Source organism: Heloderma suspectum, chromosome 9, assembly GCF_057233095.1.
Source record: "Heloderma suspectum isolate Gila_16-S chromosome 9, 16-S_ref, whole genome shotgun sequence".
NCBI classification, from domain to species: domain Eukaryota; kingdom Metazoa; phylum Chordata; class Lepidosauria; order Squamata; family Helodermatidae; genus Heloderma; species Heloderma suspectum.
Genome location: NC_139466.1, coordinates 47592765 through 47855000, shown reverse-complemented (window position 1 = coordinate 47855000; position 262236 = coordinate 47592765). Strand labels below are relative to the sequence as shown.

At 48.1% G+C, this 262236-nt stretch overlaps 3 protein-coding genes and 1 pseudogene across 3 annotated transcripts; 2 read left to right on the top strand and 2 right to left on the bottom strand.

Moving 5' to 3' along the window:
- Positions 1-42489: 42489 nt before the first annotated feature.
- On the bottom strand, positions 42490-163653 carry ARR3 (arrestin 3). Its single transcript, XM_084814287.1, has 17 exons — positions 162469-163653; positions 116289-116331; positions 108046-108076; positions 105720-105780; positions 104569-104613; positions 99244-99443; positions 97854-97913; positions 88440-88507; positions 77047-77182; positions 76372-76456; positions 71564-71636; positions 69753-69890; positions 63465-63548; positions 61161-61184; positions 60839-60895; positions 51812-51820; positions 42490-42592 (listed from the first exon to the last, which is right to left on the bottom strand). The coding sequence occupies exons 2-17, from the start codon at positions 116303-116305 to the stop codon at positions 42490-42492; spliced, it is 1191 nt and encodes a 396-aa protein (XP_084670413.1). The 5' UTR covers positions 116306-116331; positions 162469-163653.
- Positions 163654-188811: 25158 nt separating this feature from the next.
- Positions 188812-192189, top strand: P2RY4 (pyrimidinergic receptor P2Y4). Its single transcript, XM_084813289.1, is given in 4 exon segments — positions 188812-188862; positions 191118-191375; positions 191378-191705; positions 191708-192189. Coding segments are annotated over 4 exon segments (1119 nt in total).
- Positions 192190-217281: 25092 nt separating this feature from the next.
- LOC146338693 (diacylglycerol O-acyltransferase 2-like) lies at positions 217282-257024 on the bottom strand. The gene is made up of 7 exons (XM_084813287.1): positions 256745-257024; positions 250986-251093; positions 232762-232832; positions 231234-231438; positions 228191-228365; positions 227022-227224; positions 217282-220335 (listed from the first exon to the last, which is right to left on the bottom strand). Exons 1-7 carry the CDS (start codon positions 257022-257024, stop codon positions 220181-220183), a joined length of 1197 nt encoding a protein of 398 aa, XP_084669413.1. The 3' UTR covers positions 217282-220180.
- LOC146338694 (U6 spliceosomal RNA) lies at positions 221628-221697 on the top strand (annotated as a pseudogene).
- Positions 257025-262236: the final 5212 nt, after the last annotated feature.

Genomic DNA, 262236 nt, shown 5'->3' with positions numbered 1-262236 from the left:
GCGCAATGGTGCGGTAGTTTGAACACTCTTTGGCGTTGCCCTTCTTTGGAATTGGAATGTAAACTGACCTTTTCCAGTCTTGTGGCCACTGTTGAGTGTTCCAGATTTGTTGGCATATTGAATGCAGCACTTTAACAGCATCATCTTTTAGGATTTTAAATAGCTCGGCTGGAATACTGTCATCTCCGCTAGCTTTATTGTTACTAATGCTTCCTAAGGCCCACTTGACTTCACTCTCGAGGATGTCCGGCTCAAGTTCAGTGACCGCACTATCATGGCTATCAGGGACATTCAGATCTTTCCTGTATAGTTCTTCTGTGTATTCTTGCCACCTCTTCTTAATCTCATCTGCTTCTGTTAGGTCCCTGCCTTCTTTGTCCTTTATCATGCCCATCTTTGCACAAAACGTTCCCTTGAGATCTCCGATTTTCTTGAAGAGATCTCTAGTCTTTCCCATTCTGTTGTTTTCCTCGATTTCTTTGCATTGTTCACTTAAGAAGGCCTTCTTGTCTCTCCTTGCTATTCTCTGGAACTCTGCATTCAGTTGGGTATATCTTCCCCTTTCTCCCTTGCTTTTCGCTTCCCTTCTTTCCTCAGCTACTTGTAAAGCCTCATCAGACAGCCACTTGGCTTTCTTGCATTTCTTTTTCTTTGGGATGGATTTCGTTGCTGCCTCCTGAACAATGTTATGGACCTCCGTCCATAGTTCCTCAGGCACTCTGTCTATCAGGTCTAATCCCTGAAATCTATTCCTCACCTCCACTGTATATTCATCAGGGATATGATTTAGGTCATACCTGAACGGTTTAGTGGTTTTCCCGACGTTCTTCAATTTAAGCCGAAATTTTGCAAGAAGCAGCTCATGATCTGAGCCACAGTCAGCTCCAGGTCTTGTTTTTACTGACTGTATGGAGCTTCTCCATCTTTGGCTGCAAAGGACATAATCAATCTGATTTCGATATTGACCATCTGGTGATGTCCATGTGTAGAGTCGCCTCTTGTGCTGTTGGAAAAGAGTGTTTGCTATGATCAGCGTGTTCTCTTGGCAAAACTCTATTAGCTTTTGTCCTGCTTCATTTTGTACACCAAGGCCATGCCTGCCTGTTATCCCGGTGATTTCTTGACTTCCTACTTTAGCATTCCAATCCCCTATGATGAAGAGGACGTCTTTTTTTGGTGTTAGTTCTAGAAGGTGTTGTAGGTCTTCATAGAACTGATCAACCTCAGCTTCTTCGGCCTCAGTGGTTGGGGCATAGACTTGAATTGCTGTGATGTTGAATGGTTTGCCTTGGATTCGTACTGAGATCATTCTATCATTTTTAAGATTGTACCCCAGTACTGCTTTTCCCACCCTTTTGTTGACTATGAGTGCTACTCCATTTCTTCTAAGGGATTCTTGCCCACAATAGTAGATATGATGGTCACCTGAATTAAATTCGCCCATGCCTGTCCATTTTAGTTCGCTGATTCCCAAGATGTCGATGTTCAATCTTGCCATCTCATGTTTGACCACCTCCAGCTTACCTTGATTCATTGATCTGACATTCCAGGTTCCTAAACAATATTGTTCTTTACAGCATCGGACTTTCTTTTCACCACCAGACACATCCACAGCTGAGTGTCCTTTCGGGTTTGGCCCAGCCGCTTCACTCTTTCTGGCGCTACTTGGAAATACCCTCTGCTCTTCCCCAGTAGCATATTGGACACCTTCCGACCTGAGGGGCTCATCTTCCGGCGTCATATCTTTTAGCCTTGTGATACGTTCCATGGGGTTTTCTTGGCAAGAATACTGGAGTGGGTTGCCATTTCCTTCTCCAGTGGACCACATTTTGTCAGAACTCTCTGCCATGACCTGTCCGTCTTGGGTGGCTCTGCACGGCATAGCTTATGGCTTCACTGAGTTACGCAAGCCCCTTCGCCACAACAAGGCAGTGATCCATGAAGGGGAACCATAACCCTACCCTAACCCCAACGCTAACACTAACCGTAACCCTAACCCCGACCCTAAACCTAACCCTAACCCTAACCCCAAACCTAACCCTAACCCTAACCCCAACCCTAACCCTAACCCTCACCCTAACCCCAACCCTAACCCAAACCGTATCCCCAACCTCAACCCCAGCCCCAAACCTAACCCCAACCCCAACCCTAACACTAACCCTAACCCTAACCCCAACCCAAAGCCTAACCCTCACCCTCACCCTCACCCTCTCCCTAACACCAACACCAAGCCCAACCCTAACCCTAACCCTAACCCCAACCCTAATCCCAACCCTAACCCTCACCCTAACCCCAACCCCAACCCTAACCCTAACCCCAACCCCAACCCTAACCCCAACCCCAACCCTAACCCCAACCCTAACCCTACCCCAACCCCAACCCTAACCATAACCCTAAGCCTAACCTGAAACCGAACCTGAACCAAAACCCGAAACCTAACGCTTACCCCAACCCTAACCCTAACCCCAACCCCAAACCTAAACCTAACAATAAACCTAACCACAACCCCTACCACAACCCCAACCCCAAACCTAACCCAAACACGAACACTAAACCAAGCCTGAACCTGAACCTGAACCCGAACCCAACCCTTAACCCTAACCCCAACCCCAACCCTAACCCAAACCCAAACCCAACCCCAACTCCAATCCCAACCCTAACCGGAATGCTAATCCTAAACCAAACCAGGACCAGAACCCAAACCCGAACTCGAAGCCAAACACCAACCCTAATGCTTACTCCAACCCTAACACTAACCCCAACCCTAACCCTAACCACAACCACAACCCCAACACTAACCCTAGCCTAACCCGAACCCAAACCCGAAGCTTAATCCCATCCCAAAACCCAACCCTAACGCTAACACTAACCGTAACCCCAACGCTAACCCCGACTGCAACCCCAACCCTGACTCCAACCCCACCCTACCCCTAACCCAAACCGGAACCTGAACCCAACCCCTAACACTAACCCCAACTCCAACCCCAACCCAAACTGCAACCACAACCTCAACCCTAACCATAATCCTAATTCTGACCCTAACCTGAACCCGAACCCAAACCTGAACCAGAACCAAAACCCAAACCCTAACACTACCACTTATGCTAACACGAACCCCACATGAACCCGAACCCTAACTCTAACCCTAATCCAAACCCCAACCCTACCCGGAACCCGACCCCGACCCCTAACCCCAACCCCAACCCCAACCCCAACCCTAACCCTAACCCTAACCCAAACCCAAACCCAAACCCAACCCCAACCCCAACCCCAACTCCAACCCCAACCCTAACCGGAACACTAAACCTAATCCTAACCAGAACCAGAACCCAAACCCGAACTCAAACCCAAACACGAACCCCAACACTTACTCCAACCCTAACACTAACCCCAACCCTAACCCTAACCACAACCACAACCCCAACCCTAACACTAACCTTAAACCGAGCCCAAACCCCACCCCGACCCTGAGCCCTAACCCTAACCTAACCCTAATCCTAACCCTAAAACAAACCAGAACCCGAACCCGAACCCTAATCCCAACCTGAACCCCAACCCTAACCCTAACCCTAACTCTAAACCTAACCCGAACACAATCGCTAACCCCAGCCCCAACCCTACCCCTCCACCGAACCCGAATCCAACCCCTAACCCCAACCCTAACCCTAATCCTAACCCGAACCCAAACCAGAACCAAAACCCTAACACTAACCCTAATGCTAAACCGAACCTGACACAAACCCGAATACGAACCCCAACCCTCACCGTAACCGTAACCCTCACCCTAACCCTAACCCCAACCCCAACCCTAAACCTAACCCGAACCCAACCCCAACCCCAACCCCGAAACCCAACCCTAACCCCAACCCCAACTCCACCCTTACCCTCACCCTAAACCTAACCCGAACCCAAACGCTAACCCCAACCCCAACCCTACCCCTACCCCTAACCCTAACCCCAACCCCAATCCAAACCCTAAACATAACCCTCACACCACCCCAACCCCAACCCCAAACCCAACCCCAACCCCCAGTCCAACCCAACCCCAACCCCAACCACATCCCTAATTTTAACCCTAAACCGAAACCCAAACCAAACCCAACCCCAACCCCAACACCAACTCTAACACCAACACTAACCTTAATCTGAACCCTAAAACTAACCCTAACCTGACAACGAACTCGAACCCGAACCGGAACGCAATCCTGAACCTGAACCCTAAACCTAACCCAATCCCTAACCGTAACCCTAACCCTGACCCTAACCCTTACCCCAACCAGAACCCCAAACCAATCCCAACCCCAACCCTAACCCTAACACCAACCCTAACCCTAACCCTAACTCGAACCCGAACCAGAAGCAGAACTGGAACCCAAACCCGAACCCCAAAGCTAACTTTAACCCTGACCCTAACCCTAACCTGAAAACCAACCCTAACCCTAAACCTAAACCAACCTCAACCACAACCCCAACCCCAACCCTAACCCTAAACCTAACCCTAATCCTAACACTAACATAAAACAAAACCCTAACCATAACCTCCACCCCCACCCTAACCCTAGCCCAAACCCGAAACCAAACCCAAACCAGAACATGAACACGAACCCAAACCCTAACACTAACCCCAAACCCTAAACCTGACTCTGACACTAACCCTCACACGAACCAGAACCCGAAACTGAACCCGGACCCTAAACCCCAACCCAAACCCAACCCCAATCCTAACCCTAACCCCTACCCCACCACAACCCCAACCCCAACCCAACCCAACCCCAACCCCAACCCCAACTTTAACCGTAACCGTAACCACCACATCAACCCTAACCCTCACCCTAACCCTATCCCTACCCCGAACCTGAACCCTAACCCGAACAAGAACACTAACCCTAACCCTAACCCCAACCCCAACCCCAACCCTAACCCTAACCCTAAACCCATCCCATCCCAACCCTAACCCTAACCCTAACCCTAATCCTAACCTCTAACCTAACCCTAACCCTAACCCTAACCCTACCCTAACCTCAACGCTAACCCTAACCCTAACCCCGACCCTAAACCTAACCCTAACCCTAACCCCAACCCTAAGACTAACCCTAACCCAATCCCCATCCCCAACCCCAACCCCAACCCCAACCCTAACCCTAACCCTCACCCTAACCCCAACCCCAACCCCAACCCCAACCCCAACCCCAACCCTAACACTAACCCTAACCCCAACCCCAACCCTAACACTAACCCTAACCCCAACCCCAACCCCAACCCCAACCCTAACCCTCACCCTCACCCTAACACCAACCCCAATCCCAACCCTAACCCTAACCCCAACCCTAACCCCAACCCCAACCCCAACCCCAACCCTAACCCTAACCCTAACCCCAACCCCAACCCCAACCCTAACCCCAACCCTGACCCCAACCCTAACCCTATCTCCAACCCTAACCCGAACCCGAACCCGAACCCCAACACTAACCATAACCCTAACCCTAAGCCTAACCCCAATCCTAACCCTAACCCTAACCCTAACCCTAACCCCAAGCCCAACCCTAACCCCAAGCCCAACCCTAACCCTAACCCCAACCTTAACCCCAATCCTAACCCTAACCCTAACACTAAACCTAACCCTAACCCCAACCCTAACCCTAACCCCAACCCCAACCCTAACCCCAACCCCAACCCCAACCCTAACCCCAACCCCAACCCTAACCCCAACCCCAACCCCAACCCTAACACCAAACCTAACCCTAACCCTAACCCCAACCCTAACCCTAACCCTAACCCCAAACCTAAACCAAACCCTAACCCCAACCCTAACCCCAACCCTAACCCTAACCCTAACACCAACCCCAACACTAACACTAAACCCAACCCTAACCCTAACCCCAACCCCAACCCCAACCCCAACCCCAACCCTAACCCCAACCCCAACCCTAACCCCAACCCTAACCCCAAACCTAACCCTTATCCTAAACCTAACCCTAACCCTAACCCCAACCCCAACCTTAACCCTACCCCAACCCTAACCATAAACCTAACCCCAACCCTAACCCTAACCCCAAGCCTAACCCCAACCCTAACCCTAACCCCAACCCAAACCTAACCCTAACCTAACCCGAACCCCAACCCTAAACCTAACCCTACCCCAACCCTAACCCCAACCCTAAACCTAACCCTACCCCAACCCTAAACCTAACCCCAACCCCAACCCCAAACCTAACCCCAACCCCAAACCCAACCCCAACGCCAACCCTAACCCTCACCCTAACCTTAACCCAAACCCAAACCCCAACCACCACCCCAACCTGAACCCAACCCCAACCCCAACCCCAACCCTAACCCTAACCCCAAGCCCAAGCCCAAGCCCAAGCCCTACCCCAACCCCAACGCTATCCCTAAACCTAACCCTAAACCTAACCCAAACCTGATCGCTAACCCCAAGCCCAACCCCAACCCTACCCCTAACCCGAACCCTTGATTGTGTGTTGGGGGCTCCAGAATTGGGGTTGGGATTTTCGGGGTGGATGGGTGGGTTGCCTTGGGCACTGGGGTTGAAGGTTGGGAGTTGAAGTGTTGGGGGATGGGGGGACCAGTTCTGGCCAGTGGTGGGTCTGGGGTTGGGGTTTGGGGATCCGGGGTTGCGGGATTGGTGGTCTGGGCTTGGGGGTGGGCGTATGGAGGTGGGGGGTGCATCCATGGTGCGGGGTTGGGTGTCCAGGGGTTGGGGTGGGGTATCTGGGAATGGGGCATGGGTTTTCTTTGGCTGGGGCTTGGGGGCTTGCATCTGGAGTTCTTGTTGTGCGTACTGGTACTGGCTTTGAGGGTTGAGATGTCTGGGGTTGGTGGGTTGGGCATCAGGGGTTGGGTGTGTGGGGTCTGGTGTTCGGGGTTATCCAAGGTTGGCAGGTGAGTGGTCCAGTGTTTGTGTGTAGATGTCCCGGGGTGTGGGGGGTCTGGAATTTGGGTTTCGGGGTCTGGTGTTGAGGGATGGGGCATCCAGGTTTTGGGGCTGGAGGTCCAGGTATAGAGGGTCGGGGTTCCGTGTTTGGGGTTTGGGGGCTCTGGGGATGCAGTTTGGGGTGTTCGGTGTTGGCGGGAGGGGGGTTCTGGTTCCAGGGTTGGGGATCAGGGGATGGGATTAGGGATCTGGGGCTGGGGATTGAGGGTCTCAGTTTTGGGGTTGTGGCCTAGTGTTTGGGTGCAGGGCTCCTGGGGTGTGGGGTCAAGGATTCTGTGGTGGGGGTCTGGGATTAGGGGTGTGGGGTCCAGAATTTGGGGTTGGGGTCCTACTTTTGGGGGTGAGGGGTCTAGGGTGGTGGATTGGGGGTCTGTTTTTCTGTTGGGGGTCTCCGGGATTGGCAGCAGTGGGTCCAGGGTTCTTTGCTTGGGTACCCCAGTTCTTTGCTGGGGTATCCGGAGTTGAGGGTTGGGGGTCCAAGGTTTGGGTGTGGGGATTCTGGGGTCAGGGGGATCGGTGGTTCAGGGTTGTGGTTGCAGGTTTTGGGGTTGGCAGCGTTGTGCCTGGGATATGGGGTTGTGGTCCACAGATGGGGTGTGTGGGGTCCAGGATTGTGGGATTTGGCATGAGGAACTCGGTGTTCCAGTTTTGGCTGCTGCAGCATCCTGGGCAGGGGGATTTGGGTTCTGGGGTTGGGGGAGGGGGTCTGGGATTTGGGGTTGCCTGGTCTGGGTTTGGGGGATGTGTTGTCCATTGTGGGGGAATGGAGGCTCCATGGTTGGGATGTCAGGGGTCCGGGGTTTGTGGTGGGGGATACTGGGTTCGGTGTGGTTTGGGGTTATGGGTTGGGAATTTGGGCTCTAGTGTTGGGGCCAGGGAATCCAGTCCTCAGTGTTAGGTTGTCTGGAGTTGGCAGGTTGGGGGTTGGGGACCAGGGTTAGTGGGTTGGGGGTCTGGGTTTTTAATGTGGGTGGTCCTGGGTCTGATTTTTAGTGTTGGGGATTCTGGGGTTGGGGAATAGGAGGTCTGGGATTTGTGGGTCAAGGTCCGGGGGGGGGGGTTGTGGGGTTTGGAGTGGGGGCTGGGCGTTCTGTTGTTGGTGTTGGGTGGTCAGGGGCTGGGTACTTGGGGGGTCTATATTTGTGGGTGGGGATCCAGGGTTGGGGTGGCGGGGGATCTAGGGTTCTCATTGACAGTACTTAGTGTTGAGGGGTCCAGGGTTGGGGGTTTCGTTCTCTGGGGTTGGAGGGTGGGGGGGTCAGGTTTTGGGGTGTATGGTTCCTGGGGGTCCAGGTTTTGGGGTTGGGGGTTTGGGTTTGGAGCATGGTGGGTCTGAGGTTTGGGGAGGGTGCATCCGTGGATGGGGAATGGGGGTCCAGGGTTGAGGTTGACGGTCCCTCAGTTCACAGATGGGGGTCTGCGGTTCAATGCCGGTCGTCTGGGAATGGGTGTGTGGGGTCCGGGGTTGGGGATGGGGGGTCCTGGTTCAGGGGTTGTGGGTTCTGTGGTTGGGAGTTCTGGTGTTGGTGGTTCGGGGGTCTGGGGTTTGTGGGTTTGTGTTTCAAGGTTGGGGGTCTGGGGATGGGGGTGTTGATCCATGTTTGGGGTTGGGGAGTCTGGGGTTGGGAGATGGGTGGTCCTTGGTTGGGTGTTGGTGGTCCAGGGTTATGGTTAGAATTAGGGTTAGTGTTCGGGGGTCTGAGATTATGGGATCGGTTTCTGGGGTTGGGGGGGTCAAGGGTTGGTGGGTTGGGGTCTGGTCTTTGGGGTGGGGGGTCTGGTTTTGGGGGATGGGGGTTCTAGGTTTGGGGGTAGGGGTCCAGGGAGGCAGTGTTGCCTGTAGTTGTAAGCATGGTCTGGGGGTAGTAGGATTGTGGATCTGGACTTGGGGGGTCCAGGTCTGGAGATAGTGGTTATGTGGTCAAGGATTCAGGGGTGGAGGGTTATCAACAAGGTTAGAGGTCAGGGATCCTGAGTTGGGGGTTGGGCATTTCTACATTTGGTGCTGGGGGGTCTGGGATGGGGGATTGGGGGTCCAGGTTTGTGGTTGCGGGTTCCGGGTTTGGCAGTGGTGGGTTCAGGTTTCGGGGTGGGGTGTCCTGGGGCCAGGATTGAGGGTTGGGGGTTCCGGTGTTGGGGGATAGATGGTCAGGGGTTGGCGGTTCGGGGGTTCCGGGGATAGGATGGGATGGGTGGATCAGGCGTTTGGGATTTGGTGTCCGGGTGGGAGGGTTGTGGGCTTGCTGGGGTTTCTGGGGTTGGGGCCCTGGGGTTTGGGGCTGGGGGTCTTCTGGTAGGGGTTGGTTCTGGGTTTTGATGGGGGGGCTCTGGCTCTGAGGTTGAGTTTTGCAGTTTCTGGGGATGGCACATGGGGGTCTTGTTTTGTATGTGGGGGGTCTGGGTTGGAGGATTGTGGGTTCTGGGGTTGGTGGGTGGGGTGTCCAGGGTGGCAGGATTGGGGGTCCGGGGTGGGGGGACTGGGGTTGGGATTTGGTGGGTCCGGGGTTGTGGGTTGGGGGATAGGGTTCTGAGATTGTGGTGTTGGACATCTAGGCTTGGGGGTGGGATATGGGGTTGGGGTTCGGTTCTCCTGGTTTAGTGTGGGGGTCCAGGGATAGAGGGTTGTGTGTCTGTGTTTGGGGGTTTGGGGGTCCAGGTTTGGGGGTCCAGGTTTGGGGGATGGGTGGTCTAGGTTTGGAGAGTGGTGCGTTCAGAGGTGGGGGTTGTGGGTTCCAGGGTCTGGGCAGTCTGAGGTTGTGGGTGAGGCGGTCTGGGATTGGCATCTGGGGTTGGGGGCTGGCTGTCCAAGGGTGGGAGTGGGGGTCCATTATGTGTTGGGGTTAGGGATCTGGGGTTGGGGATTGGGGGTCCAGGGTTGTTTGGTGGGGGGTGGCGCTGGCCGGTGGGGGTTCCAGAGTGGGGGTTGGGGTTTTCCAGGGTTGGCAGGTCCTGGGTCTGGTGTTCGGGGTCTGGGGGTTGTGGGTGAGGTTTTCCTGGGTTTCAGGTTGGGTGTTCTGGGATTTGCGGATGGGGAATCCTTTGTTGGGGGTTGGGGGCTCCAACATTGGGGTGCCAGTGGTGCAGGTTTGGTGCTGGCGCGTCCTGTGTCTGGATTTGAGGGTTGGGGTGTCTGGGGTCAGGGGACTGGTTTTGGGGGGGGGGCATGGGATTGGTTGTTTTGGCCTCAGGGTTGGAGATAGGGAGACTGGGGTCTGGGGAGGGGTTGTGTGCTCAGGAGCTGGGGGGTGGAATGCCAGGTATGGGGGTATGGGTATTGGGGGAGCCCAGGTTTAAGCAATGGGCGGTCCAGGTTAGGTGTTCTGTTGTCCGCAGTTGGGAGGTGGTTGTCTGGGTTTTGGGGGTGGGTGGTCTGGGTTTTGCTGTTGGGATGTCTGTGGTTGGGGGATGGGGTTCTGGGGTTGGGGGTTCTAGGGTTGGTGGGTGATGGGTCCAGGCCTGGGGGTTGGGGGGTCTGAGGGTTGGGGAATTGGGAGATTGGGGGGCTGAGGGTTCTGCGGTTGCTGGGGGGGGGCTGGGCCTTGGTGTTATGGGGTCTGTATTTGGGGGGTCTGGGTTAGGGGTGAGGGCATCTGGGGTTGTCATTGGGAGTACTGAGTGTGGGTTTGAGCATTGAGGGTTACCGGGTTGGGGGGCTTGTGTTGTCCAGGGTTGGACATGAATGATCAGGGGTTAAGGGGTGGGGGTCCAGGTTTTGGGTTGGGGGGTCTTGGGTTGGGGGATGGGCAGTCCAGGGTTTGGGGATGGTGGGTCTATGGTTGGGGTATTGGGGATCTAGGGTTGGGGTTGAGGGTGAGGGTCCCTCAGTTGGCAGGTGTGCATTCTGGGGTTCAGGGTTGTGGGTCTGGAGGTGGGGGATGCAGGTTCCGGGGTTGAAGGCTGGGAGGTCTGGAGTTGCGGGGCGGGGGTTCCGGGTTGGGGGTTTGGGGGGTCTGAGGATTGCAGGTGGGGTGTCCAGGGTTGGCCTGTTTGGGGTCTGGATTTTGGTGGTTGGGGGATCCGGGGTTGGTGGATGGGGGGGTCTGGAGTTTGCTGGTGGGGGTCCAGGGGTAGGGGTGTCTGGGTTTTTGGGTTGGGGGCTCCAGGTATTGGGGGTTGTGTGCACTGTGCTAGGTGGATGGTGGGTCTTTTGTGTTGGGGGTCCGGGGTTGGTGAGTTGGGGTCTGGGATTGGTGATGGGGTTCCAGGGGTAGGGGATGGTTCCAGGTTTTGGCGTGGGAAGTTCTGGGTCCTGTTTGAGTGTTCTAGGGGCTCTAGGGTTGGGGGATCGGGATCTGGGGTTTGTGGGTGTGTGGTCCAGGTGGGTGGTTGAGGGATCCGGTGTGGGGTGCTGGTGGTTCAGGCTTGGCAGATCCAGGGTCCGGAGATTGGGGATCCAGAGTTGGGGTGTTTGGGGTCTGTTGTTGGGTGTGGAAGGTCCTGGGCTGGGGCTTGGGGGGGTGGTTGCGGGGGGGGTAGCATATCTGGGGTTGGGGATCCAAATGTGTTTGTGGTCTGCGATTGGTGGGAGTTGGTGGTGGGGGTCTGCGGTTAGGGGTCCATGGTTGGGGGATTGAGTGTTGGGGATTGGGCTTTACACGGTGGCAGGTTGTGGGTGCATGCTTGGTGGTTGGGGATACGGGGCTGGATATGGGGCATCTAGGAATGGGGGACTGGGGGTCCTTGGTTGGGGAGGTTGGGTGTGGGGAGCCCGGTGTTGTGAGTTGGGGGTCTGGGGTTTGCAGGTTGGGGACCAGGGTTGGGGGGTTGGGAGTCTGGGATTGGGGTTGGTGTTTCCAGGGTGGCAGTTGGTGGGGGCAGGCTTCAGGGTTTGAGGGTCCAGTGCGGCAGGTTCTGTTGTCCGGGGTTGGCGGGTCAGGGGTCTTTGGTTTGGGTGTGGGGGTCTTGGGGTAGGGGGTGGGGGTCCAGGTTTTGGGGTAGTGGGTCAGGGGTTGGGGGATTGGGGTTCCAGGGTTGGGTTTGGGAGTCCAGGGTTGGGTTTGGGAGTCCAGGGATGGGGTGTGTGTGGTCCAGGGATGGAGGTTGGTGGTCTGAGGCGGGAGGGAGGGTCGATGCATTGTGAGTTGGGTGTTCCGGGGTTGGTGGGTGGTTGGTCCAGGTTCGATGGTTGTGGGTGGGGAGACTGAGTATGAGGGTGTGGTCCAGTGTTTGGGATTGCAGATGGGGTGTCCATGGTTGGGGGTTGTGGTCTCCAGGGCTAGGGGTTTGGGAGCCCAGGCTTTGGGGGTGGGCAGTGAGAAGTTGGGGGTTGTGTGTTTTGGGGTTGCAGGCCTGGGTCCAGGTTTGGGGGCTGTGTTGTCCAGAGTTGGGAGGTGGGTGTCCATGTTTAGGGGGTCATCTGGGTTTGGGGTTTGGGGTGACTGTGGTTGGGGTATGGAGGGTCACTGGTTGGGGCTTGGGGTTCCAGGGTTGAGGTTGAGGGGTTGAGGGTTAGCAGGTCCTGGGTCCTGGGTCTGGGGTTGAGGGTTGGGGGATCTGGGATTGGGGATGGGTGGTCCTGCATCCAGGGTTGGGGGTTTAGTGTTCTGGATTTGGCAGGTGTTACGTCTGGGGTTGGGGGTCTGAGTGTTGGGGTGGGTGTCTGGGGGTTGGGGGCTGTGCGTTCCAGGGTTGGCGGCTGGTGGGTCCTGGATTGGGGGTGGGGGTCTGGGATTAGCTGATGGGGAGTCCATGGTTGGGGGCTCTGGCATTGGGGTCCTGGGTCTGGGGTTGAGTGTTGAGGGGTCCAGAGTTGGGGGTTGGGGTGAGGGGTCTGGGGTCTGGGGTGGTGGACTGGGGGTCTGTTTTTTTGTTGCGGGTCTCCAGGTTTGCCAATGGTGGGTCTAGGGATGTACCGGATACCCCATATCCGGAGTTGAGGGTTGGGGTCCAAGGTTTGGGGGTGGGGAGTCTGGGGTTAGGGGGATTGGGGTCTGGGGTTGTGGTTGCAGGTTCTGGGTTTGGCAGCGGTATGTCTGGGTTGTGTGCAGATGGGGTGTGTGGGGCCTGGGGGTGGGGGGGTCCTGGCCCAGGATTGAGGTTTGTGGGTTCCGATGTTGGGGATGGGTGGTCAGGGGATGGGGGTGTGGGGTCCGGATGTGTGTGGGGGGGGATGTGGGGTGAGGGCTTGGAAGTCCAGGGTTGCCGGATGGGTATTCTGCTGTTGGGGTTGGGCATCCAGGGTTGGGGTGGCTGTGGAGCTGGGGGTGATGGTTGGAGGGTCTCGGGTTGGGGGGGTGTCCAGGTTTGGTGGGTGGGGACCCCCCATCCCCATCCCTGGACCCCACACACCCAGTCCCAGACCACCAGCCCTGAACCGCAGACCCCCTTCTGCCAACTGAGGGACCCTCAACCTCAACCTTGGACCCCCAATCCCCCAACCACGAATGCACCCTCCCCAAACCTTGGACCCACTATGCTCCAAACCCAGACCTCCAAGCCCCAAACCTGGACTCCCAGGAACATTACACCCAAAAACCTGACCCCCCCACCCTCCAACCCCGGACAACAAAACCCCCAAACTTGGACCCCTCAGCACTCAAACCTAGACCCAGTACTCCCAATGAGAAGCTCAGACCCCTTTGCCAGCCCAAACCTGGACCCCCCACCCACCCACAAAAATAGACCCCCAAGCACCCAGCCCCTGATCCCCCACTGCCAACAACAGAACCCCCAGCCCCAACTCCAAACCCCACAACCACTCACCCCGGACCCTGACCCACTAACCCCAGGCCCCCCATTCCCCAACCCCCAACATAAAAAATCAGACCCAGAACCACCCACACCAAAAACCCAGACCCCCAACCCACTAACACTGGTCCCCAACCCCCAACCCCAGACCCCCAACCTGCTGACCCCAGATAACTCAACCCCACAACCCCAGACCCCCAGTCCCTCAACCCCAGACTGGCAAACCTCAACCCCAGACTGGCAAAACTCAAACCTCAGGACAACCTAACACCGAGGACTGGATTAACTGACCCCAACGCTACAGCCCAAACCGCACCGAACCCAGTATGCCCTGCCACAAACCCCGGAGCCCCAGTATCCCAACCACGGAGCCGCCATCCCCCCACAATGGACAACACATCCCCCAAACCCAGACCATGCACCCCCAAATCCCAGACCCCCTCCCCCAACCCCCAACCCCAAATCCCCCAGCCCTGGATGCCCCAACAGCTGAAACTGGAACACCCAGCTCCCCACCTCGCACCCCACAACCCCGCACCCCATGCCCACCACCCACAAACTCCAGTCCACCAACACCCAACCCCAGAACCCCTAACACTCAATCCTGGACCCAATCCCCCCACACCAACACCCGCCCCAATAACACCTATGCCTGGAACCCCACCCCGATTCCCAGAACCCCCACCCACCCACCCAGGACCTCCAACCCCCAACTCAGGACCCCCACCTGCTAACACCAGATAACTCAACCCCCCAACCCCAGACCCCCAGTCCCTCAACCCCAGACTGGCAAACCTAAACCCGGACACAGGACCTGCCACCGCCAAACCCAGACCCCTGACACCCAAATGCCGGAGCCCCCAACCCCCAACCAAGGACTTCCCATCCCCCAATACCGGACCTCCCAAGTCAAAACCCTGGACCCCCAACCCCCCATCCCCAGACCCCCCCACCCACAACCTGAGACCCAGCATCCAGCACCCACCAACTCCGAATCCCGGAACCCCAACCAGGGATGCACCACCAGCAAAAACTGAACCCGCATCCCCCAACACTGGACCCCCCAACACTCAACCCAGGACCCCATTCCTGCCAACCCTCAACACCCCAACTCCCAACCCTGGATTGCCTGAACCCAAAACCTGGAACCCCCACCCTCTATGCCTGGATGCCCAACCCAAAAAACCTGGACCACCTGGTTCCAGGATTGTGGGTTCTGGGGGTGGGGGTACCATGTCCAGGGATGGGGGTTGGGGGATCCAGGTTTTGGGGGTGAGGGGTCCAGGGCTAGGAGTGGTGAGTCCAGGTTTTGCCTTGCTGGGTTCTATGTCCAGGTTTGAGTGTTGGTATCCTGGTGTTGGTGGATGATGGTCCAGGGTTTCTGGGGGGTGCTGGGGTTGTAGGTTGTGGGGCCCAGGGTGTGGGGCTGGGGGTTACAGGGTTTGTGGGTGGGGTGTCAGGATTTGGTGGATTGGGGGTCTGGGTTGGCGGGTGGGGGTCTGGGGTTTGGGGTGGGGGTCTACTGGTGGAGGTTGGTTCTGGGTTTTGATGTGGGGGCAGTGGCTGTGGGGTTGAGTTTTTGGGGTTCTGGCAATGGTGGATAGGGGTCTTGTGTTTGCATGTAGGGGGTCCAGGTTGGGGGATTGTGGGTTCTGGGGTTGGCCGGTGGGGTGTCTGGGTTTGTGGGATTGGGGTCCGGGGTTGCGGGATTGGGGGTCCATGGTTGGGATTTGGTGGGTCTGGGATTGTGGGGAGGGGTCTTGGGATATCAGTAGTCCGGGGTTGGTGGTGGGGGGTACTGGGTTGGTGGATAGGTTTCTGGGGTTGGAGTGTTGGAGGTCCAGTCTTGGGGGTGGGATACGGTGTTGGGGGTGGGATACGGTGTTGGGGATGGGTTCTCCTGGGTTAGTGTGGGAGTCCAGGGCTGGAGGGTCGGTGCCTGTGTTTGGGGGTTGTGGGGTCCAGGTTTGGGTGGTCTGGGTTTGGAGGGTGGTGTGTCCAGAAGCGGGGGTTGTGGGTCCGGAGTGGGTTTTTGGGTTCCGTGGTGGGGAGCTCTGGGGTCCAGGGTGCGTGGGTGCTCTGGTGGGGAGCTCTGGGCTTATGGGTCGTGGGTGCGGGCAGTCTGAGGTAGCAGGTGAGGTGGTCTGGGATTGTCTGGGGTTGGGGGTTGGCTGTCCATGAGTGGGGGTCCATTGTTGGGAGCTTGGGGATCTGGGGTTGGCATGAGGGGGTCCGTGATTGAGGGTTGGGGCATCCAGGGTTGGAGTATTGGCATTGGGGGGTGGGTCCAGTGGTGTGGGGGTGTTCCGGGGTTCGTCTTTGGTGTTCCGATTTTGGGGGTTGGGTTGTCCGTGTTTACTGGGTGGGGTATCCAGGGTTGGGGGGACCAGGGTTGGCGGGTGCTGGGTCTGGGTTTGAGGGTTGGGGGTCTGGGGTTGCAGGGTAGGGGTCAGGCGTTGGGGTGGGGAGGTGGTGTTAGGGGGTGGGGGGCAGGTTGTGGGGTCCATGGTTGCTGAATAGGGGGTCCCTGGTGGGGGTTAGGGGTTCCGGGATTGGGGGTTGGTGGGTTGCAGGTTGGCGCATGGGTGTTTCTGACTCCGAGGTTGATGGTTGGGAGTTCAGGAGTTGGTGAACGGTTGGTCTGGGGTTTGAGGGTGTGAGGTCCAGTCTGGGTGGTTGTGGTGCCTGGGCTGCGGGGCTGGACATTCTATGGTTAGCAGGTCAGGGCTCCAGGTTTGGGGGTTGTGGGGTCTGGGGTTTGGAGTTGGGGGGTCTGGGGTTGGGGTTTCATCTGGGGTTGACATTGGGGTCTTGGGTTGAGGGTTAGGGTTCCAGGTTTGTAGACTTGTGGGGCCAGGGTTGGATGTGGGGTCCGGTGCTAGGGGTTGTGTTGACTGGGGTTTGTGGGTGGGGCATCTGTGATATAGGTTTGGGGGTCCCGGTGTATGAGGTGGGTGGTCCAGAATTTAGGGTTGGGAGTACATGGTTGGGGTACGGGGTATGGGTTTGAGGTGGATGTGTCCGGGTTTGGGGGATTGGCCATCCGGGGGCAGGGTTGGGGGTGCCTTGGTTTCTGGGGGTTGGGTCTGGGGGTTGGGGCCCAGGGGTTGGGGGGTCTGGGGTTTGGGGGTTCTGGGGTTGGCTGTGGGCAGTACTGTGTCCAGGGATGTGGGTCCAGGTTTGGGGGATGGGGTTTTGGGTTTGGGGGTCTGGAGGGTCCATGGTTTTGGGTTGGGGGGTCTGGTGTTGAAAGTCTGGGGTTGGGTTTGCAGGGGTCTGGGGTTGAAAGTGGGGGGTGCTGTGTCTGGGTTGAGGGTTGGGAGTTCTGGGGTTGGGGGAAGAGGGGTCCCATTTTTTAGGTGGTGGGTGTGGTGTTGGCCTTTGGGGGGTCTGTGATTTGGGGGTTTGGGGGTCCAGAGTTTGGATTTGGTGTTCTGGGGTTGTCAGGTGGTATGTTTGGGGTTGGGGTGTCTGGGTGTGGGTGTCTGGGCATTGGGGTCAGGGGTTGTTCAGTTGGGGTTCCAGTGTTGTGGGTTGGTGGTCTGGGATTTGTGGGCAGGGTGTCCAGGACTGGGGGATTGTTTGTTCAGGTTTGGGGGATTTGCGGGTTGGGATGTTGGGGGTCCGGGCTTGTCGGTGGGGTGTACTGGGTTCGGGGTTGTGGTGCCTGTAGTCTGGGGCTGAGGGTTCTGTGGTTGCCGGATGGGGGGTTTGGGCCTCAGGGTTATGGGGTGTGGGAGGGGGTCTGTGTAGGGAGTGGGGTCCAGGTTTGGAGGTCTTGGGTTGGGGGTGGGCGGTCCGGGGTTTGGGGATGGTGGGTCCATGGTTGGGAGATTGGGGGTCTGGGGTTGAGGGTCCCTCAGTTAGCAGTCTGGGGTCCAGGGTTAGGGGTGTGGAGGTGTGGGATGGGGGTTAAAGGGTTGAAGGCTGGGAGGTCTGGAGTTGCCAGGGGTTGGGGGCTTGGGGGGTCTGAGGTTTGCAGGGGGGGTGTCCGGGGTTGGCCTGTTCGGGGTCCGGATTTTGGTGGTTGGCGGATCCAGGGTTGGTAGGTGGGAGCCTGGAGTTTGCTGGTGGGGGTCCAGGGGTAGCGTTGTATGGGTTGGGGGGTTGCTGGGGTCCAGGTGTTGGGGGTTGTGTGTGCTGTGCTAGGTGGGTGGCGGGTCCATTTTTTTTGTGTTGGGGATCTGAGCTGATATGAAATAGGCTTATGCGCAAGACTCGCGGCCCTATTTTGCATCTCATCTAAGAGCACATCCTCCCGATTGCCCTTTTTTGAAGACAAGAAGCAGCCAAGTGCCGTTCTGCCTCCAGTCCTCCTGGAGCGCAGCAGCTAAGTGGTCCCAACTCACTGCGGATTCCCGAGGCCAGATACCAAAGAATCCGTCCTCATTTGAATCCACAGCGGATTTCTCTGACATCCCTCCCCTCCCCCTACGCTCCCCCTCCCCCTATCCTCACCCACACCCTCACCCTCACCCTCACCAAGGGGTGTATGGATTCCCCACCATCTATTCCAGTGGGGAGTCTGTCGGGGAGGAGGAGATCCGTTCCTCCCCTGCGGAATCCCCCAGCGCAACTCCGCTCGGATTCCGGGGGGGGGGACTGGCTTGGGGTCCCACTTACCTTCCCTCATGCCAGCGAGAACGATTCGCCTCCTCCCTGTCCCTGCCGACTGCCATGTCTTTAAAAAAAAATGTCGATCTGGAGGATGTGCCCATAGACTTAGAAACAAATAGAGTCATGAATCTTCCGTCTAAGGCTATGTTTCCAAAGAATCCAGTCTCATTTGAATCCATAGCGGATTTGTCTGACATCCCAACCCTCACCCTCTCCCTTACCCAACCCTCACCCGACCCTCTCCTGCACCATCACTCTACCATCACCGTCACCCTACCCTGACCCTCAACACCCACCCTCACCCTCACCCTACCCTCACCCTACCCTCTCCCGCACCCTCACCCCACCCTCACCTAACCCAACCCTCTCCCTTCCCCTTCCTCACCCCCTCACCCTACCCTCACACTCACCCTACCCTCACGCTCACCCTACCCTCACGCTCACCCTACCCTCACCCTACTCTCTCCCGCACCCTCACCCTACCATCACCGTCACCCTACTCTCACCCTACCCTGATCCTAACCCCCACCCTACCCTCACCCCACCCTACCCTCACCCTACACTCAACCTCACCCTCTCCCTCAACCCCCACCCTCACCCTCGCCCTCACACTCATCGTACCCTCGCCCTCACCATACCCTCACTGTACCCTGATCCTCACCCTACCCTCACCTTCACCCTACCCTCACCCTCATCCTACCCTCACACCACCCTCAGCCTCACCCTTCCCTCACCCCACACTCATCCTCACCCGCACCCTACCTAGGGATGTCAGAGAATTCCGCCACGGATCTCGATGAGGCTGAATGCCAGTGCGTTCAACCCCCTGAACTCCGTGGTGGAATGGCCTGTCACCCCCCGGCCCCCCCGCGGATCCCCCCGGGACGAGACTTACCTGGGGCGGATGTTCCAGGCGGCGGCGGCTCCAGCGGCAGCTCCAGTGGCGGCGGCAGCAGGTCTTCCGACCGGCTGCCGCCACCGCCGCCATTTGCAGTCTGTTCCCCCCCCCATTCATGATAGGCTGCATAAAGACTTATGTAGCCTATCACATCTGGGTTTAAAAAAAAACACACACGTATGCAAATGGCGGTGGCTATGGCCGCCGCCATTTGCGTTCCTTATTTTTGGCCGTCTTAGTCTATGTAAATATTTACGTAGAGTAAGACGGTGAAAATAAAGGGGAACACAAATAGCGTCCGCTAAGCTATTTGCATTCCCCTTTCTTGTCTTCGTCTTAGTCTATGTAAATATTTACATAGATTAAGACGGCCAAAACTAAGGAACGCAAACAGCGGCGGCCATAGCCACCGCCATTTGCGTACACGTTTTGTTTTTTGTTTTAACCCAGACGTGATAGGCTACGTAAGTCTTTACGTAGCCTATCATGGCTGAATTCAGGGACGCAAACGGCGGCGGCTACGGCCACTGCCATTTGCGTCCCTGCTAGCCAGCGGCCAGATGTCCGGCTGCTGGCAGAGCCAGCCGGCAGCTCCACGGAATCCCCGCAGAGCGGAGCCAGCCGGCCAGGATTCCAGGGGGAGGGACGGAGCGCCTCCCCCCCCAGAGGAACCCGGCGGAGCCAGGTAAGCAGGGTTTCGTACATCCCTAACCCTACCCTCACTCCAGCCTCACCCAACCCTCACGCTTACCCTGACCCTACCCTCACCCTGACCCTACCCTCACCCTCACCTCACCCCACCCCACCCCACCCCACCCCACCCCACCCTCACCCTCACCCTACCCTCATACGCACCATCACCCTCACTCTAACTTCACCTTACCCTCACCCTCCCCTCCCCATCACCTTCACCCCCACCCTCACCCTACCCTCACCTTCACTCTACACCCACCCACCCTCACCCTCCCTGCACCCTCACCCTCACCTCACCCTCCCCACACCCTCACCCTAACCTCACCCTGACCCTGACCCCAAGCCAACCCCAACCCCAACCCTTGCCCTCGCCTTACCCTGGACCCTGAACCTGACCCCCTAACCCCTTAAACCCCTAACCTCCTAACTCCCTCACCCTCACCCCAACCTGCTGGTGCAGCTCAAGTGACACCTCTACTGGGGGATGCTCGACACGTGCGTGTTCATGCCACACGTGGAGCAGGAGTGCATGCAGGAGGGCTGGCCATGGTACTTCCGCGAGCTGGAGTACCTGCTGGAGATCCTCCACAACCGGAGCATGCCCTACTAGCTGTGGAATGTGCATTGGCAGGCGTACCATGATGTCCTCACTGTGCAGGTCTGCAAGCCGTGGCTGCGGAGCAATGAGGCCACGCAGGCATGCGTGGACGTCTGCTTCCAGCGTGTCGCCATACAGACAGGCGTGATGCAGTGCAAGATGGCCGAGCACGCCATATGGACGTGCCCGGCAGCGTGGCAGCTGTGGGAAGAAGTTGCGCAGGTGCTGGACTGGCCAGCTTTGCTCACACAGCAGTAGGAGGACGCGGTGGCAGGGTGAGAGCTGCAGCCCAGCGGCCTGTGCAGGCCAAGGAAGCATGCTGGGAGGGCAGAGGAGTGCTGGGACATGCCTTGGCCCATGTCCCGGCTCGTGAACCTCTTTGTCCTCCTCGCTCTGTTCTACCAGCGGCACCGAGAGCTGAATATGTGGGAAGAGCGTGACGTCGCGGGCTCGGCGTGGGTGGTGCTGGGCCAGCTGGTGGCCATCAGCTAGGATGAGCGAGGGCGCCTGCTGGCTGGGTGCTGGCAGCAGCTCTGGCTGTGGCGGGCCAAGGGCGTGGGGGCCGCACCAACGGGTCCCATCACATAAGAGGAACGTGGTGGGGAGAAAAGCCAAGGGGCACTGTAGGGGGGGGCTGACGGGGTAGAGCAGCCATCCACCCTGTACTATTTGGCAGGCCAGAGAGGATTTACTTTGTATTAGTCAGTTGCTGGGGTGACAGCTGCATTTCTGTTACGGGCTTTCGTGCTCAGGTGTAGTCATGTGGCTGGGTGGGCGGATTTCTCTAATAAAAAAACCTAAAAAAACTAAAAACCTCACCCTCACCCTACCGCTAACCCTACCCCTAACATTAACCCTCCCCCTCCCCCAACCCTAACCCAGCCCCTGCCTTCACCCAGCCCCAGCCCTAACCCAGCCCTAACCCTAAACCAACCCTAACCCTAACCTTATCCCTAACCCCAACCCCCACTCTATCCCAAACCCAAACCCAGCCCTAGCCTTGGCCCTGGTCCCTGACCCCGAACTCTACCCCAAACCTGAACCCTACACCGAACCTGAACCTGAACCTCAACCACTGAGGTGGTAGGAGGTGCATCAGAAGAGCTCCTGCTTGAGCAAAAAATAATTAGCTCTGCACCTGGAAAAAGTGATGGTATCTCTCAGTGCAATGTGGGGAAAATGTTGGGGAATTAGAAGAATCCAATTTGGGGTCACTCCTCCCACATTTCATGGAGAAAAGAAGATGAGACGCCAACCTCCCCAGGACTCCTGCTGAAATGGAAGGAGAGAAAATGGCCAACAGTGGAAAACAGCAGGGTGAGTTTGCATCAGAAAGCCCTGAAAGCTCCCCTACGTCAGCGGAGGGAGGAACTCCCCAACAACCTGGAAAGGGCCAGCGGCGTGACAGAGAGGGCGAAGAAAGAGCCCCCCCCCCCGTCAGAACTGGGAAGCGGCAGCCAACTGAAGAGGAGCCACACGAAGAAGGGGTGCTGGGAAGCCCTGCTCCCTTCTGCAAAAGGGCTCTTTTTGTCCCAAAAGACGCAGAGGGTTTGGGTTAGGGCAGGACTTTGGGGCAGAGAATCAAGCAGGAGGAGGAGGGGAAGAGCCACCCGGAAAGCCCCACAGACCCGGAGGTCGCTCAGGGAGTCTGCCTGCAGGCCCTCTCTCAAGTGGTGAAGAGAATCTAATCCAGCCCCAGGCTCCGTTACCTCTTCCAGCAAAGCAAGGCCCCCCTTATAAGCACTGTGACTCAGCGTTTGTTTGCAGAGAGCGCCAGGGCGTCCCCCTTAAAAAGCAGCCAGCTGGAATGAGATGGGAGGAAGTGAGGCTGATTGGCAGGCGAGGCATCCAATGGGAGCTAAACTGCCTGAAAAAGCTGTGGAACACAGACCCAAACAGCAGCACAGCGGAGAGACGGGCTCTCTTGAATTAAAGACGCAGCAAACAGAATTGCCAGGGGATGAGCTGGACACACCGATTCATCTCCCTCAGATTCTGAATTATGTTTTGTTAGGAAAAAAGGCATTTTAAAAGTGGAAAAGGAGAAAAAGACCCTAGTTATAATCAAGAGCAGTCTGAGTTTGTGGAGTAACAGACTCCCCCTCTGCAGAGTGACCCTTTCATACCTGTGAAGGAACAGGCAGACATCTATATTGATTTAAGCGAAGAAGAAGAAGAAGAAGAAGGAGGAGGAGGAGGAGGAGGAGGAGGAGGAAAGGAAGGAAGGAAGGAAGGAAGGAAGGAAGGAAGGAAGGAATTTTCTTAGACACAAATTAGACAGGAACAGATGGAAGAGGAACACAACCAACAACCCCCAAATTCTAGAGAGAAAAGAAATTTAATGGAATGGGCAGAACAAATAAAACTCCCTATGGAGGTGGTGCACAAATTTCTCTTGCACCCACCTTTCAATGAAAAATACATGGTGAAATTATGGGGTTTTATAGTGGCTCACATGGCTTTATGCGATCAATCGGTAGAAAAAAGACTAAATAAAATGAGTCAGGTCTCACACTTTAATTATTTAGACAAAATGCATATTGTAACTTTTGAAAGGCAACGAGGCCGCCCAGCTGGATGACTTTTTTAGCCTTGAAGATGACAGAGAAAATACTGAAAGGGTGTTGATCACATGTAAGACACGCACGTCTCAGGCACGCCTTCCCAAATGGCTAGGAGAAATGGAAAGTCTTAGGACATTACAAGGCATATTAAGGGAATGGGAAAAACCTGAGAAACCGTAATGCCAGCCCAGCAGTCTCAGGCCGCGTTGTTTTCCCAACAATGGGCGTGCCTCAACGGTCTCAGCGGGGGACACACCCCTTGTGTTGAGGGGAATAACACCACAAAAACTCTGGGGAAGGTGTTGAGGGGTGGACGTGGCCACCTCACGCAGTACACAGGGGTGATCTTGGAGAAGGGACGGCATTTGCAGCAACGAGAGCAGCACGGAAGTCTCCCCAAGAAAAATTTACCCGTGCTGCAGTGGAGGGAGCAGCTCAAGGTGCCGCGATACACGTCCGGTGGGGAGGGGAGGCCCGGCAAGGAAGAGAGTGGTGTCCAGATGAGGGGGGGGCACGGTGGGAGCTGACCGATGGCGCCATAGGTGAAAGAGCAGAGTCAGGGGGAGAATACACAGGGCGGAATGCAACAAGTGGATGAAAGGTGGGGGGCGGTTTTTAGGCGCCCACCGCATGATCCAACAAAACAGGGAGGCTGCACCGATACCACCAAGCCCCAAGCTTCGATTCTTTGAAGATTCGAAGATGGTCCTCTTGTTCAAAAAAAAAAAGCCTAGGGCAGGGGCATGGAGGGGCCATGTGTTTGCTCACAGATGCTGGCCGCTCAGGAATGGACGCGAACAATACCGGGAGGATACCTGGGGGAGTGGCAGACATGAGAGGTGGGGAGTGTTCTTTAAGCACTTACCGTAAGATCTGGGCAGACGGGGAGGCTGCAGCGATATCTACAACCCTCAAACTACGATTCTTCGAATCTTCGAAGAAGTTATCCTGGTTTTTAAAGAAAAGCCAAGGGCGGGGGCGCAGGGGGGGGGGCTACCTGTTTGCCCATGGACACCGACTGCTCGAGGAGAGACACGATCGATGGCCGGAACACAACCTGGGGGAGTGGTGCGCTCTGATTGGTCAGCGGGGAAATACAAACACTGCAGTATATGGCCATGCATGGGAGGGGACAACAACCATATATGGTAGTGAAGGCAGAAAATCAGAGCACATTAGGGGGAAATCCCGGGATAACAGGGTGTTGAAAGCGGGGGCGCAGACCCCAGAAACTCCAGGTCCAATACGAGGTGGGTACTGCGTAGTGTGAAAGGCAGGCGGTAAAACTGAATTGGAAGCGAGAAGAGGCGGTAAGTGTAGATCCCACCAGTAGCAAGCTCTGGATGCTGCCTTCTCAGCTCCTGCTCTCCGTTTATTTGCCCCACAAGATTAGGTGTTTGCTAGGAACTATGGACTCAGATGGGTTCCTTCCTCTATCACTGAGGCCACTGGACCTGTCATACAAGTGTGCAGTGTGCAGATGGGTCAGTGTGGCATTGCCACATTGACCAGCTGAGAAGTAGGGATGGCAGAGAATTCCACCACGGATCTCATTGAGGCCGAATGCCAGTGCATTTGGCCCCCCGAACTCCATGGCAGAACGGCCTGCCCCCCCGCCCCCGCAGATCCCCCCCAGGACGAGACTCACCTGGGGCGGATCTTCCGGGTGGCGGGCGGCGGCGGCTCCGGTGGCGGCAGCGGTGGCGGCTGGTCTTCCGACCGGCTGCCGCCGCCACCATTTCCAGGCTTGTAAAAAAAAAAAACAAGACATGATAGGCTACGTAAACATTTACGTAGCCTATCATGGCTAGGTTTAAAAAAAAAAACACGACATGATAGGTTATGTAAATCTTTACGTAGCCTATCATGGCTGGGTGGGTTAAAAAATAAAACCGCGTACACAAATGGTGGCGGCTACGGCCGCCACCATTTGCGTTCCTTATTTTTGCCCATCTTAGTCTATGTAAATATTTACGTAGACTAGGAGAAAATAACAACAACGCTATTTGCGTCCCTTTTTGATTCCCCGTTTTAGCCCACGTAAATCTTTGCCATTGCAGGTGCTCCTTGTCTTTTGGCTCAGAGCCAGTACCTGTAGAAGAAGGAGGAGAAGCCACAGTGGACTTCTGCCTGGCAGACCACCATTCCCTGCAGGACCAGGCCTCCAGGAACTGAACCAACTGTAGCTGACAACCTCCACCTGTCCCCTTCTTGGAAGGAGATATATAAGCTGGCTTGCTGAGGTGGCCCAGGAGAGCCAGAGACACCCACTGAAGAAAGGGGCAGCACAAGGAAGAGGGGGTGCCTACTGCTAACCAGCTTGCTTGCTGCTACCACAACTACTGTCATCAGCACTGCTCTCTTCCTGTGGATTTCTGACTGAAATGAGCTTCAGGGGACTTCTGCCTGGCAGACCACCATTCCCTGCAGGACCAGGCCCCTGGGTACTGAATCAGCTGTAGCTTACAACCTCCACCTGTCCCTTTCTTGGAAGAAGGTATGTAAGCTGGCTCGCTGAGGTGGCAGTCTGCCTACAAAGGGGGGTGACACCGAAGAGGGTGTGCCCCTTTGGGTTGCTCCTTTGGGAAGTGATGGGGGCAAGGACACCGCCCCCTCCTGGAGTAACTGAGAGTTAAACCATGCAAGTTCCAGCTCACTGCTTCTGAACTGCAACACTAGCAAGTAGGCAAAAAAGAAGCTGGGTGAAGAGATGCTGCTGAATCATAGAATCATAGAATCATAGAATAGTAGGGTTGGAAGGGGCCTACAAGGCCATCGAGTCCAACCCCCTGCTCAATGCAGAAATCCAAGTCAGAGCATCCCTGACAAATGGCTGTCCAGCCTCGTCTTGAAGGCCTCCAGTGTGGGAGAGCCCACCACCTCCCCAGGTAATTGGTTCCATTGCCGTATTGCTCTGACACTCAGGAAGTTTTTCCTGATGTTCAGTCGGAATCTGGCTTCCTGTAACTTGAGCCCATTATTCCGTGTCCTGCACTCTTGGATGATCAAGAAGAGATCCTGGCCTTCTTCTCTGTGACAACCTTTCAAGTACTTGAAGAGTGCTATCATATCTCCCCTCAGTCTTCTCTTCTCAAGGCTAAACATGCCCAGTTCTTTCAGTCTCTCTTCATAGGGCTTTGTTTCCAGTCCCCTGATCATCTTTGTTGCCCTCCTTTGAACCCTCTCCAGCTTGTCTGCATCCTTCTTAAAGTGTGGTGCCCAGAACTGGACACAGTACTCCAGATGAGGCCTAACCAGTGCTGAGTAGAGGGGAACTAGTACTTCCCGGGATTTGGAAGCGATGCTTCTATGAATGCAGCCCAAAATAGCATTTGCCTTTTTTGCAGCCACATCACATTGTTGGCTCATATTCAGCTTGTGATCGACGACAATTCCAAGATCCTTCTCGCTCGTAGTGTGGTTGAGCCACGTATCCCCCATCTTGTAACTGTGCATTTGGTTTCTTTTTCCTAGGTGCAGAACTTGGCATTTGTCCCTGTTAAATGCCATTCTGTTGTTTTCTGCCCAGCACTCCAGTCTATCCAGATCACTTTGAATTTTGTTTCTGTCTTCCAAAGTATTAGCTATCCCTCCCAATTTTGTGTCATCTGCAAATTTGATCAGCATTCCCTGCACCTCCTCCTCCAAGTCATTAATAAAAATATTGAAGAGCACTGGGCCCAGCACTGAGCCCTGCGGTACCCCACTCGTTACCTCTCCCCAGCTTGAGAAGGTCCCACTGATAAGCACTCTTTGAATCCCCACTTCCCAGAATGATGGTCACCTGTCATAGCAGCAGCTGTTGGAAGCTCTTGAGGAGCAGGTGCAGGCATGCATTCTCATTCTCTCTCTCTCTCACTCATGCACGCGCGCACACACACCCAGCACAGTAGTGCCTCCAATAGATAAGGTGATCAGTCAAAAAAGGATTCCGCCATGTTAAATGAAAATTGGGTGGGGGGTATTCTAACATTAATATACAAGTCTGCCTGAGGATGAGATCTGTTGGAGGGCCGTCCTCTGCGTCCCACCAGTACGAGACATACACAGTGGTGGGACATGGGAGAGGGCCTTCTCTGCTGTGGCACCCCAGTTGTGGAATGCCCTCCCCTTGGAGACCTGATTGGTGCAGCCATTGGTCTTGTTTCAGCGCCAAGTAAAAACATGGCTTTTTATCAAAGCCTTTGAGGGCTAAATTCCCTAGCACATTATTTTAACTGTTCTGTTGTTTTAGATTTTAACTGGTATTAGCTTGTTTAATAGTTTAATACTGCATGTTTTTAGGTGTTTACATTATTTATTGTTTTACACTGTTTAAATTGTTTTTATCTGTACACTGCCTTGAAATCTTAATGGTATAGGGCAGGATAGAAATGTTTTAAATAAATAAAAATAAATAATAAAATTGAAAGGGTTTCACCAATCTTCCTGAAAATCACACATGCTGGACAGAAATGGCTATTTTACAGAACCTGAAAATTTCAGGAAGATTGGTTAAAGACTGAGGGAGAAAGGGAAGTTAACAGAAAAAAATGAAATAAATACTCGGTCACACAATTTTGGCGCTGAAAATGTTTTGGCAACCATATGTGTCCATCATTTGCCAAAAAGCTTTAAGGTGTATATATGAAAACCATATATGTTTCCCTATTCCCTTTCTATTGTAGTTGGTGGAATGGAATTTCTTTTTAAAAAATTCAATTTACTTATTTTTAAAACATTTTTTATTGGTATAATGGATCCCTATGTAGTAAAAATGTAACCTAAAAGCCATTGTATGTATCTTAAGCAGCACATAGTATTGTAAGAGCTGCACATGCCTGGAATGAGCAGACAGTAACCCTAAGATAAGGTTGCCAAGCAAACTGCTAGCAACCAATCAAAGTGACACGCTGGCTGAGGAATGCAAGCTGAGGTGATAAAACTGTAGCGCGGGGGTTGCCCAGGGTCGACTCTGCTTTGAGCGTGAGCTCCTTTGTCGAACTGTTTGCAAACAATAAAATCCAGTTGGACCCAGCCTGAAGTTGACTCTCCTCTTTGGGGCAAATTGGACTAGCCTCCAGGGGGCGACACTAGCATTTTGTGCAACAAATTGGCGAGTAGCCAGGAGTCCCTTGGACCACCCTGGGGTCAAACGACAGAACCGGCAAAGGTGCCTGTGGGGCGCGCCGGACCGCCTTTGAGGTCTGCCACGGCACCAGAGAACGGGGGTCGGGACACCCAGGAGGTTAAAGGCGTGGACTCCATTGATTGAGTGAACCAGGCTGAACGGGTCTGAAGAGACGGCACTAGGGTGCTGGGCAGAGTAAGTACTTGATTTCCCTTCTGTCTTTCTGTTTGAGTTGCCTTCGGAGCGTCTGAGGTTTGTCAGACTCTGTGCAAACGTCTGAGGTTTGTCAGACTCCGTGTCAGTGTCGGAGGTTTGTCAGGCTCCGTGTATGGTTTCAAACAGAGGTAGGCACAATGGGGGCGGGTAGCTCCCGTTTAGAAAGCTCTGCCACTCCCTTGGGATGCATGCTAAAGAACTTTAGCAAAGTCAAGCGTCTGAGGTTTGTCAGACTCCGTGTACTAAGATGTCGAAAGGCAAGCTGGTTACACTCTGTCAATTGGACTGGCCAGCATTTGGAATTAGTGGGCCAGACATAGGATCCTTTGGTGTAAATCTTGTAAATGCTGTATATAAAGATGTGGTGAATAATGGGCAATGGGATCAATTCGCCTATATTGATGGTTGGTTGAATTGGTGCGGAAAGAATCCCCCTTAGTTACAGAAGTGTAAATTTGTAAATGTCTTACTGGCAAAGGACCACAGGGGCAAGAGACCCCGGGTGGTGTCTGAATCAAGTAGTAAGAGATAAATTTGCCTCAGGGAAAGTGAGGTTATCAGCATTTGGATGAGTGCCAACCAAAATCCACTGAAGGAGAGAAAAGGTTGAATATAAAGTTCAATATTATAAAGTCATGATGGTATGCTCCGAGGTGAAGCCCAAAGCCCCTGTTCTCCCTGATTCAAGCCCCACGGAAGGAGCTTGAAGACTGGGAGACCCTGCCCAAGGTGCCCTGAGCTCCCCCCGGTCTGATTCGGTCTGTTAGGTTGGGAGGAGAGGTTGTTGGGGGAGGGAGGGGGCCCTCCAGAGACAGTTTGTCTGCCACCGTATCCACGTTTGTTAGAAGAAGCAAAAGCAGTTGAAAAAGTTGCAACTTCTGAAGAAAGAGATTTGTTTGATGTCTTAAAGACTGTGGCAAAATCAAGAAACAAAGACAGAACAAGTTCTTAAAATATCAGGGTCTGTGTAAGCTTATCTCTGTCAGCCTGCTCAGAGCAGAGCCAAGGGGGACTTGCCTAACCCCCCTTCGCCGTGGCTGGTTTAGCCTTAGCAAGCAGAGAGGCTGGAAGGTGTCTGTGAGGACCTGACAAAAGAGTGAGATTTGTAAAAAAAAAAAACAAGAAAAGCATCACAGCTGAAAAGCTGAGCAGCACTGCTCTGTTCTTATCTGTGGAGGAATCTAGAAGAGGTGTAAAGTTACACCTTCCCCATTCGAACTGATGAAGAGACACAGAGCTTTTGTTAAAAACATCCCTTCTTTATGGCCCAAAGCCTTCTTTGTTAGAGGCACTCTGCACATGGACTGGAACTTTGGACAGTTAAAGACTTGCCATAAAAAGTACTGTGAGGCTTGTCATAGCCTTAAACTCCCGTTGTTGTAGATTGTGTGTTTGTGATCAGCTCAGTGTACAGTTTAATTTGTGATTTCAACACTCAGATAAAAAGCTGCATTTGACTGAAAGAACTGGGTATATTTAGCCTTGAGAAGAGAAGACTGAGAGGAGATCTGATAGCACTCATCAAGTACTTAAAAGGTTGTCCCAGAGAGGAAGGCCAGGATCTCTTCTCAATCATCCCAGAGTGCAGGACACGGAATAATGGGCTCAAGTGACAGGAAGCTGGATTCCAGCTGAACATCAGGAGAAACGTCCTAACTGTTAGAGCAATACGACAATGGAACCAATTACCTGGGGAGGCGGTGGGCTCTCCCACCCTGGAGGCATTCAAGATGAGGCTGGACAGCCATCTGTCAGAGATGCTCTGATTTGGATTCCTGCACTGGGCAAGGGGTTGGACTCGATGGCCTTGTAAGCCCCTTCCAACCCTACTATTCTATGATTCTATGATTTCCAAGGCTTTGATTTCATTTACCCTAATGAAGCATATAGATACAAATTGTTAGAGATTCACAGACTACAAAGGAAACAGCCTTCAAAAAGTTCAAAGAGAAACTACGAAAGTTAGTTTCCCTTTAAAAAGGGGGGCAGCAAATTTTCTTAACTTAAGAGGTGAGAGGGAAAGAGTCCCCCACTCTCCTGTGATACTTCTAAGCCCAGCTGTGTTTCTGAAGCCTAAGAAAGTTCCTGCCCCATGTGTTCCAGCTCTTTCTCAAAATCTGAACTGTTCTGACGTTCCATTTGCTCAGAGGCAAACCTGACACTCTGCCAAAACTCATGCAGTGTGGAGTTGCCGATGCAAAAATGTGGCTTGCAACTCTTTGCATGTATGAGAACGCCCTTCCCTTAATTTTGATGGGCCCTGACCATGCAGTCAGAGGAGCAGTATAATGGTTAGATCTGCTCTACCATGCCCTACTATACAAAACAAATGTTTTCCAGTCATGGTGTTAGATTTTAATGATATGAAAAAGGTATAAAAGAAGGCAGAAGAAAGTAGCAGACAAAAAGGCTTAAAAAAGAAAGCTTATCCCAAATGTGTGTCATTGAGATTAGTAAGAAGATCTAAGCAAGCGAGTCTCTGTCGAAGCAATGGCAAACAGCCTAACTTGCAGAGAAGACAAAGAGTTAAAACTGGTGCATGGCACAGAAAATTTAAAACATGATCTGCAGAACAGGCAAGCCAAAAGATAAGTGTGCCTGTTACAAGAGGGAGGCTATAGTAGCCATAAAAAGGGGTGAAGCCCCCATATGAAGCTTTAACAAAAATATTACCCACTAGAAGTGGACAATTAAAATAAAAAAGGCTTTTCTTAAATTGAAGCAAGCCTTAATATCACTGCCTGCTTTAGCCTTATCAGACCCCAGATCATGAAGTTTTTAGAGCTATGGTGCACATGAGAGCACATGAAGAGTGCCATTCCTAGAAAAAAGAAAAGGCAATGCTGGCAGCCACCATGGGCGGAGATATAAACCGCAGCTTGAGAGCACAGAAGCGACCAGAGGAGGGGGGCAAAAAAGAAAAGGGCCGACCGGGGCTCAATAAATGTGCGTATTGCCGAGAGAAGAGACATTGGAAGAAAGATTGTCCAGAGCTGAAAGAAAAGAGAAAAGAGACTCACCCTGAAGGCTGCCAAATGCTGGCAGGGTCCTCCAGTGGGGGGGAGTCTAGCTGAAGGGCCACCACCCTACGAACAAACGCTTGGGAGAATCCCAAGGTAAAAGTAAGGGTTGGTGGCAAGGACTGTAAAGCCCTAGTAAGATACTAGAGCCACATTTTCTATGATCCCTAAGAAGCCCCCCGGCGAGAAAAAGTGGAAAGCATGTAACTGTAAAAAGAACTAAAGGGGAAGAAAAAAAAAAAACTAAATTGCTCATTTGTAAGCCCTTCCTCACAAAGATTGGAAATAACATACTGGAACATGCCTTTGTAGTTTCATCTGCATACCTGGTTGCCCTCTTGGGGTGGGACTTGTTAACAAAACTGCAAGCTAAAATCTTCTTCCGTGATAATCAGATTGTAGTACAGCTGCCAGCAATGCAGGGCTCAAATTATCAAATGGCCCTTCAAGCAATCAAGATTGTGTCAGAGGCCAAAGGGACTGAGATTTTAGAGAATGTTGATCCATGTGTGTGGGCAGACAGAACCCCTGCCCGAGCAAATGCATAACACCAGTTAAAATCTTCTTTAAAAAGGGAGAGCCCTGTGTGCGTGAGGCAGTATCCTCTGAAGAAAGCCACCTGTGCAGGCTTGAAGCCGCTCATTGAGAAGTTCAAAAATTATGGTTAGCTAATAAAGGGATCATCCCCCTTTAACACCCCAATTTTGGGTGCGCCCGAGGCAGATAGCACCTCCTTCAGGTTAGACCAAGACCTGAGAACAGTGGCTGACTGCCCTTTGTGCCTCAAAAATGATTCAAAGATGTTTGAGCCCCCAGCTCAAATGAGAAGTCGCCCATGTGCTTACTATCCTTTTCAGAGATTTCAAATTGATTTTTCAGAGTTGCCCCAGACTCATGGCTATCGGTACCTGCTAGTAATGATAAAAGCAATTGACTGCACCGCACAGACAGTAGCCAAGATCCTGTTAAAAAGTAATCCTTAAGCTCTTGTTACCTAAAGAGAGTGAATCAAATCAGGGGCCCCATTTTGTTAGACAAGTGACGCAAGTAGTGGCCCAGGCATAACAAACTAACTAGAAGCTACACCCCCCTTGGAAACCTCAATCTACAAGTCAAGTTGAGAAGATGAACCGCACCTTAAAGACAATGCTCATTAGAACTTGTTTAAAGATTAAGTTGAAAGGCCACAGGCCTTGCCAATCACCTTGACTCGAGTACGGTGCACTCCCAAGGGAAGTATTAAATTGACACCCTTTAAACGTTCCATAAGTGCCCACCTCAGATATTACCTGTGGCTGACAGCTTAAATGTAAATTTAAAAGTAAGAGTTTTAAGATTCAAGATTGTGTTACTGCCTTGCAGTCTGTTTTGTTTTCACAGGTTTGTGACACCGCACCAATCCTGGCCTTTAGATGCTCCAGTGCATAATCTCAATCCCAGCGATTGGGTGCTAATCCAGTCCTAGAAAGATGAACCACCTACCAAGAAGCAGAAGGGTCTGTTTCAGATCCTACTTACCACTCCCATTGCTATGAAAGTCGCCAAAGAAAAGAAGTGGATTCATCACACTGAGTAAAGGCATCACCTGCACCAGAGAGGGTCACACCGGAAGCTGGCCCACCTGAAGGTCACCGTTGGAATAATGAACCCCTGAAAGGACCCAAGTAGGTCTACAGAAAGAGGGTGCTCTCGTTTCAAGGGTTCCTGATGAATGGAACAAAACTGAGTTCCAAAAGTTCAAAAAAAAAAGTGTTTTTGTTGTCAACATTCTAGTAGCTAAAACAAAGGCGTCCCAGGCCTCACTTGCTGTTTAGAGAAAACCGTCAATGCCACAGCGATAATAGTTTGCGCCTTTAAGTGCGTAGTCCACCGCGGGACCAAAGAGAGTATAAATTTGAGAAAAGCCTTTTGAGGGGGGAATTGTAGTAAAAATGTAACCTAAAAGCCATTGTATGTGTCTTAAGCAGCACATAGTACTGTAAGAGCTGCGCATGCCTGGAATGAGCAGACAGTAACCCTAAGATAAGGTTGCCAAGCAAACCGCTGGCAACCAATCAAAAGTAACACGCTGGCTGAGGAATGAAAGCTAAGTGATAAAACTGTAGCGCGGAGGTTGCCCAGGGTCGACTCTGCTTTGAGCGTGAGCTCCTTTGTCGAACTGTTTGCAAACAATAAAATCGAGCTGGACCCAGCCTGAAGTTGACTGTCCTCTTTGGGGCAAATTGGACTAGCCTCCAGGGGGCGAAACTAGCATTTTGTGCAACACCTATGTGATTTTATAAGCTGGCACTTGAAATGTTGCATGGGGGAGGGGAATAATTGCGGTATAGAGAAAAAGCAGCAGCTGAGTTTCTGGGTCGTGTGTGTGTGTGTGTGTGTGTGTGCACACGCAAGCAAGCAATCCCCTCAGCATGACCAGCACCCACTGCTTCTGTTTACTGGTCTGTACTCCCAGCTGTTTGCCTTCTTCCTCTGCTCCCCCCTCCCCATTCCCCTCAGTCGTTTGTGTTACTAAGGTCCCTTTCTGGATTCAAGTGCTGGGAACAGAGGCCTGAGAAGGAAGCTATGACATGGAATGGGAGTGAAACTTTGCTTCATAAGTAGGCCTGTCTTTCCTTGAGGACAGAAAGTTTTGCTGCCTGGAGTCTAAGAAGCAGGCAATTGTGCTGACAAAGCTGTGGTCAAGCCATGGAACAATGGAGCAGTACGAGAAATGATTACGTTTGTTGCTCCCTGCAGCTAGCAGCTCCACAAGTCGGGAACGTTCCCATGTACTCAGATAAGGACCAGAGTAACATCAGCTGCCTAAAACAATGAGAAACTGTCCCTGCAGGTTTCTGCTGCCCCACCCCCATACCTCATTCAGGACTAAATTTCTCAGTTAGCAACTACAGACGAGAGCCAATCAACAAGCAGACAAGTGGAGGGCTGTCGGGGGACTGAAGAAAGCGACAGCGTCCTGTGAAGACGACAAGAGCCACGTTTGTTCCAACCTGGCTGGCTTGATTTTTACCTTTTGCGTAACTCCGAACTGTATTAGCAGATTTTGATTGTTTTCAGAGCTTTTGGGGTTCTTGCCTCCCTTTTGGGAGAAGGAGCCCCCTTTTCGATCTCTGAACATGTCTCCCTTGGCTTTGAGACCATTCTGGGCTGTCTTTCCCCAGCCAGTTCCCCTGAGCCAGGCCCTGCGTCCTGAGCAGCTTGGTGTAGTTTTCGCCCGCTATTTTGTTTCGCTCACTGGTGAAGCACTCTCATTTTAAAACGTTGTCTTCGCCCTGGATTAATTTTCCCTACCTGGACTTTGCTGAGTTCTGCACTCTGGATTCTAGGAGGGGTCTTCTTCCTTCCTCCTCTGGGTCCACGAAAGCCTGGTCTTCAGGCCTCTGCTTCGGAGCGGCAGAGGTAGCCATACATGAAAGCCGCAAACCCTGCATGTAACTAGGTTGGATTGGTGGACGTTTAAGTGCAGCTAAGTACAACTGAAGCTGCTGCTGGGCTCACTTGGGCCCACTAACGGTGTTTGGGGCCTAATGACATCGGGCCTCCCGACACTGCGTGCGTGTTTTAATAGGCCTTACTTAGCAAGAGATAAACTGCGGTGTATTTTGCATAGTGTACACATGTATTTTCTGTGTAATCGTTGCATGGTTCACATTTTACTTCTGTATATGATCTTCTTCTGCATTTAATTTTCTTTATAAACCATTCATAACTTTAGACTTCTCTTGTGGCATGATTTCATTTGTTTGACAACTTAAAAGGGTATTCACTGTTTTCCTGCTCAAGTTGTAAAGTATGTTCTCAAAAATATTGAACTTTTAGATGGCTTTTAGGGACCAATGTTTTTCAACTTGTTCATAAAGACAGTGTGGTGTAGTGGTTAGAGTGTTGGACCTGGGTTCAGGTTCGAGTTCTTTCTAGTCCCCACTCGGTCATGAAGCTCACTGGGCAGCTTTGGGCCACTCACTGACTCCGAGCCTAACCTACCTCACACAGTTATTGTGAGGATGAAATGGAGGGGGAGGATGCCCGTGGAAGCTGCCCTGGGTTACTTGCAAGAAGAAAAGGGGCTGGATGTAAATGTAATAATAGTAATAATAATAAATGATGTGGAACTAGGACTAAGCAGCAAGGTGGCCAAGTTTGCAGATTGCACCAAATTATTTAGGAAAGTTAAAGAGGGATTGTGAAGTGCTCCAGAAGGATCACTCCACAGTGGAAAATGGACAACAAAATGGCAAATGCAGTTCTATGCAGGCAAGTGTAAAGTGATGCACATTGGGGGCAGGGGAGAGGGGGAGAATTCCAACTTCACTTGTATGCTAGTGACTGACCAAGACAGAGATCTTGGGCGTATAGTTGACAGTTTGATGACAATGTTAACTCCGCGTGCAGCTGCTATGGAAAAAGGCACATTCCATGTATTCCAAGGCATAATTAGGAAAGGAGTCAACTTGGATGAGGGGATGGGAAAATGCTGGAAGGCACTGATGTTTCAACACACTCTTAACACCACCACCCCCAGTGATCCATGACTTCCTGGTTCAAGTCAGGCAAATACTGTATAAGAAATTTCCCATCTTCTCAGGGCAATTTCTGCAGATTCAAACAAAAAGAAAAGTGCAAACTTCCCAGTTACACAGGATTCTTTGTGCAACAGAATCAGAAGTATGCTGTATCATGCACTCAGAAATTTTCATTAATTTTTTTTATCGCAGAAGCTTCCACACTGACAGTCACTTTTTCAAAACCACTTTTGAGTGAGAGATATAGATTGAAATTGTATGCATGCCTATTTATTTATTCTGCCTTTTAGCTCAAAAATCTCCCAAGGTGACTTACAAAGATAGAAAAAAAGACAGCCCCGTCCACAGGCTTACATTCTATAAGACATAACACAAAAGGAAAGGGGATTGGGAGGGAGGAGGAAACACAGAGCCAAGATGGAGAAGCCATCTGGCATAGCTGTTTCTCATTACACAGTGCATGGTGCATACAAGAACACAATGCAAGAGGAGGGGCATCAAATCAAACATGTTATAAAGGCTTTGGACAAGTCAAGGTTACAACCCAACAAACTACGTGCACGTTGAACTCAAATACACAGTAAGTGAAGACAATTCCTGCCTGCACACTTAGAATCTAAAAAGACTTGACACACAAGGAAAAAAGAATAGAGTGGGACGGGGCAGTGGGGGGAATAGTATGCAATCCTACATACTCTACAAGAAAATGGTGCTAATTCTGAAGTAAATGTGTTCATCAGGATTGCAGAAGCAAGCTCCATTTTATTTCTGCAGTCATAGTTGTGATATAATTTAAGTGAGTTTAAAGTGTTAAACTACACCTGCTCAGAGTACTGTTATTTTTAATCAGGGTTGGCAAGCAATTGTACACCATGGATTGGTGAGGCAGGGGTGTGAACCTGTTCCTGTATTCCAAAGGCCGCTTTTCTGTGTGATTCTCAGAATATCACCTGTTATTTTAATTATGATCATTATCATGGTTTGGGGTGTTTTTGTGTATGTGTGAAGGGGGGGGGGTTGCAAAGGGTCCCCGCTGTCTTCCAAAGGATATCATCATCATTACATACAAAGGGATGCCTATTAGGGATGGCGGAGAATTCCGCCACCGACGCCAGAGAGACCAGATCCTCTAGAATCCAGCCCCCCGAGTCTGTGGCGGAATGGCCTCCCCCCCCCCGCCACCCCGTGGAATCCCCCCAGGACCTACTTGGTGGTGGATGCGGCGGCGGCTCTGGCGGCAAATGACACGGCGGCAGCGGGGGCGGCTCTGACCGCTGCCCGGCTGCTGTGGCCACAAATGCACCATTTGCATCCCTACGCTAGCCCGTGATACGTATATTTACATAGCCTATCACGGCTAAAGCAGGGATGCAAATGGCATCCCCTACACCATTTGTGTTCCCGCTAGCCGTGATAGGCTATGTAAATATTTACGTAGCCTATCACAGGCTAGCGTAGGGATGCAAATGGCGTCCCCTACGCAGGACGCGATTTGCGTCCACAGCAGCCCACTGGAGGCCCCGCTGCAGGTTGGCCTGGCTGATGGCTCTGCCGACTGGCCGCGGAGCGGAGCCGGCTGGGCAGGATTCTGGGGTGGGAGGAATGGATCGCCTCCCCCCACCTGCGGACACCAGTGGAGCCAAGTAATTGGGGTTTTGTACACCCCTAATGCCTATACTTTCTCCTGGGCAGTCCAGTCATTACTTCCTACAAGTAAGATGTGCATAATCTGAAGAGCTTTGGCGATTGGGCGGCACAGAAATAAATTTGTACTGTGCTGCTTCTGAGTAGGCCTGCTCTGGTGGATGATGGATTTTTGGATGCTTTCAGAACAAAAGAATGGATGTTAGGAACAAGTTCTGAAAGCCTCCCATGTTCCAAAGGCTGCTTTTCTCTAGGGCTCTGAGAGTATAGAATCATAGAATCATACAATAGTAGGGTTGGAAGAGGCCTACAAGGCCATCGAGTCCAACCCCCTGCTCAATGCAGGAATCCAAGTCAGAGCATCCCTGACAAATGGCTGTCCAGCCTCATCTTGAAGGCCTCCAGTGTGGGAGAGCCCACCACCTCCCCAGGTAATTGGTTCCATTGTCGTATTGCTCTGACACTCAGGAAGTTTTTCCTGATGTTCAGCCGGAATCTGGCTTCCTGGCACTTGAGCCCATTATTCCGTGTCCTGCACTCTGGGATGATCAAGAAGAGATCCTGGCCTTCTTCTCTGTGACAACCTTTCAAGTACTTGAAGAGTGCTATCATATCTCCCCTCAGTCTTCTCTTCTCAAGGCTAAACATGCCCAGTTCTTTCAGTCTCTCTTCATAGGGCTTTGTTTCCAGTCCCCTGATCATCTTTGTTGCCCTCCTCTGAACCCTCTCCAGTTTGTCTGCATCCTTCTTAAAGTGTGGTGGCCAGAACTGGACACAGTACTCCAGATGAGGCCTAACCAGCGCTGAGTAGAGGGGAACTAGTACTTCCCGGGATTTGGAAGCGATGCTTCTATGAATGCAGCCCAAAATAGCATTTGCCTTTTTTGCAGCCACATCACATTGTTGGCTCATATTCAGCTTGTGATCGACAACAATTCCAAGATCCTTCTCGCTCGTAGTGTGGTTGAGCCACGTATCCCCCATCTTGTAACTGTGCATTTAGTTTCTTTTTCCTAGGTGCAGAACTGGGCATTTATCCCTATTAAATGCCATTCTGTTGTTTTCTGCCCAGTGCTCCAGTCTATCCAGATCACTTTGAATTTTGTTTCTGTCTTCCAAAGTATTAGCTATCCCGCCCAATGTTGTGTCATCTGCAAATTTGATCAGCATTCCCTGCACCTCCTCCTCCAAGTCATTAATAAAAATGTGGAAGAGCACTGGGCCTAGGACTGAGCCCTGCGGTACCCCACTCATTACCTCTCCCCAGTTTGAGAAGGTCCCATTGATAAGCACTCTCTGAGTCCGATTCTGTAGCCAACTGTGGATCCACCTGACTGTTGTTCCATCTAGCCCACTTCGAGCAAGTTTGCTCATCAGGAGATCATGGGGCGCTTTGTCGAAAGCTTTGCTGAAGTCGAGGTATATGATGTCTACAGCATTCCCACGGTCTACAAGGGAGGTGACTTGATCAAAAAATGAGATCAGATTTGTCTGGCAGGACTTGTTGCAAAGGAGTACTTTTGTGTGGTTTTGTGATCCCCTGCCCCTTGCATGTTTTGTGCCTCACTTTTCTCCTTCTGTGGTATGGATCAGGGATCAGACTGCTCCTCATCCACGGATCCCCCTTGGCTCCACCCCTCATAAGCTCTTGGCTCTAACTCTGCTGACTTGCCCTCCGTCCCACCATTCAGACTGGCCACCACCCTCCACTATATGATAGTGATGTTTAAAATTATGCATGGTTACAGAAAGTGGATAGGGAGACATTTTTTTCCCTTTCTCATAATACTAGAACCCAGGGTCATCCTGTGAAGCTGATTGGTGGGAGATTCAGGACAGGGAAAAGGAAATACTTCTTCACACAGCAGAGAGTTAAACTATGGAATTCGCTGCCACAAGATGTAATGATGGCCACTAATGTGGATGGCTTTAAAGGGGCCCTGGACAAATTCATGGAGGATAAGGGTATCAAGGGCTACTAGTCATGATGGCTATGGCTTAAATAGGCATATCAGAGTCAGTATGCCTATTTATACCAGTTTCTGGGGAACATGGGCAGGAGAGTGCTGTTGCGCTCATGTCCTGCTTGTGAGTTCCTCATGGGCAGCTGGTTGGCCACCGTGTGAACAGAATGCTAGACTCAACAACACCACAAGTGAGAAGGATCTTGGAATTATTGTCGATCACAAGCTGAAGATGAGCCAACAATGTGATGTGGCTGCCAAAAAGGGAAATGCTCTTTTGGGCTGCATTAATAGAAACATAGCTTCCAAATCCCGGGAAGTACTAGTTCCCCTCTATTCAGAAACCTGTGTAGATGAGGTTAGGCCTCACCTGGAGTACTGTGTCCAGTTCTGGCCACCACACTTTAAGAAGGATGCAGACAAGCTGGAGAGGGTTCAGAGGAGGGCAACAAAGATGATCAGGGGACTGGAAACAAAGCCCTATGCAGAGAGACTGAAAGAACTGGGCATGTTCATCCTTGAGAAGAGAAGACTGAGGGGAGATATGATAGCGCTCTTCAAGTACTTGAAAGGTTGTCACAGAGAGGAAGGCCAGGATCTCTTCTCCATCATCCCAGAGTGCAGGACACGGAAGAATGGGCTCAAGTTACAGGAAGCCAGATTCCGGCTGAACATCAGGAGAAGCTTCCCAACTGAGAACTTCCCAACTTATTGGAATACGACAATGGAACCAATTTCCCAGGGAGGTGGTGGGCTCTCCCACACTGGAGGCATTCAAGACGAGGCTGGACAGCCATCTGTCAGGGATGCTCTGACTTGGATTTCTGCATTGAGCAGGGGGTTGGACTCGATAGTCTTATAGGCCCCGTCCAACCCTACTATTCTATGATTATGTGAACCTTGGTCTTATCCAGCATGGCTCTTCTTATATTCATATCAGAGATAGGAAGGACCTCAATATTCAGAAGCACTGTACCTCTGATTGCAAAGACAGAGACAGGCAGACAGGGATAGACAGACAGTCAGACAGACAGACAGAAAGGGTGGTGTGTGTGTGTGTGTGTGTACACACACACACCCCTTGGGGAGACATTTACTTTTGAAAAAGCAAGGAAATTCAATAATCAAAAAACCTACCGGTTTAAAAGAACATATGACAAGACTATCTCACATTGGTCCAAACTCCACAAAGCCAGGAAACTGGAAGCTAAGGCTGATGCCTTATCTGACATGCCCCATGATTAGTCATGATATGCAATGTCACAAATTATGCTTGCTTACAACTCCCCCCGCCCCATGCACCCACACTTTTTTTGGGTCTTTCAGTCCCAAATCCAGACTGGGAGGATGGAGTACCTGGGACCAGCAAAAATGCTCCATGTTGTCCTGGTCCTGTATTGCCTCATGAAGCATCTGAGGCTTACTGTATTGCTAGAGGAATCCTACTGTGAGATGACTCATACCTTTATTCTGTGAGTTGACCAGTGTCTTTACTGGGTGAGTTTATAGCGAGAGATGGGTGTCTCCTTTAATGTAGCTGGGCTGAGAGCAGTACTACTGCTAATAATGTTGTGTGGTACATGTGGCTGTATTTCCTAGCAACAGTTATGACCGATGATGTTGCCAGTAATGGCGAATGTCAAAGCAGGTGGGGGTGGGGGAAATTGTTTCAAAAATTATTAGGAAGTGCCAAGAAAAAGTGGAACTTGGTAGTGTGGGGGTGAGGAACATAATAATTTTGAGCAGAAATCAGTTGCTACATTTATTAAATTGAAGTATGTTTGTAGAGCAGTACCTTCTCCCTACTAAATGGTACTCACAGAGACTTGTATAGAATATGAAATTAGACATCTGAACTCACAAACCTGAACCCATACCTCTTTTCTGGGGTGAAGTGATATTGGGAAGATGCTGACTGAAACAAATTAGTAGTGTCCTGGAAGAGGACTTCCACTACTCACTTGTTTTAATCATCACACTGTTTTATCTTCACCAAGCATCTCAAGATCCAAAGCAACCATGGGTAGGTCCTGCAGTATGCATGCTAGTGGAAATCTCAATATGGTAGAGAAGAATGTTTTCCTTTCAGGCTCCAAACCTATCCTGTCGCGACCAAACATCTTGTATCAGAAAGCAACCCCCAAAATCTTGCAGCATGCCTGCTGGTGGAAATCTTGGTTTGGTCTTGAGGGATTTTTTTGTCTCATTCCTGTTGGTGCAATAGAAAAACCAGAATAAAAAACTTGAATTACAATGTAATTCAGGCTTACCTTGTAGTGACACACAAAAATAATACAAGGATGGCGAGGGGTGCAAGAAGGGGGCTCCCTCTCACTGGTCAACCCATCCTGCAAGCTACTGGCGTAAGCAACAAACACGCATGGGTCACCTTACAGCAGGGTTCCTGCAGCAATACAGGAAGGCTCAGTTGCTTCATGAGGCAATACAAGACCAGGACAACGTGAAGCATCTTTGCTGGTCCCAGGCACTCCATCCTTCCCATCTGGATGTGGGACTGAAAGACCCAGGAAAACTGGGTGCATGGAGGGTAAGTTGTAAACAGGCACAATTTGTGACGTTGCACAACATCAGGACTGATCACGGGGCACGTCAGATAAGGGATCAGCCTTAGCTGCCAATTTCCTGGCTTTCTGGAGTTTGGACCAAGGTGAGATAGCCTTATCGTCTGGTCCTTTAAACCGGCAGGTTTTTTTTATTATTGTGTGTGTGTGTGTGTGTATACACACACACACACACACACACACACACACACAGTTTCACAACTAGGACCAAGGATTTGGTGCAATTAGTTTTGAGTGTTAAAGTGGAGAGCCATAGGATTTACAAAATTTATCACACAACAAAATTCTAAAGTATTAAAGTATGTGAATGGGACACCATACATAGATAAGCTCTAAAAGATCCCTGGTGCCAGAATCTGGGCACAGCAGGTTTCTGGAAGATCACGGCACTGCTCTGTTGTCTAAACACAGCAGCACATTAGCTTTCTCCTTTGTCCTCTTCTTCCTTCTCTTCATCATCGTCATCTTTCTCTCCTTTGAGCTTCTGCCGAGCAAACTCCTCAATCACAATATCCTCCTCGCTGAAAACAATGAAAAAAAGCAAGTGAGGCTTCCAAAGTGGTGAATCAGTACCACTGCCCGACTTGCATTTCAGAACAAACAGGCAGACCCCAACGTTCACAATGAGAATTCCAAAAGACAGAACAGATTTTTTCAGTGTTCATCCAAATTTTCAAACTTGAGAAAAGGTCCTCAGAAAAAAAGTTGTCCTCCACCCCACTAAATGTTTCTGTTTTTCTTCAAGCTTGAAGAAAAACTGGGCGAGCTTCGAGGCCAAATGAGGACTAGAGCCTGGATCTACGGAGTCCCAGTCCAACATTTCAACCCCTACACCACAGTGGCTCTTATTTATTATTAGTTCAGATTAGTTTTATTTATTTTGTATGTAATGCGATATTGTGTCCTTGGTTTGCAAACTGCAAAATAAGAGGTTTTTTGATTAACTATACTTGCAGTTCAATCCAAGGCATAAGTAAGTTCCATAGAAGTCAATGGGGCCTGCTTATACATAGGACGGAAGGGCAAGTGTAATTTCTCAAAACACTTTTTATTTCGCAGTTCAGACCCACTGACTTCTATGGGACTTACTCACAGGTAAAATTGCAGCCTTCACTCCTAATTAGCATATGGTTGCTTTCTTGAAATGTACATTTGAATAATGCTTTATTTATTTTCCTGGATATGTTGATCAACTTCTGAGTAGAAATACTTCAATACTTCTGTCACAATTTTCCCTGGGATCAGTGCCTTGTTAAGCTTATGCACAGTCTTGTGTCAGTTGGTAGATTCAGCTGGGATTGTCACTTACTCTGCCACGGATGGGCTGTTTTTCCTTTGTCACAACATTTAGGGCTAAGTACATGAGATGATAAACACGTCACTTGCTACACCTTTTGAAAAGAAGCACATTATTATTTCATTAAAAGCATATTAATAGTGTGTGTGTGTGTGTGTGTGTGTGTGTGATTTTCATTGGACTGTGGTGCATCAGGAAGGGGATTAATCCTTTCTCACCTGCCAGGTCCTGATAAAAATTGTTCCTCTTCTCTGCCTATTAGTATATTTATTTATTTTTTAAAGATGCATCAGCAAGTGACACAGTATATGCCTACAAAGAAGTAGACATTGATGTCAGTGGTGCTTACACCCAGGTAAGTGGGTATAGGATTGTAGCCTTACCTTTACGTATACAGTATGTGAGGCTGTCACATATACAGAAAGCCAGCGTGGTGCAGTGGCGAGAGTGTTGGACTGGGAGCGGGAAGATCCGGGTCCTAGTCCCCACTCGGCCATGGAAGCTCACTGGGTGACTTTGGGCCAGTCACAGACTCTCAGCCCAACCCACCTCACAGGGTTGTTGTTGTGAGGATAAAACGGAGAGGAGGATTATGTACACTCCCTTGGGTTCCTTGGAGTCAAAAAGGCAGGATATAGATGCAATAAATAAATACAGTTGGTCCCTTAGTAGTGCTAGGAGGGGGCAAGATTTTGCACATTAGAACTAGTCTGGTTCTAGTTTTGACCATGGGTCAAAATCAGATCTAAAAAAATGCTTATATAAAATTCAAAATCCAGCACAGGATTGACATTTAAGAATGTCTAAATATGATTCTGAGGGGTGGATACAAAAATGAAATCTTAACATTGGTTGATAAAATTTAAGGCAATGTATTGTTTATTTACTAAATGTATTTCATACTGATTTTTAGTCAAAGACTCTCAAATGATGTAGAATGCCAGAAACCCTTGAATGAAACTGATTATCTGGATCCATTTCAATCAGGCTTCAGGCCTGGTTTTGGAATGGAAACTGCCTTCGTTGCCTGTGAGATTTTTTTAAAAAGTAAATTTCTTAATCGCCCATCTGGCCAGTCACCCGGTACAATGGTACAAACATTGTTGTGTACCACAACAACACAACAATCAAAAACAGTAAAATTAAGCATTAAAACATCATGTTCTAAAAATACCCTAACCCACCCCAAATGCCTGCCTGAACAACCAAGTTTTTCAATGCGTGGCAGAAGCTCATTAAAGAGGGGGCATGGCAGAGCTCCCTAGGGAGGGACTTCCACAGAGTGGGGGCCACCACACAGAAGGCCCTCTCCCTCATCCTCACCAGCCTAGCTGTCCTGGCTCCCTCAACCCGCTGCCATCCGGAACATCCACCCCAGGTAAGCCTCGTCCCGGGGGGAATCCGTGGGGGGGCAGGCCGTTCCGCCACGGATTTCGGGGGGCCGAATGCCAGTGCATTCGGCCTCACTGAAATCCGTGGTGGAATTCTCTGCCATCCCTAGTTATGTTCAACGTGTTCTAGAGGGGTTGCACTCTCCCTAAAGGATCAGGTTTGTAGTTTGGGGGTGCATCCAGCATTGTTCAGTAATAGATGGCCTCACTGGCATGGACCTTAGGCTGATATACAAGCTATGGACACAAAGAGCCTATCCAGGTTCTGGTAACCTCTTGCCTGGATTACTTCAAATGTTCTACTTAGGGCTGTCTTTGAAAACAGCCCAGTTTCAACTTCAGCTGGTCTAAAATAGTGAGTTTGTTAATATGAAATGAACTGAATATCATATTGAATATATCGGATACTGAATATCATATTCAGTGAGTTTGTTAATATGATTTTGTTAATATGATTTCTGGTTTTAAACTGTAGTTTTAAACTTTGAAACCTTTTATATTATGTTTTATCTGTTGCTGTATTTATGGTTTGAATGGCCCCCCAAGCTTTGGCTATTGGGTGGTACAGAAATGTATGAAATAAATAATTAAATAAGTAAGTAAGTAACACCAGTGCTTCCAGTCCATTTCCAGGCCTAGTTCAAAGTGCAGGTATTAAATGGCTTAGAGTCAGATTATCTGAAGAATTGTCTCCTCCCATATATACCTGCCCAGGCCTTAAGATCATCTTCGGAAGCCCGCCTCCAGGTGTTCTTATCAAATGAAATGAGATGGGTGGCTGCTAAGGAAAGGGCCTTGTCAGTGGTGGCACCCCAGTTGTGGTGTGCCCTCCCCAGAGAGGCTCTGCTGGCAGCTACCTTGTGGTCTTTTTGATGCTAGGTGAAGGCCTTTTTATTCTCCCAGGCATTTTAGTTCTTCAGCTTTTATTGTTTTAAAACTGTTATTGTATTTTTAGATCTTGGCACTGCTGCTGTTTTTTACTTTGATTTTATACTGTAGTTTTGAACTTTTAAAAGTTCTATAGTGTGTTCTGTCATGTTGTTATGTTTTATGGTTCTGTATGTTGTGAACCATACAGAAAGCTTCGGCTATTGGGCAGCATAGAAATGTAATAAATAAAACAATACATTTAAAACAGTTAAACTTACAGAACTTAAAGACCTACAGAATTTAAAGCTTAAAACCAGAGCAACACAATTTGAAACAACAGCAGTAATCAACCCATAAACAATTCATTAACGTCATAAAGTAATGGCATTACATATTAAATTGCCAGTTTTATTATTATTTTTAATTCCAGCAATAATTAAGAAAGTTGTAAAATCCAAATTAGATTATGAATTCAAACTTTTTCAAGGAAATTGGGGTTGGGAGTCCCCAAAACATGTTTAGCTCTAGTCAAAACCACAGTCACACAAGATAATAGAATTCAGCAGCACTCTACATCCATTGAGCAGGCATCATGCTGCAAATTCTGGTTTGGAAGTTAAAAATTGCTTCCCTTTACCTTGGTGTACCTGTCAATAATTCATGCATCAGAGGGAGGCAGAGGAAGAAAGAGGCATATGCTGGTTAGTCACATTAACTGGGAATCTAAGTAAATTGATCTAGGGAGGGAGGCAGAGGCAAGAAGAGGTTCACAATCACAAGGAATTGGAATCAGAACATAAGGATGAAAAAGCCAGAGAGACAAAAAGAAAGCTGAGATGTCCTTAAAAGGGGAGAGCAAAGATGGCAAATGACTATTAGACAAACTATTAAAGAATTCTAAGTTAAGGAGCAGCAAATGAGAAAGGTCATCAAATGGGTGGGCTAAACAGCATGTTAGTTTTAGCAGTACGAAGAGTATAAAGAACACAAACATTATAGAGAAGGCAGCAAAGAGAGCTAAGGTGGAGGGAAATCATGGTTAGAGTTACTTTCCTGGATTAGCCCTCTGGATCAGTCAGATGTCTTTGGGAAGCTTGCTGGAATTAGCCACCTAGACAGAGATCGCAGAGGGCTGCTAACCCTGATGTCAGGAAGCAGGGGTCAGACTTGCTAGGAACCGGGTAATGTTTTGGACAAGCTGATCTGCCTGTACAAAAGGGACATGCTCCATTCAGTTGATCTGCAATGGAACCAGATGCTGACACATGGTATCAAAAATGGTTTCAGAGCAGCTTTTAAACCAACTTCTAGGATGAGGTTGTAAATATTTCAGATTATCCTAATGGGAATGGAGTAGAAATTGATCGTTTTACCCATATAATGGGTTGTATGTAAAAGTGCACATGCAAAGGACATTTGAAAAGAGCCACAATGTCTATACACACCTATGTGTGCATACGCTAGAGCTAGGGCTGTGCGTGGACCTCCTGCTTTGCTTTGGATGCCGATTCGGACCTTACAAAGTGGCCCCACTTCACTTTGGACCGATTTGGACCCAAGCCTCTTTGCTTTGGATCCAAATCCAAAGTGAGATTTGGATATCTGAATCATTTGGATTTGAGGTTTTCCCATTGACTTGATTTGGAAAACACAAATGGCCATAACGTTTTCAGTTTTCATGATAAATATATGAGATTAGGAGACCTCTCTGCCCTCATGGAGGGGATTCCACCTGCCAAATTTCGGACAGTTTGGCCCAGTAGTTTTTGTGCTAGGTGGTGTTAAACTTTCATTTTTTCAACAAAAACTCTCAAAGCAAAGAGCTATGACTTTGCACCGTTTCCCCAGAAGTGCATGGACCTAACAGCCCATGGAGGGGATCCCACCTGCCAAAGTTCAGACAGTTTGGCCCAGTAGTTTTTGTGCTAGGCACAGGTAAAATGTGTTATTCTCAGAAACTCAAATCGAACTCAGAACGGATAATGTAATCAGAGAAGTTAGGAGTTGAAGGAGAGGAAGTCATCATCCCTAAACTCTGCTGTAGGTTTCTTTGAAGTACAAATAACCCCTCTCCCCTACTACTACTTTTCTATTCAGCTTCACAGTGGATGACCCCAGGCTCTCTTTGGCTGAATTTGGAATACATACATTACCTGGCAGACAGGCTGGCAGAGTAGTTTGTTTTTGTAGTAATGTGCTTTTTTATTTTTTTTAGCACACACACAATTAATATTTTATATTTATTTTATATTATCTTTATCTATATCTATATATCTATATAGCCACACCATACCTGCCAAATTTCAGATAGTTTTTCATTTAAAAAAATGATGCACGTAAACAGAAGGAACTGAGAGTGTAGCAAGTGCCCGTCATTATCCAGTTTATACCTATATATGCAGTTGGTTTCTGCTGTAGGTTTCAATGACCTACATTGGTCATTGAAACCTACAGGCTCTCAGGGCCTTGTCTGACAGAGGCAGGAAGGCACAGCAACCCTGCCAGGTGGGAACTGTGGTGGTTCTTGAACAACGAGCACTGACCTCACATTTTACATGGAAGAGCAGCGGGGTCCGCAAAGAGTCTACAATGACTGAAGAATCAACAACGCTAGGGCATGTTAGGGAAGAGTGACCCGGGGCTGGAAACGGATCAACAGTGCCTTGCCCACCAGGGCATAATGCAATTATTCTCATGCTTTGGTCACTCTAGACTGACCGAGCACACTTCAAGCCCTTTAAGGAGGAGCTGTTGAAGGGCGAGTGTGGCACCCGCAGCTGCGGTGAGGCCAGCTCCAACAGCATATCTTGAAGTTGCTTCAAAAAAAGCTCGTGATGTTTATATTGCTTTTCCTAGTAAAGGAAGGAAGAAAGGGAAAACTTATAACAAATCAACATTGCCTTGCCCACCAGGGCATACGGAACGGTGGTGGCAGAGACAAACCAGAGCCAAGCCCACCAAGAGGGCATATTCTGTAATAGGGGAAGACCGTGAGGGGTGACTGGGGCTTGACTGACCTGGGGCAAACAGCAAGACCAAATGAAAAGCAGATAAAGAAAGAAAACTCCCTATATGCAAAAAAGTAGGGGGAAGGGAGTAACACTATGCCCCGCCTTTCTCATTGGGACTTGAAACTGGAGAATGTGCATCACTCTTGCGCTGAGGATATGTGACACATCTGATGTAGCATTCATCTTCCTGGAAACAGAGATCATTGATTGGACAAGAATGACAGTTGTCTTGACTGACTGAGGCAAGGGCACTGGCACAGGGCTGGCGGGGGGAGAGAGACACCTGTTGAGTGCAGCGGGGTGCACATAAGCAATAGGCCTGTAGCATCAACGCCACCAAGCCCAGCTATTCCACCCAGACACGGGACATGGGGTGGGCGACCCGGTTGATCCTACAAGGCTTGTCTGAAAGATCAGCCATGGGCATAAACATGGGCATTACAGTGAAACTGGGAAAGGCTCCTTAAATCAGTTATGGTTCCTTGGGGCAGGGCGGGCAGGTGGGCAGGCGGGCAGGCAGGCTTAAATAACAAAATAAATAGTAATAATAAAAATCACCTTCATAGATCACTGCGTTGTTGTGATGAAGGGGCTTGCATAGCTCAGTGAAGCCATAAGCTATGCCGTGCAGGGCCACCCAAGATGGACATGTTATGGCGGAGAGTTCTGACAAAATGTGGTCCACTGGAGAAGGAAATGGTAACCCACTCCAGTATTCTTGCCAAGAAAACCCCATGGAACGTATCACAAGGCTAAAAGAGATGACGCCGGAAGATGAGCCCCTCAGGTCAGAATGTGTCCAATATGCTACCGGGGAAGAGCAGAGGGAATTTCCAAGTAGTGCCAGAAAGAGTGAAGCGGCTGTGCCAAAGCCGAAAGGACACTCAGCTGTGGATGTGTCTGGTGATGAAAAGAAAGTCTGATGCTGTAAAGAACAATATTGTTTAGGAACCTGGAATGTCAGATCAATGAATCAAGGTAAGCTGGAGGTGGTCAAACAGGAGATGGCAAGATTGAACATCGACATCTTGGGAATCAGAGAACTAAAATGGACAGGCATGGACGAATTTAATTCAGGTGACCATCATATCTACTACTGTGGGCAAGAATCCCGTAGAAGAAATGGAGTAGCACTCATAGTCAACAAAAGGGTGGGAAAAGCAGTACTGGGGTACAATCTCAAAAACAACAGAATGATCTCAGTACGAATCCAAGGCAAAGCATTCAACATCACAGTAATTCAAGTCTATGCCTCAACCACTGAGGCTGAAGAAGCTGAGGTTGATCAGTTCTATGAAGACCTACAACACCTCCTAGAACTAACACCAAAAAAAGATGTCCTCTTCATCATAGGGGACTGGAATGCTAAAGTAGGAAGTCAAGAAATCACCGGGATAACAGGCAGGCATGGCTTTGGTGTACAAAATGAAGCAGGACAAAGACTAATAGAGTTTTGCCATGAGAACATGCTGATCACAGCAAACACTTTTTTCCAACAGCACAAGAGGCGACTCTACACATGGACATCACCAGATGGTCAATATCGAAATCAGATTGATTATGTCCTTTGCAGCCAAAGATGGAGAAGCTCTATACAGTCAGTAAAAACAAGACCTGGAGCTGACTGATCATGAGCTTCTTATTGCAAAATTTCGACTGAAATTGAAGAACGTAGGGAAAACCACTAAACCATTCAGGTACGACCTAAATCATAGCCCTTATAAATATACAGTGGAGGTGAGGAATTGATTTAAGGGATTAGACCTGATAGACAGAGTGCCTGAGGAACTATGGACAGAGGTCCGTAACATTGTTCAGGAGGCAGCAACGAAATCCATCCCAAAGAAAAAGAAATGCAAGAAAGCCAAGTGGCCGTCTGATGAGGCTTTACAAGTAGCTGAGGAAAGAAGGGAAGCGAAAAGTAAGGGAGAAAGGGGAAGATACATCCAACTGAATGCAGAGTTCCAGAGAATAGCAAGGAGAGACAAGAAGGCCTTCTTAAATGAACAATGCAAAGAAATCGAGGAAAACAACAGAATGGGAAAGACTAGAGATCTTTTCAAGAAAATCGGAGATATCAAGGGAACGTTTTGTGCAAAGACGGGCATGATAAAGGGCAAAGAAGGCAGGGACCTAACAGAAACAGATGAGATTAAGAAGAGGTGGCAAGAATACACAGAAGAACTATACAGGAAAGATCTGAATGTCCCTGATAGCCATGATAGTGCGGTCACTGAACTTGAGCCGGACATCCTCGAGAGTGAAGTCAAGTGGGCCTTAGGAAGCATTACTAACAACAAAGCTAGCGGAGATGATAGTATTCCAGCTGAGCTATTTAAAATCCTAAAAGATGATGCTGGTAAAGTGCTGCACTCAATATGCCAACACATTTGGAACACTCAACAGTGGCCACAAGACTGGAAAAGGTCAGTTTACATTCCAATTCCAAAGAAGGGCAACGCCAAAGAGTGTTCAAACTACCGCACAATTGCACTCACTTCACATGCCAGCAAGGTTATGCTCAAAATCCTACAAGCTACGCTTCAGCAGTATGTGAAACGAGAACTACCAGAAGTACAAGCTGGGTTTCGAAGAGGCAGAGGAACTAGAGATCAAATTGCCAACATTCACTGGATCTTGGAGAAAACAAGAGAATTCCAGAAAAAATCTATTTCTGCTTCATTGACTACGCTAAAGCCTTTGATTGTGTGGATCACAACAATCTCTGACAAATTCTGAAAGAGATGGGAGTACCAGACCACCTTACCTGTCTCCTGAGAAACCTGTATGAGGGTCAAGAAGCAACAGTAAGAACCGGACATGGAACAACCGATTGGTTCAAAATTGGGAAAGGAGTACGAAAGGCTGTATATTCTCGCCTTGCTTATTTAATTTATATGCAGAGTACATCATGAGAAACGCCGGGTTGGATGAATCACAGGTCGGAATTAAGATTGCCGGGAGAATTATCAACAACCTCAGATATGCAGACGATACCACCCTCATGGCAGAAAGCAAAGAGGATCTAAAGAACCTCTTGTTGAGGGTGAAAGTGGAGAGTGCAAAAGCTGGTTTGAAACACAACATTAAAAAAACTAAGATCATGGCATCTGGCCCCATCACTTCCTGGCATATGGAAGGGAAAGAAATGGAAGCAGTGACAGATTTTACTTTCTTGGGCTCCAAGATCACCGCAGACGATGACTGTAGCCATGAAATTAAAAGACGCTTGCTTTTTGGGAGGAAAGCTATGGCACACCTAGACAGCATAGTAAGAAGCAGAGACATCACCTTGCCGACAAAGGTTTGTATAATCGAAGCTATGGTTTTCCCAGTAGCAACGTATGGCTGTGAGAGCTGGACTATAAGGAAGGCTGAGCGCCGAAGAATTGATGCTTTCGAACTGTGGTGCTGGAGAAGACTCTTACGAGTCCCCTGGAATGCAAGGAGGTCAAATCAGTCAATCCTAAAGGAAATCAACCCTGACTGCTCATTGGAAGGCCAGCCAAAATAAAGAGAAACAGTAGGGTGAGTGAGTGAGTGTGCTGCCCGAGGGCTGGCGGGTGGGGCAGGTTAGCTTTGAGGAAGACCAGCTGCTCCACTAAGTCAACACCCAAGCAGGGGCAGTGGGGTGTCACCATGTCACCTGCCATGGAGAACACCCTCTTGCTTGGGATGCTGGTCAGTGGGCAGCTGGGTCTTTCCCTGCCCACCCAAGCCAGGTCCAGCCAAACGGCGGGATGACTACTAGGCCATGGGGTCTGTAGACCAGCCCGCCACGGGCTCCAACAAGTAACGCTGCACAGACATTGTAGCATCGTCCTTGTGGGCGGGTGGGCTGCCTATCCCCGCAACCGCTGTCTGCACTGCCCTGGCCATAAACCCTGGTCTGTGCTCCTGCTGGGAGTGATGCCACTGGTAGGGATTCGGAACGGTCTCCCCACCTCCTCCTCCTCATAGACTCATAGAATAGTAGGGTTGGAAGGGGCCTACAAGACCATCAAGTCCAACCCCCTGCTCAATGCAGGAATGCCAGAGCGTCCCTGACAGATGGCTGTCCAGCCTCATCTTGAATGCCTCCAGTGTGGGAGAGCCCACCACCTCCCTAAGTCATTGGTTCCACTGTCGTATTGCTCTAACAGTCAGGAAGTTTCTCCTGATGTTCAGCCGGAATTTGGCTTCCTGTCACTTGAGCCCATGATTCTGTGTCCTGCACTCTGGGATGACTGAGAAGAGATCCTGGCCTTCCTCTCTGTGACAACCTTTCAAGGACTTGAAGAGCATGATCCTATCTCCCCTCAGTCTTCTCTTCTCCAGGCTAAACATGCCCACTTCCTTCAGTCTCTCTTCATAGGGCTTTGTTTCCAGTCCCCTGATCATCTTTGTTGCCCTCCTCTGAACCCTCTCCAGCTTGTCTGCAAACTCTGCATCCTTCTTAAAGTGCGGTGCCCAGAACTGGACACAGTACCAAAGATGAGGCCTAACCAGTGCTGAGTAGAGGGGAACTAGTGCTTCCCAGGATTTGGAAGCTAGGCTTCTATTAATGCAGCCCCAAAGAGCATTGGCCTTTTTTGCAGCCACATCACATGGTTGGCTCATCTTCAGCTTGTGATCGACAACAATTCCAAGACCCCTCTCACTTGTAGTACTGTTGAGCCACGTATCCCCCATCTTGTAACTGTGCACTTGGTTTCTTTTTCCTAGGCGCAGAACATAGCATTTATCCCTATTAAATTTCATTCTGTTGTTTTCTGCCCAGCACTGCAGCCTATCAAGATCACTTTGAATTCTGTTTCTGTCTTCCAAGCTATCCCACCCAATTTTGTGTCATCTGCAAATGTGATCAGCATTCCCTGCACCTCCTCCTCCAAATCATTAATACAAATGTTGAAGAGCACTGGGCCTAGGACTGAGCCCTGCAGTACCCCACACGTTACCTCTCCCTGGTTTGAGAAGATCCCATTGATAAGCACTCTTTGAGTCCGATTCTGTAGCCAACTGTGGATCCACCAGATAGTTGTTTCATCTAGCCCACTTTGAGCAAGTTTGCTCATCAGGAGATTATGGGGCACTTTGTTGAAAGCTTTGCTGAAGTCGAGGTATATGATGTCCACAGCATTCCCACAGTCCACAAGGGAGGTGACCTGATCAAAGAATGAGATCAGGATCGTCTGGCAGGATTTGTTCTTGGCAAATCCATGTTGGCTTTGAGTAATCTCTGCATTGTTTTCAAGGTGCTTACAGATGGATTGCTTTAGAATCTGCTCCAGAATTTTCCCAGGGATGGATGTCAGACTGACTGGTCTGTAGTTCCCAGGTTCCTCCCTTTTACCCTTTTTGAAGATAGGGACAACATTTGCCCTCCTCCAGTCATCTGGCACTTCCCCCGTCCTCCATGATTTCTCAAAGGGAATAGACAGCGGTTCTGAGAGTTCTTCTGCCAGTTCCTTTATTACTCTAGGGTGCAGTTCATCTGGCCCTGGAGATTTGAACTCATTCAAAGTAATTAGGTGTTCCTTGACCTATCGATCTCAAGCTGCAATCCTGCCCCTTCAGCCTTTACTTCGCCTTTGCCAGGGGGGTCATAGACCCTCTTTTGGGAGAATACTGAGCCAAAGTAGGAACTGAGCACCTCTGCCTTCTCCTTGCCCTTTGCCCATTCCCTCCTCACTTGCCCCAACAGTTTTTCCAGCCACAGCGTCCCACAGCTGTCCCCACAAAGGCTGTCTTTCAGGCATGGGTCACACATACTGGCCAGCATCTACATCCTCTCCCAGTAGAGGGCTCTGCCCACTGTACTTGGCCATCCCGCAGCCTTGTCACCACTTCCTGCACGTCTGGCAGGAAGTGCCTGCCTGTGACGGGATCCCCAGTCTCCAAGAACTCGCCTACCTGCTTCTGGAGATGCCGGGATACAGGGATCACCTGGCTGAGGAGGGTGGTGCTGGTGCTCAGGGTCTCGGTGGCCTCAAGGAACGGCTTGAAGACCACGACTGCCTGCCAGGAGTGCCTGGATGCCAATGTCCCCAACGTCGTGGACAGCACACTGTTGCTCCACCACACGTTCCAGCACAACATAGGAGGAATTCCAGCATGTTGCCATGTCCCGCAGCAGCCTGCTGCCTTGACGCTGTGGTGGAAGTGCCCCTTCTTGCAGCTCTCCAACAGGTTACGGATGCCAGGCAGGGGGTGGGACACGCCTCAGGGCTGCCCGTTCCACGGGCAGGGTGAAGATACATGCGATGCAGCGGATGCCCTCAAATGCACCCTCACGCACAGCCTCTCCATGTCGGCTCCCCACTCCATGACTGTGTAACCACAGGTGAGCTGGTGCCCGGCTAGCCACCCCTCCGCCACATGCCTCATGGCCTCGGTCACATCTGCTGCCACGTGGGTTTGGTCCATGGCTTGTGTGTGAAGGGGGCCCCAGCACTACCCATCCCTCCCGCCAGTCCCAGAAGTGCTGGCTGCCACCGTCCCCGGGGCTGCCCACCAGTGAGCCATCCAGGAGCAGTGAGGACGCGCTCTGCCCTCACTGGACCAGATGTCCGAGGTGAAGAGCATCATCTGTGACTCTGCCTGGTGCAGACAGGCTAGCACTTTCTCCCAGCATGCCTGGGACAGGGAGGGTACCACCCACCTGCCAAGGGTGGTGCAACATGGCAGCTTGTAGCAGGGTGCCACATGGGCCATCAGCCTCTTGAACCCCACATTTTCAGGGAGGCTGAACAGCTGGTCGTCCAACGCCACCATCTCAGCAATGCAGTTGGTGAACTGGTCGGGCATTGGGAGCCTCCACCTGGTGGACCCATACTTCCCCCACCCCATCTCCTCCATGGCAGCCTGCCTAAGCCCCTGGGAGGTGAGAGACGGATTGCTCGCAGGAGTTCCGGCACCACCAGCCTTCCGCTTGCTGCTGCTGCGACGTGGGGGCCTCTTCCCCGAACAAGACCGAGTGGTGCTGCCTCGCTAAGTGCAAGATGGCGCAGTGCCCTGGCTGTTCCCCTGCTCAGAGATACCTTCCAGTGGCAACAGACAACAGTGCAGGGATCCACTCCCACCTCAAAGTGGCACAACACGATCTTGCCCTGGCGTTTCTGTGGAGCCAGAGACTGCCTGCCTTGAGTCTCAAGGGTCACCATGTGAGCAGGGCGAACAATGGAAGAGGGGCCGGGCGTGGGAGCCTCTGCCTGCTGCTCCTCCTCCCCCGTGCCCTGCAGGATCTCCTCCTCTTCGCCCTCCACACTGAGGACGTCAGACACCTCCGACATGTGTCAATCAGCAGGGCTCCCCTCTCCCGCTACAGGAGGAGGAGGAGATGCTCCTCTTTGGCCGAGTGCTGCTGCTGCTGCCTGCACCGGCCTCCTCCAACAGTGACCTCCGGGCACTGCAACTGGCCTGCGCTCTGCTGCCATACTACACCAGGATGCACTATCTGGACTGGGGAGAGCTTGCCTGACGGTGCTGTTAGTCCCAGCAGCACCTCACCCACCTCTGCCCCTGCCAAGACCCTGAAGATGCCTCCTCATATTGGGCTGGTTTGTTTTGCCACACAGTGCAGTATTATTGGAATAACAGAAGTTAAGACTTCCCATAAGGAGCCATGTCATCCTGGCAGTGACTGGCGGGGCTCTGCAGGTCGCTTCTTTCAAACAGCTGTGAAAAGGTTGAGAAATCTTTTTTCCCCCCCTGGAAAATAAAGAGGAAGCCTGCAGTGCCATCCAGATGAAATCTTAGAAGAACAGCTGCCTTTGCGGAGGATGCAAAGGGGCTCAAAACTAAGGTCGGTTGCCGGAGATAAACACCTACGGAAACGCTGTTTTGAAACTCTTAATTAATTAAGATTATAAGGATGGGCAAGCTCCAATCTTAGATAGTATTTGGAAACTTAAGCTACCGGCAAGCACCACTTGCACAGCAAAAAGCGAAAATATGGCAGTTGTATAAATCTAACCTGAATTAAAATCAAGGAGTTGCAGACTTTTACAAAGCGAATTTAGCTCAAGAGGTCCTTTCAAAGGAAGAAAAAAGAAAGAGTACCAAGATTGTTTACATTTTTGAATGAGTATTACAGCCTAATTAACTTTCTATTTCTTTAAATCATTGTTTGAAGGTTTTAATGTTTGAATTGATATGGCTGAAAGCTATGTTTTTGTCCAGTTGCTTTTTTCTTCTGCATGACCTTGAGAAAGCAACGAAGTCAAAATAAATAAATCTTTGGCAGAAAGCCTGGAATAGACTGGAATAATATCAACTTGTGGGCTGACTGCTTGAAATTTATTAAAGAAGGAGTATTGCTGACACCTGTTGGATGCTAAAAAATCAGCAGCTTATGAAAAATCTTTCTTCTTTTATGTACTTTTTTTTTAATCTCTTTTTCTCCTTTTGATACTGAGAGAGATCTTTTTGGCATTGGAGGATCAATAACTTACTGGATATCCAGATAGATTAATTTATAAAGGAAATAATGAAGAAGATAATTGAATGAGTGCTATGAATTTGGATAAACCAGCAAAGGATATCAGAATAACTCATAGCCAAGTGAATAACTGGGAGATGCCTATAGAACAATTAAGTAGAAATACTAAATCCAGAAAAGGCTCTCTAAAAGAGACTCCGACGGGAGATACGAGATTATCGGTGAAATCAACATCTATAAGCAAGGAAGAGGTACCTGAGCAGAAGCAAGATCTACAAAAGATGGCCTTGGATGAACAAACACAGAATATTATAGATGCTATAAGCAAAAAGATGGAGGCTTTAGAACTACACATAGAAGAAAGGATGGGCAGCTTTGAACAATGTATGGAAAAATGGATGGGGAGGCAAGTATTGAAAGTAAAGGAGGAGATTAAAGATACGAAGGAAGAACTGAGACAAGAATTTAAGAAATTCGATGATACATTAAAACAAAGAATAGAAGAGTTTAAAATAATGACAAGTACTGGAAAATAATGCAGGAGTTGTAACTACGGAGTTAGAACGTGAGCAGGATGCCTTGGTTTGAGCTTAAAGACAAGTAACACTCGTTACGTTTTAGAGGGGTCACGGAAAGTTATGGCAGTGCAGAACCTGACCTCAGAACGGAATTGGTAAAGACTATAGCAGCCTTTTTTAGTAAAGAAGAGAAAATCATGGAAATGGAAATAGATCAAGCTTATAGACTGAATTCGACATACACAAAAACAAAAGGTCTACCCAGAGATATTATTGTCCATTTTGTAAAGAAAACTACAAGGGATTCAATTCTCCAGAATCACAAGATATAATATGCTTACAAGAAACTCATATTAAGAATTGGGGAAAACTTTATAAAATGTGTGAAATCGGTATATACCGATCAAAAGGCTCAAATAATTATAAATGGGGACTTGACTAAACCTTGTGAGATACAAAGAGGAACAAGACAAGGTTGCCCTTGTCAACAAGATGATCGAATTACAGAAAGATTAAAAAAGAGAGAGATAAGCTGAGGGCTTTTGCAGTTGACCTGGTGTTTATGTTGGAAGAACCTTTAAAGGGAATTGAAATTTTAATGAAAACATTAAAAGCATTTGGAGCAGTGGCAGGGTTCAAAGTTAATAAACAGAAAACAAAAATTTTAACCAAGAATATGAATGTTCAAGAAAAAAACAGTTGATGGATAAGACTGGCTTCCAAATTGAAAAGAAAGTAAAATATTTGGGAGTCTCTTTGACAAATATGAATTGTATGCTTTTTCAAAATAACTATGTCAAAGTGTGGAATGAAATTAAGCAAGACCTATTAAAATGGGGGAAATTACAGCTATCACTTTTGGGAAGAATTGCAACAATTAAAATGAATGTATTACCTAGAATGTTATTTTTGTTTCAAATGATATCCATTATTACATCGGATTTACCTTTTAAGCAGTGGCAGAGAGATATAACTAAGTTTATATGGCAAGCAAAGAAACCAAGAGTTAAAATAAAAATTTTACAAGAGGCAAAGGAAAGAGTGGCTTGGGATTACCAGATTTTAAAACCTATTTTTCTGCCTGCTGCTTGATGTGGATGAAGGAATGGATGACGTTGAAAAATAGAAGACTTTTAGAACTAGAAGGACATGAATTGAGATATGGGTGGCATGGTTATTTGTGGTATGATAAAACAAAAGTGAATGTAGATTTTAATAATCATTATATAAGACAGGCTATATTAAGAATTTGGAATAAATATAAATTAAGGCTCTATCAAAAAACACCACGGATATCCTCACAAGAAGCAATGCATAGAAGAGAATTTGATAGCATGCATAAATGGATAAGATATAATGATTTACTGGAACTGTCACAAGGGGAATATAAGTTAAAATCAAGGGAAAGCTTATTGGAAGAAGGTCATGTCTGCCAATGGTTTTCATATTTGTGAATTAAAGAAAGGTTTAAAATAGATGAGAAAAATGGTGGATTTGAACAAACAGAATCTGAGTTTGAAACAGCACTGTGTACAAATTATGAACATGTTATTGCTAAACTGTATAAATTACTATTATGGTATGAGACACAGGATGAGCAAGTAAAAGATTGTATGATAAAATGGGCACAAAATGTTGGTCATAATATATCAATGGAAGAGTGGGAAAGTATGTGGGGAAAAGATCTAAAATTTACTTTATGTACAAATCTTAAAGAGAATTTTTATAAGATGATGTATAGATGGTATGTGCCGCCATTTAAACCATCTAAAATGTATAAGGGTGTTTCTGGAAAATGTTGGAAATGTGAAGATCAAGAGGGAATGTTTTATCATTTATAGTGGACTTGTAAAAAAGCTAAAACATTTTGGAAACGAATACAGTCTGTAGCTCAAAGAATATTAAAGACTACTATAGAATTAAAGCCAGAAACGTTTTTATTGGGACTAACAGACAAACACGTAAAGGAGAAGGGGGGAACCCTCTTTCTCTACATGACAACGGCTGCAAGGTTATTGCATGCACAAAAGTGGAAGAATGAAACAATACCAACTGTGAGCGAGTGGATCATGAAAATGATGGAGCTGGCAAAACTTACGATTATAATTAAAGAAGGACCAACAACTAAATTTATGTTAGATTGGAAACCTTTTACAGAATTTGTACAAGAAATAGCAAAAAAGGGATATCTATGTATGTGGATTTTGAACTTTGAGATAGTTGGTTCTGTTGTTGTTGTTGTTAAAAATTAGGAGAGAAATGAGATGTCTGTGAACTCAATGTATGATATACAACTAAGATAAGAAGTAGAGAATAATAATAATAAGCATTTGTTGTGTAAGGGGAGCCAAAGGTAGATATCTTACAATCTTAAGAGATATTTTAGTGTATGTGTATTGTGTGTTTATGTTGTTGTGTTTTTTTTCTTTAAAAAAATAAAAAGTATTATAAAAAAGGAATAATAGAAGTTAACTGTAGGTAGAATTACCAGACCAAAACATCCCACCCTACCAAAAATGTGAAAGTCATCTTGAGATGGAAAAAGAAAGCAGGGAGTAATCCAAAGGAGGAAGGGCTGCAAATAATAGATAATTTCAAATTCATGTTGACACCAAGTTCGAGCAGATTTTTTAAAGAAGACTTTCCTGAATGACTAGGCATGGTTTTATTTTTATACCTTGATTTTAAGTATTTTTATTCTTATATATATTTTCCCCTTTACTGTTTCCTACTTGGGAAAGGTTTTTAGATATGGAGCAATTTATAAATTTGGTAAATAAATAAAATTAAAAATTAAACCACCCTCCGTATCAGAGGACTAGAATGTAGCCACTATAACACCAATTCTAAAAAGGAATTATGGGGGGCAACACATGCCAGCTATTTAAATCCCTTTTCTGAGCACAATGGTGAACAGCTTATTGAAGATATGTAATAGCTTGTTGTTTGGAATTTGCTATGGCGCCATTTGCACAGATGGGTCTGCAAGGGGATAAGGTCTTGGGCTTGCCTACAGTGGCCATTTGACATGAGTTGTGGGGAGATTTTGCTGGTTCTGTTGCTTTGATTACTTTGGTTGGCCAATGTGGGAAGCAGGATGCTGGACGGGACCGGTCCTTTGGTCTCCTCCCCCAGGACTCTTTCCACCTTACTCACAGAGCCAGTTCCAAAGATCCGAGGGCCAACATCCCATTATCTTCAAGCTGACATGTCTGCTGTCAACTCCCCAGCAGAAACATTTTCTACATAAAAGCCTTTCACTCACTGTCTTCAGGCTTCGGATGCATCAGAATAACAGGCAGCTCCACAGCAACATCACTGAAAGGAAGACCACATGGTTCAAAGTGGGAAGCTGAGGGATCCCAGGGCTGCGCCACTGCTCAGGGCATGGGGGAGGCCAGACCAAAGCCATGGGAATCCTGTGTGTGCAACGTCCGATAACCCGCACAGGGCAGCCTGCTCAATCACATCACAAATGCCCCTCCAAGGCACTTAAAGAGAAATAGGGCATTCGTGCTGATACAATAAATGAGAAGCAACTTTCCCAATAAAATGTGACAGACATCAATAATTCAATGCTTACCTTGATGTGAGATCTCCCAGGATGCTGTGGAAAGAAGAAAACATGCAAATTGGAGCAGAGACATTTTTCATCCTCTCTCAAAATACTAGAGCCTGGGGTCATCGCATGAAGCTGATTGGTGGGAGATTCAGGGACTTCCTCACACAGTGCAGAGTCAAGCTATGGAATTCGCTACCACAAGATGTGGTGATGGCCACCAGTTTGGACAGCTTTCAAAGGGGGGTAGAGAATTTTCTGGAGGAGAAGGCTGCCAGTGGCTACTAGTCCTGACGGCTCTATGCTGCCTCCAGTATCAGAGGCAGTGGGCCTGTGCACGCCAGTTGCTGGGGAACAGGGGCGGGAGGGGGCTGTTGCATTCACAGCCTGCCTGTGGGCTTCCCGTCGACAGCTGGTTGGCCCCGTGTGAACAGAATGCCCTTGGTCTGGTCCAGCAGGCCTCTCCGGGTGTTCTCATGTCCTTAAAAGTTCTGTCTCACTGACCTAGTTTGCATGACATGACAGCCTGTCATGAGTTCATTAACACTCGGGGTGTTAATGAATTGATGGCGTGTGCCATCAGCCTCATAAATATCCCCCAGCCAGGAATTGCGGTGGCTTTCCATGTCATCCAAATCCAGGTGGTGGGAGTTACTTGAGGGTTATTCAACCCTTGCAGAACCCATCGTCTGTTTTAGGGTTGAGAGGGTAGCTCAGCCCGCAAATAACCCTGCCAGCCAGGTCTGCACAACACAGCCTGCCAGGGCAACCCCAGCCAGGGCCTGAGGATGCATGCTGGTGGCCAGCAGGTGCTGAAGCTTCCTCAGGGTAAATTAACCCATGGTGGGCTATCAGGTCATGTCATGCCCACTGGCTGAGGTAACCTGGTAAAGGCCACGATCCTAGTCCAAAGGCATCCTTGCCAATGAATAGTGCAGCTTCAAATCAGCCAGCACAAGCCTGTTTGGCCTCCAGATCTCCAACACGTGGGCTTGCTCTCTAATTCACAGCCCAAAGGAACCGAAGAGGAAAAGCCTGAATTGACAGGCATTCTCTGGGGCTGGGTGAAGGTAATCGGGTGCCTGTGGGCACCAGTGTGACCCCCGACACCTTTCCTAGTGCCCTCAGACATCTTCCACTTTTTATTTGACAAAAACAAAAATCCAAAACATTACTTCAGAGCAAGGTGAGAGCCTTCAGCTGCTATCCTCTTCATTTCCTGTGAATGGCTCTGGGTCACATGTAGGGTTCAGGGACATTCTTGGGAAATGAAGACGGAGGGTGGCTGCAAGCTGATGCTCTCCTCTCCAGCCACCCAGAAAAGGGGAGCGGGGAGAAGAAGGGACTCCTGTCTGGGAAGCTGGGGAAGCGGAAGAGAGCAGAGGCGGCAAGGGAGAACAGCAGCGCATGAGCTGAGGGTGGGATCAGGGCAGCCAGCAGGCAGCCAGTGGGGAGGGAGTGCAGCAGGGGGACAAGAGGGGCTGCGGTAGCCAACTGGGAGTGACTGGGGGCGGGGGCAGGTGGAATTGTGTGCTTGTGTGTCTGGAGGGATGCGGCTACATGTGTGAGAGAAAACGAGAGGGAGAGGATTCAGGGAATACTGGGGAAGCTGAAAAAGAGCGTCGTTTTGTGTGTGCTTGCAGTGAGGAGAAGGTGCATGCCTGGAAGAACGCATGGATACATGAGGTGCTTGAGGGTGTGAAAGGACGGAAGGTGGATGGGGGCATGGTGCATGTGTGTGAGAGTGAGAGAGAGCGTGCATCTGTGGGGTGGTGAGCTGGGATGAAAGAGTCAAAAAGAATGGGTTGGCTCGTCAGGGGTGGAAAAGAAAAAGGATTTGCTTTCTGTGAATAGGTTTCTGTTGTCAATTAACACTGTGGGTTCAAAGGAATTGTTTAGTGTGCCGGGGCTCAGACCCCACCTCTGTCTTGCACTCAGTCTTTTGTGCAGGTTACTTATCGTTTGTGACTAGCCATGGCAGCCATTTTGTGGCAGGGCCCAGGACAGTTTTTCAAATTGTTGAATGTGAGCAGAGGCCTAAAAAGATTGCCTACCCTTGCTTTGGGTTATACCTTTCACATGATTTTAGTCGTAAAGAGCCAAACATGTTGAGCCAAAGGCAGCCTGGGCTGATAGTCTATTTATAAATGCAACTCTGCCAAATTAAGCAGTAATAATGAGTTAAGCTAACATCCATGTGGCTGTGTAGATAAGAATAGCCCAGTGGGAACGGTCTCCATCAGGACCAGGTGCATGCCACACAGCAACAGAGTGCCACAAACCAACAGAACATCCGTTTCATCTCCTTTGTAAAGAAAAGATGCTCACCCCCCTCTGGATACCATCAGGGTGACTTTCACTCTGTAGGACACCAGGATCCCAAGCACTTCCTTGTCCATCCCAGGTCTAAGGCTAAGGGGGAGAGAGGAGGCGATTAAAGAGAGTGATGGATAGATAGCACAGATAGACAGCAATAGGCAGCATTAGGGAAGAGGTGATTTCTCTACCCAGAAATGGGGAATGTCCAAACCATGGGCCTAAAACTGGCCTGCACAGCCTCGGGCTCCCTCTCTGGGCCCTCTACTCCGCTGCTGGATGATAGGAACAACTACGCATGCTTCCAGACACTAGGGGATGATAAAGAACACGTCGTGTCAACACCCACTTGTCTTGCTTATCCCCCTTGTTGTCCTGTAACGTGCTTGGTTCCTTTCCCTTACTCACTCCCCTTGCTCTTTCTCTTGGTGTCTGCAACAGCCAACATGAGCTCCTTCCCAGATGGAAGCAAGTAACCATATCTCATGCCTTTGGTTACTTAGGGGGTGCTCGTAGAATCATGGAATCATAGAACAGTAGGGTTGGAAGGGGCCTACAAGACCACCGAGTCCAACCCCCTGCTCAAGGCAGGAATCCCAAGTCAGAGCATCCCTGACATATGGCTGTCCAGCCTCATCTTGAATGCCTCCAGTGTGGGAGAGCCCACCACCTCCAACAGTAATTGGTTCCATTGGCGTATTGCTCTAACAGTCAGGAAGCTTTTCCTGATGTTCAGCTGGAATCTGGCTTCCTGTCACTTGAGCCCATTCTTCCGTGTCCTGCACTCTGGGATGATCGAGAAGAGATCCCAGCCTTCCGTTCTGGGACAACCTTTCAAGGACTTGAAGAGCGCTATCCTATCTCCCCTCAGTCTTCTCTTCTCAAGGCAAAACATGCCCAGTTCTTTCAGTCTCTAGTCTTCATAGTTTGTTTCCCGCCTCCTAGCTGAGCAGAGCAGAGCAGAGCAGAGCAGAGCAAGCTGCTCCAGCTGGTCTAGGGGCTAGAGAAGCAAGCAACCTCCCAGAGAGCAAGTGATCAGAGCAAGTGAACAGGGAGAGCAAACAGGAGTTGGCCAGGGGAGTTGCAGTGGAAGAGGAGACAAAGGCAAAGTGTGAATAGAGGACCAAGCACAGGCTACTCCAGTACAATCAGAAAGCTAGAAACAAAAAGGAAACAGAGACTATGGAAGGAGAAGACTCTCCAGTGGTGGTGACCTGCAAGATTTGTTTTCTTGCCTGAGCACAACATGGCCTACACCTGCAACAAGTGCAAGTTGATCACGCTGCTGGAAGAAAAAGTAAGAGGACTGGAGCGGCGACTGTCGATGCTAGGAATGTACGAAACCCCCTTACCTGGAGTCTGCAGGGGGTCCGCAGGAGGGGGAGGCAATCTGTCCCTCCCTCCCAGAATCCTCGCCAGCCAGCTCCGCTCCACGGCGAAACCACAGAACCACCGGCCGCCTCCAGCAGCTGGCGGACTTCCAGCCACTGCCGGTCTGCGGATGCCATTTGTGTCCCTGCTCTTTGCCGCGATAGGCTACATAAAGATTTATGTAGCCTATCATGGCAAAGAGAAGAGACGTAAATGGCATCCACTATGCCAGATGCCATTTTCTTCCACAGACTGGCAGCGGACCGACCGGACCCGGCCAGTGGCAGGTAGGATCTGTTCCAGGGCAATTTTGCGGGGTTACGGAGGTGGGTGGCCTGTTCCACCATGGACTCCGAGGGGCTGGATTCCTCACTGGAGTCCGTGGCAGAATTCTCTAACATCCCTAGTCGATGCTCCAGGGAATAAGAGAACACAAAGAGTTCTTGGACAGAACAGTGGAACTACAGCACCAAAGTGAAGAACAGAAGCCAGAAGAGCAACAGCAAGCTGAGGCAGAAGTGGAAAATGCGGAGGTGAGGAAAAATGAACTAGAGGATACTCCTTGGAAAGGGGTGACAGTTAGGAGCAGAAGAACTAGAAGCCACCCTGCACCAGTGGAGGCAGTGGAACTAGGGAACCGTTTTCAGGCATTGGAGGATGAGACTGGAGGACAGCCTGCAGAGGAAGAATTACAGGGGAACCTGAATGAGAGCGAGCAAGAGGCTGATGGTCAGTCAAGAAGAGGCGACGAAACCAAGACCTACCACAAGAAGAAGAGAAGAGTAGTAGTGGTGGGAGACTCCTTGCTGCGTGGGATCGAAGCCCAAGTATGTTGCAAGTAGGGATGGGGGAGAATTTCTCCCCGAAACTTCGGGGGGCCAAGCGCCAACGCATTCGGTCCTCCGAAGGTTGTTCGGGGAGAAATTCTCCGCCCGCCCCCCCGGGATGGGACTTACCTTTCACGAATGTCCCTCCCGGAGGCGGGTCCCGGCGGCAGTTCGGCAGGTCTTCGTCAGGGGCGGGGGCGGCAGCTGGTCTTTCGACCGGCTGCCACCGCCGCCATTACAAGCAAAGTAAAAAAAAAAAAAAACGCCCCTGTGATAGGCTACGTAACGATTAACGTAGCCTATCACGGCTAGATTTGCAAAGTCAGCCATGATAGGCTACGTTAATCGTCACGTAGCCTATCAAGGGTGACTTTAAAAAAAAAAAAAGCGCGTACGGCTAATGGTGGCCCCCATAGGGAGCTGCCATTCGCGTTCCTTATTTGGTCCCTGTAGTCTACGTAAAGATTTATGTAGACTACGGAGAAAATAAGGACAACGCAAATAGCGTTGCCCTTATTTTCGCCGTAGTCTACGTAAATCTTTACGTAGACTACAGGGACCAAATAAGGAACGCGAATGGCGGCTCCCTATGGGGGCCGCCATTTGCGTACGCGCTTTTTTTTTTTCAAAGTCACCCGTGATAGGCTACGTGACGATTAACATAGCCTATCATGGCTGACTTTGCAGATCTAGCCGTGATAGGCTACGTTAATCGTTACGTAGCCTATCACAGGGGCGTGGGTTTTTTGGTTTTTTTTTCTTTTGAAGTTCGCGGCTGGGGACACGGGGCGCTTCTCCCCGGCCTGAATTTTGGCCGGGCGAGGAGGGAAGCCTCCACCCCCCGGCCTGAACTTCGGGGGGAGCAGCGAAGCGCCTCCCCCCCACCGTGAAGCAAGCTGCGAGACCAGGTAAGTGACTTTTGTGCACCCCTAGTCGCGAGGACCCATGGATTTGCCAGGTATGCTGTCTCCGATGCTGATTGGAGACATGACTAAAGCGTTGCCTACTAAAGCCCACTGACAGGTCTCCCTTTCTTCTCATCCATGTGGGAACAAATGATACCGCCAAGCGGAGCTACAAAGAAATCACGTCAGACTTTGAAGCTTTGGGAAGGAAACTCAAGGACTTTGGGGCCCAGACAGTTTTCTCATCCAACCTTCCAGTAGTTAGAAGAGGGATAGAAAGGAAAAGAAAAATACTCCGGGTGAATGACTGGCTACGAAGGTGGTGCCGGCACAAGAGATTTGGATTCTGGGGCCACGGGCTATGCTTCCTGGAAGATGGGCTGTTGGCTAGGGACGGGTTGCACCTCACAAGGACTGGGAAGAATGTGTTTGGCCACAGCATGAAGAACTTCATCAGGAGGGCTTTAAACTGAATCCTACAGGGAAGGGAGACGTAAAGTTGGGGGTAACAATGGACGAAGGCTCATGCAGCGAAACAGAGAGAACAGCTCTAATAGCGCCCAATCATAGTCTTCAGACACATGTAGGAAGAAAGCCAGACCATGAAGCACATTGTCTTCGATGTCTATATACCAATGCCCAGAGTATGGGAAACAAACAGAACAAACTTGAACTCTTAATACAGGAGAGAAATTATGACTTGATAGGTGTAACTGAGACTTGGTGGGTTGACTCTCATGACTGGAATACTGCAACTGAAGGATATAACTTGTTCAAAAAGAATAGGAGGAACAGAATAGGAGGTGGGGTTGCAGTATATATTAAAAATACTTATCTCTGCACAGAAATACAGGAGGATGAGCATGAGCTGGGTAGCCCCATCGAGAGCATCTGAGTTAAAATAAATCAAGCAAACAATAAAAGGAACCTGGAGTCTACTACTGGCCACCCAATCAAGGAGAAGATGAGGATGAAACTTGTGAAAAGCAAATTCCCAAAGTTTCAAGGAAGCATGATGTAGTAGTAATGGGGGACTTCAATTTCCACGATATTTGTTGGGAGACAAATTCCACACGCGGGCATAGTAAAAGACAGAGGAAAGAAATGGTGGTTCAGCTATTAAATAAGGATGGCAAAATGATAACAGATGACAAGGAAAAGGCAGAAGTGCTCAATTCCTACTTTGGCTCAGTCTTCTCCCGAAAGAGGGTCTATGAGCCCCTTAGCAAAGGCAAAGTACAGGCTGAAGGGGCAGGATTGCAGCTTGAGATCGTTAGGCATATGGTCAAGGAACACCTAATTACTTTAGGTCATAGACCCACTTTCAGGAGAAGACTGAGCCAAAGTAGGAATTGAGCACTTCTGCCTTTTCTTTGTCACCTGTTATCATTTTGCCATCCTCATTGAATGTCCTCTGTCTTTTACTATGCACGTAGCTGAAGAAATCCTTTTTGTTGCTTTGAGCATCCCTTGCTAACCTCAGCTCGTTCTCAGCTTTAGCCTTCCTGACGCCATCCCTTCAATTCTGTGCTACCTGCCTGCACTCTTCCTTTGTAGCTTGGCCTTTTCCACTTCCTATGTGTATCCTTTTTTTGTTTTCAGGTAATCTCTAAGCTTTCTGTGAAGCCACATTGGCTTCTTCTGTTGTCTTCTGCCTTTTTTTCTTGTTGGAACTGTTTGTAATTGTGCCTTGAGAATTTCCTTTTTTAAAAACTCCCACCCATCTTGGACTCCTTTTCTCATTCGAGTTGCTTGCCATGGGACCTTACTTATCAGTGTTCTGAGTTTAGTAAAATTGGCTTTCCTAGGGTACGCGTTTGGCTACACTCGGCTTTTGCTTACTTTAGAACCAAGAACTTGAATAGAACATGGTCACTTCCCCCCAGAGTTCCCGTAACTGCTACTTTATCCACTAAGTCATCTCTGTTGGTTAGGATCAAGTCAAGGATAGCCAGTCCTCTAGTTCCTTCCTCTACTTTCTGTAGGAGGAAGTTATCCACCACACAAGTCAGGAATTTCCTGGAGGGGCCATGTTTTGCAGAATTGTCTCTCAACAAATATCGGGGAAATTGAAGTCCCCCATTACTACTACATCATGCTTCCTTGAAACCTTAGCAATTTGCTTTTCAAAAATTTCATCCTCGTCTTCTCCTTGATTGGGTGGCCAGTAGTAGACTCCGACCACCATGTTCCTTTTATTCTTTGCTCCACTTATTTTGATCCAGATGGTCTTGATGGGGCTGTATTTCTGTGCAGATATATATATTTTCAACATATAGTGCAACTCCACCACCCTTTCTGTTCCTTCTGCTCTTTTTGAACAAGTTATATCCTTCAACTGCTGTGTTCCAGTCATGGGAGTAGTAAAACAGCATTAAATAGCCTTCTTTAACAATGTGTATAAAAGGCACTAATAAAGTAAGTTGATATGAACGTCTTCTAAACTGACTCTAACCTGCATTTATTCCCTCTGCAATTTCTCTAGATAAGGCAACTCTGCTGTAAGTCACACCAGACTTTCCAACATCCCCAAGTCCCACCCCTATCCAGGCCCCATGCCCTGGAGGCTACCAGGGGCTTCGGGAGAAGGTGGAGAGAGGAATCACTGGGGTTAAATTCCTCTGCACACTGGAAATTCCTCTGCAAGCTCTTCCTCTTCCCATCTGTTTTATCTCTGATCACAGATTGGACATAACAGCAAGGATCCCCATGACTCAGCTGGCCAGGGAAGCTTGCATCCGGGAAAGCATGTGCACACCAAAGGTGGATGCAAAGGGATGCTTCACTCTACCCAGAATTTCCCTGGCTAGGGAAAGCCCAGGCTGAGCCAAGCCCTTCTGTCCGCAAAAGGTTTGTGTGAGCCAGCTCAGCTTCACTGGCCACACATCCTCCCTGAATGGGAGAAGGCCCAGGGCTAGCGAAGAGGCTGCCCCGGTTTGGGGGATCATGCAGGTGGCATTTTGGCTGGGGCATTTTTGCTGCTGGTGGGCCTTCCCCAGTCCACAGTTCTCTGTGTGCAGTGCAGCCAGGTCCCCAGCCAAAGTGCTGGGTGAATTATCACCTGCCACATCAGCCAGGGATCAAATTACACTGGGGGGATGTGGCCACACCGCCTGATGTCATTTGGCCCACAGTGAGCTGGATGGAGAGGTCATCCCACCCCTATGCCCCAAGCTAGTTCCCCACCCCATTCTTACACAGTGGTGGAGGCCAGGTTGGTGTCTTCATGCTTGAGCTTGCCATCCAGGGCCAGGCCGCGCTTCTCACGGTTGCTGGATAAGGTGGGGGTCACAGAGTAGCTTTTGGAGAAGGTGGAGTTGGCAGCCACATTATCTCTAAAAAAAGGGGCAGAGACAAGGTGAAAAAGTTGAAATCAGTGAAAGCTACACAGCAAACCACTGAAATTTAACACTTGCAACTGCTGAAAAATGGCCACATCTTCCAGAAACATTTCCAACATGGAAGTAACTTTCATGGAAAAAGTAGCACAAAACATGCAAGTGAACCATCATTATGTAAGTTGCTCACATGCACAGGTAGGGATGTACGGATTCCCCACCTTCCGATCCGGTGGGGAATCCACCCGGGGGGAGAGGTGATCCATTCCTCCCCCCCCCAATCCTCCAGAGCGGCTCCGGTGGAATTCCGCAGAGCAGTACTCCAGCTCCCTAGACCAGGCGATACAGTAATGGGAGCTGCCATTACCCTATCGCTGGCTGTTGTTGTCCTTCTTCTGCGCACCAGTTGGCAAAGCCACCCCCCAGCGCTCTGGCCTTGTCTAGGGAGCACTGCTCCCTAGACCAGGAGATACGCTAATGGCGGCTGCCATTAGCCTATCGCTGGGAGAAATACAGACTTAAATAGTGTATTATATGCCATTTGCGGCTGTAAAGCACCGTGTTTGACCTAAATACAGCCCTAAACGGCTGCAATTAGGTCAAAGTCAGGGCTTTACGGCCTCAAGTAGCGTCCAATATGCTATTTACGTCTGTGTTTCTCCCAGCGAGAGGCTAATGGCAGCTGCCATTAGCGTATCACCTGGTCTAGGGAGAAGGGAGCCCCTCCTCGTGAAATCATCTGGAGCCGGAGGTAAGTGGAGCTGCTCCACCGCAGATTCCGGATTCTTTGGAATCTGGCCTCATTGGAGTCCGCAGAGGATTTCTCTGCCATCCGTATGCACAGGTTGCTTCCCCTCACAACCCTTTACCCTACGCACATTCTGTATATATGCTAGGGATCCTTGGCCAATCACACTTTGCCAGTGGAGTCAGATACACACAAGTGACATGACAAGTCCATCTTTTCTAAGATTTTAATGTATGGAATTCATAATAAGAGGGTAAATCTAAGTGACTCATCTAAGTCCACCCTAACTGAGCGACTTCACAGTCTGAGAGCTGAGTTTCTGTAGAAGCCCAGCCATCAAGGCCCACCCTTCCCTCACTTTCTCCAGCAAATTGGAACAAAGCCATGGAAAGGGAGCATCTGGATGTATTAGGGATCCCTGGATGTATTAGGAATGCGTAGCCTATCGCATTAATAAAAAGCATGGATGCAAATGGCGTCCAGGATGCCATTTGTGGCCATAAAGGCCTTAGTTTAAGGTAAATGCAGCCATTTATGGCTGCATTTACCTTAAATTAAGGCCTTTATGGGTGCAAATGGCGTCTTGGATGCCATTTGCGTCCACAGTCACTTCCCTCCCTTTGCCTCCCCCCCCCCACGGACCCCCCGCCGCAGAACAGTTGATAAGCATTCCACCCATCCCTAGGATGTATTCATGTAGAATTGCACAAATTCAGCATTTGAAAGAACAAGTGCAAAGCTACAGAGGAGAAGTGAGTATGTTTATAAATCATGTGAAAAATGTTCTGGGGCAAAACTGAAACGAAATCAGAAATTGCCTGGCTACATCCACCATAATTCAAACCATGTTTACCAAAAGACCCAAGGCAACTTACACCTGGCCCTCCCAGATCTTTCCTCTGGTCAAACACTGGCCACTTACGTGAACTCCTCTGAACACACAACCTTGGTATATTTGTCCAGCGAATAGAGAACCACATCTGTGATTTGCTCAACTAAACAGAATAAACAGAGAGAGAGAGAGAGAGAGAGAGAGGCTGCCTCTACACTAAAGGAAAAACTCGCAGTCCTCCCATTGTGGAGCCTTCCCGCATTTACAGCGGCTCCCAGATGGCAACCACATGATTGCTGAGAGGGGAAGCTGTTAATTTTCAAGGTTCCATAGAACTCAATGAAACAGCGCTGTTTTCTAGGGGCTGTTTTAATCACGTAACTTTCCAACTTTAAAAGATAGTTCATTAGTTCCGGATCTTTTTGAGATGGAATAACCAGGAAATACCTCTGCATGTGCCCCGGAGGTTGATGACATCATGAAAAGGACCTGCAAACGTCCATGAGTGAGCAATCTCAATAGGAGGATAAAAGCTCCATGTGAAGGGACCCATAGTGTGTGTGGGGCAGGGGGTAGGAACCGCAATTAGCTAGGTAGTGAAGATGTTACATGGATATTATGCATAACACAACAGCCCTCAGTTCTAGTTTAGAAATTATTTCTAAAATCTGAAGTGTAATGATATTTAAAATTTTAAAAATGTGGTTTACTTATAACAACATTGTATTTTTTGTCTACAGTCTGTGCTCTCTTCAAAAATGTAAAGACTGCTTAAGATTTTGAAGTAAAAGATAAAAAGACATGCCTGATCTCACAGTCCTGTTTAAAAACAACCCTCTGTATGCTGAAACCAGAAATTCTGTGAACCTACAATTTCTGTGGTGGCACTTTATTCTTGAGAAATGGAATGGGATACATTAACTGCTGATCCATAATCAAGCTAAATACAAGAATCCCATCTCATAAAATCTGTAGGTAAGGACAAATTTGTCACATTACACTGGCACAGAATTCTGATTTTCACCATCTCCAGTCATAGTTTGCATGCAAGGATACAGAACCTCAGGCCTGGGGGCCAAATCTGGCCTGCCATCTGGCCTTGTGGGCTCCTCCTGATGGCCAAGTCCCCATCCCCTGGCCCACCCCCTTTTCCCTGGCCACTGACTATTTGGTGGTTTCATGGCTTTTGTGCAGTTTTTCCCTCATTCTAAAAGGCTGAAATGCCTCTCTGAAGGCTGAGTGAATGGCAGGGAGAGCTTTTAAACTACAATATGGTATTTGCTCCAGCAAAGGAGATCGTTACCTTGTCGTGGTGCTGAGCTTGAGCACCTCAATGACGCCATGAGCTAAACCATGAAGGGACACCCAAGAGGGGAAGGTCATGGCAGAGAGGTCAGACTAAATACGATCCCTGGAGAAGGTAATGGCAACCCACCCCAGTATTCTTGCCATGAAAACTAAATGGATCAGGACAACCAGGGGTATGTCAGTGTACCATCGGAAGATGGGACTCCCAGGTCGGAAGATGGTCAAAATGCTACTGGGGAGGAACAGAGGATAAGTTCAACTGCCCCAGATGTGATGACGCAGCTAGCTCAAAGCCGAAAGGACAGCTAGCGGCCGATGGTGCTGGTGGTGAACGACGAATCCGATGTTCTAAAGATCAATACACCATAGGAACCTGGAATGTAAGATCTATGAGCCAGGGCAAATTGGATGTGGTTACTGGGGAGATGTCAAGATTAAATATAGACATTTTGGGTGTCAGTGAACTGAAATGGACTGGAATGGACCACTTCACATCAGATGACCATCAGATCTACTACTGTGGACAAGAGGACCACAGAAGAAATGGAGTAGCCTTCATAATTAATAATAAAGTGGCTAAAGCAATGCTTGGATACAATCCAAAAAATGACAGAATGATCTCAAGTCGAATTCAGGGTAAGCAATTTAACTTCACAGTGATCCAAATATACACCCCAACCACAGATGCTGAAGAAGCAGAAGTAGATCAGTTCTGTGAGGATCTGCAGCACCTACTGGATAGTATGCCAAACAAAGATGTTATTTTCATTACAGGAGACTGGAATGCTAAGGTGGGTAGTCAAACGACACCTGGAATTACAGGCAAGCATGGTCTGGGAGAACAAAATGAAGCAGGACATAAGCTGATAGAATTTTGCCAAGACAACTCACTGTGCATAACAAACACTCTCTTCCAACAACCTAAGAGATGACTTTATACATGGACTTCACCAGACGGTCGACACTGAAATCAGACTGACTACATCCTTTGTAGCCAAAGGTGACGGACATCTATACAGTCGGTAAAAACAAGACCTGGAGCTGACTGTAGTTCAGATCACGAACTTCTTATCGCACAGTTTAGAATCAGACTCAAGAGAATAGGGAAGACCCACAGATCAGTTAGATATGAGCTCACAAATATTCCTAATGAATATGCAGTGGAGGTGAAGAATAGATTTAAGGGACTAGATTTAGTAGATAGGGTCCCGGAAGAACTATGGGCAGAAGTTTGCAACATTGTTCAGGAGGCGGCAACAAAAAACGTCCCAAAGAGAAAGAAAACCAAGAAGGCAAGATGACTGTCTGCTGAGACACTGGAAGCAGCCCAAGAAAGAAGGAAAGCAAAAGGCAACAGTGATAGGGGGAGATATACCCCATTAAATGCAAAACTCCAGAGGTTAGCCAGAAGAGATAAGGAATTATTTTTAAACAAGCAATGCGTGGAAGTGGAAGAAGATAATAGGAAGGACAAGAGACCTCTTCCAGAAAACTAGAAACATCAGAGGTAAATTCCAGGCAAAAGTGGGTATGATCAAAAACAAAGATGGCAAGGACCTAACAGAAGCAGAAGAGATCAAGAAAAGGTGGCAAGAATATATGGAAGATCTGTATAGGAAGGATAATAATATCGGGGATAGATTTGACGGTGTGGTCAGTGAGCTAGAGCCAGACGTCCTGAAGAGTGAGGTTGAATGGGCCTTAAGAAGCATTGCTAATAACAAGGCAGCAGGAGACGACGGTATCCCAGCTGAACTGCTTAAAATCTTGCAAGATGATGCTGTCAAGGTGATGCATGCCATATGCCAGCAAATTTGGAAAACACAAGAATGGCCACCAGATTGGAAAAAATCAACTTATATCCCTATACCAAAAAAGGGAAACCCTAAAGAATGTTCAGACTATCAAACAGTGGCACTTATTTCACATGCCAGTAAGGTAATGCTCAAGATCTTGCAAGGTAGACTCCAGCAATTCATGGAACGAAAATTGCCAGCTATACGAGCTGGGTTTAGAAAAGGCAGAGGAACTAGAGACCAAATTGCCAATATCCGCTGGATAATGGAGAAAGCCAGGGAGTTTCAGAAGAACACCTATTTCTGTTTTATTGACTAGTCTAAAGCCTTTGACTGTGTGGATCATAACAAATTGTGGCAAGTTCTGGGTGGTATGGGGATACCAAGTCAAGTCATCTTGTCTGCCTCCTGAGGAATCTGTATAACGACCAAGTAGCAACAGTAAGAACAGACCACGGAACAACGGACTGGTTTAAGATTGGGAAAGGAGTACGGCAGGGTTGTATGCTCTCACCCTACCTATTCAGCCTGTACACAGAACACATCATGTGACGTGCTGGGCTTGATGAAGCCAAGGCTGAAGTTAAAATCGCTGGGAGAAACATTAACAATCTCAGGTATGCAGATGATACCACTTTGATGGCTGAAAGCGAGGAGGAGCTGAGGAACCTCATGACGAAGGTGAAAGAAGAAAGTGCAAAAGCCGGTTGCACTTAAACCTCAAAAAAACCAAGTTTATGGCAACCAGTTTGACTGATAACTGGCAAATAGAGGGAGAAAACGTGGAGGCAGTGACAGACTTTGTATTTCTAGGTGCAAAGATTACTGCAGATGCTGACTGCAGCCAGGAAATCAGAAGATGTTTACTTCTTGGGAGGAGAGCAATGACAAATCTTGATAAAATAGTTAAGAGCAGAGACATCACACTGACAACAAAGGTCCGCATAGTTCAAGCAATGGTATTCCCCGTAGTAACCTATGGCTGCGAGAGCTGGAGCGTAAGGAAGGCTGAGCGAAGGAAGATAGATGCTTTTGAACTGTGGTGCTGGAGGAAAATTCTGAGAGTGCCTTGGACTGCGAGAAGATCAAACCAGTCCATACTCCAGGAAATAAAGCCAGATTGCTCACTTGAGGGAATGATATTAAAGGCAAAACTGAAGTACTTTGGCCACATACTGAGAAGACAGGATACCCTGGAGAAGATGCTGATGCTAGGGAAAGTGGAAGGCCAAAGGAAGAGGGGCCGACCGAGAGCAAGATGGATGGATGATATTCTGGAGGTGATGGACTCGAGCTTGGGGGAGCTGGGGGTGGTGACGGCCGACAGGAAGCTCTGGCATGGGCTGGTCCATGAAGTCATGAAGAGTCAGAAGCGACTGAACGAATAAACAACAAAATGCTGGTTTTGTTGGTATTTTTGACTCCCACCTCTTTTGCCTTCTGCTCTGCCCACCACCGGCATCTTGCCCCCAAGAGCCTCTCAGAAACGGACTTTGGCCCTCAGGGTGAAAGAGGTTCAGCACCCCGGCCACGGTGGAATAATCTAATCGCTTCCACTATATATGCTCACCATGCAACTAATTCTTCCCATCAGGCTATCAGAATTGTGCAACCTTGATCATGTTCCAAAGAGTCTGAAGCTGGTGTTGTGCATGAGAATGATGTGGAGAAGGGAAAGTAAAAAAGAAGAATATGGAGAAATAAGTGTGGAGTGCCAAAATATGGATTGCATCTTGGCCTCAGTGCACTTACATGAATGAGCTGCTTGCATTGCTGGTTTTGTTTTTTCCTTACCTGATATTTTAATTTTCTTCACAATCTTGTTTGTGGTATTGTTAATGTTGACATTAACTCCAATTGGATCTCCATGGTAATAAATCTGAAATCACAGTGGATTGTTGCAAAAGTAAGACTTGGATTCCTGCATCCGACTTGGATTCCTGCATTGAGCAGGGGGTTGGACTCGATGGCCTTGTAGGCCCCTTCCAACCCTACAATTCTATGATTCTATGATTCTAAGGTGAAGGGGGAAAGCTCCATGTTCACCTGGATTCTTCCAGCACCATTTGTGCATCCCTTGTGCCATTTTGTCATCTGCTTCCCTTTTCTTCTGATCTTATGATGCTGCATCATAAGTCCATCATTGAAAGATTGGAAGAAGAAAGAAGAAGATGGCTAAATGGAACAAGAGGTGGGCATCTAAATGGTGCTACAGTCCAGGAGAAACGCATTTTCTGTAAAGCAAGGTACTTTCAGTACTAAGGATTCTATGAACATATTTCTATGAATATGGGGAAGAGACCCATTGCTGAGTATTACAAGGAGCAACGCAAGAGTTCTGAGGGGAGAGCTGGAGCCTGTTTTAGAGGCAATTGTCATCTACATTAATAAAGGAAGAGAGCAGTAGGGAGGTTAAGCAGAAAGCAAACGTCTCTCGAGAAAAGTTGAAAGCAAATATGCAACACGAACCTCCTTATCCAGTGAGGCCTCAAGGTGCAAAGGCTTGTCTGACATCATGAACTGCCTGGTAGTCTCCGACTTTGGTGCTGAGCCTGCATTGACAGGTGCAAACTGGACCTTTCGGATCACCAGTCGTACTGAATTCCTGCATGGAGAAGAAATGGCCAAGCACATCAGAACTGCGGATGCAGGCACTGGAACGTGGCTCAGGCAGGTCATATTATGCATGGTTCCTTGGCCATATGCTGAATTTCTAAAGGGTGATCAGCAGTCAGATACGGCAGATTCACTGCGAGTATCGCACGTGTTGAGAGATGCATCAGCTCTTCCAAGGACAAGAGAATCCGATGAAGATTGCTTCCAAAAATGATTCAAAATTCCCCTCAATGTAGCTTGAACCACATTTGACTCCTCCTTAAATTTGCCTCTGCACCCAATAACTGTCCACTTTTTTTGCTTCATATTGGTTGGGGCCAACCCTTTTTTGAATTTTAACTAATCTAAATTTGAAGGAATGGATGGAAATAGCTCCAGATATTCTACAGAATATCTAAATATTCTGTAGATATTCTAAATATCTACAGAATACTCTTCAAGCAGAAGGCCATTTCCTTTTCTGCAGGCTGTTTCAAGCTCTTGAGAAGCATCAGAAATTGGAAAGAGAGACTGCTTTTAATGTAGAATAAGTCAAAAGCAAACAAAATGAATCAACACAAATACCTCTACAACAAAGAGGTTGTAGAGAATAATGCTTTGCCTTTGATTCAAATAGAGACAGCAGCAGATGTTGAGGGCAGCTCGGTAGGAGACAGGGCCAGTATCCGAACCCAGCAGGGGCATAGAGGGTTGGTGCTGGCTCCCAAAAGATCCCTTTTCTTTTCCTATCCTTTTTCTTTTCAGAAACATTTTACCGTGTGTGGGGGGGGGGTGTGCTGCACACCAGTGCTCTAACTGAGACTCCAGCCCCATCCTCCACCTTCCTTTTCCTGGAATGCCCCACGTGGGCCAAGAGTAGGGATGGACGAAAGTCCCTTACTTGGTCCCGCAGCTTTTTTCGGGGGGGAAGGCGCGCCGTTTCTCCCCCTGAAATTCTTGGCAGGTGGGGAGGCACCCTGTCCCTCCCCGCCGAAATTCTGGCTGGGGGGGAGCGCCCCGCCTCTCCGGCCGCGAAAGAAAAAAGTAAAGTAAAAAAAAACAAAAAAGATTTACATAGCCTATCACAGCTAGATTTTCAAAAAACACCATGATAGGCTACGTAAATCCTTATGGGCGCCGCCATTTGCATACGCGCTTTTTTTTTTTTTTCCAAAGTCAGCCGTGATAGGCTACGTAAGGATTTACCTAGCCTATCACGGTGTTTTTTGAAAATCTAGCCGTGATAGGCTACGTAAATCTTTACGTAGCCTATCACATTTGTTGGGTTGTTTTTTTTTCACTTGGAAATGGCGGCAGAGGCAGCCGGTCGGAAGACCGGCTGCCGCCGCCGCCACCACCACCAAAATGCCACCGAAACGCCGCCGGGACCCGCTGCCGCGAGGGACATTCACCGAAGGTAAGTCCCATCCGGGGGGGGCAGGGGGGCGGACTGTTTCTCCACCAATTTCAGGGGGCCGAATGCGTTGGCATTCGGCCCCCCGGAGATTCATGGAGAAATTCTCCAACATCCCTAGCCAAGAGGCATTTGGGAAATATGAAGATGATTTCCATCTGGCCTATGAAGGCTTGGGTTCCGTCTGTAGGCCCGTCCCATTCCCCAAGCCCCACCTCCTGGACTGGAGTGCCTGGAGGTTTGGGAGGAGGCAGTTAGAGAAATCCCCTTGTTCCTTCCAATCTGTTAGCTCCACCCTCCCGATGGAGGATGAGCAGTGTGCAAGGGTGTCCCCTTGTCATCTCCAATCACAGACAGAAGAAGACAAGGGGATTTCCCTGAGGAAGTGGTGGCTGCACCATCATCCAGGGCTTGCAGGAGCTCCTGCAAGCACCAGACGTGGGAATGGCAAAGGCAAGAAAAGTCAGGCAGAGCGACTTTCCCTGCCTGCCCACATTCTCTCACCAATGGGAGAAGGCCTGGGACAAGGGAAGTGGCTTCGCTGCGAGAATCCACACGTATAGCAAAGCCCGCCTGGCAGATGCGCCGAGTGGAACATCCACCTGGCACACTGCCAAGGACCAAAGGACATTGGGGGCGAGGTCCCATGCCTTGGCAGCATGCAGCCTGCTGGGTAGGATGAATGTTACCCCCTACCTGATTTTAGTTGCCTACCCCTGTCTTAAAATTAGAAAGTTCTTATAAGGGCCAGCTGAGATGAAACCAGTTCACAGAGAGGAGTCAAACGGAGCTGGCTCTCAGCAGAGCCAATAAAATGGTTCTGTTTCCCTTCCCTGCTTCTGCTTAAAGGCATATTTGAGGGAGGCCTGGGCAAGGTGCCCTCCAGGGGGACCCCCACAGCATCTTGAAAATCCATACACGTGGCTCTGCCACTTTCTTACCCCTCCAGCCTGCTTCAGCCCCCTTCCTGGCCACTCCGCCACTGTCACATGCTTTAGAAACTGATGCCTGAGTGTATCACAGAATCATAGAATAGTAAGGTTGGAAGCTGCCTGAAGAGCATCGAGTCCAACCCCCTGCTCAATGCAGGAATCCAAGTCAGAGCATCCCTGACAGATGGCTGTCCAGCCTCGTCTTGAATCCCTCCAGCGTGGGAGAGCCCACCACCTCCCTAGGTCATGGGTTCCATTGTCGTATTGCTCTAACTGTCAGGAAGTTTCTCCTGATGTTCAGCCGGAATCTGGCTTCCTGCAACTTGAGCCCATTATTCCGTGTCCTGCACTCTGGGATGATCGAGAAGAGATCCTGGCCTTCCTCTCTGGGACAACCTTTCAAGCACTTGAAGAGCGCTATCCTATCTCCCCCCAGTCTTCTCTTCTCCAGGCTAAACATGCCTAGTTCTTTCAGTCTCTCCTCATAGGGCTTTGTTTCTAGTCCCCTGATCATCTTTGCTGCCCTCCTCTGAACCCTCTCCAGCTTGTCTGCATTCTTCTTAAAGTGCAGTGCCCAGAACTGGACACAGAACTGGACACTCAAGATGAGGCTTAACCAGTGCTGCGTTATAGGGATGGCGGAGAATTTCTCCACGAATCTTCGGGAGGCCAAGTGCCGACGCATTTGGCCCCCCGAAAGTGTTGGGGAAATTCTCCACCGCCCCCCCCCCCGGGATGGGACTTACCTTTGGCAAATGTCCCTCCCAGCGGCGGGTCCCGGCGGCGTTTCGGCGAGGGCGGGGGCAGCAGCCGGTCTCCCGACCGGCTGCCGCCACCGCCATTACAAAATAAAAAAGTACAGTTAAAAAAAAACACACACACCCGTGATAGGCTACGTGACGATTTACGTAGCCTATGACTATCACGGCTAGATTTCCAAAGTCAGCCGTGATAGGCTACGTAAATCGTCACGTAGCCTATCATGGGGTTTGTTTGTTTGTTTGTTTGTTTGTTTGTTTTCTTTCGCAGCCGGGTAGACGGGGCGCTTCTCCCTGGCCTGAATTTCGGCCGGACGAGGCGGGGCGGGGCGCCTCCCCCCCAGGCCTGAATTTCGGCCGGGCAAGGCGGGGCGCCTCCCCCCCCAGCCTGAACTTTGGGGGGAGAAGCGAAGCGCCTCCCCCCCACCACGAAGCAAGCTGCGGGACAAGGTAAATCCCTTTCGTCCATCCCTAGCTGCGTAGAGGGAAACTAGTACTTCCCAGGATTTGGAAGCTATGCTTCTATTAATGCAGCCCAAAATAGCATTTGCCTTTTTTGCAGCCACATCACATTGTTGGGTCATCTTCAGCTTGTGATCTACAGCAATTCCAAGATCCTTCTCACTTGTAGTATTGTTGAGCCACGTATCCCCCATCTTGTAACTTTACATTTGGTTTCTTTTTCCTAGGTGCAGAACGTGGCACTGATCCCTATTAAATTTCATCAGGAGGGCTTTAAACTGAATCCTACAGGGGAGGGAAACGTAATGTTGGCGGTAACAATGGACGAAGGCTCATGCACCGCAACGGAGAGAACAGCTCTAATACCGCCCAATAATAGTCTTCACAAACATGGAGGAAGAAAGCCAGACTATAAAAAACATGGTCTTCGATGTCCATACACTAATGCCCAGAGTATGGGAAACAAACAGAACAAACTTCAACTCTTAATACAGGAGGGAAATTATGACTTCATAGGTGTAACTAAAACTTGGTGGGGTGACTCCCATTTATTTATTTATTTATTTATTTATTTATTGCATTTATACCCCGCCTTTTTTCCTCTTGCAAGGAACCCAAGGCAGCTTACATTATCCTCCTCCTCTCCATTTTATCCTCACAGCAACAACCCTGTGAGGTGGGTTGGGCTGAGAGTCTGTGACTGGCCCAAAGTCACCCAGTGAGCTTCCATGGCCGAGTGGGGCTAGAACCCGGATCTCCCAGCTCCTAGTCCAACACTCTCGCCACTACACCACGCTGGCTCTCATGACTGGAATACAGCAATTGAAGGATATAACTTGTTCAAAAAGAACAGGAGGAACAGAAAGGGAGGTGGGGTTGCACTATATGTGAAAAATACATATATCTGCATAGAAATACGGGAGGATGAGCTTGGTAGCCCCATCAAGAGCCTGCAGAAGAGGCCACCACCACCACCGGGGAAGAGGCGGGCCTGCTGTTGCTGGGCCTGCTGCTGCTGCTGCCGCCGCCGCCACTGCCACCACCACCAGGCCTTCCCTGGAGACTTCTGCCTGGCAGACCGCCAGTCCCTGCAGGACCAGGCCCCCAGGTACCGAGCCAGCTGTGCTGCTCCACCTGCCCTCCCTGGAGGGGCTACATAAGCTGGCTGGCTGAGGTGGCCTGGGAGAGCCAGGGACTGCAGGAGAGGCCACCACCACCACCGGGGAAGAGGCGCGCCTGCTGCTGCTGGGCCGGCGGCAGCGGCACCACCACCACCACCACCACCACCTGGCCTTCCCTGTGGACTCCGGCCGGGCATTATTTTTAAGGGGATTTTTAATTGTTGTGTGTGTGTGTGTGTTTTCTTTTTCCTGGGGGATTTTGTTGTGGTTTTAGGGGTGGGTAGCCTGCCTGATAGGCGGGAGCGAGGGGGCATGTGTCCACCTGATGGAGGCAGTGGGGGGAGTGTTGGGGGCCAGAACATACCGAGGCTGGGCGGCAGGCGCTGGCAGAGCGCTAGGGGCAGGCCATGCCAGGTAAGGGGAACAAGGGAGAGATGTGTAGTATCTGTCCCCTGCTCTGGGCCTGTCCAGAGCCAAAGGATGGCTGGGGGAGGCATGACCCCATCTTCTGGCCTTCGTTTGCTGCTCTGCAATGCCAGGTCTGTTACCCAGAAAACCTCCCTCATCCATGACATGATCCTGGATGAGGGCGCAGACCTGGCATGTATTACGGAGACCTGGCTGGCCGAGGCTGCTGCTCCAACCCTTGCAGCCATGTGTCCAGCTGGATTTTTGTATGCACAGCAGCCGAGGGCTGGGGATCGGGGAGGGGGAGTGGCTGTTATCTACCGAGAGTCCTTGGTCTTCACCAGACCCCCTCTCCGGGAGACCAAGGTTGCTGAGTGCATGAACTGGAGGTTGGGCCCGAAGGGCGGTCTGGGGATTCTGCTCATGTACCGTCCACCCCGCTGCACGACTGACTCCCTGGCCGAGGTGCTTGAGGTGGTCTCTGATGTGCGTGTGCAGTCCCCTAACTTACAGGTGTTGGGGGACTTCAATGTACATTCGGAGGCCATCCTCACAGGAGCACCTCGGGACTTCATGGAGACCATGGCCTCCTGGGAGCTGCACCATATTCTAACTGGGCCCACCCATGTAGCCGGTCATGCACTAGACCTTGTGTTTGTTTCTGGAGAAGCGGGGAGTGATCTGGAAGTCGGGGGTATATCCACCACCCCCTTGTCATGGTCAGATCACTATCTGGTGACGTTGGACTTCTCGGTTCCACAACCCCTCCACAGGGGTGGAGGACCCATTAAAATGGTCCGCCCCAGGCATCTTATGGATCGAAATGGATTCCTGAACGCGCTTGGGGATTCTCTGGGGCATGCCAACGGCCACTCGGTCGAGACCCTGGTGGGTGGCTGGAATGCCGCAATCACTGGGGCATTAGATCGGGTGGCTCCGAAACGCCCTCTCCCCCTGAACAGGGCTCGGACTGCACCATGGTTCAATCCGCGGTTATGAGCTCTGAAACAGGAGGTGAGACGGCTAGAGCGCCGGTGGCGGAAGTCTCGCTCCAAAGACAATCAGACACGGGCTAGAGCTGTATCTTCAGCCTATCACGTGGCGGTGAAGGCAGCAAAAATGGAATATTATGCTGCCTCCATCGCGTCTGCAGAGTGCTGTCCCAGGAGGCTGTTCCAAGTGGTCCGGAGCCTGGTCGGTCCTGTGGCTCCGGAACCACTGGAGCATTCTAAGGCCTCCTGTGAGGCTTTGGCAAGGCACTTTGCAGATAAAATTGATCTGATTAGGAGTGTTACTCTGCACACTGTGGATACAGTTAGTGAGCAAGAGGCGGCCTGTGGCAAACCGGTTTTGTGGGATCAATTCCAGCTTCTTCCTCCTGATGAAGTGGACAAGGTGCTTTCATCGGTACGGCCGACCACCAGCTTACTTGATCCTTGCCCATCGTGGCTCATTATGGGCTGCAGAGAGAGACTGGGTGAGGGGATCAGGGCGGTGGTGAACGCCTCCCTTGAGGAGGGAGTGATGCCATTGGCCCTCAAGGAGGCAGTGATAAGACCGCTCTTAAAGAAGCCCTCCTTGGATCCTCAAGTTTTGAACAACTTTCGCCCAGTCTCAAATCTGCCATTTTTGGGCAAGTTCATTGAGCGGGTGGTGGCGGTGCAGTTGAAGGCACAGTTGGAAGAAACTGATTATCTAGACCCATTTCAGTTGGGCTTCAGGCCTGGGCATGGGACAGAAACGGCCTTGGTCGCCTTGGTGGATGATATGAGGAGGGCTCTGGATAGGGGTGAATGCTCCTTCCTTGTTCTCTACCTCTCAGCGGCTTTCGATACCACTGACCACGGTATCCTCCTGGACCGCCTGGAGGGGTTGGGCATTGGGGACACCGTATTGCGGTGGTTCCAGTCCTTCCTCTCAGGCAGGTACCAGAGGGTAGCACTGGGAGAGGAGGTTTCGGACCCGTGGCCACTTACTTGTGGGGTGCCACAGGGTTCCATCCTCTCCCCCATGCTATTTAACATCTATGTGAAGCCACTGCGGGCTATCTTCAGGAGGTTTGGGGTGCAGTGTCATCAATATGCGGATGACACGCAGCTCTACCTCTCATTCAAATCTTCACCAAAGTTGGCTGTAGAATCCCTGTCCAAATGTCTGGAGACGGTGAGTGGCTGGATGGGGAGGAATAAGCTGAAGCTGAACCCTGACAAGACCGAGGTACTTTTGGTGGGAGACAAGAGGAGGCTGGGGCATGTTGACCTGGTGTTGAATGGGGTACGGCTACCCTTGAAAGACCAGGTCCGCAGCCTGGGGGTCATTTTGGACTCCCAGCTGTCCATGGAGGCTCAGGTGTCAGCTGTGAGCCGGACAGCGCTGTATCAACTCCATCTGATACGGCGGCTGCGCCCCTTCCTTCCCGACCATCTGCTCCCATCGGTAGTACATGCCCTGGTCTCCTCTCGTTTACACTACTGTAATGCGCTCTACGTGGGGTTACCCTTGAAGACGGTTCGGAAACTGCAGCTGGTACAGAACGCGGCGGCTCGCCTGATTAAAGGCAGCCGCCGGCGAGATCACATCACTCCAGTGCTGAAGGAGTTGCACTGGTTACCAGTTGTTTTCCGGGCCAAATTCAAGGTGTTGGTTTTGACCTTTAAAACCCTATATGGTTCCGGCCCAGCCTATCTTAAGGAGCGCCTCCAGCAGCACCAGACAGGCCGCTTAACAAGATCAGCCTCGGATGGCCTTCTCTCTGTCCCATCAGCCAGGACAGCTAGACTGGTGGGGACGAGGGAGAGGGCCTTTTCTGTGGTGGCCCCCACTCTGTGGAACTCCCTCCCTAGGGAACTCCGTCATGCCCCCTCTTTAATGAGCTTCCATCGTGCATTAAAAACGTTGTTGTTCAGGCAGGCATTTGGGGTGGGTTAGGGTATTTTAGAAAATGTTTTTATTGTAGAATTTTATTGTTTTAAACTGTTTTTATTGTATGTTGTACATCGCCCAGAGTGGCTGGGTGACCAGCCAGATGGGCGATTAATAAATTTAATAATAAATAAATAAATAAATCTGGATCAACATAAATGGAGCAAAGAATAAAAGGAACCTGGTGGTCGGAGTCTACTACCGGCCACCCAATCAAAGAGAAGTCAACGATCAAACTTTTGAAAAGCAAATTGCCAAGGTTTCAAGGGAGCATGATGTAGTAGCAATGAGGGACTTCAATTTCCCTGATATTTGTTGGGAGACAAAATTCGGCAAAATATGGCCCCTCCAGGAAATTCCTGACTTGTGTGGCAGATAACTTCCTCCTACAGAAAGTAGAGGAAGGAACTAGAGGACTGGCTATCCTTGCCTTGATCCTAACCAACAGAGATGACTTAGTGGATAAAGTAGCAGTTACGGGAATTCTGCGGGAAAGTGACCATGTTATACTTGAGTTCTTGGTTCTAAAGGAAGCAAAAGCCGAGTGTAGCCAAACAGAGAGTGTTAGATATTGAACAGCAGTGTGATATTAGCAGAATACCAGACTTTCTGGCACCAGAGGACATCAGATACACTGTAAAAATGGCAGCCTATGTGTTGTTTTTGGAGTCTCCTACTCTTCGCAGGGCTTTCTCTTTAGCCAGTTGTTGAATACTCCCCACAGAGGTGCTGGAGGGGAGATATAGTAAGACTCCAATGGCAGAGAGAATTTGCCCTTGTGGTGTGGGAGTGGTTGAAACAACCGAACATGTTATCTTTTCTTGTCGGTTTTATCAAGAAATTCATGTAAAGTTTATTTCTCCTCTGCTTAGATCTGATGTTGAGATCTGATGTTGAGGTTGCCAGGAAGCTTCTCTTAGGTGCTAATATGCAGTTAACAGATCCCTCTGCAAAGTTTTTTGCAGCCACCTGTAAGATCCATAGGGATATTGTATATAATGTTTTAAAATCCTAATATTAATTTTAATCCGTAATAGGTAATCTTAAATCATTTTTATTGTTCATTTATTGTTTATATTGTTCATTTATTTATTGTTTGGGAACATTTTAGTTCATTGTGACATTTTTAGATCATTTATACATGTGAGCTGGTCGTAGACTGTACTATTAAAATCTCTTCAAATCTACCCTGGATTTTAGGAAACCAATTTTAATAAACTCAGAACAATGATAAGTAAGGTCCCATGGCAAGCGACTCTAATGAGAAAAGGAGCCCAAGGTGGGTGGGAGTTTTTAAAAAAGGACATTATCAAGGCACAATTACAAACAATTCCAACAAAAAAAAAGGTGGAAGACAACAGAAGAAGCCAATGTGGCTTCACAAAAAGCTTAGAGATGACCTGAAAACAAAAAAGGACACATAGAGGAAGTGGAAGGAAGGCCAAGTAACAAAGGAAGAGTACAGGCAGGTAGCACAGAATTGCAGGGATGGTGTCAGGAAGGCTAAAGCTGAGAACGAGCTGAGGTTAGCGAGGGATGCTAAAAACAACAAAAAGGCTTTCTTCAGTTACGTACAAAGTAAAAGATAGAGGAAAGAAATGGATGGCTATTAAATAAGGATGGCAAAATGATAACAGATGACAAGGACAAGGCAGAAGTGCTCAATTCCGACTTTGGCTCAGTCTTCTTCCAAAAGAGGGTCTATGAGCCCCCTGGCAAGGGCAAAGTACAGGCTGAAGGGGCAGGATTGCAGCTTGAGATCGATAGGCATATGGTCAAGGAACACCTAATTACTTTGAATGAGTTCAAATCTCCAGGGCCAGAGGAACTGCACCCTAGAGTAATAAAGGAACTGTCAGAAGAACTCTCAGAACCACTATCTATTCTCTTTGAGAAATCATGGAGGACAGGGGAAGTGCCAGATGACTGGAGGAGGGCTAATGTTGTCCCTATCTTCAGAAACAGCAAAAAGGAGGAACCTGGGAACTACAGACCAGTCAGTCTGACATCAATCCCTGGGAAAATTCTGGAGAAGATTCTAGAGCAATCCATCTGTAAGCACCTTGAAAACAATGCAGTGATTACTCAAAGCCAACATGGATTTGTCAAGAACAAATCCTGCCAGATGAATCTGACCTCATTTTTTGATCAAGTCACCTCCCTTGTTGACTGTGGGGATGCTGTGGACATAATATACCTTGACTTCAGCAAAGCTTTCAACAAAGTGCCCCATGATATCCTGATGAGCAAACTAGCTCAAAGTGGGCTAGATGAAACAACGATCTGGTGGATCCACAGTTGGCTACAGAACTGGACTGAAAGAGTGCTTATCAATGGGATCTTCTCAAACGGGGGAGAGGTAACGAGCGGGGTACCGGAGGGCTTAGTCCTGGATCCAGTGCTCTTCGTATTAATGACTTGGAGGAGGAGGTGCAGGGAATGCTGATCACATTTGCTGATGACACAGAATTGGGCGGGATAGCTAATACTTTGGAAGACAGATACAAAATTCAAAGTGATCTTGATAGACAGCAGTGCTGGGCAGAGAACTACAGAATTACATTTAATAGGGATAAATGCACAGTTACAAGATGGGGAATACTTGGCTCAAAAACACTACAAGCAAGAAGGATCTCGGAATTGTTGTCGATCACAAGCTGAATATGAGCCAACCATGGGATGTGGCTGCAAAAAAGGCAAATGCTCTTTTGGGCTGCATTAATAGAAGCATAGCTTCCAAATCCCAGGAAGTACTAGTTCCCCTCTACTCAGCACTGGTTAGGCCTCATCTGGAGTACTGTGTCCAGTTCTGGGCACCACATTTTAAGAAGGATGCAGACAAGCTGGAGAGGGTTCAGAGGAGGGCAACAAAGGTGATCAGGGGACTGGAAACAAAGCCCTATGAGGAGAGACTGAAAGAACTGGGCATGTGTAGCCTGGAGAAGAGAAGAATTTGTCTCCCAACTGATGGTACTGGGATAGCCTGTGCTTTGTCCTCTATTCACTGCAGGTTAACAATACCAGTATGGAAGTGTGTGTTAAAAGAAAAAGAAATTTTAAAAAATAGTTTACTTTTTTCCTCCTCTCACCCCATCCCTTTTTCTTTTTGTATTGAGTCTGTTAAATTAAAAGCCTGTGGGTAGTGACTGGCTTAAAAAAGCAAACATATATAAGCTGCTCAGGGAGTATTTTTGGCTAAAGAATAGAGTAAAAATACTTTTAAATATATACATAATTGTTAAATGGTTACCTTTTGTGAATTTTCTCCTGCACATTTTCAGCACAAAATCCTTTGACCTCAAAGTCCACACCACAAGACTGGGGAAAACACACAAGAGCAAAGGTTACAAATGTTTAGAGGGAAATTGTTCTGAACTTCCATCTGAAACTTTTGAGCAAAAATTTCTGGCGAGGTAGCTGCGTTGCAGCAAAAACAAGAGGCACATGGCAATTTAAAGATTAACAATTTATTATGGACTTTTTTGGACTAGACTCTATATAAATCAGCCAACTGAGGATAACCTTTTATACATTTCATAAAGTAGCCTCTAGTCCAAAAAAGATTTGGCCATAATAAATGTTTCCTGTCTCCTAGCTGAGCAGAGCAGAGGAAATTGCCCCAGCTGGTCTAGGGGCTATACAAGCACACGAGCTCCCAGAGAGAGAGTGTATGCCCTGGCCATGGGCTGCTAAGGTTTGGAGGTGCCGAGATAATGATAAGCCAGATACAGGTATGCTTACAAGGAGACTACTCAGTAGAGTACTCAGTACTTACAGCACCCAGGCATACCCAATGGTCCTGCCAGACGAATCTGATCTCATTTTTTGATCAGGTAACCTCCCTTGTGGACAGTGGGAATGCTGTAGAAATAATATACCTCGACTTCAGCAAAGCTTTCAACAAGGTGCCCCATGATATCCTGATGAGCAAACTAGCTCAAAGTGGGCTAGATGAAACAACGATCCGGAGGATCCACAGTTGGCTACAGAATCAAAGAGTGCTTATCAATGGGACCTTCTCAAACTGGGGAGAGGCAACGAGCGGGGTACTTCAGGACTCAGTCCTGGGCCCAGTGCTCTTCAACATTTGTATTAATGACTTGGAGGAGGTGCAGGGAATGCTGATCAGATTTGCAGATGACACAAAACTGGGTGGGATACCTTGGAAGACGGAAACAAAATTCAAAGTGATCTTGATAGACTCAAGCGCTGGGCAGAAAACAACAGAATGACATTTAATAGGGATAAACGCCATGTTCTGCACCACAGAAAAAGAAACCCAAACCACAGTTACAAGATGGGGGATACAACACTACAAGCGAGAAGGATCTGGGAATTGTTGTCGATCACAAGCTGAATATGAGCCAACAATGTGATGTGGCTGCAAAAAAGGCAAATGCTCTTTGGGGCTGCATTAATAGAAACATAGCTTCCAAATCCCGGGAAGTACTAGTTCCCCTCTACTCAGCACCGGTTAGGCCTTATCTGGAGTACTGTGTCCAGTTCTGGGCACCACACTTTAAGAAGGATGCAGACAAACTGGAGAGGGTTCAGAGGAGGGCAACAAAGATGATCAGGGGACTGGAAACAAAGCCCTATGAGGAGAGACTGAAAAAAATGGGCATGTTTAGCCTGGAGAAGAGAAGACTGAGGGGAGATATGACAGCGCTCTTCAAGTACTTGAAAGGTTGTCACAGAAAGGAAGGCCAGGATCTCGTCTCTATCATCCCAGGGTGCAGGACACGGAATAATGGGCTCAAGTGACAGGAAGCCAGATTCCGGCTGAACATCAGGAGAAACTTCCTGACTGTTAGAGCAGTACGGCAATGGAACCCATGACCTAGGGAGGTGGTGGGCTCTCCCACACTGGAGGCGTGTGGAGACGAGGCTGGACAGCCATCTGTCAAGGATGCTCTGACCTGGATTCCTGCATTGAGCAGGGGGTTGGACTCAATGGCCTTGTAGGCCCCTTCCAACCCTACTATTCTATGATTCTATGAAGCCAATGTGGCTTCACAAAAAGCTTAGAGATGACCTGAAAACAAAAAAGGACACATAGAGGAAGTGGAAAGAAGGCCAAGTAACAAAGCAAGAGTACAGGCAGGTGGCACAGAATTGCAGGGATGGCGTCAGGAAGGCTAAAGCTGAGAACGAACTGAGGTTAGCGCGGGATGCTAACAGCAACAGAAAGGCTTTTTTCAGATACGTACAAATTAAAACACAGAGGAAAGAAATGGTGGTTCAGCTATTAAATAAGGATGGCAAAATGATAAAAGATGACAAGGAAAAGGCAGAGTTGCTCAATTCCTACTTTGGCTCAGTCTTCTCCCAAAAGAGGGTCTATGAGCCCCCTGGCAAAGGCGAAGTACATGCTGAAGGGGCAGGATTGCAGCTTGAGATTGATAGGCGTATGGTCAAGGAACACCTAATTACTTTGAATGAGTTCAAATCTCCAGGGCCAGAGGAACTGCATCCTAGAGTAATAAAGGAACTGGCAGAAGAACTCTCAGAACCACTGTCTATTCTCTTTGAGAAATCATGGAGGACGGGTGAAGTGCCAGATGACTGGAGGAGGGCTAACGTTGTCCCTATCTTCAAAAAGGGTAAAAAGGAGGAACCTGGGAACTACAGACCAGTCAGTCTGACATTAATCCCTGGGTAAATTTTGGAGCAGATTATCAAGCAATCCATCTGTAAGCACCTTGAAAACAATGCAGTGATTACTCAAAGCCAACATGGATTTGTCAAGAACAACTCCTGCCAGAAGAATCTGATCTCATGTTTTGATCAAGTAACCTCCCTTGTGGACTGTGGGAATGCTGTGGACATCATATAACTCAACTTCAGCAAAGCTTTCGACAACGTGCCCCATGATATCCTGATGAGCAAACTAGCTCAATGTCGGCTAGATGAAACAACGATCCGGAGGATCCACAGTTGGCTACAGAATCAAAGAGTGCTTATCAATGGGATCTTCTCAAACTGGGGAGAGGGAAGGAGCGGGGTACCACAGGGCTCAGTCCTGGGCCCAATGCTTTCCAACATTTTTATTAATGACTTGGAGGAGGAGGTGCAGGGAGTCATAGAATTGTAGGGTTGGAAGGGGCCTACAAGGCCATCAAGTCCAACCCCCTGCTCAATGCAGGAATCCAAATCAGAGCATCCCTGACAGATGGCTGTCCAGCCTCATCTTGAACGCCTCCAGTGTGGGGGAGCCCACCACCTCCCTAGGTAACTGGTTCCATTGTCATATTGCTCTAACAGTCAGGACGTTTTTCCTGATGTTCAGCCGGAATCTGGCTTCCTGTCACTTGAGCCCATTATTCCGTGTCCTGCACTCTGGGATGATCAAGAAGAGATCCTGGCCTTCCTCTCTGGGACAACCTTTCAAGTACTTGAAGAGCACTACCTGATCAAATTTGCAGATGACACCAAATTGGGCAGGAGAGCTAATACTTTGGAAGACAGAAACAAAATTCAAAGTGATCTTGATAGACTGGAGCGCTGGGCTGAAAACAACAGAATGACATTCAATGCCAAGTTCTGCACCTAGGAAAAAGAAACCCAATGCACAGTTACAAGATGGGGGATATGTGGCTCAACAACACTGCAAGCGAGAAGGATCTTGGAATTGTTGTCGATCACAAGCTGAAGATGAGCCAACAATGTGATGTGGTTGCAAAAAAGCCAAATGCTCTTTGGGGTTGCATTAATAGAAGCATAGCTTCCAAATCCTGGGAAGCACTAGTTCCCCTCTACTCAGCACTGGTTAGGCCTCATCTGGAGTACTGTGTCCAGTTCTGAGCACCACACTTTAAGAAGGATGCAGACAAACTGGAGAGGGTTCAGAGGAGGGCAACAAAGATGATCAGGGGACTGGAACCAAAGCCCTATGAAGAGAGACTGAAATAAATGGGCATGTTTAGCCTTGAGAAGGGGAGACTGAGGGGAGATAGGATAGTGCTCTTCAAGTCCTTGAAAGGCTGTCACACAGAGGAAGGACAGCATCTCTTCTCGATCGAGAACACAGAAGAATGGGCTCAAGTTACAGGAAGCCAGATTCCGGCTGAACATCAAGAAAAACTTCCTGACTGACAGAGCAATACGACAATGGAACCAATGACCTAGGGAGGTGGTGGGCTCTCCCACTCTGGAGGCATTCAAGATGAAGCTGGACAGCCACTTGTCAGGTATGCTTTGACTTGGATTCCTGCACTGAGCAGGTGGTTGGACTCGAGGGTCATATAGGCCTCTACCATTCTATGAGTCTATAAGATTGTTTGCGAAGAGAAAACTCTCTGGAAAAGACCCTGATGCTGGGAAAGACTGAAGGCAAAAAGAGAAGGGGATGGCAGAGGATGAGATGGCTAGATAGCAACACTGATGCAATGAATATGAACTTGAGCACGCTCCGGGAGAGAGCGCAGGACAGGAAGGCCTGGCGTGCTGTGGTCCATGGGGTCACGAAGAGTCAGACACGACTGAACGACTGAACAACAACAATAAGATTGTTGATCTCTACATTGCCTCCCCAAGGAAGCTCACCTGGCACCTATATTATTATCTTTTGGTGTCAGGCAAAGAACTTAATTTTCTCGCAATCACTTAGGAGAGCTAGTTTTAAGCTTAACTGCATTTATCATAAGGGTGATGATAACAGGTGCTTGAGATGTAAAATGCCTAAGGCAGATATGGCCCATGTTTTTTGGTTTTGCTCAATGATTAAGGACTATTGGTTAGAGATAATAGGTGAAATTGAGATTATATCAGGATACAGACTACCTTTGGATCCAATAGCTATTGTTTTTGGTTACAGCTGCCAGAATGCCGTTATCAGCAAACTGGAAAAAACCGAAAGCCCCCGCAGTTGATGATTGGGTTATTAAAATATGGGAAATAATACATATGGTTAAGTTAATTAACGTAGTAAGGGTTAGCTTTCTAAATTTTTATCTTTGCTGTTTTAAATCTGTATTTTAAACTCCTGCACTGCTGGCTGCTGCTAGGTTTTATTGTGGTTGTATTGTTATATTGTGGTTTTAATGTTCTGTATATTTTAAATTGTTTTATTGTGTGTTGTTTGGTTTTAATTTTTGTGAACCGCCCAGAGAGCTTCGGCTATTGGGCGGTATAGAAATGAAATAAATAAAATAATAAAATAAATAAAAATAAATAGAGAGGGAAGACAGCAAAATAATAGATTTACAGAAAAGTGGTATTTAGTTGCAATGTATTGGTGCAACACCCCTTCATGGATCACTGCCTTGTTGTGGCGAAGGGGCTTGCGTAACTCAGTGAAGCCATAAGCTATGCCATGCAGGGCCACTCAAGACGGACAGGTCATGGCAGAGAGTTCTGACAAAATGTGGTCCACTGGAGAAGGAAATGGCAACCCACTCCAGTATTCTTGCCAAACCCCATCGAACGTATCACAAGGCTAAAAGATATGATGCTGGAAGATGAGCCCCTCAGGTTGGAAGGTGTCCAATATACTACTGGGGAAGAGCAGAGGGAATTTCCAAGTAGCGCCAGAAAGAGTGAAGTGGCTGGGCCAAAGCCGAAAGGACACTCAGCTGTGGATGTGTCCGGCGGTGAAAAGAAAGTCCGATGCTGTAAAGAACAATATTGTTTAGGAACCTGGAATGTAAGATCAATGAATCAAGGTATGCTGGAGGTGGTCAAACAGGAGATGGCAAGATTGAACATTGACATCTTGGGAATCAGCGAACTAAAATGGACAAGCATGGGCGAATTTAATTCAGGTGACCATCATATCTACTACTGTGGGCAAGAATCCCGTAGAAGACATGGAGTAGCACTCATAGTCAATAAAAGGGTGGGAAAAGCAGTACTGGGGTACAATCTCAAAAACGATAGAATGATCTGGGTACGAATCCAAGGCAAAGCATTCAACATCACAGCAATTCAAGTCTATGCCCCAACCACTGAGGCCGAAGAAGCTGAGGTTGACCGGTTCTATGAAGACCTACAACACCTCCTAGAACTAACACCAAAAAAAGATGTCCTCTTCATCATAGGGGATTGGAATGCTAAAGTAGGAAGTCAAGAAATCACCAGGATAACAGGCAGGCATGGCCTTGGTGTACAAAATGAAGCAGGACAAAGGCTAATAGAGTTTTGCCATGAGAACACGCTGATCATAGCAAACACTCTTTTCCAACAGCACAAGAGGCAACTCTACACATGGACATCACCAGATGGTCAATATCGAAATCAAATTGATTATGTCCTTTGCAGCCAAAGATGGAGAAGCTCTATACAGTCAGTAAAAACAAGACCTGGAGCTGACTGTGGCTCAGATCATGAGCTTCTTGTTGCAAAAATTTGGCTTAAATTGAAGAACGTAGGGAAAACCACTAAACCATTCAGGTATGACCTAAATCATAGCCCTTATGAATATACAGTGGAGGTGAGGAATAGATTTCAGGGATTAGACCTGATAGACAGAGTGCCTGAGGAACTATGGACGGAGGTCTGTAACACTGTTCAGGAGGCAGCAACTAAATCCATCCCAAAGAAAAAGAAATGCAAGAAAGCAAAGTGGCTGTCTGAGGAGGCTTTACAAGTAGCTGAGGAAAGAAGGGAAGCGAAAAGCAAAGGAGAAAGGGGAAGATACATCCAACTGAATGCAGAGTTCCAGAGAATAGCAAGGAGAGACAAGAAGGCCTTCTTAAATGATCAATGCAAAGAAATCGAGGAAAACAATAGAATGGGAAAGACTAGAGATCTTTTCAAGAAAATCGGAGATCTCAAGTGAACGTTTTGTGCAAAGACGGGCATGATAAAGGACAAAGAAGGCAGGGACCTAACAGAAGCAGATGAGATTAAGAAGAGGTGGCAAGAATACACAGAAGAACTATACAGGAAAGATCTTAATGTCCCTGATAGCCATGATAGTGCAGTCACTGAACTTGAGCAGGACATTCTCGAGAGTGAAGTCAAGTGGGCCTTAGGAAGCATTACTAACAACAAAGCTAGCGGACATGACAGTATTCCAGCTGAGCTATTTAAAATCCTGAAAGATGATGCTGTTAAAGTGCTGCCAACTCAATATGCCAACACATTTGGAACACTCAACAGTGGCCACGAGACTGGAAAAGGTCAGTTTACATTCCAATTCCAAACAAGGGCAATGCCAAAGAGTGTTCAAACTACCGTACAATTGCGCTCATTTCACATGCCAGCAAGGTTATGCTCAAAATCCTACAAGCTAGGCTTCAGCAGTATGTGAAATGAGAACTACCGGAAGTACAAGCTGGGTTTCGAAGAGGCAGAGGAACTAGAGATCAAATCACCAACATTTGCTGGATCATGGAGAAAGCAAGAGAATTCCAGAAAAAATCTATTTCTGCTTCATTGACTACGCTAAAGCCTTGGATGGTGTGGATCATAACAAACTGTGGCAAATTTTTAAAGAGATGGGAGTACCAGACCACCTTACCTGTCTCCTGAGAAACCTGTACGAGGGTCAAGAAGCAACAGTAAGAACCAGACATGGAATAACCGATTGGTTCAAAATTGGGAAAGGAGTACGACAAGGCTGTATATTGTCGCCCTGCTTATTTAACTTATATGCAGAGTACGTCATGAGAAACGCCGGGTTGGATGAATCACAGGTCGGAATTAAGATTGCCGGGAGAATTATCAACAACCTCAGATACGCAGACGATACCACCCTCATGGCAGAAAGCAAAGAGGATCGAAAGAACCTCTTGTTGAGGGTGAAAGTGGAGAGTGCAAAAGCTGGTTTGAAACTCAACATTAAAAAAACTAAGATCATGGCATCTGGCCCCATCATTTCCTGGCATATAGAAGGGGAAGAAATGGAAGCAGTGACAGATTGTATTTTCTTGGGCTCCAAGATCACTGCAGACAGTGACTGTAGGCATGAAATTAAAAGACGCTTGCTCCTTGGGAGGAAAGCTATGGTACACCTAGACAGCATAGTAAGAAGCAGAGACATCACCTTGCCGACAAAGGTTCGTATAATCAAAGCTTTGGTTTTCCCAGTAATAACGTATGGCTGTGAGAGCTGGACTATAAGGAAGGCTGAGTGCCGAAGAATTGATGCTTTCGAACTGTGGTGCTGGAGAAGACTCTTACGAGTCCCCTGGTCTGCAAGGAGGTCAATCAGTCAATCCTAAAGGAAATCAACCCTGATTGGAAGGACAGATACTGAAGGTGAAGCTCAAATATTTTGGCCACCTAATGTGAAGAGAAAACTCTCTGGAAAAGACCCTGGTTCTGGGAAAGACTGAAGGCAAAAGGAGAAGGGGACGGCAGAGGATGAGATGGCTAGATAGCATCACCGATGCAATGAATATGGACTTGAGCACACTCCGGGGGAGAGCGGAGAACAGAAAGGCCTGGCGTACTATAGTCCATGGGCTCACGAAGAGTCAGACACGACTTAACGACTGAGGAACACCAACACTGGTGCAACAAGAATCAAGAATCAACCTACCCTAGAATAGTAGGGTTGGAAAGGTCCTATAAGACCATCAAGTCCAACCCCCTGCTCAATGCAGGAATCCAAGTCAGAGCATCTCTGACAAGTGGCTGTCCAGCTTTGTCTTGAATGCCTCCAGAGTGGGAGAGCCCACCACCTCCCTAAGTAATTGGTTCCATTGTTGTATTAAATAAATAAATAAATAAATATTGCTCTAACAGTCAGGAAGTTTTTCCTGACGTTCAGCTGGAATCTGGCTTCCTGTAACTTGAGCCCGTTATTTTGTGTCCTGCGCTCTGGGATGATTAAGAGGTGGCGATATTGACCTCTGACTCATCTTACCAGCTAAGAGGCCCACCTTGCAAGAAAATTGCACTAATAATGAAACAAAGCAGAGAGCACTATGGATCTCTAAGCCTCTCTCAACTAAGGAAGAGTACACGCAGGTTGCACTGTAAAAATAAAAATGGGAGGAAAAAAGAGAGCTAGTTTTTAGATTTTAGGCTGTTTTGATGTATCTTTGTATTTATGTATTCCTGTGCTGTTTGTTGTTTGCTATTTTATTCTTTTAACAGTTTGTAATCTGTCCAAAGAGCATTCATTTTCAGAAGTATTAATTAATTCATCAATTTATTTCTGGTGGTGCAAGAGCAGTCTTCTAGAAGCATAGTCATAGCCCAAGGATTTTTTAAATAACATGATGTATATTCCCTTTGTTTGTTTTTTCAGGCCAGGTCTCTCATAGTGACATTGGGTCTGTCACAGCTGAGCTGGGAAAAAGAGATAAAGGGCATTTCTACATGAGGCTTTTATCCTGCACCTTTACCAGGGCTTCTGCTTCCAGATTCTTTGCTGGATTAAGATCGGCTCTTTTACCCTTACTTTCTCCTGTGATTTTTTCCTTCTCTGCTACTCTGTCTGTACATTTCATTATACAGCCACTAGATGGCAATGTGGTATACTGGAATTGCACAAATGCATCTAGCATTTCATAACACCATTCAGGATATACCAGACTTTCCTTGATCTAAAAACCTCTGCAATGATGGCTGCAAAGCGCGGGAGGGGCCCTGGAGGACAGCGACATTGTGTAAAGGACCCAAAACACACCGAGAGCAAGCAGTCACAAGAGCACAATAAAAATCTTTCTTTCTTGGTGTAGAAAGGCTCCAAGGCAGTTTCTTGCATACATACCTTCCCAGCATCATCTGGTCCTGGCTGAAGTGTGACAGAACATGGTAAATTGGTCGCCATCTATGGGAGAGGGAAAAAAAGCTTTATTTACTTCCACTTCTCTCAGCAAAACAGAAGAAAAGAAGAAGACATCAGAGGCCATGTATCCTCTCATCCACTAGCCTCTAACCTTAGGAACAGTGGGAGAAAATCTGTCAGAAGGGGAGTTGTCGTAAAATGTCTTCATCTTTGCAATACAATAGATTTCTAATGTTGTACCATTATGGGACACTGACTTGTCAGACAAGGATCCACACACTCATTTAAGAACAATTTTTTTGTAAATCACCCTAGAACACTGATAAAGGGCAGCAAATAAATATTTCACATTAAATAATAACATTAATTTAAAAAAATCTGAGGAGCCCCAAGTTTCCCCAGAAGACAACTTGAAACACAGCAGTAATGAATTGCTGTGTCCACTCAGCTAGAAAGTCAAGTGATTGTATCAGCACAATATTGACAGGGATGTACGAATCCCTTACCTTGTTCTGTTGTGGGGCTTCTGCGGTAGGGGGGAGGCACTCCGTCCCTCCCCCCAGAATCCGACCCGGCCGGCTCCGCTCTGCAGCGACTCCGCAGAGCCGCTGGTTGGGGCCGGCCACAGCCGGACTTCCAGCCGCTGCTGGGCTGCTGTGGCCGCAAATCGTGGCCGCTATGCCGGCCACCATTTGCGTCCCTGCCAAGCCGTGATAGGCTACGTAAGTATTTATGTAGCCTATCACGGCAAAACGCAGGCGTGCAAATGGCGGCCACTATGCCATTTGTGTCCCTGCCTTTTGCCGTCATAGGCTACGTAAATACTTAGGTAGCCTATCATGGCAAAGAGCATGGGCGCAAATGGCAGGGGCGTAAGTAGTAAATACTGCTGGAAGTGAAAGCCCTCATTCCTTTTGCATCAAAATTTGGCACTAGAAAGAGGGAACCCCTCACGTCTGTGCAACCTGTCTGTCCTACAATCGCAGCTCCATCTGAGGGTTCATTCTAATGTCCTTTCACTGATTGTTCTACCGCAGCCTTCTTGAACACAGTGCCCCCAGATGCATTGCACTACAATTCGCCTCATCCCTGGCTATTGGTCAGGCTGTTTGGGGCTGACACCAAAACATCTGGAGGGCATCAGGCTGGGGAAAGCTCCTCTCCTGAGTAAGCTGGTGAACACTCTGCTGCGTTCTTCATTCCTGGATGATGTTCTATCCTGATACATTCTACTTCTGGATGTTACCACTGTGGTCTGTGCAGGCAACCCCATCTTTTAGGTTTCTAAATAAATAAATAAACAACACCTCCATGCCAAAAAAGAGATGGAAGTCCCTGGGGGAGGGGAAACGCCCCATGATGTGCTGAGTACCTCAAAAGTGAAGGGGTAAGCATTCTCTCCCAACTTTTTCATCAGCTTGTCTTGCAAAGGAGTGAGGGCCTTGGGTGCCTGATTGGGCACAGGAGGGTAAAGCTGAGTGGTGAGGACATAGAGGTCCTTCCTGAAGGTCAACCCAATGACATCAAGGTCATCTCGGCCATAGCGGAATGCACACGTGAGTGTCACATACACTAGAGCACAGGAAAGGGAAGATGAGGAAGGGAGGAAGGAAGAAACACGAGGAATTATGGGAAGCAGGTGGATGTGGAGAGACAGAATTGAGAAAGGAAGAAAAAGAAGAACATGTTTAGTTAGTTCAAATTTTAAAAAAATTAAATCCAGAGGGCAAGTTAATTCTTTCATTTTCTGGAGGGTAGCCATGTTAGCCTATTGTAGAAAAAATGACGAAGAGTCTTGTGGCACCATAAAAACTAATAAATTTATCCTGGCATAAGCTTTGTGGTTTATAGCACACTTCATCAGATGCATGGAGTATTAGAGATAGTTTTAGGTATTTTATGCAGTACATATGGTGGTATTGGGAAGAATTGTACAGTGAGGTCAGAAGGAAGTTCAGTGCAGAAAGTGCTGATGGTGACAATTACATCATCAACAGTGGCATTTACAGTGCAGTTGTTGCTGGTAACAAACATCCTGGCACTTCTGAATATTTTCCATAAAGACTGGCCTGTTTACCCTACACCGAGTATGGAAGGGCACTGGTGACAGAAGATAGCATTGGAAGATGAGCAAGTGAATGACCCCCTAATATGATGGGTGACATTGTTAGGTCCTGTAATAGTGTTAACAGAGTAGAGACAGAGACAGAGATGGCATCTGGGTTTGTTGCAGGGTCTCAGCCCTGTGTCTGTATCCTTGTTTTGTGGCCTGCTGTTGCCCCTCTGCATTCTACATAGGGAAAACAGGCCAGTCTCTACAGAAAATAATAAATGGACACAAATCTGACATCAGGAATAGCAATATTCAGAAACCAGTGAGAGAATACTTCACCCTCCCAGGACACTCTGCCATTGTGCCATTGTGGAGCAAAGAAACTTCAAGGGGAGATGAGAGCAAGAGACATCTGCGTTAGAATTTATCAACAGATTTAATTCTATCGCCAGAGGCATGAATCAGAATAACAGATTTTTATCATACTACATGTGTTAATTGGCTCATGTAGCACAAGGATGTTTGTTATCAGCAACAGCTATACTGTAAATGACTACTGTTGATAATGTGATTGTCACCATTAGTACTTTCTGCACTGAATTTCTTTCTGACCTGTTTACAATTCCACACACACACACACACACACACACACACCCCATACTGTATTGTATAAAAAGCCCCAAACTCTCCATCATACTCCGTGCATCTGATGAACTGGACTATAAATTTGTTAGTCTTTAAGATGCCAGAAGACTTTTTGTCGTTGGTACAGCATGGAGTTGGTGCAGCATAGTGGTTAAAACAGGGATGGACAACTTGTGGCCCTCCAGATGTTTTGGCCTACAACTCCCATCAGTCCAAGCCAGCATAGCCAATGGTGAGGGATGATGGGAGTTGTAGGCCAAAACAGCTGGAGGACAGGTTGTCCTCCCTGGGTTAAAGGCATGAAGTAATTTGTTATGCAAATTAACATAGTGAATATTAAGGGTGAAATCTTATGGTCTCTGGGTGGGTGTCCCAGAGGCCATAGGATACTGTGTAACTTCCCTCTGTGGGAGGAGATGGAGGTCCACTGGAGAATCTTCTCTTGACCAGTGACAGAATGCTCTGCCACCATGGCTGCTCTGCCAGCTGGGCTCCATGAACCACGAGTGAGAAGGGCAAAAAGGAGGCATTCCGGAAGAATTTCAAGGGTGGATCGGGGGTCTATGCTTCCCAGACACCCCTGAAAATAAGCCTGAAGCTGGCATATATGTTTTCCTTCCCATTGCTTCCAATTGCAGGGAACATTTTAAAAAAACAAACAAAAGGAAAACTAGCAAGAATAAGGGGGGAGTAAACTGCACCTACCAGCCTGGCCAGCAGGAACCTAGCAAGGCAGCACACTGCCCCTCCTCCCTGCTTGGTTAGACACTCATCATTTTCTGTCTCTTGAAATTACACCAGTATCAATCCCTTGAACAGACAACAGGCTAGGGGGCGGTATGAAAACATTAATCATCATTATAGAAAGTAATCCATGCAGTGCATGGAATTCACAGACACGAGATGTAGTGGCCATGAACTTCAGTGGTTTGGAGGAAATGAGACAGATTTATGGAGAATAAGGCTGTTAGTCCAGATGGCCAGAATCAGAGGTGGTAGGTCTCTGAATTGCTGAGGAACAAGGGCAGGAGGGTGCTATTGAGCTGGTGTTCTGCGTGTGGACTTCCCAAGAGGCATCTGGTTGGCCACTGTGGGAACAGAATGCTGGACTAGAGAGTCCCTGGGTCTGATCCAGCACATCCATGGGCTCCCTGGCAAGCTCCAGAACATGGGGATAAGATTACTACAGTTACCAAAATAAGCCTATCTGAAGGCTTTATAACCTTTTAAGATTGTAGTTATTATATTCCAACATGAAAATAAGCTATATGTTTCAGTTTCTAAGTCACACCAGAGCAGAGTAGAAACAAAGAAGGAGGGAGGAGCGTTTTCCTTGTTCGTTTGGGCAGAGTTGCCTTCAACTGTTCCAAGTGGTCCGGAGCCTGGTCGGTCCTGTGGCTCCGGAACCACTGGAGCATTCTAAGGCCTCCTGTGAGGCCTTGGCAAGGCACTTTGCAGATAAAATTGATCTGATTAGGAGTGTTACTCCGCACGCTGTGGATACAGTTAGTGAGCAAGAGGCAGCCTGTGGCAAACTGGTTTTGTGGGATCGGTTCCAGCTTATTCCTTCTGATGAAGTGGACAAGGTGCTTTCATCTGTAAAGCCGACCACCTGCTTACTTGATCCTTGCCCATCTTGGCTCATTATGGGCTGCAGAGAGAGACTGGGTGAGGGGATCAGGGCGGTGGTGAACGCCTCCCTTGAGGAGGGAGTGATGCCATCGGCCCTCAAGGAGGCAGTGATAAGACCGCTCTTAAAGAAGCTCTCCTTGGATCCTCAAGTTTTGAACAACTTTCGCCCAGTCTCAAATCTGCCATTTTTGGGCAAGTTCATTGAGCGGGTGGTGGCAATGCAGTTGAGGGCACACTTAGAAGAAACCAATTAGCTAGACCCATTTCAGTCGGGCTTCAGGATTGGGCATGGGACAGGAACGGCCTTGGTCGCCTTGGTGGATGATATGAGGAGTGCTCTGGATAGGGGTGACTGCTCCTTCCTTGTTCTCGACCTCTCAGCGGCTTTCAATACCGTTGACCACGGTATCCTCCTGGACCGCCTGGAGGGGTTGGGCATTGGAGACACCATATTGCAATGGTTCCAGTCCTTCCTCTCCAACAGGTACCGGAGAGTAGCACTGGGAGAGGAGGTTTCGGACCCGTGGCCACTCGCTTGTGGGGTGCCACAGGGTTCCATCCTCTCCCCCATGCTATTTAACATCTATGTGAAGCCGCTGGGGGCTATCATCAGGAGATTTGGGGTACGGTGTCATCAATATGCGGATGACACGCAGCTCTACCTCTCGTTCAAATCTTCACCAAGGTTGGCCGTAGAATCCCTGTCCAAATGTCTGGAGACGGTGAGTGGCTGGATGGGGAGGAATAAGCTGAAGATGAACCCTAACAAGACCGAGGTACTTTTGGTGGGAGACAAGAGGAGGCTGGGGGATGTTGACCTGGTGTTGAATGGGGTATGGCTACCATGAAATTAAAAGACGCTTGCTCCTTGAGAGGAAAGCTATGGTACACCTAGACAGCATAGTAAGAAGCAGAGACATCACCTTGCCGACAAAGGTCCGTCTAATCAAAGCTATGGTTTTCCCAGTAGTAATGTATGGCTGTGAGAGCTGGACTATAAGGAAGGCTGAGCACCGAAGAACTGATGCTTTCAAACTGTGGTGCTGGAGAAGACTCTTACGAGTCCCCTGGACTGCAAGGAGGTCAAATCAGTCCATCCTAAAGGAAATCAACCCTGAGTGCTCATTGGAAGGACAGAGACTGAAGCTGAAGCTCAAATATTTTGGCCACCTAATGCAAAGAGAAAACTCTCTGGAAAAGACCCTGATGCTGGGAAAAACTGAGGGCAAAAGGAGAAGGGGACGGCAGAGGATGAGGTGGATAGATAGCATCACTGATGCAATGAATATGGACTTGAGCACGCTCCAGGAGAGAGCGCAGGACAGGAAGGCCTGGCGTGCTATGGTCCATGGGGTCATGAAGAGTTGGACATGACTGAACAACAACAACCACCCTTGAAAGACCAGGTCATTTTGGACTCCCAGCTGTCCATGGAGGCTCAGGTGTCAGCTGTGAGCCGGACAGCGCTGTATCAAGTCCATCTGATACGGCGGCTGCGCCCCTTCCTTCCCGACCATCTGTTCCCATCGGTAGTACATGCCCTGGTCTCCTCTCGTTTAGACTACTGTAATGAGCTCTACGTGGGGTTACCCTTGAAGACGGTTCGGAAGCTGCTACTGGTACAGAACGCGGCGGCTTGCCTGATTAAAGGCAGCCGCCGGCGAGATCACATCACTCCAGTGCTGAAGGAGTTGCACTGGTTACCAGTTGTTTTCCGGGCCAAATTCAAGGTGTTGGTTTTGACCTTTAAAACCCTATATGGTTCTGGCCCAGCCTATCTTAAGGAGCACCTCCAGCAACACCAGACAGGCCGCTTAACAAGATCAGCCTCGGATGGCCTTCTCTCTGTCCCATCAGCCAGGACAGCTAGACTGGTGGGGACGAGGGAGAGGGCCTTTTCAGTGGCGGCCCCTACTCTGTGGAACTTCCTCCCTAAGGAACTCCGTCATGCCCCCTCTTTAATGAGCTTCCGCCGTGCATTAAAAACGTGGTTGTTCAGGCAGGCATTTGGGGTGGGTTAGGGTATTTTAGAAAATGTTTTTATTGTAAATTTTATTGTTTTAAACTGTTTTATTATATGTTGTACATCGCCCAGAGTGGCTGGGTGACCAGCCAGATGGGCGATTAATAAATTTAATAAATAAATAAATAAACTGGGCAAGGAATTCAACCTAGCCTGGAGTTGGAAAGGAGCTTGGAGGTTATCATCCACACAGCCCACCTCATCCCCTTCCTTAATGCAGGAGCTAGTTTATTTTATTTTATTTGTTTGTTTATTTATTTTATTTCTATACCACCCAATAGCCGAAGTTGGTAGTAGAGTCACTAAGATGTGAGTACACGCCAAAAAGCCAACAAGAAAATTACCTTTCCTATCCTTCAGGTACTCTGGGTCAATCAAGACAATACCATCTGAAAATAAATGTAAAAGATAACCTGATAAACAAAAAGCCAGTGAGCCAGTAGGGTGACAATATTGTAGATCATGTGCTACCCCTGGGCAGGAAAGTCCTGGATTAATTTCAGACTTAAAGCAGCCAAGAAGCTCACACAGTGGCCTGTCTCACTCTCTCAGTCTCTCTTACTTCAAAGGCTTCTTGAGACACCTTAAGCTTTTTGGACACCTTAAATCTATGAAGGATTTCCCGAAGGGGTTCTCTAATGTTCTCAGAAAAACTGTGATTTTAGTCACTTGTGATAACTCAGCCCTAAACATATTTATTTAGACGTAAGAAGAACCACTGAGCAGTGGGGTTTATTTCCTGGTAAGTACATGTAGGATTACAGCCCACACGGCTTTATTTTGCAGCCTGTGCAGCCTTTTACACAACTGTGTAGAAAAGGCGGTCATTGCTAAGTCCCAGTGGAAAGTGTGTGCTAAAAGAGGGACATGAAATCAGAATCCAGAAATGCAGAATTCTCAAATACAACCCAGTGAAATCCACATTAATGGGTAATGATCAATTTAGCTCTAGTCAACAACCAGGAGGACAGGTAGGGAGACATGCACGTGTGAATGGGCTGATATTATTCCTCTGCAATGCCTTTCAACAAAGTTAATTCACACATTCAGCTATGAATCTTTGTGTAGCTTTGTGCTATGCAAGCAGGACAAAGTGGTGTGAATCAGGTGGTGGAATGGATTGTACTATTTCAGACTGCAGCGAGTGGGAATTCAAATTTTTGATCCTGCACAATATAACACCCTCCCACAGCACAGCAGGGAGTGGCCTCACCTAGAAGGTTTCTCTCCGACAATGCTAGTTTGTTCTTTTTGTGTGGTTTTTCTTAACTTACGGGGAGGTTTCACATGGAAAAGCCTTCAAAAATAGCACCTCCCACTTGCAGCTTGGTGATAACAGTCCATTCTACTCTCTCATAGATCAGACCCATCCACCGTAATGAAGTGAATTATGTATATGTGTGAACCAGCATCTGTTCTTCACCAGCGTTGCCTTAGCCCTTGACATAGTCCGTCATATGGCTACAAGCTGAAGAATCCAGATATAGTCACTCACCTACAGGTTCCACACATTCCACGTGGTCCACAAAATCTCGCTTTCCCAGGTAGATGGACAACTGGATAGGCAGGTGGAGGGAAAGCAGCTTATATTAAAATGTGCAAATATATTCTGCTTAGACCCCTTAGGGCATGTTCACATCAGAGGTTTCCCTGGCATATATCTTGCACCAAATTCCAGGTGGAACAACTGTTTGCTACCACACAAGGGCTATTTTATGCTGCAGAGGCGTTGGTCTTGTGGAAGCTGAATTTGAATGGTGGTTCCACGCAGCAATTAATAGTGCATTATTCCCCTTCCCCCTCCATTAAAAAAGGGGTGGAGATGGCTGCTGCTGAAAATACCTATACCTGGCCCTGAGAGAAGAGCCAGGCATGGAAGGAGCAACACTTGCCATCTCTTTCCCCCAAAATGTTTTGGGATACAAAGAAAAGATGTAAAATTTCCAGAAATTTTTAATTTTAGTATTTTCTTAAGAAAAGAAAAAAGCTGTCAATGGAGGCTTTTGTTTTGTTACACACACACACACACACACACACACACACCGGATTACCCCCCCCCCCGGGAAAGGGGAATTTCAGGGGGGGATTTGGGGAGTGAATGCGGGGAGGTTTAATCCTCCCCTCCCAGTGCACCGAGGCCCTGATCTGACTCTAAAGAAAAATAATAGTCATGTAGCTACACGCTACATGATTAGCTTAACATGTAGTCTGGCTCTAAATAGAACAAAACCCAACCTGTCAGTAATGCACATTTTCTTCATATCATGATATGGTGACTCTAGTTACATGTTGAGAAACTGAACAAGACTTGGAGTATCCCTAAATGTCTGTCAGTAAAAGATACATTAGATCAATAATTGTAATAAGGAATAGAAGAAATAACTATGCAAGGAATCTTACAGAAAGGATTAACATCCCCCCCCCCCAGCCCAATTCCAGAAATTTTACATCTCTAACCTTCCTATAAATGTCCTCCTGTTAGGTAGCTTTTAGAAATAATTTGGGAATGTAAAAGCCAGATAACAATCTATGCAGACACTGGATAACAGATAGTAAACCAGAGAAAATATGGCTAAAAAGTTTATTCACCACTGTCAAAAAAAAATTTCATAATCCAAAATTGTTCCATCCCCCCTTTTTTGGGGAAAAAAGAAAAACGGTCCTAAAAACAAAATAAAAAAAGTTTCCCCCTGAAATTCAAAATGCAAGCTGCTTCAGCAATCTTTCCCCAAAACTAGGAACATGCTTCAACTTTTATATGACAGAGTGGAGAAGGTGGGGTGGAAGTGGGGTACCCAGTGGGGGCCTACCCCAAATGTGTAGTCCACCCATGAAAGCATGGGAAACCCGCAGGTAAGTGGGCAATTTTAACCCTTTTCCCACTGGCCCCTCAGAGTGGAGAGAATGAACCACTCATCTGAGGTTATACTAGCCCCTTAAGGGGGTCCCCCAATTGGCACCCCACACTGAAGCAGCTTGAGGGACCTTTACAGGGAAGGGGAACAGCTTGCCTGGTACCCCGAAAAGGGGGTGCTGGGGACTCAATACAGGCTATCCTCACCTACGCGCCCTGTACACTTGACAAGTGCAACCTAGAGGGCTGCAGGAGGGGCAAGCTCACTGCTGTGCACGCGCACCTCTGCGGAGAACCAAAGAGAATAAACCTTTCTCAAAATTGTGTGCATTCCCCGGGTGCAGGAAAGTGCGGGAAAATCATGGTCCCGTTTTTGTGCAAAAAAGGGTCCGGGAAAATAAAAGAAGGGGTCCAACTGCAATCAAGATCATGACTGGAGCCAGGAAGGGGACCTTGGTGGCAGGTAAGATGGGTCTGCTGCCAAGTCCCCTGGGATGCCAGGTGGAGGACTGAGGAGAAGGAGAGGGGGACAAGGGGGAAAATGAGCCACACACTGTGGGTTGCCTGACTGGTGTTCTGGTGGGTTCGCTAACCACGCACTGTGGGTTGTTCGCAAAACAACCCACAGCACTTGGCTAGTCCCCCACCATGGGCTAATGTGTCATCTGAATGCTGTGTGTGGGAGGGAGTGGGGCAGAGATGGTGGTTCTTGTGGCTCCCAGCCTTGGTGCTTCTCAACTCAGTGCTGGGCTTAGCCTTAAAATAATAAGTAAAAAAAAAAACAGTGGGGCTAGGCACATCATTGCCACCAGCCACTGCTGCACGCGCATGTAGAATTGCCAGCCATTACATTATTTTTGCTACAGAGGCACTGTACTGGCTGCATAACAGCTTTCCCCAGCCAGAAAATGTATTTCTGGCACATCATCATAATCATCTTATGTAGTGCACTGTATTCCTTTCTTACCTTCCCATTGGGGCAGGTCTTCTTATACACTCTGCCAAAAAAAAATCAAAGAGAAAAAGAAATCTTGGAGAAAACCTAGCGGCTTGTTTTTTTTAAGTAATATATTAAGAGTGAAGTCCTGTACACAAGATCTGCCAGTTGAGGGGCTACAGGGCATGGCAGTAGATGAGATGCATGGCTGCCCTATGAGATATGCCAGCCTCACTGCACTGCACTGCAGGAACAGACCCACCAAATCCTGTAACACGTCAGACCCTCGAACATGCCCATGATGAACATTATGCTGTTCACAGAGCTGGGCAAAGGGAGATTCCTTCCATTCAACTCAGTGGAGAAGAGTACAAATAAATGCACTGCCTCCTACTCTGCCCATGTCGTGACGATGGAATATTGCATTCCATCTTGTCTTCCTGCTCCTCTTCCCAAAACAAAGTTCTTCCTTCTCTTCCTCTCTCCAGCTGTCTTTTTAACTGCTCTCCTCACCACCTTCCTTTTCCCCTGGCAACTGCTGCCATGACTCCCCCCTTGTCAACATTCTATTCGCCTGGCTTATACATACGGGGCCACCAGAGGCCCACCCGACTCCACCCAGCTCCCAGCTGCAACTTGTCGAGGGCTTTCAGATGCCCTCCTCTCGAGAAGCCCTTGCTTGCAGCCCAGGGCTGCGGCTAAGCGGCGCCCACTGGGTATGCCTCTTCAACCACTTCTCCTGGGGCCTGCTCCTGTTCAGACTCTGAGTCCTCTAGAGACACATGGGAAGGGCCTGGCTGTTCATCGTCAGGCTGGCATGATATCTCCTGGATCTCCCCCTCTGGTTCTTGGTCTGCTAAGCTCTCTCTGTCAGGTGAGGAAGAGTCATCCAGGGGAGGCATGACACTCATGGGGGTTGAATATCATGCCCCCCCAAGAAACCCCCCTCCTGGGGTCTTTATCATGGCACTTCACACTTGCGCTGTTTCCAGAGCCTGAATGTTCCTTCTCTATCCCCAGACGCCCTGGAGTGTGTCTTGCCCTGTCTTTTGTGATTAGTGGAGATCCAAAGTTATGAATGCCAAATGTCTCCCCTCTGAACACGGGGAGCGTAAGTGCTTTTAAAGGTTCCTTGAACAGCCCATGTATCACCACCACAAGGGTAGGCATATTGAGACACCTGTGAAGGGCCCACATCCCAGAAAACCCCCTGGACCTACTCGTCCCCTCCGCCATTGCACCTGCTTCTCACACTGGCCCAGACAATGGTGGTGGTGAGAACAAGGAGTGGCAGATGCCACTGGGTACTTGCTCGCTGGTGTTCACAAGCAAGGCAATGTTAGCAGTGAGGAGGAAGAGAAGGAAGAGCAATAGCAGCTGGTGACAATGGTGGTGAGACAGCAAGCTCACCGAGGCAGGGCGTCCACTGAAGGTGTCTTGCCCAAGCGCCCTCATAGACCTGGAGCTGAAACTGAGTACCACAGACTCATAGAACGGTAGGGTCGGAAGGGGCCTACAAGGCCGTCGAGTCCAACCCCCGGCTCAGTGCAGGAATCCAAGTCAGAGCATCCCTGACAGATGGCTCTCCAGCCTCGTCTTGAACACCTCCAGCATGGGAGAGCCCCCCACCTCCCAAACAAGAAAAATCACTTTAAATTTACCCCAAAGCTAGAAAAAAACAAAGCAGGCCTACAGTTGAAACTAGCCAAAAATGATGCAAATGTATTTGCAAAACTGTACATCGGCTGCCAACAATGGGGTGTTGATTTAGACGACTTCTTTACACATGAGAATCAACCATTCCCTCCATCTCTATCGGAATATGGGCAACTAAGAAAAACTAACAAATCAGATCTCCTGCAATGCTTCAGAAACCTGGCAGATCATCCCAACGAAAAGCCGATGGCCTCAGCTGTATTCTTGATGGACCAGCTACAGTTCATATGTTGCCTCACAGAGAAGCGAAAACTTTCGATGAGCATGATGAGAAGTTTGTAGACTCGGTTCTTTGGGAATGGAGTGAAGCTAGCTGAATTGATGTCATCTGGGACAACTATCATCCAGACAGTTTAAAGTCAGAAAACTGAATGTCTTGAGCTTCAGAGTTTTCTGCCTTGTCTGAGGAATTGGGTGTTCCTTTGGCAACAGAGAAGACAAGAGGGCCCTTCATCGGTCATCGTGTTTCTAGGAACTGAGTAGGACTCTGTTAGTACCGTAGGCTCCCTAGTGATAAGCTTTCAGCTTTAAGGGGCAGGATCTCAAGTCTGTGGAGATCTAAGAAAGTCACACTACACACCCTCCAGGAAGTGGTCAGGCATCTCAACTTTGCATGTAGAGTGACAGAGCCTGGCAGGATGTTTCTTAGGCGCCTGTGCTGCGCTATGCAGGGCCTACATCTCCCACACCACCATGTCAGAATGTCCTCTGCCATGAGAGAGGACTTGCTAGCCTGACACTTCCCTTCGGAGGCGGGAGTTGTTATTGGAAGGGGAACTGCAGATACACTCTGACGTGTCTGGTGCTCTTGGCTTCAGGGTCATTTTCTGGGATCGTTGGTGCTCTGAGCAGCGGCCTGAGGATTGGTTAGCTACAGGTACTGGTGAGAACCTTACTTTTTTGGATTTTCTTCCAGCATGCATGGCAGCACATTTGTGGGCTGAACAAATGTCCAACTCTGCAGTGCACTTTTGGTGCGACAACCAGGCCACCACCCAGGTCATCCACTCCCTGTCATCCCACAATCACAGTTATGGTTTCAGTCTGGGCATTCAGTTTGCACTGCATAGGGTTTAATATTTTATCCCATGCTCGACATATCCCCAAGCTGGACAATGCCATTGCTGCTTTGTTGTGTAACCAGGTCCAGCAGTTTTGGGACCTTGCCACGCAGGTGCAGGGACTGCAGGAGGCCATGCCAGCCATGCTTTGGGAGGTAGCTGGGATGAGGCAGAGCAGGCCATGTTGCACTCCATAGCACAAGGGGTTCTTACACCAAGGCAGGAAGGGAGTTGTCTTCAGGACTACCTCACAACTGCAGCAGACGTGGCCCATTCCAGTGGATCACTTGCTGTAGTTTTGTGTTCATACTTGGAGAGGCCTTTCTGCCCGGACCATTGGAGGTAGGTTCTCAGCCCTTGCCTTCTGGTCTAAAATGAAGGGCATGGATGACAACACAGCTGACTTCAGGGTCCGGCGTGCTCCTCAGGTTTGGTCCAGGGTGTCTCCAGCATAACCTGTCTCGAGACTTCCTTTGACCCCTGATATACTACCACGACTGAGGGGACTGTGGCCTTCCCTGTGTAATTCGCAGTACTGTCCCATTCCATGCTGCTGCCTTGACAGCATTTTTTGGAGCATTCAGGATTTCTGAATTAGTAGGAGCAGCCAAGGGCAATCAGTCAGGTGAGCTTTACAATTTAGTAATATTCAATTTTTGCATCAGGTTATCCACACCTGGTTAAAGAAACCTAAGACTGATCAAACCGGTAGAGGGGTTAAGGTGTCTCTTTTCCCTGTCCCAGTGCAGGAATTATGCCCGGTGGCCCTTTGTTTTGTCACAGCAACTCTTAACCCTTGACCAAATATCAGTTCTGCACTATCATGAAGCTGGCCTTGAAGAGTCTTGGACTTGGCATGTTCTGTTCCTGTACATACTCCTTCCGCATTGGGGCTGCTTCCACCTACCCTCGCCTCTGTAGTAGGGATGTACGAAAGTCACTTACCTTTTCGCAGATCTGCTTCGCGGTGGGGGGGGAGGCACTCCGTCCCTCCCCCCGGAATCCTGCCCGGCCGGCTCCGCTCTGCAGGGATTCCGCAGAGCCGCCGGCCGGCTCCACCCGCAGCCGGACATCTGGCCGCTGGGCAGCAGGGACGCAAATGGCAGCGGCTGTAGACGCCGCCGTTTGCGTCCCTGTACTTAACCATGATAGGCTACGTAAATATTTACGTAGCCTATCACGGCAAACTAAAAAAAAAATGAGTACGCAAATGGCGGCAGCTACGGCGGCCGCCATTTGTATTTGCTATTTTTTGCCGTTCTAGCCTACGTAAATATTTACGTAGGCTAGAACGGCAAAAAATAGTGAACGCAAATGGTGGCCGCCATAGCCACCACCACTTGCATACGCTGCGCCCAGCCACCGCCACCCCCGCCGCAACTGCCGCCCCCGCTGCCGCCCCAGCCCCAGCCCCCGCCGCCCCCACCTCCACACCTTCTGCCGCCCCCGCATCTTCCGCTGCCGCCGCCCCTGCCACCCCTGCAACTGCCACCCCCGCTGCACCCGCCGCTGCCGCACCTGCCGCCGCACCTGCTGCCGCCACTGCCCCCACTGCCACTGCTACCGCGCCACTGCACCCGCCGCCGAAGCCGCTGCCTCATCTGCCGCATCCACCCCAGGTAAGTGCCATCCCGGGGGGTTCCGCGGGGCGGGTGGGGGGGCAGGAGGCCGTTCCACCACGGATTCGGGGGGACCGAATGCCAGTGCATTCAGCCTGACTGGAATCCATGGCGGAATTCTCCGCCATCCCTACTCTGTAGGCTTCACCATGGATAAGGCACAGTTACTGGGTAGGTGGCGCTGCAAGGCATATAGGGCCTATGTGAAGCTGCCACCTGGGCACTGGTTTCTCGTTCTGTGTTGTTTCTCACATGTTCAATTTTGTTTTCCTAGATCACTGGACTGGTGGGCAGCCAGTGCATGTGCTTATCTGTGGGCACAGCATGGTCTTCTGGGCCAGACAGAGGCTTCCAGTCAAGTTGTGGATCCCGGCTTGGGCTCAGCCAGTATGCCAGCGTTCAGTTGTTGGGCAGAGGTGGCATGTGTTGGGAGCGCCTCCTGCCCACATTATTCCAGCAAGGTTTGGTTAGGGTTCCCCGGAGGTTGTGGTTCCCCGGAGGTTCCCTCGGGGGGAATGATTGGGTTTGTTGAAGGGCAAGGCCCTTATTCTGCAGGCTCTGACCAACAATCAAGTTATCTGGCATCACTGGCCGGGAGTTGCCATTATCTGGCTGTGTTTATTACCTCAATTGGCGTGGAGAGATGTTATGGATCCTCGGGTCCTGGACAGGGCCCTCAAGAAGGTGAACAGGGAAACAGGTAATGCCTTATGTAGACAGGGTGATGGGATTATAAGACATTCAGATATTTCCCATGCATGGAGGGAGCTGTATAGGCAGGATGGGGTCCATCGATCTGATATGGGCAATGATTTGTTTTTGGCTGACCTGCGAAGGGGTGTGTTGAAATTAATTTAGCGCAGGTGGGGGAGAATGGCTAAGCAGAGGCTTGTTGTCCTCCTGTGGCAGTTATGTGCGGGCACTTTGGGTGGGGTATAGGGCTGGTAAACATTCGGAAGCACTGTTTCAGGTGACTGGTAAGGCCTGAGGCTTCCAGCTCAAGGTTATGTGGCCCAGTTGGAAGATACAAATTACCTTTGAGGCCAACTCTCCTCACCCATTTGGAGTTTTGCAGCCCGGGGGGGAGGGGAGGGTGACAGAGGAAGGCCTCGTATCTCCAAATTGGGCAGTCCTGAGGGGTGGCGATCAAAGACATCGAGTGCCTCGCCTGATACAAGGTGAAACTAGACTGGCATAGAGAAGTAGCCCGCTTAGGTTCCCCTTTGCAGATTGAATCCATTTTCAATAAATGTGGCCTGATATTTTATAACAACTACTTGTGTCTTGTCTCTTTGTTTCCCCGCCCCCCTCTTTCACTGCAATAAGAGTCTCACTGATTTGGGGTCTCCTGTGTCAGAATGCCAGAGTGTGTGCCTGAAGGATAAGGCCCATGACACAAACCAGCTGCATAATAATCTGTAATAGAATTTCCCTGGCATCAGTGTGAGACTGACTGATGTGTAATTTCTCAGATCCACCCTCTTCTCCTTTCTGAAGATTGGGCCAACATTTGTTCACCTCCAGTCTTCCAGCACCTAACTGGTTCTCAAAGAACGCCCTAATATTACAATCAGCAGCTCTGAAATAACATCCATAAGTCTCCTGGAATCCTGGTCCTGGAGACTTGAACACTTAAAGTACCTACGCATGATGTACTGAGGCCACAATAGGGAAGCCCCTGCTCCACTGTCTCACAGATCTTCTTAAAAATCGAAGTTCTGAGCAGGGCATCCCCTGAAGCAGATCTCAGGGGCATCTCCATGAGCAATTTACTGCAAGGTTGCTGCATTCGAAGGTCATTTGGGCCGCATGACATCGTGGCCATCTCACAGCCACCCTGGAGTTTTGCACTGAAAACCCGGTTCTTCCGAGACTACTTTCAGTCCAGTAGTTTCCCTTAATTCAGCTTGATGGTGCTTCTGTTGTGGTGTGCACCACCCTCTGCATTTACTCCAGCATGATTTCCCTGCCCAGGGGCGTGTCTTTCACCTGGCCATGACCTCACTGACCTGGTCAAGGGCTGCTTCCCCGCTGCTTCCACCATTCCAGGGCTGGCCGTCAGAGTTCTGCGCTCCCTCATGGCATTTACTTCATGTTGCCCACCACTACGCTCTGGTGGCCATCCCCGCAAATACTGGTGTGCTCCAGGCAGCCTCTAACTTTTTTTGGTAAGTAACGCATTAAAGCTAAATACATGCCCTATTTCACTATCACGCATTTGCCAGCAAGTCCTATCACCCCTCTCATTATCACACAATTGTGTGATAGGGGCTATAGGACTTGCTGGCAAATGTGCGATAGTGAGATAGGGAAGGGAAAGAAAGAAAAACAAAATTGGCACAATCAGGCATAGGCTGGGGAAGCAGGTGTCTCCTCACACGTAACTCCCCTTGTGATCAATGAGGCTTGTTCCCCAGATATTGATGCTGCGTTTCTTTACTGTGTGCTTTGGTGCTGTAAGGAAGTAATTAATGTGAAGCTTTGAACCTTCGCATCACAAGAGCTTCAGGGGAAGGAGACAGGGGGGCAGAGCCTCTCTTATTGGTTGAGCGGCCCCTGCCAGTCTGATGACATGCACTCCAACCCCCCACCCATAAGTACATTCCTGTGAAGCGACTCAGAAAGGTGCGGTGCACTCGTTTGTGGAGCCCTGCGCAGACCAAAGCCAGTTCCTTGAAAAACCTGGGTAAGCCACCATTTGCGTCTCCTTCCGTTGTTGTAGAGACACCCCATCAATGAATGCTTTGACTAGTTCCATCTCTCCAGCCACTGAGGGCCTGTTCTCATGTTCACAGAGAGGCACAGTAGGTGTTGTCCTACAGCTCTGTTATTCACACATTCTATTTCTATCTCACCTTTGGAACCAGAAGGACCCCAAGACACCCTTTTAAAGCAATTAAACTGGGGCTGCTGCCATCCCCTCTGACACAAAGCATAGTTTGGCATGACCACCCTTGCTAAGCCTCCCAGTTCTCCTTCACCCAGGCCATCTCCCTTCCCAGAAGGCTGCTGTCAGTTGGACTGTCCATTGATTGGTTGTGCACTCCTGACTCTTCACTGCAAGGTCTTTCATTTTCACAGGGCAAGTCAGATGTAGCAATTGTGCTTTGCAGAAAACCTTTGGTCTAAGAGAAGGGTTCAGGCACTTACAAATTCACTTGCATGCCAAAAAGAAGCTTAAATGTGCTTTAAGTGTAAGAAACAGGCATGTTTTACAGTTTTGCATATTATGCTCACTTATTCCTTATGATTCCCCACATTTTTCCTGTGTCTTTCAGCCTCAATCCTCTTTTTCTGCATGTGTTTTTGCCCAGCCTGTTTTTCTAGGTATCCCAACATTCTGATGTTACTTGTATTATTTTTAATTACCATTTTGAATAAAAATGGTGAGTTGAAGAATCATCGTGACTGAAATTCCCAAACTGCTAGAAGAATTTGATTTACGGGAAAAAGGGGCTTTTCATAGAATCACAAAATAGTAGGGTTGGAAGGGGCCTATAAGGCCATCGAGTCCAACCCCCAAGCCTAACACTAGCAGAAGAAATGGTATTTTTGCCCTCACTGTGAAATATTAGTTGAGATGTTAGCTCAGCAACAAACCTATTGTTTGTATTGATTTTTTTTTTTTTTTTGCTTCATTAGGTGAAAGGAAATGTGCCTAATGATTTTCCATATTTAGAAAAAGAATGCTGAAGACAAGCCAAATGTAGTCATATTGTCTATGAAATCCAGGAACTTCATTAGCTCAAAGAGCAAGACTATCAGAGCCCATCTCCCTCCCACAGGGCTTGAGATGTCCTTGACAGAGCTAAAATGAGTGAGCTCAATGAGTTTAAACATTTTCACATGTAACCAGAAAAAGAAGAGGAAGACCTACTTTGCTCCATCAGCCATCTTCAATTAGCACAGCAGCAGATATTCTGCAGGAGAAAGCAAAAGGAAGACACACACTGGGTTAGCTTGTATGGCCAAGGAAAGAAGGATGGGCACAGATACCACTCAAGGCCCGAAAACTAAGTTGCAACACACTGGACACACTTCCTCCTTCCCTTTACACCCATTCCTATACTCTGATCCTCTTTCTCTCTTGGTGGTGCCAGCAAGGAAGAGCTCCCGAGATGGTGCCAGGCATGCATGTAGCAAACAAGCTCCCCGGAATGGTGGTTTCAGGTTTCCCCTACCCAAATTGACTGCCCTGGAGCCCCTGCTCCTGCTCCAGGCAATGCAAATACAATGTGTGTGTCCAGAAAGTCCTTGGAGGCACTTTCCTTCATACTGCAGGAAGTTTCAAATGGAAAAGTTTGTAACTGATTGTCAGAGCCCAGGAACATGCTATAAATAGGGTTCATATACCTGTAGCGTTTCTGACAATCCAAGCTTTCCATTAAAAGCAGAGGGGCATTCCAACCTCGAAGGGCATTTCTGATGCCATCCGAGGTAGAGGAAGCAGCAACAGGCACCCTCCACCCTACCTGAATATGAGCTGAAAGCTCCCCTCCTCTGGCTGCCAAGCGTCACTGCTGAAGACTTCAGAGGAAGAGGAAACAGCTGCCCTTGTACTGTATTCAGATCCAACTCCACGGCCTGCTGAACTTTGCAACTAAGAATCTGGGGCCTGAATCTTCTTTCAGAATAACAGAAAACTGAAAAGGGGCTTTGGCCTATCTATTTCTGGGGAAGGCAAGGTGCTGCAGTAGTCCTGAAAACAAATCACATAAAAAGCGTAACAATTACAAACAAATTAAAAAACAGAATTTTCCATGTATAAAAACTACACACTCGCATATCAAAAGGTTAACCTGAAAGCTAATGGAATCACTCAAGAGCTCTTCTCTTCCCGGAACCTTTAAGCTGTCCACAAAATCTGAGAAAACCTGGATCCATCTATTAAATGCTAGGCTGCAAATCACATGTGGAGGATGGGGCCTTATGAAACTGACATCAGCCTGACATCAGTCCCTGGGAAAATTCTGCAGCAGATGATAAAGCAATCCATCTGTAAGCACCTTGAGAACAATGCAGGGATGACTCGAAGCCAACATGGATTTGTCAAGAACAAGTCCTGCCAAATGAATCTGATCTCATTTTTTGATCAAGTCACCTCCCTTGTGGACCATGGGAATGCTGTAGACATCATATACCTCAACTTCAGCAAAGCTTTCGACAAAGTGCCCCATGATCTCCTGATGAGCAAACTAGCTCAAAGTGGGCTAGATGAAACAACAATCCGGTGGATCCACAGTTGGCTACAGAATCGGACTCAAAGAGTGCTTATCAATGGGACCTTCTCAAACTGGGGAGAGGGAAGGAGCAGGGTACCGCAGGGCTCTTCCACATTTTTATTAATGACTTGGAGGAGGAGGTGCAGGGAATGCTGATCAACTTTGCAGATGACACAAAATTGGGCGGGATAGCTAATACTTTGGAAGACAGTGTGTTACCTCATATCACCCAGGGCTTCAAGGCCATGGCAGCACTCTCGCTAATCGGGCAGAACAAGTTCAGCTGAGTGTCTGTGGGAACTTTCTGCCCCTCCAGAAAGCCTGAGAAAACAGTTTCAATTAGCTCGTGATTGGCTAATAAGGTTCACCTTAGCTTTGCTAATGGTTTTGGGCAGTGTTTTTTTTCTGGAGAAAAAGGTACCAGAACTCTTGGATTACACTTCCTTGGGAGTAGATGGTGATTAAATTGTAATGAAGAGCATTAAAATAGTGGACAAGCACTATATATTAGGGCTGTGCATGGACTCCCTGCTTTGCTTCAGATGCTGATTCGGACCTTCTGGATCGGCCTTGCTTCAGTTCGGACCACTTCAAACCTGAACCAGTTCGCTTTGGATTTGGATCCAAAGCGAAATTCGGATATCTGAATTATTTGGATTTTACATTTTCCCATTGACTTCCACTGGAAAACAGAAACAGCCATAACGTTTTCAATTTTCATGATCAATACGTGGAATCTGGGGACCTGGCAGCCCCCATGGAGATGATTCCACCTGCCAAACTTCAGATAGTTTGGCCCAGTAGTTTTTGTGCTAGATGCAGGTAAAATGAAAGGGAATAGTTGAATTGAGAAGGGCTGGGTAGGAAAGAAGCAGAATGACAAAGCTGCTGTACAACACACACATACATACACACACACAAACACACACACACACCCCACAGATCTAGCCAACTAACCAACTCTAACCAGCTCTCACACAATGAAACAAGCGCAGGCTGATCTCCAATATACAGTATCCCCCCACCCACCCCAGCCCTACTCCTCCACTACTGTCACTGATTGTAGACTGCTGGATTAAGTTCAGCCCTAATTTAGCAACTAAAGCCCACCTTCCCCCCCTTCCTCACCCCTTCCCTGACCTTTCACAAGTTGATACATTCAGAGACATAAGAACATGAGGAGTGCCCTGCTGGATCAGACCAAGGGTCCATTCAGTCCAGCATTCTGTTCACACAGTGGCCAACCAGCTGTCGACCGGGAACCCACAAGCAGGACAGGAATGCAACAGCAGCCTCCCACCCATGTTCCCCTGCAACTGGTGTACACAGGCCCACTGCCTCTGGTACTGGAGGCAGCACACAGCCATCAGGACCAGTATTGATAGCCTTCTCCTCCAGGAATTTGACTAACCCCCCATCCAAACTGGTGCCCATCACTATACCCTGTGGTACCGAATTCCATTGTTTATCTATGCACTGTGTGAAGAAGTGCTTCCTTTTATCTCTCCTGAATCTCCCACCAATCAGCTTCATGGGATGACCCCGAGTTCTAGTTTTTTGAGAGAGGGAGAAAAATGACTCCCTATTCACATTCTCTACACCATGCATAATTTTGTAGATCTCTACCATGTCTCCCCTGACCCTCCTTTTCCCCAGGCTAAACCAACCCAGCTGTTGTAACCTTCTGTCATAGGGGAGATGTTCAGCCTTAGCAACCATGTGTCCCTGCCTACACTGCTGGGAGTTTGGGCAACCCCACTCTCTCCCTTCACAGTTGCTATACCTGCTGCAGAGTGAGGGAAAGAATCCCTGGAGTACAAAAGACAGCAGCAAGAGGGGAGGGAAAGGTGGAGAGGAAGAAGGGAGGAAAGGTAGAAGTACGAAGGAAGTGTAAAGAGAGGAGGAAAAAATAGAAGGAAAATAAAGACGAAAATGGGTATCAGAAAGCAATTGAAAGGGGCAGGGGCAAAAGGAAAGAAGGGAAAAGGAAAGAAACAAGGAACTCTCCAGAGCCGTGTGTCCAGAAGGAGAAGCGAATGGAGGAGTACCGGATTTTTAAAAAAGGAATCAATTTTGCTGCGAGCAGGGCTCCGCCAGCAGATTCTCTACAGCAGTAAAAATTGCTTCACAGAACATACTTTCTGGGAGGGGTTGGCGTGAACATCATCGGACTGGCGGGGGCTGCTCAACCAATTAGAGAGGCTTCCCCCTCCCCCCCCCTTTCTCCTTTCCTCTGAAAGTCCAGATGCACCTGCATTTCAGGAGCAAGCCTAACTGAGCACAATGGGAGTTACTTCTGAGTAGACACACACATGCTTGTTCTGGGAAAGGGAGGGGGAGAACAGAAAGAGGGAAACTAGCCCCCATTTTAACCCACAGGATCTCTATAACGAATTTGGCAGACAAGCCTCTAAGCTTCCTAAAGCGTTGCTGCGCTTGATCACTGCACCGGAGCAGAGGGAAGTACTTACTTCCTATGGGTGCATTTGGCAGACAAGACTGTCTGAGCACGATGGGAGTCACTTCTGAGTAGACACTACTTGGTTTGTGCTGGGAAACACAGGGGTGGGAAGCAGGAGACACCCCTTGACTGGAGTCACAGTGAAAGACACACCCCTGGGCAGGGCGACCATACCCAGGCTCGATGCAGAGGTTGGGGTGCACAGCAGCTATGCTGCCAAGAACCCGACTCAAGGAAAAGCGTCAGACTCTAGGCAGTCTCGGGCAATCTGGTTTTTCCCAGCCTTCTTCATATGGAGCTTTTATCCTGCTATTGGGACGGCTCCGTCATGGAAGTTTGCAGGCTCCTTACACGACGCCGTGACTCTCCAAGGCGCCTCCTGCACTAAATGCCCTTTGTTCCATTTTTAAATAGATCGCAGATAACGAGCTGTCAAATTACCCTGCTGTGTTCTGCTTGAGTTCCCTCTGTGAAAAGAGGAAAGGTGGCAAGAAGAGGAGCAAGATGGAAGGCTCAGAAACGAGGGGAAGGGGGGGAAGGAAGCGCGTGTGAAGGGAGTCCGTTGTGATCCTGCATTTAAAATGGAAGCAGAAAGTCCCATTTTAAATGCAGGATTTGAGGGTGGTGTAGAGATGCCTCCTGATAAGCTCCGGGCTGCTGCGGGGCGGCCACAACGTCATCTGTCCCCAACGACCTCAGCTCGCAGCCGGCTCAGAGTAAAACAGGCCCCAGGTGAAAAAGTGGATAGAGCCAAACAAGGGAATGGAAAGTGCTGCGCACAGAACAAAGGCTCCCTCGTGCTGCTGCCAAGAATAAGGCCCCAAACGCTCACTGTGGAGAGACCCCCAGTCCTCTCGCTCCTGCCTGCCTCTGTTAGCCCCAGCATAGTGAAACCCAGTACTACAAGGAGAGGCACCCCTGGAAGAATCACACACTGATATTCTATTCACAATTTTTATGACTGCTACCTGCTACTATGGAACACGTTCCTTGGCCAATCCATTGCCCCAACCAACCCCAGAGGCGCTCTTCTGCCAGTTCAGATCCAAGATTTATTATGCTGCCCCCCTCCCCTCCCCTCCTTTTCCCTAGCATCTGGCTTAGCAGTTTGGCTTTTCCTGTTGATGTATTGTTTTAATGGAGCTATTTTCCCTTTTCCTCACTGTCTGTTTTGGACTCTTTTGGAAGCAGGGGAATATCTATGCTGCCTATGTAATTTGGTAAGGTGTAATGATGGTATGATAAATAATGTTTTAGATGAGCTTCGTACAGAGGTGTAGTGCCGGGGGTCGGATCCAACCCCTCTGGATGACAGTAGGATCCTAGGTTTGTTTACTCAGAAGTAAGTCCCAATGGGTTCAGTGGAGTTTATGTTGGAGGGACCATGAGTCGCTGAACCTGAACGTGAAGGGTTGATATGAGTAAGGTGGGAGGGGATCTCAGCGAGATTTCTGCCGTTCCCTTGCCTCCTCCCTCCACTTCTCCCTTCTTCCTCCTCAAGTGATGATCTCAGCCAGCTCACCTCCAGACGTGAGCTTGTTATATCTCCAGTAAAGCCTGTTCCTAACCTACCACTAGAGAGAGTGTTTTGTCCATGTCCGTGGCTACGGGGGGGGGGGCCCGATTCGGACTTCAGTTGACTCCCTAGTGAGTGTAGTTATGCTTGTAGCCTTGTAGGACAACCCTATGTGTCTATTCAGAAGTAAATACCATTATGTTCAATGGGATTTACTCCCAAATAAGTGTGTATAGGATTGCAGCCTTAAAGGAGTTGTGGGTCACCGCAGACTAAGTTCCATTTATTTTAATGGGCATTGCTTCACACCTCGTTGCAATGGCTTTTCATAGTAATAATTAATAATAAATATACTATGATCATATTACTATTATTGTTACTACTACTACTACATGTTTCTTGAATTAGAAAGGACTAACCTTTTTAGTCCACACCGTTAATCATGATTCTATGATTAACCAAATAATATTTTCTAGCAAGTTGCTGGACATGACTGTGTGTGCTTTGTGTGTGTGTGTTTTCTTTTCAAATGGCCCTCCTTATAATTCTGAATTAGGGTGACCAGATACTCCAGACAGTGACTGAAAGCTCATTTGCACCGCATAAGCTCACGAGGTGGTATGATTTTTGAGGGGGCGTGGCTGTGAGGGGCGTTAAGGGACACTGCACTTCTGACTTTGCCACTGCACTACTGGCTTTATATTACATCCCATTCTGTTCTTTTCCCAGCCCAGTCCACAGCCATTATAGGATGGAATGGTGCCACTTAGTTTTTGTTTGACTGGATTTTTAACCATTCTGATCTTTGTTTCTTTCTGCCTTGTATCACATATTAGCCTCCTCAGTAGGACAAAGCAAGGAGTAGGATCTGGTGGATCAGGGATGAATTTGTAGAATCTTCAGATTACTGGCTTTTCAGCCTCCAGAACTCTTTGGTCACATGACAGAATATAATTTCATAGTTGGAAAAATAAGATGTATGACTAAAGGGTGTCCTGCTGGCGGGGGCAAATGGGGTGGAGATGCACCTAATCTGTTTCTCGCTCCTGTTCTCCCCAAGTCCCCAAGCCTTACCGGGTGCCTTCCTTCTTTCCCTCCGTGTGATGCAGTGCAAAGCTGTCTGTCTGTCCTTTGTATACCTCCTGTTCTGGCTAGAGGGAACCCTGGGCTTCCAACAGAGTCTGAAACAGATGATGGGGAAAAGGGATGAGGGGAAAGGGGAAAAAATACTGCACCAGAGGATCAAACCTTAATATGTGGCCTTGGGTCAATTACTATCTCTCAGCCTTCCCTTCCTGACCTGTCTGCTGTGAGGACATAAGGGTGGGGATCATTTATGCCTGAATTCTTGGGAGAAAAGGTAGAATAAAATCTGATTGATAGATGCAAATGGCAGAACTTGACAAGGGTATTATTTGCCAGCTCAACTGAATGGTGGTGATGTTTTCAATAGATATGGAGAGGGAAGCTTGAAAGAGAAGATCAGTAGTTTGCTCTTGGTCATGCCAAGTTTGAGAAAACAAGGAGAGAGCCAAATGGATGTATCAGGAAGGAAGGAGAAGATGCAATCTAGACCACTGAGGGAGACAAAGGCTGGAGTTGGCAAGTACAGCCAGTTGTCATCAGCATATAGTTAGGCAAAAAGCCATGGGATTTGAAGAGATCATCCAAGGAGAAAGTATAGAGAGGGTAAAGGGCTGGGGGTGGGGAGGGATAACAGAAACCCGAGACAGCCAAACAGACTGGGGGGGGGGCTTCTCCCAATGGGGATGCTGATGGCAATTTTTATAGAGATATATGTTGTGTGTGTTTTGAAATTAAACCCTGAGAGCTGCAATGGAAAGCCTTCTCAAAGGACACTCCTCACAAGTTAATACTATTAGGGCAAAGGTAAGAATGTACAGAAAGCCCATTTTGGATTTGTATTTAAAATGTGTGTGATACTTTAACATAACTTTCTAAATACTAGGGCTATGCTACGCCACAGTCCCCCTATGCCAACTTGTTTGTTAAATAAAAACAACCCTCACCCAAATAAAAATCATCCCAGCTCACCCACGATCATGATCCCTCTTCTGTCTGAATGAGTTTTAGTTGCCCAACATCAGTCCATGGTATTACACTGTAAGTATCCCTCTGTTTTAATCCGCTGATTTTCAGCAGGCGTAACAGGGATGAGCTCAGGCTTACACTTAGGTAGTGTCCTGACCTTAGCAGATCTGAAGGCAAGCGGGATGTGAGCCAGCTGGTGTGCCAGGATGATCTCTTTACGCAAATACAGCCCATGAATGCAGCCATGTTAGTGAAACAGCTGTGAACATCTCAGCCCCAGTGTGAACGGCCATTGACTGTTTTGGAAATGGTTACCTCGCAGAGACCTAGCATGCCTTCATCCTCGTCTCTCACCAGAAACTCTAAAACCAGCAAGCAATGCTCTTTCGAGTACACTCTCGCCCAAATTAAGTCAACTATCAGAGGTAGCTGCCTCCCAACATCAGATTTCTCTTCTTCTGGAGACTCCAGCATAAGCCACAGCCGCTGCATCTTCTGTTGCAATACATCTGTATTCAGCATGGCTTTTAGGGGGTCAGAGAGCGGACTTTGTATATCATTATCTGCCCAGAGCCCTTGGAGACAGAGCGTCTGGAAGCCCAACTAAACAAGCTGACACCTGGATCAGGAAGGGAAGGACAGAGGCGCTTGCTGGCGCTGCTCATCAAGCGGGGGGGGGGGCATCACCCCCACCCCCACCGCCTTGCTAACCAAACAGGCCATGGCAGTGACATGGCAGAAAGTGAAGTTGGAAGAACTCCTAGGAATGGGGAAGCTTGAAGGAATTTGAAAAGTGAAGCGGGGCCATCTTACATACTTTCCCAACAAAGCTTTATATTCTCTAATTCACAGTTCACATAAGTGTCGACTGTTAGCTCTGATGGTCAAATTTCTGCAGCTTTTAAATATTTAATGTGTTTTACGTTTTTATTTTTTAAGAACTATTCTAACATTATCAGCTGCCCTGAAAGTCTTTCACTAAAGAGTGTGAGAAAGAAATATCTGTAACAAAACAAACAAATCAACATACCACTCTGAACCCAGGGGCCCTATTGCACACTATATATGATGATAAACCTGATTTTTAAAAAATGCTTGAACTGGACAGTTTTCAAGAAGGAAAAAACAGCTGGCGGGCCCCAATCCAGGATGTGTTCTCTGGCTAGATTGGAGCCCTATGCTAGTTACCTACTACAGTTCATCCCTCCCTATCTGCTATTGGTTATTGTTTACCAGCAACAGCTAACAGGCAGGGAGGGGTGATTTTTTGGAAGAAAACTGGTGTGGGGCTCAATCTGGACGTGGTGCACATTCCAGATTGGGGTCCCAAAGCTACTTTTCCCCCTCTTCGGAAAAAAAGTGACCAACTTAAGCACTTTTAAAAGTGCACTTATCACCCTGTATAGTTTGGTCCTTAGCCATAATAGCACAGTCAGGCCTCCGTGTGAGGGCTGCGTGGTGATTTACTTGTTTTAATACAAGTATTTGTATCCCACACCTTTTCTGCAAGACTCTCAGAGCAACTGACAATGCTAAAATAGTTCTAAAAATAAGCACAAAACACAACAAATATTTAAAAGCAGCAGAAGTATAAACAAGTTTGAAAAACCTCACATCCCTATGATTTAAAAGACTTAAAAATGGCACTGAAAGGGGGTCTTCACTTGGCACCAAAATGACCACAGAGCTGATGCCTGCCAGGCCGCTCTCCCACGAGGCCACCACAGAAAGGCCCTTGACCCTGCCCCCCCTCACTTCAGCAGCTGGAAGGACACAAAAGAGAGCATCTGATGACAACCATAGTACTCAGACAGGTCCACCTGAGAGATGGCAACCCCCCATATGTCCACCTCCTGCCATTTAGGGCTCTACCCGTGAGCACCAGCTCTCTCAATTTTGCTTAGAAATTGACTGGCAGCCAGTGATCTATTTGGCCCATTTACAGATCTTGTCATTGTTTTTGGTGTGAACTAAAATTTCTAAGGAAGCTTCAAGGGCAGCCCCATGTATAACACATTTCAAAATGTTACCAGAGCATGGATAACTTTGTCCAGGCCATCAGTGTCCAGGAGGGGTTGCAGCTGGTGCACCAACTGTAGCTGGAGAAAGGTCTCCATGGGCCACTTGGGCCTCCAAAGGTAAGACTAGGTCTAACAGCATCCCTAGACTGCAAACCTGATCCTGAACACCACCTCTCATGTCAGACAAATCTCACACCAACAGGACATCCGTCTTGTCTGGATACCCCACGTGCTGGGGACAATACAGAATACAGGGCAAGGCTGCCTCTGTCAGGCCCCATTAAGGGTGGACGAAAGTCACTCACCTGTCCTCGAAGCTTGTTCGTGGTGGGGGGGAGGCGCTTCACTGCTCCCCCCGCGAAGTTCAGGCCAGGGGGGGGAGGCTTCCCGCCTCGCCCGGCTGAAATTCAGGCCGGGGGGGGAGGCTTCCCGCCTCGCCTAGCCGAAATTCAGGCCGGGGAGGAGGCTTCCCGCCTCGCCCGGCCGCGAACTCCAAAGTGTTTTTTTTAAAAAAAAAAACGCCCCCATGATAGGCTACGTGACGATTAACGTAGCCTATCACGGCTAGATCTGCAAAGTCAGCCGTGATAGGCTACGTTAATCGTCACGTAGCCTATCACGGGGGCGTGTTTTTTTTTTTTTATTGCAATGGCGGCGGCAGCCGGTCAAAAGACCAGCTGCCGCTCCCGCCCCGCACGAACACCCGCCGAACCGCCGGCCGGACCCGCCGCTGGGAGGGACATTCGGCAAAGGTAAGTCCCGTCCCGGGGGGGGGGCGGGCGGAGAATTTCTCCCCGAAACTTGTTCGGGGGGCCGAACACGTTGGTGCTCGGCCCCCCCGAACTTTCGGGGAGAAATTCTCCGCCATCCCTAGGCCCCATGTGTGGTGTGCAAGAGTAACTGGAGATGCGACTGAAGTCTTAGTCAGTGGTTGACTAGTCTAACTCTTCCAAGTGCTTGAGATCCCCAGCAACCTCTCCTGAGTCCATGCTCAGACCACCTTTCTGTCTCTAGTCCCATATTATTAAAGTTCCCTGCATAAGCATGCAGTGCTCTCTGTCTTCTTCACAGGGCTGTGCAGAATCAGCTCTCCTATTACAGTAATAAAAAAAAAAGTCTGAGATTAAAAAATGCCCTACCTGCAAACAGAACAAACAGACTCCTCTCTTCTCTTGGCTCACACACCTGTCGCACCAGTGCTTGGAAGGCCTCTGAATCTTGTTCCTGGGCTTCTTATACCTCCCTCATCATCCCTCCCCCAAGATTGGAGCTGTAAAGGGAGACTGCAGATAGAGTATTTTGAGGCTAGAATCCTATTAGACTATTAGTTGAGGGTACTCCTGTTGAGTAAGAGAGTGGGCTATAAATATTTCTTCTACAGGAGCCCTGAGAAAGGCGATTACAGAGACTGACAAAGCAGGCTCAAGAGGAGAGTAATTAGGAAGGCAGTTTTGCTCTGGTTCTCAAACCTTCTGTGTCGCTTCCACGATTGCTGTGGGTCACTGCCTACAACTGGAATGAAGTTGCAGGAGGAACTTTGGGGAAAACAGCCAGGCATCTAGTGACATAAATGCAAGCTGGTCATACATGGTCGTTTCTAGTCTTTGAGACGAGGTAAACTAGAGCTATGAACTTGAGCACACTCCAGGAGGGAGCGGAGGACAGGAAGGCCTGGCGTGCTATGGTCCATGGGGTCACGAAGAGTCAGACACGACTGAACGACTGAACAACAGCAAAAACAAGAGCTAGTCTGGTCCACCCATTTTCAACTGATCCACAACTGACTTATCTCCAGTCCCATGATAGGCTGCACCACTGTCTCCACAACCATTTTAAAGAGAAAGGGAGTCAGCATTTAATAACAATGCTAACCATGGGTTGATCCAGGGTTTGCCTCCAGTGGAATAAAGTCACCTTCATGAGAGGGAGAGCTCTGCTTGTGGAAGGTCCCTCTGCCTGATTTTGGGCAATCCCTCCTCCCTCATGCACCAGCTCACCCCTTTTGTCATGGTCTTCTGACTCTGTGTAGCATTTTCCAGGGGCTGAAGGGGATGCCATGGGCAGATGGGGAAGTTCACTTCTACCAACACAATTGATTGAGCTTAAATCTGGATCCAACCCATGCATTTGGCCAGGTTTTCTCATTTAAAGTGTATGCAAAGGTGGATATAAGTAGCTGAGGAAAGAAGGGAAGCGAAAAGCAAGGGAGAAAGGGGAAGATACATCCAACTGAATGCAGAGTTCCAGAGAATAGCAAGGAGAGACAAGAAGGCCTTCTTGAATGAACAATGCAAAGAAATCAAGGAAAATAACAGAATGGGAAAGACTAGAGATCTTTTCAAGAAAATCGGAGATATCAAGGGAACGTTTTGTGCAAAGTCGGGCATGATAAAGGACAAAGAAGGCAGGGACCTAACAGAAGCAGATGAGATTAAGAAGAGGTGGAAAGAATACACAGAAGAACTATATAGGAGAGATCTGAATGTCCCCGATAGCCATGATAGTGCGGTCACTGAACTTGAGCCGGACATCCTCGAGAGTGAAGTGGGCCTTAGGAAGCATTGCTAACAACAAAGCTAATGGAGATGACAGTATTCCAGCTGAGCTATTTAAAATCCTAAAAGATGATGCTGTTAAAGTGCTGCACTCAATATGCCAACAAATTTGGAACACTCAGCAGTGGCCACGAGACTGGAAAAGGTCAGTTTACATTCCAATTCCAAACAAGGGCAATGCCAAAGAGTGTTCAAACTACCGTACAATTGCGCTCATTTCACATGCCAGCAAGGTTATGCTCAAAATCCTACAACCTACGCTTCAGCAACATGTGAACCGAGAACTACCGGAAGTACAAGCTGGGTTTAGAAGAGGCAGAGGAACTAGAGATCAAAATGCCAACATTCGCTGGATCTTGGAGAAAGCAATAGAATTCCAGAAAAAGTCTATTTCTGCTTCATTGACTACGCTAAAGCCTTGGATGGTGTGGATCATAACAAACTGTGGCAAATTCTTAAAGAGATGGGAGTACCAGACCACCTTACCTGTCTCCTGAGAAACCTGTATGAGGGTCAAGAAGCAACAGTAAGAACCAGACACGGAACAACCAATTGGTTCAAAATTGGGAAAGGAGTACGAAAGGCTGTATATTCTCACCCTGCTTATTTAATTTATATGCAGAGTACATCATGAGAAATGCCGGGTTGGATGAATCACAGGTCGGAATTAAGATTGCTGGGAGAATTATCAACAACCTCAGATACGCAGACGATACCATCCTCATGGCAGAAAGCAAAGAGGATCTAAAGAACCTCTTGTTGAGGGTTAAAGTGGAGAGTGCAAAAGCTGGTTTGAAACACAACATTAAAAAAACTAAGATCATTGCATCTGGCCCCATCACTTCCTGGCATATGGAAGGGGAAGAAATGGAAGCAGTGACAGATTTTACTTTCTTGGGCTCAAAGATCACCGCAGACGATGACTGTAGCCATGAAATTAAAAGACGCTTGCTCTTTGGGAGGAAAGCTATGGCACACCTGGACAGCACAGTAAGAAGCAGAGACATCACCTTTCCAACAAAGGTTTGTATAATCGAAGCTATGGTTTTCCCAGTAGTAATGTATGGCTGTGAGAGCTGGACTATAAGGAAGGCTGAGCGCCGAAGAATTGATGCTTTCGAACTGTGGTGCTGGAGAAGACTCTTACGAGTCCCCTGGACTGCAATGAATATGAACTTGAGCACACTCCGGGAGAGAGCGGAGGACAGGAAGGCCCGGTGTGCTATGGTCCACGGGGTCATGAAGCGTCGGACACAACTTAACGACTGAACAACAACAATATGTTGCTTTGTTCTCTGTGTGTGTATATATTTTATGCAAAGGCTATTGGCCAAAATAAATAAGATTGGAATGGAATGGTAAAGCCATCAGGACTAGTAGCCATTGATCGCCTTCTCCTCCATGGGAAGACTGAATGGCAATACCTGCCATTGCAACATTGGTTAGTATCCAGGTTTGGCCCTGCTGCTTTACAGCCTCAGTATCTCCCTTGCTATTGGAGGCACTTATTGAGGCTGATCAGGCAAACTGACCTACAATCCATGTCTACAAACACTTATTATTGGTAAATGAATATGATATGCAGAGCCTTAAGCAGGAATGGAATAAGGAACTGGATTGTCCCATTTTGCCTAATCAATGGATCGCCACCTTGGCATCTGTATCTGATGCATCTATGGATCTTAGGTTCCATCTTATTCAGCAAAAACGTCTGTGTCTACTGGATGCAGCAACATATTTTTAATAAGGGTTTGTCTAAGTTGGCTAATTGTAGGAGGTGTAACACAGTGACTCTTCTTTGAAGCATATGTTTTGACAATTCCCAGTAGTTGCCGCTTTTGAGGAGGAGGTCATTATATGGATAAATATTTACTGATGTACATGTTCTTCTAAATTACCTACTTGCTTCCTGGAAGTTAACGCAAGGTCAGCGCAACCCTTCTGACAACTAAAGGACTGATATTACAAAACTGGAAGGATAAAAGTTCCCCTCCGATAATGCAATGGATTGAAGACATTGCAACACTTTCAACATTTGAATGGGTGGTGCATAGACTCCACCTGTGAATGGATACCTATCTGGATATTTGGTCTGCTTATGTACCGTTCTTTAGAACCTATATTTTCACATATATATACATATACATATATACATACATACATATATAGTTATGCTCCTGCATCCCTGTCCTGAGAGGGGTGAATTTGCAGGGACTTGCAAGATTCAGCCTTCCCTGAGATTCACTTTCTCTACCCCCTCAGGCCTTGTAGGGCAAATGTTACCAGTTCAAGAGTCAGAGTTGTTGGGGGGAAATCTTCATTCTCTTTGTACTCAGCAGCACCGAATTGCTAGGGAACCCTGGAGGTAATTTAAACTGACCCCAAACACATTAATACCATACACACACGCATTTCACACGTATGCATTGAAACTGATATATTCAAATCTCTGTAGCCACATTTTTCTTCCTTTTTCTTTTCTTTTGTCAAAGTTTTATAATAAATAATGTTTAAAAATTATAAAGATTGCATAGATTTTGTGACTGAACAAACTATACAGTTTTCTGTTTTTCTGTATAATTTCCAATTTCTATTCCTCTTCTCTATTGCTCTGATTTATATTGCTAAAGGTTCTGATGCTAATAGTAAAAGTAATGTAGATAATGGGCATCCCTGCCTAGTGCCTTTAGTTAACTCAAAATACTGGTGATAACATCCCATTCGTACATACTCTTTCTTTAGCGTTTAAATAGTTAGCCTGTACTAACTGTACTAGCGTTTAAATAGTTAGCCTGTCATCACAGGGGAACCTGCATGAGAGTGAGCAAGAAGCTAAAGGTCAGTCAAACAGAGGCGATGAAACCCAGGCCTACAAGAAGAAGAAGAGAAGAGTGGTAGTAGTGGGAGACTCCTTGCTGCGTGGGATCGAGACCCAAGTATGTCGCGAAGACCCATGGGCTCGCCAGGTATGTTGTCTCCCGGGAGTACAGATTAGAGACGTGACTGAAAGGTTGCCTGCACTCATAAAGCCCACTGACAGGTCTCCCTTTCTTCTCATCCATGTGGGAACAAATGATACCGCCAAGCGGAGCTACAAAGAGATCACGTCAGACTTTGAAGCTTTGGGAAGGAAACTCAAGAACTTTGGGGCCCAGATAGTTTTCTCATCCATCCTTCCAGTAGTTAGAAGAGGGATAGAAAGGGAACGAAAAATACTCCGGGTGAATGACTGGCTACGAAGGTGGTGCCGACGAGAGAGATTTGGATTCTGGGACCACGGCCTATACTTCCTGGAAGATGGGCTGTTGGCTAGGGATGGGTTGCACCTCACAAAGGCTGGGAAGAATGTGTTTGGCCACAGCATGAAGAACTTCATCAGGAGGGCTTTAAACTGAATCCTATGGGGAAGGGAGATGTAATGTTGGGGGTAACGATGGACATAGGCGCATGCACTGCAATGGAGAGAACAGCTCTGATAGCGCCCAATAATAGTCTTCAGACATATGTAGGAAGAAAGCCAGACTATGAAGCACATGGTCTTCGATGTCTATATACTAATGCCCAGAGTATGGGAAACAAACAGAACGAACTTGAACTCTTAATACAGGAGGGAAATTATGACTTGATAGGTATAACTGAGACTTGGTGGGATGACTCTCATGACTGGAATACAGCAATTGAAGGATATAACTTGTTCAAAAAGAACAGGAGGAACAGAAAGGGAGGTGGGGTTGCACTGTATGTGAAAAATACATATCTCTGCACAGAAATACAGGAGGAGGAGCTTGGTAGCCCCATCGAGAGCATCTGGGTTGAAATAAATGGAGCAAAGAATAAAAGGAACCTGGTGGTCGGAGTCTACTACCAGCCACCCAATCAAGGAGAAGACAAGGATGAAACTTTTGAAAAGCAAACAGCCAATGTTTTAAGGAAGCATGATGTAGTAGTAATGGGGGACTTCAATTTCCCCGATATTTGTTGGGAGACAAATTCTGCAAAACAGGGCCCCTCCAGGAAATTCCTGACTTGTGTGGCGGATAACTTCCTCCTACAGAAAGTAGAGGAAGGAACTAGAGGATCGGCTATCCTTGACTTGATCCTAACCAACAGAGATGACTTAGTGGATAAAGTAGCAGTTACAGGAACTCTGGGGGAAAGCGACCATGTTGTACTTGAGTTCTTGGTTCTAAGGGAAGCAAAAGCCGAGTGTAGTCAAACGCGTACCCTGGATTTTAGGAAAGCTGATTTTAATAAACTCAGAACAATGATCAGTAAGGTCCCATGGCAAGCGACGCTAACGAGAAAAGGAGTCCAAGATGGGTGGGAACTTTTAAAAAAGGAAATTCTCAAAGCACAATCACAAACAATTCCAACAAGAAGAAAAGGTGGAAGACAACAGAAGAAGCCAATGTGGCTTCACAAAAAGCTTAGGGATGACCTGAAAACAAAAAAGGACACATATAGGAAGTGGAAAGAAGGCCAAGTAACAAAGGAAGAGTACAGGCAGATAGCACAGAATTGCAGGGATGGCGTCAGGAAGGCTAAAGCGGAGAACGAGCTGAGGTTAGCGAGGGATGCTAAAAACAACAAAAAGGCTTTCTTCAGCTAAGTGCATAGTAAAAGGCAGAGGAAAGAAATGGTTGTTCAGCTATTAAATAAGGATGGCCAAACGATAACAGATGACAAAGAAAAGGCAGAGGTGTTCAATTCCTACTTTGGCTCAGTCTTCTCCCAAAAGAGGGTCTATGACCCCCCTGGCAAAGGCGAAGTACAGGCTGAAGGGGCAGGATTGCAGCTTGAGATCGACAGGCATATGGTCAAGGAACACCTCATTACTTTGAATGAGTTCAAATCTCCAGGGCCAGATGAACTGCATCTTAGAGTCATAAAGGAACTGGCAGAAGAACTCTCAGAACCGCTGTCTATTCTCTTTGAGAAATCATGGAGGACGGGGGAAGTGCCAGATGACTGGAGGAGGGCTAACGTTGTCCCTATCTTCAAAAAGGGTAAAAAGGAGGAACCTGGGAACTACAGACCAGTCAGTCTGACATCAATCCCTGGGAAAATTCTGGAGAAGATCATAAAGCAATCCATCTGGAAGCACCTTGACAACAATGCCGTGATTACTCGAAGCCAACACGGATTTGTCAAAAACAAGTCCTGCCAGACAAATCTGATCTCATTTTTTGATCAAGTCACCTCCCTTGTAGACCGTGGGAATGCTGTAGACATCATATACCTCGACTTCAGCAAAGCTTTCGACAAAGTGCCCCATGATATCCTGATGAGCAAACTAGCTCGATGTGGGCTAGATGAAACAACGATCCGGTGGATCCACAGTTGGCTACAGAATCGGACTCAAAGAGTGCTTATCAATGGGACCTTCTCAAGCTGGGGAGAGGTAACGAGTGGGGTACCGCAGGGCTCAGTCCTGGACCCAGTGCTCTTCAACATTTTTATTAATGACTTGGAGGAGGAGGTGCAGGGAATGCTGATCAAATTTGCAGATGACACAAAATTGGGAGGGATAGCTAATACTTTGGAAGACAGAAACAAAATTCAAAGTGATCTGGATAGACTGGAGTGCTGGGCAGAAAACAACAGAATGGTATTTAATAGGGACAAATGCCAAGTTCTGCACCTAGGAAAAAGAAACCAAATGCACAGTTACAAGATGGGGGATACGTGGCTCAACCACACTACGAGCAAGAAGGATCTTGGAATTGTTGTCGGTCACAAGCTGAATATGAGCCAACAATGTGATGTGGCTGCAAAAAAGGCAAATGCTCTTTTGGGCTGCATTCATAGAAGCATCGCTTCCAAATCCCGGGAAGTACTAGTTCCCCTCTACTCAGCACTGGTTAGGCCTCATCTGGAGTACTGTGTCCAGTTCTGGGCACCACACTTTAAGGATGCAGACAAACTGGAGAGGGTTCAAAGGAGGGCAACAAAGATGATCAGGGGACTGGAAACAAAGCCCTATGAAGAGAGACTGAAAGAACTGGGCATGTTTAGCCTTGAGAAGAGAAGACTGAGGGGAGATATGATAGCACTCTTCAAGTACTTGAAAGGTTGTCACAGAGAAGAAGGCCAGGATCTCTTCTTGATCATCCCGGAGTGCAGGACACGGAATAATGGGCTCAAGTGACAGGAAGCCAGATTCCGGCTGAACATCAGGAAAAACTTCCTGAGTGTCAGAGCAATATGACAATGGAACCAATTACCTGGGGAGGTGGTGGGCTCCTCCACACTGGAGGCCTTCAAGGCGAGGTTGGACAGCCATCTGTCAGGGATGCTCTGACTTGGATTCCTGCATTGAGCAGGGGGTTGGACTCGATGGCCTTGTAGGCCCCTTCCAACCCTACTATTCTATGATTCTATGAAAATTGTCACATTCTTGAAATAGAGTTCTATCTATCTATCTATTGTCACTGAGCTCAAACATGTGATCGGTCTAATCATACCATGGAGACTGTAGTGCGAGTCATTATAAAACAAGAGCAATTTCTGGAAAGCCTGAGGATTGCAGGACAATGCTCTGCGTGGCTGTGGCACAGAGCACATACTGGTTTGGCTTGTGTCTCAGCCTCTCTTACTTCCTATCTTTGTTCTGAGCTCCACACTCTTCCATACCCACCCTTCTCAGTCTGGCGGCCGTCCTCAAGAATTCACAAAATGAATTGTGGCGCCTTTGCTGGCTGGCTTTCAACAGACACAGCACGTTGCTCACTGCTGGAACTTCTAATCCCATAATTGCTCGCTGCAGAGCTGCTTATGGTTGCCAGATTAGCAGTGACAATTTCTATCCAGGTCAAAGGGAGCAATGAACTTGGGGCGGGGTGTGTGTGTGTGTGTGTTTTTTTAAAGATCCAGCCAAACTGTCTAATCCTCATGGTAGATTAGATAGAAAATAGAGCAAAATAATTAAAACTGTTTCAGTAAAGTATTTCTTACATAAAACCATTGCAGCATCAGGCTGTGTACCTTCATTCAGACAAAGGCCCCAAGACCCTTCTGCGATAATTTTTTTTCCATGAGTCTCCGGAAGATCAAGAAAGAGCCAGTCATGTCTTCAGTGCCCATGACGCCACAAATGAAAGGCTACAGAAAAGTGGTGCACACTAGGGATGTACGAAAGTCACTTACCTGTTCCCTGGACGGGGGGGGAGGCGCTCCGTTCCTCCCCCCACCCGGAATCCTCCGTGGCCAGTTGTGCTCCGCGGCAGCTCCGTGGAGCAGCCGGCCAGCCCCAGCCAGGCCAGAGCCATCCACAGCCGGATTTCTGGCCGTGGAGGGCTCTGGGTAAACAAAAAACAAAAAACCCGCGTACGCAAATGGCGGCGGCTACGGCCGCCGCCATTTGTGTTCCTTATTTTTGCCCTCTTAATCTACGTAAATATTTACGTAGACTATGACGGCGAAAATAAAGGGGAACACAAATAGCATAGCGGGCACTATTTCCATCCCTTTTTGATTCCCCGTTTTAGCCTACGTATATTTACGTAGGCTAAAACGGGGAATCAAAAAGGGACGCAAATAGCGCCCGCTACAGTATTTGCGTTCCCCTTTATTTTTGCCGTCATAGCCTACGTAAATATTTACATAGACTAAGACAGGCAAAAATAAGGAACGCAAATGGCGGCGGCCGTAGCCGCCACCATTTGCATACGTGGGTTTGTTTTTTAACCCACCCAGCTGTGATAGGCTACGTAAAGATTTACGTAGCCTATCATCTCATGTGTGTTTTTTTTTTAAACCTAGCCATGATAGGCTACGTAAATCTTTACGTAGCCTATCACGTCTTTTTTTTTTACAAGAACAAGAGTGGAAATGGCAGCGGCGGCAGCCAGTCGGAAGACCAGCTGCCGCCGCCACCAGAGCCGCCGCCTGGAAGATCCGCCCCAGATGAGTCTCGTCCCGGGGGGGGGATCCGCAGGGGGGCGGCAGGCCATTCCGCCACAGATTTTGGGAGGCTGAATGCTCTGGCATTTGGCCTCACCGAGATCCGTGGTGGAATTCTCTGCCATCCCTATGCACAACTCAAATCACTTTGGGGACCTCTTCAGCATTTTTATGACTCTAAGAGCAATGAATCAAAACATTGGCATTTTTGGTTCAATTACAGTTATGGTTCAGCTGCAAATGACATGGGCATCTGCAAAAATGTATCGGGGGGCTGCACAGCAGTTTGTGGCTGTAATTCATACGCACAGTGTGCACCACTACAACACGTCTGTGCACTTTCCTGGTGTGTGTTCTTTGTTCCTCAGCGTCACATTCCATGACATTTAAAACCCTACACAGACTAGAAGATTCTAGGAATTGAACAGCACTAATGCAGAAGAGGGTTATGTTCCAGAAGTAGCATGAACGCCAACAAAACATCATTTGGGGTGAGTGAGGGATAAAAAAAAACCCCAAATACACAAACACAGTATAGCTGTCTTAAGAATATCATATCATATATTTTATGGCATCACTGCCCTTATCATAACAGTGATAATGACTCATCCTAGAATGATTTCCTTCATCTTGGAAACATTGGTGAATACTCTCTAGAACAGTCCTCCCCAACGTGGTGACCTCCAGCTGTTTTGGACAGCAACCCCAGCATTCCTGACCATTAGCCATGTTGACTGGGGCTGATTGGAGTTGTAGTCCAAAACATCTGGAGGGCACCAGGTTGGGGAAGGCAACTCCAGAGAGTAGCAGTTGAGTCTGTGGGGAGTGCTTTTAGCTGTGGAAGGACAAATGAGTATGTTTGATCAGGTTTTAGGATTCTAGAGGAGCCTGGACTACTTACTTTTACTCACAGTTGTTGTTGTTGTTCAGTCGTGTCCGACTCGTCGTGACCCCATGGACCATAGCACGCCAGGCTTTCCTGTCCTGCGCTCTCTCCCGGAGTGTGCTCAAGTTCATATTCATTGCATCGGTGATGCTATCTAGCCACTCACACTGGCTAGACTCACACTATTAGCAGCTACTTTTTACATCAGCTAACAATACAACTTTTGCATGGCTTGAATTTTGAACTACAGCAATGTTCTTTTGGAATTGCATATTTTTCCTTGAACTGTACACTTTGTGTATGGCTGCACATTTGAAAAAAAAGCCCTGATACAGAGAGGAAGGCCAGGATCTCTTCTTGATCATCCCAGAGTGCAGGACATGGAATAACGGGCTCAAGTTACAGGAAGCCAGATTCCGGCTGAACATCAGGAAAAACTTCCTGACTGTTAGAGCAACACGACAATGGAACCAATGACCTAGGGAGGTGGTGGGCTCTCCCACACTGGAGGCCTTCAAGACAAGGCTGGACAGCCATCTGTTGGGGATTCTCTGATTCGGATTCCTGCATCGAGCAGGGGTTGGACTCGATGGCTTTGTAGGCCCCGTCCAACCCTACTATTCCATGATTGTATTCTATGATTCTAAGCTGTAACTTATGACCCAAGTCTCCAATTTCAAATTTTAAAACTGCATTGGAAAGCTAATGAACTCTCCTACAAATAACTAATTATAATAATGACCTTATCTGTTACCATTTTCATGGTACATGCCATATATCAAGAAAAAATTTAAATTTTCCCTAATTTTTGTACAATTTACTGCATATGACATGTTACCTGAACCAGATATGCACCTAAAGGGTATTAGACAATTGTTTTCTTTTACCTTTCCAACATACTATAGCTTTACATTAATTCTAATATGCCACATCCACTTTTCATGTAATTTTATCCGATGTATGGATAACAGGTAACTTAGTATTATTGCAAAGGAACATCCAGTAGTTTTGTGAGTTCAGCAACTGTTCAATATGCATATGTTTTATTTACAAATGCTACAATATTATTTCACAAATGCTAACATTTAATCTTTTATATAGTTCTTCTGCATCCTCAAGTTCAACTGCAAAGTATACATCTGGTGTTTTTTTCTGGTTGCTACATATCATAGAATCATATCCTGATCTTCAGCCAGAATCCAGCTTCCTGTAACTTGAGCCCCTTATTCCGTGTCCTGCACTCTGGGACGATCGAGAAGAGATGCTGGCCTCCCTCCCTGTGACAACCTTTCAAGTGCTTGAAGAGCGCTATCCTATCTCCCCTCAGTCTTCTCTTCTCAAGGCTAAACATGACCAGTTCTTTCAGTCTCTCTTAATAGGGCTTTCTTTCCAATCCCCTGATCATCTTTGCTGCCCTCCTCTGAACCCTCTCCAGTATGCATCCTTCTTAAAGTGTGGTGCCCAGAACTGGACAGAGATGAGGCCTAGCCAGTCCTGAGTAGAGGGGAATTAGTACTTCCTGGGATTTGGAAGCTATACTTCTATTAATACAGCCCAAGGGAGGTTACCTGATCAAGAAATGAGATCAGATTAGTCTGGCAGGATTTGTTCTTGACAAATCCATGTTGGCTTCGAGTAATCACTGCATTGTTTTCAAGGTGCTTACAGATGGATTGCTTGATAATCTGCTCCAGAATTTTCCCAGGGATTGATGTCAGACTGACTGGTCTGTAGTTCTCAGGTTCCTCGATTTTACCCTTTTTGAAGATAGGGACAACATTAGCCCTCCTCCAGTCATCTGGCGCTTCACCCGTCCTCCATGATTTCTCAAAGATAATAGTGGTTCTGAGAGTTCTTCTGCCAGATCCTTTATTACTCTAGGTGCAGTTCATCTGGCCCTGGAGATTTGAACTCATTCAAAATAATTAGGTATTCCTTGACCATATGCCTATCGATCTCAAGCTGCAATCCTGCCCCTTCAGCCTGCACTTCACTTTGCCAGGGTGCTCGTAGACCCTCTTTTGGGAGAAGACTGAGCCAAAGTAGGAATTGAGCACTTCTGCTTTTTCCTTGTCAACTGTTATCATTTTGTCATCCCCTTTTCTTCTTGTTGGAATTGTTTGTGTTGAGAATTTTCTTTTTTAAAAGCTCCCACCCACCTTGGACTCCTTTTCTTGTTAGAGTCGCTTGCCATGGGACCTTACTGATCATTGTTCTGAGGGTATTAAAATCAGCTTTCCTAAAATCCAGCGTACGCGTTTGACTACACTCGGCTTTTGCTTCCCTTAGAACCAAGAACTCAAGTACAACATGGTCGCTTTCCTCCAGAGTTCCTGTAACTGCTACTTGATCCACTAAGTCATCTCTGTTGGTTAGGATCAAGTCAAGGATAGCCAATCCTTTAGTTCCTTCCTCCACTTTCTGTAGGAGGAAGTTATCAGCAACACAAGTCACGGATTTCCTGGAGGGGCCATGTTTTGCAGAATTTGTTTCCCAACAAATATCGGGGAAATTGAAGTCCCCCATTACTACTACATCATGCTTCCTTGAAACATTGGCTATTTGCTTTTCAAAAGTTTCATCCTCGTCTTCTCCTTGATTGGGTGGCTGGTAGTAGACTCCGACCACCATGTTCCTTTTATTCTTTGCTCCATTTATTTTGATCCAGATGCTCTTGATGGGGCTACCAAGCTCATCTTCCTGTATTTCTGTGCAGAGATATGTATTTTTCAGATACAGTGCAACCCCACCTCCCTTTCTGTTCGTCCTGTTCTTTTTGAACAAGTTATATCCTTCAATTGCTGTATTCCAGTCATAAAAGTGACCCCACCAAGTTTCAGTTACACCTATCAAGTCAAAATTTCCCTCCTGTCTTCAGAGTTCACGTTCGTTCTGTTTGCTTCCCATACTCGGCATTAGTATATAGACATCGAAGACCACGTGCTTCATAGTCTGGCTTTCTTCCTACATGTGTCTGAAGACTATTATTGGGCGCTATTAGAGCTGTTGCGAGTGGAAAGGGGGGGAGAAATGACAAGACGACACAAATTGATTTGGGATAAAACAGGGCCACATTTATTGATAGATTACAATTTGTGAAGAAAGCACCGGCAGGCACACTGCCAACAAGACCAACATGACAGGTGTAGAGTGAGGCATTCGTCATCTGAGGCGAGGCGTCCACCCTCGCCCATCAATCGGACATACCCAGTTCTGGGCTGGGAGATCTTCCCCTGTCACCCCTCCTCGAGCCACAGAACCCGAGTGGGTGAGGAGGGTTGGCCTCAGAGGTAAGCCTGGGGCCACAAAACCCTGAGCCGGAAGCCTCGGGCCTTACCAGTCACCTAAAACGGTGCCTATGAATGCTCACCTGTCCTCTCCCCCAGCAGAGTGCTCACCCAGAGCTGCTACAGGAGGGCGACAAGCCTCTGCTTACTCGCTCTCCCCCCACCTGTGCAGTAAACACTCCCAAATGCCCCTTCGCAGATAGGCCAAAAAGACATCATTGCCTAGTTCGGTGAGATGAACACCATCCGCCCTGTAGAGCATCCCTCGAGCAGGCGAAATGTCGGGGTGGATGATGGTCCGGTCGCCCTGTTTGACTAGAAAGTTCCCAGTCTCCCTGTTGACCTTTTTATGGGCCCTATCCATGGCATGAGGGTCCAAGCCATCCCTCCAGGCCACTCGAGGCAGCAGGTTGGACCAGATAATGGTGATTCCCGGCCAGCAATGCCGAATCAGCCGCAAGTCCTCCCGAGCTTGAAGAATCAGGGCCTTGCCTTTCAGCAGGCCGAGATTGTTCCCTCCTAAGTGCAAGCAAAGTGGCTGTCTGAGGAGGCTTTACAAGTAGCTGAGGAAAGAAGGGAAGCGAAAAGCAAGGGAGAAAGGGGAAGATATACCCAACTGAACGCAGAGTTCCAGAGAATAGCAAGGAGAGACAAGAAGGCCTTCTTAAATGAACAATGCAAAGAAATCGAGGAAAACAACAGAATGGGAAAGACTAGAGATCTCTTCAAGAAAATTGGAGATCTCAAGGGAACGTTTTGTGCAAAGACGGGCATGATCAAGGACAAAGAAGGCAGGGACCTAACAGAAGCAGATGAGATTAAGAAGAGGTGGAAAGAATACACAGAAGACCTGTACAGGAAAGATCTTAATGTCCCTGATAGCCATGATAGTGCGGTCACTGAACTTGAGCCGGACATCCTCGAGAGTGAAGTCAAGTGGGCCTTAGGAAGCATTAGGAACAACAAAGCTAGCGGAGATGACAGTATTCCAGCCGAGCTGTTTAAAATCCTAAAAGATGATGCTGTTAAAGTGCTGCATTCAATATGTCAACAAATCTGGAACACTCAACAGTGGCCACAAGACTGGAAAAGGTCAGTTTACATTCCAATTCCAAAGAAGGGCAACGCCAAAGAGTGTGCAAACTACCGCACAATTGCGCTCATTTCACATGCCAGCAAGGTGATGCTCAAAATCCTACAAGCTAGGCTTCAGCAGTATGCGAACCGAGAACTACCGGAAGTACAAGCTGAGTTTAGAAGAGGCAGAGGAACTAGAGATCAAATCGCCAACATTCGCTGCATCATGGAGAAAGCAAGAGAATTCCAGAAAAACGTCTATTTCTGCTTCATTGACTACGCTAAAGCCTTTGATTGTGTGGATCACAACAAACTGTGGCAAATTCTGAAAGTGATGGGAGTACCAGACCACCTTACCTGTCTCCTGAGAAACCTGTACGAGGGTCAAGAAGCAACAGTAAGAACCAGACATGGAACAACCGATTGGTTCAAAATTGAGAAAGGAGTACGACAAGGCTGCATATTGTCACCCTGCTTATTTAACTTATATGCAGAGTACATCATGAGAAATGCCGGGTTGGATGAATCAGAGGTTGGAATTAAGATTGCTGGGAGAATTATCAACAACCTCTGATATGCAGACGATACCACCCTAATGGCAGAAAGCGAAGAGGATCTAAAGAGCCTCTTGTTGAGGGTGAAAGAGGAGAGTGCAAAAGCTGGTTTGAAACTCAACATTAAAAAAACGAAGATCATGGCATCTGGCCCCATCACTTCCTGGCATATAGAAGGGGAAGAAATGGAAGCAGTGACAGATTTTACTTTCTTGGGCTCCAAGATCACCGCAGACAGTGACTGTAGCCATGAAATTAAAAGACGCTTGCTCCTTGGGAGGAAAGCTATGGCCAACCTAGACAGCATAGTAAGAAGCAGAGACATCACCTTGCCGACAAAGGTCCGTCTAATCAAAGCTATGGTTTTCCCAGTAGTAATGTATGGCTGTGAGAGCTGGACTATAAGGAAGGCTGAGCGCCGAAGAATTGATGCTTTCGAACTGTGGTGCTGGAGAAGACTCTTACGAGTCCCCTGGACTGCAAGGAGGTCAAATCAGTCCATCCTAAAGGAAATCAACCCTGAGTGCTCATTGGAAGGACAGATAATGAAACTGAAGCTCCAATATTTTGGCCACCTAATGCGAAGAGAAAACTCTCTGGAAAAGACCCTGATGCTGGGAAAGACTGAAGGCAAAAGGAGAAGGGGACGGCAGAGGATGAGATGGCTAGATAGCATCACGGATGCAATGAATATGAACTTGAGCACGCTCCGGGAGAGAGCGCAGGACAGGAAGGCCTGGCGTGCTATGGTCCATGGGGTCACGAAGAGTCGGACACGACTGAACGACTGAACAACAACAACAACAAAGTGCAGCACTAGAATCTGTGGGGGAACCTTCACCAGCCCTTGCTGGAATAACATGGGCAGGAGGCGCTCCCAGCGCATCCCGCGTCTGCCCATCCACTGAATGGTGGCATAGCAGCTGAGCCCTAGCTGGGATCCGCAGCTGGAGGAGGCCCTCCAACTGGCTCAGAAAACCATACTGTGCCTGCAGATGAGCACCTTCAGTGGTTCACTCGCACTCCAGCCATCTATAAGAACAAGCAAAAGCAATGAACAGAAATGTCCTCCCAGGCTAAAGGCCCGGCAGTGGCCTCACATATGCCCGATACGTCTTGGCATGCCACCTACTGACCGACTGCACTTTGTCTGATGTGAACCCTAGAGACGCAGCGGTGAAGGTGGCCCCAATCCGGAAGGAATGTGTGCCGAAGCGAAGTGCACCCAAACCCAATGCCTTTAATGCTCGCTGTGTGACTGCCCAAAATTGATATTTGGTTAAAGGAGAGGAGTTGCTATGGCAAAAAAGGGGGCCGGGAAGATTTCCCCGAACTTTGAGGAAGTCCTTCAATGCAGTTACTGGACAGAGGTCCGGTACAGGGGCTGGAAACAGCGACACACAGACACCCATCCCCGCCTTGTCAGTCCTGGACTTCCTAAGCCGAATAAGGACCCCTGCTGAGAAAACTGTAAGTCACTAAACCGCAAGGCTCGTCCCGACAGGTCGCCCCTAGCTGACACCACCAACTCTGAGATCCTGAATGCTCCAAAGAATGCTGTAAGAGCCGCAGCATGAAACAAGGTGGCTTCATGTGTAGATTTGCACAATGAAGGCCACAGATCCCGCAAACCCAGCAATATGTCTGGCGACAGAGGGCGTCTAGGGTCAGGAGGCACCAGGGACCCCCTGGACAAACACTGAAGCATCCGCCAGACACGGAAGTCCACAGTGTTGTCTGCCACACTCCTCATTTTAGACCAGAAGGCGAGCACAGCAAGGCTCTCCCTGATGGTCCGGGCCAACAGACCCCGCCTGTGGGCATCCATGCAAAACTGCAGTAGGTGATCAACTGGTATTGGCCAGCACTGTGGAAGATGTACCGCCGCCCAGAATGAAAAGAACTCCCTACCTGACCTGGCGTAAGTCGCTCTCATGCTAGGGGCTAAGGACTGCAGGATGGCCTGTTCTGCCTCTTCCAGCCAACTTCCCACAGAGCGGCTGGCATGGTGTCCGGAATAGCACGCACCCAAGGGGCCAGTTCTCGGAAACGTTGCACCTGGTTACGTGACAATGAGTCAGCCAAGGCACTATCCATGCCAGGAATGTGCCGTGCATGGAATAAAATATTAAAATGGAGGCACTGCAGAGTGAAAGCCCGAAGCAAGGCCATGACCCTATTGTTGCGCGATGACAAAGAACTAATGACCTGGATGGTGGCTTGGTTGTCGTACCAGAAATGCACGACAGAATTAGCAAGCTGGGCCACCCACAGGTGCGTGGCAACATATATCGGAAAGAACTCTAAGAAGGTAAGGTCTTTTCCCAATCCCAGCGCTAACCACTCCGCTGGCCAATGTGCATGGCATCGTCGATCCTGAAACACAACCCCAAAGCCTAGGGCCCCAGATGAATCGGAACGTATCTGTAGTTCTGCTTCCAAAAGTAACTCCTTCCCCCAGAAGGAAACGCCATGGAACATGTTAAGGAAATGCAGCCACACAAAAAGATCCTCTCTCATGGCTGATGGTACCCGAATGCGGTGGTGCGGCAAGTGCAGGCCCCGCATGGCGTTACAAAGGCGTCTAAGGAAGGCCCTGCCAGGGACAACTACCCGACAGGCAAAATTAAGATGCCCGACTACTTCCTGCAATGCCAACAGCGTGACTTTCTTGGAATGAAGCATGGGCAGAATCCTGTCCTTTAGGGCCTGTAATCTGTCGGCCGGGAGCCTACACAGCTGATGCACAGAGTCTAGTTCTATGCCCAAAAACTTAATAGTGGGGGAAGGGCCCTCGGTCTTTTCCTCCGCCAAACATACACCCAGCTCATTTGCAAGGGCGGAAAATTCCCGCATTAGCCAGGCACACTGTGGGGTGCCGGGGGAACCCGCAAATAGGAAGTCGTCAAGGTAGTGCACGACGCTATGGGACCCGGTTTTATCAATCAGAGCCCATTCCAAGAAGGAACTGAACTTCTCAAACATAGCACAGGACACCAAACTTCCCATGGGTAGGGCCCTGTCGACGTAAAACCGTCCAGAAAAACATAATCCCAAAAGGTTGAAGTCATCAGGGCAGATAGGCAAGAGGCGGAATGCAGATTTAATGTTGCATTTCCCCATAAGGGCACCAGGGCCCAGGGCCTTCACCATGGATACCGCCGTGTCAAATGGCGTGTAGTGAACAGAGCATAGGTGCTAAGGAGTGGCATCGTTCACCGACCCCCCCTTGGGGAAAGACAGGTTGTGGATCATCCGGTATTCACCTGCGACCTTTTTAGGCACAATGCCCAAAGGGGAGACCCTGAGGTTGGGTAAAGGGGGGGAGTCAAATGGACCAATGACCCGCCCTGCGGCCACCTCCTTATTGATTTTATCTAAGACTACCTGTTCGAAACCTGCAATAGATTTCTGATTCCGGGAAATTTGGGCCTGGTATTGGCCCAGGAACGGAATCCTGAAACCCAGGGAAAATCCTTCATCTAAGTAGCAGGCATCATCCCGGAGCGCGGAGCGTTTCAAAAGGTGCCATAGCGGCCCCAACTTAATTGGACTGGGCCCCTTTAGGCGGAGGTTGTGGGCCACCACCGGACTTCTTACTGCCCTGCCATTCCCGATTTGGGCCCCGCTGACCTTTGGCCTTTGGGCAGCCAGTGAAGGCATGTTGACCCCCACAAATGGAGCATGCATGGCGAAATCGGCATGGGTTCTTGAAGCAAATGCCCTTGGAGCCAAACTCCCACCAGACAGCGTGGTGTTGAACTGCCTTCCCGCCCCAGCCTTAGGGGCTGAGGTGGGCGTTGGCTTAGATGCCCATTATCGGATCAATCGCCGAAACCCGGCCTGGCAGGGGTCATAAACTGCCGCCAAAGATACTGATCCTTGGTGCCCCAGCGCAATGTGGGGTCAAATGCCACCCGCATATGAAAAGATTCGTCATAGGCCAGCCAAGCTCCACCCTCATATTCAGTATATGCCCTATATATGATATCCAAATACTTAGTGAGGACCCAACCATGCTCTGAGTGCTTTTGCTGAATGACACCCATATATATTAAGAAGCCGGGCAGCCAGTTTGCCCAAGTGCGTGACACCTTCCTATGCCCGACCCTCTCCTGATACTTATCACTAGATTTCTCTCCCTCCTTTGTTTCTGTCTCTCAGAATAACAGGGAAAAGATGTCAACGAATTCTCCCTGAAGTATTTTCTCTCTTGTTGCAGACAATAGGTGATATCCCAGGGGGGTAGATGACCCCCTGTCGGGATTGCCCCTTTCTCTATGGGAGCATAAGGGTCCTTGCCGCTCGCCCCAAGCTCCTCAGAGCTCTTGCCTACAGAGCCACGCCACACAGCTGCACAAGCTGCATTGGCGGATGGGTATGCTGGGGAGCCCCCCCGTCGCCGGCCATAAGAGGCTCAGCAGCCGGAGGAGCCATGGGCGTGTCCCCCCCCCATCAACCCCACCAGCGGGGTTTGGAGCAAGGACAGGGGCCCCGTGTGGTCGGGAAGATGCAGGGATGCCAACCGCAAGGTCGGCCCCACCCGGTGCGGCATGGCTTTGAGCCGGGAGTGTGTAACCTGGGCCGAAACAGTGGGGCGGTACACCTGGTGAAGGGAACCCCGGGATACCCCCTGCCAGTGTGTGAAAAGGCCAACTCATCCCTGCCATAAAGGGGAACCACCCATATGGCAGGAACTGGTTCCAGTCGGTCGGTGGCACTAACCCCCCGGATCCCGAAACCTCACCTGAACCAAGGCTGTTTGCAGTGTCAGGGATCTGGCTGCGGTCCAATACTGCTGGAGCTGGTGAGACGAGTGCTAGCAACCCTTGCACCAGCAGGGGCTGCTCCAAAAGCGAGCATACAGGCGCTGAGGCTGGTGCAGATGCTGTTTGCCCAGTGACGGCCTCTCTGGAAGCCTCGATTGCTTCCAGCCTCTCTGAAATAGATAGCAATAGATCTTTGTGAGCTTGAATGAGGGCCTTCGGATGAGGAAGAGTCGGCCCTACGGAAGTGGCGCTTAGCTGGGGGACGGGGGCTTTAGCCGGGGGACGGGGGCTTTAGCCGGGGGACGGGGGCTTTAGCCGGGGGACAGGGGGCTTTGCCCTTGCCTTTTTTTCCCTCCCAAACCCTTCTTGGGCAGCATCACTGTGTATTCGGAAATGCGCTAACCAACTTTGGAAGGGAACCCTGGGATAGAAATGCAATAACCCTACTTTATTGTAAATTTGATTGATTTAATTATTATCTTTAATATATTGTTGTTATTTATTTATTATATATTTCATTACACCTTATCAACCCACAAGGCAATGTTGTGTGCCTTTCAGTAGCTCCTCTCACACACCCCTCTTGTCTGTTTGTTTTCCCCTTCTTTTTCTTTTTCCCCCTTCCTCTCCCCCTTTCCTTATAGGCACAATGGCACAATGGGCCACCAGGGGGCGTCGGAGCACTCAAGAGCGCAGGAAAATCCGCGGCGCCCTCCTGGAGGAAAAGCAGAGAGCAGCTGGTGGCCTGCTGCGGGTAGCAGCAAATGGACGGCCGACGGGGGTTGGCAAGCCCAGGCACGGGAGGCAAACGGGGGAGGCAAACGGGGGAGGCAAACGGGGGAGGCAAGCCCAGGGGACGGGGAGACTTTCCCCTCCCTCCCTTTACTAATGGCTACCCGGAAGTGCCGGGAAGCCACATGGGGACCCCCCCCCCCAAAACTGGCCCAGCTATGCTGCCGGCAAATGCTGCTCCTCAGGACACCCAGCGCTGGCAGGGTAAAACCCTCTCGGAAGGAAGGGAAGCGCAAAGGGGGCAGGCAGGGAACAAAAGACTCCCCCCCCCCCCGAATCAGCCGAGGGGGCCTGGAGCACTGCAGAAAACAGTGGGTCAAGAGAAAGTGCAGGAGGCGAGGGAGAAGCCTCGCGCTTGTGCCATGCGGGAGAGGGGAACAAACCACGCTGCTGAGGACGCTGCCGCCGAGAGGAGCTGCCTCGTCCCTTGGATGCTGCCGCCGCCCGCCCCCACCGCCGAGTGTTGGTCCGGTATGTCGAGCACCGAGGACGCTGCCTCTGCTGCCACTGCCACCGCAGAAGAAGGCGCGAAAATTCCAGCTCAGATGGCTGGAATGAAGAGGCGGCTAGGGCGGCACGGCCTAAATAGCGGCCGGCTCGACCCGCCCCCTGATGACGCCAGGGGCGAAGGCCAATGGCCTTCACCCTTGTCCCATCCTTCCCCCCCACCTGCAACAGTGCCCCCCCCCGCAGGCAAGCCAGGCGCGGGTTGAGGGCACTTCTCTCCGTTGCGGTGCATGCGCCTATGTCCATTGTTACCCCCAACTTTACGTCTCCCTTCCCCGTAGGATTCAGTTTAAAGCCCTCCTGATGAAGTTCTTCATGCAGTGGCCAAACACATTCTTCCCAGTCCTTGTGAGGTGCAACCCGTCCCTTGCCAACAGCCCGTCTTCCAGGAAATGTAGCCCGTGGTCCCAGAATCCAAATCTCTCTCGTCGGCACCACCTTCGTAGCCAGTCATTCACCTGGAGTATTTTTCATTCCCTTTCTGTCCCTCTTCTAACTACTGGAAGGATGGATGAGAAAACTATCCGGGCCCCAAAGTTCTCGAGTTTCCTTCCCAAAGCTTCAAAGTCCAACGTGATTTCTTCGTAGCTCCGCTTGGCGGTATTGTTTGTTCCCACATGGATGAGAAGAAAGGGATACCTGTCGGTGGGCTTTATGAGTGCAGGCAACCTTTCAGTCACGTCTCTAATCCATCCTCCCGGGAGACAACATACCTGGCGAGTCCACGGATCTTCGTGACATACTTGGGTCTCGGTCCCACGCAGCAAGGAGTCTCCCACTACTACCACTCTTCTCTTCTTGTTGTTGTTGTAGGCCTGGGTTTCATCACCTCTGTTTGACTGACCTTCAGCCTCTTGCTCGCTCTCGCTCTCTCGTTCCCCTGTGATTCTTCCTCTGCAGGCTGTCCTCCAGTCTCCTCCTCAAGTACCTGGAAAAGGTTCCACAGCTCCGGAATCGGTTCCACAGCTCCAGTTCCACAGCTTCCACAGCTTATGTGAGTTATGTCAGCACTACCAATTAGCCCAGTGTTGTTGGGTGGGGAGGCTGAGAAAGAGCACCCTTCAGTGTAGTCCAGTGTTGATATACAGTTTCCTGGTGTGTTGTTTGTGGTTTTTTATTGTTTTTTAGGGAAATGCAGTAGGAATGGGCTGTGAAGTTCTCAAGGAATGCATTGCTTTCCTACCCATGGAGTAAAACTAAGGGAATATGTGTATGTTGGTCACAAGAACATCCTGAGGCTGCTCCTGCAGTCAACTTCACAGCCCTCCCCCTGCCTGCATTTCCCTTAACAACAACTATATGTAGTCTGAGACTCAGCTTTGTTAAGCAGTGCTTTAAAATGCTGCAAGAAGTTAATATAACCACTGCTCTACCCCATCTCCCAATAGTTGGTTTGGTTTTCCAGCCAAAAATGTCCTGTACAAAACACATCGACTGCAAAGGTCCATTAATTCAGGGATCAGCAGAGATCTATTTAGTTTTGGGGCCAGTTGAGTTTTGGGGCACATTTGGAATCTTGAGAGTGTTGTGGGCATTCTCACAAAATGACTGATATGGTGGGTACGGCCATTCCCAAAACACTCATGTCTCAGAAGGCAAACTGGTGATGCTCAAAGAGACCCAGGCAAAAGAACACACTACACCAAAAGCAAACAAATAAACCAAATACATAAAGCACACGCGCCACACCAAATGACAACAAAATACACACATATGCATGTATAGCACAACGAAACACCCCCTCACTCCCCTAGCCCCCTAGGATGCTTTCCACCACCCCTCTAGCCCTCCAGGAAACTCTCCACCCAATCCCAGTTCACTCTTTCCTTTCTTCTGGGCAGTCGGGTGCACTTCAAAATGAAGTTCTAAACTACCATGTTTACTATATAAGAATGCCTCTGGGCCCACCTGAGCAGCACACCAGCATCCCAGTTTTAAAAATTACTTTAAAAATTAAATCAGGAGGGCTATGGAACCTGGCTAGGAAGGTGTCCACAGGCACCATGTTGGGGGCCCCAAGTTTAGTTCAATTTCCCCCTCTCAGAGACCCGAAATCCCCTACCCTTTCGTTCAATTGCCCCCTCTCAGAAGTGCTCAGTTGCATATGGAGGTCTCTATGCTCCCCTGGACTGCATGCAACCACATATACATGAGACATTTATCCCAGCAAAGCATTACATGACCATACAATGTCAACCCTTAAACTGAGCAGTGTCTCACTCACCTTTTTCCTATTTATATGATGATAGTTTGCTTTAAAAAACACACAATATTTTTATTATGTTTTAGACATAATTCATTAAACATTATGAACAAGGTTCTTTGTATAAAATTATAATTAGATATTCAGGTCATATATCACAAAGGACAGCAATTTTTGTATTTCATAGGAACAAAAGAAGCTGCCTTATACGCAGTCAGACCATTGCCTCATGCAGCTGCTCAGCCACTTAGGCTGTTGTGCACATTCCCCAGTCAATGTAATGCTCTTCAACCGGCATCATCAAGTGGCATTGTCTCCAAGAAACATGGCTATCGTTTCTTTTCAACATGCCCTTGAATCGTCCTCGGCCAGCTCTGCTCCGCGGCGACTACGCAGATTCAGGGAGGGATTAAGGTTTGGTCTGGGTTTGAGTTCAGGTTCCCTGCCTTTGGCTATATTTTGGCAGATGCCACTTTTCTTATCAACAACATTGATAAGAACAACTTTTCTTATCTCCAGGGCCAGATGAACTGCATCCTGGAGTAATAATGGAACTGGCAGAAGAACTCTCAGAACCACTGCCTATTCTCTTTGAGAAATCATGGAGGACGGGGGAAGTGCCAGATGACTGGAGGAGGGCTAACGTTGTCCCTATCTTCAAAAAGGGTAAAGAGGAGGAACCTGGGAACTACAGACCAGTCAGTCTGACATCAATCCCTGGGAAAATTCTGGAGCAGATCATAAAGCAATCCATCTGGAAGCACCTTGACAACAATGCCGTGATTACTCGAAGCCAACATGGATTTGTCAAAAACAAGTCCTGCCAGACAAATCTGATCTCATTTTTTGATCAAGTCACCTCCCTTGTAGACCGTGGGAATGCTGTAGACATCATATACCTCGACTTCAGCAAAGCTTTCGACAAAGTGCCCCATGATCTCCTGATGAGCAAACTAGCTCAAAGTGGGCTAGATGAAACAACGATCCGGTGGATCCACAGTTGGCTACAGAATCGGACTCAGAGAGTGCTTATCAATGGGACCTTCTCAAGCTGGGGAGAGGTAACGAGTGGGGTACCGCAGGGATCAGTCCTGGACCCAGTGCTCTTCAACATTTTTATTAATGACTTGGAGGAGGAGGTGCAGGGAATGCTGATCAAATTTGCAGATGACACAAAATTGGGAGGGATAGCTAATACTCTGGAAGACAGAAACAAAATTCTAAGTGATCTGGATAGACTGGAGTGCTGGGCAGAAAACAACAGAATGGCATTTAATAGGGACAAATGCCAAGTTCTGCACCTAGGAAAAAGAAACCAAATGCACAGTTACAAGATGGGGGATACGTGGCTCAACCACACTACGAGCAAGAAGGATCTTGGAATTGTTGTCGGTCACAAGCTGAATATGAGCCAACAATGTGATGTGGCTGCAAAAAAGGCAAATGCTATTTTGGGCTGCATTCATAGAAGCATCGCTTCCAAATCCCGGGAAGTACTAGTTCCCCTCTACTCAGCACTGGCTAGGCCTCATCTGGAGTACTGTGTCCAGTTCTGGCCACCACACTTTAAGAAGGATGCAGACAAACTGGAGAGGGTTCAGAGGAGGGCAACAAAGATGATCAGGGGACTGGAAACAAAGCCCTGTGAAGAGAGACTGAAAGAACTGGGCATGTTTAGCCTTGAGAAGAGAAGACTGAGGGGAAATAGCATAGCGCTCTTCAAGTACTTGAAAGGCTGTCACAGAGAGGAAGGCCAGGATCTCTTCTCAGTCATCCCAGAGTGCAGGACACGGAATCATGGGCTCAAGTGACAGGAAGCCAGATTCCGGCTGAACATCAGGAGAAACTTCCTGACTGTAAGAGCAATACGACAATGGAACCCATGACCTAGGGAGGCGGCTGGCTGTCCCACACTGGAGGCCTTCAAGGCGAGGCTGGACAGCCATCTGTCAGGGATGCTCTGACTTGGATTCCTGCCTTGAGCAGGGGGTTGGACTCGATGTCCTCGTAGGCCCCTTCCAACCCTACTATTCTATGATTCTATTGGTCCCAATACAGATTTCTGTGGGACCCCAGTATTTACATTCCTCCATTGGGAGAATTTACCATTTATTCCTACTCTGTTTTCACTTCTTTAACCTGTTACTGATCCATAAGAGGACCAGTCCTCTTATTCCATGACTGCTAAGATAATGCCTATCTCTGAGAGGCCTTATCTTTAATAGTTTACCACAGAATCTTTATAAGGAGTACTTTATTTCACCCTAACTGGTTCTATGTGCAAATAACACAGCTCAGCGTTTTATTATGTCAAGACAGTCATATCTCCTGGCCCAAGTCAAATACTAGAAGGGAGGGACTAAAATCCTGTCTTAATTCTAATTCCTTTCATTGGGTCTGCCCATGAAGCTGACTGGTGGGAGGCTCAGCTAGGCTGGATTGGATTATTTGGGCCTCAAGGGTGATCAATGCTTCCTTGAGAGATGGTGTGGTCTGTACGATCTTAAAGAAAGCCTTTGCTGAAGAAACCAAGCCTAGATTCAGTGGTTTTAGACAACTTCTAGTCAGTAATTAGCTCAGTAAGTAATTAGCTATTCTTGGGGAAGGTCCTGGCATGCATGGTGGCTTTTCAATACCAGGCAGTATGGGATGGTGCTGATTTAGATTAATTCCAACTGGCTTTCTGGCCTGGCTTTGGGATGGAAGCAGCTTTTTTTCACCGTTGTAGATGGAGAATGCATGGGGAATAGATGGGGTGGAGTGCAACTGTATATAGAGAGCCAGCGTGGTGTAGTGGCGAGAGTGTTGGACTGGGAGCCGGGAGAGCAGGGTTCTAGTCCCCACTCAGCCATGGAAGCTCACTGGGTGACTTTGGGCCAGCCACAGACTCTCAGCCCAACCCACCTCACAGGGTTGTTGTTTGGAGGATAAAATGGAGAGGAGGAGGATAATGTAAGCTGCCTTGGGTTCCTTGCAAGAGGAAAAAAGGCGGGATATAAATGCAATAAAATAAAAAAATTAAAATATTGGCTTTCCGGGAAGCCTTAGCATCTTTCATTATCATCAGACATGATGACCTAACACCACATCTCTGCTTTCAGTTACTTCTCTCCCGCCCTTCTCATTCGCAACCTGTCACTAATTCTACTCATTGGCGTTCTTCACAAAGAACTTTGATTGAGGCAGCTCCTTCGCGCAAGTTTGCTGGCTCTTTACACGACGCCGTGAGCCTCCAGGGCTCCTGCACTAAATGCCCTTTGTTCCATTTTTAAATAGATTGCAGATAACAAGCTGCCAAATTACCCCGTTGTGTTCCGCTTCAGTTTCCTTCATGAACAGAGGAAAAGCAGCAAGACAAGGAGTGAGATCAATGAAAGAGAATGGACGACTCAGATACGGGGAGGAGAGGGGAAGGGATGCAGGTGAAAAAGAGAGTCGTTGTGATCCTGCATTTAAAACAGAAGCAGAAATTCCCATTTTAAATGAAGGATTTTAGGCTGGTGTAGAGATGCCCACTAACTCACTCAGCTGATTAACTCTGGCCTCTAATTATCCCTCTCTATCTTAACCGAGCTCCCTCTCTCCCTGACCTCTCCCCAACTCCCTGTCTTCCTTCTAACTGACTTCCTCCAACTGCCATTAACTCCACCCACCACTCTATTCTGGCCTCAGCTGTCAACAATTTCTCCACTCATCCTTCTGTTACACTGAGGCTTAATCCAGATGGGGCTCCGACCCATTTTATCCTCTTGCCTCTGAAGGGCAAGGGGCACAGTTCAGAGCTCTGTCTGTGACCTCGGAGGGCCCCAGGGATCCAAGCTCACAGAAAAAGTAAATGTAGCCATGTTGGCCTAGAAGAACAATTTCAAAATAAAAATGCTAAAATTATATTACTGTTATGCCCTTATTAGGCCAACTATCTAAATATACATATTGGAAACTGGCTAGAAATCATCCATCATCATATAGGAAATCATCCAACTGGATTTAGAGATGTTAAAAAAATACAGGTCTTACTACTGTTTTAAACTTGTTGGAACAAACCTTCTCTCAAGAAGGTATTTACCCATTCAGCCAGTCAACCTCTAGCAGCTTTTCCTTTTTATCAGTGAGAAAGTGTAAAGGTTGCAATCCTCCAAGGGGCCTGTCCATAGCACAAACTTAAAAGTATCAGTAATTGCTGAAGATCCATCCATGGAATCTGCACTAGCTATATAATCCAGTCCCCACACTACACCCCCATAAAAATTTTGAGGCCCAGAGATTTTCTGTGCTGATATTGTCTTGAGGTATTGGATTAACATAATAACTTGGGTAGACATTCTGATTCTTGCACAAAACTTTTTTAGGTGCTATTTTCAAAATGGCAGAAGATTTTGTTTAGGTTATTAGTTTTCATTAACCACCAAACTATCTTGTGTTTGGTATCAAATTATAGGTTTTCAGGGTCAAGGAGTTCAAAGAATACATTAATTATTGGAGTACTCCATCTGCCAATTTGCAAGAGGGTGATGAAAGGACTCATTTTCTGACTTTCTTGACAAATCAACATACAAACATGATCTTGGCTTTAAAATGTAGATTTTTTTAGGTCAAGGAGGTCCACAATGGCATTAATTTTGGTGGAAATACAGTCCTTCTGCCATTTTTAAAAATGGTGCCCGAACTTTATTGATATATGCAATCCTATTTAATGGGTTTTTTCTCTTTTCAGAGTTGGTGAAATTTTTTTTTTAAACGGAACTATGACTGAAATGGCTGGAACTTGTGCAGTGCCCTGCAGTGTTCTGTAGCAACAAACATCTGAGGACTACTTCAACAAGAGAAAGTGCATTATATGTCAAAAAGATTCCAAAGATAATGTAACTTCTACCAAAACTGGACAAAAGAGTTTGGGATGCAGCCAAAATGTGTGAAGACATAGTGCTAAAACATTTGAAAATGATGAATGCACTGTGTACCACTGCAACAATAAGTGGTATAAGAGGTCCACCATGGAAAAATCACTTAGAAAAATTGCAGATAGCAAACCAGAAGTTACTGAAATGAGTAAGGTAAAGGTAAAGGTAAAGGTGTCCCCAACCAGTCGTGTCCGACTCTAGGGTGCGGTGCTCATCCCCGTTTCTAAGCCGAAGAGCCAGCGCTGTCCGAAGACGCTTCCATGGTCATGTGGCCGGCATGACTGAACACCGAGGTGCACGGAACGCTGTTACCTTTCCCGCCGAGGCGGTACCTATTTATCTACTTGCAATTTCTTGCTTTCAAACTGCTAGGTTGGCAGAAGCTGGGACTGAAGACGGGAGCTCACTCCGTCACGCAGCACTCGGGTCTCGAACTGCTGACCTGCCGACCTTCCAGTCTGCAGTTCAGCGTCTTAACCACTAAGCCACTGCGGCCCCTTCACTGAAATGAGTACCGAGGAAGAATAATCTCAATTGTCATCCAGTACTGGTCCAAGAAGGTCAATGTCAAATCCTCATCCACCACCAAGCCAGGAGACACCACACAATCTCAACTGCGTTATATGTGGCTTTGTTAGAGCAAACAACAAAAAAACAAAATACAGAATCAATACCTCTGATCAAGCAGATATGTTTCTGGAAGCTGCAAGTTTTTTTTAAGGATGACGTTTTTGACCGAATAGCGGATCTTAATAGTGACATCCATGTATTTGCAGCAGATTTATATGCTCATCCTAGCGTATACATAAGAAGGTATGAGAAAAGTTTGAAGGAGTAAAATGACTTCCAGCCATCGACCAAGTATCAGTTCTTCCAGAAGGCAAGTTTAGAGCCCCTTCTAAATGCTGGGTATGGTTTTACCCTAACAGAAATAAAAGAACTGATGATGAATATTGACCTTGATTTACAACAATGAAGTTAACATTTTTCCCGTGAGGACATATGCTAACTGGATTTGATTCTGTCACACATAATGACTAAATGAATGGTCTTTTTGAGTAAAATTACTCCTGAAGTTCTGGCTGCCAAAATAAGATCGCAAGAGGCTGTTAGGACTGCAGAACTGATATTACGGAAAGCATCGCAAGATGTGGATTTTAAATTGCAAGACAGACTCTGTAATGCTTCCGAGCTCGAGGAGTCATGGGAATCAACAACAATGCCAGATGTCTTTCTCACATTTTTAATCTGTCCTTAGTATTAGCAAACATTAAATATTAGCAAATCAAAATTATTACAATGTAAATATTTCTCAAAAGAAAATGAATCAGATGATAATTTCAATAACGTTTCAGAGCAAGATGAAACCACTCTCATGGATCTTAAGTCATTGCAAATGTTTTGTCTTTTCCAAATAATGTTTTATGAACTGCATAATAGTCAGGAAACCCCTCCCCACCACTACACTTGATGACAGGTCACACAATATACGATAAATACAAAAGTAAAGAGTTCATAATATCTATGAACAAATTGGTGTTTCATCTAGCTACAATGATGTGATAAAGTGCAGGCACTTGTTATCAGCATATGCTGTAGAATCATGTGCAGCAAATAAACCACCACTTCCTAATCACTTTACCAGAGACAGCTTCACCATAGCAGCTCTTAATAATTTTGATTTCCAAGATAACTCTTCATTATCAGGGACACATGGCACTCATGATTAGGGATGGACGGACCCACCTTGATCCGGGGCGGGAGGAGCGCAATGAGTTGCCCCCCCCCCCGCTCACAAGGCCCAAACCTGTTCAGTGAGCCACCCCGCCTGTAAATTCGGTGCTGTTTAACCTCAGAACCTGCACCAAATGGGTCTGAAGCACCCTGGTGGGTAACCAAGCTAATTCCAACAGATAAACATCACTCCAGACAAAATTGTAAATTGAAATCTATTTAAGGCTTTATTTCAGAAAAATACAAAATATAAAGAAAGTGGCATGGTGGCTATATGAACGTTAGAAATTTCTCTATAACGACAGGGAAAGAGAATGCAACAGAAACAGAAGATTAATTAAAAGAACTGCAATTGCCAACGTTAGTATTATGAATTTGGCTAATAGGATAACAGCTTGAGCTTCTAATGTTGTTATGACTCCTCCTTCCAACTTTCTCCTGTTTAGTACTTGTGGTTTAAAGCTAAACTAAAACAAAATTTAACTTAACTAAAACATAACTGTTAACTCTCCCATTACATCCTCCTGCACTTTACTTGAATATAAAACCTATGCTAAAGCATTACTAAGTTCCTCTAAGCATGTGAAGAATAGAGGTAGAAGTTAGAGTAAAAGGAAAAACCCAAGACTTGGAAACAATTCCAAATCCCAAACTCAGAAATAACTCCAAGCTCTAAACTCAGAAATAATTCCAAGTTCTACTTTCAGAAAATACTCTCAGGTCCTAACTTCAGAAAATATTCTAAGTTCCAAAGTCTAAGATTCTAAAGAGGTCCATAGTTACACAAATCCTTGGGTCTGGTGGCGAGGCAGAAGGAGCGAAATGAAGCAGCGGCAGCAGCAGCAGAAATGAGCTCTCACAACCTGTGCTTTATACACTCGCCCTGGTCAAAGATGGGGGGCCCCAATGAGCAATGAGACAACCGTCTTCCAATCAAGATGGGGTGCATGTGTGTGGTTAGACCACTTGCTCACCAATCGGAAGTCAGGTGTCTTGTCTATCCCCCACAATCTCACGTGTTTGGGGAACATCTCTGGCACCACTACGAAGGGGTTACTTTGAAATGTCCAAAAATGTGGCCCGAAGTCTGCCATCTGGGCATGTTACCCTGACTGAAATATTTCTCCCTGGTACATCTTCTTTGAACTCATGGCCATCTTTGGCCATATCCGCCCGTACACCTCCTCCCAGTTGTCACTCAGGGCTACAGCTTCCCCTACCCAACTAGTGTCGCGTAAGGACATTCTTTTGTCAGCAGGTGTACACCACGAGATGTCAAAACAGTACTTTTCCTCCTCTTAGTAGGCATCTGAGCATGCTCAGTTCTTCTGTTCATCTCACTCATACACTCTGCCAGCACACCCTGGCCTTGAACAAGCTCTGTGAAGCTGCTTGTAAAGACAGCTACGTTTTTTTCCCTTTCTTCAAAGACAGTCCTGCAAAATCTTAGGGGTGCCACAGTGCTCCCAGTCGCTCCGGATTGCATCAGGAACGAAGCAGGGGTGTCTGCTCTCACCATTATTTTTTGTTATGGCAATAGAATTTTTGGCTGATAGATTAAGAAATAATGTGCAAATAAAAGGAGTAAAAATAGAGGGACAAGAACAGCTTATTAGCCTATAGGAAGATGACATGATTTTAAAGTTAACAGATCCACGAACTGCATCAGGTGAATTACAAGCTGAGTTACAACAGTTTTATTTAGTATCTGGACTGAGGGTCAGCTTTGATAAATCAGACCTCCTCTGTTTAAATCTAGAATCTAATGATCAGCTACATATATCTAAAAAGTTAGGAATTCCCTTAGTGTGATGTTCTTTCAGGATTGCAGGTGTTCCAAGTTACAAGAAAATTTTCCAAATCCTTTAGGTAAAGGTCTTCTGATTTCCTGGCTGCAGTCAGCATCTGCAGTAATCTTTGTGCCTAGAAAGACAAAGTCTGTCACTGCCTCCATGTTTTCTCCCTCTATTTGCCAGTTGTCAGTCAAGCTGGTTGCCATAATCTTGGTTTCTTTGAGGTTTAACTGCAACTGGCTTTTGCACTTTCTTCTTCCACCTTCGTCATGAGGTTCCTCAGCTCCTCCTCGCTTTCAGCCATCGAAGTGGTATCATCTGCATATCTGAGATTGTTGTTTCTCCCAGCGATTTTACCTCCAGCCTTGGCTTCATCAAGCCCAGCACGTTGCATGATGTGTTCTGCGTACAGGCTGAACAGGTAGGGTGAGAGCATACAACCCTGCCATACTCCTTCCCCAATCTTAAACCAGTCCGTTGTTCTGTGGTCTGTTCTTACCGTTGCTACTTGGTCGTTACACAGATTCCTCAGGAGGCAGACAAGATGACTTGGTATCCCCATCCCACCAAGAACTGGCCACAATTTGTTATGATCCACACAGACAAAGGCTTTATAGTAGTCAATAAAACAGAAATAGATGTTTTTCTGAAACTCCCTGGCTTTCTCCATTATCCAGCGGATATTGGCAATTTGGTCTAGTTCCTCTGCCTTTTCTAAACCCAGTTGTCAGTCCTTGTACCTCTGGCAATTCTCGTTCCATGAAGTGCTGGAGTCTACCTTGCAAGATCTTGAGCATTGCCTTACTGGCATGTGAAATAAGTGCCACTGTTCGATAGTTTGAACATTCTTTAGTGTTTCCCTTTTTTGGTATGGGGATATAAATTGATTTTTTCCAATCTGGTGGCCATTCTTGTGTTTCCCAAATTTGCTGGCATATGGCATGCATCACCTTGACAGCATCATCGTGCAAGATTTTAAACAGTTCAGCTGGGATACCGTCGTCTCCTGCTGCCTTGTTATTAGCAATGCTTCTTAAGGCCCATTCAACCTCACTCTTTAGGATGTCTGGCTCTAACTCAATGACCACACGGTCAAATCTATCCCCGATATTATCCTTCCTATACAGATCTTCCGTATATTCTTGCCACTTTTTCTTGATCTCTTCTGCTTCTGTTAGGTCCTTGCCATCTTTGTTTTTGATCATACCCACAAAGTGGATAAAGGAAGGAAGGAAGGATTCCTTTGGTTAGAGAGAGAGAGAAAAAGGAGCTGGCAGGGAAAAGATATACAAAGTGGTTAAAAGGAGGAAGGAAGGATTGTTGGAAAGAGAGACTGGGGCCATCATGTCATGGACAGATATGGAGAGATGTATTACAACTGCACCTTAAACCTCTGAAGAACTTCTGTGGATAAATACAAGGCTGTTAATATATTGAAACTCCTGTGATCCCAGTTAACAGTAACTGGATTGCCTATGTAATGTTTACGGTTTGTTTGAATAAAAAAATAAAAACAAAAAACAAAAAAGGCTCGTATTTTAACTAGGGATGTCAGAGAATTCCGTCACAGATCTCGGTGAGGCCGAATGCCAGTGCATTCGGCCCCCCGAAATCTGTGGCAGAATGGCCTGCCACCCCCCGCCACCCCCCGCGGATCCCCCCCCAGGACGAGACTTACCTGGGGCTGATGTTCCGGGCAGCGGCGGCTCCGGCGGCTCGTGTTCCGACCAGCTGCCGCTGCCGCCATTTGCAGTCTGGTCGCCTGGGGGTTGTTTTTTTTTTTTTACTGAGACGTGATAGGCTAAGTAAAGACTTACGTAGCCTATCACATCCCGGTTTTTTAAAAAAAAGTGTACGCAAATGGTGGCGGCTACGGCCGCCGCCATTTGTGTTCCTTATTTTTCGCCATCTTAGTCTACGTAAATATTTACGTAGACTATTACGGCAAAAATAAAGGGGAACGCAAATAGCGTAGCGGGCACTATTTGCGTCCCTTTTTGATTCGCCGTTTTAGCCTATGTAAATATTTACATAGGCTAAAATGGTGAATCAAAAAGGGATGCAGATAGCATCCACTACGCTATTTGCGTTCCCATTTCTTTTCTTCGTCTTCGTCTACGTAAATATTGACGTAGACTAAGACAGCGAAAAATAATGAACGCAAATGGCGGTGGCCGTAGGCGCCGCCATTTGCGTACACTTTTTTGGGTTTTTTTACCCAGAGCCCTCCGCAGCCAGAAATCCAGCTGCAGACAGCCCTGGCCTGGGCCTGGGCAGCTGCTCCGCAGAACTGCTACGGAGCACAGCAGGCCGTCGAGGATTCCGGGGGGGAGGACTGGATTGCCTCCCCTCCGTTGAGGATTCCGGGGGAAGGGACAGAATGCCTTCCCCCCCACCATGAACAGAATCCGCGGAAAGGCAAGTGACTTTCGTACATCCCTAATTTTAACAGGAGATGATGAAATAAGCAAAATCGGGATGAAAGCTGGAGCTCTAAGTGTCAAACTAACAAAATATCTTACTGAATTTGGGGAAACACCTGGTGATTGCCATTTGGAGGACGTGAAGTGCCTTGTATGCATCTGGAAACCTTGCGTTTCCCTCCTGCGCACCCCTCCCCCCACTTTCGCTCTTGAGCACAACGTGACCTGCTCCTTCAGCACAATGCCCACCATGGTTTTGGGGGTGGCCTCAATAGGACATCTCCAAGATTGCCAGATGGACGTGGGGGTGCTCGCATGTGACACGGAGAAAGTAAATCACCCCTCCCCTCCCCCTGTGACCAGCTGTTGCTGCAGAGGCCATCGGAGGAGGAGGAAGCAGAAGCAGCAGTGGAGGCCTGTGGGCAAGCTAAGTGGTGGCATGGAAAAGGGAATCACTGGAGGTGGAGCCAAGAAGATCGCCGGAGGCGGAGCCAAGGACACCTATTTGGCTACACAAGCCCATTGCTAACACTTCAACCCGCCAAGCCCCCTCCCAGACATTTCTCCAGAGTGACAACACAGACAAAGCAGTTTGTGGCAGACCCCACTTATGGAAAGCAAAGGCAGGGGGAGCGGGAGGGGGGGAAGAAACCCATTTCACACACAGGCAAACTGTGGCAGCAAGCAATTACAGTCAATGTCTGCGAGAGAGAGAGAGAGAGAGAGAGAGAGTGCGCGAGAGCAAGCTTGGGTTGCGTAATCACAGTGTACTAAGTTCACAGAACCAACACAGAGCAGGCTTTTTTTAGAAGTGGCTTAAAAAACACCCTGATTTATCCAGAGTATTTAACAACACAGAGAAAGCCATTTGTAGAAGAGCCCACTTCTCTAAGATTTAAATTAAAGGGAGGTGGGAGCCCAAGAAACGCATTTCGCACTCAGGCAAGCTGAAGCAGCAGGCAATTGGAGTCAATGTCTGCAAGGAGAGTGTCTTGGTTACGTAATCACAGTGTGTGTGCGTGTGTGTGTGTGTGTGTGTGTGTTTAAAGTGCGGCCCAGCAAGCATTAAACAGGAGGACCACCAAAAGGAAAAGAAAAAAAAAATTTAGAACCACATGTTCACAATGTGACTAAGATGCATTATTCAGCAAAACAAAATGGATTCCACGCCCAAGCGTACAAACAGCTCAACCCACCGACCCCTCACACACTCAGCCCCAAACGTATCCAGAACAACAACACAGCGAACGCAATTTCGAGCAGAGCTGGCTTCTCCAGCATGGAAAGCGGGGGGAAGGCGTGGAAGAGGGGAAAATAAGCACCGTTTCCCACACACACATGCATGCTTACATGAGAGTAAGTCCCACTGAACTCTGTGAGATTTACTTCTGAGTAGACTTACATAGGATTGCTGTACATAGCTCATCATCATTCAAAAGTACAGGGAGCACTTGGCACATGTGGCCAAAGAATCAAGCCAATGTGTATTCTATCGCGGAAGAAGACGACGGCGAAGAAATCTTGTTACTGCAGCATCATAAACTGGGAAAGATTTGTATCGAGGATAGGATCCACGCACACCAAGCACTATGTATATAAGAGAAAGACACGCGCGCGCGCGCAGGCCACGCGTAAGAACCCCTCAAGCTGCAAGTCCCACGAGCACACACCGCGCCCGAACGCGTTTTCACACAACGCGGCAGCACGCACTTGAACACACGCCTCCAGGCCCTGTCTGTTCAGCCCCGACCCCATGAAAGTTCCTCGGATGAATGAATCGGCCTCTGGGGGGAACCGGGCTTTTAAAACTGAGCGGCTGGGTGACCAGCCAGACGGGCGATTAATGAATTTAATAATACATAATACGTGAGTGACTGGATGGCGATTACTGGTGCTGAGAGAAACGGCCGCCGCCGCCAGCAGGACGTGCTCGAGCACAGCAGCGGGACCCGCGGCACGAGGGCGGCCAGGGCGGCCCCGAGGCCCCCGCCTCCCCGGCGCCTCCCGCCTCGCCTCGCCAGCCCGGGCCGCCGCCGCCCGGGCCCGCTGGGCGCCCCCGCCCTCCTCTCGCGCCTCGCGCTGGGCAGCCCGGCGGCGGCGCCGCCTCCTCGCCTGCGCGCAGCTGCTGGAACGGCCCTGCCGGGCGGGCCTCGGGCGGGGCGCCTCCGCGCCGGGCAAGACCCCGCGCCCTCCCGGCGCCGCCCGCTTCGGCTTCTCCGCGGGCGGAGGGCGCCTTGCAGCGCAGCCGTGGCTGACCCGCGGCCCCCGCGTGTGCGCAGAGGAGCGGGGGGCCGCCCTAGCTCGGCGTCCGCTGCGCTGTTTTCCGCAGCCCCGGGAAACCTCCGCCTTGCTTCCGAGCAGGCAGGCGCACAAGGCACGCTTGTGCCGCACGTCCGCCACCCTTGGCACGCTTACATGGGAGGAGCCCGCACTGAACTCAGTGGGACTGGCTTCCGAGCAGACACGCGATCGCCCCGGAAGTCTGCAGCCCTGGCACGCCTGCTCGGGAGTAAGCCCCGCCGAGCTCGACGGGGTGCTCCGAAGCAACGGAGGAGGCTGCTCCTGAGCCTGGTGGGGGATCGGGCGCGTCCCCCTCGCTGCAGGGGGCATTTCCCCCTCTTCTCCCCCAGCGGAGGACCGCGGAGGCGGGCGGCGCAGGCAGCAGGCGCTCCCGGCCCGCGCCGCCGCGTCTGCCGGGCTCCCTCCGCGGAGCCCCGCTCCCGCCCGCAGCGCCTCGCCACCCTGACCGCGCCCTCAGCGACTGAAAGCAGGCGCCCGCGGCGGGCAGACGCAGCGGTAGGGATGTACAAAAGTCACCTTTTCAAAGGGTGACATTTGTGGTGGGGGGGAGGCGCTCTGTCCCTTCCCCCAAAATTCTCTCCAGCCGGCTCCGCTCCACAGAGATTCTGCGGAGCCGCCGGCCAGGGCCACCCGCAGCCGGACATCCGGCCGCTAGGCAGCCTGCAGGGACGCAAATGGCAGCTGCCATAGCCACCGCCATTTGCGTCCCTGTATTTTGCCGTGATAGGCTACGAAAATATTTACGTAGCCTATCACAGCAAAAAAACCCCAAAAAACAGCAAATGCAAATGGCGGCAGCTACGGCGGCCGCCATTTGCATTCCCTTTTTTTTTTTGCCGTGATAGGTTACGTAAATATTTACGTGGCCTATTACGGCAAAACAAAAAAATGGAACGCAACTGGCAGCCACTACGCCATTTCCGCCCCTCTATTTTGCCGTAATAGCCTACGTAAATATTTACGTAGGGTAACACGGCCAAAAAAAAGGGAACGCAAATGGCAGCCACCGTAGCCGCCACCATTTGCATTCCCTTTTTTTTGCCGTGATAGGCTACGTAAATACTTATGCAGCCTATCATGGCTTCCGCAGGGATGCAAATGGCGTTCCTGCGTTAGCCGTGATAGGCTATGTACGTTTTTACGTAGTCTATCACGGCTATAGTGATGAAGCGAATGGCGGCCGTGGATGCGGCCACCATTTGCAAGTCAGCGCGAACAGCAGCAGGTAGGTGTCCCATTTTGCACGCCTTTCATGGGGTGGGGGGCAGGGGGGGCTTCATTCCGCCATGGATTTCGGGGGGCTGAATGCACTGGCATTCAGCCTCACTGAGATCCGTGGCGGAATTCTCTGACATCCCTATACAGCAGTTTCTTCCACTATGGGAGAATTTCACAGGGAGGTCATGGCGCTCCTGTTCCGTGGGCCAGAAAAAATACCACATTTTGTGTTTGGGGAAAACATGCGATAGGCTGGGGGAAATGGCGGGAGACATCCTGGAGGGTAACAGCCTCATGTAAAGAGCCCACAAACTTCCGAGAGAGCCATCTCAATGGCAGGAAAAAAGTTCCGTGCAATGAACCCCAGGGAAGGGAAGGGTGGAGCCCAGCCCTGCTGAGAAGCAGCAGCCTTTCTACTGTGAACTTGTTACAGAAATTTCAGCTCTAATATGTCTGTTCTACCTCTGTGTGAGATTGCCATGCTAAACAAAGACACAGTGCCTCATCAGAGACTCAGGAATGCCAAGAACGTAGTTACGTTAGAGTGCGTGACCCTCTCTCTGCTGCCTCTCTGCGCATGCCTGAGGGTGTGAAAGGTGTCGCCTGTCTCCTTCTCAGCTAGACAAAGAGATTAACAGAGCACAAGCGTAAGACAGCCCCCAAAGGCTTTGTGTATATAAGCCTCTGGATCACATTACTTGGTTGCAGCCTTTGCTGGTGCATTAGCCCCAAAGGTTGCCTTATTCTGCAGAATAAAATGGTGTTGGACCAGATTTCTGCCTCTTCTCATTCTTGGTAAACAAACTGGATGAGTCTACCAGGGATAGAACACAATTTTTGTAACAAACTTTGTAACTAGTGCCCGATTTTGCTTTTTTCTTCCACCCAATCAATCCCCTTTCCTTTTGTGTTGTGTGTTTTAGATTGTAAGCCTGCATGCAGAGACTGTCTTATTTCTTATCTTTGTATTCCACCTTGAGAGACTTTTTGGCTAAAAGGTGGGATAAAAATGCTAATAAATAAATTGCACCCAGGCTTGTAAAGGCACTGATAGGCTATGCAGGATCCTGCCAGGGTCAACCCCAACCTCCCTGTGAGGCTGGACCCCTCAGGACCCAATCCTGGCTCTCCTTCCAGAAACAGGACTGGCCAAACCCAGCCTTCTAGTCCCCCAGAATACCCAGTAGCCTCCTTCCTAAGTCAAGAGGCACTGAAATTAGCACTGAGGTTACGCAGAGAAATCACACCAACTAAAGGCTGGATAACGGTTTATTAAGATAAAAATAAAGGGGTAGAGTGAAAGGGAAGAATGGAAGGAGCAAGTTACACAAGAGGGTACAAAGCCAAACCAATTAACTATAAACAGAGAGATCTATGACCGCGCCCCCAAGCAAAACAATAGATCTACCTGGCCTGGCCTTACATACCTAAGTAGGGGCCTCCCCTGATAGCAACCAGCCGCCCAGAACCACCAGGATGAAGGGAGATGCCGCGCTTCTGCCTCAGCCCACTTTTAAAGCCCAGCCCTGGCAACCCAGGGATTTCCCTCCCGCCAACCCCCAGCTCAGCCCTGGGCCGCCCTGGCCTCCAAGAGGCTGGAGCTCCCCACCCACTCCAGCTGTCAGGATAAAGTGGCAGGATAAAGAGAGGTCTCTCTCCCCACACCCCTCTGTAATATCTAGCTGGGTGTGAAAGAAACTGCTGGTCACTAGCGGTAGTATTGCAGTAAGTTGCAATACTAGCGGTAGTATTGCAGTAAACTCACTAAGTTGGGTGAGTTTGAGCTTTCAGTGGGTTTGGCAGGGGGTCAGCTGAGGCTTGTAATGTGTGGAGGAAATAGGGGCCACTATAGATGTAGTGTGAAATGGTGTTACCCAATGACACTGGGTGAGGGGAAGGTGATTGAGACATCTGCACACTTTATCTCCTTCCAGTCCACCTTCCAACTTCAGTAATTTTGGTAGCTTGCCTCTAGCCTGAAGGTGTTGATGATGAATGGAAAGTCAGCTAATAAGAAAGGTTGTACCATCTCTGACTTAGTAACTGAAGAAAATGCCAACCTGGCCTCTGTCACTGAAACCTGGCTGGATGAAGGCAGAAATGTGTCCACCAGGGTTTCTTGTGCAGCACCAAGCTTGGCTGGAGGGTTGGAGAGGGGTCTATATAGATTCCATCTCCCTGGTCAGATATCCCATCCAACAATCAGCCAGTTTTATTTATTTATTTGTACCCCACCTTTCTACCAGAAAAATGGCACTTAAATTTGAGTGTCTGTACCACTTGAGTGTCTGGTATTGGGTACCCGAGACAGGTTCGAAATTCTGTTGAGGAACTGTCTGCCCAGCTACTGTGAAAGAAACTTCATTAGCTGAAAGTGAAATTGCACATAGCCAAAAGTTCTGGATATTATTATGCATATTATATAAGCATTATTATTTAGATTGTGTGAGACAAGCTTGAACCTGATGAGTAGACAATGAATGATTTTCTCTGACCTTATGTTGGATTTTGTATCCAAGCTAATGTTGCCAAATGTGCCTTTGTCTGTATCCAAATATAAATACCCTGAGAATTATTTATTTATTAAGTGAATCCACGGATTCTCTTCCATACATGTCTGTCTGCCTTTTGTTCAGCTGAATAATAAAAGTGAATGCTTGGAAATAAAGAGAAGAAAAGTTTTTCTTTGACACTACCCAACAATCTCCCTGCCTGAGCTGATTGAGATGGTCTCAAATGTAGTATAGAGGACCCCAAGCTTGTGGTCTTGGGGGACTTTAATATTCATGCCAAGACTACCTTGTCAGGAGGGGCTCAGGATTTCATGGCCAACATGTCCAACGCGGTCCTGTCTCAAATAATATCTGGCCCAAGTTGTAGCCGGGCACAGTTTGGTCCTGGTTTTCTGTGAAGGATTGGGAAAAAATTATCTGTGGGTGGGGGAGCCAGTGGTGGCTCCACTGGCATGGACAGATGATTATCTGATCAGTTTTGACCTTCAGGCCACCTGTAACCTCTGCACATGTGGGGGACCAAGTTTGATTGTCCACCCCCAGAGGCTGATGAAGCCAGATAGATTTCTGAGGTCTCATGGGGATTTTCCTGCAGGCTTAGTTGTTGAGGTCCTGGTCAAGACTTGAAATGAGGAGATGACCCAGGATATCGATAATATTGCTCCCAAACATCCTTGACAAGTTGTAGAGCCGCTGCCCAAGCCCCGCTGCCACCGGAGGAACTGGAGTGGTGGCACGCGGAGCGCCAATGCTCTCGGTGTGGAAAGCTGGGACATTTCACCAAAACCTGCCACACTACACCCGCAGCCCCACTGCCTCCCCCTCCTCTCCTTCCTCCTCCTCTTCATCCCCAGGCCTGACTAGGCTGCCCCCCAAGCCTGTTGGGGGTCTCCAGTGTGGGGGTCGGTTCCCCACCAGGTGGGTGCCTTCCGCAACCCCCCCACCCTCCCATCTGCTATTGCATGTTCACCTCCACTCCTCCCAGTGTGATGGGGTGGAGGCCCTAGCTTTAGTGGACTCTGGGCCTACGACCAGTTTCATGGATGAAACGTTCGCTCTCTTCCACAAGATTCCTACCCTGCCTCTTCCTGCCTCCTTGGCAGTGGAGACCATCAATGGGCATCCTCTTTCTTTGGGCATGGTGACCTGGATTACAGCTTCGCTCACTCTGCGCGCCCAGTCCCACATTGAGCAGATTCAGTTTCACTTGGCCAAGGTTCCCCAATACCCAATCATGCTGGGTGTTTCCTGGCTCTCTAAGCATAATCCTCAGCTTTCTTGGGGGCTTCAGCAAGTGGAGTTTGCGTCTCCCTACTGCCGGGAGCATTGCCTCCCGACCCAGGCACCAGTCCCAGTCCAGGCCTTAACCCTTTCCTCCCCCTCCTCATCTGCTTCTGGCAGTTCTTCAGTTACTGTGATCCTCCCAGAGAAGTATGCGGCTTTTCGGGATGTTTTTGACAAGAAGGAGGCTGACCACTTCCCCCCCTCCCCCTGTGCCATTAACCCCATTCCTGGGGCGACCATCCCCGCCAGCTGGCTGTATTCAATGTCAGAGCCGGAACTTCGAGCTCTGCGGGAGTTTTTGGACACAAACCTCAGACGTGGCTTCATGCGCCCCCTCCTCCTCCCCCGTCTGCGCCCCTACCATGTTTGTGCACAAAAATCGGGAGAACTCCGCCCGGTGCACGATTTCAGAGCATTGAATTCGGTCTCGATCCCCGACAAGTACCCCCTCCCCCTCTTACCGGAGATGCTGGAGTGCCTGGGGCGAGCCAAGATTTTCACAAAGTTGGACCTGCGTGGCGCCTACAATCTGATTCGCATCCGGGAGGGGGATGAGTGGAAGACTTGTTTCGGCACCCGGTACGGAGCGTATGAATACCTAGTGATGCCGTTTGGGCTCGCCTGCGGCCCCCCCCCCCCACGTTTTCACGTTTTATGAATGCCATCTTCCAGGACTATTTGGACACTTTCCTCATTGTGTATCTTGATGATTTACTTATATTTTCTGAGGACCCCCACACCCATCAGCACCATGTCTCCGCTGTCCTCCAGTGCCTCCGCGAGCACCATCTTTATGCCAAGCTGGAAAAATGTGCATTTGACCTAACCTCTTTGGACTATCTTGGCTACATTATCTCAGCTGATGATATCAGGATGGACCCTGCAAAGGTCCAGGCTGTCCTCTCCTGGCAGGATCCATCCACCAAGAAGGACTTGCAACTGTTGCAGAACTCAGAGTCAGAGAGACCATGGAGTGAAGGAAAAAGAGTTCTTCTTTATTTAACACGTGGGCTTTATGGCTGGAATCACTTCCAAAGAGCCAAAAGCCCCGATTTACATCAGCACATTGTTTTTATATTGTGACACATAGGAAACGGCTCCTCCTCTCCCTCCCGTGTGGGGTTGCAGTCCTCAACATTTCTTCTCCTAGCACCAGTGTTTATAATACAAGAAATGGGTTATAGGGTAGCCATGATAAGCAGACAACAGCAGAGAACATGATATACATATCACTATGACCTTAGCCTTTGTTGACATGATAAGAAATTCCTGTGTCTCGTCAGCTTACAAACATGTATTTCAGAGAGCAAGAGCTCAGCAAGAACATGAAGCATGAGACTGCATGAGGCTACTTAGTCTGACCCCCAATATGACTGCTACATTCCCCCCTTAAATGCATAATTTTATTACAATTATAGCATTTCTGATAAGCGAATGCTCATAATAGTCTGCAAAGCACAATACAAAACTTTTTATAACATATATATCACTTAACCTCCTGTTGAGCTATTAGAGCGTAGCGGGCGGCTAGGGGTGGACGAAAGTCTCCTTTCCTCGAAGGACGTTCGCGGTGGGGGGGAGGCGCTTCGCTGGTCCCCCCGCGAAGTTCCGTCTGGGGGGGGAGGCTTCCCGCCTCGGCCCAGCCGAAATTCAGGCCGGGGAGGAGGCTTCCCGCCTCGCCCGGCCGCGAACGCGAAAGTTAAAAAAACAAAACAAAAACGCCCCCTGATAGGCTACGTGACGATTCACGTAGCCTATCACGGCTACATCTGCAAAGTCAGCCGTGATAGGCTATGTCAATCGTCACGTAGCCTATCACGGGTGACTTAAAAAAAAAAAAAAAGCGCGTATGCGAATGGCGGCCCCCATAGGGAGCCGCCATTCGCGTTCCTTATTTAGTCGCTGTAGTCTATGTAAATGTGTACGTATACTACGGCGAAAATAAGGGCAACGCAAATAGCGTGCCCTTATTTTCGCCGTAGTCTACGTAAATCTTTACGTAGACTAGACATGCTAAAATAAGGAACGCAAATGGCGGTGCCCATGGGCCACCGCCATTTGCATACGCGCTTTTTTTTTTTCGAAGTCACCCGTGATAGGCTACGTGACGATTTACGTAGCCTATCACGGCTGTCTTTGGAAATCTAGCCGTGATAGGCTACGTAAATCGTTACGTAGCCTATCACGGGTGTGTTTGTTTGTTTTTACTTTAGTTTCTTTTTTTTTGCAATGGCGATGGCGGCAGCCGGTAGGGAGACCGGCCGCCGCCCCCGCCCGCGACGAACCGCCGCCGAACCACCGCCGGGACCCGCCGCCAGGAGGGACATTCGCCAAAGGAAAGTCCCGTCCCGGGGGGGGGGGCGGAGAATTTCACCGCCAATTTCGGGGGGCCGAATGCGTTGGCGCTCAGCCCCCTGAAGATTCGGGGAGAAATTCTCTGCCATCCCTACTTGTGAGGTGGCATTTGTTCTAGCTACGATGGGAGTACGTAGAGTGAACTCTGTAGGGGGTAAGATTTTCGTAACTATGCCCCAGTCAGAATTTTGGGAATAAGTTTATATTAAAATTGCTTAACATAGTCTCATTTTGAATTCTTTCAGGATGCTTACAGACAGGTATTAGGCAAGAGCTAATAAGCCTGTTTGCAGGTATGTGTTTTGGTAAACAAAAATGCTTTACTCCAGTGATGTTAGCTAAGTGAAGCCAGTAATTATCAGCGAATCGCTGGGACAGACTTCCCCCTCCAGGGGCAGACCCCCCTTTTTCACACCTTATTAAGGAACTATAATACAACACCACTAACACTACAACATGCATATTTGATCTTCTTTGGGATCTGACCGTACGCTGGGCAGCTATTCACCTGGCTAGCTGCAGTAGGGTCTAGTCCCCTTTTTCAATTTTCTCCAGTGGCAGGTCTGACCGTACGCAGGGTCGACAGTCTCCCGGTGTGCCCACAGTAAGGTCTAGCCTGAGTCTTCTTACTGCTTTTTCAGAATGATTTTTAAAGGATTTTTAGGATTTCTGGTCACAGTCCACTCTCCCCCTCTCACTTTCTTCACTCGTGTCCAATGTATCTAGGGTTTAACTCCAGCTACTTTCACAGCTGTGGGGGTGGAAAGTATAACAGTTTTTGGTCCTCTCCATCTGGGAGTCAAAGGGTCATTTTTCCACTCTTTCACCCATACTTCATCTCTTGGTTGGAAAGGATGAACTTCTGTGATGGGAATTGGGGGCTTATTTTCTAAGACAAAGCGACGCTAGGCTTGAAGAACTTTGCCCAGTGTTTGGACTTCTTGTTTAAGGCTAACATTTGCTTGCTCTTGATGCCGCTCCAGTGTCAATCATGAAGTCAATGTCACGGCCCCTCACAGTCAATGTCACGGCCCCTCTCAAGCTGTCTTCTCTTTCGCCCGTTCTGGCTCCTTTGGTTTTCTCCTTTGTGTATTTGATTTATTTTATTTGGGCATTCATGCCATCAATGTCTATCTTGTCCACACTGGGCACACTGTGCCTCTGCCTCTGCTGGATCCTCTTCTATTTTCTTGTCCATGTCTTCTTGGGCCTCTGGGTCGAGCGGGGTATATTGGCGATAGGCATCTAAAAGACGCTCCAAGTACGCTCTGGGGCCTCGGTGGCACCTTGCAGCACTTTAGACACCTTGGTCATATTAAGTGACTTCTTCATACCTGCCTTCATGGCTTCTAACAGCAGGGTGAGGCGCTCTAGCCCCGCTTGTGTTTTGGGATTCCAGCGGGGGTGGGGGTTGACTTACAAGGAGACTTTATTGGGTAACTTACAGCACACAGGCATACCTAATGGTTGGATCAGACAGCTTCTCTGAACCACGAGCTATTGGGCTAAATGGGTTTTATACCATACATGTTACCCATGAGGCAGCACAACACTAGCAAGCATTTTTAGCATAGGCTAGAAGTGTTTGGTTCTCAGGTATAGCCTCCTGTAAACAAACTTCGCTTCCCAGGCAAAGTGCTTGATAACACTTTCACTCATTAGTATGGGAAGAGAAATCTCTCTTTCTTTTGCTTTCTTTTTCTTGCTGATCTGCCTGTATTGTAGATCATGTTTCAAACTTTCTACATAAAACTTTCCGCTCCATGCACCAGCCTTGTCTCTTCATTTGTCTTTTTCAAGTTAAACTCACTTACTTAAACCTTTCTGCCCTACACTAGTCCCAATGACACACATTTGGGATAGGCTCTTCTCCTTCTAGTTACATTTTTTCATTTTAAAGAACTATTACATTATTGTGGCTACTTTACCCCCAGGTAATAAGCTCCAGGCACAATCAGCTGCTTCTAATTCACCCTGGGGGCAACTATGGCCATGCTTCTTTTCTACAAATATTCTTTCTCTTTGCCTCTTGCCTTCTCTTTCTTCTGTTCCCCCCCCCTTTCTCTATCTGTCTGCCACTTTCTCTATTTCTCTGTCTTTTCTACTTGCCTCTGTCTTTCTCTACTTGTCTTTGTCTTTTCTTTTGTCATCCATTGGGAACCACACTCAGTATCACTTGGAGTTGCAACTAACACTAATCTGCAAATATCACATATATTTTATGATATCTAAGAAATCATAAAATATACACAACAAACTTTTTTTACAATTTAACACAATGAATGGAAAACACTTTTTGCATGGTAAGGCATGATGGAGCAGATCCAGCAATTATACTGCTCCTCTGACTGCATGCTCAGGGCTCATCAAAATCAAGGGACGGGCATACCCACACATGCAAAGAGTTCTAGGTCACCATTTTTGCATCGGCAATTCTATGCTGCATGAGTTCTAGCAGAAGGAAATCTAAAAGTCGTAGATCAAACTTAGCCTGTTGTGCACTGAGCTGACTACAACACAGACACACAGTCTACAGCAATGAGAGTTCAAGTTTATGAAAAGCCTCACAGCACTGTGAAAATGGGGGGGGGGGGTTCTCGGGGCTATCTATCACTAGACAAGCTAGCCAGGGATTTACAATATCACACACACACACACACACACACTCTCTTTTCTTCTCTTCCCCTTCAACTTGGTACACGAAAGCAAAGTGCCGAAACTCAGGACGCTGGGGGGTGATGGGCATCGCCTTATACTTGCATTTTTCAGGCAGCCATTAATCTTCGGGGAGGCGGTGGAGTGATTTGCAGGACTTCAAAGGCAAGCTTCTCAGTTTGTTTGTATTTGTAAATCCCAAGCTTAAAGCAGGACACGATGAGGTACAGGGCGGCCAAATCTTTGCTTTGGCACGGGCAACAAATAACTCAGGTCAGCTTTCTTCGCTGGGGTCTCAAACAGGAAAACAGTCTTAATTTGAAGTTGTAACATTACTGACAGCGTCAGCCAGCCAGCTACACAGATCTCACTGTTTTTTAAGGCAGTTACTCCAATATCTTCTTTTCTTCTCAATCAGGTTGGGTCTCCCAGCTTACACAGTTTATTGCAGCTTCCAGGAGCATGGTAGTAGCGTGATTTTGGCTTGGCCAGGAACATGCTGTCTGGTTTCTCGGTCTCTTCAGCACACACACTCAGGCAGTCTAACACTGGACACTCAAATCAGTGAGATTTCTTCATTGCAGGGAATCCCACGGCAAAAGCTTAACGGTTACGCTCTTCAGAAATCATATAGCTGATGGTCTACAGGCTCTATGAAATTCTAGGACAGTTCAAAGCTAAACACGGCTACCTTGACAGAGATCTTCAACATGGTCTCTCCGCTTCATTCTGCTTTGGGACAGTCTTATGGCACACTTTCTACTCGAAGAGGGGTCTAGCCTGTGCCCTGGGGGCTGATTCTTCACTTTTATTCTCCATTTTGCTCCTTCATCTTCTGGGTCTTCATTTTCAGTTTCTATTTCTTAGGGATTTTATTTCAATTAGGCGAGGTGATGACGTTGCACAACTCAGAACGCTGTGGGCAATTTTCCTGCCCCCCCTCTCTCGGCGCGCTAGGCTAACAGCTACTTCTTCAGCCTCACACTCTCACGCTCCCACGCTTCGTTAAAAGCCAGGCTGTCCTGCAACATTTTTCTAATTAACAGCCTCAGATCTTGTTCTTTTTTTCCTCTCAGCTCGGCCTTGAGCTTTTTGCTGTTTCCTGTCTCTATTCTGAATCCTTTTTTAAAAAAATCTTTTTCCTTCTTTTTTTAATATACATCTCAAGGGGGTGCAAGTCTTGCTTCCCCCACCTCCCATAGCCTCCCTCTTAAGATGAAGACAGACACAAAGAGGGAAGGGGATTGGTCAGCGAGTAAGGGGTCTCACTGACCGACACAAGAGGAATTTCACACCACGCACTTTGCTACTGGCCCGGACGGTCGACGGTATGCAACAGAAACCGCAGTAGCCACTCACACAATCATCAATTTCACCACTTCATTCATATGTCCCTGCCACCCACTTTCCCAGTTTTCCACTAGAGCAAAGCAGTTTCCTCAGCGCCTTGCTGAGTATTAGTGCCTGCTCGGGGGAGTGATCAAGTCCCCCTTCTACCCTCAAGGGGTAGGTTCTTTTGTATATGTATACCAACACTGACCTTACTTCCGAAGGCGGGGCCCTCTTTTTTTCTGCCCAGTGGCCTTACTCCCGAAGGCGGGGCCCTCTTTTACTCCATACTTGCCTTTCTCCTGAAGGCTTCCAATGTGGGTTTCAACTCAACTGCAGCTGCAGTACAGGCAGGGCTCAAGTTCCTTCCTCCACTTCCCGAGGTTCTCTTGCCGCTCGCTGCCGTTAGGGCGATCCCGGCGCAGGCTTTCTCCCGTTCACCCGACAAAAAGGTCGGTGGCGCCAAGAAAGGGAGGCGTGCGCCAAGCTCTCCCTCCCGCTGCGGCGATCAAGAGCAGGCAACTGCCACCTCTCTGTCTCAGAGCCTGCCACATCCGAGTCACGGCACCATTTATGTTGCAGAACTCGGAGTCAGAGAGACCACGGAGTGAAGGAAAAAGAGTTTTTCTTTATTTAACACACGAGCTTAAGGCTGGAATACATCAGCACATTGTTTTTATAGACATTATGACACATATGAAACAGCTCCTCCTCTCCCTCCCATGTGGGGTTGCAGTCCTCAACATTTCTTCTCCTAGCACCATTGTTTATAATACAAGAAATGGGTTATAGGGTAGCCATGATAAGCAGAGAACAGCAGAGAACATGATATACATATCACTATGACCTTAGCCTTTGTTGACAAGATAAGAGACTCCTGTGTCTCGTCAGCTTACAAACATATATTTCAGAGAGCAAGAGCTCAGCAAGAACATGAAGCATGAGACTGCATGAGGCTACTTAGTCTGACCCCCGATATGGCTGCTACACAACATTTTCTGGGGTTTGCTAATTTTTACAGAAAGTTCCTGCCCAGCTTTGCTCGGCTGACATCTCCTCTCACGGACCTCCTTAAGGGCAGGAAATCTCCTTTTCATTGGACGGCATCTGCCCAACAGGCTTTCAAGGAACTTAAGAAGCATTTTAGTTCTGAGCCGATCCTGTTACATCCCGACCCGAGGAAGCCTTTTGTAGTGCAAACTGATGCCTCTGACTTTGCGGTGGGGGCGGTGCTTTTTCAGCCAGATCGGGCGGGCGGCGGGTTGCAACCCTGCGCCTACCACTCCAGGAAGCTGAACATGTCTGAGAGGAATTATACCATCTGGGAGAAGGAACTGTTGGCCATCAAGTCTGCTTTGGAGACCTGGCATCATCTTCTGGAGGGGGTACAGCACCCAGTCGAAGTTAGAACCGACCATCGCAACCTGGAACATTTTCAGACAGCCCATGCCTTAAACCAACGACAGATTAGGTGGTTGCCAGTGGGCAAAGGCCCCCTCAGGCAAGCCCACAGGCTTGCTTCACCCCCTTCCTACCCCCTCAGGACTTTGGAAACTGCTCTCCCTTGACTTCATCACTGACTTGCCTTGCTCACACAGTAAGACGACTATTCTGGTGGTGGTGGATTTGTTTTCTAAGATGGCCCATTTCATCCCCTGCTCTGGGTTGCCCACAGCCAGGGAGATGGCGGAGCTTTTTTTGGCGCACGTTTTCTGGCTCCACGGATGGCCCGAGGGTCTCATTTCGGATAGGGGGGCCCAATTCACTGCCCATTTCTGGAGGGAGCTACTTGGGCTTCTCCATGTGATGCTCCGTCTTTCCTCCGCCCACCATCCACAGACGGACAGTCGGACCGAGTGCACCAATGTGACTCTGGAGCAATATTTGCACTGTTATGTCAATTACCAGCAAGATGACTGGTTTTCCTTGCTGCCTCTCGCAGAATTTGCTTATAACAATGCCTGCCATGCTTCCACCCGCCAAACTCCATTTTTTGCCAGTTTTGGTTACCACCCCAAGTCTTTCCCATCCACCCTAGCTCCCTCTTCGGTGCCGGCGGACCATGACTTTTTAGAGGAGTTGCGAGCGGTACACCACTTCTTACAGGACTCCTTCAAGCAAGCCAAGGCAGCTTACAAGGCATCTGCGGGCTAAGTCCCATCCCAGGGGGGGCGGGGGGGCGGACCGTTTCTCCACCAATTTGGGGGGGCCGAATGCATTGGCATTCGGCCTCCCGGAGATTCGTGGAGAAATTCTCCGACATCCCTACTTCTGATGCCTTCTGAACAGCCCAGACATGCTGACTCCAAAATGTATCAACATGTGAAGGATTAGGGAAGAGGAGGAGGGGGAGGGGGAGGAGGGACGGGGAGGGAAAGGTGAGAGGAGAAGGAGGAGGAAGGAGTGAGCTTGGATGAATGGCCAAATTAGGGCTGAACTTAACCCAGCAGTGTCCAGTCAGTGACAGTGGTGGAAGGGTGGGGGGGGATATATATAATATATAGAAAACCATATATTTTGACAAAAGACTGCATTTGTTCATTTCCCCAAGAGTGAGGGGATTGGTTGTGTTACAGCTGCATTTGTTTCTTAAGTTTGGTTAGATCTGTTGGATGTGTGTGTGTGTGTGTGTGTGTGTAGCTTGTTCTTATACTTTTCTACCCGGTCCTTCTCCATTCAACTCTTCTTCCTTTTCTAGATTATTGATTGAAAAACAAACATTTCCTGCATTTGTTAGCTTCTTCTTGGCTTGTTCTTTCGCTCCCCCTTCCCCTTCTTAATTATTTTCAAGACTAATACGTCCTGGTGGTTTAGGCACTGTCCTCTTTCAAGAATGATATGTCATCCACTGCTGTGCAAGCAGTGAAAAATTGCAGTTCTTTGCTTTGAGAGTTTTTGTGGAATAAATCAGATTTCACCTGCACGTAGCACAAAAACTACTGGGCCAAATTGCCTGAAATTTGGCAGGTGGACACCCCTCCAGAGGGGCTAAGAGTTCGAGTTCTCCAAATTTCATGTATATGTCATAAAAGTGAAAAAGTTATGGCCATTTGTGTTTTCCCATACAAGACAATGGGAAAATGTTAAAAACGAGTGATTCAGATATCCGAAGCTCGACTCAGATCCAAGTCAAAGCAGAAAGGGTCCAAATTGGTCCAAAGCAAGCGGGGCTGCTTTGGGAGGTCCAAAGCGGCATCCCAAGCGAAGTGGGGGGTCCGTGCCCAGCCCTACCACAAACACCTTAGCCACTGTTTGAGCCTCCGGATCCAGAGGGGCATTCACTTCGGCCCCTTTTGAGGAGTAGTCAGCTACTACAGAAACATAGTCATATCCTTGAGGAGTAACAGGCAATGGACCTAAAATATCCATAGCTATCCTTTCTAAAGGCCAACCAGCTGTGACAGAGATAATCGGGGCCCAAGGTCTATGTGCTAGCTCCGTTCATAAGCCATAAATTTTGCAGGACTCAAACCAGTCTTTTGCGGAGCTCCTCCATCCCAGTACAAAACAAAAGGAAACAGCACCATGTGAAGGCACAAAGAGAGAGACAAGCTCTGGTGCTTCAATCGACATGTTTCGATTTATGTCACTTTTTCCACAATATCAAATTGAAACATTATTTTCAGAGTCAAGGCACTACATCTACAGGGTTTCAATCTAAATTCAGAACCCCTTCTAATTTCATGCCACTAGTGCCCATAGATCCAGCTATCCAGTTGTATGAACTATGGGATTATGAGGCAGAGATTCTACGTGAACTACAAGATAAAACATCATACAAGCCAATTGCACATAACCCCACATCTGAAATCCTTTCTCAGATCAAAACTGTGTTAGAAGAGGGAGGGGCCATAGGGCTGATTAGCCTTTCAAAGTATAGTTTTTTGCTTAAGAAAAATCCTAGAACCCCCTTAATTTATATTTTACAAAAAATTCACAAGGGTATTATCCTACCCCTGGGTCATTCCACTGTTTCAGGTAAAAAGGTAAAGGTAAAGGTGTCCCCAACCAGTCGTGTCCGACTCTAGGGTGCGGTGCTCATCCCCATTTCTAAGCCGAAGAGCCAGCGCTGTCCGAAGACGCTTCCGTGGTCATGTGGCCGGCATGACTGAACACCGAGGTGCACGGAACGCTGTTACCTTTCCCGCCGAGGCGGTACCTATTTATCTACTTGCAATTTCTTGCTTTCAAACTGCTAGGTTGGCAGAAGCTGGGACTGAAGACGGGAGCTCACTCCGTCATGCAGCACTCGGGTCTCGAACTGCTGACCTGCCGACCTTCCAGTTTGCAGTTCAGCGTTTTAACCACTAAGCCACCGCGGCCCAATCACTGTTTCAGGTATGGACTCTATTTTAGAACTATTATCACAACTTGTTGATTATTTTTAATGCATTTTTTAGTAGCCTTGGCAGATGCAGCACTACGGAAAAAATATTTTTCATTCAATAAAAGCTACTTTTGGCAGATCAAAACAGTAGCCATGGGGTGCCCCATCACACCGGAAATTGCTAATTTATACATGCAAGATTTCGAGCAGCAGTATATATTTTTTAATAATGGCTATGACTGTAAATTGATTGCATGGTTGAGATATATAGATGTTGTTTTTTTAATCTAGAGGTACACAAAATGGGTTAAAATAATTTGTTCAATGGGTCAACACCAGAGATCCAATTCTCAGTTTCAAGCCCACCTGTAGTACTCAACAGGTTAACTTTCTATTGCAGTGAAAAACCATTCTCAAGGCCTCAGCACTACCCTATTTTAAAAACCCACAGATAGGAACACTTTCTCAAATACCTTAAAAATAACACTTTCTCAAAAATAACACTTTCTCAAATACCTTAAAAATAATTTACCATATAGTCATTTTTTACGGATCAAACGTAATTGTTCTAAAAATCAAGATTACATTCAAGAGTCACTACTCTAGCAGAACACTTTCAGAACAGAGGCTACCCTAGTAGGATCATAGAACCGGCCATGCTTAGGGCTAATAATTGTAAAAGTGAAGTTTTTTGTATCCTCAAAAAAGAACAACGGACAATAGCATTTCATGTGTTTTGCCTTTCAATACCATCACCAAAAAATTACAAATGCACATATGTTCCAATTGGCATTTGGTACAAGATCTGCCAGGTCTGACAACAAGACCCGTGGTAACATTTTATTTTAAAGAACTAAAAATCTAAATGATTGGTTGGTACATACAGAACATAACAAGGCACAGGAAGACCATCTCTCAGCCTCCTGCGCTGAATATGCCACAGCCCCAAGGACAGCACCCATGTAGCCACTGTGCATACTGTAAATTCACATGGAGGACTCATTCGTTTGTCAATCCCAGCAATGGTAAACATTACTGATTTTCTCATTTGAAATACTGCAGGGGTTATCTATGCCATTTCCTGTCCCTGCAGTAAGATCTATGTAGGGAAAACATCTCGACCTCTAAAAATAAGGATAGGCGAACATCTCTTTGAGACATCGAAAAGCAGAGGCTCCTTTGGTAAAACTTTTTTTGAAAAGTAACGTGGACAAGAGTCCATATTATTCTGGGCTATTGAGAAGGTGAATGGGGATGAGACAGTACTTAGCAAGAGAGGACTATTCTGGATTGTGTCTTTAAAATGCTTGGCACCCAAGGGATAGAAGGATTATCTGGATTTTTCTAGTATGAAACATGGTGTATCTCAATGGATACAATATTTACATTCAGAGAAAGAGTAACGTGTCATGTAGTGGGTCAATAGTATGCTACAACACCATGAACAGCCATCTGGAAGTGTAAGCAGGAGCTTTTGAACTTAACACCAACACAGCTGTGGTTTGCTTTTAAATCAGTTCCAAGAGCTCATGAAACTGTATCAACTTGGTAGTCAAAGTAGGAGTGTTACCTTGCTGTTTTCTGCAAGGATGCCTACAAAAGAAAAAGCTGTCGACGTCTCATTTTTATTTTCACTTTTTCCCCATGCATTTCAGTAATTTGTGTTTGACTTCCAGCTAGTAGGTAATTGGGGAGGGGGGGAGGGTGTTTCTTCAGGAATGTTTATGCATATGGCCATAAATTGTTTAAATTCATGTTCAGCCTCTCATGTGGAAATAGAGAAATAGATTGTTGTGCTTTACAGCCATGATTCCATAAGAAGGCCTGTTCTTTGAAGAATGTGGTCACCATGGAGCAATGCAGGTCTTATTACAGGAAGTCTGTTTTTAGATGTTTCATATTTTTAATGTGATAAAATGCATATAGAGCATTTTTCTAGTTTACTCTGCTTTCTTTCAGGTCTTTGTAATATGGTTATTTATCTTGTCTCCTAATTAGTATTCGTGTTGTATTTATAGCTCCTGAAGAGGGAACATGGGAACATGGGGAGCTGCCTTATACCAAGTCAGACCCTTGGTCCATCTAGCCCAATACTGTCGACACTGACTGGCAGCTGCTCTCCAGAGTTTCAGATGGGATTCTTTTCCTTGCCCTGCCTGGAGAAGCTGGGGATCGAACCTGGGGCCTTCTGCATGGAAACCACACTGAGCTATGGCCCCTCAGGATTATCTCTAAAACACGATGAGCTTATTTAAAAAGGGCTCATTAAAGAATAATTTTTATAAACACCAGAGCTTGTCTCTGTCTTTGTGTCTCCTCCATCCCATCCAGAAATAAGGAGACTTTACTTTATGTGTGATCTTCTCCACCCCTAAATGACCTCCTGTTTTGAAATCATGCAAAGCTTCCAGAACCTGGAATGACCTGGGGAGGTGGTGGGCTCTCCCACACTGGAGGCCTTCAAGACGAGGCTGGACAGCCATTTGTCAGGGATGCTCTGACTTGGATTCCTGCATTGAGCAGGGGGTTGGACTCGATGGCCTTGTAGGCCCCTTCCAACCCTACTATTCTATGATTCTATGATTCTAACCCTAGAAACCTCCTTTGCTGGGACTACCACTTGAAATTGTTCAGGCTTTTCCCCAGTACTTGGTAGTCTACGCACTAGTATCCCTTCCTTTAAGGTTATATCAGGCAAAGAAGTCCAAGATGAGGATGATGTTGGCCTTCCTCAGGAAATTCCTCACAACCTTCTGTCTTCCAACTGATCAGTTTTCTAATTCATGGATCAACCTGCTGGTTTTGATCTTAACATACTCCACATGCTTCAGATTATCTTGGCCACCATTGGGTAACTCTAATTTCCATGAATTAGGTTGACGTGACAAAGCATCAGCATTCTGGTGCTATTTTCTCAGTTGATATGCTATTTTATAGTCAAACTGGGCCAGCTCTTCTAGCACCTGGGCAACTGACTTCCAGGTTGGTGGAAATTATGCAACCACCAAAGAGAACTATGATCTGTCCTGAGTGTCAAACATCTTCCCAAAAGAAAATGTCTGACGTACTTGGTGAAGGTCACTATAGGCAATAATTCCTTTCGAGTAGCTGAATATTTGCATTTCACTTTACTCAAGGTTCGATTTGCAAAACCTTTTCTCTGCCATTTTCCAGTTGTGACAAAACAGCTCCAAAGCCCCAGTCGTTGGCATCTGTATCTAACAAATACGGCAGTTGTGGATAAGACAAAACAGGAGCTGATATCAAATGTTGTTTCTGTTTCTGAAAAGCCTTCTGACACTCTTCCACCCAGAGGAATCTTGGCTTATTTGACAATGCACGCAAAGAACTAGCAACAATAGCAAATGCAACCACAAATCTGCGATAAGAAGCAGCCCTTCAGGAAACACCACACTTCCATCAAATGTCAACGTATTGGCCAATCTTGCACAGCCTCTATTTTTTCAGGATCTGAGAAAAGGGGCTGCAGGGGTATATGAGCTCCTTCCACAGAGCCACCGCAAAGCCTTTGTTTCTGTGAAGCCTGTAAAAACACCACCCCATCAATGCGGATGGAGCTTTTTGACAAGCCACTGGCAGTAAGATATAGGCCTTTCAGAAGGTGCCGTTTTTGCAAGGCAGTTGATGGTAATGGACGGTGGCTAGGAGGCTCTTTAGTCCTACTAAAGAAGAACAACCATGCGACATCACCACAGTGGACATTGAGATGGATGGTTGTTTCTAAGCCGCCCTTTACCCAAGTTGCTCAATGCACAGATGTATTTTGGACTGGCAGGGTCAGAATTTGCATGCTTGTATGTATTAGGAATATAGTTTTACTTATTCTACTATTTTAATCTGCATGGAAAGGTTTATCTATATTCTGAGTTTAGCTATGATTGGCTTGAAATGTATGTCTCTCCAGGTCTGTCACACAGAGAATGCTGTCCGTTTACAACAATTCGTGTTGAATGCGGAAAATGCCAAAATTGTATTAAATAGCATGATTAAACCTGGAGAATATTCATGCTGGATGTCTATCATTTTAACCCTATGAACTTTATCTGAATGCCTGTGATGCATGTGATCATTTATCTGTGTAAAAATGAAAATATTTATTCAAATCTGTAAAAATAAAATGGCTTTTTTGAACAGATGCCATGACTCCTTGTAGCAGCCTAGAAAATCATTTTGTCAGAGACTCGTAGAATCATAGAATAGGAGGGTTGGAAGGGGCCTATAAGACCATCGAGTCCAGCCCCCTGCTCAAGGCAGGAATCTAAGCCAGAGCATCCCTGACAGATGGCTGTCCAGCCACATCCTGAATGCCTCCAGTGTGGGAGAGCCCACCACCTCCCTAGGGAATTCGTTCCATTGTCATATTGCTCTAACAGTCAGGAAGTTTCTCCTGATGTTCAGCCAGAATCCGGCTTCCTGTAACTTGAGCCCATTATTCTGTGTCCTGCACTCTAGGATGATTGAGAAGAGATGCTGGCCTTCCTGTCTGTGACAGCCTTTCAAGTACTTGAAGAGTGCTATGCTATTTCCCCTCAATCTTCTCTTCTCCAGGCTAAACATGCCCAGTTAGGTGTTCCTTGACCATATGCCGGGCCTGTCCACAGCTGGAATTCCGTCCACAGCCGGGCTGCAGCCTCAAATGGTGTCCGGTGTAGGGGGCACCATTTGTGTCTCTGCTCTTTTCGGTGATAGGCTACGTAAATATTTATCTATCACACCAAAGAGCAGGGATGCAAATGGCATCCCCTATGCCGGATGCCATTTGCGTCCGCAGTCCAGGGCAGTGGAGGGACGGCAGCAGTGGATAGACCCAGACCAGCCAGCAGCAGGTAGGGTCTGTCCAAGGAGGATTTGGGGGGTGGAGGGGGTGGGAATACTCCGTTCTGCCATGGACCAGCAGGCTGGATTAATCCGGCCTCACTGGAGTCCATGGTGGATTTCTCCACCATCCCTACTGACAAATCCATGTTGGCTTCAAGTTATCACTGCATTGTTTTCAAGGTGCTTTCAGATGGATTGCTTTACCATCTGCTTCAAAATTTTCCCAGGGATTTATGTCAGACTGACTGGTCTGTAGTTCCCAGGTTCCTCCTTTTTACCCTTTTTGAAGATAGGGACAACATTAGCCCTCCAGTCATCTGGCACTTCACCTGTCCTCCATGATTTCTCAAAGAGGACAGTGGTTCTGAGAGTTCTTCTGCCAGTTCCTTTATGACTCTAGGATGCAGTTCATCTGGCACTGGAGATTTGAACTTATTCAAAGTAATTAAGTGTTCCTTGACCATATGCCTATCGATCTCAAGCTGCAATCCTGCCCCTTCAGCCTGTACTTCGCCTTTGCCAGAGAGGCTCATAGACCCTCTTTTGGGAGAAGACTGAGCCAAAGTAGGAACTGAGCACTTCTGCCTTTTCTTTGACATCTGTTATCATTTTGCCATCCTTATTTAATAGCTGAACCACCATTTCTTTCCATGTCTTTTACTATGCACTTAGCTGAAGAAAGCCCTTTTGTTGCTCTTAGCATCCCTCGCTAACCTCAGCTCGTTCTCAGCTTTAGCCTTCCTGACGCCATCCCTGCAATTCTGTGCTACTTGCCTGTACTATTCCTTTGTTGCTTGGCCTTCTTTCCACTTCCTATATGTGTACTTATTTGTTTTCAGGTCATCTCTAAGCTTTTTGTGAAGCCACATTGGCTTCTTCTGTTGTCTTCCACCTTTTCTTCTTGTTGGAATTGTTTGTAATTTTGCCTTGAGAATATCCTTTTTTAAAAACTCCCACCCATCTTGGACTCCCTTTATTGTTAGAGTCGCTTGCCATGGGACCTCACTTACCATTGTTCTGAGTGTATTAAAATCAGCTTTCCTAAAATCCAGGGTATGCGTTTGGCTACACTCGGCATTTGGTTCCTTTAGAACCAAGAACTCAAGAATAACATGGTCGCTTTCCCCCAGAGTTCCTGTAACTGCTACTTTACCCACTAAGTCATCTCCATTGGTTAGGATCAAGTCAAGGATAGCCGATCCTCTAGTTCCTTCCTCTACTTTCTGTAGGAGGAAGTTATCCGCCACACAAGTCAGGAATTTCCTGGAGGGGCCCTGTTTTGCAGAATTTGTCTCCCAACAAATATCGGGGAAATTGAAGTCCCCCATTATTAATACATCATGCTTCCTCGAAACCTTGGCAATTTGCTTTTCAAAAGTTTCATCCTCACCTTCTCCTTGACTGGGTGGCTGGTAGTAGACTCCAACCACCATGTTCCTTTTATTCTTTACTCCATTTATTTTAACCCAGATGCTCTCAATGGGGCCACCAAGCTCATCCTCCTGTATTTCTGTGCAGAGATAAGTATTTTTCACATACAGTGCAACCCCACCTCCCTTTCTGTTCCTCCTGTTCTTTTTGAACAAGTGATATCCTTCAATTGCTGTCCCACCAAGTCTCCATTATACCTATCAGGTCATAATTTCCCTCCTGTATTAAGAGTTCAAGTTCGTTCTGTTTGTTTCCCATACTCTGGGCATTAGTATATAGACATCGAAGACCATGTGCTTCATGGTCTGGCTTTCTTCCTACATGTTTGTGAAGACTATTATTGGGCGCTATTAAAGCTGTTCTCTCCTTTGCGGTGCATGAGCCTTCGTCCATTGTTATCCCCAACTTTACATCTCCCTCCCCCATAGGATTCAGTTTAAAGCCCTCCTGATGAAGTTCTTCATGCTGTGGCCAAACACATTCTTCCCAGCCTTTGTGAGGTGCAACCCATCCCTTGCCAACAGTCCATCTTCCAGGAAGTACAGGAAGTACAGTTCCCAGGAAGTACCATGGTCCCAGAATCCAAATCTCTCATGTCAGCACCACCTTCATAGCCAGTCATTAACCCAGAGTATTTTTCGTTCCCTTTCTATCCCTCTTCTAACTACTGGAAGGATGGATGAGAAAACTCTCTGGGCCCCAAAGTTCTTGAGTTTCCTTCCCAAAGCTTCAAAGTCTGACGTGATTTCCTTGTAGCTCTGCTTGGCGGAATCATTTGTTCCCACATGGATGAGAAGAAAGGGAGACCTGTCAGTGGGCTTTATGAGTGCAGGCAACCTTTCAGTCACATCTCTAATCCATCCTCCTGGGAGACAGCATACCTGGCAAGTCCACAGGTCTTCGCAACATACTTGGGTTTTGATCCCATGCAGCAAAGAGTCTCCCACTACTACTACTCTTCTCTTCTTGTAGCTGTAGGCCTTGGTTTCATCGCCTCTGCTTGGCTGACCTTCAGCCTCTTGCTTGCTCTCCTGCAGGTTCCCCTGTAATTCTTCCTTTGCAGGCTGTCCTCCATTCTCATCCTCAAGCACCTGAAAACAGTTCCATAGTTCCACTGCCTCCACTGGTGCCGAGTGTCTTCTAGTTCTTCTGCTCCTGTCACCGAGGAGTATCCTCTACTTCATTTTTCCTCACTTCAGCAGTTTCCTCTTCTGCCTCAGCTTGCTGTTGCTCTTCCAGCTTCTATTCTTTGCTTTGCTGCTGTAGTTCTACCGTTCTGTCCAAGAACTCTTCGTGTTGTCTTATTCCCTGGTGGGTCGACACTTCCTGGTCCAGTCCTCCAACAGCGTTATCAACTTGCACTTGTTGCAGGTGTAGGCCATGTTGTTCTCAGGCAAGAAAACAAACATTGCACACACCTTGCAGGTCACCACCACTGGAGAGTCTTGTCCTTCCATACTCTTTTTTCCGTTTTTGTGTCTAGCTTCCTGGTTGTTCTAGAGTAGCCTGTGCCTGGTGCTCTCCTCACTCTTTGCCGTGCTCCCCCTCCCCCACCATTCCTGTGTTTGTTTATCTCGATTTTGGACTCTGGAAAAGGCTGCATTTGTTGTGTAACATTGTTGTGTAACATTACTTCTGTTTTCTCCGTTCTATTTTCTTGCCATTTTTGTCAGTCAACTGTGTCTCTGTTAGATTTTTAATAACCCACTCTTATTTTGAATTTTAAAAATGAGCATTGACTTCTGGGCATGTTCCTCCCCCCACCCTTTTAAGTCATATTCAAGCATTCAGTTTTTTCTTTCTTTCTAAATCCTTAAAGAAGAAGGGCTTTTTTAAATTAGGGTTTGATTTAGCTGTTATCTAATTGCCTGCACTATCACCCTGTATTTCTTGAAGTTACCCTGCCTTCTATAAAAGAGCATGAAATATAAAACAATAAATTAAAGACACCCGTCATTTGCTTAGGTAGTTCTTCTTTTCTTTAGCTCTTGTGTGTCTGTGTCCGTGTATGTGTGCATGCTAGGTTGTAGTTCCACCAGCACTATACATCCAAATTTCAAGACAGTGTTGAAAAAGCATGAGATACATAGTATTTGTATTAATTATCTTCTTATTCCAATAACAGTCCACTGTGTAACAAAGCAACTCAGCAAAATATGAGGCATCTTTAGGGTGTTTGCAGGGGCAGAGGTGGAGAGAAGTTACAGCTATTGGCTTTGGGAGTTTTCCTGGAGAACATCAAATTTCACCAGCGCCTAGCACACAAGCCAGTGGGCCAAACTGCCTGGGCTTTTGGGGGTGCAATACCCTGGATGGGGGCTGGGAGAGGCCCAGGTGTCACGTGCGTGTGTGGAAACACGGAGAAGTTACAGCTCTTTGCTTTGAGAGTTTCTGTGGAAAACATCAGATTTCCAATCTGCCTAGCACAAAAACCGCTGGGCTAAACTGTCTGAAATTTTGCAGGTGGCCTCCTCTCCGAGGGCATGGAGAGGTCCCCAAATTTCATGTCTGTATCATAAAAACTAAAAATGTTATGACCATTTGTGTTTTCCCATGCAAGTCAATGGGGAAACGCCCAAAATGCACGATCCAGATAACTGAATCTCACTTCAGATCCGAGTCGGATCGGAAGGGGTCCGAATCAGTCCGAGGAGGATCAGGGTTGCTTTGGATGATCCGAAGCGGCATCTGAAGCAGATCGGGGGGTCCATGCACAGTCCTACTAAACATGACAAACTGTCCTATTGAACTGCGTAAGCGTTAAGAGACCATGCCCTCTGGAGTGACATCTAGCTACTCAGACCATAGTCTTTTTCCTTTACTGGTGTGCCACTTTTCCTTCAAGACGTTCTGAGTGGTATTTTATCAACAGTGGTGGTACTGTTGGTTAGTCCCAAGCACAGGGAGAGCCAGGCCAGGCCAGCCCTAACAGCAGGTAAGGTGAGACAGAAGAGATGGGAAAGCCCAAAGGGCACCTAGAGAGAGGACAGCTGTTCCTCTGGTGGAAAATGAGCTCCTAGGTCTGAAAAAAATAGCAAAGGTGCCTGTGGGCTCAAAAGGGTCATCTACCCTGATCTACTTGAAAAGCATAGTTATTTACTAGTAGGAGGTGGGGAAGGGTCAGCTTGGCCTCCTTGCGCTGTTGCTAAGCTTGCTTAACTCATGTGGGTGCTTCTCTGATTTTTACCTTGATGCTTTGTCACTGGGTGGGGCTCCTCCTCACACTTCCTTTCTGCTCTGAGGACCCAGTTTATAACAAAGAGCAAATGTTGCCTAATTTTGGAAATCTGAGCTCTGCTGTGGTTGAACCACACTGAAGTATCTTCTGTCACCACCACCATTACCATTACCATCATTATCATCACCATCATCTCCTGTCTCTCTCTGAGCTTTGAGGTTGTTGAACTACATCACCCGTTATAGGCCATGCTGGCTAGGGATGATGGGAATTGTTCAACTACATTTGGAGATCCTAGGTTGGGAAAGAGTAGGGATGGTGGAGAAATCCAGTCGGATGGACCCTACCCGGAGCCCGCCAGTCCGGGTCCGTCCGTTGCCGGCTTCAGACCCCCTGAGAGTGTTTCTGACAACTTGAGGCTGTACCCAAGTTCTAGCTAACACCAGCTAAAACTCTCTGCTAGTTCTCCTCTCTCTCTCTTTCTCTCTGTCTGTCTCTGAATTCAAATGTCAAAACTATTTCCAAATTATTTTACCCTTCCTCTAGCGGGAGTGTTTCACCTTGGTGAACTCTGAGGGGTGGCCTGCGGAAGGTCCCAGGCTCAGTCCCCAGCAGCTCCAGGGAGGGCTGGGAAGACCCTTGCCTGGAAACCTGCTGCCGCCAGTCAGTGTCAACAAAACGGGGCTAGATGGACCCAGGGTTTCTGACTCAGTGTCGGGCAGATTCCAATGTTCCTGTGAAGGGAGGGAGGGAGATAGGCTGACCCTGGAGAGCAGCAACTCCGCCCTCCCACCTCACGGAATGCTATCGCTCCCTCCTGTCCCAATGGAGAGATGGATCATCCCCCTCCCAAGCTTCTGAAGATCTTATCTGCATAATGTATACTGTAGCATAATTTTACAGTGACGGATTATCTTGCACAGTTCAGTGCTTTGGCACACAGGCAGCTAGATGTCAGCCTGTGCAGTCTCTGTAACATCTATCAGTCCCATATAGACAGGCACAGCTGAAATGCGGAAAATGCACCTGCTGGGATGGGGGCACTTTGTCAGCTCACCTGCACCCCCAAACTAAGCACCAGGTGGCCACACCAATGGAGCTCCAGAATTCAAAGTATCAAAACACTATACGTTTAATCCAGTTTTAACCATGTTGCATTTTTATGGCTCCTAAGAATGGAATCATAGGATTTTGACTCTGATGAAGGGGCTGAGTACCTCTAATAAACAATCAATCACAGGATTACCACCATCACAGAAGTACAATTCCTGATGGTTCTGCCTTCACAGAACCTTCAGGAATTGTTGCTCTGTGACAATACTGAAAAAAATTGTTTTTTGTTAGAGATACCTAGAATCCAGGACACCCTTTTAAGTTGTTTTCCATTTTTAATGTAGATATGCCCCAGACTCCCTTTCTCACATGAACATCTTCCTCCTAAGATTTCCTCTGGCAGTTCCCCAAGGATTTGTGCAGACCACAAAGTGCTTTTGAGAGATGATTCCCTCCTGAGTGACCCAGCTTTGGGTGACACCAATTAAGACCAAATTAATTTTCAGGGGAGCCAACTTGTACAGAACCCAAGGCTGCTCACAAGACCGCTGTTGTCAGCACAGTTGGTTTATCCAAGAAGCAGCTTGAATGAAGAGGGAGTTAGAGGGGAAACAAGCATCTCCATTCATGCAGGTTTCCCAGAAAGCTTCACTTGCTTGTTTCCTGACACTCTGCCTTGAATATTCTAGCTGGAGGAAGGAAGGAAGGATGGAGCTGTTGGATCCTTCCTGATCAGAGGGTGAGTAGAAAAAAAATCTTGCACACATACCATTGGTCTTAATCTCCTCCTCCTTTACAGCACCATCCTATACATGTCTATTCAGAAGTAAGCCCTACTGAGTTCAGTGGGACTTATTCTGAGGTAATTATGTATAGGATTGCAGCCTTAATTGCATCCTACCATTTCTGACTATGCGGAGTCTTTAAATGTGAATATCATTTGTATTGTTTTTATCTTGTACACTGCCTTGACAGGGCTCTACCATTCAAGATGGTCTAAAAATAATTTAAATAAATAATAAAATAGATCATTATTTCATTCATTTATTCATAGATATAGATATATAGATATATATCAACTAAAACGGCTCTGAGCATGTATTAAGGGTCTTTCTCTCACCAGTGAGCAACTGCAGCCAGTCCCCATACACTATGAAGGAGTGTGGCTTCCTTCAGGGCTATATGGCATGTCTCCCACGCATCTTCCTTTTGGAGAATTAAGCATTGCTCACTTCCGATGGCTGCTTTCTGAGCACACAATCAAAACAATTCTTGAAATGTTTAAATGTGCAGCTCATCACAGCAAACCCAGTGACAACTACTAACCCTACTAACTACCAAATACTACTAGAACTGCAGAGTCTGGTCGCCATGTCCCTTGCAGCGCCTCAGTAATGACCTTTCCCTCTGGCATTCCATTCTCGCGTTGGCCTGATGCCAATACACTGTGACGCAGACCGTGGTGAGAGTGAGCAGCTATGTGAAGCATTTTTGTGACGTTTCTGATATCCAGGTGCTGGACGGCTTGATGATGACTCACCCGCTAACACTTCCACCATAACATCCAGTTTCCAGCTGAGCTGACAGTAAATGCTTCTGGCAGCACAGCAGATGAGAAGTGCATATTCAATGAGGAGTTTAAGTTTGTCCTTCTGCCCCTCTTGTATGGAGCTGTCTGTGTGGTGGGGCTCTCCCTCAATGCCTGTTCCCTGTGGATGTCTGGCTTCAGGATGAGGCCTTGGAATGCCACCACGACGCACATGTTCCACTTAGCCATCTCAGGCGCCCCTTATGTCCTCTCCCTTCCCATCCTGGTCTCCTACTACGCAGCGCTGACCGCAACAACTGGCCTTTTGGTGGATGGCTGCACAAGATTGTGCACTTCCTTTTCGACACAAATCTCTGCAGCAGCATCCTCCTCACCTGCATCAGCGTTCACCATAATGTGGGAATCTGTCATCCCATCCGGTCCCTCAAGTGGGTCAAAACCAGGCATGCATGTCTGGTTTGTGTGGGAGTGTGGCTAGTTGTCATCATCTGCCTTGTTCCCAACTTGGTCTTCGTCACCCTCAGTGCCAGGGGCAATGAGACCCTCTGCCATGACACTACAAAACCTGAGCAGTTTCACCACTACATCTATTACAAGTCCTCAGTGATGACATTCTCTTTGGCATTCCATTCCTGGTTATCATCATGTGCTACTGCCAGATGGCCAAGAGGCTGTGGAAACCTCACTATCTTAGCTCCAGTCAAACCATCCCTTCCTACAAGAAACACTCCATCAAGATGATCATCGTTGTGCCATTGGTGTTTGCCATTAGCTTCTTGCCATTCCACATCACATGGACTCTCTACTACATCTCTCGGCTTCTGAAAGCAAATTGCTACACACTCAATGTCATTAAGACTCCCTACAAAATAACTTGGCCCTCAGCCAGTGCCAATAGCTGCACAGATCCCATCCTATGCTTCTTGGCTGGGGATACCTACAGGAGACGGCTGCGTCATGCCTTGGTAAATATTCCCAAATCCAAGCATGTGTCCACTTTGGCTCTTGTTTCCCAGTACAAGGAGAATAAGCTGACTACTCACAGAGACAACAGCATATGCCTGAGAGAAGACAGTGGCCAAGCTAGATAAGCAGAAAGGGGCACAGAGCAGGCTTGTCAGGGTTGTCTGTTTTTATTTATTTATTTATTTATTTATTAAATTTATTAATCGCCCATCTGGCTGGTCACCCAGCCAGACTGTGTTCCCAGACTATGGTAAAACTACATCCTGTGTGGAACAAAAGCCTGTCCGAAATGGGCAATTTGAACTGGAAAAGGCACTGAGGTGGTGGCAGCAGAAGATACAGAGAATTTGGAGTGAAATACTCTGCCCCTTATTGGCTGGAGTACAGGAACCTTGTTTTTGTCTCCTGCCGAAACTGAATTTTTCAGGATAGAGGCTTGGATTGGGACCTATGAGGTAGATTTAAAGTCCTTGTTCAGGATGAGCAAGCTCAGGAAGGGGCTGTAGCTCACTGCTTTCCTCTGAAGTTACTCATCTCATGAGCTTGTTAGCATGAAAAATGGGATATGCCCGTTTCCCAAAAGGGTTGTATCCCAGAGGGGGTCAGATGGTGTTCCCATTAGGGCAAATAGCAGCCTGGTGGGGTGCATTTTCAGCCTGGGTGGAAAGGGTCACCCCCTGTCCCTGTGCCATGGTCCAAATCTGGACTAGGGTTTCCTGTGGCTGATTTTTGGAAAAGAAAAAGGTGTTGGGAATTCTATGGTCATGCCTAGTTTGTTCCCAATTTTTTAAAATACAGCAGTGATGGCAGGAGGGGCCATGGGAACATAATAATCTGCTTTAGGAAGTCAGACTGGTGAAGTTTTGTACTGATGACTCAGAATCCTAGTCTTCTAAGGGCTCATTCACATGGGGCTTTTATCCTGCTATGGAGATTGCTTACTCACAGAAGTTTGCGGGTCCTGTACACGACGCAGCCCTCCTCCAGAGAACCTCCTGCTCTTTGTGAGCTCTACTGCGTTGTTTTCCATGAGGACAAAAGTCCGGCATTTTCCCTCCTCCCACCATGGAGTCGATGTAAATGAGGGTATACTGTTTAAAGATGCTTTTATTGCAACAAACAACAGCGTCACCTAGTGGCTTTGTAATGAAACACAAAGACCTTATTGAGAAGTTTAGTGTTTTTTTTAAAGCCACATGGAAAGGACCCGATCTAATCCCACAAAGATTCCAGAAGCAGAAGCGCCAGCAAACTGCAGGATTTTAGCCTTGCGTGATGAAGCCCTTAGTGCCTGCAGGGTGCAGCAGAGCTGATGTGGCTCAGCAGTTAAAAGACAGGAAAGGCAGCCCCCCCCACCTTTTGCAGTGGTCCCCTCAGCTATTGTTTTAGAAGGCTACAAATTTACCACACACACAGGCCCTTTATTCAAGGGCTCAGCCAGCCCCTTCCCTGGCTCTGCATTGCTTTGCGTGCTCAGGCTATCCAGCCCTACTGGCGCTCCCCAGCTAGCTAACAAATCTGAACCCCTCCTCCTTGCACCACCATCTCACCCACACATTGAGACTCCTCAGCTTCACCTGTCTAGCTGGCCTTGCATGTGAAACAAGTCGCATTTCAGAGAAAGCCACCTTGGTGGTCCTGGATTTCAACCTCCTACCTAGCAACCTAAATTTGGCTTCCAGACCTCATGACTACATTTCCCACATCACTGGTACCAACCACTGACTCCACCCCAGCACTGTCTACTAGTCTATCTAGACAGTGCATGATACCCACAGCCTTCATACCAGGCAGGCAATTTACCATTCAGTCTACACGATCATCACACAGATCCAGTTGTCTATGTGTCTAATTATCGAATCTCCCACTAACAGAAGCCCTGCTCCCCCTGGAGGCACATCCTTGGCATGGAAGGAAATTTACTCATCTTCTGAGGAATGGGTCCCTGAAGAATGCCCCTTTCCCCTGAGACTCCCATTCTCCATGACCACAGAGAAGCTGTCACCCAGGGAGTAGGACACCACTATTTGATCCCTGAAGGTCTCATCCACCAACCTCTGTTCCTCTCTTAGCTTCTCCAAGTCCACAACCTTGGCTTCAAGGGAACAAACTCATTCCTTGAGAACCAGGAGCTCATTACACTGAGCACACACCCACAGCGTCTGTCTAGCAGGCAGATAGTCATACATGTGTCACTCAGTGGAATACACTGGATAGCCCCGATGCCCCTGCTGGCTTTCTACCTTCATGACTTTTTAAAATTGCTATTATTGGGTTTGTTTACCTAGAAAAGTAAGTTGTTACTAGGAGAAGGTGGGGAATTTATAGATATTTATTTACAGTTACTTAATATGACTAGGGAGGGAAGCCCCTGGCTTCCTTGCCCTGTTGCTAAACTTGCACAGGTGCTTAACTCACTTATGTGCTGCCACTTTGTCACTGGGCTGAGATGCTTTGTCACTGGGGCTCCTCGCACTCGGAGAGTTAAAGAAAAATGAGGAAGAATTAGAGATAAGGGAACTCTGCTGACCATCTTCCTTCCAAAAATGAGCATTTCTGCTCTTTAAGGGGCTTCCTCTTGGAAGCGCTAAATCTCCCTTATGTAAGCAGTGGGTCCCACTTGTGCAGCGGAATCAGTGGGACCCACCACTCCCAGAAGGGAACTGGTGGGGTGGGAGGGAATCGGTGGGGGTGCAAACACCCCACTGGATTCTACCCTGTAATGTTATTTCATGATGCTGAGAAAGCATTTGGTAATCTTGAACGGAAATATCTTTTTGAAATGCTTAAAATATTTAATATTTGACTTAAATATGGAAATTGGGTACAAGCTGTTTATATGAATCTTCAGACTAAAATGGCATTATGACACCTAATGTAGTATTAAGTACAGAGGATGCTGTCTTTCAGAAGTGGTTTTTGTTTTAGCATTAGACCCCTTAGCTATAAAAATATGAGAAAATGAGTTACTGAAAAAAATAAGTTATATGCAGGTGATGTTGTTTTGATAATGACCAAACTGATTCAGCCACTAATAAAATATGAAAATCTGATAAAGGATTATTGGCAGGATATAAAACAAATAAAGATAAAAGAGAAATAATGGGCATTAATATTTTTAAAAAATATGAAAACAAGAATTAAGTGATAGATTACTTGGAAACAGAAACCTATGAGATGTTTAGAATCATAGAATAGTAGGGTTGGAAGGGGCCTATAAGACCATCAAGGTATAATGATAATGAACAAATTAGAAGAAATGTATAACTACAGATTATTATATAGAGAATGTGTGGGAGAGTGGCTACAACAAAAATGGTTATGTTACCAAAATCAAACTTTTTTATTTCAAGCACTCCCAATTAAAATATACAATTTAAGTGCCAAAATAGTCTGTTAAAATTTATTTGGTACAATAAAAAACCAAGACTCAAAATTGTTCTACAAGATGAGAAACACAACAGAGGTTTGTCAGTGCCAAATGTGATATTATATTATATAGCTAGCTGTGTTAATTCCTTAGCTGACTGGATATTAGAACTTTATTCTGAAAAAATGCAATACAAAAATATGCTGAAGAAGCCACTCCATAAAATGGGGCGGGGTGTGTGTAGGGGAATAACAGAAGTAAAACACACACATTTTTTTTTAGAATCCAACTGGCTGAAGATATGGGATCAGTACTAATGTCTGATAAGTCCAGCTGTCTCTCCCTTGCAAACAGAAATCAACTAAATTACAGATTTAAGATTTGGAAAGCAAATCTTTTTAAATATTTGAGAAGGGATGGAATTATAATTCAGTTTTCAGCTATTAAAAATGTGTTACGTTCTGAAGGACTGCAATGGTATGAATATTTTCATGTTAGAAATCTAATTAAAATATGTAAAGGAGACTGAAACACTAAGTTAAAACAGTTAAGAGAACTTGAAAATATAATAATAAAGAATCGACTACGTAAGATATATCACGTGTTGTTAAAATATGGCTGTGAACAGGAACAGTTGAAGGAATACATGATAAAGTCGGCACAAGTTATTGGAAGTAATATATCTATGGAGGTGTGGGAGAAATTATGGAAAAAAGCTCCTGAGTTTTTCTTAAATGTGAATATAATGGAGAACTGCTTTAGAATCATAGAATCATAGAATGGTAGAGTTGGAAGGGGCCTACAAGGCCATCGAGGCCAACCCCCTGCTCAATGCAGGAATCCAGGTCAGAGCATCCCTGACAAATGGCTGTCCAGCCTCGTCTTGAAGGCCTCCAGTGTGGGAGAGCCCACCACCTCCCCAGGTAATTGGTTCCATTGCCGTATTGCTCTAACAGGCAGGACGTTTTTCCTGATGTTCAGCCGGAATCTGGCTTCCTGGCACTTGAGCCCATTATTCCGTGTCCTGCACTCTGGGATGATCAAGAAGAGATCCTGGCCTTCCTCTCTGTGACAACCTTTCAAGTACTTGAAGAGCGCTATCATATCTCCCCTCAGTCTTCTCTTCTCAAGGCTAAACATGCCCAGTTCTTTCAGTCTCTCCTCACAGGGCTTTGTTTCCAGTCCCCTGATCATCTTTGTTGCCCTCCTCTGAACCCTCCTCAGTTTGTCTGCATCCTTTAAAGTGATGTCAAGATGGTATTTAACTCCTGCAATTATTGATGCCATGAACAAGACATATTCTAAAATCTTTTGGAGGTGCAGAAAGGGACACCTAACATATTTTCATATGTGGTAGTGGACATGTAGTTATGCACAAAAATACTGGAGAGAGATTATTAAAATACTAACTAGAATCCTGAAATATGATGTGCCGCTAGATCCTGTACTGATATTGTTGAACTATATATCACCTCCTATAAGGAACATTAAGAACTGATCGTGTATACGTTAACAGCTGCACAAATAGTATCTGCCCCAAAATGGAATGTCACAGTATTCCCTCACTGGAAAGAATGGTTTAACAAAGTCTGGGATTTTGCTATAATGGCAAAATTAATATCTTATTTAAGAGGAAGAGTATCAGGTGATAAGAACAAATTTTGGGGAAGTTAGTCCCCCTTTGTACAATTCTGTCAATAGAATTACCACCTCCCACAATCTCAAACTGGTCTGGATATTTTTAGTTATACTTTTTTATTATTTTATTTTTATGTTATTGAGCTATGTTGGGATAAATGGTTGAGTTAAATAATATTATGTGTCTGAAGTTGATTTCGAAGTCAGTTATGACGAATATTGTCAAAATTAACTTTAAATCATTAACTTAAAAAATTAATAAAATATATTTGAAAAAAGAAGTTGGCCATCCATCTGGCAGAGGGATTTCGAAAGACAAAACATTCCGCAAGTGCATTATAAGCCAGTTTAAGATTTTCCAGACTCGCAAGTGCATTATAAGCCAGTCCATGTTTTTTACAGACACACAAATCCGTTACAAACATGTTTATACATTTTTCTAGGCTCGCAAATATCCCGCCCCGTTGCAGGAGGGTCACGCAGCAGGACCGCGCTGGGCGGGCTGGGCTGGGCTGGGCTGGGCGGGCAAAAGCGCGCGGCGCGCCGCTCTCTCCTTCTCCGCCTCGGAGCGGGAGCGGCGGGCTCGGCTCGGCTCGGCTCGGCTCGGCTCGGCGCCGCGCCGCAGGGCAGGGCAGGGCAGGGCAGGGCAGGGCAGGCCGGCGCCGGCGCCGCTCGCGCGCTTCCTCCTTCGCGGCCGGGGGAGCGTCCTGCGGGGAGCGGCGCTGCGCGTGCGTCGGCGCGCGCCCGTGCGCGTGCAGCGTTCTGGGAACGAGGCTGGCGCGCCCGGCGTGCTCGGCCCCGGCGCAGCAGCGCGCCCCAGCGCTTCGAACGTGCGGGCGGGGGGCAGCGGCGGGGGCAGCTGGGGCCGCCCCGCGACTCGTAGCATCGGGCCGTGGAGGCGGGAGGCGGGCCGCCGAGTCCGCCTGCGCGCTCTGTGACCTTCTCGGCCCGGGCGCCGCGCGCAGCCAAGGGAGGCGCGCCTGGAAAGCATTTTGCTTCCGACTCCCCCCCAGCCGCACCGCCCGCGACTCTGCTGGAGAATCTTCTGCAGCTGTCATTTCATACAAGCAGATGTTGTCCCATACAGGATATATTCTGTGCAGAGCGTTAATGTCTACCGCAAACACCTCCTATTCGGAAAGATGGACTATTCAAAAAATTGCCCTACTACATTCGCTGAACTCTTCAACATCTACCACTGGATTACTGTGAATAAATGTCTCTGAATGTAGGAAATTACGATGTTTCAAGAAAGCCAACACAGAGCAAGTTTTATCCAGACTTAATCATGCACTGACTGAGCTCCGCCTGCCTGGGTCCTCTGCGCAGCACCAGCATAGGCGGGAGGGCCGGGGGGGGGGATAGTTCACAGGGCCTCCGTCTCTCTCGCCAGGAAGCCACCCCCCTGGGCGGGCCTTGCGGGGCTGCGCCTGGCGTCGGGCGTAGAGACAGACCGGGGTGCTGCTGGTGCGCTGGGACTGAGCTGGCAGAGGGGGTCTCCAATGTGGTGTTGGAGGTACCCAGGACGGTGGTTCTGGGTGGCTTTAACGTCCATGTCCTCCATGACAACGAGGGGGCTGTCTCAATTTGTCACTGGCCTTTTTAAACTCAGCGAAATGATAAGTCAGGTCCCCTGGCAAGCGACGCTAACAAGAAAAGGAGCCCAAGATGGGTGGGAGTTTTTGAAAAAGGGAATTCTCACGGCACAATTACAAACCATTCCAACAAGAAGAAAAGGTGGAAGACAACAGAAGCAGCCAATGTGGCTTCACAAAAAGCTTAGCGATGACCTGAAAACAAAAAAGCACACATATAGGAAGTGGGAGGAAGGCCAAGCTACAAAGGAAGAGTACAGCTCTTTATCCAGACTTAATCATGCTCATCTTAATCAGACTCATCTTTAATGACCTTCCGTCGTGCATTAAAAACGTGGTTGTTCAGGCAGGCATTTGGGGTGGGTTAGGGTATTTAGAAAACGTTTTTATTGTAGAATTTTATTGTTTTAAACTGTTTTATTATATGCTGTACATTGCCCAGAGTGGCTGGGTGACCAGCCAGATGGGCAATTAATGAATTTAATAATAAATAAATAAAAATACAGGCAGGTAGCACAGAATTGCAGGGATGGCGTCAGGAAGGCTAAAGCTGAGCTGAGGTTAGTGAGTGATGCTAAAAGCAACAGAAAGGCTTGCTTCAGACAGTAAAAGACAGAGAAAAGAAATGGTGATTCAACAACTAAATAAGGATGGCAAAATGACGACAAAGAAAAGGCAGAAGTGCTCAGTTTCTACTTCAGCTCAATCTTCTCCCGAAAGACGGTCTATGAGCCCCTTGGCAAAGCTGAAATACAGGCTGAAGGGGCAGGATTGCAGCTTGAGATCGATAGGCATATGGTCAAGGAGCACCTAATTACTTTGAATGAGTTCAAATCTCCAGGGCCAGAGGAACTGCATCCTAAAGTAATAAAGGAACTGGCAGAAGAACTCTCAGAACCACTGTCTATTATCTTTGAGAAATCATGGAGGGCGGGTGAAGTGCCAGATGACTGGAGGAGGGCTAACGTTGTCCCTATCTTCAAAAAGGGCCAAAAGGAGGAACCTCCTGGGAACTACAGACCAGTCAGTCTGACATCCATCCCTGGGAAAATTCTGGAGAAGATTCTAAAGCAATCCATCTGTAAGCACCTTGAAAACAATGCAGTGATTACTCAAAGCCAACATGGATTTGTCAAGAACAAATCCTGCCAGACTAATCTGACCTCATTTTTTGATCAGGTAATCTCCCTTGTGGACTGTGGGAATGCTATGGACATCATATACCTCGACTTCAGCAAAGCTTTTGACAGAGTGCCACATGATCTCCTGATGAGCAAACTAGCTCAAAGTGGGCTAGATGAAACAACGATCCGGTGGATCCACAGTTGGCTACAGAACTCAAAGAGTTCTATCGGACTCTTTGAGTCCGGAGTTCTATCTTTTGAGTTCTATCGGACTCAAAGAGTGCTTATCAATGGGATCTTCTCCAACTGGGGAGAGGCAACGAGTGGGGCACTGCAGGGCTCAGTCCTGGGCCCAGTGCTCTTCAACATTTGTATGAATGACTTGGAGGAGAAGGTGCAGGGAATGCTGATCAAATTTGCAGATGACACAAAATTGGGCGGGATAGCTAATACTTTGGAAGACAGAAAAAACATTCAAAGTGATCTTGATAGGCTGGATCGGTGGGCAGAAAACAACAGAATGAAATTTAATAGGGATAAATGCCAAGTTCTGCACCTAAGAAGGATGCAGACAAACTGGAGAGGGTTCAGAGGGGGGCAACAAAGATGATCAGGGGACTGGAAACAAAGCCCTATGAAGAGAGACCAAAAGAACTGGGCATGTTTATCCTGGAGAAGAGAAGACTGAGGGGAGATAGGATAGCGCTCTTCAAGTGCTTGAAAGGTTGTCCCAGAGAGGAAGGCCAGGATCTCTTCTCAGTCATCCCGGAATGCAGGACACGGAATCATGGGCTCAAGTGACAGGAAGCCAAATTCCAGCTGAACATCAGGACAAACCTCCTGACTGTTATGACTATGGAACCCATTACCTAGGGAGGTGGTGGGCTCTCCCGCACTGGAGGCGTTCAAGACGAGGCTAGACAGCCTTCTGTCAGGGATGCTTTGACTTAGATTCCTGCACTGAACAGGCGGTTGGACTGAATGGTCTTATAGGCTCCTTCCAACCCTACTATTCTATGATTCTGTAATTTTATGATTTTAGCCTAGGGGGTATGAGTGGGTAGGTCCAAGTGAATACTTCCCTATAGGAAGGAGTGGGGTTCTTCCTTAAGGAGTCCCTAAGGAGGCAACCACTCCCGAAGAAGCCCACTCTGGACCCAAAGGTATTATACAACTACCGCCCTGTTGCAAATACCCTTTTCTTAGGGAAAGTACTGGGGAGAGTCGCAGCAGAACAACTGCAGGCACTCTTGGAGGATAGTGATTATCTGGACCCATTCCCCTCTGGGCTTTGTCCTGGTTATGGGACTGAATCAGCCTTGGTCACCTTGATGGATGACCTTTATAGGGATGTACGAAAGTCACTTACCTTTTCGCAGCTTGGCTTCGCGGTGGGGGGGAGGCGTTTCGCTTCTCCCCCTGAAGTTCAGGCGAGGGGGGGGAGGCTTCCCCTCTCGCCCGGCTGAAATTCAGGCCGGGGGGGTAGGCTTCCCACCTCGCCCGGCCGAAATTCAGGCCGGGGAGAAGCGCCCCATCTCTCCGGCCGCGAAACAAAAAGTAAAAAAAAAAAAGACCCCGTGATAGGCTATGTGACGATTTACGTAGCCTATCACGGCTAGATTTCCAAAGTCAGCCGTGATAGGCTACGTAAATCGTCACGTAGCCTATCACGGGTGACTTTGGAAAAAAACAAAACAAAAGCGCATACGCAAATGGCGGCTCCCATGGGGACCACCATTTGCGTTCCTTATTTGGGCCCGGGTAGTCTACGTAAAGATTTACGTAGACTACGGCGAAAATAAGGGCATGCTATTTGCGTTGCCCTTATTTTCGCCGTAGTCTACGTAAATCTTTACGTAGACTAGACGTGCCAAAATAAGGAACACAAATGGCGGTCACCATGGGAGCCGCCATTTGCGTACGCGCTTTATTTTTCTTTTTCCCAAAGTCACCCGTGATAGGCTACGTGACGATTTACGTAGCCTATCACGGCTGACTTTGGAAATCTAGCCGTGATAGGCTACGTAAATCGTTACGTAGCCTATCACGGGTGGTTTTTTTTTTTTTACTTTAGGGTGTTTTTTTTTGCAATGGCGGCGGGGGCAGCCAGTCGGGAGACCGGCCGCCCCCACCCGCGACGAACCGCTGCCGAACCGCCGCCGGGACCTGCCGCTGGGAGGGACATTCGCCAAAGGTAAGTCCCGTCCCGGGTGGGGCGGGAGGGGCGGAGAATTTCACCACCGATTTCAGGGGGCCGAATGCGTTGGCGCTCAGCCCCCCGAAGATTCGGGGAAAATTCTCCGCCATCCCTAGACTTTTATCGAGAGGGGGACGGTGGAGTGCAACCCTGTTAATTCTGCTTGCTCTCTCATCTGTTTTTGATACCATCGACTGTGGTATCCTCCTGTATCGACTCTGTGGGATGGCATCAGAGGCACTGTTTTACATTGAGTGACCATTCCTCAGCCCCTTGGCAATTAAGCTATGGGGTTCCACAGGGTACCATCTTGTCCCCAGTGTAGTTTAACATCTATATGAAGCCGCTGAGAGTGGGCATTAGGGGATTTGGAGCCAAGTGCCATCAGTACAGTGATGACACACAGCTCTATCTCTCTGTGAAATCTGAATCAGGAGAGGCTGTGCAAGTCCTGACTCAGTGCCTAGACTCAGTAATGGGCTGGATGAGGGCCAAAAAACTGAAACTGAATCTTGGCAAGATGGAAGTCCTGTGGGTGAGTGGTTCCCAGGTTTGGGAGGTAGGCTAATTGCCTGTTCTGGATGGGGTTGCACTCTCTCTGAAAAATCAGGTCCGTAGTCTGGGGGTTGTCAGGAGCGCCCTAGCGGCCTCTTTCAGTCTACTCCAATAGCCAACTCAAGACACAGATGAAAGGATTCTTTTCAAGGTGTTATTCCTTTTACAACTTAATGACTCTTTCAGATGCTAATCACCAGCGACTAAGCAAGGAACAGCCCTGGGGAAAGATAGCAGAGTAGCCTGTGCTCCAGGTTAGGCAGTTGGTCCCCATTTGAAGGAGAATTACAGGAAGACCCTGAACTTATGGGCTAGGGAGAGATCCTCCCTCTTTCCCTTGGGTCCTCGGGATGTGACCATTGCTTGCGTGCCAAACGAGCGCTACGCCTCCTTTCCGTGCCCTCCATCTGTCGTCACTCTCTGCGCTGGCGCCAAGTGTCTAGCAAGCCCCCCTCCCGCACTCTCTCCCTACCAGGGTCACTATCTATCTCAGGAATGCTGGCAGGAGGAATCTCTGCCAGCTGCTGTGCCTGTGAGGGATGAGCTGGCTCCTCTCCCACGGATTGCTGTTCCTCCTCAGAATCAGAACTGCTCTGGGGTTCTTTTGGCTCAGTTTCCACCCTGACAGGGGTTCTCCTAGATCCATCACTGTTGCTAGAGGCCCAAGTGGCTATGGCAGCTCGGAGTGCCTTCTACCAGCTTCAGCTGGTTCACCAGCTACGGCCTCTCCTGGACAGGGACAGCTTGGCCACAGTGGTACAGGCGATAGTAACCTCAAGACTGGGTTACTGCAATGTGCTCTATGTGGGGCTGCCCTTAAGGCTGCTCCAGAAGCTGGAGCTATTGCAGAACGCAGCGGCTTGGCTGTTGTTGGGAGCTGCCCCTTTCAGCGTGCAACTCCTTTGCTGAGGGAACTACACTGGCTGCCTATTTGCTACCAGGCCAGGTTTAAGGTTTTGGTACCAGTGTACAAAGCCCTTAACAACTTGGGACCAGGATACCTGAGAGAACACCTTCTCCTTCACTGACCTGCCTCATCACTGAGGTCATCACAGGGCATGCTCCTGGTGGCTCCACATGGACCCATGGTCCAAATGGAGTCCACTAGGAGAAGAGTCTTCAGTGTGGTGGCTCCTGTTCTGTGGAACTCCCTGTCCCTGGAGGTCAGGCAGGGACCAACACTGTGTTGTTCCCAGTGCCTCCTGAAAACATTTCTATTCCAGGAAAAATTCCTTAACTGCCCTGCCATGGTTTATATTAGCATTCTGTTTTAAATAAGAATAATTTTAATATGATTTTTTAATCTATTCATCTTTTTAGTACTTTATCTCTTATGATCACTGCTCCAGAATCTCTTTTAGATGTGGGGTGGTATAAAAATGTTGTAAAAAAAAAAGAAAAAAGATTTAAAATCTTCCTCTAATAAAAGTCAGGAGCATGCCTGATATACCTTTCTCAAAAAAGCACCAGTGGTTATGAATGCTGAGAATGTCTAATAATACCAAGACAGTGATCACTCAAGTAACATTCAATGGAGTTTCCAAATTTCTTCTTGAATTTTTCAGGTTTTGTGATCAACTATGGCGTGTGTGTGTGTGTGGGGGGGAGATTAACAAAGTCACCTATTATTATAATTGAATCTGATTGTACACAATGAACTACATGGCCAAGTTTTTGTAGACTGAACATTTTCTCCATTTTGAGCAGTAATGCATGAGTTCATATAGATTTGATCCTCTAGTAAAGCTACTCGTTCAAAAAGAACAAGAGGAACAGAAAGGGAGGTGGGGTTGCACTGTATGTGAAAAATACATCTCTCTGCACAGAAATACAGGAGGAGGAGCTTGGTAGCCCCATCGAGAGCATCTGGATCAAACTAAATGGGGCAAAGAATAGAAGGAACCTGGTGGTCGGAGTCTACTACCGGCCACCCAATCAAGGAGAAGACGAGGATGAAACTTTTGAAAAGCAAATAGCCAATGTTTCAAGGAAGCATGATGTAGTAGTAATGGGGGACTTCAATTTCCCTGATATTTCGTGGGAGACAAACTCTGCAAAACATGGCCCCTCCAGGAAATTCCTGACTTGTGTGGCAGATAACTTCCTCCTACAGAAAGTAGAGGAAGGAACTAGAGGATTGGCTATCCTTGACTTGATCCTAACCAACAGAGATGACTTAGTGGATAAAGTAGCAGTTACAGGAACTCTGGGGGAAAGCGACCATGTTGTACTTGAGTTCTTGGTTCTAAGGGAAGCAAAAGCCGAGTGTAGTCAAACGCGTACCCTGGATTTTAGGAATGCTGATTTTAATAAACTCAGAACGATAATCAGTAAGGTCCCATGGCAAGCGACGCTAACGAGAAAAGGAGTCCAAGATGGGTGGGAGTTTTTAAAAAAGGAAATTCTCAAAGCACAATCACAAACAATTCCAACAAGAAGAAAAGGTGGAAGACAACAGAAGAAGCCAATGTGGCTTCATGAAAAGCTTAGGGATGACCTGAAAGCAGAAAAGGACACATATAGGAAGTGGAAGGAAGGCCAAGCTACAAAGGAAGAGTACAGGCAGGTAGCACAGAATTGCAGGGGTGGCGTCAGGAAGGCTAAAGCTGAGAACGAGCTGAGGTTAGCGAGGGATGCTAAGAGCAACAAAAGTCCCCTCCCCCCACGTCCGGCTTGCCTGGCCGTGGGGGGGGGGATGTTGCGGGGGGGGATGTTGCGGGTGGGGGGGAGGGCAGGATGAGATCGAAGGCCATTTGCCCTCGCTCTCAATGTCCAGGTGGGGCGGCGGCTGAGCCGGCCGATATTTAGGCCGCCCCGCCCCCTTTCCTCATTCATTCTGGGTTTTCTGGCTGGCCCAGCAGGAGCAGCAGCAGCGTGGAGGTGGCGGCGGCGGCACTCGGCAGCGGCGGCTCCAGCAAGCCATGGGAGGGTGCCGGCCACCGTTAGGGCGGGCCATTTTTTTCCTTCCCTGGACCTCGTGGGGCCATCACCCTTGAGTGGGGGGGCAGTATTTCCCTGCACCCCCCCGCTTGCCCCTGGGCCGCTGGCCGCAGGGGCTGACCCTGCAGGCCCTCGCCGTGGCTATCGAGGGGGGGAGCTTCCCACGCCCCGTACGGCCCGGATTCTGCTGCGCTTTGCAGCGGGCGGCTGTGGCGCTACCTTGCCGGCCCAGCAGTGGGATTTTCTCCCAGCTCGCTCCCCCCGGGCTTCCTGCGCCTCCTGTGGGGCCCCATTTTGCCCAACGGGGGAGTTTTCCCTCGCCCTGAGCGGCCCGGAATTGCCACCTTCCTCGGTGGCGGCAGCAGCCCCCCACTCCAACTGGAAGAGGGGGGAGTTTTCTCACGCCCCACCTGAATTGCCGCCTTTTCACGGGCTTTTTCCTGTGCCTCAGAGCAGCCCATTTGGCTGCTGACTGAGGCCCCCGTATTGCTGCCTTTCTTGGGGGGATTTTTCCTGTGCCCCAGAGTGGCCCATTTGGCTGCCATTTGCGGTGCCTGAATTGCCTCTTCGCGGGCTTTTTCCTCCTCCCCAGAGCGGCCCGTTTGGCCTAGGATGGCGGCGGCGTGGCCTTGCTGTCTCAGGGAGGTGGGGGAGCGTTCCCGCACCCTGGAGTGGCTGCAGCCCATGGGGGCTCATTCCCTGGGCTCTCTCTGTGGCCCGGTCGTCTCATCTTGCGGGTAGTGTGGCCTGTTTGGCCAATATAGCAGGTCGGCCTCCCAGCTAGCGATCACCCGAGCAGCATGGCCTTGCTGCGCAACGGGCGCTTCCTGCACCTCCGGAGAGGCCCTTCAGCCGGGGATTTCAGCGGGCAGCGGCTAAGTGGCCTTGCCACCCCTGCAGAGGGGAGTTTTCAGTGCTACGAAGCAGCCTGAATTGCCTTTGCTGTGGGTGGCAGCAGAGCGGCCTTGCCAGCCCAGAGAGGGGTGGGGTTCGCCCCTGCCTCCTGAATGGCCTGTAGTGCAGTAATAATAGTAAGAAGAAGAAGAATGGGGCGGAGTTTTTTCCCCACACCTCCAAGCAATCAGTCAAAGGCCTGGATGCGCCCAATCTTGCCTGATCTCAAAAGCTAAGCAGGGTCAGCCCTGGTTAGTGCTTGGCTGGGTGACCGCCTGAGAATCAGGCTTCTTGCACTGACCAGGGGGTTGGTCCCAATGGTCTTGTAGGCCCCTTCCAACCCTATGATTCTATGATCTTTGGTGGCCTTGCTGGCCCAGTGTCTTTTGTATTTAGGTGGGAAGAGGAGGGGGGGAGACCAAAAAAAACGGGGGGGAAGGGGAAAAAGTGCCAAGTTGTATCTAGGATATTCAGCTATCATCTTCTGCATGGGAAGTGCACGTATTTTGTTTGCTATTAGTCTCTCCCTCTCTTCCAGAAGATCTCTGGAAGAAGAGATAAGGGCTTTCTTTTATTTGGCCAAATGAATACATAGCATCAGGGCTATGCATTGGGAGCAAATTTCTTCCTTTCTCACCCCCATAGGAAGGAATGGGGACTTGTGCATGTGGCCCCATTGCTGTGGGGGGAGTTGTGCTTGGGTGGGGAGGCGAAGACATAGATGCCCCTCTACAATTCAAAGGGTTGTTTCCATCCATTCCCACCCCACATAGAAGGTCTCCTTTCCGTGGGGAGGCAGCTTCGAATTATGGTCTTAATTTTCCAGGTCGGAGTGCAAGGTCCATAGACAGGGAGGAAAAGGGACAAAAGGAAATGAGAAAGAAAGAAAAGAAAAGTGGTGGGGGGGGAGGCCCTCCGCCTTGCCGAAGTTTCAGACTTGGGCCTTTGAACATCTCACAGAGCCCCCTTATTGTTAACAAAGTCTGGGGCTTGATACCCAGCTTCCCTGGGTGGGGCGTGGTGAGACTCTTGACTCATGCCCTGGTAGAGCCATTGCTAACCCCCGTGAGGGGAGACTGGTAGCTATGTGGGTTTGGGGTTCTCCTGTTTTCACACCTCCCCGGCAGCTTAGAGTACCAGCTCGGTGCAGTGGTTAAAGTGCCATAATGGAGATATGGGCTCTAGTCCCCACTTGGCCGTGAAGCTCACTGTGTGACTTTAGGCCAGTCCCTGGCTCTCTGCGTAACCCGCCTCACTGGGCTGATTGTAAGGGTTGTTCTTCACTCATGTTGCGAGGCAGCGGCTTCAGCATTCGCTCCGAGGGCATGCTCTGGAGGAACAGGTAGCTTCTGCTTTGCGGAAGCTAAACAAGGTTGCCCCCCCCCACCTTTTTTGCTTACTCCACATAGTCAGTGGCAGGAGTCTGTGCCAATTCAGCTAACTGGTTAAATTTATTAAGGTTACAACTGTGCAGTAACACGGGAGGTATGAAACACTACCCTGTTAGGGTCAGTGTATAGGATCATCTGGTGCGTAGTGCCATGCCTAGGGATGGGGGAGAATTTCTCCCCAAAACTTCGGGGGGCCGAGTGCCAACGTATTCGGCCCCCCGAAGTAGTTTTGGGGAGAAATTCTCCACCCCCCCGCCCCCCCCCCCAGGATGGGACTTACCTTTCCCGAATGTCGCTCCCGGTGGCGGGTCGCAGCGGCGGTTCAGCAGGGCTTCGACAGGGGCAGGGGCGGCAGCCGGTCTTTCGACCGGCTGCCACCGCCGCCATTCCAAGAAAAGTAAAAAAAAAACAAAACGCCCCCATGATAGGCTACGTGACGATTAACGTAGCCTATCACGGCTAGATTTGCAAAGTCAGCCGTGATAGGCTACGTTAATCGTCACGTAGCCTATCACGGGTGACTTTAAAAAAAATAAATAAAAAGCGCGTACGCTAATTGCGGCCCCCATAGGGAGCCGCCATTCGCGTTCTTTATTTGGTCGCTGTAGTCTACGTAAATCTTTAAGTAGACTACGGCGAAAATAAGGGCAACGAAAATAGCGTTGCCCTTATTTTCGCCGTAGTCTACGTAATCTTTACGTAGACTATAGCGACCAAATAAGGAACACGAATGGCGGCTCCCTATGGGGGCCGCAATTAGCGTACGCGCTTTTTTTTTTTTAAGTCACCCATGATAGGCTACGTGACGATTAACGTAGCCTATCACGGCTGACTTTGCAGATCTAGCCGTGATAGGCTACGTAAATCATCACGTAGCCTATCATGGGGGCGGGTTTTTTTACTTTTTATTTCGCGGCCGGGCGAGGCGCCTCCTCCCTGGCCTGAATTTCGGCCGGGCGAGGCAGGAAGACTCCCCCCCGGCCTGAATTTCGGCCGGGCGAGGAGGGAAGCCTCCCCCCCCGGCCTGAACTTCAGGGGGAGCAGCGAAGCGCCTCCCCCCCACCGCGAAGCAAGCTGCGAGACCAGGTAAGTGACTTTCGTGCACCCCTAGCCACGCCCCAGGGCTGCCCTATGATCTCTTGAAATCCCGTTTTTTCAAAATTCTCTTATACACAGCATTGCCTATGCAGGCTGATTCGAGGCTTTACGTCCATTCTTAAATTCCTTGTGTGTGAGGGGCAGGCCTCCATTCAGGTTATTAAACCACAGTCCTCCTGCAATCCAATCCTTATGGATCGGGTAGTAGTACTGAATTTGCAACACCTCCTGCGTAACACCTGTTTTCTCATGAGGCATACAAGTGGCAGGTTGAGCACCAGTGCCAACATTTCATCTAATACCCGGACGCCGGAAATTCCAGAAACCACACTAAGAGGCTGTCGTTGAGTGTTGTGTATGTAAGTAGTGTAGGCCACGCTGCACTTCATGTCTCACATGACAAGGCCCTTCTGTACCTGGGTTGATGGAGAGCCCTGGGGTGTTGCTCTCTCATTCAGCTGCAACAGTTGTCGCCCTCCCAGTAGTTTACAGTTATGGTCTTGTGTCCATTCCTAAAGTGTGGACTTTACCGCTCGGCATCTCTTTTCTTGTCCTTACAGTTATTTATTTATTTGTTTATTTATTTATTTTCTCTTTGATCAATGTATTGGATGTCAACCTGTTAGAGAAAAGTTCTTGCTTCTGGTTGAAAGAAAGGATGCCAGGCAGGCAGCAGTGGATCTAACACTATTTCATTGGTCGTTTTGCAAAACAGGTGCAGAGCAGTCTGGACCCCAAGATAAGCGTGCACTAGTCTTTTATACCCTTCCCCCTCCCCATAATCTTCCCGTTAGCCACAAGACATGTCAACTGACTGAGCCATTAGCTGATTCATTAGTCATGAGTGTGTCAGTGTGCTTCCTGCTGATTATGCCTTTCGTGACTGAGACGCCAGCCACTTATGGCATCCCTTTTTCTAACGAACCCGTGCGCACGCGTGCTCATGTCTGGACACAGCATGTTGTTATAAGCTGGTTGTAGCACATATAGGACAGGCTGCAGCTCCCAGAGCAGCCTGTTCCAGGGCGCATGTGTTCGCGGATTGACCGGCGCAGCTTGTCACGAGAGCGCTTTCTTCCCACTCCATTCCATTACGGGTTGGTGCGTGTTCCCCTGCAGGTTCCAGTGCTGCATCTAGGAGGGAACAACCTGTGGGTGAGAAAGGCAAGGACCTTTCCCAGGTCATGCAGCACAGTTTGCCAGCTGTAATGATCATTGGTCCGGCTTGCTTCCTCAACTTAACTGGAGGAATGCGCTTGGTTAGATGGCCGGAGTGTGTGTGAGCCAGTGCAGGTGCTCGTCTGTGAGCGCAGCACAGTTTTCTGTGCCAGTCGGAAGGCCTCCTCAAGCAGTGGATCCCAGCTCGGGCTTAGCCGGCATGCCACCATTCAGCGGTTGGCAGACGCGGCGTGCGTTTGGTGCATTTGGAGCCCAACTTATATCATTGCCAGCTTCGGAGGGTGTGGTTAGCAGAATGTGCCTCACCGGTCGCCGACCAGGGGCGATGGGTTGGAACCATCACAGGCCCCTCCGTCCACCTGCATGGTGGACAGGCCAGGGAAAGCTCAGAACACCAGCTTGGTGTGCCAGTGTTTGAAGCCAGGGCGGCATCACCTCGAGGGTGGCAAAAGCTGAAGTCTTCCAGTTTTAGCTGTACCCAGCAGCTAATTCCTGTTGTTAATTTTTTCCCCTGATCTTAGAATTGGATATTTATAAGCCCGTGTGTTACTCAGAAAATAAAAGTTAACCAGCTTCTTTTAAAAAAAACTTAAGAGGTTTGCTGTGCTATGCTTCAGCATTAACTAGCAGAATGGTCAACAAACATTTAGAGCGCTACACGCAGGTCCCAATATTCATTTTGTGTTTCATGGTGCGTCTTCTAACTTACCTCGCGTTGCTCCCCCTGGTGACTTTTGAATGAAGACAGTCTTGGAGAGTAGATGACAGATGGTTAAGATTTTATCTGTGGCAGTTGATGGGAGCTGTCTGGGCCTATATGTATAGCAGGAGTTTTCTTATTATTCAGCTTCCTTTACTATGCCCAGTGCTATCGCAGTGCAGGAGATGTGTCCAATCCTGGCCTTTAAGTAAGATCTAGTGTAGGCTGTTTTGCTCTTCTCTCACCCTACCCTGATAGGGTGTACAAAACCCCGCTTACCTGGCTCTGCTGGGTTCCGCAGGTGGGGTGAGGCACTCCATCCCTCCCCCCGGAATCCTGGCCGGCTGGCTCCGCTCTGCAGCCAAGCCGCAGAGCTGCCAGCCGGCTCCGGCCACCCGCAGCTGGACATCCGGCCACTGGGCAGCCCTGCAGGGACGCAAATGGCGGCTGTCGTAGCCGCCGTCATTTGCATCCCTGTAGTGAGCTGTAATAGGCTACATAAATATTTACGTAGCCTATCACGGAAGGGGGGGAAAAAACCCAGCGTACGCAAATGGCGGCGGCTACCACCATTTGCGTACGCTGGGGTTTCCCCCCCCTGCCGTGATAGGCTACGTAAATACTTACATAGCCTATCACGGCCTCCGCAGGGACGCAAATGGCATCTCTGCATTAGCCATGATAGGCTACGTAAGTATTTACCTAGCTTATCACGGCTGAAGAAGGAGGAAGCGAATGGCGGCCGCAGGACGGCCGCCATTCGCATAGCAGCGCGGACAGGAGCAAGTAAGTGCTCCATTTCACGCGCCTTTTGTGGGTTGGGGGGGCGGGGGCTTCGTTCTGCGACGGTTTTCAGGGGGCCGAATGCACTGGCATTCAGCCTCACCGAGATCCATCGCGGAATTCTCTGACATCCCTACCTACCCATAGGGTATCCTGCTAGAGTAACAATAGTTTTGGCTTCAGCTTCTTCCCAAGCAAAGGCCTCAGCATCCTGTTCAGCCAGAATTGATTCAGGACTACAGTCAATTTCAAAAGCCCATGAAAGGGACTGCCCAGACTATTGGGGCAGGCTTGCTGCACTGGCCTTCTGGGCTAAAGATGAAGGGTGTGGCCAACAACACTGCTGACTTCCTGGTCAGGCAGGTGCTCCAGGGTTGGTCTCGGGGATCCCTGGCGCCTCCAGACTCCAGAGCCCTTCTGCCGCCAGACATATTGCTGGGTTTACGGGCTCTGTGGCCTTTGGGTACCTCACACGAGGCTTGGCAGTTTAGTGATGTGCAATTTCCCCAGCGGGTGGTCTTTATTCCACTGAGGAAATCCAAAGCCGACCAGGTTGGGAGTGGGGTTAGCACTGTTCCCAGCCCTGGTGCTGGACCTTCGTCCGGTCACCACCCTGGGGGCCTTTTCTCTAGGTCTGGGGGAGTCTCCCTGGCCCTTTCTTCTGCCTTAGTGACTCCTCTCCCCTGACCAAACATCAATTCTGGGTAGTCACTCTGCGGCCTTGGAGATGTTGGCTTTGCGCCGCGTCTCTGGGGCTCACATCTAGGGATGTCAGAGAATTCTGCCACGGAAATCGGTGAGGCCGAATGCCAGTGGATTCGGCCCCCCGAACTCCATGATGGAACAGCCTGCCCCCCCACCCCCGTGGATCCCCCCCGGGACGAGACTTACCTGTGGCGGATCTTCTGGGCGGCGGCGGCTCCGGCGGTGGCTTCAGCAGCGGCGACAGCAGCAGCGGCTGGTCTTCCGACTGGCTGCCGCCACCGCCATTTCCAGGCTTGTAAAAAAAACCCAAAAAGACGTGATAAGCTACGTAAAGATTTACGTAGCCTATCATGGCTAGGTTAAAAAAAAAAACACGACGTGATAGGCTACGTAAATCTTTACGTAGCCTATCATGGTTGGGTGGGTTAAAAAAAACACGTACGCAAATGGCAGCGGCTACAGCTGCCGCCATTTGCGTTCCTTATTTTTGCCGTCTTAATCTACGTAAATATTTACGTAGACTATGATGGCGAAAATAAAGGGGAACGCAAATAGCGTAGCGGGCGCTATTTGCATCCCTTTTTGATTCGCCGTTTTAGCCTACGTAAAGGTTTACATAAAGGTTTACGTAGGCTAAAACGGCGAATCAAAAAGGGACACAAATAGCGCCTGCTACACTATTTCCGTTCCCCTTTATTTTTGCCGTCATAGTCTACGTAAATATTTACGTAGATTAAGAGGGCAAAAATAAGGAACGCAAATGGCGGCGGCTGTAGCCGCCACCATTTGCGTATGCAGGTTTGTTTGTTTTTTTACCCAGAGCCCTCCGCGGCCGGAAATCCGGCTGCGGACGGCTCTGGCCTGGCTGGGCCTGGCCGGCTGCTCTGCGGAGCTGCCGCGGAGCACAGCCAGCTGCGGAGGATTCCGGGGGGGAGGTACGGAGTGCCTCCCCCCCCGGCGAGGATTCCGGGGGGAGGGACGGAACGCCTCCACCCCCCATCAACATAATACGTGAAAGGTAAGTGACTTTTGTATATCCCTACTCACATCGGACAAAGAGCAGTCCATCGTCCGGTGGAGCTCCAAGGCGTATCGGGCCTCCGCAAGGCCACTGCTGGGCCTTTTCAGACATGAGGACACTGGTGTTCACATGTTTGTCTCTTGTTCTTTCAGATGTCTGGAGTGCGAGGGAACCGGTATGCGTGCTCATCTGGGGGCACAGCATGGTTCTCTGGGCTAGTCGGAGTGCCTCCTCAAGTGGTGGAGCCTAGCTGGGTCTGAGCCGGTGTGCCACCATCCAGTGGTTGTGCAGACGTGGCATGTGTTGGTACGCCTCCTGCCCACATTCTTCCAGCAAGGGCTGGTGAAGGTTCCCCCACAGATTCTGGTTCAGCACATAGGGGGGAATGATTTATGCCTGCTGAAGGGCAAGGCCCTGATTCTTCAAGCCTGAGATTTACAGCTGATTCGGTGTCACTGGCCCGGAATTGCCATCATTGGGTCCATCCTGCTGCCGAGAGGGGCATGGAATGATGGTTGGGATCCCTGAAGATGGTGGTCATCTCTGACCTAGGCAATGTTTTCTTGTTGGTGTATCTGCGAAGGGGCATCCTGGAGTGTTTTGCTGCGTAGGTTGGGGGGAGGGTGACTAAGCAGAGGCTTGTCGCCCTCCTGTGGCGGTTCCAGGCAGGCGCTCCAGTGGGGGAGAGGACAGGTGAGCATTCGTGGGCACCGTTTCAGGTGACTGGTAAGGCCCGAGGCTCTCGGCTCTGGGTTTTGTGGCCCCGAGTTGGGAGATACAGCTTACCTCTGAGGCTGACCCTCCTCACCCACTCGGGTTCCATGGCTCGAGGGGTGCTGACAGGTCACAGCCCAGAAATGGGTGGATCGATCTCCAGGGTGGCTACGGTAGACGCCATGCCTCAGATGACAAATGCTTCACTCGATACCTGTCATGATTACTTGTTTTCTATGTGCCCGCCAGTGCTTTCTTCGCAGATTGTAATATGTCAATAAATGTGGCCCAGTTTTATCCCAACTCTATTTGTGTCATCTCGTCATTCCCCCCCCCCCATGCACCCGCAAAGGCTTTCTTCAGCTACGTGCAAAGTAAAAGACAGAGGAAACAAATGGTGGTTCAGCTATTAAATAAGGATGGCAAAATGATAACAGATGACCAAGAAAAGGCAGAAGTGCTCAATTCCTACTTTGGCTCAGTCTTCTCCCAAAAGACAGTCTATGAGCCCCCTGGCAAAGGCGAAGTACAGGCTGAAGGGGCAGGATTGCAGCTTGAGATCAATAGGCATATGGTCAAGGAAGATCTAATTACTTTGAATGAGTTCAAATCTCCAGGGCCAGATGAACTGCACCCTAGAGTCATAAAGGAACTGGCAGAAGAACTCTCAGAACCGCTGTCTATTCTCTTTGAGAAATCATGGAGGACGGGGGAAGTGCCAGATGACTGGAGGAGGGCTAATGTTGTCCCTATCTTCAAAAAGGGTAAAAGGGAGGAACCTGGGAACTACAGACCAGTCAGTCTGACATCCATCCCTGGGAAAATTCTGGAGCAGATTCTAAAGCAATCCATCTGTAAGCACCTTGAAAACAATGCAGTGATTACTCAAAGCCAACATGGATTTGTCAAGAACAAATCCTGCCAGACGAATCTGATTTCATTCTTTGATCAAGTAACCTCCCTTGTGGACTGCAGGAATGCTGTGGACATCATATACCTCGACTTCAGCAAAGCTTTCGACAAAGTGCCCCATGATCTCCTGATGAGCAAACTAGCTCAAAGTGGGCTAGATGAAACAACGATCCGGTGGATCCACAGTTGGCTACAGCATTGGACTCAAAGAGTGCTTATCAATGGGACCTTCTCAAACTGGGGAGAGGTAACAAGCGGGGTACCGCAGGGCTCAGTCCTGGGCCCAGTGCTCTTCCACATTTTTATTAATAACTTGGAACAGGAGATGCAGGGAACGCTGATCAAATTTGCAGATGACACAACATTGGGCGGGATAGCTAATACTTTGGGAGACAGAAACAAAATTCAGAGTGATCTTGATATGTTGGAGCACTGGGCTGAAAACAATAGAATGAAATTGAATAGGGATAAATGCTAAGTTCTGCACCTAGGAAAAAGTAGGGATGGACGAAAGTCCCTTACCTGTCCTCGAAGCTTGCTTCATGGTGGGGGGGAGGCGCTTCGCTTCTCCCGCCGAAGTTCATGCGAGGGGTGGAGGCGCCCCGCCTCGCCCGGCCGAAATTCAGGCCAGGAAGGAGGCGCCCCATCCCTCGCTGGCGAAATTCAGGCCGGGTAGTAGCGCCCCGTCTACCCGGCCGCGAAAAGAAAAAAAAACAACCACCCCCGTGATAGGCTACGTAACGATTTACGTAGCCTATCACGGCTAGATTTCCAAAGTCAGCCGTGATAGTCTACGTAAATCGTCACGTAGCCTATCACGGGTGACTTTGAAAAAAAAAAAAGCGCGTACGCAAATGGCGGCCCCCATAGGGCGCCGCCATTTGCGTTCCTTATTTGGTCCCTGTAGTCTACGTAAAGATTTACGTAGACTACGGCGAAAATAAGGGCAATGCTATTTGCCCTTATAGCGCAAGATATAGTGAAATATAAAATAAGGCGAAAATAAGGGCAACGGTATTTGCCCGTATAGCGCAAGATATAGCGCAAGACCGGCTGCCGCCCCCGCCCCTGACGAAGACCCGACGAACTGCCGCCGGGACCCGCCGCCGGGAGGGGCATTCGTGAAAGGTAAGTCCCATCCCGGGGGGGGCGGAGAATTTCACCGCCAATTTCAGGGGGCCGAATGTGTTGGCACTCGGCCCCCCGAAGTTTCGGAGAGAAATTCTCCCCCATCCCTAGGAAAAAGAAACCAAATCCGCAGTTACAAGATGGGGAATATGGCTCAACAACACTACAAGCGAGAAGAATCTGGGAATTGTTGTCGATCACAAGCTGAAGATGAGCCAACAATGTGATGTGGCTGCAAAAAAGGCAAAAAATGGGCTGCCTTAATAGAAGCATAGCTTCCAAATCCTGGGAAGTACTAGTTCCCCTCTACTCAGCACTGGTTAGGCCTGATGTGGAATCCTGTGTCCAGTTCTGGGCACCACACTTTAAGAAGGATGCAGACAAACTGGAGAGGGTTCAGAGGAGGGCAACAAAGGTGATCAGGGGACTGGAAACAAAGCCCTGTGAGGAGAGACTGAAAGAACTGGGCGTGTTTAGCCTCGAGAAGAGAAGACTGAGGGGAGATAGGATAGCGCTCTTCAAGGACTTGAAAGGTTGTCACAGAGAGGAAGGCCAGGATCTCTTCTTGATCATCCCGGAGTGCAGGACATGGAAGAATGGGCTCAAGTGACAGGAAGCCAGATTCCGGCTGAACATCAGGAAAAACTTCCTGAATGTTAGAGCAATACAACAATGGAACCCATTCCCCAGGGAGGCGGTGGGCTCTCCCACACTGGAGGCATTCAAGATGAGGCTGGACAGCCACCTGTCAGGGATGCTTTGACCTGGATTTCTGCATTCAGCAGGGTGTTGGAGTCGATGGTCTTGTAGGCCCCTTCCAACCCTACTATTCTATGAAGTCACGGTGCTTAAGCTTAGAAGTTACAAATCAGTTAACTTGAAAGCTAACAGCCCAGTGGTTCAAAGCACGTAGGGATCCAGGTTCATGATTAAGATTCAAAAACAAGCTATGGCTCAGAATTCAAGAGGAGCCATGGCTAGAGCCCAGGCAGAAATGGAGACATTCTTAACAGTAGGATCTCCATGCTCCGGAGCCCTGAGCTGACTTGGGTTCAGAGTTAGGAAGATGCAGACTGTCTCTGCTCTTAGGATAGGATTGCTACATGGGCATGGTCCTAGCTAAGTGCAGGGATTCAAGAATAAACTAGGCTAAAGAGCCCTAGGCAATGGAAACAGTCCCAGATGCAGGATTTTTATGCACAGAAGCCTCTAGCTGACTCAGGTTCAAGGATCGGATATAGAATTATGTTATGACAAAGCAGAACCCCAAGTTGTTGGGAGATGTTCTGTATTTCAGAATCTTGCATTATTGGGTTCTAAGTCAAACTGGGTCTGGTGAAAGATTCGATTAGGACTTCTGGGGTTATTGGCAAGGAGCAGATTGGTTTCAAAGCCGGTTATTCCACCTGGACCATCATTTGACACTTACATTGCAGACAAATATTCCCAGCATAAAGAGTACAAATCATATTGATCTAAAACCAGCATTTGATTTGATACCATACACCCTCTGGAACATAGGAAGCTGGGCCAGACAACTGGTCCATGTAGCTCAGAATTGTCAACACTGAGTCTGGCAGCAATGGCTTTCTGGGGTTTCAGGTAGGGGCTTTGTCAGCTCTTTCTGGAGATGCTGGGGACTGAAGAACCTGGGACCGTCTGCGTGCAAAGCAGGTGCAGCCACTGAGCTGCAGTCCTTCCTGAAGGAAGCAAACTGGAGCACTTTTCTACTGATGCTCACCAATCATTTTTGATCCATTCTTTACATCATACTGCTACTGTCCAAGTGTGCTGCAGCTCTGAAAGTCTGCTCAAATCAACTCTTCTACTACAGGGACTGAAACAAAGACATGTGCTTGCTGCAATACTATTTAAGGTGCAATCCTATGGTCACTGGGAGTCCAATCCCTCACAAAGAGATAGGATGTGTCCCAGAGGGAGAGGGCAGGTGGACAATCTGGAGTGGCTACCATCATTTGCTTAGTCCTTCCTGCTGAGGAAAAGAAAAGATGGGAAATTGTCTGGGAGCTCCTGCAAGAAGCAGCCAGTGATTTTTCTGGGTCACCCGCCCCCCTCTCTCTGGATGGCCTGCCGCAGGGGGTAGCAGGGAAGAGTGCAGGCAGGCAAAGGCAGCACCTACTCTGACCTCCTCTCGCTCGCTCACTCGCTCGCTGGCCCTGTGGGTGCTGTGGCAGGGTGGCTTGGTCCTGTGAGACTGTATGAGCAGGCCACCTCCACCCACTCACCCTCTTCCTCTGGGCGGTACAGCTGGTCATGGAAGAAACAGCACCTTACCCTCTCACATGGAGATTCTGCCCAGTGGCCGAGATCCTCCCTGTTGTGCCCCCAGGGAGAGGGTGCACCAGAGGATGCAGCAGCCTCTCCTTGCCTCCACACGTTCATTCACCCTCTGCCTGCTCACTCATCCTTTGTCTCTGCCTGCTCACTCACCCCCTCTCACTGGGTTTTGTGGAAGACTTGGCTAGTTTGGCCCAGTCCCCAAAGAGTGATGACTTTTTGCCTTTCATGAAACATCACAGGGTGGTTAAAATATCGCAAAGTCCCCAGCCAGTCAGGGATTGGATACGTGTATGAATCACATGGCAACAGCTGTAGTCTGGCTCCATGATGCTGCCATGGGTCTCTGTAATACAGGGCTAGAACTAGACCAAACCCTACAGCCACCTAAGAGGGCATTTCCAAGGCAACCTTTTGGGCAATACATTACTGGCTAGCCCGGACAATTGTTGTGACAAACCTCAATGACTTTCCCTGCAGTTGTAGGAACAGATTTGCTATTGTAGGAAAACATATTTTCTCAGCAGTCAATCAAACAGAAATATTTTGGGGCTATGAAAAACAAAATTCAATTTTTCAACACGGCCTCATCCCCAGAAAGAGTCATTGAGTTCCAATGGATCTCCAATCCATGCTTGACCCACAGAAGCACTTGAAGTGGAAAATTCATATAGCATGCCTCCTCTCGTACGCCTCCTCTCTCCACACACACACACACTTCAACATGGGGCACAATCCTCCTGTCAGGGTGGACACTGAGCCCATAGAATCCCAGAGTAGTTCTGATTCGGAGGAAGAGCAGTCGCTCCTGGGAGAGGAGCGCGCCCCTTTTTCCCAGGGCCCGCAGCTGACAGAGATTCCTCCCACCCACATTCCTAGATTAGAAAGCAGTCCAGGGAGTGACCCAGCACCGATAGCAGACTGGTTGGATGCGCGGTGCAGACGCAGAGAGCGGCGCCAAATAGAGAGCGCAAAAAGGAGGCGTAGCGCCCGGTTGGCGCTCAAAGAACAGTTGTGCCCAGAGGATACAAGGGAAAAGGGGAGGGATTCTCCCTAGTCCTTATATTCAGGGGTCTGCCAGTAATTGCCTTTCAAACGGGGACCAACTTAGGGCATAGGGATGCTGCTGCTCAGATCTAGTTGCTACCTGTAAAGTTGTAAGTTATAAAAAAAAAAAAAAAGCTTAAAAAAAAATCCCTTTGTCTGCGTCTGGACTTGGCTACTAGATTAGAGTGAGAGAGCCCTCCAAGGAGCCCTTGACACCTCCTGCACAAGCTCCACTGAAATTAAAATCCTCTTGTCCAAATTCCTGCCTTCATTTGTTCCCCCCACTCTGCTGAATACAGCAGGGTTGGCCCTGGATTGGAGAAGCAGGTTTAGCAGTGTAACTCAAACTTGGAGTTAGCATCAAGGCTTTGGCTTGCATAGAAAGGACTTAGGAAGCCCACTGTGGCCTGGACATGCAAACACCATCCCCTCCATGCCAGAAATAAAAGGAGGGGGAGGGAGGAGAGCCGCCCTGTCCTTCAGACATGAATGTATATGACGCTGCCTCTGAAACCAGAGCATTGCTCTATCCAGCTCAGCATAGCCCACTGGCAGCAGCCTTCTCCCATCACCCAGAGTTCAGTCTTTTCTTGAGGTGAAAGTGCCACAGGCTTGGCCGGGACCTTCTGCATGTGCAGCGTGCCCCTCTCCCTCTTGCACCTGACGGACTAGTCAGGTGCAAGAGCAGATGGGGGAGCACTTGCCGAAGGACGAACCCCCAAGAACTGGTACACAACCAGGGAGGCTCCAGTTCCCAGCGCCAGAAGCAGGTGGACCCTCAGGGCCAGGGCATGGCGACCTTGCCGCCCGTCCATCTCTGATTTCAATCACAGGATCCGCAGTTCATCTTTTTCTGACAGCCCGTACTTGACTTTGTGGTCATTGAAGAGTTTGCAGAGGGACTGGATGTACATGGAGTGGTAACAGTCCACCATCTCATAGGTCGGATGTTCAATCTTGGGCACAGTCACAGGCTCGCCAACTAGTGGAGGAGAAGTGGGTTAGGCAAAGCTGTGCACACCCAGACTAACAAATCCCAGATACTTCATCTGGAAGTCTTTCCTCTTACCTGGTATGGGTGGAATGGGGACTCAAATCTCCATGAATGTTTGAGAGTGTGGAGCTCATGAGTAAAAGGGTGTGGTCTTGTGTATGTGGCATTAGCCAGATTTTCTGTATTAAGTGTTTGTTGACGAAGCCATCTGTGACTGCAGAAGCCAGAGGCAGGAGGGCACTCCGGCTTCTGCCACAGTCTAGAGCGACAGCTATAGCACTCCTGTACAGCAAGGAGAAGGCCGCCCTGGCCCCAGCCCAGTGTCAGAGAAGGAACTGCTGTCGGGAGCTTGTCTCCCTATCTCTGTCAGCAGGACCCAACTGCTAACTGTCCTGGGACTACGGAATTGAGGGCAAAGGGGACAGTCTGGCCTCTGCTACCAGCCAGAGGAATGATAACTGCTGGGTCAATTGCAGCTCTTCTGTCCAAACAAGGACACCAGGAGGGAAGATCAGGCTGGTACCAACAATATGCAAATGCCTGTTTATAATTTAACACTTAATTTGATGATCATCATGATGATGATTTGCATTTCTATACTGCCCAATATCCAAAGCTCTGGGTGGTTCAAAACAATTCACAAGATAAAATACAGCATAAAAATCAAAACATACAAAATTCCAGGGAGCTCTGTTCCAGGAAGCCTTCCTTGAATGACCAACCATGTCTTTATTGTTACTCTGTTTTTTAAAATAATACTTTTTAATATGGTGTTTTACTTCTTTTATCTATTTATCATTTTATCTGTTGTTGTTTCCCGCTCTGGTATCTGTTTAGATGTGGAGCAGTATATAAATGCTTTAAATAAAATGAAATAAATAAATAAAATGTAAAAACGATTTAACAGCTGTGAAAGCAGATAGAAGATTAAATACAGGAAGCGAGATGGGGGGGTTGGGGTTGTGTTTTTTTGCCACCCTCACTGCCCCTGAATATACCAGTATTCAATTGCATCCACAAGGAGTTCTTCTCCATCTGCACTCAAGACGTCTCCTATTGGAGATCTCCTTCCATTGTTCTCAGCTCTTGGGTACACCACAGAGTCGTACAAGCTCTATTACAGAGAGGGTGCTCAGGAGCGATCGTGTCAACCGATCACTTCTGCATTCCAAAGACTGACCAGGGTCTTGACCGGAGTGCCAGCCATATCAGCCAGCAACCCCCCTGGAAACCATCTGGATCCTTTAGGATCTGGGGTAGACCATCTTAATAGGTCACGTTTGCTTTGGCAGCACATGCAATAAAACTGGAGTGATACAGAGAAGAGTAGCATGGTCCCTGTGCAAGGATCTTAACAGGTCCCTGCAGTGTCGGTCTAAGAGCATCTCTACACCAGCCTAAAATTTTGCATTTAAAACAGGGCTCTCTGCTTCCATTTTATTTATTTATTATTTATTTACAATATTTGTACACCGCTGCATATCTAGAATAGATTTCGGAGTGGTGAACACAAGATAAAACAGTAAAAGGATAAAAAGATTATAACACCAGATTAAAATTATGCTATTTTAAAAAAACATTTTAAATTCAGGATCATGATGAACTCCCTTTACAGGTGCTTCCTCCCCTCCCTTTCCCCCCTTATCTGAGTCTTCCATATGTTTCATTATACAACTGCTAGATGGCGCTGCGGTCCAGCTCCTCTTATTGCAGCTTTTCCTTTTTCATGGAGGGAACTCACAGGGAACTCAAATGCTGTAATCTGATAGCTCATTATCTCTGATCTTTTTTAAAAAAACACGGAATAAAGGTCTTTTAGTGTGGGAGATGCCTTGGAGGTTCGCAACCGCATCTACAGGACCCGCAAACTTCCGTGAGTGAGCAATCTCAATCGTAGGATAAAAGCTCCGTGCGGCAAAGCCCTAAACCTCAACAGAAGGTTTGGGCCTTTCAGACTGATCTTCCTCCTCCACCTTCGCTCTCCACTCCCCTTGCATTGTCTTAGTCTGTAAGCCTGTCCCTCCTTTTCATTTATACACTGTGCCAGTGTTGGGTATCCAATTTTAATTGCTGTGAGAGTCAATGTAAGACAATTTTTGAATGAAAAGAAATCAAACCAAGGGAAGAAGCACTGAATGCAGGTAAAACAAGAAAGAAAGCATCTAGGAATACATACAAACAGCTACTTCGGAAGGCAAAACAGCTTAAAAGAAGCTTTCAACCTTTAAAGGTTGAACTATTTTCAGCCCAAGGGCCAAATTCCATTTTGGGGGCCACATTCAGTGGGGCCAAAGGCAAAAGGGGATGGGCCCTAAATACCCAAAATAGTAGCACATCTCAGACTTGAGCTTCTCGTCCAAGTGTTGGTTTTACATACCCAGGGACAATTTCAGAAATATTGCTGAAAGTTTGAGGGAGAAAAAGCAGTTTAAAGGGAAAAAGCAAAACAAAGTGACTTCAAGAAACTGATTAGTGACTGTGATGTTACACGTTTGTATATAATAAACCTGTGGTTAGAGATACGTATGCCTGGTATAAGTCTATGTTTACGGTGCGTATCTCTAGTGTGAGAGTGAGATGAGTGACAGAAAGAATGGTGGATTTGCATATGTGTGGCGACTGGCTGAGTGAGTGAAGGGGGGGCAGTGAAGTGTGTGCTATATAAACAGTGTGCTGTGCGAGTCAGGGAACAGAGAGACAGGGAATTGGTGTGAGGCGGGCTAGATCCGAGACAGGGACGAGATATGGTTTAGATCAGAGCCAGGTTTTTAGAACTGAGAGAGGGAGGTCTGTGGTGATTGTGTAGCAATTGACTGAGAGTGTGATCAGGAGTATTGTATATGAGAAAACATACATTAGTAGAACCATTAAAGAGTTACTGGTTCCCTATTCAACAACTAATTGCTGTAATTAATAAAGTTTTGTTTGTTTATACAAATCCTGCACCTTCTGCTCTTAACTACATAAGGGGAAGGTAATAAAGGAAACAATACATGTGATGATATAAACAAATGTGTCCTCACAGCTTGAGGACAGAGGAAAGGGCTGGACCTGAGCTTTGAAGGTCCTGGTGGCCGCACACCTGCGTGTGCGGAAGGGGTTTCCTGCTTGGGTGAAAAAGGCCTTAGAGGAAGGGAATTCTCATTGGGAATAGGCGGGAATGCCACAGTGACCTTTTGTGCATACTATTTCTGAAAAACCCAAAGGCTTCTCACCGAAGACATTGGTAGCTTCCAATTCCTCTTGTAGCGTAGTTGGCACAGCACATTTTTTAAAGTTTAAAATACTTTTAAAAAAGAAGCAGCAGCTATAGGACTCTCATAATTACTTGCAGCCACAGATGCTTCTTACACAAATGCTTTCTCTTCCTTCCACCTCACAGGTGACTTGGATTGTTGAAGGGGGAGGGTGATAACTGCCACGCTGCTGAAAGCAGAAGTAGAAGCAGCTGGAAGGTGGTGGGTTTGCTAGGTAAGCCTCCTCCCTTCCCTGCCCCCTCCTCCACCACTTCAGCACTGCTCGTGGTAGCACTGAAGCATCAATCCAGTCAGGGTGACCGGAGAAGGGAGGAGGCCTGCACAAAGTTTCCTCCCTTCCCTGGCCACCCCACCCCCAGTCTGAGGCAGTCCGGGTCAGTGCTTCAGTGCCATTCCTTGTGACGCTGAAGTGCCAATCCAGTTGGGGTGACCAGGGAAGGGAGGCGGCCTTGTGCAAGGCCTCCTCCCTTCCCTCGTCACCTCCCCTCCCATGAAGTCCAGTTGCTGTTTCAGATGCTCAAATGCTTCATTAGGCAATACAGGCCTAGGGAAATGTGGGCAACCTTTGCCTGTCCCAGGCACTCTATCCTCCCCATCTAGATTTGGGCCTGAAAGACCAAGGGAAAGTGTGTGTGTGCGGGGGGGGGGGGGGGCGTAATTTGTAAGCAAGCCAATTTGTGACATTGCGCAACATCATCACGGGGCACTGTCAGGTAAGGCGTCGGCCTTGGCTTCCCATTTCCTGGCTTTGGGGACCAACTTGAAATGGCCTTAACTCTGGTCTTTTAAACTGGCAGGTTTTTTGATCATTGAATTATTCTATCTTTGACTGAGAAATTCCAAGTAAGTTGATAAGACAATACACATATTGCATATAGGCAATTTTTTTTAACAAACTGACTTGCTGAAAATATTTTTAAAGGTTTTAAAAGGTTTTCTTAAGTTTTAAGTTTTGAAGTAGATGTTTATGTGTCTTTTTATGTATTCCTAGATGTTTCTAAAGAAGGAATTTTATTCCAAAATGCACTAGACATGAATAAATTGCTTAGACACTTTAGAATTTTTCTGTCTTTTTTTCTTATCTAAAAAACATAACAGCAACAATAATAATGGTAATAACTTTTACTGCACACAGAGAGAGAATAGGGAAGAAAGGGAGGAAATGGAAGATGACGCTGGGGTGGGTGGGGTGTTTTTACAGTGTAATTTTATAAATGTCTACTCAGAAGTAAGTCCCATTGATTTCAATGGGGCTTACTCCCAGGTAAGTAGAAGTATAGCCTTGTTGTTCTATTGTTCTTAGCCATTATGTCAATCCAGATAGATTAAAAGGTATAAATAGTTCGATAGATAAATATACATTTTTATTCAGCAGTCCTTGGCATCAATGTGTGAAGAAGGAAGGAAGGAGAAGAGGGTTTCTAGTGACAAGGGCAGTTACACCAGCTCCAAGGAGGTGGCAGCACTGTACAAACATGAATGACAGGAGCCCCAAGTATGGAGAAGGACAAAAAGGATTTGAATGGCTGGTCATTTGCCTTATGCTAGGCATATGGTGCCAGCATACAGACTGCTAGGAGGCAATATAAAAATGCATAAGCCTACTCTTATGCATATGATGGCGCTCTTCAAGTGCTTGAGAGGTTGTGACAGAGAGGAAGGCCAGGATCTCTTCTCGATCATGCCAGGGTGCAGGACACAGAAGAATGGGCTCAAGTTACAGGAAGCTAGATTCCGGCTGAACATCAGGAAAAACTTCCTGACTGTTAGAGCAATATGACAGTGGAACCCATTCCCTAGGGAGGCGGTGGGCTCTCCCACACTGGAGGCATTCAAGACGAGGCTGGACAGCCATCTGTCAGGGATGCTCTGACCTGGATTCCTGCCTTGAGCAGGGGGTTGGACTCGATGGCCTTGTAGGCCCCTTCCAAACCTACTATTCTATGATTCTATGATACTCTGTCTATACTGACTGGCAGCAGTGCCCTACAGCAGCGAGAGAGAGTCATTTTCATCTAAAGATGGATGAATATGTCAATTTCTGTTTTTCTCCATTTCTCATTTCCCCAGCTTAATTTCATTCTGTTCCATCTCTGCATCAGTTTGTGACTTTAAAAAAAAGTCTGCATAAAAATTCAAATATATTTTTGTGCTCATTTTTCCTTATATACACATTGTTTTGTAAGCACGTTGATCTGATACACGCAGTTTTGGTAGGCAGTTTTCCTTAATATTCCTTAATGTTTTGTACCTTTCCCCATTAATATACATATTTTAGTGGGCACTTTCCATAATATATGCATCGTTATATACATTTTTTGTTTGGTAAACTGCACTGCAAAATTCTGAGGTGTAAATTTTGAAGGATATCTACATCTCAGTTTGCATACTGATTCAGGAAGTGCAAATTTGGTAAGTTCTTATAAAAATGTGGACTAAGCTAAATTCTCCCCATCATCTGCTACCTACTCATTTTAATTAGAGATAGTTAAAAGTTACCACCCTTAAAATAATTTTAAACAAATGAATAAATAGAATAAATAGTGGGGATTGGAATGGGAACCTTTCGCATGCAAAGTATGTGTTCCAGCCCTGAGCAATGGCCTGCCCCCAGAACAGATGATTGCTGTTGCGAATGAGTGTCTGGATGAGTGACTGATGTTGCATGTGAACAGGCTATGCTAACAGAGTGCCACTCTCAGTTCATGAGATGCAGCAGCACACTTCGTGTTTTTGAGCGTCCAAGGAGCTTCACATGCAGCACAACATGAGTGATGCAGCCCACCACCAACCCCGCCCCTCCTTCAGGTAGCACACAGCCATTATCGCAATTTCTTGCAACAGCTCAATGCATATTCCCATACTGCAGCTGGAAAGTGGGAGAGGCAGTGCCTGCAGCAGGGTCAAAGATAATGTTTGGAAAATAAATACCCCAACATGAGGGGGGTATCTAACCAACATCCTTTTATGCCAGACAAATGCACAGCTGTTGCAAAATGTTAAGGGGACAAAACCCTCTCCATTAGCTGCTACAATATGCCCTAGCAGATGATCCCTACTCATCCCACACAGTGAGTTAAGTGTCTTCACTGTAGCATTTCACCATGTTGGGCTTCCTTGACCACCTCAGCATGGACAACTAGAGCTTGGCCCTGTTCCCAGATCTTCCAGGCCAAAGTGACACAAGACTCAGGAAGGTCTGTGGCTCAGTAGCAGAGGAAATGCCTTGCATGCAGAAGGTTCCAGATTCAACCCCGGCATCTCCAGGAAGGGCTGGAAAAAGCCCTGCCTGAAACCCTGGAAAGCCATTGTGGCCAGTCCGTTTCAGCAATACCGGCCTAGCTGGAACCACGGTCTGACTCAATATAAGGCAGCTTTTCCTATGATAGTTGCTGTGGGTGGTCGGAAGATACTCACTGACAGTGGTAACTGGCCTAGGAAAAGGCAAGAAACCTCTGGAATTGATGGAGGTAAAGCCCCTTCCATAGAAGAAGCAGGGAGCAAAGCCCAGAAGTTTACGGAATCTGTTTTGAAGGCTCCTCATCCAGGTGCCTTCTTCAAAGAGTACCTGCTGGAAAAGGTCATTCTCTCCAAAAGAGAAAGCAGGAACAAGGTGGGCCCTGTGGGCAAAAGAGCATTGCAGAGTGAGTCACAGCACTAGATAGAGGTTTAAATCAAGGCCCCCTTCCAAGTCATATGTAAACCAGTAACAAACATAACAAGGCAGTGATCATCCTCATGATCCAATCCATCCTTTGCGAGGAATTATGTAGCTTACTGGCAAAGCACACACCTTGCCATCAGTCAGGTGCCGAGTCAAATGACTTGGAACTGGCCTAGACCCTAGGGAGGAATGCCCAGCTGGGCAGTATACATTGGTCTGCTCTTCAAGTAAAACAAACCGTTCAGTTTGCTCACCAGTTGACTCCTGGGTTTCATGAAGCATTGGCTGAGGGTTGGGGAAATATCAATGGGACACAGTTATCCCTGGATACAAACTCTACAGAAAGGGCAGGGAAGTGTGTAATGGGGCTGGTGGCGTTCTGCATGTCACAGGGGGCACAGAGCCCAATAAATTAGAAAACTTACTCCTACACAGAATCTCTGTAGGTCAGGAGTGGGCAACCTTCTGGGTCCTGTATGAACTCAAGAGTTATCCAGGTTTAGAAGAGAGTAAGAAAGTACTTCCCCATATATTGCATAATGCATGTATGATATCTGTTGTGTAGCGAAATATGTGTGGCCACTGAGGAAGGCCTGGCGTGCTATGGTCCATGGGGTCACGAAGAGTCGGACACGACTGAACGACTGAACAACAACAACAACAACAACAATGGAACTATATGGAACCTCCAGAACCAATGCCATTTGGCAGCCACCAAGCAGCTGTTGGGGCGTCCCAGCAGCATCTGGTGGGCCTCTCTGGGAAAGAGGATGCTGGATTAGATGGGCCTTCGGTCTAATCCAGCACAGGTCTTCATACATTCTTATGTTTTTTAGGGGATCTCCAGTGGCCCTCTTGGGTTCTGTGTACCTCCAGCCAGCTAGCAGAGAAGCATGCTTTTCAGCTGATCCATACTACATACCCATGCTGGAGTGCCATCCGGACAAACCCCTTACGCTTCTTTAAGATTAACGTGGTCACTCCTGGCTGGCAGGAGAGTGACTCAGCTGCCCCCCCGACAACAATTGCCACAGCATTTCCTGTGCCATTCCTGGAGATGAGGTGCTCTATTGCCTGCTGGGTCACTGGGCACAGACCTGCAGAAAAAGGAAACATAGAATCATAGAATCATAGCATAGGGTTGGAAGGGGCCTACAAGGCCATCAAGTCCAACCCCTTGCTCAATACAGGAATCTAAATCAGAGCATCCCTGACAGATGGCTGTCCAGCCTCATCTTGAATCCCTCCAGTGTGGGAGGGCCCACCACCTCCCTAGGTCATTGGTTCCATTGTCATGTTGCTCTAACAGTCAGGAGGTTTTTCCTGATGTTCAGCCAGAATCTGACTTCCTGTCACTTGAGCCCATTATTCCGTGTCCTGCACTCTCGGATGATTGAGAAGAGATCCTGGCCTTCCTCTCTGTGACAACCTTTCAAGTAACTAAGATCATGGCATCTGGCCCCATCACTTCCTGGCATATAGAAGGGGAAGAAATGGAAGCTGTGACAGATTTTATTTTCTTGGGCTCCAAGATCACCGCAGACGGTGACTGTAGCCATGAAATTAAAAGACGCTTGCTCCTTGGGAGGAAAGCTATGGCCAACCTAGACAGCATAGTAAGAAGCAGAGTCATCACTTTGCCGACAAAGGTCTGTCTAATCAAAGCTATGGTTTTCCCAGTAGTAATGTATGGCTGTGAGAGCTGGACTATAAGGAAGGCTGAGCGCCGAAGAATTGATGCTTTCGAACTGTGGTGCTGGAGAAGACTCTTACGAGTCCCCTGGATTGCGAGGAGGTCAAATCAGTCCATCCTAAAGGAAATCAACCCTGAGTGCTCATTGGAAGGACAGATACTGAAGCTGAAGCTCAAATATTTTGGCCACCTAATGCGAAGAGAAAACTCTCTGGAAAAGACCCTGATGCTGGGAAAGACTGAAGGCAAAAGGAGAAGGGGACGGCAGAGGATGAGATGGCTAGATAACATCACCGATGCAATGAATATGAACTTGAGCATGCTCCGGGAGAGAGCGCAGGACAGGAAGGCCTGGCGTGCTATGGTCCATAGGGTCACGAAGAGTCGGATACGACTGAACGACTGAACAACAAATCCTATCTCCCCTCAGTCTTCTCTTCTCAAGGCTAAACATGCCCAGTTCTTTTAGTCTCTCCTCATAGGACTTTGTTTCCAGTCCCCTGATCACCTTTGTTGCCCTCCTCTTAACCCTCTCCAGTTTGTCTGCATCCTTCTTAAAATGTGGTGCCCAGAACTGGACACAGTACTCCAGATGAGGCCTCACCAGTGCTGAGTAGAGGGGAACTAGTACTTCCTGGGATTTGGAAGCTATACTTCTATTAATGCAGCCCAAAAGAGCATTTCCCTTTTTTGCAGCCACATCACATTGTTGGCTCATCTTCAGCTTGTGATCGACAACAATTCCAAGTATCCCCCATCTTGTAACTGTGCCTTTGGTTTCTTTTTCCTAGGTGCAGAACTTGGCATTGATCGCTGTTAAATTTCATTCTATTGTTTTCTGCCCAGTGCTCCATCCTATCAAGATCACTTTGAATTTGGTTTCTGTCTTCCAAGGTATTAGCTATCCCACCCAATTTTGTGTCATCTGCAAATTTGATCAGCATTCCCTGCACCTTCTCCTCCAAGTCATTAATAAAAATGTAGAGGAACACTGGGCCCAGGGCTGAGCCCTGCGGTACCCCGCTTGTTACCTCTCCCCAGTTGGAGAAGATCCCATTGATAAGCACTCTTTGAGTCCGATCCTGTAGCCAACTGTGGATCCACCTGATAGTCTAACATAAAGGTGTTAGAACTTCACCCTCCCTAAAGAGAGCTACAACTGCCCCCTCCCTCCATTTAACTGGGGGTTAATTCCTTTATTAGCCCACATCATCCTAAACATTAAACTTGGGCGGTCTGTGATATTTTAAAACAATATCCAAAGATTTTGTCGTCACTGACATATAAAATGCCATAATCCCAAACTTAGTACTGTTTTAACCCAGCCATTGATAGCTCTTTCTTGGGAATGAGAGCCACGTTGCACACTTTAATTGATTGGGTTGATTAGCCAAGCAGTTTAATTGTGAATTGAAATTCACCTCTGGGTTCATCAGAAGGGCTGACATGAAAGGCTTTGGGACTCCGGTCTCTTGCAGAGTCTTCCTCCTCCTCCCTCCCTCCTTTGGGGACAATTTGATAGAAAAGGAATCTTCCCTGACAGCAATCCTAAGCATTCTTCGTAGGGACGTGGCCCACTGAACGCAGGGGGTGGGAGGTATGTGTTTTCAAGTAATCCTGCTTAGGATAACATTGTGCAAGGAGCAGAAAATGTCTTTATCAGGAAAAAATGAATATGGCTTTTCTTCTTCCAGTTAAGACTCACAGTTTAGTGAAAGTAGTAACTCACTATTGAAATCGAACTGACATCTCTTAAACCAGGCTCTTCCACAATATTAATGGGCCTTTGATTTGTTTCTGATATATAACAGGGAATATTCAAAGTTCCAAATTCTCAGATTGATGGTGGGGGAGGGGGCGGACTAGCTTTTCCTTTGAACAAAGGGAAGCAGCAGCTCTTGATTATTAAATTGTTAACTTCTCTCAAACACGAACAGCGTAAGTCCTTCTTTGGGGATCTCACAAAATTCTTCATTGATATATTGCAATATGCATCTTTCTGTCAATGTATTTGATTATTTAATTGGTCAGAATTGGAGCTGAACATAAGAGAAGCTTGCGCAAATCTACCAGACAAGCATGTCAATGGCTGAGCTGGTCTTTCAATCCAATGTCCCAGATGTACAAACATCATGGTCTGCTGGATCAGAATTTGAGTCCTGGTCCTGCCAGAGATTCCACAGGTGATCCCAGCATGCTACTCTCTCACTGCTTTAGTTCCTCATCTGAGTGAAGGGGAGGGAGGGGGAGGGGAGCACAGAGACAGACTCACCCCCACTCATCAGGTATTCCCTGAAACCAGGCAATCGGAAGTTGCCAGCCAGAGTGCCCAGGAAAGGCTTGATGCCAGGGAACTTTTCGCAGAAGCCAGTGGAACGGGTGACAAAGTTGCAGAAAGCACCAACACAGAAGATCCCATGGGGATGGACACCAACAATGTAGTTGTGGCTGGGGAGCAGGTTGTGGGTCTTCACCAGCTAGAGGGTAACAACATGTCAGTGGGGAAGATGGTCTCTTTCCAGTGTTCTACATGGGCATGTTGGCTGAGCAAGCCCTACACATTGCAGAGGATTCAGTGGCCTAGTCTGGGGTTCAGTTCACTCTGTTTGCAAGAGGTGCTGGCTGGACTTGCTTGGCCTCATTGTTGACCCCTGTGAGCTGAAAGCATGGGCTGGAACCCCCCTCCTCAGGCAGCCGTGCAGCATCTGTACATTACAGGGGAAGAACTGGGCCAGATGTCTTTCAGAAAAAAATGTCTACCCTGGAAGGTTCATCTATCCTGGCCATTCTTCCCATTGAAGTAGATAAACTTCTGAGGAACAGCAGGGTTTGAAAACTATGAAGCAAGGAAGATGGTGGCTGCATTATGATGCTGTGAACAAACAATTTCTGCTGAGCAACAGGAATGTCTTCCCCCTTCCCAGTATGATGGTACTGGTGTTGGATCAATCCTGGGTAGACTGATTACTTCCATACATAATGAGGGAAGGGAGGAGTCTGGCTAGTGGGAAACATCTCCTGGGATTGCTGGGCTTGGATGCTGATGCTGGTGGGGTCCAAAAGGGACTAGAGCAGGGTGGGCTTATGGCCCTTCAAATGTTTTGGCCTACAACTCCCATCATCCCTCACCATTGGCCATGCTGGCTAGTGCTGATGGATGTTGTAGGCCAAGAATCTGGAGGACCACAAGTTGCCCACCCCTGGATGAGAAGCTGTTGGGCCCTCTCTCAGTTCCCAGTGGGGGCACTCTTGTGCCCCTTTTAGCCGCACTGGGAATGCCAGCCAGCCCTAGCCCCACTGGGAGACCCAGAAGCACTGCTCCTCGGGCACCATCAGGACAAAGCAGATAGCTCCAAGGCCTCTGTGGAGACGCAGCAGCCTTGTGGGCAATTGCCCACTTCCTGGCTGGAGTGGCACCAGGCGGCAAGAAAGCAGGATTCTCTTGTGAGACATCAATACCTTCCTCTTGCTGGGAAATCGGGGCCACTCTACAGCCTCCTGCAGAATCACAGAGCCCCGTGGGACAATCTTCCATTTCCTGAATGGTGGAGGAGCACCTGGCAGCAGCCAAAGAAACAGAGCACAGTGCCCTGACATCCAGACTTCTTTGCTGCCATCAGGAAATGGGAGATTCCCCACCCGTTCTGGCCAGTGCTGGGCCCTCTGCAATTAGGCTGGTCTGCTCAGGTTTTTACTTTCTTTCCAACAGTGGGTTTCCTTTACCCCACACAATTCAGTGGACTGGTAAAACTGACTTCTCCCCCCGCCTCGCCCCGCCCCGCCCCAACACAACTGCTTACCTCAATAGGGAAATAATCTCTGAAGTGATTCCAGATAGACCAGTTACGGACCCAGGAAGAACTTCTCCCACCTGGAAGGCACAGGAATGGTGAGCATGTAAGGGGCCCAGTGGAAACACAGACGTGCAAATAGCATTCAAGAAGAGGAACTGAATCAGCCTGAAAGGCAGGTGCCCTTGGCTCTTTGGGAGGCATCATCGAGCAACGCAGGCAGCTCTCCTTATCTTTGTCTGCAAATTGGAAAAGACTTCTGCCATTTTGAGATTTTAAGCATCTAATGTTTTTGGCGAGGGGGAAGGGCGGGAGCGGAGGAAGCAGGTTGCACGGAGGGAACGCTCTTGTGTCAGGAGCCTGTGTGTTGCACGGAGGGAACGTTCTTGTGTCAGGAGCCCTGTGTTGCCGCTGTGGCACAGTCTCCACCTCATGGACCAGGGCCAGGTCACAGATGGTTCAGAGAATTTTAAACAAGGTGATGTCCACAAGAGCTAATTTTTACCAAACTTCACAGCCAAAAGAGATCCCAAAACTTCACTTTCATCTTGTTGTTGTTGTGTGATTTTAAAAGGATGAACTTTCAAGAACATAAGAATGCCTGTGCTGGATCAGACCAAAGGCCTCTCTAGCCCAGCATTCTGCTGACGCGGCGGCCAGCCAGATGGCCTGTGAAAAGTAGGACCCTCCCATCTGTGTTCCCCAGCAACTGGTAAATTTCTATTGCTCCGGACCATAATTTGTTTTTGCTGTTCTTATCTGTGATGTTAATCATTTATTAAATGATTAATAAATGTTCAGTTAACAGCAGTTGCAAAAAAAACGGGAGGGGGGATCCACCATTAGAAGACTCAAAATGTTATAAAAATCACACCTGGTGAGCTAACCACATCCCAGTTCTACTTGATGAGATCTACAGTTGTTCCACATTTCTAACCAATTTGATAAAAATTGCCACAGGTACAGCAAGTTAAAAAGCACTGAAAATTGTCATATTTATCTCAGTCTTTAAACAGGCATATCATATATTTCTTTCACACTTTGGAGAAAATGGCCGATATGCTTTATTGAGGCTTATTGAGGAAGGTGATCCCTCCTTGGCTTGGTGACGTTCTGGCCAGCAGTTCAACGGCGATTAAGGTTTTCCTGCCCCATGAAAGCCTATGACAGCAGCTGCTGGCAAACTTACGTTGTGCATGTTCAGTTTCATTCTGAAACTAGAATACTGCCAGTACCCCAGCTGGTTGTAGAGGGAGTCTAGTGGACGTTATGTGCAATGCCTATTTCCTAGTTACAGAATATGACCTCTCAGGGTCAAATTATATGTTATTTTATGGATTGGGACCCTAGTATGAGGGATAGGAGGCTCCAATCCAGATTGGGCCTCACACACCTCTTGACCTATACAAGGAAGCAAGCTCCCAGAAAGCAAGCGAACAGGGCAAGCAAACAGGAGCAGGCAGGGGAGTTCGGCAGGGGAGGTCAAGGGGGAGGCCCCTAAAAGTTTTTAAATTCTTTTTCTTGTAACACACACTTCCATACTGGTGGGACTCTGTTGTTAAACTCCAGTGAATAGAGGACAAAGCACAGGCTATCCCAGTACCATCAGAAAGCTAGATACAAAAAGGGAATAGAGACGATGGAAGGACAAGACTCTCCAGTGGTGGTGACCTGAAAACTCTGTGCCATGTTTGCTTTCTTGCCTGAGATCCACATGGCCTACACGTGTGTAGTAAAAATGTAACCTAAAAGCCATTGTATGTGTCTTAAGCAGCACATAGTACTGTAAGAGCTGCGCATGCCTGGAATGAGCAGACAGTAACCCTAAGATAAGGTTGCTAAGCAAACCGCTGGCAACCAATCAAAAGTAACACGCTGGCTAAGGAATGCAAGCTAAGTGATAAAACTGTAGCGCGGAGGTTGCCCAGGGCCGACTCTGCTTTGAGCGTGAGCTCCTTTGTCGAACTGTTTGCAAACAATAAAATCGAGTTGGACCCAGCCTGAAGTTGACTCTCCTCTTTGGGGCAAATTGGACTAGCCTCCAGGGGGCGAAACTAGCATTTTGTGCAACACGTGTAACAAGCGCAAGTTCATCACGACATACTTGGGTTTCAATCCCACGCAGCCAGGAGTCTCCCACTACTCCTCCTCTTCTCTTCTTCTTGTGGTAGGCCTGGTTTCATCGCCTCCGCTTGACTGACCTTCGGCCTCTTGCTCGCTCTCCTGCGGGGTCCCCTGTGATTCTTCCTCTGCAGGCTGCCCTCTAGTCTCCTCCTCAAGTACCTGGAATCAGTTCCACAGCTCCACTGCCTCCACTGGTGCAGAGCGGCTTCTAGTTCTTCTGCTCCTAACTGTCACCCTTTTCCAAGGAGTATCCCCTACTGCATTTTTCCTCACCGCAGCATTTCCCACTTCTGCCTCAGCTTGCTGTTGCTCTTCAAGCTTCTGGTCTTCCCTTTGCTGCTTAGTTCCACTGTTCTGTCCAAGAACTCTTTGTGTTCTCTTATTCCCTGGCGGGTCGACACTCGCCATTCCAGTCCTCTTACTTTTTCTTCCAGCAGCGTGATCAACTCGCACTTGTTGCAGGTGTAGGCCATGTTGTGCTCAGGCAAGAAATCAAACATGGCACATACCTTGCAGGTCACCACCATTGGAGAGTCTTGTCCTTCCATGGTGTCTTTTCTCTTTATGTTTCTAGCTTTCTGATTGTACTGGAATAGCCTGGAGGTTAAAAACACAGGCCCACAGTTCCCACTGGGGGGGCAGGGCTGTGGGTCCCTGGACTTCACCCCCAAAGCCCAGCCTGAGCCACAGCACCCTGGGCACTTCCCAGCTGCCTTGCAGGCAAGGAGTGGGCATATTGCAGGCGTGCATAGTGCTTGCTTCACTCTGTGATGCCCATTTACTCCCCCCGTCCCTTCACAGCTGCATAGTTACAGAGGCACAGAGAGGCGTTTTCATTTATTTAATCACACTTTCGTACATTTTTGCAGCTTTGTATCTTCACAATGGTTGCTTTTGGACTCAGTGTCCAAGGGCCGGGGAAGTCTTGTGGGAGGACCAACTTTGCTCCAGTCACCATTACAGGGTGATAGGTAGGCATGTACTTCTCATGCCTTTGGTGGATGTGAACCATCACGAGAGTCTCAGGCTGGGGAACTGACAAACAGATGGTGTGGAAATGGAGCACAAAACACCCACTTTTTACCTACCAAGGGATGGAAAGACACAACAGAACCCCTGAAATACAAAACAGCCACTGAAGTGTTGCACCCCCACGCTCACAGGACTGCACAGCTGCGCACTGAAGTATTATGGCAAAAAAGGGGCACGCTGGAGTCTGGTAGGGAAGCCCGCAGTAAATCGTGAGTATATCCCACCAGAAGCTAATTCAAAGCTGCAATGCTGCACAGTTGCGACAGAGCGAAGAGTGAAAGCGGTGCCATGTAGACGGGGCCCTGTATTAACCACACTGTGTCAAATACATGTATGGATCCCAAGTGACATCCAGGCTGGACTAACATAATGTGCTTTAAGTGTTTGGAAACATCACTTGTTGCAGGATACAGCCACCTAGATATTGGTGGGGGCTGGGTGGCCACTTCATGGGACACTGTCTCAGTTGCACTTACTTGCAGCACATTTCTGAGCCCAATGTAAAGTGCTGGTTTTAACCTTTAAAGGCTTACATGGTTTGGCCCTGAGTTACTTTACGGATCGCCTTCACTTTGGCGCCATCGATAGAGGCCTTTCTCACCTGCCCACTGCCAGTGGTGGTTAGAGTATGAGAGAGAGGGCATTTTCCATAGCAGCCTCTTGCCTCTGGGATGAGTTTCCGTCAGATGTTCATCAGGCCCCTTTCTGTTGTAGACCAGAGATGAAATTAACTACCTCAACTTTAGTCTGATGGGTGCAACGCAGGGCTAATCTCCTTTATCTGCCCTTTGCGTTTTACCCAATTTTGGAGGAGGGGCTGTGAAGGACTGAGGCCTACAGAGGCAAGGAAAAGAAAAAGGTCAGGCCTAAAGGCCTGGCTTTTTTTGTTGGGAGTGGGTAACCCCGAGAAGAGTAATTTCATTTCCCCAATTAAGTTTCATTTTCCTGAGTTAGCTTTCATTTCTCCAGGTTTGAAACAGTACTTCCGATTTTGAGGGAGGAGGGGATAAAAGGGAGAAAGATCCAGAGAGGGAGAGAGAGGAAGACCAGAGCATGAACAGAGAGCAGGAAGAAGCAGTCTGGGGCAGTCTAAGTGCAGCTAGGGTAGAGGAACTTGTGTTTTTGCAACCTTTATTTTCTCTTAATGCCTTTTGTATTCTGTAAATACCTTTAGTTGTGACTGGCTTGTTTTAATTTACCAATAAACTGTCGTGTTAAACTCCAGGTGTCTGGAGTGTCAATCACCCCACATCTACAGCCTACACCCTGCATTCTTGGGAAGGGGAAGTTTAAAAAAGGAAGATGGGACTCTTTAGGAGGCAAGAACTCCTTAAGGAGTTGTTCAGGGGGTCCAGATCATAAGGGGAGCCCTAACAGGGGCATTTGGGAAATCCCTGGAATGGACAGAAGGAAGGCGACACAAAATGATTTGTACTTAGGGATTATGAGCTAGAAGCACATAAAAACAACGAAGCTCTGGAAGGGATAATATTAGAAGTCCAGGGAAAAACTTGAAACAATGGGGGAAGGAAAAGGCGGGTCTGATCTTGTTGCAAGAAATTCATATCAAGCAAGGGGAGGAAAGATTTCTGGAATATTTGGATCTGGGGGGAAGTGTGTTCCTCAGGAGCTAATGTTAAGAAAAGAAGAATGACCATAATTATTCCAATTAACTCCCCCTTTATAGGAAAGGATGCGTTTATAGATAATGAAGGTAGAGTTGTGATGTGTACAGAGAAAATGTATAGAGCTGAAGTAATTATAGAGAATATCTATGCTCTATTCCTAACCAGAGTTTTTTTCAAAGTTAACTGAAAAGTTTGTGGAAGCGAAAATTCTTTGGGATGGGGATTTAAATGGATTATGAACCCTTTTTTAGAATGGATGGGGCAACAATCAGATAATGTACATCCTTTGGTAAAGGCCTTAATTAAATTCAATTATTTAATTTAATTAAGATGACGTTCCTGGTGAAGCAGGAAATAACCACAGCACAGGATACCATTGTTGTTGTTTATTCGGTCAGTCGCTTCCAACTCTTCATGACTTCATGGACCAGCCCATGCCAGAGCTTCCTGTCGGCCGTCGCTGCCCCCAGCTCCCCCAAGCTCGAGTCCGTCACCTCCATAATATCATCCATCCATCTTGCCCTCAGTCGGCCCCTCTTCCTTTTGCCTTCCACTTTCCCTAGCACCAGCATCTCCTGCAGGGTGTCCTGTCTTCTCATTATGTGGCCAAAGTACTTCAGTTTTGCCTTTAATATCATTCCCTCAAGTGAGCAGTCTGGCTTTATTTCCTGGAGTATGGACTGGTTTGATCTTCCTGCAGTCCAAGGCACTCTCAGAATTTTCCTCCAGCACCACAGTTCAAAAGCATCTACCTTCCTTCACTCAGCCTTCCTTATGCTCCAGCTCTCGCAGCCATAGGTTTGTTGTTGTTGTTCAGTCGTTCAGTCATGCCCGACTCTTCGTGACCCCATGGACCATAGCATGCCAGGGCTTCCTGTCCTACACTCTCTCCCGGAGCGTGCTCAAGTCCATATTCATTGCATCAGTGATGCTATCTAGCCATCTCATCCTCTGCCGTCCCCTTCTCCTTTTGCCTTCAGTCTTTCCCAGCATCAGGGTCTTTTCCAGAGAGTTTTCTCTTCGCATTAGGTGGCCAAAATATTGGAGCTTCAGCTTCAGTATCTGTCCTTCCAATGAGCACTCAGGGTTGATTTCCTTTAGGATGGACTGATTTGACCTCCTTGCAGTCCAGGGGACTCGTAAGAGTCTTCTCCAGCACCACAGTTCGAAAGCATCAATTCTTCAGCGCTCAGCCTTCCTTATAGTCCAGCTCTCACAGCCATACGTTGCTACTGGGAAAACCATAGCTTTGATTAGACGAACCTTTGTTGGCAAGGTGATGTCTCTGCTTCTTACTATGCTGTCCAGGTGTGCCATAGGTTTAACTTTTTTTAGGTTTAACTGCAACCCAGCTTTTGCACTTTCTTCTTCCACCTTCGTCATGAGGTTCCTCAGCTCCTCCTCACTTTCAGCCATCAAAGTGGTATCATCTGCATATCTGAGATTGTTAATGTTTCTTCCAGCGATTTTAACTCCAGCCTTGGCTTCATCAAGCCCAGCACGTCGCATGATGTGTTCTGCATACAGGTTGAATAGGTAGGGTGAGAGTATACAACCCTGCCGTACTCCTTTCCCAATCTTAAACCAGTCCGTTGTTCCGTGGTCTGTTCTTACCATTGCTACTTGGTCGTTATACGGATTCCTCAGGAGGCAGACAAGATGACCTGGTATCATACCACCCAGAACTTGCCACAATTTGTTATGATCCACCCAGTCAAAGGCTTTAGAATAGTCAATAAAACAGAAATAGACATTTTTCTGAAACTCTGGCTTTCTCCATTATCCAGCGGATATTGGCAATTTGGTCTCTAGTTCCTCTGCCTTTTCTAAACCCAGCTCGTACATCTGGCAATTCTCGTTCCATGAAGTGCTGAAGTCTACCTTGCAAGATCTTGAGCATTACCTTACTGGCATGTGAAATAAGTGCCACTGTTCGATAGTTTGAACATTCTTTGGTGCTCCCCTTTTTTGGTATGGGGATATAAGTTGATGTTTTCCAATCTGGTGGCCATTCTTGTGTTTTCCAAATTTGCTGGCATATGGCATGCATCACCTTGACAGCATCATCTTGCAAGATTTTAAGCAGTTCAGCTGGGATACTGTCATCACTTGCTGCCTTGTTATTAGCAATGATTCTTAAAGCCCATTCAACCTCACTCTTCAGGATGTCTGGCTCTAGCTCACTGACCACGCCATCAAATCTATATTATCTTTCCTATACAGATCTTCTGTATATTCTTGCCACCTTTTCTTGATGTCTTCTGCTTCTGTTAGGTCCTTGCCATCTTTGTTTTTGATCATACCCATTTTTGCCTGGAATTTACCTCCGATGTTTCTAGTTTTCTGGAAGAGGTCTCTTGTCCTTCCTATTCTATTATCGTCTTCCGCTTCCGCGCATTGCTTGTTTAAAAATAATTCCTTATCTCTTCTGGCTAACGTCTGGAGTTTTGCATTTAATGGGGCATATCTCCCCCTATCACTGTTGCCTTTTGCTTCCCTTCTTTCTTGGGCTGCTTCCAGTGTCTCAGCAGACAGCCATCTTGCCTTCTTGGTTTCCGTTTGTTGGGGACTTTTTTTGTTGCCGCCTCCTGAACAATGTTGCGAACTTCTGCCCATAGTTCTTCTGGGACCCTATCTACTAAATCTAGTCCCTTAAATCTATTCTCCACCTCCACTGCATATTCATTAGGAATATTCGTGAGCTCATATCTAACTGATCCTGTGGGTCTTCCCTATTCTCTTTAGTCTGATTCTAAATTATGCGATAAGAAGTTCGTGATCTGAACTACAATCAGCTCCAGTCAATCTGATTTTGGTGTCAACCGTCTGGTGAAGTCCATGTTTAAAGTCGTCTCTTAGGTTGTTGGAAGAGAGTGTTTGTTATGCACAATGAGTTGTCTTGGCAAAATTCTATCAGCCTATGTCCTGCTTCATTTTGTTCTCCCAGACCATGCTTGCCTGTAATTCCAGGTGTCGTTTGACTACCCACCTTAGCATTCCAGTCTCCTGTAATGAAAATAACATCTTTTTTGGCGTACTATCCAGTAGGTGCTGCAGTCTCCTCACAGAACTGATCTACTTATAGAATCATAGAATAGTAGGGTTGGAAGGGGCCTACAAGGCCATCGAGTCCAACCCCCTGCTCAATGCAGGAATCCAAGTCAGAGCATCCCTGACAAATGGCTGTCCAGACTCATCTTGAAGGCCTCCAGTGTGGGAGAGCCCACCACCTCCCCAGGTAATTGGTTCCATTGTCGTATTGCTCTTACAGTCAGGACGTTTTTCCTGATGTTCAGCCGGAATCTGGCTTCCTGTAACTTGAGCCCATTATTCCGTGTCCTGCACTCTGGGATGATCAAGAAGAGATCCTGGCCTTCTTCTCTGTGACAACCTTTCAAGTACTTGAAGAGTGCTATCATATCTCCCCTCAGTCTTCTCTTCTCAAGGCTAAACATGCCCAGTTCTTTCAGTCTCTCTTCATAGGGCTTTGTTTCCAGTCCCCTGATCATCTTTGTTGCCCTCCACTGAACCCTCTCCAGTTTGTCTGCATCCTTTTTAAAGTGTGGTGCCCAGAACTGGACACAGTACTCCAGATGAGGCCTAACCAGTGCTGAGTAGAGGGGAACTAGTACTTCCCGGGATTTGGAAGCGATGCTTCTATGAATGCAGCCCAAAATAGCATTTGCCTTTTTTGCAGCCACATCACATTGTTGGCTCATATTCAGCTTGTGACCGACAACAATTCCAAGATCCTTCTCGCTTGTAGTGTGGTTGAGCCACGTATCCCCCATCTTGTAACTGTGCATTTGGTTTCTTTTTCCTAGGTGCAGAACTTGGCATTTGTCCCTATGAAATGTCATTCTGTTGTTTTCTGCCCAGCACTCCAGTCTATCCAGATCACTTTGAATTTTGTTTCTGTCTTCCAAAGTATTAGCTATCCCTCCCAATTTTGTGTCATCTGCAAATCTGATCAGCATTCCCTGCACCTCCTCCTCCAAGTCATTAATAAAAATGTTGAAGAGCACTGGGCCCAGGACTGAGCCCTGCAGTACCCCACTCGTTACCTCTCCCCAGTTTGAGAAGGTCCCATTGATAAGCACTCTTTGAGTCCAATGCTGTAGCCAACTGTGGATCCACCGGATCGTTGTTTCATCTAGCCCACATCGAGCTAGTTTGCTCATCAGGATATCATGGGGCACTTTGTCGAAAGCTTTGCTGAAGTCGAGGTATATGATGTCTACAGCATTCCCACGGTCCACAAGGGAGGTGACTTGATCAAAAAATGAGATCAGATTTGTCTGGCAGGACTTGTTTTTGACAAATCCATGTTGGCTTCGAGCAATCACGGCATTGTTGTCAAGGTGCTTCCAGATGCATTGCTTTATGATCTGCTCCAGAATTTTCCCAGGGATTGATGTCAGACTGACTGGTCTGTAGTTCCCAGGTTCCTCGTTTTTACCCCTTTTGAAGATAGGGACAACGTTAGCCCTCCTCCAGTCATCTGGCACTTCCCCCGTCCTCCATGATTTCTCAAAGAGAATAGACAGCGGTTCTGAGAGTTCTTCTGCCAGTTCCTTTATGACTCTAAGATGCAGTTCATCTGGCCCTGGAGATTTGAACTCATTCAAAGTAATGAGGTGTTCCTTGACCATATGTCTGTCGATCTCAAGCTGCAATCCTGCCCCTTCAGCCTGTACTTCGCCTTTGCCAGGGGGGTCATAGACCCTCTTTTGGGAGAAGACTGAGCCAAAGTAGGAATTGAGCACCTCTGCCTTTTCTTTGTCATCTGTTATCATTTTGCCATCCTTATTTAATAGCTGAACCACCATTTCTTTCCTCTGCCTTTTACTATGCACATAGCTGAAGAAAGCATTTTTGTTGTTTTTAACATCCCTTGCTAACCTCAGCTCATTCTCAGCTTTAGCCTTCCTGACACCATCCCTGCAATTCTGTGCTATCTGCCTGTACTCTTCCTTTGTTACTTGGCCTTCTTTCCACTTCCTATATGTGTACTTTTTTGTTTTCAGGTCATCCCTAAGCTTTTTGTGAAGCCACATTGGCTTCTTCTGTTGTCTTCCACCTTTTCTTCTTGTTGGAATTGCTTGTGATTGTGCCTTCTTCAGCATCTGTGGTTGGGGCGTATATTTGGATCACTGTGATGTTAAATGGCTTACCCTGAATTCGAATTGAGATCATTCTGTCATTTTTTGGATTGTATCCAAGCACTGCTTTAGCCACTCTATTATTAATTATGAAGGCTACTCCATTTCTTCTGTGGTCGTCTTGTCCACAGTAGTAGATCTGGTGGTCATTTGATGTGAAATGGCCCATTCCAGTCCATTTCAGTTCACTGACACCCAAAATGTCTATATTTAATCTTGACATCTCCCCAATAACCACATCCAATTTGCCCTGGCTCATAGATCTTACATTCCAGGTTCCTATGGTGTGTTGATCTTTAGAACATCGGATTCGTCGTTCACCACCAGCACCATCGGCTGCTAGCCGTCCTTTCGGCTTTGAGCTAGCTGTGTCATCACATCTGGGGCTAGTTGAACTTATGCTCTGTTCCTCCCCAGTGGCATTTTGACCATCTTCTGACCTGGGAATCCCATCCTCCGATGGTACACCGACATATCTCTGGTTGTACTGATCCGTTTAGTTTTCATGGCCAGAATACTGGGGTGGGTTGCCGTTTCCTTCCCCAGGGATCGTATTTAGTTTGACCTCTCTGCCATGACCTTCCCCTCTTGGGTGTCCCTTCACGGTTTAGCTCATAATGTCACTGAGGTGCTCAAGCTCCAGCACCACGACAAGGTAACGATCTCCTTTGCTGAAGACAGGATACCATACCATATGCATATTGGCTAAGTAACACATCTGTTAAGGGCATGGCCATCAACAGCTGTAATTTCCCAGCATTCTGGATCTTGAGTGAACAACATACTAAACTGAAAGGTTTTCTGTTTACTGAATTTCATTTTCTTGAGAAGACTGTGCCTACAATGTATTGAACTTTAAATTCAAGGCAAACTTGAGATTAAGAATGAGAAACTAAATGGAAAACGGAAGATGAAATATCATGGTTAATACAGAAGAAATAAGACACTATTTAGAAAGGTAAGAATTCCCATACAACCAATCTTATCCCTGTTAAGTGGCTAATTTATTAAGTAAAGAATAAATAGTCCAAAAATCTGATGAAAATGTCAACGCGAGTTCACAGCTTATCTGAAAAGGGCCCAGATATCTTCTGCATTTTTTTTAAAGCCTCTGTTGTTGAATGTTTCCTTGTATATTTTTACATATTACCTATCATACAAGGCTATAAGAAATAACAGACCCATTATTCAGGCAACATGCATCTGTTCTGGTATCCCATGCTGAGGCTAGTTCCAGCTTCACTACCTTGCAGCTGGACAGCTGTCGGGGGCAGAGTGGTGGACCCAGATTTGCCTGTTCACTGAAGTAGACACAAGAAGTCTATGAAGCTACCATTCCACATTGCAAGTACTCAACTGGCAGCCAAGACCACAGAATGCTAGAGTTGGAAGGTATCTTGAAGGTCATCTAGTCCAACCCCCTGCTCAGTGCAGGATAAGCCACAGGTAAAGCATTCCTCCATTCCCCTCTACATTTTCCACACAAGAGTTTTTGTTAGTTTTGTAATCCTGACACAAAAATCCCATACAATAGGTCAATATTTCCCCATAGTGCAGGATGAACAAAAGAGGAGAGCTGGGAATCTCTGTGTGTGCAGGAGCCTGGGTGTGTGATGGTCTACTAGAGCTTGAGAAAGGTGACACCCCAGCTGATGGGAGGGGACAGACATGGGTGCGAGTGGGTGACTGGAGGGGAGGAGACACACAGCTGTTTTCAGCTTGGCAAAGAGAGTCAGAGAATGAGAAGAGGCAGCCAAAGGCACTCCGGCGGTTTGGGGTCCTTCCTCTCTGGGGAGTGGATGCGCCTTGCAGGAGTGCCTGCTGTTTGCCCCTGTATCGCTAAACAAATATTACACAACCACTGTAAGTCCCCAGCAGTCTCAAAGGAAAACAAACCCTGGACCTTCTCCCCACTTGGAGAGTGCACATCGTCCTTCTCTTGTAGAAATGTCACATTCCGGAGCCTGCATACAGAAAGTGTTGCTTTCTGGAATTCCAGCCATGTGCTGCTTAAGCCATCCCTAAGCGCAATGAACTTTGGAATGGTGACAGAGCTGGGCAAATCTTACGTGCTGGGGAGGGAGAAAAGTCAAAGAACGTGCACAGATTCTCCTGTCATTTACTGAAATGATGCTCTGAACTATTCTTGGCCTGCCTCTAAACCTGCTGCCGAGAGAGAGAGAGAGAGAGAGAGAGAGAGAGAGAGAGAGAGACTCATTCTTTGGGATAACCTCTCTTCATGTCAACACTTTTTGTAAACACTTTGTAAAACACTTTGAGTTTTCATAACAGACAATGCAACCAGCAGAATCCCTTCTCTTCATATATTTACAAAAAATATGATGACAATTACCCTCCCTCTCCCCAGCTCACCTTTATTTTGGTTCACTCAGAAAAATAAACCTAGAAAGCAATCTGAGGCATAGTACAAAGTAGGGCTATGCAGGGACCCCCCGATCTGACTCGGAAGCCATTTCGTGGCTTTGGAGACAGGCCCGATTCAGCTCAGGCTGATTCGGGGGGGCCCAACCTGATTCGGCCCCAAACCCGAAGCAGGATTCAGATGGCCAAATCCTGCTTCGGGGGGGGCTGATCCCCCCACACAACTGCGCAGCTTGTCGCTGCCGCCGCCTCCAACCTTGCCTCCTCCTCCTCCTCCATCGCCCCGCCCCCACTGCCAGCTCCTGAGGCCTGGATGCGCACCAGCTCTTATTGCAGGGAGCTGCCATTTTAAAAACGGTGACTCCCTGCAATAAGAGCCAGCGCGCGCCCAGGCCTCATTAGCTGGTGGCAGCAACGATGACAGCGCGGTGGTGGAGGCGGCAGCAACGGAGGTGGAGGTGGTAGCAGCAGTGGCAGCAGCAGTGATGGGCAGCTCTTGGGTAAGGACCTGGAGGCACTGGCACAGCTGGGCCAGGGGTGCCGAAGCTGTGAAGCACACCAAAGCACTTTGGAGAGCCCCCGACCCAGGCCCCTTTTGCCCCCTCCTCTTTGCCTCGGAAGGGGCCCAAAGTGACCTGAAGCAGCCTGCTTCGACTTGAGCTTCGGGCCTTGGGCCGAAGCGGTGCACAGCCCTAGTACAAAGTACATTTTGGTTAGTTCTTATTTGGTTTGTCCCAGTTCACAGGTTCATTGCTTCTCCAGTCTTCCATAAAACTGTCATGACCCCCAGCCCTCAGGCCTTCCAGTGCAGAGGAGCAGAGGAGTTTGATAAGGATGGGACACAGGCTATTTCCTAGAGGATAGGGCCTTAGTAAGTCAGGGCCTTACTCAGGGCCCTCCCAGCCAGAGGACACAGCCCTGCTATCATCCTCTGGCTCTGAGGATGAGTCCTCAGCAGAACCGCCATCTCCCCAGCCTCTCAGAAGTCTCAGGCTACAAAATCAGGTGAGGCCCTTTAATAATCTGGTCAGCTCCTCTAGGAGGGGCAGAACTCACCACACTATAGGTCTTGCTGGCCTTCACACCTGGCTTCAGTGGGCTCTTAGCTACCTGCTGAGGCAACATCCTCCTAGAGACCTGGCTCACATGACACGGCAAGTTATGATTGGTTAACTCACCCACAATTAGCTACAGCACATGTGGGGTACATGCAGCCACCATTCTGAACATGGAACCTCTAGTTAGGGTGACCGGGGTGGCTGCAACTCACATTCAGCCCTCGATTAATGTAATGTAGGTTGGCCCATTGGCCCAGTATGGGTGAGAGTTCCAGCCAGCATGACCCCTTCAGAGCTATCTAAGGTCCTGCCTTCTTCCTGCCTTGAACTTCCTACTAGTTTCCCATGCAAGCTTCAAGGGGAAGTTCGCCTCAGCCCACTCTGGGGGATGGAGGTCCTAACAACTGAAAACAAGGCTATACCGGCTGACAATCAGGTTCTGAGAGCAGAACTGGCTCAACTTTCTGCTGCAAATATGACTTTCCAGGGTCATCTGCAGGCTGCCCAGGTTGCAGCTACTGGCCCTTCTCTCATGCCTCCCATGACAAGATGTCTAGGAAGTGTTTTCCCCAGTTTCCTGGCACAATGTCAGGTGTACATAAACCTGCAGCCTTACGATTTCACTTGATTGAGTATGAGTGTGCTTTATATTGAGCCTGATGAAAGACAGTGCAGCCAGGTAAGACCCTTTTGGAGTCTAGCCTTCTCTTGAATAGTTTCACAACAAAAAGCCTTCAAGGATCCTGTTTTCTGCCTCCTAGCTGAGCAGAGCAGAGCAGAGCAAGCTGCTCCAGCTGGTCTAGGGGGTATACAAGCAAGCAAGCTCCCAGAGAGCGAGCGACCAGAGCGAGTGAACAGGGGGAGGAAACAGGGGGAGCAAACAGGAGTTGGCCAGGGGAGCTGCAGTGGAAGAGGAGACAAAGGCACAGTGGCGAGTGGGCTGGAGTGAGCCCAGGGATCTGTCTTTCTATTCTGAGTCGCCGTGTGCTCACCATGTGCTCCTGAGAGCTCCAATTGAATTGAAGGTGTGGCCTGAGTGCTCCCAGCAGCTGTCTGGGCAGGAAGTTTCAGTCTGTTTCCCACCTCCTAGCTGAGTAGAGCTGAGCAGAGGAAGCTGCTCCAGATGGTCTAGGGGCTATATAAGCGAGTGATCAGTGTGAGGGAACAGGGAGAGCAAACAGGAATTTGGCAGGGGAGGACAAGGGGGAGGCCCCTGACAATTTTTAAAATTCTTTTTCTTGTAACACACACTTCCATACTAGTGGGACTCTGTTTTTAACCTCCAGTGAATAGAGGACAAAGCCAGGCTATTCCAGTACAATCAGAAAGCTAGAAACATAAAGGGATTAAAGACTATGGAAGGAAAAGATTCTCCAGTGGTGGTGACCTACAAGGTCTGTGCAGTGTTTGTTTTCTTGCCTGAGATCAACATGGCCCATACCTGCAACAAGTGCAAGTTGATCACGCTGCTGGAAGAGAAAGTAAGAGGACTGGAGCGGCGAGTGTTGACCCTCCAGGGAATAAGAGAACACAAAGAGTTCTTGGACAGAATGGTGGAACTGCAACAGCAAAGTGAAGAACAGAAGCCAGAAGAGCAACAGAAAGCTGAGGAAAAGAGGAAAACGCTGAGGTGAGGAAAAATCCAGTAGAAGGTACTCCTAGGAAAAGGGTGACAGTTAGGAGCAGAAGAACTAGAAGCCGCTCTGCACCAGTGGAGGCAGTGGAGCTGTGGAACCATTTCCAGGTGCTTGAGGATGAGACTGGAGGACAGCCTGCAGAGGAAGAATTACAGGGGAATCTGCATGAGAGCCAGCAAGAGGCTGAAGGTCAGTCAAGCAGAGGCAATGAAACCCAGGCCTACAACACGAAGAGTAGTAGTAGTAGTGAGAGTCTCCTTGCTGTATGGGATCGAAACCCAAGTATGTTGCGAAGACCTGTGGACTCTCCAGGTATGCTGTCTCCCAGGAGGACGGATTAGAGATGTGACTGAATGGCTGCCTACACTCATACAGCCCACTGACAGGTATCCCTTTCTTCTCATCCATGTGGGAACAAATGATACCGCCAAGCGGAGCTACAAAGAAATCACATCAGACTTTGAAGCTTTGGAAAGGAAACTCAAGAACTTTGGGGCCCAGATAGTTTTCTCATCCATCCTACCAGTAGTAGGTGTCATGACCCCTAGTCCTCAGGACTTCCACTGTGCAGCAGGTGACTCTGATGAGGACAAGGCACAGGCTACTTCCTAGAGGATAGGACAGCCAGTGCCTGCCATCATCTTCTGGCTCACAATATGAGTCCTTAGCAGCACCTCCATCTCCCTGGCTTCACAGAAATATCAGGCTACAGAATCAGGTGAGAGCCCTTTAACAACCCATTAGCTTTAGAAGGGGTTGAGCTGACCACACTATAGGTCTTATCAGCCTACATGAGGCTTCCGATGGCTCTAAGTACCTACTAAGGCAACATCCTCCTACTGTCCTAGTAGGAGAGAGTTCCAGATAGCAGGACCCACCTGAAGCTGTTTTCTTCCTATCTTGATCTGCACTCCTGCTTTGACCCAGAAATTCACCGAGTTCTCTTCTGTAGGTGTTTTGATATTTTTCCATTTTTGCACTATTAGTAGCAGGCAGCTAACAAATTATGAATTAATTTATTTTAGAAGCATTTTAGCCTCATTAACATAACCTAACAGGATAAAGGATTGAAATTTAAAATGTATTCAGCACTTTACATAACACAAGCTTGCACCAATTCCCAAAATGTCTGTATTGTAATATATACCCAGCAATGGACACAATGGTCTTATAGGCCACTTCCAACCCTACTGTTCTATGATTCTATGATGATATGTCCCTTCCTCTAAGCATGCCCACTCAACAAAGCCCAGTTTCTGAGCCATTCCTACACAGGTTTATTCAGAAGTCTCACTGTGTTAAATTAGTCTTATTGCCTTGTAAGTCTGTTTAGGAGTGGAGTCTTAATCTTAATTGGGGCCAAACAGCATAGGGTTAATGCTTTTAAAAATCATTTACATTTACACAAAATGAGCTTGTTAAGGGTGCAAATCCTTTTCTGCAATTTCTGTTGTTAGTATTTACTCCTAGACATAAATATTTGCTATACAGTATATCCTATGGCATTATATCCCACAATGATATCTTTATGGCTTTACCCAAGCCCCTTTTTTGTTGAGTAGATACTTAAGTAGCTTGATCCTACCCATGTAGTTTACTCAGAACTTCCATCATAAGTCCAGTCCCTGACTATGAGCATCTCTACACCAGCCTAAAATCCCACATTTAAAACTGGGCTTTCTGCTTGCATTTTAAATGAAGGATCACGAAGGAGTCCCTTTACACGCACTTCCTTCCCCCCTTCCCCCCTTTATCTAAGTCTTCCATATGTTTCATTATACAGCTGCTAGATGGCGCTAGCTCCTCTTATTGCAGCTTTTCCTCTTTTCATGGCGGGAACGCAAGTGGAACTCAGGCACTGTAATTTGATAGCTCATTATCTCCGATCTTTTAAAAAACGGAATAAAGGTCATTTAGTGTGGGAGATGCTCTGGAGATGGACGACGTCATCTAAAGGACCTGCAAACTTCCCTGAGTAACCCACCTCAATAGCAGGATAAAAGCTCCATGTGAAGAAGCCCTATGGCTCACCTACTGGAGGGAAGAGGTGACACCTGGAGACAAGCACAGTTTGGGGCTTTAGTGACCTCTGGCTGCTATCTGCTATGAGAGCTGCACCTCAGTGGCATCGTCGGGAATGGCCTGGGGGAGTTCTTGCAATGGCCGGTGGATCTCAGCCATTCCAAGCTTTCTGAAGAAGGAGTAGCACTTTGCATGAGATGTGGGGCATGTGCCGTGAAAAATGAGGGGTGACATGTGGGTGGGCTGGCCAAGCAGGCAGCACAACCCATCCTGGAGAAGGACCAGCCACAAGCACAAGTGGTTGAAGTCACTGCATAACAAAGGGAAAAGATGAAAGATGGAGGAACTCTGTTCCAATGCATACAGTGGCATCCCTCGTTAACACTGAAGGCAAACAAGGCTGTGTTTCCACCAGCAATTTCCTCCAACCTGGCTGCGGTGAAGTCTCTGTGTTTCCATGACGTCGTGGCCATTCAGCACCAGCCCCACATTTTATCGCAGAACAAGAGCTTCTTCTGGGACTGCTTATAGTCCGACTTTTCCAGCTTACCGTGGCTCCATTACTGACCTGTTTCCACAATCGCACTGGGTCCGATGTCATAGTCCTGCCCATGGGGTGTGTAGCCCAACCATTGTGGGTGCGTCACTCCGACCTCAGTGTCCCAACCCTTTCCCTCCTGTTTTCCGGAAGTTTCATTGCCATTTTGGAGCAGGATGCCGTGGGACCAACTTTTAAAACATCATTGAAAATAAGCAGTAGAACACAGCCCGTGACCCCAGTCAAGGGGCGTTTTCTCCTATTGTGCTGAATGAGGCTTGCCCTCTCAATGACCACAGAAATAACAGGGAAGCCCTTGCGGAAACAGGTCAGTAACGGAGCTGAAGTAAGCTGGAAAAGTCGGACTATAAGCAGTCTCAGGAGAAGTGTTTTTTCAGCAATAAAATGCAGGACTGGTGCTGAATGGCCACAACATCATGGAAGCACAGAGACCTCACCACGCAGCCAGTTGGAGTAAATCGCTGGTGGGAACACAGCCAAAGTTGCAAACAAAGTGAAGCCGATAGTGTGGAAACACGCCCCAAGTGATACAAGTGAGAATCAAGCCCGCGGAGATAAGCAGAAAAAAGGCTGAACAGCGGGGATCTTTTATCTTCTGAAAGACTCCCTTGTAGCAGTTAGGCACTTACCTTTTTCAGGTGTGTCCCAATCAAAGATAAGCCAAGCCACATAGAAGGCAGAAATGGGCCAGAAACTGGTGAAAACCAAATAGGTGAGGAGAAGCAGGACAACAATTCCTGAGGGAAGAACAATGAGCAAGTAACCCACTTATTTTTCTCAGTCAAAGCCCACTCACAGTTAGCCTTGCCCAAGCCCCAATTACCCCCAGATGTGAATGCCACAATTTGCAGCTGTGCTTTTGTTCTGAAACTAACTGAAAGTTGGAGAATAAATGTGCACTCTGGCTGGAGATAGGGGATAAGGTGTTTTTTTTCAGATCATCAAAAGATTGCTTGACGAGAATTGCTCATCTATCATCTGTCCATCTGACAGTCACCTTTGCAGGTCTTTAATGTATTTCCAAAGCCTGCATACGGGGCTTGCTGGATGGATGATTTCATTCAGCACTTGGTTTTCAATGGTGGCCACCAGCGAGCGCCAACAGAGAGCTCACCAGTGGAGCAGGCAGGCAGGGAGGCGGTGATGCCCTGCCCCGCTGTTTATCCCCAGCCGGTGGTATTCAGAGTGCCTCTCACCATGGCCGTTCCTACAGCTAATCTCTGCCCATTGGTAGTCTTTTCCTCCAAATGGATGTTTTGAACAGAGATGGTTCTGGACAAAAATGTGTGCATCACAAGAGTACAGATGGCTGCATCAAAATTTTCATCCTTCTGGAGCTAGTTTTCCATGCATGGATCTACTCAGGGAGGAACTACATGCAGTCTTGGCAAATGGATTTTGCCAAATCTATGTTTTCTTGGAGTGCGGGGAGGGATATTTGAACAGTTGGACACATACCTACCTGATTTTACCCTGAAAATGGTCTCCTGGACTATCCCCACCCCCAAACCAGGATTACTTCATGTTTCAGAGTTAAATAATGGTTAAAAACAAGCAGAATAATGGTTAAAAACAAGCAGGCAAAGCTCCCGCCACCAATGTAACATGAGGAGATAAATATAAGATTGGGAACTTGATATTTATTGATTGCTGACATTTTTAAACTGCCCAATAACCAAATTTCTCCAGATGGTGCACAGATGAAAAACATAACATACAAAGTGGCAGTAAAACAATAAACGTAACAGATGAAAGCAATATCAGCATGTAATACATCCCAAAGTAAAACATAATGTATCTTGACTTCAGCCAGGCATTTGACAGAGTGCCCCATGATATTCTCAATAGCAGGCTAGGTAAGTGTGGGCTGGATGGCACTGCTACCAGGTGGATCCACAGCTGGCTGGAGAACCCTGCTCAAAGAGCGCTCGTCAACGGTACTTCAAGATGGATTCAGTCAATTTTGTTGCTTGCTGGGTGCACGCCTATCACTCCTGCTATCAGGAGAAGCTGGCATCGTTGGCAAGAGGAGGAAGCCTCCCGCAGGTTGACCGAGAACGCGAGCCAGCTGTGCTTGACTCTGAGGGAAGGCCTTGATCTGCCAGTGAGGCCCCACTGGCGATGCCACTGAAGGGGATGAAGCCAAAAGCAGGGTCACCCCTTTGTGGGGAGCTGCTTCAGAGGGATGCAAAGGCAAAGGCCACCCCCCTAACATCTGGGCCAATTTAGTTGTTTGGAGTCTTTGGTGGGGAATTGGTTCCCTTCTTAGGGCCTGAGTATGTGCCTGGGAGGGAGGATATGGGGCCAAGTGGGGCGACCTGAGGGGCGAGGGGCAGTCAGTATAGTGATAGGTAGATATGGCGTTGGGAGGAGGACTAACCAGGTAAGGGAACATGGCCCATCCAGTTAACGACTGTGTTGTGCTCTCGTCTTCTCCACACCCGCAGGTTTGGTGGTTGCCCTATCAGCCTGCCCTCAGGTCTCCAGGTGCTGCTTTTAAATGCCAAATCTGTGCATAATAAGACCTCCCTTAGCCACAATCTAATAGCAGATGAGACAACCTATTTGGCATGCATAACTGAGAGCTGAGTGGGCAAACAGGGAGGAGTTAGTCTCTCTCCCAGATGTGTCCACCAGTGTACTTGGTTCAGCATCAGTGCAGACTTGAGGGCCAGGGAGGGGTGGTTGCCAATAAGAATTCCATCGCTCTCCAGGCATCCTGTCCATCTGATGACTGGTCTAGACTATTTGCACCTTGTACTGGGCCAGCAGGACAGGTTGGGGATTCTGTTGGTGTACCGACCACCCCTTTAACCATCAATTTCCCTACAGAGGTGGTCTTGGATGTGATGCTGGGGGCCGCAGGCTGCTGTTTTTGGGGGACATCAACATTCATGCTGAGGGCACCTTGTCCAGGGCAGCTCAGGATTTCATGGCCTCCATGACAACCACGGGACTGTCCCAACATGTCATTGTTCCAACACATGTCTAATAATAATAATAATAATAATAATAATAATAATAATACATAAATTGGAATGAGTTCAGAGAAGGGCAACATAGATGATAGGGGACTAGAAACTAAATCCTATGAGGAAAGTTCGAAGGAACTGGGTATGTTTAGCCTTGAGAAGAGAAGACTGAGGGGGTAGTTGAGAGCATTTGTCAAGCACCTAAATTCTGCAACCTGCTCTATATCATCCAAGGCTGTAGGTTACAAAATAGCACGCTTGAGTTATGGGAAGGAAGATTTTGGTTGAACATCAGGATAAATGTGGAACCAACTGCCTAGGGAGGTGGAGGGCTCTCTGCCCCTGGAAGTATTCAAGAAGAGATGCTTTAAAACTGGATTCCTGCACTAAGCAGGGGTTGGACTGAAGATCTAAAAGTACTAAAAGCAGTTCCTACAATGCCTGCATAGAATTAAAAAGGTCTCCACCTGGCACTGAGAAGAGTGCAACGTAGGTGCCAGGTCAGCCTCATGTGATGGAGGCATGTGGAGAGGTTGATCTTAGGGTCCAGATAGCTAAATATAGGAGGAGACACTCCTTCTGGTAACCCGGTCCCAAGCCATTTGGAGCTTTAAATGTTATCCCCAGCGGCTGTCTTCAAGAGCCATTCAGTGCGGAGTTAGAGCAGCCCGAGTTCCTCCGCAACAGAGGGCGTCGTCACCCATCCGCTGCCCACCAGCCGCTTCCTTCTTGCAAAGCCGCATTTTCTGGAACTCTTTTTACTCCGACTTTTTTTTTACTGAAAGCGGCTCCCTGGCGGTTTTGCCACAGCGTGACATGCCCCCCCGCCCGCACTGATTCCTGGGTGTGCCTCTGTGGCCTGGCAGTGACGTGGTCAAGGAGGGAATGCCCCATTCCTCCTTGTTTCCCCAGCAGAAGTAGTTTTTCCCACTGAGAAAACCCCCCAGAGTACAGCAGCGACCCCTCACGTTGCCGCAGTAGGGGGGGCACCCATTCACCGTAGCTAGCCTGCTTTCAATCTTTAATGTACCCCCCCACCTTCTGTGCCCGTTCATGCAGAAGTAAGAAATAAATCTTACTCCCCTACAATGGAAGGGTTAAAGACTAACTTTGGTAACTTGCCCTAAAGCGCTCTTTCTCTTCTCCTAGGCTCTTAAATTGCTTTAAGATGCTGTGCTTCTTTGATGTTCTGTAGTTTCAAGTCATTTCTCTGTTGTTATGTAAAGTCCCTTCTCCACTTTATTGCAGTAATGATCTTTTGGGTTTATGGGAGTTTCTCAGTGAAGCCCGGCTGCTGCAAGCCAGGAGAAGGAGAAAGGGAAAGGGAGAAGGGTGTGCCTGCCTGCGTGGAAGCAATAACTCCAGGGCAGAGTGCTGGAATGGGGCAAAATTGAGGAGCTGAGCTGCTGGGGGCGTAGGGGCGTGGCCTTCAGATGCTCCACCCCAAAATCGAGGATTTTCGCTTCTCAAGGCAAAAGTGCGCACATGGGGAAAAACAGGGTGGGAGCAATAACTCCACAGCAGATTGCTGGAATGGGGTGAGATTGGGGTGGCGGGAGGCTCTGAGGGGACCCTTCAGATGCTGCACTCGAGAACGAGGGATTTTGGCTTCTTCAGGGAAAACTGCACACATGGGGAAAATTAGTTGCGCTCCATTCGTAATGTAGGAGGCAGGGGGGAGCCTGGACAGGGTGGGAAACAAGCCTCTGCCAGTTGGATGACGTTTGGCTCTACTCCCCCCACCCTACCTGGAAGTATGTTCCTTTCAAGTGCTGTGTGACCCCCGAAAATAAGATTTTAAAGGTACGGTACCCTCGGCTTTTCTTGCTTTGTGAGTCCCTGACAGACCAAAGCCAATTCTATGAAAATCCAGGTAATCCTCCAAGGCGCTTCTCATTCCATCATTGTGAAGATCACCCACCCCCACCCCAGAACTTTGCCCTGGGGCCACAGATGGACTGGCATCCACACTTCCCTCTTACCACAACACTCATATTTTTGCATTGCCTCTTCAGTAACCCCCCACCCCCTGCCCATAAAGTTCTCAGAACTTGGTCAGCCTGCAATGTTCAGCTCTGTATTTGCAAAAGTCACTGAGGGACAGGCTATGTTTATTTGTTTGTCCTTTGGCAGCTGGAACTTGGCAGATCATGCTGTTCCCGTAAAGCGGTTTGGGGCATCATGCCATGCTCGTAAAGGCGCAGGGGCACTTTCCAGTGCATGTGGCCATGTCTGAAAAGGCAGATCACCCCCCCCCCCTTCTGCAGAGACACATGAGGATTCTTTCCATGTGGGAGAGAAAGGAGTTCCCTCTGTGGACATCACAACATGCACCGAAACATGACATCTGCTGCCTGTCATATTGTATTGTCCGAGGGCTGGTCTATGTAAACTTCCAGTGGGGGACTTATCTCTGTTCACAGGATTTTGTAGCAGTCCGGAAACCTGCAGAACCTTTTGGACCAGGGACACTAGCCAAACACATTGGGTGGTTCCAGACAAAACACTCTTTGTGCTACCAGTGAGAGGGCATTGTGCAGCTATTATGTCTTTTATTTCTTAACAAATTATACATGGTAAGAGAAAAGATGGAACAAGCAGTGGGGAAATAGCTCAGTGTGATAGAGCACATGCTTTGCATGCAAAAGGCCCCAGGTTCGATTCCCGGCTTCTCCAGGTAGGGTGAGGAAAGAATCCTGCCTGAAACCTTGGAGAGCCGCTGCCAGTCAGTGTCGACAATACTGGGCTAGATGGACCCAGGGTCTGACTTGGTATAAGGCAGCTTCCTGTGTTCCTATATTCCTGAACACAGGAGAGTTATGAGTGGAAGATAACAACTGGACCATGAATGAGTCAGTGATGGTACCATAAAAGCCTTGTCTGGAAGCTGTACAAATTTCAGACATAAAGTCTACATTATGTCTCCTGGTTGATGAGGTATATTATGGACGAGGTGCCAGAGGACAGAGAAGAGTATCTTTGCCTGGAATTAGTTTCTTTTGCAACAAAAGCATGTTCTGCTCCAATAAATTCCTAGCCCATTCGAGAGTTGGACTTGGATAGAGGAATGGTGGGATTAAAAATGAAATAAATTAATAAACATTAAATAAGCAAAGTAAGAATACTTCAGCCTTTACCTAACCTAAGAACATAAGAATTGGCCTTGCTGGGCTAGACCAAAGTGGTTCCATCTAGTTCAGCATCCTGTGTCTGACAATAGCCCCTCTGGAAGCTCGCACGCATGCACGGGAGGGAGGGGATTTGGCCACCATAGCTGTCCTTCCGACATCCAGAATTCAGACATAGACTGCATGAACTGTTCTCCAGGAATCTGTCCAGCCTTCCTTTTCACAAGATGGCTGCAATCCACATTATAGGAGTGAGAGCAGCTTTTCTCTACCATGCATACTACTCACCCATCAACAGGAAACTCAGAATCCATTGGAGAACTGAGAGCAGCTGGATGCAGGCCTGGAAATCTCTTTTTGAAGGCCAGGGCACAGTTAGAAGTGTGCAGAGGGCAGCCTGGATGCTGGCACGGCTCCCTGCAAAGGAGAACAGTGTGAACACCTTTCTTCGTGACCGGCTGCTGTGCCTGCCCCTGGTCATGTCACATTCACCTGTTGACTCAGCCTTCCCTCCACCCCCAGCCACCTCCTCCCCAGCTGGGCCAATCCCCAGAAATGGCTGGTGCATTCCGCCCCTGTTCCTCCACCCTCAAGACGCACAACTGCAGTAACAGCCAGCGCAGACTGCCTGTATCCTCTGTGTGCCCTGTGTGATTAGGGAGACATTCAGGATGAGGGCACTTCAATGTCTTGTCCCTACAAGGGACATCCGTGTGGGTGGCATCTGAACCTCAATACCATCACTGGCCTTTTATCCTTTGAGTCATGAGGAGGGTTTTTTATTTAAAGGGGGTGGAGGGGAGAAAGACAAGAGAGGACAAATGAAAAGAAGAGGAGAGCTAGGACTTCCCACAAGATTCTCTCCGCCCTTCTCCTGGCCCCAGGGAAGAGCCTTGGGCCTCAGCAAAAGCCAGGTGGATTCCTCCACACTTGTCTAGAATCTCGGGCGGGACAAGACAGGTAGCGCTGGGCAATCCTGTGCCCACTTACCTGGAAGCAAGCACCACTGAACACTGATAGACATGTACTGGATTAGAGTGACAACAGGATAAAGGATTTTATTATTATATATACTCATCTAAGTGACTCTGGTGTTGGAGGTTAGAATTAAAAGTGGGTCAGACTGAAAAGGCTGAAGATGGCTGTTGCAGGGGAAAGAATGACTTTCACGCACGCAAGAGCAACGTAGCCTGCTGGTGAAGCACCCCTGTTCTGCAAACCAGCTGCAGGTAGAACTAGGGTGGCTGTGAGCTGTCGGCCTGGCTCCACATTTAAATGTTCAGTGTCTGTTCACATGGTGAAGGGGAAACAATGTCTGCTGTACAAAAGGAATAGGGGGAAGAGACCACTCCCCACACTTTTCATTTTATTATATTCCAGAAGCATGATTCTGCTCTATCGCGCCAACAGTATGTTTTTTTTAAGGTTAGCAATAGCAGGAAGCGCAGGAAGGTTAGCAATAGCAGGAGCGCAGGAAGGGGCAGCCAGATGACACATAGGATGTGTCATACCGGCACTTCCGACCTCCCTGCCCCAGCCCACCCCCGGGAATGCCCCATTTCCCCCAATCTGCGCTGCCTATGAGGCAGCATCGGAGGGGGTAGAGTCAGTTCTCCGGGAACCGACCTCGGAGTGCGGGCTCTGAGGTCGGTTCCTGGGAACCAATCTATCCTGTGGCCGTCTAGCCACTGACTAGTGGCCATAGGATTGTACACTTAATTGATAAGCATCATACTCCATGACATTTAGGAACCTACACAGAAAATCCTGAAAACTTGCCAGCACTACTGTTATAGTCAAGCTCCACACAAGAGGCATGATGAACATTAACAAAACTGTAGTTGAAGTGAGGGATGTGTTGGTGGGGGGGACCCCTTAAGAATAAGAGGGGGTAGATGCACAAACACAGTACAGGAAGGATGCCTTGGATATTTTCTGGCATCATCAACCTCAGCATAGCATTGACAACTTCACATGACTTGTCAGGAAAAGGGTACCCATGTTCTAGACTCTATTTTACTTTTCACATTATTAGCCACTTTTTACATCAGCTAACATAATACAATTTGAATTTTGAACTGCACAAATGTACCAACAGAGAACAGGTATGGTGACCAAGCAGTGAAAAGGCACAAGGTCTAACTGAGATAGGTAGACCTGGCCTCTGACAAGTTTGAATACTAAGTCTGCACTACTGTTGACCAGGATAGACCAGGTGACAAACAGTGTCTTTCCATCTGCAGCTGAAACCTCCAGTTTTTCCCCTGGCTCCCTTCACTCCTAAACTGGCCCTTGGGCCTGGTTAATAAATTAATCCGGGGTGAGATTACCTGTTCAGCTTGCAATCCATCCCTAGACTCTGCTCTCCAGCAAAACAAAGCTGCAGTCCTTAACAGTGCTCCAGCTGGATGATCTGCTAATCTGCACATGCACAGGAGAGGTGAGGAGTTTTGCACATGCTCCATTTCCCTTGTCTTCAGCCAGGCACGTGCTGCAGGCTGGCTACAGCAACATGTTCACAAGCTAATCAGGTAACTTTCTTAGTAGATCACAGAAATGCTTTGGACATGGTATATCTTGACCTCAAAGTGCCCCATTATATTCTGATTAGCAAGCTAGCTATTTATTTATTATGGGAGCCACAGTTGTGGATCCTATAGATAAGGCATTCAGTAAAAGAAGGGTTCCATAAAGTTAAATGGAAGTCAGCGGGGTGGGTTTTCTAACCTTAATAAAATCGAAAAGGTTTCCCATTCTTCCTGAAATTTGCACATGTCAGAAAGAAAGGTCTATGATACATAACCTGAACATTGCAGGAAGATTGGTTAAAGACTGAGGGAGAACTGAGGGAGAAAGGGCAGTTAAGCGGGGGGGGGGGGGGGCTTGGTCATGCAAAATTGTTCCTGAAAACATGTATCGGCAAACTTTTGTGCCCATCATTTGTGAAAAAATATAGGCACATAATTTTAAAGACTGACGTTTTCCTATTCCCCTTATATTTTAGTTGGTGGAGTGGAATTTCTTTTTTAAAACATTCAATGTACTTATTTTTAAGTCATTTTTATTGGCATACTTAAAGTCTATGGGAGTCTCATACTGTGAAGCTCAGAATGTTGAGTGGGGGAGGGGAAGGAAAGCAGCGAAGTGGTGAGCTTCCGGGACGTGTGGCTGCGCGTGCGCGTGCACACAGGCAAGCTCAGGGTGCCCAGGCCCCGCCTTTCGCCTCTCTGTGCCCCCCACAGACTCATGAGCAGGCCTGGCTTCCCTGCGGGCAGAAACGTTTTGCTGCCCGGAGTCCGAGAAGCAGGCAGCCGTGCCAGCAAAGCAGTGGTCGAGCCGCGGACGGCAGACTGGTGCGGGAGGAAGGTTCCGCTTTGCTGCTCCCTGCAGCTCGCAGCTCCAGGAGTCCAGAGCGTTCCCCGTTGCCCTGATGAGGCCTAGAGTAACATCGGCTGCCTGAAACAATGAGGGGCTGTCCCGGCAGGTTTCCGCCCGCCAATATGTCATTCGCCAGTCCAGAACCAAATTTTCCAGTTAGCGACTAGGGAAAAGAGCCAGTCAAAAAGCAGAAAATGGGGTGGGGGGGGGAGGTGTCGGGGTTAAAGAAAAGACCAGCACCCTGTGAGAAAGGCGAGCCCCACGCTTGTTCCAACCTGGCTGGCTTGATTTTTACCTTTTGCTTAACCCTGAACGTTGATAGCAGATTTGGTATGTTTTGATAGCCTTTCTGCGCTTAGCCTGGTTCTTGCCTCCCTTTTGGGAGAAGGAGCCCCCTTTTCGATCTCTGAACATGTCTCCCTTGGCTTTGAGACCATTCTGGGCTGTCTTTCCCCAGCCAGTTCCCCTGAGCCAGGCCCTGGGTCCTGAGCAGCTTGGTGTAGTTTTCGCCCGCTATTTTGTTTCGCTCACTGGTGAAGCACTCTCATTTTAAAACGTTGTCTTCACCCTGGATTAATTTTCCCTACCTGGACTTTGCTGAGTTCTGCACTCTGGATTCTAGGAGGGGGTCTCTTCCCACCTTCCTCGGGGTCTGCTTCCTTTTAGTCCCCCCCGCCCCCGCTGCCAACTGCTCGCTTCCTCTTCTCTAAAAGTTTGGACCATACTGCTAAAAAGCTGAAAGCTTCAAACCCTGCATTTAACTAGTCTGGACTGGTGGAAGTTTAAGTAGACCTGAGTAACAATTGAAACTGCTGCTGGGCCTGCTTGGGCCTACTAACATTGTTTTGGGCCTACTAACATTGGCTTTTTTAAAAAATAGGCCTTAGCGAGACTTCAACTGTAGTGTATTTTGCATAGCGTGCACATGTATCTTGTTTGTAATCATTGCACGTTTCACATTTTATTTCTGTATCTGATGTTCTTTTGCATTTTGTTGTTGTTCAGTCGTTCAGTCGTGTCCGACTCTTCATGACCCCATGGACCATGGCACGCCAGGTGCTGCGCTCTCTCCCGGAGTGTGCTCAGGTTCATATTCATTGCATTGGTGATGCTATCTAGCCCTCTCATCCTCTGCCTCTTTTGCATTTACTTTTCTTTATAAAGCATTAATATATTAAGACTTCTTGCATGTTTTCATTTGTTTAACAAGTTAAAAGGGCATTCACTGTTTTCTTGCTTAAGTTTTAAAATGCACTTTCAATAGGCCTAGTAAGGTCAAGAGTTGCAGAGTTGGGGGAACCTCTGTGTGATCAGAGGCACTAAGTAAGGCGCCCCTGGAGATAATTTAGACTGACCCCAACCGCATAACACTATTCCCTCTTCTGAGGAGGCCTGGACCCCAGACTACTACAGACAAACAAACTAGCAGATCATAATAACAGTTTTTCATCTGCCCATTTGCTCTATGAGGCAGGTGCTCCTGCAGGCTACCAAACAGAGGGCCTAACAGGCATTAGAGTTGCCTGGCTGTGTCTGCCAGAACCCAGGCCTCACCATTCCTTGCAGGTCCACATTCTACAGCAACCACTCTCAGCTGAGCTTGATGGAACTGGCCTTGTTGGGCCTCACAGGGAACTATAGGGATAGGTGGAGCAGGCATACACAGCACGCATAGAGTGCTGAGAGTGGCAAATATAAAAGCAAGTATGTTGGGGAGACATTTGCTTTTCAAAAACCAAGGGAACACAATCATCAAAAAACCTGCCTGTTTAAAAGACCAGAAGCTAAGGCTATCTTACATTGGTCCAAACTCCAGAAAGCCAGGAAATTGGAAGCTAAGGCTGATACTTTATCAGATGTGCCCCGTGATCAGCATGATGTTATGCAATGTCACAAATTGTGCTCGCTTACAACATACCCTCTATGCACCCACATGTTTTCTGGGACTTTCAGGGTGAAGTACCTGGGACCAGCAAGGATGATCCATGTTGTCCTGGTCCGGTATTGCTTTATGAAGCATCTCAGCCCTATTGCAGATTTGCAATTTTCTGGATCCTTATTTTTAAAAACTGGTATTGTGTTGACTATTTTCCAATCTTCCAGTAACAAGACTGGTTTTAATGACAAAGTGCATCTGTTTTGGAGATCAGCAATTTCATACTCTTGGGTGGACTTGGCTTGGTGTCTTGTTCATTTTAAATTTGTCAATTAGCTCTAGAATTTCATTTTCTCCACCTTGTTTGACTTGGTTCTTCAGTTCAGATGTGGGTATCTGTCCATCTTGTGCTGTGAATACACTGGCATTTATCAAGTCTCTCCGCAATCTCTGTCTCCTTATTTAAGTAATCCTTTTGTCCAACTATCTATTCAGCTGGTTTCTGTTTCTGATGTTACGGGGTTTT

Bases quoted from the DNA above. Each gene is read 5' to 3' on its own strand.
- ARR3 (XM_084814287.1), bottom strand. The intron at 104,614-105,719 runs GTGAGTGACTAT...ATTTATTTTCAG, and splicing joins GGAATGTGTGGAACCTGTAG to ATGGTATTGTCTTGATTGAC. The intron at 61,185-63,464 runs GTGAGCATCTTT...TTCTTTCCACAG, and splicing joins CTGATGGTATCCAGAGGGGG to CATCCTGGGAGATCTCACAT.
- LOC146338693 (XM_084813287.1), bottom strand. From the start codon at position 257,024: ATGCACCAGCCATTTCTGGGGATTGGCCCAGCTGGGGAGGAGGTGGCT. The intron at 231,439-232,761 runs GTAAGCAGTTGT...GTTACCCTCTAG, and splicing joins GAGATTATTTCCCTATTGAG to CTGGTGAAGACCCACAACCT. The intron at 220,336-227,021 runs GTGAGTATCTTC...CTCCTCCACTAG, and splicing joins TAGGCCAGTTACCACTGTCA to TTGGCGAGCCTGTGACTGTG.